This window comes from Battus philenor, unplaced genomic scaffold (assembly GCF_028537555.1).
Source record: "Battus philenor isolate CCGP_79_NKW_IND1 unplaced genomic scaffold, ilBatPhil1.0.hap1 SCAF_17, whole genome shotgun sequence".
Taxonomy (NCBI): domain Eukaryota; kingdom Metazoa; phylum Arthropoda; class Insecta; order Lepidoptera; family Papilionidae; genus Battus; species Battus philenor.
In genome coordinates, this window is record NW_027181679.1 from 1,432,350 (window position 1) to 1,720,707 (window position 288,358).

General features: G+C 34.9%; 13 protein-coding genes across 18 annotated transcripts; 5 read left to right on the forward strand and 8 right to left on the reverse strand.

Annotated features, from left to right (window-relative positions):
- Positions 1-473: 473 nt before the first annotated feature.
- Positions 474-12,274, reverse strand: LOC137919812 (atlastin-like). Its single transcript, XM_068763009.1, has 11 exons — positions 12,196-12,274; positions 9,083-9,294; positions 8,285-8,434; positions 7,258-7,413; positions 6,726-6,875; positions 5,697-5,835; positions 5,175-5,359; positions 3,677-3,898; positions 2,940-3,154; positions 1,465-1,531; positions 474-657 (listed from the first exon to the last, which is right to left on the reverse strand). Exons 1-11 carry the CDS (start codon positions 12,200-12,202, stop codon positions 589-591), a joined length of 1,572 nt encoding a protein of 523 aa, XP_068619110.1. The 5' UTR covers positions 12,203-12,274; the 3' UTR covers positions 474-588.
- Positions 12,275-21,718: 9,444 nt separating this feature from the next.
- On the reverse strand, positions 21,719-24,552 carry LOC137919867 (uncharacterized). The gene is made up of 2 exons (XM_068763081.1): positions 23,898-24,552; positions 21,719-22,390 (listed from the first exon to the last, which is right to left on the reverse strand). Exons 1-2 carry the CDS (start codon positions 24,468-24,470, stop codon positions 22,094-22,096), a joined length of 870 nt encoding a protein of 289 aa, XP_068619182.1. The 5' UTR covers positions 24,471-24,552; the 3' UTR covers positions 21,719-22,093.
- A 596-nt stretch (positions 24,553-25,148) lies between these two features.
- LOC137919858 (uncharacterized) lies at positions 25,149-31,715 on the forward strand. The gene is made up of 7 exons (XM_068763069.1): positions 25,149-25,328; positions 25,609-25,707; positions 27,346-27,514; positions 27,937-28,669; positions 29,195-29,729; positions 30,616-30,724; positions 31,420-31,715. Exons 2-7 carry the CDS (start codon positions 25,614-25,616, stop codon positions 31,643-31,645), a joined length of 1,866 nt encoding a protein of 621 aa, XP_068619170.1. The 5' UTR covers positions 25,149-25,328; positions 25,609-25,613; the 3' UTR covers positions 31,646-31,715.
- Positions 31,716-33,122: 1,407 nt separating this feature from the next.
- On the forward strand, positions 33,123-45,057 carry LOC137919893 (putative phospholipase B-like 2). The gene is made up of 13 exons (XM_068763114.1): positions 33,123-33,465; positions 34,022-34,150; positions 34,659-34,770; positions 35,114-35,208; positions 35,660-35,818; positions 36,754-36,874; positions 38,345-38,446; positions 39,189-39,295; positions 40,423-40,539; positions 41,795-41,954; positions 42,929-43,076; positions 44,389-44,533; positions 44,869-45,057. The coding sequence occupies exons 1-13, from the start codon at positions 33,281-33,283 to the stop codon at positions 44,963-44,965; spliced, it is 1,677 nt and encodes a 558-aa protein (XP_068619215.1). The 5' UTR covers positions 33,123-33,280; the 3' UTR covers positions 44,966-45,057.
- Positions 45,058-47,649: 2,592 nt separating this feature from the next.
- Positions 47,650-50,030, reverse strand: AP-2sigma (adaptor protein complex 2, sigma subunit). The gene is made up of 4 exons (XM_068763070.1): positions 49,961-50,030; positions 49,738-49,887; positions 48,889-49,062; positions 47,650-48,394 (listed from the first exon to the last, which is right to left on the reverse strand). The coding sequence occupies exons 1-4, from the start codon at positions 49,961-49,963 to the stop codon at positions 48,293-48,295; spliced, it is 429 nt and encodes a 142-aa protein (XP_068619171.1). The 5' UTR covers positions 49,964-50,030; the 3' UTR covers positions 47,650-48,292.
- Positions 50,031-50,413: 383 nt separating this feature from the next.
- Positions 50,414-52,514, forward strand: LOC137919771 (hippocampus abundant transcript 1 protein). The gene has a single exon (XM_068762955.1). It carries the CDS (start codon positions 50,526-50,528, stop codon positions 51,975-51,977), a length of 1,452 nt encoding a protein of 483 aa, XP_068619056.1. The 5' UTR covers positions 50,414-50,525; the 3' UTR covers positions 51,978-52,514.
- A 34,705-nt stretch (positions 52,515-87,219) lies between these two features.
- Positions 87,220-94,534, reverse strand: Mink (Mitotic spindle and nuclear protein). Its single transcript, XM_068762956.1, has 5 exons — positions 94,412-94,534; positions 92,601-94,322; positions 90,932-91,078; positions 89,860-90,090; positions 87,220-88,055 (listed from the first exon to the last, which is right to left on the reverse strand). Exons 1-5 carry the CDS (start codon positions 94,431-94,433, stop codon positions 87,655-87,657), a joined length of 2,523 nt encoding a protein of 840 aa, XP_068619057.1. The 5' UTR covers positions 94,434-94,534; the 3' UTR covers positions 87,220-87,654.
- A 386-nt stretch (positions 94,535-94,920) lies between these two features.
- Positions 94,921-97,365, forward strand: LOC137919704 (putative inactive tyrosine-protein kinase Wsck). The gene has a single exon (XM_068762856.1). The coding sequence runs from the start codon at positions 95,140-95,142 to the stop codon at positions 97,321-97,323; it is 2,184 nt and encodes a 727-aa protein (XP_068618957.1). The 5' UTR covers positions 94,921-95,139; the 3' UTR covers positions 97,324-97,365.
- A 4,037-nt stretch (positions 97,366-101,402) lies between these two features.
- ps (RNA-binding protein Nova-1-like protein passilla) lies at positions 101,403-201,249 on the reverse strand. Of its 3 annotated transcripts, none has more exons than XM_068763188.1 (10): positions 200,895-201,249; positions 200,398-200,460; positions 154,111-154,257; positions 122,317-122,471; positions 114,939-115,092; positions 113,702-113,862; positions 112,216-112,386; positions 111,332-111,530; positions 106,193-106,444; positions 101,403-105,843 (listed from the first exon to the last, which is right to left on the reverse strand). In XM_068763188.1, the coding sequence occupies exons 1-10, from the start codon at positions 201,010-201,012 to the stop codon at positions 105,623-105,625; spliced, it is 1,641 nt and encodes a 546-aa protein (XP_068619289.1). In that variant the 5' UTR covers positions 201,013-201,249; the 3' UTR covers positions 101,403-105,622. The 3 variants fall into 3 exon arrangements, with proteins under 3 accessions (XP_068619289.1, XP_068619288.1, XP_068619290.1); XM_068763187.1 differs by having other exon boundaries at positions 113,693-113,862; XM_068763189.1 differs by lacking the exon at positions 200,398-200,460 and having other exon boundaries at positions 113,693-113,862.
- Positions 201,250-204,327: 3,078 nt separating this feature from the next.
- Positions 204,328-210,679, reverse strand: Yif1 (Yip1d-interacting factor 1). Its single transcript, XM_068762810.1, has 7 exons — positions 210,540-210,679; positions 210,152-210,349; positions 209,238-209,323; positions 207,907-208,074; positions 207,385-207,508; positions 206,272-206,534; positions 204,328-205,413 (listed from the first exon to the last, which is right to left on the reverse strand). The coding sequence occupies exons 1-7, from the start codon at positions 210,562-210,564 to the stop codon at positions 205,162-205,164; spliced, it is 1,116 nt and encodes a 371-aa protein (XP_068618911.1). The 5' UTR covers positions 210,565-210,679; the 3' UTR covers positions 204,328-205,161.
- An 870-nt stretch (positions 210,680-211,549) lies between these two features.
- Positions 211,550-219,004, forward strand: LOC137919964 (transmembrane protein 179). The gene is made up of 5 exons (XM_068763194.1): positions 211,550-211,718; positions 211,992-212,135; positions 214,757-214,918; positions 216,063-216,147; positions 216,783-219,004. Exons 1-5 carry the CDS (start codon positions 211,609-211,611, stop codon positions 216,966-216,968), a joined length of 687 nt encoding a protein of 228 aa, XP_068619295.1. The 5' UTR covers positions 211,550-211,608; the 3' UTR covers positions 216,969-219,004.
- A 6-nt stretch (positions 219,005-219,010) lies between these two features.
- LOC137919963 (zinc finger protein 570-like) lies at positions 219,011-227,600 on the reverse strand. Of its 4 annotated transcripts, none has more exons than XM_068763190.1 (5): positions 227,436-227,600; positions 227,204-227,331; positions 226,099-226,233; positions 224,251-224,315; positions 219,011-220,237 (listed from the first exon to the last, which is right to left on the reverse strand). In XM_068763190.1, the coding sequence occupies exons 1-5, from the start codon at positions 227,542-227,544 to the stop codon at positions 219,079-219,081; spliced, it is 1,596 nt and encodes a 531-aa protein (XP_068619291.1). In that variant the 5' UTR covers positions 227,545-227,600; the 3' UTR covers positions 219,011-219,078. The 4 variants fall into 4 exon arrangements, with proteins under 4 accessions (XP_068619291.1, XP_068619294.1, XP_068619293.1 ...); XM_068763193.1 differs by having other exon boundaries at positions 220,183-221,179; XM_068763192.1 differs by lacking the exon at positions 219,011-220,237 and adding an exon at positions 222,013-223,108.
- Positions 227,601-243,737: 16,137 nt separating this feature from the next.
- Positions 243,738-266,338, reverse strand: PKD (serine/threonine-protein kinase D3). Its single transcript, XM_068763242.1, has 15 exons — positions 266,193-266,338; positions 263,282-263,426; positions 262,378-262,518; positions 260,924-261,120; positions 255,240-255,477; positions 253,886-253,995; positions 252,356-252,432; positions 250,002-250,131; positions 248,970-249,102; positions 247,670-247,870; positions 246,652-246,824; positions 245,448-245,678; positions 245,010-245,193; positions 244,079-244,261; positions 243,738-243,964 (listed from the first exon to the last, which is right to left on the reverse strand). Exons 1-15 carry the CDS (start codon positions 266,313-266,315, stop codon positions 243,786-243,788), a joined length of 2,445 nt encoding a protein of 814 aa, XP_068619343.1. The 5' UTR covers positions 266,316-266,338; the 3' UTR covers positions 243,738-243,785.
- Between the last annotated feature and the right edge of the window lie 22,020 nt (positions 266,339-288,358).

Sequence of the window (288,358 nt, forward strand, 5' to 3'; positions counted from 1 at the left end):
ATACGCTCTTAAATCTGTTTGCTAAACAACGAAAGGCAGCCCAAGCTGGAGGCGGTGCACGGGGAACATTGAACATCGATTTAAGCAATCTGAGAGTTTAATAACCTTTCAATCCGATATTATATATCAGGGCAGGCACTAGCTTTGATGATACGAGCCAATTTTCGAAATTTAAAATTTTTGGCGAGCCGCAAATAACACCGTTCCAAAAATATTTTTTTTTTACAAAACTATAAAATAAATGCATTTAAAATTAAGTAATACAGTAATGAAAAAAATACATAAAACATACGAAACAATAACAGTTTATTTAAATATAATTTTAAAAAAAATTAAATTGTAATCTGTTACATTTATCGCGAGTTACAAATAATCCTTCAAAGAGCCGCAGGTTGGCCACCTCTGTTATATATGATGCAAAGACCCAAGACGAGGTTCCTAAAGGGAGCCCTCGAACTAAGTTATGGAGGAGTAAAAATTTGGCGAAAGTTAAAAGAGGTAATTATTTGTCATTCACCTTACATGTTAGAAAAATATTAATAAAAATATATTTTATTGTACAAAAATATTCGGCACTACGGTGGCGTGTTAGTCTTCCTTGGTCTCCGTTGCCACAGCGGCAGGAAGTTTACCAGACGGCGACAAGTTCTGGAGCACCTGAAAATGAATAAAGAATTTTTTCTATTTTAATTGAACACTATAGTTATATTCCTATGTACAAAGTGACCAAGCCCAGCGAGTTGGTAGATTGAAATGGCAGCGTGCAAGTCACAAAACGCACAGCATATATGCTCGCTGAAAACTTTGCAGTAATGTTCCTCGTATCCTGCATAATTGTTTATAGGTGTAAAAACTTTAAAGGGATGTATATATAATTTGTCTGCAAAAAGCCCTCACACCTATTTCCATTCACCCTGTATATAGTGATCAAAATAAAATAAGTTATATTGATTTTTTTTTAAATGCGACATACCAATAATTACTGGCAACACAGTCTTCAGGGATGGATAGTAAACAATAGTTAATTTTAAAATGTAGTAATTCTAATTTTAATTACTTTTTTCTTACTATATTGTAAATGTGTTATTATTTCTGAAACCTTTGATTTTTTCAGCTAAACTTAGTTTGCTAATAAGGCTCCGAGTGAAAGAGCACGTTGCTATGCTGTAAGTCATCACTGGTGATTACATTTGAAGAGAAGATGTTTCTTAGTTTCCAAATATTCTGGAAATTCTGGAATGTTCTGGAATTGTCGAAATCCAAACCAGCTAGCAAGCCAAATGGCCTCCTAATCAAATTTGGAGATCCCAGTTTGACCAGAGCTGTTAATGTCACAATTAATAATTCCATATTTCTCCTTGCATGTTTGTAATTACGGATTAATTTTATTTTTTTATTTATTATAGGTCTATATGCTCAACAGGATACTTAAAAATTTAAAAATAAAACTTTAGGAATACTAACGCCATTCCGCAAATTCATCGCAACATCGTCCAACACCTGTCCCATTTCTCTCATTTGTCCTGTAAACCTGCGAAACCGGAACACAGATAATAAATATACCTCTATATTAAACCAAATATATGTAATTTTTTTTTTAAAATAGTAGAGAAATGGTAGAGGAAAACATTTTAATATGCCTAAAATATCACTGTATATATATGTCGGTTTACCACATAGTTTATATTTTAACTTTGTAGGTAATGTATAATAATAATATACTCGTATATTAGGGGGACCGGAGAGTAATGTCGCTTTCTTAAGTTAAATTCACACGACTACATTTTTAACAAGTTTTTATTTACACAATATATTCACCATCGATATCAACATGCCAATTTGTATACTAGATACAAATTGTCAATGCCGGAGCGGTAAAAATCAATCGGTTTTTCTGTAAAATATGTCGACAGAAATGAAATAACTTTCCGGTTCCTCGTATGTTATTATGATATATTTATTTTTAATAATCTGTAATATGTATATACATTCATTTTTTATCCATTTAAGTTGTGTCAGTCATCAATGACTGTTTCATTAATCATTTCATCAATCACAACTTTTCGTTTAGATCTCGAAAGTCAACAGTGACTGCCAGTTGATATCTAAATTTTATCCATTTGAATCCACCTAATTTTTAATTAATGCAGGATTTTATTTGATCATCAATGTACGGGAAAATGTTTAATATACCATTGCATACAGTAAATCCTATATGGCCAGTTTTTCACTTCGCACTACTGTACCACTATATCAATACGCGTGGCCTGACGGAGAAATCGTTATAAAACTGCGTGGCACTAGACGTGTTTTGATATGTCAACACCATTTTGACCGTCATGTTCGTCATTACAACATTCAAAAATAACAAGGCGCCATTTACAAAATCTTTTAGCCGTATCTGTCAAAATAGATCGCGCAATGCGAACATAACATTTCCATCATCATATGATGATCATTCTCTTCGATACCACACACTACAATAAGAAGCATCCGAATTTTTAATTAATAAGAAAATTTGATTAAAGGAATGAGCTCAAATGTGCCTTAAAAACTATTTTCTATGACTTTTTTATGCTCGTATTTTTACTGAATAATTGAGTCCATCCAATGGTTGTCTGAAATAAATTATTGTTTGCGACAAAACAGCTATATATATTGCGTTTCTTCTTACTAATGAAAGAAAATATTTTAATTATCGAAACTGGCAAGTTGCCTATAGCGGAGTGGCTCCATTACGTCATTGTCTGCAACTCACCGAAGAGGGGAATCCCACAAAAATATAACTGTACATACATCGATTGAAAGAGGGCGCTCTAGAATACTTCTAGACTTGTGATTGGCTGACGATTTCTATTGGTTGAACATTGTTTTCATAGTTTTAAATCTGCATTAATTTCTCTATGTATATCTCTTTATGTATGACTGTCTTAAGGTACCTGCTATACACCCAAACGCAGAGTGCACCGAGGGCCGCGATCGCAATCGCTTGCCCCACCAGCTCGAGTATCTTCAGTCCTATCGCACCGCCAATCATGTTAACCACACAGCCCACCAGCAGTAGAAATCCGAACACCACGCCCGCGCCCATCATGCCCAGAAGGTTCTTGCTCTCGTTCTGTGCCCGCACCCTCTCGAACTGCTCCTCCAGTTCCTATACCAATAACGAATCTTTAAGACCAGCACAAAACTGAAGCTTCACAGTAAAGATATTTAATGTTACGCAGGTAATAACTATTCTCTATCATCACTTCTGCCATAAGATTTCCGCCGTTGGACATAGGCCGTATATATTTCCAATAACACCGATTGAAAGCAGCTTACATCTAGCGTTTTTCGTCTCGTCGAAGACTATAAGGTTGCCACAGGCTCGAAATATCATAACTCTTGGTAAATTAAATGATCCCAAATGAAAGCCGATTGATTTTATTATGGGCTCTTAGATCAAGACGTGAAATGGCAGCCAGGGTCTAAATGTTTTGGAATCTTTAGACCAGCAAAATAAGCGTCTACGCAGAATGTAGATGTACGACCTTCTTTAATCGAAAGACTCTAGATGAAAGCCTCTTTAAAGCGGTCCTATTGGAAATCGTTTGGGACGCATATGTCCAGCCGTGGACATCCTATGGCTGAAATTATTTATTAATATTAAAGTTAGATGAATAATTAATTATACCTGTAGGAGTTGTTCCTTATAAATCTCAGATTTAGTGTCTCCGCCCATCTTCTTCTTGGTCTGGAAGCTGTGCAGGGCCTTGTCCCTAGCGCGCCGATGCTCCTCAGCGAGGCGGTCGGGCGCGAGGTACGGCCGGATACCGCCTGCTACCTCTTCCATGAGGGTATCGTATACCTCGCGGGCTTCAGACACCGCTGCCAGGTTGTTGGCTTGCGCCGTCGCCTGCCGACAGTTTAATGGTCACTTTACTTTACCAGTGCGTTGAGATGTTCTGAAGATATAGTATAATGTGCAAGTCATCACAAAGTCAAGACGCACAAGAGATATTTGACAATCCCCCGTCATGCAGCTCATATGTCCAACCGACAAAAATGATTAACACGCGAACGGACTGGTTTAGTTTTTATTTTTTTATTTTAATATCTTCCGTTATTGGAAACCTCTCGTTCCCCTATCCTATATATTTTGGGGCCAGGAATATATAGTACAATATTTATTTTCATTTTACATATTTATTTTCACGCGCTCTCTCTCTCTCTTACTTCCAATTTTCACAGCATTCATTTATATCACATTTACGTATGATCTCTCATCATTTGCTACATTTCTATGAGATTTTTATTATTTACATTTCTAATTGCCCAAGTAAGTTAGATATAAAAGGTGATTGGTTACAGGTGTAAAAACTTTAAAAAGATGCACCCTATAAAAACCAAGAGCTTAAGAAATTATAGATGATGTATACATAACGCAAGATAATAATAGTGTCTACAAAATTCGGATTAATATATATTAATAGTATTTTTTGTTTACTATCTCTCTCTGCAGCCTATGTATAGAAATAAGTTAAAAAAGATGTATTCCGATAGAGAAAATAAATTAAAAAAACATATTTCAGAAAGATCACTTTATACAGAGTGATGATTAAAGAGGTGTAAAAAATTCGAACATTCACCCCCTTTTACACCTCTTTTACACCTATAAACAATCATGTATAAACGATGAAATGGAGAAGGCGCGATTTGCAAGACGCACAAGAGGTCTTTAACACGTTCACTGCGGGCCCCATTTTTGAAGAACTTTCAGCTGGTGCGGCTGAGGTCGAATCAGCCTCAAACTGAACTTCCTAGTAGTGCGGTTGAGGCCTTTTCTGCCTCATGTTTCAATAATTTTTTTACAATATTGAGTCAATGCTTCGCAGACATAAAGAAAGCTATATTTGTCTTTGTCATAACTCATACGGTTGAGTGTAAACAGCCGCCGCACTAGAGAGAAAACACGAGTTTTACGCGCCGCACCAGTGCAAAGTCTACCATGAGGCTGAATCGACCTCAAGCCGCAGTGAACGTGTTAAGAACAGACGGCTTGACATTTGACTACATATTCAGTTTAGCCGACAATGATGATTCGCTGCATTTTTATTGCGAAAGAATCAGTTCAGTCAGATAAATAGAATATATTGTGGTCTCCAATTAGACGATGTGTACCAAGAACTCACCTCCAAAATGGTCTGAGGAACAGGCAGTTCTGACCCGTTGAAGATTTCTATGTACGCCTTGATGTAGTGCAGCAGTTCCTTGGCCTTCAGCACCTGGCCCGACATCATCTTGGGCTGCAGATTTTGCGGCGCCAGCAACATCGGCACCAGCGCTTTCAACTGGGTTTTAAATTCGGCGTCTATGTCTGATGGTTAAATATTGATGGATTTTTCAAAGAAATATTTACAAGGAAAATGTTATTACTAAAAAGGGAGAATTCTTAAAACAAAAAAATATTGTATCTAAAACATAGAAATTTCTATCATCAAAAAAGGTCCATGTCAAAAAGGTAATTATTTTTAAAGGATCTGGGGTAATTTCTACCAAACACATGTTGTCTGAAAAAAATGGACTTATTTTTAGTAATATCTTTCTTCATAATTTTAACATCATCATTTTTAAACTGAAGCCAGGTTGGCGGTAGAGTGAATATCTCTAAGCAACATCATCTACCGTTCCATTTGGCAGAAACAGATCATCACCTGAAAGCCTGCCGTTGAATTCAGGGCTAGTGGCCACTTTCATGCCCGGGTGCGGCAGCAGGAAACAGGATAGCTTTGTGAAGAACGACCTGATCTCCCGCCGCAGGGTCTTCAACTCCTCGTGCTGGTTCTCGTTTACCTGTAAGAAAGAAGGGACAGAATTACTTACTTATGTATATGTATCTTATATGGTTTATTTTATATCATTATCATTATTATATCCGTCGACAGATCACCCACTGCAAGATATAGACCTCCTCCAAAGTTCACTACGAGGACAGGTCTACCGCTACTCTTCTTGACAATGTCATAGGTCAAGCTACCGGAGCGCCTACCTACGTTGCATCTACCGACTCATTATATATTTTTATGCAAATAAATCTATATCCCCCTTGGTAACGCCATAGCTTGAGAACAATTTGACATATTTAATTTATGTTTTTATAAGTTTGTATATGTTACACAAGTTTATATAAGTTTATATCATATTTCATAGAAAATTCTTAGAAAAATATTTAATTATGACTATTGAATCGCGTGATTTGTGCATTTGATTGTACGCCATGAACTTCGCCCGTTTGACAGTTCAAGCGCTGCAAATTCACTGCATTCAACAGCTGAATGCGTTGGCATTTATTAACAACGAATTTAAATTACATATTCAATATTTATCATTGATCATTGTGAAATATATATTATATTAATATATTTTTTCTATATGAATGCGACAGGGAAATAACTTCTAGCAGTGCAGTCTATCGGGAGAGCTAGTTTATAATAAAATAATACAGATATTATATTAAGAATTGGACTAATATATAGCTACTTCCGCTATGCTTTATATTAGTCCCTTTCTTACACTGAATATTATTGTTTTCATGCTACCCTCTCACCCTTCTTAATAGGTTTCCATTAATTTCTCTTTTTTGACCTTCACATCATCTTGCATTCCTTTTCTTACGTTTCCTCTCGTGCATCACCTCTTTAGACTCCAGTAAGAATATTTCGTATGACGTTACGATTTGTTACCTCAAGTCTCTTCTCCAGAAGTCTCTGTCCACCTTCAGCACCGAATGGATACTCGTAAGGCACGCTCCAATCTCTCACCAACAACTGCAGATGCTGGAATGGTGCGCCTTCTGCCTTCTCAAGCGCCACACGCCCGTAGTCTGTGAATAACTTTAACAAAGGAATCCAATAAAACCGAAAGATCGACAGTTTTAGGCATATAAAAGTCACTAAAGAATTTAAAAATCGTGACGTCACGATTGTCGTTGAATCTTTCAGAAAAAATATAGAGGGTGTTTAAATTTTAGTTTGTATTTTCCAGGAGAAGAGTAACAGTGTGATGACTCGCCAAGGCGTAAGTCTCCCCCAAAGATCGTCACGATGATCGGGCAACACCCTGGATGTTGTCACTTCGAGCTCCCTTTACTATGTCGTCGATTCGCTTAGTGGGCGGCCCACGCTGCGTCTACCGGCTAGTTTAATTACAATGTCTCCAGCTGTGGACTTTATATTGATTACAGGTGCAAGAATTATTCTAAGAGTTCATCTTCACCTGTAAATGCTGCAGGTCATCTTCTTCTATGTTCTGAGAAAGATTGTAAATGAGAACGGAGGAGATCATGGTGGAGAGGGCGAAGACAGTAGCGTTATCGCGGACCGTCGACTGGCTGTCGAAGGTGCCTTGCGTGTCCATCAGAAATATCGCCACCTGAAACATGGAAGATGAGGATATGTATGTCAGAGAAATAGACTCCAGTGTTTTTTAAAGCAGATATCTGACATCACTCAGATAAAAAAAAAATTATTTATTTATTTTATGGAATCAGGCGTTACCTTGCGGAAGTCCATCCTAAGTAAGAAAAGGACCAATATTTAGCCACTTCCGCACATGCAGTGGTAGTCGTTTCATCCCTCCACGGGGCATCTTCAGGAGTTATGTTACATCGATTGGTGCCAAACAAAGAGTCGTGAATCTGAGTGCATTTATCAACGGGCTGGCGGGCGGTGCACTTTGTTGCACGACTACCACTGCATGTGCGGAAGTGGCTAAATATTGGTCCTTTTCTTACTTGTTAATTATTTGTTAGTTGGATTAGTTTATTTTAAATATCGTTATATCGTTTTGTCTTGCGGTATTTGATTATTATATTTATATTATTATATATGATTATTTTTTATTTTTAAAAATAGTGAGAAACGTACATAAATAAAAGAAATCAAGATAAGCTTGTTACGCCTAAATTGAGTCTTCAAAACGTTAATAAATCCTACATATATTTAATGGATTCAGGCGTTATTTTGCGGAAGTCCATCCTAAGTAAGAACTACAACTGACTAGCAGCAACTACATCTTCAGAAATAATACATTTAGTGCGAGTTAATCCGAGTTACGTCTGCTATAGATCACGATCATTTCTACACAGGCTTGTCGTACGTGATCCACTTTTTGTGATCATTTATTAATCTCGTCAACTGTTCGGTTTTATTTCGTCACAAAAAAGAATCATTGACACATATGGTATTAAAATATCTAGCTTTGTTAAGCTGGATTACGAAATACAAATACGAAAATGTTTGACCTTCTCCCCGCTGTCGAGGGTAGCTTTGAAAGGCTGAGACCAGAGCAGCAGGCCCGTGGTATGGCGCTCGGAACCTCCACGCCAGCTGAACCCTTGCAGCGACTGATCCTCCGCCCCCAGCCAGTCATCTTCATCTGAGTTCAACACGTACTGAAAAAAAAAACATTGATTTATCATCATCAATTCATCCTACGACCATCTACTTCTGGACAGAGACATCACCCACAGATTCCCAATACCGGCCACCTGTACATTAATTTTTTTTAATGCCACAGGTCTATAACTTCTGGCAGTACAAATTCTGCAGGGACAGATAGCAAACGATAATTAATTTTAATATGTCGTTATGCGAATTTAGAACACGCCTTTTTTACCATATTATTGTTAGGTTAATTCTTATTTCTGAAATCATTGATTTTGACACAGATAACAAGTGAGCTATACATTCACCCTTTTAAAGATTTTACGTTATTTCAGCTAATAGACGCCCACTACAAGGCACATATCTTCTTCAAAGATATCCACGGGGCATGGCAGACAGGTTGCTGATTGCAGATTGGTATTGGTACACAGAGGACGCTGCTGACCATCCTCTGGAAACTTATTTGCAGTGGCAATTCTATATAACCAACGCACAGCGTGAATTATATATAAGATTATATTTCGGGAATCGAATCCATGACCTACGATCACAAGCGTCAGTCCTTACTGTTGAGCTGCCATTGCCCAAAGCTTATATATAATAACCTATAACGGATCACTCTGTATAAAGTTTGCAATATAATTATGATAGTTTACCTTATGATGCAAGTATCGTAGAAAGAAATCCAGAAGGAATGATTTCCCTTTACGGAAGGCACCAGCAACCGCTACAAGTATCACCGACCGATTCCTCACATCTGGACTATCCAGGAGTTCTGTGAGACTCTTCTCGTCCAACTCGAATGTGTGGTCGGGCTTAGGGCTGACGATTTGTAGACCCCTACCTTCTAAAGAGTTTTGCAGTCGTTCTGAAATCATTAGATCTTTTAAATATACGCATCAACAGGCTTTGTAAGTGCCAGCTGTGGCGTTAAGGTTCTGTGATGACCAAGGTACGGTAAGCGAAGTGTAAAACGTCATCTTTATTGGTTAATAGATGATCTGGTAAGGGTCAGCAAAGTGTAAGGCGTCATCTTGGTTGGTTAATAGATGATCTTGTAAAGGTCAGCGAAGTGTAAGACGTAATCTTTATTGGTTAATAGATGATCTGGTTAAGGTCGTTGGAAATAGCTGGAGCAGGCCGCTTACAACAAGTCTTTATGGAAATCTACGGAAAGGATATCAAGCAGTTGATGCCCTTCAGCTTTAATGGTGATGATGATGATGTAGCTCCATGCGAAGATAAATAAGACATCCGCAGAGTTAGCAAAAGTTTTATGACGTGATAAAAATGGTTGAAAAGGTATCGAGAATTTCACATACATTTCACTTTTAATAATTATTTATTTAAAAATTAGTTAGTATGATATTTGGCCATATGAATGATTTTGCCTAATACAGATTTAATATATGTAGTTGAGATGAGTGTTCGTTCTTTTAATATGCAATGAAAATATGATCATATTCAAAGTCCTCTTAGTATAGGTGATAGAAAATTTATTTTTGTGACAGTTTATTATTAAAAGACATTAATTCAATTAATAATATAGTCTTCGTGGTATTTTTAGGAATAATCCTAGACGCGAAACTTCAGTTGGGTACCCATCTGTCTTCTCTTGCCACTTGAGCTATACTGCCTTCGCTGTTCGAAAAGTGAGACAGCATACAGACGCTGACACAGCCAGACTTGTTTATTTTAGCTACTTACATAGCGTATTGTCCTATGGCATATTACTCTGGGGCAAAGTGGCAGACATTGAGTCAATATTTATAATCAAAAAAAGAATTGTACGATCCATTTATTGTATTGGAGCAGTGATTCCCAAAGAGGTCTATATCGACTCCTAGGGGTCTATGACAACCTGCAAGGGGTCTACGTAGCGAAAAAAAATTTGGGGGTCCATGAAATGAAAATGGGGGTCCACGATAGTGGATCTCAACACATACACTGATAGTACCTATTTACTTACATCATACTATCTTATAATATCAAAACATTTACATTATTTATGAAAGTACCTATGAAGTAAAAAATGTATCATATATGTTTATAAAATTGTGTAAGTTGTAGGATGTTGGTATTATAGATTGGTTTAGTTGGTATAGTAGATACAAAATTTTATTTTGAGTAGTTTTAATTTAAGTTAAATTAATCTATAATAATGTTTTAAATGTCTGTAAAAACATTCAAAATTATTTAAAAAAACAGCGATAGACATGATGTTAATACAAGGAATAAAAATAAGCTACAGTACCCGGCGATAAATATTGCACATCGACCTTTGGAAAGAGATAATCGGCTAATTTCAGCTTCGTAGAGCACTATCTCTGTCTCACAATACATATGTGACGTTTTGTCAGTCGTATTTCGTGCGACAGAGATAACGCTCTACGGAACCGAAATTTGCTGACTGTCCCTTTCCAAAGGTAGATGTGCAATATTTATCGCCGGGTACTGTATATACTCCTAGTTTTCAACACAAGGCACAAGGCTTATGTATGTAAAATAAATTTCCACAATCAATTTTAGACCTTCCACTGGAGAGATTTAAAACCAATATTGAAAAATGTATCCAAGAATACTATACTGATGTTAATGCGTAGAATTAAATGTTGATGCTCACTCAGGAAGCTAATTATTGTTGCGCACTCTTTATAAAACTATATTTGCAAAGAGCAACTGTTGAATTTCTCGCTGGCTCTTAGCAGAACTGACTTCCGAGCTGTCGGTAGCTTCCTGAAGGGACAACAATGCCGACATTCTATGTTGATTGACGATTCGTCAATCCGAATTTTAATCCGAATCATAGCCTATTCGAAAAAAGAATATTTTGATTTTGATTTTGCGTTTTTAGCCTGGTGAAAAATTTAAACTTGTAACAACAGACATTAAAAGATGGGAAAACAATAAAATTCTCACTATAACAACGTTATAGGCATACGGAAGGAAATAATTACACTGTTTATTACATAAAGAGAGGTCGTCCGTGATTACATTGTTCAGCGATGTGGTCAGACGTGTTTGTAAACATGCTACCATTTATTTAAATTTTTCTAGTAAACATTTGTTATAATTTAAAAATTAAATTTATAATTGTATATAAACATAAAAACATTACGAAAAATGATATGTACAAATACAATTGGCCATGAGTTGATTATTAGTAAATACATTTTCAACGTATACAGATAGAATAATCGAGATATTAATTTGTCACAAAATACATATTTTTTCGACTGAAGATATATATAACATTTTTAATTCGAAATAATGATATCTATTTTGGACATAATTTGTTTAAATTAAAAAATTAGGCGACAACGCTTTTCCACGAAATTAAAATAGTTTGAATGTGATTTTTTTTTAATTATTTCTTATAATAATTTATATATTTGTTTCGACTTTACATACAAATGTACAAAAACAATTACTTATTTTCAAATCAGTACTCCTTGAATATGTATAAATCATAATAAATAACCATGGATACTCATTTAAATAATTGATTTAAAATTATTCCGATAAAAGTAAACAAATAGAGTTAGAAATGCTGAACAAAATTTAATTAATGAATGATTGTGAATATAAAAATACGAATGAAAATGTCTGGGAACATAATACTTGTAAATATTTCGCCGACTCACCACACGTTATATACATTTAACCGATGTGAGAAAAACAGTTAACATTGCTTTGAGTTCAAATTTTATATTAGTAGATTAGTAACATTAATGTAGTAATATAATAACTAAATATAGAAATGACTCACTAGACATTTAGACCACTGCACAAATTAAACTAGTAAACATAAAACGAGATCAAGGCAGACACGTTAAACGCGGCCGCGGTGTCCGTCTAGACTGTTGATATTGTAGGAATAATAGTGATGTTCACACTTTAAAATATCGATGTTACAGAATTATAATTCATATTTCAAAACGTCGATATTATAAAGTTTCCGTAGATAATAGACGTGTCTATAATCAAGTTAAATGTGTTTAGCGACGTAAGTCCCACACCCCACAGGGGGGCATTTGTAGAGTGTGTTGCGATGTAATTGTTAAGGGGTCAATTCTAAAGTGGAATCAACACGAGTTTAACCCGTTCGCTTTAATATAGAATAATGTTTATTACATAGGGGGTATAAGAATTTTAGAAAGGCTAATGTTAAAAATTATTGGGTTAAGGATTTTCTTAGCCACTACTTTTTATAATTAAAATTAATGAGTTTATGACATGCAATGTCACAGGTAGATTTATTATTTATTTCGCTTCTATTCCATACTGTTTTGAGCTGTTCTTTTCCAAGACACTCCTCCCACTTGCTTTATATCAACATGTCACCGCTTTTGTGGTCTGCCTATCTTCCTTTTACATACACTAGGGTACCATCTGGTAGCTATTTTGCTCCGTTTATCATTGCCTCGTATCATATGCCTCAACTTTAACTATTATTATTTTATTATAATTTAACAATTACAGCCATAATAACCATTATTACACTTTAAAAAATGTTCCAATATTTTTTCAAAAAATAATTTTATGTAGAAAATTATTATTAAAAGATATAATTTTATACCAACATGTTGTCCACTGACTAAGTTATTTAAACCCTTTTTATATTTTTATTACCTTTTTATTTTTCATAAAAATTATTACATTGAAAGTTTGTGTCGCTATTTAGTCTTGCTTGTTCGTTTGTTCTGTCAGTCTATTGTTACATATTATTTTACTGTTAATAAGTTTTATAAAATCATAATTAAATTACCACGATAATTTTCATTTATTTAATCCAATCCACATGTTCTCCAATATTTTTTGATCTATAAAATAATAAGCATTGCGTACAAACTCATACCACAATGGAATATCGATATTAATAGATGTTTGTGTACATCACTATTGTCAGGCTTGAGTAAAGTCTATGGATGAAATCATCGCTAGTCCCTACGCCACAAGCACAGCGTCGAGACTCAGGTGATGTCACACGCATTCTTAAAATGAAAGCAATCCATTGAATCGTTAATACACGAATTACAATTTTAATAGTTAACTAAAAGCGCAATGAAATACAACCGTATATATATATATATATATATATATATATATATATATATATATATATACGGTATATATATATATGGGACTGATAAGGCACTATTTACTTCCATATGAGATTTATGCCAGCAGGCCTGGGTTTGTGGCCAGTGACGATGACCAGTCTCGCGTTCTCCGTGGGAGGGCTTCTTCACGTCGTCTACGGGTCGTGGTGGCCACTCGAGAATCTTTCGGGCTAACAGCCGTCGATTACAAGAGCGATTTGCCCCGCCTCCTGCCACTTCGTACGACCAATTCTTCCAGTTGCGTCGGTGATACATTATACGTAAGAAAATGACTACTGTGAATTTTATAGATGATGGAAATAATAGAGACAAATTGGGGTAATTGGGTCATATGTAAAACTACAAACTACTAAAAAATAAAAAAAAATTCTCCACTAGCTGCTCCCCCAAAATCAATACACGAAGCTGAGGACGTATCACAAGACTCAAAAATCTGCAATTATTATTCAATACGAATGTAGCTGCCACTTGAACCTTCTTTTGACCTTGAACAACTGCAGAAGTGCAATAAGGGAACCTTCTATGATTATTCACGCAGGTGTATAAATAGCTAAATACTTATGACAAATACAAGCATTCTTCCCGTGACCAGCAGGCCTTCGAGGTAATAACAACAAATTCTGGAGTAGAAGTTGTTTCTGAAGATGTTAATGCTGTTAGCCCTAAAGCTTTTACAGCTTCATCGGTACTGAGTTCACGGAGCGGAAGGGTCCGTGAACTAGATTTAAACTAGAAACTAAAAGCTGGTGAGGCGCCTACCAGTTGCACGGGGACGCTCGCACGTTGTTAAGGCTCTTCGCGGTAGAGCTTTGACGGGTTGTGTTGCTAGAGTGTGCTTGCGGGCTAGGACGGCAGCATGGAAGTATATATTCATCAATCTTAGCCCATATTTATATCGATTAACTATTAAAATAATGTTCGACCATTAAAAATCGACTGCCAATCAAAAGACAACAAGTATTGTAGAGCGCCCTCTTTCGTCTGATTTAAATAAACAATTATATTTCTGTGGAATTCCCCTTTTTGATGTGTCGCTTACGATGACGTAATGTACTTGCTACAGACTAATAATAATATTTACCATAGCAACAAAGTTATTTTCCCTTACTGCTTTGATCGCCTTTCTCGTATGAACACTCCAGGTCTCGTCTGTCACAAACAAAGAAGGTTTCATTGTACTATCAATAGCCCGGTGCACAAACATTTGATTAATACCATATATTCATACGCATTATGGAAGATTTAATAAAAAAATTAATTGGCACCATACCTACTGTCTTAGTTACCACATTCCATTATAATACCACAAAAAATTACAATATGTCGTCGCGAAAATAACAAAATTATAGGTTCCAATTTCTAAAGCAATTTTTTGCTTATTTTTACCCTAAAAACATGATTTATCATTTAAAATAGTATTTTATTATTGTCGCTAATCGTATACCGTCAACTGTGGCATATTTACTTTATATTGGCAACTTGACCACGACGACCGCGGACACAAATATTAGTTTAAAACCATTTTTTGTTACACGAACTGTATTTTGTGCATTTTGGTAGATTAAAGGTTAAATTCTGGTAGCCCAAAAATTGTTTTACTCAGGTAACGTCGCTATTAGTCCAAATATTGTCATATTTCTTCGCATCGGTCAATTTGTGTTTGTGCAGCTCCCGAAAATCAAAAAGATTTTTTTTTGTGTTTAGGAATGCATGCGTTTTCGGGGTCCGCCTAATACTTTTTAAAACGGCTGTCATATATATATGTGTGGCTTTAGGTTGGGGTAAAATAAAATAAAAAAAACATGTTCACATTATGTTAACGTATTTAATTATTCAGAAAAATTACAACTGTACATAACAAACACCATACACCAAAAATAATTAAAAAAATAATAAAACCACCACTTATAGAAAAATTGGTTTATACAAATAATAAAAATTATTATAAAAAGAAGCAAATGATACTTGTTTTATTTAATGGAATCAGGCATTATTTTGCGAAAATCCATCATAAGTAAGAAAAGGACCAATATGTAGCTACTTCTGCACATGCAGTCGTAGTCGTGCAATAAAGTGCGGCAAACAATGCGAACTACACAACTACCACCGCTAAATCACTCAACACGTGTTTCACCCCTCCACGGGGCATCTTCAGAAGTAATGTTACACCGATTAGTGCCAAACACAGAGTGAGCTCAGTCTGTCGCCACTTGTTATTTATATACCACCTCCTCCCCCACTACCGCTCAGTCACGTGACAGATCACGTGGGTTACTTTTATTATACCCTCTCTTACGCGTAAGATATATGCGATTTTACGTAATAGATGAGCGATTTGAGCGAGTCCCCTGGTAAATTTGTAATAATGGAGAGGACGAAACATTGACCTGCTCGTTAAATATAGTTCCAATACCCTGTCTTATTATTTCTAACTTGTTTTAATACTGATACTTGTTTTAACAGCTCACAACAGACCGGACTGTGTGTATTTTGTGCGACAGATAACGCTCTACGAAGCCGAAATTTACTTAATTATTTTATATTAAATTATTAGAAGCTTTATTTATTGTTATTTTACAGCTAACCGTAATATATTCTAAATAAAATAAAATAAAGCAAAGAAAAAGGGCATTTTTTTAATTATCATATTTCATTAAATAAATTTTAAAACTAATAAAAATGATTATAGTTCCATATAAATAATCTGTACTTAATCAACTAAAATTATAAATACATTTCTGTTTCCTTTGATCATTGTATAATAAACAGATCTCTTAAATATTTTATATGCTGTGTAACTTCGTGTCGTTACTACCTCAAGACCTACCGGCCCTAGGAAGAATCCCACAATGCTATGTCGGCTCTTTTGCTATCATGTCTTCACACTACATTAATGCTATTAGCATCTTAGCGGCTTTTATAGATTTGTAGGAGCTACGTAACGTGATGGTCAGAAACGCATCTAAAAGAGGGAATATAGAAAAGCTTAACTCATTATTTTCATCGGTATTATGGCAGCAACATTACGTCATCGTCAGCGGCGCATCGAAAAAGGGAATTTCGCAAGAATAAAATTGTTCATTTACGTCGATATAAATACGGGCGAAGCTCGAATGAATATAAACACTTCTACTTCGGACTTCGTGTCGTTACTACCTCAAGACCTACCGGCCTTAGGAAGAATCCCACAATGCTATGTCGGCTCGCTTGCTATCACGTCTTCACACCACATTAATGCTATTAGCATCTAAGCGACTTCTATAGCTTTGTAGGAGCTACGTAACGTGATGGTCAGAGACGCATCTAAAAGAGGAAATATAGAAAAGCTTAACTCATTATTTACATCGGTATTATGGCAGCAACATTACGTCATCGTCAGCGGCGCATCGAAAAAGGGAATTTCACAAGAATAAAATTGTTCATTTACGTCGATATAAATACGGGAAAAGCTCGAATGAATATAAACACTTCTACTTCGGACTTCGTGGCGTTACTACCCCAAGACCTACCGGCCCTAGGAAGAATCCCACAACGCTATGTCGGCTCGCTTGCTATCACGTCTTCACACCACATTAATGCTATTAGCATCTTAGCGGCTTCTATAGCTTTGTAGGAGCTACGTAACGTGATGGTCAGAGACGCATCTAAAAGAGGAAATATAGAAAAGCTTACATCATTATTTACATCGGTATTATGGCAGCAAATTACGTCATCGTTAGCGGCGCATCAAAAAAGGGAATTTCACAAGAATGAAATTGTTCATTTACGTCGATATAAATACGGGAAAAGCTCGAATGAATATAAACACTTCTACTTCGGACTTCGTGGCGTTACTACCCCAAGACCTACCGGCCCTAGGAAGAATCCCACAACGCTATGTCGGCTCGCTTGCTATCACGTCTTCACACCACATTAATGCAATTAGCATCTTAGCGGCTTCTATAGCTTTGTAGGAGCTACGTAACGTGATGGTCAGAAACGCATCTAAAAGAGGGAATATAGAAAAGCTTAACTCATTATTTTCATCGGTATTATGGCAGTAACATTACGTCATCGTCAGCGGCGCATCGAAAAAGGGAATTTCACAAGAATAAAATTGTTCATTTACGTCAATATAAATATGGGCGAAGCTCGAATGAATATAAACACTTCTACTTCGGACTTCGTGGGGTTACTACCTCAAGACCTACCGGCCCTAGGAAGAATCCCACAACGCTATGTCGGCTCGCTTGCTATCACGTCTTCACACCACATTAATGCTATTAGCATCTAAGCGACTTCTATAGCTTTGTAGGAGCTACTTAACGTGATGGTCAGAGACGCATCTAAAAGAGGAAATATAGAAAAGCTTACATCATTATTTACATCGGTATTATGGCAGCAACATTACGTCATCGTTAGCGGCGCATCAAAAAAGGGAATTTCACAAGAATGAAATTGTTCATTTACGTCGATATAAATACGGGAAAAGCTCGAATGAATATAAACACTTCTACTTCGGACTTCGTGGCGTTACTACCCCAAGACCTACCGGCCCTAGGAAGAATCCCACAACGCTATGTCGGCTCGCTTGCTATCACGTCTTCACACCACATTAATGCAATTAGCATCTTAGCGGCTTCTATAGCTTTGTAGGAGCTACGTAACGTGATGGTCAGAAACGCATCTAAAAGAGGGAATATAGAAAAGCTTAACTCATTATTTTCATCGGTATTATGGCAGTAACATTACGTCATCGTCAGCGGCGCATCGAAAAAGGGAATTTCACAAGAATAAAATTGTTCATTTACGTCAATATAAATATGGGCGAAGCTCGAATGAATATAAACACTTCTACTTCGGACTTCGTGGGGTTACTACCTCAAGACCTACCGGCCCTAGGAAGAATCCCACAACGCTATGTCGGCTCGCTTGCTATCACGTCTTCACACCACATTAATGCTATTAGCATCTAAGCGACTTCTATAGCTTTGTAGGAGCTACTTAACGTGATGGTCAGAGACGCATCTAAAAGAGGAAATATAGAAAAGCTTACATCATTATTTACATCGGTATTATGGCAGCAACATTACGTCATCGTTAGCGGCGCATCAAAAAAGGGAATTTCACAAGAATGAAATTGTTCATTTACGTCGATATAAATACGGGAAAAGCTCGAATGAATATAAACACTTCTACTTCGGACTTCGTGGCGTTACTACCCCAAGACCTACCGGCCCTAGGAAGAATCCCACAACGCTATGTCGGCTCGCTTGCTATCACGTCTTCACACCACATTAATGCAATTAGCATCTTAGCGGCTTCTATAGCTTTGTAGGAGCTACGTAACGTGATGGTCAGAAACGCATCTAAAAGAGGGAATATAGAAAAGCTTAACTCATTATTTTCATCGGTATTATGGCAGTAACATTACGTCATCGTCAGCGGCGCATCGAAAAAGGGAATTTCACAAGAATAAAATTGTTCATTTACGTCAATATAAATATGGGCGAAGCTCGAATGAATATAAACACTTCTACTTCGGACTTCGTGGGGTTACTACCTCAAGACCTACCGGCCCTAGGAAGAATCCCACAACGCTATGTCGGCTCGCTTGCTATCACGTCTTCACACCACATTAATGCTATTAGCATCTAAGCGACTTCTATAGCTTTGTAGGAGCTACTTAACGTGATGGTCAGAGACGCATCTAAAAGAGGAAATATAGAAAAGCTTACATCATTATTTACATCGGTATTATGGCAGCAACATTACGTCATCGTTAGCGGCGCATCAAAAAAGGGAATTTCACAAGAATGAAATTGTTCATTTACGTCGATATAAATACGGGAAAAGCTCGAATGAATATAAACACTTCTACTTCGGACTTCGTGGCGTTACTACCCCAAGACCTACCTGCCCTAGGAAGAATCCCACAACGCTATGTCGGCTCGCTTGCTATCACGTCTTCACACCACATTAATGCAATTAGCATCTTAGCGGCTTCTATAGCTTTGTACGAGCTACGTAACGTGATGGTCAGGGACGCATCGGAAAGGGGAATTCCCCAGAAATATAACTCTTTATATAGATCGGGCGAAAGAGAGCGCTCTATAATGCATTTCGATTTGTGATTGGCTGACGATGTTAATTGGTTAACAAGATCCAGAATTGCCGTAAACACGCGTGAACTTGAAGTTATTTATAAATTTTTGTGTACGGTTCTCGGAAATACTAACCGAGTACTATCTCGAACTTACTAGAACCTTATCCGTAAAATAAATAAGTACTCTGTACTCTTCATGACGACGGGGGGTGCTGTTTTTCGAGTTATAAGATTAAGATCTACGATCACTGATACAAAGTGACTATTGGGCAAGTTATTTAGACAGTGATTTCTTGAGCGATTTGGAAGCGTAGTTTGGACTAGGCGAAAGTATACTTTGTGTTGAAATAGGGTGACCATCTGATTTGTGAATAAAGGACTCCTTGTGAACCAGTGGTGTGTCATTTCGAGTCAGAACCCACAGTAAGGAACAATACCAACAATATTTTCTGCACATGAAAGAATTAGCGTCTAGTGGATCCATAGCAGGTGGTGCTTTAATAGAGTACATAGTAGAAGGCATCCGAGACAGAGTTTAACAAAGCGACGCTGTATGGACACACTGATATAAAAGCTTTCCGGAGGAAATTAGACTTATGCGGGGAAATTAAACGAAAGTCTCAAATGCAAAGCAGCGCTATCTTCAATACCCGCTGCTCCAAAATTTACGAAAAGACTAATGAATGTACCTGTAGAGATTCGCATATTTCAGAACGCACGTTTCGGAATGTTCGTTTAAGAGGCATGTTTCCGAACGCACACACATGAATGTCATAAGAATTGGCGCGTCATGGCGATTCCTATTCGATTCCATCCGATATTCCCAACATAGCAGTGCCTTATTTATCACCAATATTAAAATACGGAAGCAAGACAAAATTAGAAAAGAATTGAAGTAAAGGCGACAAGTGCTTCCGCTGCAACAATTTTGGGCACAAGTCTAACAAATGTCCCAGTAACGCTTTGGTGACTTTGAACCCGTCATGGCTCGGCAGCCTATAATGATGTCAAGATTAACGACGTGAAAGTAAATGTCCTTCTAGATACCGGTAGCGATATGAACTTAAAAGAATCCCTCTTTCACCCTTGTCAAAGAAGACTGATTTAGGTACAACTGTGACAACAAGTTGCGTCTCACAGGAATTGACAAGGGTTCAAATTGATGACTCATTCCTGTAAACAAAATTCTATGTTGTCGATGACGGCTACCTGTTAATGCAACACTAGGTAAAGAGATTCTAAGCGATGGTCAGCTTAGTATTACCGCTGAAGAAATCTCTGCCAAGAAGATTCTACATCTTACAACCTTTACTGATGATGAGACAGATCACGATGTTGATGATATAATACTTATTAACAAGATCAAGACTATGATACAGAATTACAATCCTAAAAACGCTTCTAGAAATTCTAACCTTGAACTTAAACTAGTACTTACTGATGAAGGCCCAATACAAAAGATATTGGCAAAATGTATCCTTGATAAGAGTGATGAATATCTTTTCGATCTTGGGATATATATCACTCTTTTATATCTTCAACTCATTTGTCTCGGTACGGCTTAGAGTGAGAATATGGCAGGTAAGAGCCAGAAATGTCATGCTGTTAAACCCAGAGAGCAAGTTGGGTGTGGACAGACAGTCAAATTTTTTATGCCCAAAAACTTGCGAAGCGGTAGCAATGTGACTCATTTGCAAATCATCACTTTAGTCTTTTTCATGGACCCATACAAGATGTTTAATCCTCGACAAGCTCTCGAACCATCAATCACCTATTTCATCAACCAACTTTTGCAACTCTGCACATATTAGAGGATTTTTGAAGTCAAAGGTTGCCCCGACAACTCATTCTCACTTTTAAATCGCTTATACCACATAACTTACATATACATTATCACCATACACTAATATCAATATTTCAAGAGCTTGACATGGCACTTCTTTGTGACTTAAAACAAAATTTTAAGTTAACTTGTTTTTTAAAATGCAAGATGTGCAACTTATATAGTGAATATTACCTAAGGCTTCGAGCTGTGGAAGCAGATAAATAAATCACTGGTGAAATTTGCTACAGACTATCTTCATGAATTAAACCATCGAAATTCAAATGGGTTTATATACAGTTATTCCTGATTAATCCTATCCTGATAGTTTGAAGATACATTGTATTAGGGGGACCGAAAAGTAACGTCACTTTCTCAAGTTAAATTCACACATCTACATTTTAACAAGTTTTTATTTCTAATCAACAATATATTCACCTTCGTTATCAACAACCATTTGACATCTTGTACACAAGTTTTCAATGTCGGAGAAGTAAAAATCAATCAGTTTTTCTGTAAAATATGTTGATGGAAACTACATTACTTGCAGGAGCTCCTGATGCATATCAAGTAAGAATAATTAGACAATGTGGACTCAAAATGATGGTGTATTATCTATTTGGCGATCTGAGATTCTTCAGCTGAACATTTTTTTTATTACACTTGAATATTTTTCATTTATCTCTCCAACTATAACTTTAAGCTCGCTCGCTTTATTCCTTGCCGCCTTATCATTTGGATCTAAAACTAGAACTCTTTGTATATCTTGCCATGCTTCCTCATATATCTTCAAGCCGTGATATGATACGCAACGTCTGTATAATGCCTTCAAGTTATCTGGATCAAGTTTTATCGCTCTATTGCAAAGCTCCAGTGCAGCATTATATTCGTTGAACTGGAGTTGACAGTGCGCCAGATTGTTGTAGAGTTTTACCTTTGAAAAGAAAATAAGTTATGATGAATATATTTAAATATAGAATTAACTATTCTACTGAACCATACAGATTCAATTTATATTTAACTGCTTCAGGATGTTATTCAAAATATTGTTAAAAAAAACAGTTTGTATAATTACTTTAATTTGTGGTAAATGTCAACATAAAAATCATAAACAAAATAATTTAAAAAAAATAGGAGGACAGCTGGTGAGACTGGTAAACCATTATACCATCCGTACTTTTTGTGGGTACCTATTTGTACAATAATCCTATAAAACCATACAATTATAAATTTGTTTAATTGTACATTGTACAAAAGATATATACAATTTATGATACAGTATGATAAAACCTAAAATAATTTTGCATAAAGGTATATTACATTGATGACACTATTTTCTCATTCATTACATTCTTGTCTGGCCTTGAATTTTCGTTTCATAGAAGTTACATCATTTTATACATAATGAATGTTTGTAATTTTACTACCTTCAATAAGTAGTTCTTCAGACATGCTTACTAATAATGATAAAAACAGTGTTTTTTCTAATCTGATTTGATTATACATAATCCATAAATTAATCAAGGCCACATTTGGAAGAGTATAAAATACTTTCTTCCACAAATTGCAATATTTGGTCATGATTTTAGAGAAACACTTAAAATATGGCATGGTATCAAGTTCAGATATTTTTGAGCTTATGTTGTACCTATGTGTACCAATGATATCAAAAGGGTTAAATACAATAATAGGATAACACATAGAAAACATTCCTTACACTGCAATTATACTACAATACTTTGGGAATGATGTATTTATCTCTTGGATATTTAAATGTATATTAAATATTTAATCTCACATTATAATTAGAGAGTATATTGTGGTGCTGTTTTATTTTGCTTTTTCTGAGATCTATGGCATTTATCATTGTAATAAGTGGTAGATTTAACCTGACTTCAACAAGGAATATGTTCATATGATGGTGTTATAATAAACTATAATTAAATATAGTTAACATGAAAGTGGTAGGCATAGGCTGACATCTGTGAGAACAGAGACAGGAACAGGCATGATTGACAAGATGGAAATGCGTTTTTGGAGAACAGATGGCTTGAAATTTCTCTATGTCCCCCCTTCCACCAGCTCACATATCCAATTGAATAGACCGGTTTAGTTTATTTTTTAATTTAATAGCCACCCTTTTAGGGGGCCTTCATTCTCCTTTAAAATGTTAAATGAAAAACATTAACAGACACAATAAAACCTTCATGGATACACTATTATTAGTAGGGGGACTGGAAAGTAATGTAGCTTGACATGACTACATTTTTAACAAGTATTTAATTCTAATCAACAATATATTCATCTTTGTTGTCAACTACCTTCTGCCATCTAGTATACAATTTTTAAATACGGGAGCAATAAAAATCAATCAGTTTTTCTGTAAAATATGTTGACAGAAACGACATTACTTTCCAGTCCAGAAATTGTAATTAACATACCTTCAAATCAATAATTTCTTTAGCTGATTCATCACTGATTGCTTCAGGATCCAATGGCTCTATTGCTATTAATAACTTTAATGCCTTACTAAACCTTCTAAACGCGTCAACAACTCTTTTCTCCTTTACTAACAGTACTCCACGTTCTTTGTGGTGTGTAGCTGCCTCATATAAGCGGGCCCAACTCCAATCGCAAACCAACTGCTCTTCTGTGAGTTCCTTTAGTTCTATCTGACATAATATTTCTTGCACTACCTCACTAATGCTATTCTTGTAGACTATTCTTCCGACACATGTTTCACCATAACACATTTGTTGCAATATCAATTCGAAGTCTTTATCTATATAAGTGTCTGAATCCCCGATTATAACAATGCCATCGAAGTTTTTACTAAATATACGGCTTTCTAAATCAAGTTCACTATCTCCTGTTGTGTTAGTAAATTTTACATCCGATAAAATGATCGTGCAACGCGATTCTTCATACGGTACAAGAGAGTAATCCCCAGGCACAATAATTTTCTTCGTGATCTCTCTATCAGGTCTACTAGACACTATTGTTTCTTCATGCATTTTACTAACAAATTCACAAATACTGCATGTACCTGTTATTTATTTCTTTTATTGGATTACACTTCAACCACTTATATGTCAAATTGACTTCGATAAGAGTTAAACCATAGATTGTTACATTTATACTGCGAAATTGACATTTATTATGGTTATTATATTTATATTAATGCTAGATTTGCAGATGCGTAAATACGTAATCTCTCTTCTCAAATGTAATTAATTAATATTTAAAGAAGAATCTGAAGAAAATCAATACACTTTTCGAAAAACTGTAGTTTAAACAAGAAACCGTTACTGGTGTATTTTTTTATTTCTTAGTGATGTTCTTTCATCATGCCTGCTTCTCACTTTTTGTTTGCACGTGAATAAATCCATATGTCGTTATTTGTTATTTTATCGGATTATTTGATATTATTATACAATGATATAATTTCCCTATTATTATCCCTCTCAGTTAATTCCAGAAAATTTTATTTTCGAGAGTAAAATAATGATATCAGTTCTAGTGTAAATGTAACTTTCTCTAAATACTAAATTGATTTTAAAAATTAAGAGTATTAATATGAAATTATATGAAAAAATACTGGCATCACGGTATAGAAAATATATTTTTTAATTTGATTAGGCTATCTGTGATTTTTACAATGTCAGGTTCTGCGAATTTTTTGAATTCTCGCCAATATTTATTTTGTTTTATATTGTATAATAATGAAGTGAAATAATATAACAATTTGAGATGAAATGTTTTACTGGAGACTATTTTATCATCTTTAAATACGAATTCAAATATATATCTTAATTTTATATATTTCTTGACTTGTTGAAATTGGATTTGTGATAGAAAACTTTTTAATATAGGTCTGTTTTAAACGATTTTCAATCTCCTTACCGTTATCGGAATGACTTTTCTGGTTATTTTTGTTACATTAAAGAGTAATTACTAATATTTCCTTTCATAACCTAAGTGTATCTGTGATGAAATATTTGATAAGAATAATTTTACAATCACCTTAAAACAATAATGTAAAACAGATATTTTGGTAAAATGTTATAGACGATATGTTTCGTTACGTTAGTTACATTTTTATTTAATTATCATATTACATTTACTCTTTTCATAAATTTTCTTTTTTTTTAGATAACATGGCTCAAATATTAAAGAATGTATGGCGCAATGTGCTAAGTGGCAGTTCTCTTACTAAGACTCCATTTAAATCAACTAGTTTTACTACAAGCTGTGAGTAGAATATATGTCCATTATAGAAGAACATTGGCTTATAATTAAATGCTAAAAATCTAGTCTTAGCTAGCTAGGCTAAACAAGGCGATCATTATAATCGTGCAAAATCTTTGGTGTGAATTTTTTGCTGTTAATGTATGGTACATTCTTTCTGAAATTCAATGGTATTAAAAATAATAACATATTGGTAATATGTTGAATAATAGCAATTTGAAATTCAAATTGCTGCATATCAAAATAGCCAAGTTATTGGCCCATTGTGTTCCAATTATAAAACATAAATTAATGTTACATATACCCGAGTGATTACTTTATTTGGGAACTTTGGAAATATGTGTAAAAGCTTTAAAACTATGCTTACAAATGAGCTGCAGATTTACCAATTTAAAACTTTTAGACCTATAACCAACAATGGGATTTCCCATAAGAACTTAAAAATCATGTTAACTTGATTCATATTTGTACATAGTTGCACACATCAAATTTATTATAATCCTAAAAGCCATTGTTAATCTCTATTGAGTGATATCACAAGCTGGCGCTCTTTTAAGCCGCCCCCCCACTAGTGCATAGACCTCCTGTGCAAGTGAACATTTTTCTAAATCACCTAAGAAGTTGATAATCACTAAGAATTTAACACTATGTTGAGTTGCTTTATGGTAATTTTTAGGTTTGCAGTTCAATCCTCTGTCACTTTCATCTCAGTGAACTTAAATTCCAAAGCTATAAATTGACACAAATTCAATCAGATGCGATAGGTTTGGCATAATGGTCATACAAGTATCATCATAATATTTTTTCTTTTGGTATGGACATGATGAATAACATTCTACAGACTGTAACAAGTAGCCACAAGTCATGCATATGTAGCTCATTGTTGTAACATAGAAGATAACTGTAATGAGAAAGCACCTTTACAATTTCAAATAACTGTTGTAATTGACTTTTTCTTAACTTAGAGCAAATGGTATTGGATCAAGTGGCCTGTATCAAAAATTTTAACCAAATCAACAGTTACAAATCAGTTAATACCGCTAAACCATATCAAAGCACAACACAGCAATAGTGAACTATTGATTTAAAAATATTTAAGTTAAATGATTTTGTATCCGCAAATCTTGAGTTTAGCAAAGAGATATTTTTGAAGTCTTTTTTAAAAAAATGGCAATGGGATACCAGTCTATATTTAATATCAGACACAATATGTGTAACACAAAATGTCTGTCTATTATTTTATCTGAGAATGATAAAGTATTTTACAGATAAGATTATTTAAAAATGTCCTACAAAATTCATATGTTCAGACTTCACTTTCTATAAAGGGTAATTCTTCACAGAAAATAGTTATTGGTGGTTGGCTAAGTTAATTGGTCAACTCTTTATACAAACTTAATGGTAAAAATCAGTTGGTCAGCAAAAAATAAATATCTGCATTCTCTCTCTTTAAAAGAATGAGACAACTAGAATGTTTTGAATCTGGATGCTATACTATTAGCTTAGGCTATACTATGAGGACTTATTTTAGCCAATATAATTAAAAACATAAGTTTTCTGAGTTTGTGTTACAATAAGTTTCTATAATAATTTGGTTACTATTGTGAAATTGGTATATAAATTGAATATTTATTATTATAGTGACTGAAGTTACTAGGGTTAAAAATACCGACCCAATTATGATGAGCATTAAAATGGCGCCTACAGCTGAGAACATTTTAGCTACAGTGCAACAACACCTTCCATTGATGACGCATAAGCACCTGCTACAAGCTCTGCGCAGCCTCTTTGAGCTGCAGAAGTCTGGCAAGTTAGAACTTTTTTTTTATTTTGCAGCTCAACATATATTCACATATGCCAACACCTCATCATTGCAATCTTTACAAAAAAAATTATACTATCCGGCTTTTTGCTGCGAGATCGAATCAAAAATGAGGAAATCCCAAACTAAAGTCAGCGAATTAGTTCTGAAAGTTGCTTGTCTGAAGTGGCAGTTTACAGGGCACATTGCTCGTGCGACCGACGGCTTTTGGGATGGAAAGGTTCTCGAGTGCCAGTAAACGTAAAGTAGGTAGGCTCCCACCAAGTTGACCCAGTGCAGGACCAGCCATCGTGTCGGTCTTATGGAAGGCCTAAGCCTTGCAGTAGGCGTCTATCGGCTGATAAAATTATGAAAAATTATTTTTTATTATAATTGAACTTTCCTGTGTCAATTCAACATTTCTTTTCTAGATTTAATCAAACCGAAGACCTGATCAAAGACCCCGGATTTAGTGTTCTGTGTCAAAATTTCAAAAGGCATGCACGCGCACTTGATGTATATGAAGCAGTTGAAGCGATTAAAGTCTTGTCCTACCTGAGAGTTCCAGTTGACTCGCTGATTGTTCAAACCATGCTTCAATTGATACGGACAAATATAAACTTTTTGAACATAAGACAGATCATGTTCTTGGACTTTCTTCTTGATCAGTTTGATAGTAAGAACCATCTGGTAGATGTCTTAAAGCTAGCACTGCCTTTGGCTTTTCAAATCCATCTACCATTGGAACTGGATAATGATGATCTTCCACTTTTAAAAGACATGTTGATTTACTGTTGCAACCATGACCTTCCAGACCGTTGTATTAACAATGTCGTCACTGGTCTTCTGTTACACGATCAGAGCATTGACGCGCAAACCGCTAAATCGATTGTGTGGTCACTTTGCCAAGTGAATTGCACGGAGCAGATCTTTCCAACGAGAGTTCAACTTTTGCACATTTGTTACGACATCCTCGCGCATCGAATAGCTGAGCTGTCTTATAATGATGTTCTAAAAACAGCGGCCAAGATCAAAGGCAGGGTGTTGGAGAAGCATCCAGAGTACTACCAAGAACAACTGTTAGATGCTATAGCTGATTATGTTATTAAGAATAATATTGAGTTTGAGCAAGGGCTGTTAGTCGCTAGAGTGTTATCTCGAGTGGTGAGTACATTTTTTCCGATCAAATCCTTTATAAGTGTACTTATTATAACTTTATATCTGTAGCATGTTTAATATTTTTTCTAGAAGAGTCCTATCTTTACTGTACAGTTTAAAAGAGTTTGCAGTTGTGCCGCCCCTCATTAGCACAAAGGATGACCTAAAAGGGGGTGTTAGTTGGAATGGATCCCACAATTCCCACTCTACCTACCAGATGGCAGTGTATCTTATAAACATTAAAATATTTCTCTCAGAACTATAAAATGTATAACAATTGCCAGCAATCTATTTGTTCGAGTTTGTTGTGCACTATTCTCAGACCAGAGTGTTTCCTGCACCCTAGTAGCTTTTAGTTGAAGAAAGTGGAGCTTAATTTGATTCAATTATCTATCAAATTGAGCACTTCTAACAGTTTTCTTATAACATAAAGAATTCTTTTCTAATGCAGTTAATTTCCGCACCTTTAAGTGTTTTATTATTTGTTAACCTTTAAATGATTAGATGGTAAATTTAAACCTTTGTTCCCAGGCCCATACACACCTAGGCCTCATGGAGTACCTGTGCAATATGGCTTCTAATGGCACAACAGACCTTGCTGGTGTTCGCACAAATATCCTCTTTAGTTTCATCAACTGTCTATCCAATAATAACTACACACCCGAACCAACTCAATGGGAGAAAATCCGTAAGAGTATATCAGAGAACCCCATCTTGAATGGAACCAATGCAGCATTACCATGGACAAAGTTTTGCCTTGAGCTCGCTTCGCTGGGTCACTATGAAGACAAACTGCTTGTGAGAGTCTTCTCTGAAAATTTCCTGAAGGAATACCTCGCCAGGGACAAGAACACCCTGGATTTATTACAGCTCCTAACGTTGCATGAAGCAGTCAATACATTTCATACGGATGAATTTCAACTGCCTTCACAAATTTTGGACAGGGCTAAGGACATATATCCTATTCACTCTATAACTGATCACGTAAGACAGAACTTGGCCCGAGGGTTAGGCGGTGAAGAGTATGTCGCGAAGAACATCGTTTTGCCCAGTGGTATGGTCGCTGGTAAGCTAATTGTCTTTAGAATACCATAATAATAGCATGCATTTTATTCAAAAAATCAATTCTATAAATGAAGAGTGATGGAACAAAACATGATAATTCCACCTCTAGGAAAAAAAAATAGCTACAACATTCAACAGAATACCATATCAATATGTTACCGTGTGCCGTTAGGTCTGTGTGGTACGAATTAAGCTTATAACCGGTAATAAATAATCTCTGGAGTTAAAAGTTTGATACAAATTGTGATATTTTCAAGTCTAAAAATATTAATAAATAAATCAGAACAAAACTAGACACATTCCATACATTTCTAGTAGTACAGTAGTTTTTCTAAACAATTTGGTAAATTCATGATATTTCCATGTTTTAATATATTAATTAACAAAATCGGAACAAAATGTGATACATTTTATACATTTCTAGTATGACAGTTTCCAAACAGTTTAGAACAAAACATGATATTTTCATCATATCTGATCAGAACATAAGAATAGATACACAATTTGAAAAATATTTTTTTAATCAAACACTCAAGTATTTAATGGAATCAGGCGTTACCTTGCAGAAGTCTATCCTAAGTAAGAAAAGGCTAAATATTGGTCCTTTTCTTACTTACTCAAGATTATTTGAACTTTGTTTTTAATGGCACTAATGAAAAGGTGCCATTTTTGACCTTTTGTGAATTTCATCATGGAATTTTCAAGTTTTGTTCTGTCACTCCTCAAATATGCTTTTCATACAAATTATGGGTAACTAATAATTATGGACAATTGAGACTCCATAACTGATATTTAGGCATAATCCCAGCCGCAATAGTTCTGCATTAAAATACATCAATAGTTTTTCCCCATACTGCAATACTACTAAATGATTATTCCCTTTTCAGATCTATTTTTGGGTGTGAAAAATGGTAACCCGTTGTCGCTACCAAAAACAACGCAAGATGACGTGAAAGTACCAATAGAGGACCTGAACTTACCACAAGGATCATTGCCGTAATTATGTTTCTTTACTCTATGTATTAATTCAAAGTTTTCAATTCATCAATTCTACTAATACTACATTTCTTGCGAATTTTTCTTAGTAATATTTATTTTTAATGAGAGCAATGGAGAGAGCTATGCTCGGAGCTACGCTACAGATCGAAACAGAAATCAGGAGATCTATAGAAGAACCAAGGTCACCGAGGTAGCCTAAAGGATTGTTCTTTGGAAGTGGTAATGGGCGGGGAATATCACTGGCAACCGAAAACTGTTGGGGCTGAGTTTTCAAGTGGCAGCCACGGGCCAGCAGACGCGGCGTGGGTAGTCCCCCCACTAGGTGGACCCGTGAAGGTCAAAGTGGGAGCGTTGCTGTCATTGTAGCGTTTCTTAGGGGAGACTTATGCCTTGCAGTGGGCGTCTATCGGCTGATATGTTGATATATATTATTTTTGCTCAGTACAAATAAATATATTTTTGGAAATGATCTGTTGTCTATGACATTTAAATTGTAGAACCTCACAAATGAGTGGTTCTGAAAATTAAAACCCATGAGACTGTTTTTTGAGTTTCACCACACCCTTTAGTCTATGATTATTTTTCACCCTTTTAACCTTTATATAAACTCGCATGAAAACTTCTAAACTAATGTTACGTCTAATCAGCTTAATATAACTAGCAGTATAATAAAAAAAGATTATTATTTTCAGTGTCTGCATCCTAACTTTCAACCAGGGTTGCTATTCTATGAATAGCAACCGCCTTCGGGGCACTTTCCGTCTAGTACTTGATATTCTGGAGAAACAAGGCTACGTCACCGTTCCTATAAACGTGTCGGAGTGGCTAAAAACCCCGACGCACGAACGCACGCCCTACCTCATGAGAGAGGTTGGCTACAAATGCGGCGAGATGGGAATGAAGCTTTCGGCCACTTGAGGACATTTACTTAGCATTGTTTTCGTCATACATTGTTGACCAAAATTCTTGTTGATAGTAATAATTATTAGTTGACTTAAATTTTTATTAAAATTTATTTATTTGTGTTACTTTTTATTGTACGCCAATGCCTTTGTATCATAGCCTATACTAATTTCTTCAAACTTTACATCTATAGTAATGTAATAGACAGTGACACTATTCATTCCAAAATTAAAAAAGTAGTTTTGAAATTAAAAAATGTCAATTCTAATAACCTTGAGAAAGTGTTAATATAGATTACACAGTGTTACTATTTTTTCAATTAATGAAAAAGTCCTTACGAAGGAGGTTATGTATGTGTTACTATCAGGGAATAATAAATAATCTTTAGTTAAGAATTAAATGAATTGCACAATGTGTAAAAATGGTAATGGTGATGCAATAGGGTAGTGAGCTCTCCTATTCCGAGAACCAAATTATATGTAAAATATATTTGTAAATAATTATACTAAAATGGTAATAAATTTAAAATATATTTAGAGATAATTACCTTAATATTACGTTAATAATAAGCAACTTTTTTATTTTGCGCTATATCAGCAACGTACGGTTCGTGATGACCATCTTGCCCCACAGGCTTCGTCCCTGTTGTACTGATTATACTAATAGTTAAAATTATATATCACTAGACAGTTCTAATAAAAATTTGCATATTCATAATACGTTACTGTTTTTCTCTACTACCGCTACTTTGAACTAATAATATAACTTTATTTATACTATTACTGTACTGACACCGAGTTCATGGAGCGGAAGGGTCCATGAGCTATATCGATCTTATTATTATTCAATGATTCACTATGATTAGTCCAATGATTCACTGATATTAGAAACCAATTGAACTACCCTGTATTGCTATTCTTCATAAGGCGGGGATCCAAAAGCGCCTTGATCTAGGTGGAGCCTATAATAAAAATATGTTTTCAAATGTATATTTATTAATATTATTTAACACTTTTCATTGTACACGTAAAAAAATATATACATAATTGCATAATAGGAAAGAAAAAAAAGTATAATTGTCACAGCTCACGGCTATTTCTTCCGGACAACCTTAGTATAGAAATACGAGGGCAAGTAGCGGATAGTGTATATTATCTATAATACTATAATAGATTTTTAATTTTACGAACATTTAAAATTTTTTACAAGATCAGACAGTTGGTTCTTAGTCTGTGGATTATTTTGAATAGAGCATAAATCTTTAGTTTATTGTATATAGTTAACTAGAGTTTTGTATGAAATTATTATAAATTATAAACATAAATATTATATGAATAGAGAATAATTGTCCTTGGCACCTTGTTTATGTTTACAATACTAGTGGAGGGGAATCGGATTGTTATCAAACATCACTTGTGTCAAAAGTTAATGATCAAAACAAACAAAACAAATAGCCGTCAAAACTAATAAATGATTTTAGATAGTATATTTTATTTTATTCGTTTGTGTTGTTTAAAACTTTTTTGAGAAATTACTTTGATTTATTTATAAACTTATTCTTTGCTTTAATACAATTTTACCCAAAAAAATCTAAATGCATGTCGAGTACGGATTCGAAAAACATTGTGTATACCACTTGGTTTATCAATTATGAAGAACATATTTCAAAGTTACTTTATACTATTTTTAACGATAATAACTATATGTGAAACTAAATATGGCTATGTGGTCTGGAATAACAATAAACCGGTGTTTCTTGAAAGTGCGACCTCGTCGGAAATACCCGCTGTACATTTAGCTCGTGCGACATATACAAATGAAATAAATTCTACTGGGTATGTTATATAAAAGGATAATCTTTTTTTTACTGTAGAAGAATAGAAGATAATTTGTCCGAGTCATATTCAGGCATTTAGTATGCAATAAGTGCGAAACAGTTGAAATAAATTTGATAAATATTAGGGGACCGGAAAGTAATGTCCCTTTCTCAAGTTAAATTCACACGACTACGTTTTTAATAAGTTTATATTTCTAATAATCGGTATATTCACCTTTGTTATCAACAACCTTTTGCCATCTAGTATACAAATTGTCAATGCCGAAGCAGTAAAAATCAATCAGTTTTTCTGTAAATATGTCAACAGAAACAACATTATATTCCAGTCCCCCTAATATACATATTTAAATTCAAAGGTTTTATACTGGATGAATCATCTCAAAACTTGCATATTGGATTATTTTGAGAACCTTTCTGAATACCATTTAGATTCAGTTTAAAAAATCATTACACTAATATCAATTTATTAATGATAATAAAATGTGGAATTAAAACAAAAATTAACCTTTCAATATTTACTCTTAATGTTTAAATATATTGGTTTTTAATTTCAGATGGGCTTTTTTAGAAGTACATACAGCTAAAAATGGCAGTGATGAGAGAAAGGCATATGCGGCAGGTTTTATTGAGGGGTTCCTGACAAGGGACCTCATATGGATGCATTGGCAGAACATGTTGAAAGGGTTCGCTTTATTTGTTTTTATTAACAATGTTAAGAGGCAAAATTATTTTTGGTATTTGTAACATGAAATCTTAACATGGATATACATTTTTATCAGTATCAAGAAATGGTGGCCATTTTTTAATCAATTATGTGTATCTAAGAGTATTGTAAGTTTACAAAAAATTTATTCATTTTCACAGAAACTGAGACAGAAACAATAACGAATTATTTGTTCCTGAGATTAGACTTCACCCAGTTAGCAATACTTTCTATGGGCAATGTATATGCTTTCATAACAAAATTCTAGAAAGCTTCAATTGCTGTACCAAAAAAATTACAAAGAATGTTTTTGTTCAAGGAGTAACTTGCTTTTTGTAATTGTGGTGATATTTGGGGGATAACATACAGTGGGAATCTATAGGCCGACAAGATTATGATGAGTTTACCATTTAATACAATCACAAGGATGTTATCACTTGCTGTGTAAATTAATGTTTTATAACACATTTCTAAAATATTTTTTCCAGGTATTGCTACAATAAAACAGCTTTATGTGGATTGATAGAAGAGTTTCTTGACAAAAATGAAAATTTTATTGCATCCATGATGAGATACCAAATGGATCCATACTGGTATCAAGTATGTATTTAGTATTATTGATTCATTTATATCTGTAACTGTATAAAATATGACGTCTCTCATGTACTCTTGGCGAAAAAATTTTATGCATAATAAAGGACTACTTATAAATTTGAAGTGGCAGATAACATGGTATACAAAGCAGATGGCCACTGGAGCCTTATAGTTCTAGAGTATAGACCATGGACCGACCAAGCCCAACATAGGTCATCCACCAACAAGCAACTTTGTTAAGGACATCGGTAGACTCAATAGACCTATGTTCACCATTGGATGTCATACAGAAATGATTATGATTCATCTATAATTATTATGATTATTAAGTTTTGTTTCTATCTTGCAGATTAAGTTGTATTACATACAACTTGAAGGAATGGCAGTCGGCTACAATGAAGCAACTACTGATCCTTACCAGTGGCTTACTGTCCGGGACATTATGTTAGTATTTATAAAAAGGATAATATATTTTTTGTACAGTCATATAACATGTGATCTAAAAAATTGTGCTACAAAATGCTTTAAATCCTCTATCAGGTCGACTGACAACACAGTCAAGGTCATGAGAAATCGCTGGATGTTGGTAGCACAAAACCAGTCATTGTGGGAAATTTGGAGGGTGGTCTAAGTCTTGCAGTGGGAGTCTATCAGCTGACATGGTGATGATGATACTCTTAATCACCTAAGTCTCGAAAAAAGCATATATAATGATGAATCCAAAAAAGTGTGGTTTCAGATGAACCTTACATGCGGTTCACAGTTTACTCATATGGTGAGAGATGGGCTACCGGCGTGCCACATGGCATATATGGAAACACTTGATTTTTTAAACATCTTGTAAACGTAATAAGATATAGTAAATTTAACTCAACATGTAAATTTTAAATTTTAGTTGGATCAACATGCTTGGAGATTTGGATGAATTGGCGTACGCTTTGTCGCTGCCGAAGACATCTGATGACGACCTGCTGTTCAGCGAGCACTGTACTGGCCTCGTTAAGCTTTTGCCGGACTTCTCCAACTTATACATAGCTCACACAACTTGGAACAGGTTCTTTCTTTGGTTAATTCATTTGATCACTAATGGCCTTTTAGATCTTTCTTATATCCACTGCTAAATATTAATCTGTGAAGCTTGCCAACCGACGGTCGTTGGTGTTGCAAGGTTCTCGAGTGACGCACACGAGGTATAGTGGATCGACGACAGCGCGAGACCGGTGATCGTTACAACCTTTGAGGAAGGTCTGTGACATTCTTAAGGATTATTCTTCATCTTCTGACATTCTTCTCGTGATGAACACAAGTGGTCATTGCAAATGAGCCTAAGTTGATAATATGAATATAACATATTCAACTGATGAATGTGAACACGGCTTTATATTTTAATTCGTCAAGGGGCGTGGCTTAGTCGGGTGACAATGCTTTTTTGTTAAAAAAAAAAACAAATTGTTTTATTCAAATTGATAGACCTAAGGTAGTGATTCTCAATCTTTTTTGTTGCGGCACATATTTAACGATTTCAAAATTTGGCGGCACACAAAGAAAAAGATAAAAATTATTTACTTACTGCAACATACTGCATAAATAGTTTATGACAAAATTTTAAATATACGAAATAAACTGATATATATTCATGATAAAAATATTTGTCTTTTTAAATGATATAATTCAATAATATTAACATTATTATACATTTGGCGGCACACAAAAGTGCCGCGGCACAGAAGTTGAGAATCACTGACCTAAGGACACATTGCTAGTGTAAGTAACGGTCGTTGGTGCCGACCACGAGCCGATGGACCCAGCGTGAGTAAACCCACCACTAGTTGGAACGACAACATAATCAAGGTGAAGTCGCTGTGTGAGTACAGCGAAAGATCGGTCATCGTAGCGATCTTTGGAGACGCATATACCTTGATTTGAACGTCTACCGGTTGACATGATGATATGAAATCAATAATGGTGATTTATATTCACTTGCACTAGTTACCAATCCATGCTCCGAATCCAGAAGATGTACGTGATGCATTACAAGCTGAGTACGAACAACAAGAGGAGAATTCCAGGATACAAGATGTCCTTTACCTCCTACCCTGGCTTCGTCCAGGTGAGATTGACTCATTTTTCAATTTAATGAAACTATTTGGTTGTACGCCTTGCGGCATAAAAATTCTACCGCTCATATCTTTATGGTGTTGTCCAGGTTTTAAAGGTCATTATTACTAATGTATACAGGGTGATTGATGTTTGGTTATAGATGAAGAAGAAGCTTTAAAGTGAAACATGTATACGTCATCATCATGTATATGTTATTTTTAAATCAATGGCTTTCAGAAAAAAAAATAACGTGATGGTAATACAGTAAGAAAAAGAGTTTTTAAAATTCGGATTATTAAATAGTGAAATTAATTATTGTTTCCTACCTGTCCCTGTTTTGTACTGTAGCATTCCTACAGAAAAAATAAATTTTAAAAATGTAACGGTTCTGACTCGAAATGAAACACCACTGGTTCACAAGGAGTCCTTTATTCACAAATTAAATGGTCACTCTACTTCAACACAAAGTATACTTTCGCTTAATCCAAACTACGTTGCCAAATCGCTCAAGAAATCATTGTTAAAATAAATCGCCAAATAGTCACTTTGTATCACTGATCGTAGATCTTAATGTAATAACTCTAAAAACAACACTGAACTGTTGATATGAGGAGTACAACTATTTATACTACGGATAAGATTCTAGTAAGTTCGAGATAGTGCTCAGTTGGAATTTTCGAGAACCGTACACAAAAATTTATAAATAACTTCAAGGTCACGCGTGTTCTTGGCATTTTGAGGTGTGTGTAACTCGTGCTTTGTGACAGTATTTCGGAGTAATCACACTTTATACAGGTTAATTATAGATAATAATAAAATCTGTAAAGGTTTTCGTTGACATGGCTTTTTCACTTTCAAACACCCTGTAAATCATCGTTGGGAATGAAGGTTACGTTTGCCATGAATGTTAAGAATGAAACATACCGTGAAAGACAGAAGATTAAAAAAAGCTTATGAAGTGTGAAAGAAGTCCCTATCCCACATATAAGGAGAACTAGAGCTCCCCAAAAGAGAGCCTACCGCAGGACAAAACGATATAACGATATTTAAAATAAACTAATCCAACTAGCAAATAAATAACAAGTAAGAAAAGGACCGATATTTAGCCACTTCAGCACATGCAGTGGTAGTCGTGCAACAAAGTGCACCGCCCGCCAGCCCGCTGATAAATTCGTATTGTATAAGAGTTATGTTACATCGATTAGTGCCAAACACAGAGGCACCTGAAGATGCCCCGTGGAGGGGTGAAACACGAGTTCAGTGATTTGGCGGTGGCTGTTGTTTGCCGCATACGCATTTATCAGCTGGCTGGCGGGCGGTGCACTTTGTTGCACGACTACTACTGCATGTGCGGAAGTGGCTAAATATTGGTTCTATTCTTACTTAGGATGGACTTCCGCAAGGTAACGCTTGATTCCATTAAATAGTGGATTTTAAATCAGATATGGTTAAATATTATATACATGACACATTATGGTAGTCCACAGATGACTTCTACATCATATCGACGGGCCTGGTCACGGCAGAGACTACCATCAGTAACAGCAACAGAACACTCTTCGAACTCATCAATCCAATGACGGTACGTATTGAAGAAGATGATGGAAAGAGAAGGTGGTTCAAGCTTCTGTTATATATATGTATATATATACATAACAGAGTATATATACGTATAGGTATGTATATATATATTACCTGGTACTCTATTTCTAAACCTTAAGTTTTCTGCTGTAGCAGCCTGTCCACAGCCAATATAGAGCTTCATAGGAATTTTTTTATTTGTAACCTAGCTGTGCCCGCGACTTCGTCTCCAAAGAACTTTTTTTTTGGTTTAAGAATATATCTAAAATAAAAGTTAACTTATTACCTTACCCCTTACTACATCAGGTACCTACTAATACTAGTAGTACAGTCAAAATCGGCTAGCCATTTCAGATATTAGCCAAAACAAACAGATAGATGACAGGTTTAAAAAATATATAATTTAGGTACACATAACATAAATATATACAACAGACATTCTACATAAATCAATTTTATTTATTTCTATAGATTACATAATCTATAAGAACATTTGTGTAATTAAAACTTGACATTTAAAGGTTAATAAGGGTGTTCCCCAATAGAGGTCGTGACCTCATCATTGAGTTTTGAGAGGATTTTTTTATTTAATTTTAACCTCCGTCTCTGCTGATCCTGTAGGATCGGGAAGGTCACTTCAATACCAAGTGCGATTTTGATTCCCATAGTATTCTGTCTATTATGCTTAGAATATCTTCTCTAGGGTATTCCCCGCATTGTAAGCATTGAATTTTTCTTGTAAGGTAATGGAATACATCCGAAGCATGGTGGCCAACCGTCTGGCCACTGATGGAAGGCAGTGGACGGAGATATTCAGGCAGCACAACAGCGGTACATACAACAATCAGTGGTGAGTTATCTTCGTCATCATTATGTCATGTGATGGACGCCCACTGCATGGCATGGATCTTACCCAAAGATCGCGACCATGGCTGATATTGCGCTATCGGCATCCCAGTAGAACGCCTACCTACGCTGCGTCTACCAGCTATATTTACGTATTTAAGAAAATTACAACTATACATATTAAACACCATTATACCTATTTTAAAATTAAAATGAGACGTAATAAAACCTAACCTCTTTGACAGCACAGATAGAGATATGGAAGTAACTGAGAATTTGAATTATTATTATTTTTATTACAATGTCTCATAATGTGAACGTGCTTTTTTATTTTATTTTACCCCAACCTAAAGGCACCACTTATAAAAAATGGTGTTATTTATGCAAAGAATAAAAATAATTATGTAAAGAAGCAAATGATACTTGTTGTAACAGCTCCTAATAGATACCGGACTGTTTGTATTTCGTGTGATAGAAATAACGCTAAGTAAGAAAAGGACTAATATATAGCCACTTCCGCTATGTAGCAGTAGTCGTGCAATAAAGTGCACTGCCCACCAAATACCGAGTCAACTAGTTAGTTAATTAATGGCACTAATCGGTGTAACATTACTCCTGAGCCCCGTGGAGGGGTGAAACACGTGTTAAGTGATTTAACGGTGGTAGTTGTGTAATTTGCATTGTTTGCCGCATGCTCATTTATCAGTGGGCTGGTAGGCGGTGCACTTTATTGCACGACTACTGCTACATAGCGGAAGTAGCTATATATTAGTCCTTTTCTTACTTAGGATGGACTTCCGCAAAGTAACGCCTGAATCTTTTAGATATTAGAGATAACGCTCTCCGAAGCCAAAATTAGCCGACTGTTTCTTTCCAAAGGTTGATGTGCAACATTAATCGCCGGGTAATATAATAATAATTCTTTCACAAATAATCACTACAATTGCAACGTTCTCCTAAACGCGCAAGAAAACAATCCCCTGCCGCCTGTCATCAATTTGTTAAAGTGTTGCCATATATTTACCCGAAAAATTATTCAATATAGTGTTCAACAGTATTATGAAACTTATTTTTAAATAACCAAAGATTTTTATGCGTCCACAGATGACATAAATAATGCTTTTTTTAAAGGTACATAGTGGACTATAATAAGTTCAAGCCGAGCCAGGGCAAGTCGCGTGGTTCGGTGCAGAAGGGCCTGCTCTGGATCATCGAGCAACTGCCCGGCTACACTGAGTCTGCCGATCTGTGAGTATAATACACTGACACACACATACTGTTACGCACTGTGGGTTCTGACTCTAAATCAAACACAACTGGTTCACAAGGAGTCCTTTATTCACAAATCAAATAGTCACCCTACTTTAACACAAAATATACTTTCGCTTCGTCCAAACTACGCTTCCCAATTGTTCGAGAAATCGCTGTCCAAATAACTTGTAAAATAGTCACTTTGTATCACTGATCGTAGATCTTAATGTTATAACTCGAAAAACAACATTGAACTGTCGACATGGGGACACACTTATTTATACTACGGATAAGGTCCGAGTAAGTTCGAGATTGTACTCGGTAAAAATTTCCGAGAACCGTACACAAAAAAATTATAAACTAACAATATAACTAGCACAAGAATGAATTAAATGTACAGTCCATTTTACTAGAACTATCAAGCTTTATTGATGATTTGATGAGAAGTAGCAGGGTGATGGGTCAATAAAAGCGCAATGACGCAATACTTTTTCCCAATCATCCTGTATAATGTGGTAGCTAACAGTTTGTAATCGACGCAGTCAATGAGAGCGCACGGCAGCATTTTATCTCACTCGCACGTATAGCGCACCTACTCGCACACAACCAGACGTATGCCAGCGAGATCAACAAAGATATGTGTATATGTGGGTTGATCTTACAAAGTTACCACTCTGAAATGTGTTATATTACTTTTTTATAGAATGCGACAGGTCAGTGATTTATGGCAGTACAAAGTCTGCAGGGACAGATAATAAATAATAATTAATTTTAATATTTAGTCATTCGAATTTTGAAAGAATTTTTTCTTAGTATTTTATCATTACGTTATGAAACCATTGATTTTAATTTCGTGGCAAATTAGCCATGCATTCAAGCCTTCAAAGCTTTTAAACCTATAACCAAGGAACTTGTTTATGGTCCATTCACCCCCCCCCCCTCCCCTCCTCACGTACCATCTCTGCTTCTCCACTCAACGCGGTCAATGGACTCCTCAAAGTCGGTCACCGCCGAGGTGATGGATAGAATGCTTACAAGTACTGGCATGGTTTTTGATTACGGCTTAGAAATATCTAAAATCGATTTTACACGATTTAGAAATACCTAAAATCGATTTTTACATTGTATTTCCAAATCAATTTACACTACGATTTAAAAATATCTAAAATCGATTTTACAGTGTATTTTCAAGCACAAAATGAATGAACGCATATTTTCGTTTTTAAGTACTTTCAATATACATCGTTAACAGAACAGACCAGCTCGTGAGTACGACGTATTTCCCGTCGTACAACATCGCTTACTTCCCTTCGATCTTCAATCTGAGTGGAGGCAATCAAAGGGTGGAGACCTTCGGCGACTGGTTCGGCTATGATACTAACCCACGTGCGAAAATGCTCAAAGAAAAGCAGGTAAGAACACAAATTTACTAGAAATAGCACCCCGCTAATAGCGTGTACATAATATGCTATTAGCATCCTACCATGAGGTCTGTTCCTTCTTAATGGCGAGGAAGACAGAGTGATCCAGTTGGTGTTTATTTACATGTATATAAAGTCTATTATTGTATAGACGTAGCTCGAAGAATTGATTGTCTGAAGTGGAACGGCGAGGAACATCGCTGGTGCAACCAAAGGCCGTTAGGGTCGAAAGTTTCTCAAGTGGCAAACACGAGCCAGTAAACGCAATGGGTAGGTCCCCCTCTAAGTGGACCGACGACATAGGGTTGCGGGAATGAATGAATGAATGAATAAATCATTGTAGCATTCTTAGGGTGAAGCATATGCCTTACAGTGGGCTTTTATCTGCAGATATGATGATGATAATAGATAGATTAAATAAGTCTGGCCTAAGTTTTCATTGCTTTGCCATCTCAAACGCAGTGGAGCTATAAATTGCGACGATCATAAGCGTGTCACGACGAAAATACCCTGTTTGTTATTTAAATTTACACAAAATTACAGCACTTGATGTGTATATACAATGACAGGTGAAGAAGAAAGTTACCAGATTAATAAACCTAAAAATAACTAATAACAATGTTGCAATGACTAAACTTAAACTAGCAACATTACATATCCAATTATAATTAAACTCTGAATTAATTTTATGGCATTAATCACGATTTCTCTGTAACAATAAGATTTAGATACTTGAAGTTTTAGTAGATATTTTACTAGCTGGACCAATGATGTAATGAAGGCTATCTTTGAGGAACGCCTATGCCTTTCGTATGGCTTCAATAGGCTCGGTATAAGAAGAGATGTTATTAAATTCCATATGCAAGGGTGTTGCATCTAAAAAAAGTTACCCTATGTACCCTGGGCGCCACAAGTACAGAATTCGGTGGCGCGAAGTTTTGTGACAATGCGGTGTATATAAATAGGCAGGTATACGCAACCTGCGCGACGTGTACAACACGATGCGCTACAACGACTACAAGCATGACCCGCTAGCGCGCTGCGAGCAGTGCACGCCGCCGTACAGCGCCTGCAATGCCATCGCCGCGCGCAACGACCTCAACCCTGCAAACGGTACACTAAATATAATTCTTTATTTGATATTTTTATATATGTGTATATATATATATAAGTGCGTGTGTGTAGCGACAACAACCATATTTACTGCGCGTTTTTATTTTCGCATTGATTACTGCGCGCTCTAAAACTAGGAACGTTCTTATTTATATATAATGTTATACGTTTCTCTGTCGTAAACATCTTCCGTCGCTCTCACACAAACGACACGTGTAATTGGTTGTAAAGTAGAGATTAAGTAAGTAAAGGACCAATATTTAGCCACTTCCGCACATGCAGTCGTAGTCGTGCAATGAAATACACCGCCCGCCAGTCCACTGATAAATGCGTATGCGGCAAAAAATGCGAATCACACAACCGCCACCGCCAAACCACTCAACACGTGTTTCACCCCTCCACGGGGCATCCTCAGGAGCTATGTTACACCGATTAGTACTAAACACGAGACGAGAGTCAATCGGTCAGAGGCATGTGCGGAAGTGGCTAAATATTGGTCCTTTTCTTACTTAGGATGGACTTCCGCAAGGTAACGCCTGATTCCATTAAATATAAAAGTAGAGATTGTTATTGGTTGTATAAATAAAGTTGAATCTAGGATTGGTTAACGTAGTTTTAATGTTTGATACAGATACCGGGTAGATAAAATTCAGTCTGTTCTCTGCACTCTAGTTTTATTTTTACATAACGACACGACATATTTATTAATTTGATTGCGTTATTATTAATAAATAGAATTTTGTGTATGATTTACTCTAGTTCAGAGGTTCTTAGGCATTTTTTTTCTCATAGAAAACTCTTTAAATAGCTGGTCCCAGTAGACCCTACTGCTACATTCCTGCTATATTACCATAATTCTATATACACAACAAGCCACATTTCGTCCTTTTGCACGTCTGAATATGCTTTACGAATGGCGCCGCGCTATGTAAATATGAACACATTTTCTGAATATAACAAAAAAAATATTTGTGGACCTCTGCTAACATATTGTGAACTCATATTTTTAAATTACGCCAACGTAGACCTACGTCGTCTCTCGTGAACTCCTCAGGGTCTTTTTGAACCACTTTAATTTGTGACCTAATATCTCTAGGGGAGATCGCAAAAATGTAACTTGGTATGACAATGCTGAAGGCATATGGAGAAGTGAAATTTCTAATGACGAATTTTACGAACTGACACTTGGTTACTGTTAAATGATAAAGAAAAGCCTAATGTATTTTTTTTTTGGTATTCCTATTACTTTTGATCATACCACTAGATTAATGTTAATTAATTAACATGGCTTTTAATTTACTTTTACTATTAGGTACGTACCCGTTCCGTGCACTGGGTCATCGCAGCCATGGCGGTACGGACGCAAAGGTCACAAGCTGGGACCTATGGAGGGACTACGAGTTCGTAGCGGTGTCTGGACCTACCTACAACATTTCAAGGGGCATACCGCCATTCACGTAAATATCAAAGAATTTAAGTTATTTTGACAGTATTAAGTTAACGAGGTACATTTTGACACACATAACAGATTACAGAAAAGTAATGTCATAATGTGAATGTGTCTTAATGTTTACAAATGGCGCCAAATGTCAAAGCGCAGTGACATATGGCGCCATTTGTAAAAATTAAGTCACGTTCAGATTATGACATTACTTTTGTACCAACTGTTACTTGGTGAAGAAAATAGTGAATCATTGTCTTCACTCAACCAAGCTCGGCTGACCAACTAGGTAAACTGATGCCATCAGTTCTCTATAGCTCTTCACGAAGTAAATAGAAATTACTCTTATAGGTGGAGTGGCTTCGACATGGGTGCTTACCTGACTCACGTAGGCCATCCAGACCTCTGGATGTTCACGCCTATAGTCCACCATTGGGAGTGGCAGTAGCTGCAAATAGCATTCTAATTATAAGCTAAGCGGTTGATATCCTTTAACGTAGAAAACATATTATACAGTATGATCTTGAACATAATAGTTTAAGAATGTTATCCTCCATAGTTACTACTCCATACCATATCTCTATAGTTAGAATATAGAAATATATCCTTAATAACTCCGTAAGAACTCTATAAATAAAATAGGTGAACTAATATATTGATCTTTTTACGTTTTTTTGTTGAATTTGCGTATAATTTGTATTTATGAAACAACCATAATTCTTCATTTATTAGAATTTAAAATTACATGTATGTGAGAAATCCAATGTATCTACAGGTTGATTAATTATGGGTGTAAAAACTTTAAAGGAGATATTCAAGTCATTTGTTATCAATTAATGTGATGTAATGGTTCCATACCATATCCAAAAATAGTTTCAGAAATAATAAATAACCAAATGATAAAATATTGTAATAGCTCTTTCAAAACTATGACTACTATATATTAAAAATAATTATTATTTATTATCTGTCCCTGCATACTGTACTGCCTGAAGTTACTGACATGTCGCATTCAATAGAAAAATAAATTAATGTAACATTTTTCAGATATAGTATAATTGGAAATAGGTGTTTTGTTGATATATAACCTATACCTGGTCAGACTAGATTGTGGACATCGACTTCTATATATTTATGTAATTGTTTTTACATTATGTCATTTGCCATCTAGTTGGCTTCGAGCTACCAAAGCACCTGAAAGATTTTTGAGGGTTGTTGGTTGAGGGGTATGTATGAATATATATGTGCATATATGTATATATATATATATATATACATATATCGCATGTATCTTATATAAATGTGTGTACGATATGTATAAACATTGGTACAATAATGCACCAAGATCAAGTTATTTAAATGAAAAAAGTTGGAGAAATTATTTAATATGTAACAAATCTATACATATCTATTACTAAATATAAATGTTGCTCATTTAGAACAAAAAGTAATTTAAACTAGTCAGATTTCCAATAATTAAAATAAATCAAGTTTAATACATGGGTTTATATACAATTTTTATGTTTCAATAAATAAATCAGTTTTCTAAATAAATATTTATTATTTTAACTTTAGATCCATCATTGTTATATATTTTCATTAAGAAAATTGCAGTAAACATCTTTTTAGGACGAAAATATATGACCAATGTGTATTACCAGTGATGATGCTGGAAGCACATAAACATAGTTCCTCATTCAGAGCCTCATTGGTAAGCTCATAGTCGATCAACTATCTATTGAGTGTATAATGGAATGAAGGAATCTGAAGACAAATTAAAGTAGCATAATCCAGGGTATTGTCAATTTCAAAAAGCTGTGGGCAGGCATATATCAGAACGGAAGTCGCTGGGACTGTAAGTTTGGACTGGATTGGAGAACCCAGACCGTCACACAGTACAGACGTCTATCCATAATGTGAACCCTCACCCTGTTAAAATTTGTCAACCAGTTCTAAGGGAAATCTTAAAGGCTTATGTGTATCAGTTGACGTATAACTGTCATGGGAGACGAATGGGTGTAATCTCAGTTGACATGCGAGGGGAAGAAAGGAGACTTCGAAAATAGTTCTTTTTTTAAATCAGATACAGACGCCACAAAATACCAATAATTAAAGTTAACTTTACATCCGTTAAGAAGCACCTAAAAATAAAAAAAATTGTATATACAAATAAACTTCCCACCTTTTCATTTAGCATCTATTTTACAAACCTTTTGCCCGGCAATAAATAATGTCTTTTTTGTTGTCAGGTAATATTTGTAATTTATTTGCATTTAACATATAATACACATATTTTCTTTAAAAGAAAACCATTGCTCTTTTTAAATAATAAAAAAAAAACAGACAATAATAATGCAGTGGTATTAACGAAGTTTAGACCCAAACTTGGTGCCCAAACCACATTAAGATGCTTATTTTTCAATGATGCATAAGTAAATTTAATTATCCTTCAATTAAATACAATAAATCATAACTTTTGCTTCTAACATTAAAAATAATAAAAATTGCTTGTTATTTATATAATTACCACGTCTATATTTTCAATCATGATTTAAATGTAAGACATTTCAATAAATACCCTTTCTAACAGGAATATGCAAAAAATCAAAAGAACGCGTCCGTGTCTTGCAAACGTCAGATGTAGACTGACATCCTCCATGCAAACACATACTTTTTTCTGTATTACTACCCTACACATGAGATAATTTGTGAATTTTCTTTGATAAATACAATATAATGCCTACCAGCAAGGGAGGAATAGTTACTAGGGATCCCCCAAAGATCTACATGATGATCGGTCTTACATTGACCATATTTCGGCAGCTTTCCGCGACTTAACTATGTAGCCGCTGCAATAAATAGGCCTACCGAATCTCTCGTGGCGACCACTCGAGAACCTTTCAGGCCCAACGGCCATTGCATGCATGAGTGACATGCCCCATCCACTGCTACTCCAGATGAGCAATTCTTGGAGCTACTTCAGTGACCTCGGTTCTTTTGTGGATCTCCTCATTTCTTTATTAGGAGAGTCCATATGTTGAGAAGGTTAATGTATTTATCTAACAATGGCTGCATCATCATTGAACAACAGGTAACATCACAGGTAGGTATTCTATCATAAATAAAAAGAAACACAAATTGTGAGCATTTTCAATAAACAAGTTACATTACATATTCTGTTTTAATTCTTCATTTACAATTATTTGATTTATAATTTAATTCTTATTCACAAATATACTCTTACAACATCACAAGCTACAATGAATATAATATTAAATAAAACTCTATGGAATCATACAGATTACATTCTATAGTTAAAAAATGTAACTTTTTAACTCTACACCATGAAAGATTTCCACATATGAATCTTTTCACCCATGCAACAAGCAAAACATATGTCACAAGCATATTGAATCTCAGTAATTTCACTAGTAAACATATTGCAATAACAAAAAATGGAATCACAATACCCAGCAATAAATATTGCACATCGACCTTTGAAAAGACACAACTGGCTAATTTAGGCTTCATAGAGCGTCATCTCTGTCGCACGAAATACAACGACTGACAAAACGTCACATAGGTAATGAGAGACAGAAATAGTGCTCTCATTAGCCGATTGTCTCTGTCCAAAGGTCATTGTGCAATATTTATCGCCGGGTAATGTAAAACAGTTTTCTGATTATACAATAAATTCCTTATAAATAATATTCAACTTAAATGATTGTCATATGGAGACATATTCAACGATTCCAAAATAGAAACAAAGACTTATTTACTCTAACGAGTTTAACATGAGCAGTTGCTTTAAGACTTTCGTCTGGGATGTTTCTCTGATCTCCCCCGCCAGGAACATTTCATCAACAACTGTGTAAACCTGTTAATAATAATTGTTACATTAATAGTCTTATTTGATAGAATAACACCAGTGAAAATGGGTATGATATCTATAATATAACAACCCTCTAGATGCTGTAGTTACTATACTTGTGTTATAGAAACAAAATGGTTAAGAATAGATAATAAAAATAATTAATAACAAAACAAAATGCATCTAGATATAGGCAGTAAAAGTTATAAAAATATGAAACTCATTTCAGAGGCTTCAAAGATATGTAATAGTATGTATTTTATTTTTCAGTTTTTTGAAACATTTTAGCGTTGTAGATAAAATTATTGTTTAATACCCTTTGAGTCAGCTGAAATATGTAACAGCTTGAACAGTTTCCGAAGGTAGTTTCTAGTTTAACTAAATTAGAGGATTAGACTAAGCGGCAAAAGGCTACAAAAGGCCGAAATCCATCCCAGTTGGGAACTTATGCATTAATGCATCTTAAATTTAAATGTCTTGGTTATGTAATATTATCTTACCTTATAAAAGTTGAAAACCAGATCTAATTCACATACATTGTGGAAGTACTCATTCAGCACCTCAACAAAGTTGTGTATGGCCTCCAGGTAACACAGATTATTGTCATTTACATCCACACAGATACAGAAGTATAGACCTGCATATCTTCTGTACACTATTTTGAAGTTTCTGAACTGAAAATTTGGGCAAATTTATTTATAATTAAGCAAATAGTTTAAAGAACATTAATTACATGTGGTCATGTGAGATATAGCTTTCATACAAGGCACATTGGAGGGTATAGAGTTAAACTCATGTTATACAAAAAATGCAGTATCAACTATCAGTATTTTTTTTGGTATGAGTAACAAAGGTTGATGTCCTGCAGTGAACACCTTATGGCTGAAATGATGATAAAGAAGCAGTGGTAGGTAGGTACAAAATACATTATGCAATGTATCATACATTTTATGTATCAAAAAAGTTGTGAAAAAATAGAACTAAAAATGTCATGAATGCCATGTTAATGATTACTCAAAACCTTATAGTTATTGTAACAGAATGTAACAACTATTATCCTATACTTCATCAAGTTATGTTACGGAGAAAAACTAATAATTTAATTTAATTTTTCTCATATGTCATCTCTTTAAAAATACAATTTTAAAATGTAAATTTAGGTGGACATCTTTTAAAATAGTCGCATAGGAATGTATCTTAAGATTTCTTGCAATTCTCCTCCTTATAATCGTCTATCCCTTTTAATTGTTTACAAAAGTACAGTTGAAAGAGCACTATATTAACTTTTCGGTGAACATAGTATACTACTTCAAATAAGAAATTTGAAAGTAAAATATGGAATATTATACCTCAACGAAATTTGTGTGTTTCGCGTCGCGGACAGTTACAACGGCGTGAACTTCCTCTATTAACTTTTGTTTCTCATCGTCATCGAAGTTCATATACCATTTTGCGAGACGTGTCTTACCCGCACGGTTTTGTATTAAAATGAAACGAATCTGTAAAGTATAGGCAAAATAACATACATTCTGAAAACAATATAAAAAATTCAATATGAGCTGAAATAAATACCATTATTAATATGAGTTGAAAATCAGCTACAGATTTTGAGAATACGCCTCCTTTCAATTGGATATTTGAAGTTGACGTTTCAGAACTAAATAAAAGTAATTTTTATCATACTTGTCTATTATTTTATATTGATTAAAATTGTTAATGAATATTTTTTCATATAAATTAAGATTTTTTATATACTTCATATCGAGAATCTATATATGTCTCAAAACTACATTTTTTTAAACTTAAATCAGTTAATTCCGATTTTTTGGAAAAAAGTGAATTTTATCATATTCTTTGAAATTACCACAATATATAATAATAAATTAAGAATATTACTTATATTTAACTTATGTATTAAAAATAATAAATATTTTTTATGTTCAGACTGAGTTGTTTATGACACTGATATTTACAACATAGCAACACAAATATTGAGTTGTTTTTCAATTTTCAGTGACTATTTGACGTTGAAAGTAATAACGCGTTTTTCTAAAGGTTTCATCAATGTAGTGCTTAGGTTTTCAATATGTCTTTAATATAAGTAGTTTAGTAGGAAAACAAATTGATTAAATCTTAAATGACGCCCACGAAAACTACAAAAACTGAAGTAGAAATGGTGATACGAAATAGAAAAACTGTTATGAAAGACGGAATAATGACAATGTCGGGCATCGGTGATCCTTCGGTCTTCCACGCTTTGGTGGTTATTTTTCTAGAGTTCTTCGCGTGGGGTTTGTTGACGATGCCGATCATATCAGTGCTGAACGCTACCTTCCCGGACCACACGTTTCTGATGAACGGTCTCATAATGGGCATCAAGGGCATTTTGTCATTTCTGTCGGCGCCTTTGATCGGCGCCCTCTCGGACGTGTGGGGTCGCAAGTTCTTCCTGCTGGTTACGGTGTTCTTCACGTGCGCGCCGATTCCGCTTATGACAATAAATACTTGGTGGTTCTTCGCGATGATAAGCATCAGCGGAGTATTCGCAGTGACTTTCTCGATTGTGTTCGCGTACGTGGCGGACGTGACTACGGAAGCGGAGCGCTCGCGAGCCTACGGACTGGTTTCCGCGACGTTCGCTGCCAGCATGGTCATCTCGCCAGCTCTCGGCGCGTACCTGATGGATCTATATGGAGAAGCGCTGGTGGTCGCCGCTGCGACGGCCGTTGCAGTGCTGGACGTTTTCTTTATTATGGTTGCGGTTCCTGAAAGCCTGCCGGAGAAGGTCAGGCCGAGTGGCTGGGGGCCTGCTATCAGCTGGGAGCAGGCTGACCCATTCGCCGCTCTGAGGAAAGTCGGTGCAGAACGTACTGTGCTCATGTTGTGCGTGGCGGTGTTCCTCTCATATTTGCCAGAAGCCGGACAGTACTCATGCATATTTGTGTATTTAAAACTTGTGATGGGCTTTGGTGTGGTGCAAGTGGCTATATTTATAGCAATTGTTGGAGTGCTCAGCATAGCTGTGCAGGTAGTGCTTGGATTCCTTATGAGGTCACTTGGAGCTAAGCACACTATTATGGTGGGACTGTTATTTGAAATGCTGCAGCTAATGTGGTATGGCTTTGGAAGCCGCACATGGATGATGTGGGCTGCTGGAGTACTGGCTGCTCTTGGTTCACTGACCTATCCAGCAATAAGTGCATATGTGTCAGTGAATAGCCGGGCGGATCGCCAGGGTGTGGTGCAAGGAATGGTTACTGGGGTACGTGGACTGTGCAACGGTCTCGGCCCAGCCATGTTTGGTGTAATATTCTACCTATTCCATGTAGATCTCAATGAAGAGCATGCTGTGGCAGGCCTGGATGGAAAGCCTGATGAAAAATATGTGAGGATGGTGCCGGGGCCACCATTTGTGCTGGGGGCGCTGCTAGTTATTTGTGCGCTGCTTGTAGCTGCCTTTCTGCCTGAAGATGGAACTGTCGGCGGAGGAAGACGAGCCCCGGCTGACCTGCGGTTCGAGGTGGAGCGAGGGCGGCGCGTTGCAGGGCCCTTGTCGCCGTTGATGGCTCCAGAATCTGCTGCCCTCTAGCTAGCGGTTAAGGCCGGCCGAGCGGCCAGCGTGTGACTCCGAGGGCTGTCCGCGCCCATGGGCGCCGGGGCGGTTGCATTTAGGATGGTACCAAAGCAATGTCAGTGAGCAAAGTGAGTTCCATATTCTAAGGTCCTTGCACGAACTACGTTAACAACATTCCTGTGTATCACATGTTTAATTCCGCTTCAATTGAAACTTGTTCATTATTATCTTGTATCTGTTTTTATTGATTTTGGCTGCCGAGGGCATGTACATAATTGTAATAAATCATTGAATCATAGTACAAGTCCTCTCTTTACTATTTGAGCTGAACATCACACAATACTTTAAAAAACTTCCATCATAATTTTTTTAAATGGGTCATCATATAGTTGTTTATATTTAGGATAATAGGCATTTACATACATTAGAAAAGGGGGTTCCCATGAAAACACCCTTGGCAAAAATAGAAGTTGGGAGTACCACATAAATAACCTACAAAATATTTCAATTTCCAGTCATTAATATTGATAAGGGCTGTCTATTAAAGTATCATTAAGACAAAACATCATTGAACATGATTTGAATAATTTCCACTAAATATTCAACCAACCATGTTCATAAACAGTTTTAACAATAGTATCTATACAATAGATTACATTGTTAAACAATTTAACTTACCTATTCTACAAGCATAATTTGTTTAAAATTGGCAATTTCAACAATTTACCTATGATATACATTTCCATCTTATCTATACATGATAATTCATATGTATACTATGTTTACAGTTAGTAAAGAGTCATGTAGTAAATTGAATCATGATTTGCATAACATATAGTTTAAAACATACTGATTATGATGAAAATTAAAAAGAAAAATTATTATATATATATATTTATTTGGTAAGCACACATACAGTTTGACTTTCTATATTCACTATTGAACTTTAAAAAGGTCACATTTAAGTATGACTGTTTGAAGTTGTTTTGAAGATAATATTATAAATACATTTATAATGCTATTCTCTGCCCTTATAACTTAAGGAGTATTTATTGACAACATTAATCTTAAAGTTTAGTAAGATTGAAGCTTCATCACCATTGTAATTTCAAGTCCTATACCTCGCCTGTTTGGCATAGGCCTGCCCCATAATTGTCAACGGAAATTATCAAAGACCAAAATCATTTCAAAGATCAAATTCCCCAGCAACTTCCAGAAGAATCAGTTAAAAAGTGGCCTGCATGTATGTCTGCTAACAACTTTAATAAGGTTGTCTGTCCACTTCGAAGCTTATAATTACAAAAATATTGGGTCACTAGTAGTCTTTTTTAGATCCAGTAGTGTACTTCTAAATCAAGTTGATTTAAAAACCTAATCTGTCCATTTTTGAACACAAGCAATGTAGGTACCATAACAATAGATTTTAGTAGCCTGTTCCAATTAGTAACAACACAGTTATTATTTAGTGTTATCAGCAGATAAAATCAACCGTGTCTGTTGTGGTGGACACATTGTATATGTGGATATCTTTGAAAGCATTTTTATTTCTGCTCATTACATCTATATTATCTACAATAAACATATGTAGTGTGATGTATCTGATAAAAATAATCTTAGTAATAAACCAGGAATTTTCTTTCCTTGCTTAGTTTAAAAATCTAAACAAATCAAGCTAATTGGGATTCATTGCGCTAAAAAGTTAGATTTATCTTTAGCGTTTGGTTTAGTGTTTAATTAAATAAATAAAAAAACTAATTTTATATAAATAAAAAAGGATTAATGCGTAAATATGTGTAAATAAAAATAAAAAAAAAATTTTTGCTTGTGCGACCTTTGTTTGACCTTGTCTAAAAATAACCTAAAAATCATATTATTCAATAATTACAACTAAATATATTTTTTTTGAGAAATGCTTTCATACGAGATCAACCTCCATTTTTAATCAGATTTTCAGATGATTGATTTCATTGCAATTTGTTATAATTTATTTATTGTTAATATTATAAATTTCTCTAAGCTGCAAAAAAAACAAACATTCAAACATGTATGTATACATTTTAAATAGATGGCAACACATCTAGGAGACTCAATTTATACCATTAGTCTGTGCTCATATTGCCTCATTGACCCAATTCATTGCTATTTGTATATATTTAAACTGTTCCATAGTGTTGCCGGCGCGAATAATTCGTATCCATGCCGTTACGATCAAAACAACTTACTTTAATTTAAAAACCAATTTAAGGCGCAAATTTGATATACAAGATGTTGAGCTATAGGTATAAAAGCTTTAAAGGGTGAATGTATTGCTCATTTGTCAAAAATCTGTAAAGATTTTACACTTATTTTCAATCACTTCATTTAAAGTGTTTACTCTGAAATATGTTACATTTTTTTTCTTTTTAATGCAACAGTACAAACTCGCTAAGTAAATAATAATTAATTTAATTGTGTATTATTAATTTTTTTATACGCCTTTAAAAAGCTTTTACACCTATAACCAATCACCATTTATATTATTTTATATTCCTTGCATACTGGAGTGTAATTCTACAGTCTTAAAGTTTTTGTCTCAAAAGCCAGCAGTTAAAGCTAAATATTGACATATAAAGGCTTTGTAAACACCTCACAAAGCACTGACAGTTCAGCTGTCATGATAGTTGTCAAACGGCGCAAGTCCAATAACGGAGAAACGATGTCGAGGTCCATAGCAACGCTGTATCAATACACGAACCCTCTTGCAATATCGTTCCCTGCTATATTACCACGTGACGCGGAAAAACCGCTCTAATATTGAATAGGACATTTGCACAGTATTGCATTCGACTGATGTGTGTGGCACTCTTTCGCACTAGTGCGAGTGAAAAGGACAAAATTATTTTAAAAAACTTCAATAAAGAAATAAAGATATATACATAGTGTACACGCAAGAATTTTGTTATATGTAATTCAAAACGAAAACCTTATCAAAGTCGTCACAAGAGATAGAGATAGATGCAGTAGGTGTCAATAAAATAACTAGGGATGGGTTTACACGCAATGACTTTTAATGTAATTCAAAACACAGCGTAAGACGTCCACGTACAACATGGACAGATCTCATTAAGGTGGTCAGAGAAAGGGACAGATGATTCTAGTAGGCGTCAATAAAAAGACAAAGAAGAGTGTACACGCAAAATTTTTTTTAATATATATCAAAACGCAACATAAGACATCCACCTACAATGTGAACAGATGCCCTTATTAAGGTCGATTCTGGATGCGGACCACTTTCGATCAGTCCTTTTAGAAGCTCCTGGAGTAGGCCTATGCCCAGCAGTGGTCTTGTGGGTAAAAAAAATGATGAATCAAAAATTACATATTCTTTAAAAAAATGTTATTTTTTAATTTACATTTAGCATTTATTTATAGTTCTTGGACCACATATCTTTGGTACATTTTTTAAATGGACATCATTTCAAAAATACGCCATATGATAGACAGGAACGTTCAACGTAAATATTGATTGTGTCCGCATAGTGAAAACATCTGCATTATATCAGCCATAATTTTTAATTTTAATGGAGATTTTCCGTTATTTTTTTATACTCGTGTAAACGCATCTTTAGCTCAATTACTAATGTATATACGCTTGTGGCAACAGCGAAACAATTTGTAGAATGCAAACTATTCGAAAGGTACAACTGTCGGCCATGTTTGGAATCCGATATACTTGGACATATGTGCATTTCTAACATCATTCTATTAAATCGTTTTTTCGAATGAGACATCAGAGTTATTGACGTAAACAGAGCTACTGTTTATATATTTAACAGCTTTAAAGGGCGGTATATAATACATCTATTTTGAATCACCCTGTATAAATTAGTAGTACTTAAAAATGTTAGTCTTTTTTCTATGGGAATGCGACAAGCCAATAACTTCTGGCAGTACAACTTCAAGGGTAAAAATAATAAACAATAATTAGTTTTAAAATTAAGAAAGAAAATCCGAATCTCGAAAAATATTCAACGAACTATTGGTAAATTTAAATTCAACAGAGTGCCATCCGTGTTCGACATAAATTTAAGCGCGAAAATAGGTTGGTGTTTTCAACACAAAATATAAATTTATTTTTCTCATAATTTATGAATGTGTAGAATATAAACCGGTTTTATTGCTGACCATGGCTTTGATATGACTTTACCGCGTATTTATGACATTTGAATATTTTTTTTTACATCGCACATGAGTATAGCGTTTTCAGCCAGTTTGTTTGTAGAAATTATACAGCAAAAAATCTTTTAAGCGATCACTGAATTATGAATTTATTCCTTATTTTTAAAACGAAAATTACTCATCGAGGAGCAAATTTAAATGATTAAAAATATATATTTTTTCAAAACAGATTATAAAATAGTAATTCACGATTATATTCTCACTAATAATAAAAAAAATACCCGTGTTAAATTTTAATTTACACATGTTGTAATTAAAATTGATTTCAGCGCGCGGATGAATCGATTTTTTAGTCTGAAAACGGTATTTTTAACAGAGTGACTAAGCACAAAAGCATGAATCGTAAAACTTTACAACCTTTAACAAGCGTGTCGATTGATTTAATTGCGTGTAATACACTGTATTTCATGTAATTTACCCCCGGATAAGTGTCAATTTCTTTTTTTTTAAAGTATATAAACAGAAAATTATACCCAAAAGATAAAAATTTCTACTATAATTTATATTAGTACCATTTTATTTTTGGTCTAAAGACAAGAAGTTTTTGTTTTCGTCTACTGCTAAACTAGAGTTCGAAAGATCTTAACAACGTCTCTCCATCATGTGGGTGAACGTCTTACGCTGCGCTTGCTGGTCCGCGATCACCACTCCAGAAATTCAAGGCCCCAGCGACTATCTGTTTAGTAGATTACAGTAACTGCGCAGATTATAAATGCTTATTCAGTGACGACCCAAGTCGGGAGAAGTTACGCTTGGTCAGACTGTGGTCTGCCATAAGAAACTAGATTACCTTCCATATAGACATATATATTAAACAAAACCGAAAGATCCCACTAGTTTATTTACTAAATAGAAGGAGACAATTGGAAAAGAAATTTAGCAATTACAATTTTAGTTTGAATTAATATGCGAAACGAAAATAAAGTTTCATTTGATATTTCAATTATCCAGATACACGAATACAAAGAGAATTTGTCCGCGGCGACTAAAAAAAAAGTTGGCAGCTGTTTAAAAGCGAAAATGGTATTTGCCGGTGGAAACCGCCAGGCTACTCCAGGGCCCTCGCCTTGACCTCATTGCATTCGATAACAATAATTTTTCTCGTTCACTTTGTGTTTCCATCCAAAGAAAGCCATTAAAAGAAACAACCAATAAGACCTCTGCATTTATAGAAGCGAAAATGGCCGCAGTTTTAATTAAGTCTCATTGTACGAACAAACCAAAGCACTCGGCTATCTTAGTATTTGAATGGAAATGCTTTTCTACTTGCTTCTCTTGCGTCATAACTGGCGTCGTAATCAAATATATGTAGAAATTCAATTGTTATAGGAATTAAGAAAGAACAATAATTATTTTATTATCTTGTATACGTATTCTAATAAATAATTGCCATTTAAAAATAAGATGTTCACAAATAAACGGTGATGTCTAATTTCTTTTATAACTGGTAACACTGTGGTCTCAAAACTGTCAAATGGATTATCGGACAATTTACTGGTATCTAAATATCTTTTTGTTTAAAAATAAACTCGATGTAATTGTAGAACAAAAGCATTCCGTTCGTGTGAAAGATTATAATTCACATGCAACTGAGACAAATAAAGAGATAAGTGCGTGATAATTCCGATGCAGAAGAAATAGAGTGCAGTGGGTGAATCAGATTTCTATATTTAAATACATTTTAAAGGTCAATCAGATTTCTAAATTTAAACTAATAGGGGGACCGGAAAGTAATATCGTTTCTGTCGACATACAGAAAAACCGATTGATTTTTACCGCTCCGGTATTGAAAAAAAAGTGAATATATTGTTGAATAGAAATAAAAACTCGTTAAAAATGTAGTCGTGTGAATTTAACTCCCCCTGATATGGCTTAAAACTTTTTTATTTCGTTTTTTTACTGACAAATACTATTTGACATTTATAGCTTTCTCTTTCATCGGATTCGGATCAATTAGAAATTTAGATAAATAACAGAGAGCTAAATTGACAATTTTAATTTAATAATTTTCGAGATTTAATATTAAAATACAAATATAATGGACTTAATCAACAAACTTTTTTTATATAGTAACACTGTCATTAAAGTATTACGTCGCCATTTGCGATAAGACCGCCATTTTTATTACACATAAAAGAAAAAAATAATTTTTGTTATTGTTTTTATGTATTAACCATGGCAACACTTACTCAACAACGTACTGCTGTGCAACTGAACCTCTACTATACCGTTGATTTTGAATATGGCACCTAATTACTGCATGCATCCACAATAAAAAGGTGACATTTGAAAATAAAACATATTAAAAATATATATGTACAGAACCCGACGAAAAATATTGCACATCGACCTTTCGAAACTGACAATCGGTTAATTTCGGCTTCGTAGAGCACTATCTTTGTCCCACACTATCTATGTGACGTTTTGTCAGTCGTATTTCGTGCGACAGAGATAACGCTCTATGAAGCCGATTGTCTCTTTCTAAAGGTCGATGTGCAATATTTATCGCCGATTACTGTAAATGGTAAAATACAATTTTTAAAGTTGCAAATTCAAACTTGTTGAACAATACAGTCTATTGCATCTGATTTCTTATATTCTATGTATGATGTACAATAAAGAGTTAATAAATAAATCGATCTGGCATAATATAATACCTTCATTAAAAGGAATAATAAAAAGCACAGTGCAATATAGATTTCACGCTTCGATTGCATTAGCTAATGCCACGTGAGTTCTAATAGAAACCAATCTTTTGTTTTATTACAGAGTTGACCTCGGACGGTACTATATAATTGAAGCTGACGATTGCCAGCCAACTCGTTAGACTATCTCCCTCCTTTACAGTGACAATTTATTGAAAACCCAATGTTGCCAGAGTGTTGGCTTTATTGATCCTATGAGTTGACACTTCGTAGAAAATGTCTTAAAAATAACTTATGTAAGACAAGTCTATAGCATATGACACCCGTTTACCCTCGTGTTTCCAAGCAATTATCATCATTATTTCAGTCGTAGGATACCCACAGCGGGACATACATCTCCCCCTTAAATTTACAATAATGATTGCTTCTCTCTTCGACTTAAACGAAGGTTCCGTTCACTGTCTCCAATCTAGAACCTTAGGGCTTCAGCAGCCATGTGTTCTGTGCACTATTTGATCTGACACTTGCCTTTTAACCTGCCAGTCTGATGGGTGTCTGTCTGTTAGTTATTATTTTCCAATTCATCACTTGGTATTATCACCATTTAGTTTGACTTCTTTCTTTTCTTTGTAACCAGCAGTTGGGTTTGTTGGAGAATCCTATTGTTCATACATGTCCAGGTGATATTAAAGCAAGAAAAAAAATGATCACCAACTACCGTATTCTTTTGATTGAATGAATCATTCTTAAATTTTCTGTATCTAATGTCTTTATTTACCACAGTTCTATTAAGCCAGCAAAGTAGAATAAAAAGATTATTTCTTTGGAAAAAAAATTATTTACATTATTGATTTTAAAGGAAATTATTAGCTATTAAAACGAAATAAAAAATGTGAGACATATAAACATGTACAATTTTTTTAATTATCATCATTATCCAACAAGACTTTTTGATAGCGGTCTGCACCTAACGTATTTTGATGACCCTAACAAAGTCATTTCCATTGTATTAAATTGGACAACAATTTAATTACTTTGTGTTAAAATATGGAAGAATCCCATGAAAAATACGCATATAGGGTCCCAATCAGTGATGAACTAATTCATCTACCAGCGGTATTCAGATCAATTACACTTTAACATGTATTTGGGTATTTTTTGTATCACGTCTGAAACGGAACATATGTTGCCTTACTAACAATTGCCAAACATTACGTCATTGTGACGCGTCATCAATTTGAAGTGTGTTAAAGAATTCGCCACTGCGTTAACACAATTGAAACGTTCAGAAACATTCGACAGATATAATATTTCTTACATTATTAAAATTTAAATTGATTAACGAACTTACCCCGATATACATCGAACTGTCAAATTTCAAATTTAGAACTTTTTGGGTGACGTATCTTATTTTAAAATTGCAAAGATTTTTTTAATTACAGAGTTATCATTACGTTATTTATTTCTGAAAACATTTATTTAGATCTTACAGTAATTGACAGATTATATAATGCTATGCATTCACATTCTTTAAAGCTTACCTGTCTCTGTCGCACGAAATACGACTGACAAAACTTCACATATGTAGTGTGGGACAGAGATAGAGCTGTACGAAGCCGAAATTAGCCGATTGTCTCTTTCCAAAGGTCGATCTGCAATATTTATCGCAGAGTATTGTATATAGTTTAAACAAATTCCAAGTCATTTTTTTCCGGTAGATTAGTAGCGATAAGACATCAGCTAATGTAAATATTTATGTAGCATACCTCAATTGCTCGGTACAATAAATGAAGGTGGTACTTTTCCAAATGGCTTCATGTTATCAAATACCATAGCGTAAAGAAAAAAAAACGAACAAGAATAATTCCCTTTATCGGAGTAAATTATCTCGCAGAAAAGGAAGCAAATACTTTATGCTAATAACTTTAACAGGACAATTTAACGGTAGACGTCTAGAGCTGGGATTTATTCAGTTTTGCCTACTTGATTTTGTAATTTTTGATATACCCACATCTTTAATCTTACAAGAGTTCTATTTTTAAAAAAAATATGATATCTTTTTTATTTGGTCTAAACTAAATCATGACATTACATGATATCTATAAGGGATGTTAAAGAAGAATTGAAAGTATACAGAAATAGATACAGCATTCACTAATCCTTCTTTTCAGTGAAAATACGCCTGTTGTGAAATATAGGATTTTGCAAAATATCACCAAGATGATCGGTCTCGCATGTATTATCAAGTATATTATAAATAATATAATTATTGCACGCAATAAAATATATTTCACTCATTAAAAAAAAACTACACATAAATTGAAGACTGAAATCAGAGACATTCTGATGTTCCGAATGGAATGTCCGTGTATCGTGTCACGGCGAACGAGTCACAACATATGTTATTCCATAGGCCCGTGGTGTTGAGTGCGCATGGTCACAAATAAAAAACACACATACATAAACACATACACAAATACAATAACCAAACCAAAAAAAAAATAGACTTGAAAAACAGACCGTTACCCATCCACTATGTCCCAAGTTCATTAGCGATGGGCGTTGTGTTAGCACGCATGTATTGACTTTGTTGCCAATTGTTTTCTCTGTATTTTTAACAATATTTATTTGAGCCTCAGTATAAAGAGTTATTCATTACTATCTATAATGTGTTTATCTAACAGAGCAATGACGAGACAAGGGTGCGTTTACATGCAACGCTTTTTGACGTTCTCTCACTCTTCTGTTCATTTCTCTTTTATCCCTCAGTTTATTGTGTTTTTGGGTTGATTTCCATTATTCCAATTTGAACTGTATTGTATATTAACCTAGGAAATTAAAATAAATATGATTAAATAGGCAAAAGATAAGGTATAAAGGTTATTAACGAAAAATATAGCGGATGGAGTATTTTTAATAAATAAACTTAACATTTAAAATAGAATATACATATGCAGTAATGAACTGAAGGATACCTTTTGTCATTGTAGCATACAAAAAGCAATGACAAGTGTTAAAATTTTATTGCATTTTTCCTGTTTAATCTGTGAGTTAAAATTCGGCGAGTTTCAGGTACGAAGTTGACATGCCCATCGAAAAGCCATAGCAATAAAGATAAACGCGAAGACAGTTAAAAAATTGAAACAAAAAAAAAAGTAATCATGTAAACTCAACTTTATGTTTCTGTACAATTGTTAATGCTCACTTCAATCATCTGTCTCGTTCATTTGCTTAGAAGAATGTGAAAAAGAACGCTTTAGTTTGGAGCGTATAAGGGAGAATTGCGTAGTTATTTAGTATGGTACCCATTTTAACTCCGAAAAACTTTATTAGCCAGACTAACGAAGATCATTTTTTTTTTGGTAATTTCATTGAGAGTTTAAAATTTCAATTTTTTTATTGATATTTTTTAAATATGATATGGATGAAGTCTATTTGCCGATTTTTACCTATGAAAAAAAAATGTTTACTCGATTCAAACACCGGCGTTTTAAAAAAATCAATCTTGTCCGCCAACCTTGTCCAATTGACATTAAACTATGACCTAGAAAACATTTCGCAAATTCGATCGTTGATTCTCTACTAATCTCATCGCAATGGCCTCTTACAATCCTCATTTATATGTTTGCTCCGATTAAAACATAAATGGAGGAAAACCTCGTTAGAAATTACGTCTTAGAAATCAGTGAACCGGATACAAAACTTTTTGTTACTGTTAGAATATTTATTCATTTTTTTAAAAAGACACACGATTCTCTTTTCAAAACTGGTAACTTTCGAAAGATGTCATTTTTCAAAAAAAGAATATTGATGAATTATAATGACTCATGATGTTCAAGATTCGGTAAAATTACGGTTAGGTCAACTTGTTACAAAATTCAGGACCTTATGATTAGCCTATCACAACTTTTGGGATCCGGTCTGAAGCAGAGACACGAGTCAAAATTATTCAAGTATTACCCACAACACACTTTAACTGGTTTCTGAATTTAAATCAAAGTTAGTCGTCTTCAAGGTCAGAACGAAGTCAAGGTTAATTATAAAGTTTTTTATACGAATTTTTATGTAATCGCTTAATTTAAACTTTTTATATTGTTTTTCGGATAACTTGTTCCTTTTATACACGTGAGCAAAACATTATTATCCTATACTCTAGTATCCGAAAAAAGCTAACGCTGACCATAACAAAAAAAAATGGCGGGAAAATATCTGACGTAATGTCATTAAATATTTAGTAATTTTTTGAAACGCTAATTTAATAAATTCTTTCCCGTAAGTCTGTACAGTTAAATGAATTTTAAATTTAAATTTTGTGGGGCGTATATGACCCCCGCTGCACTTTCCGTTCAGGCCATTTGCAGTTCTCCTTGAAAAACAAAGGATTCTTAAACAAATGAATTGTAGGCTCGAATATAGATAACTTCACATCACGTACTCGCGTACGTAATGCATATTATAATTGATTACTTTTCCCCCGCTAATTATAGCTTTGCAGTGTTGAAAAAGTGTAAAGCACACGTCTTGAAGGAATTTTTTTTAAATTTTTAAAGTGTGGGTCGTATACGCCCCATGCGCTCTGAATGAAAAATTTTCGAAAATTTCCGTGACACGGAACGTGTTAAGTAATATATTTATTTATGTTGAAAGCTTAATTTCGAAATATATGTTACATTTGACAATTCACACAAGTCGCGCCATGTTTCAATTTTGAGAACGTTACGTGATTTTTAGCTGAAAAAAAGGAAATTCATATATTGCATAGACAATAAGATCATAAATGCAAAGTCGAAATAGCTTTCGAATAGTTTGCCATTAAACCTAATAATATTGAATGTTCTTTGAGCATAAATTTAGAGGTATAATAAACTGACCTTGTATCATTCTAAGGACAAACCGTATACTAAAGAAAATCCTTCAACAATGCAGACCGTTGTCTTTGGCAAACGTAGTGCTATTTCAATAATTTATACGCTGGCATGTTATTCAACTAACCATTTAGTGATTGTGTATTTTAATATCTTCGATTGCAGGAGTATATAGTCTAATATCTTTGCGAAATAACTTTTGGAAAGTTTGAAAGAACAGCTAAGTTTCAATTCGTTGAAAATCAATGTTATTACTAAGTGAAATCGGATTTATCGGATATAATACTGCAGGGCGTAGGGTAGTTGAGTTATTTATAACCTATATACAATAATACATATATATAGTACTAGGTGACAAATATTGCACATCGACCTTTGGAAAGAGACAATCGGTTAAATTCGGCCTCGTAGAGCGTTATCTCTGTCGCACGAAATACGACTGACAAAACGTCACATAGGTAGTGTGGGACAGAGACATGAGATGATTCATTTTTTGAACTAAATTTTACTTGCACGTATTTACTACTCAGAAATTAACTCAAATGCAAAGATGACAGCAGCATTACTGGAGGCATCCGAATTTAAATCGATTTTAAATCGAAATTCGAACGCATAATTTTTTTTCTTAACAAAATCTATGGTGGCCAGTAATACGAAGGTTAAATGAACGATATACCTATTATTTATATGAAAAAAACTTGCGCGGCAGCTTGACAAAAAGAAAAATATCTAACACCGCGAGGCATCACAATGATAAATTACAATAGGTATGCTCTAACGAATAAGATGCTCACGAGAGATCGTGTCTTTGTTGTAAGAGGACTTCATTACAAAAGAAAACATTTCGAAATTCAAAATGGACGATAAATTTTAACGCAGTGGGACCATCATTATCAAACTGTAAAAGTCCCACTGCTGGATATATAGGCCCATAGATTTCTAATATCGATTAACGACCTTAAAAAACGTTTGTCGAACTTAAATAACCACTTCAACCCATTTGCAATTGACTTACACCAATACCTCACTCTGCGTCGTGGTTACGTTTCAAAAAATACGACGCAAATTGAAACGCCGCAAAGTAAATTACGATTTTCTATAGCAAACCATGTAAAGATCGAAGATAGGTTCCAGGGTTACGAAAATACAACTTAATAAAAAAAATTGAACAAAGTAAACATTTAAAAAATAAAAATAATATTGTTCTGCTAATAAATAAATTGGAAAAATATTTACTTTTTTTGTAACCAGAAACATCACTTAAAAATTTATATAAATTTATCATTCTCTTTTAAAAAAAAGCACAACACACTACAAATTTTAAATTTCACTTAGAAACTGAACTCTAAAATTACCAAAACAAAGTGAAAATAAAACTATTAAAATCGAGTTGTTTTAGTTAGAAAGGGAATCCCTAAGTTTTGATGGCATGGCGCAATTAGAAACAAAAGTATTGCGATCTTTTGGAAAAAAAAAGGAAATTTAAAAAAAAAATAAAGACTCGAACACAAAACAACTCAACCTCGAAAATATAAAATAACGACGCATAGTGAAAATTAGTATAATTAATATAATTAAGCAGCGAGGCAACTTTGAAAAAAACGCAAAACGAAACGACGCAAAGCGAGGTATTAGTGTATTATGAACTTAACATGATAGTATTTTTTATAAATAAATCGTATTTTACTTGACACGTTCAACTTGATCTCTCAAGCATGATACTTGATTATAGTTTTGCTTTTATATATCATCATCTTATTTATGACTTTAAAAAGGACGAACCTATGATCCGTTTACACGTGGCTAAATTTTTGGAAGATACAAAAGTACATTTTTAAAAAATAAAACATGCAATCGAATTTATTACACTTTCTATTTGAATTTTTATATCGCCATCACGGTGGGTAAATTCATTTATAAAACGTGAGTTGTAAATGCGATGTTGATAAGCTTTATCAGGTCGTGTATCGCTGACTAATCAATGGCGCAACACGTGAGTGGCGACGACTGGGCATACATGTGACAGACGGTAGGAGGCAATCAAATATATTGCCCCGTGTGCACGTCGCTTGACAACGGTATATATATTTTATTTATTCATTTACTTAACCCTTTCGTTACTCGCGTCGGTGTTAGCCGGCATCCACTGGACACGCCGCGTGTACCAGCGTCGCATTCAGGTGGCATCTATTTGCCGTTCTTTATATTGCATTGTTATTGAATTGATACCTCTAAGGGTACAATCATGTTATTGAATGCGCCTTTACTCAAAAACAATTCTTACAAAGTATAGCAAGTATTCGGTAACTAAAATTTAAAATAGAAAAAGTTTTACCGCAATAATAATCTACAAAGGTTGACCGAAAGACGTTTTACTTTCAATTTATAAATCAGTAGGAATAAATCTAAGTAGAAGGTGCGTTGTTTGCAGTTCAAATGGCAAAAGACGGGAATCTAAATATGAACGTAAAATTGTAATGTGGGCTTATGTGTAGATCCCTGTTTCAATAATTCTCATAACTAAATAAATTACTAAGAATTGTCCTAATTTCCATTTTTAATTAAAATACCAGAAAAATCTTTAAATGTGTAACACAACATTCAAATGAGAAAATTCGAACATCAGCCTACCGCCATGCAATGTGCACACTTCGCGGCACATGTCCGGTTCAGTAGCGTCACTTCAGCGGAACGTACTGCGGTAAGGAAAGGGTTTAAGATCTATACCGAGAGATACACGACGTACAATGAAAACAAAATTCATTTTTACAATTCACACCGCGATGTTTAACTATATGACCCAAACGCACATCGGCAAAAAAATATTTGTTACAAAGTTTTATAACTTAAATTTTGATTCGTAAATTTCTAAATTTCATGAAATAAAAACTAAAGAGGGGCTTTCCCGTAACCCTTCGAACTTCACAAAGGTCTTAGGCTTAAAGACACCGGCGCCCTGCCACCTTGAACATTTAAAATCGAAGTTCGATCCAAAAAAATAAAATCAATAGTGGTATAGTTATGTTTTTCCCTTTTGAACACTTACAAGTGTGTCTATATTTTTATATTAAAAGATAGAAAATAGGTTGTTCTTTTACCTGTTGCCTTATCTTACGAAACTATTAAATGCCGATATCTCCATAAAACACGCATTAAACCTACGATAAGTTGAAGCTACATGTAAATTACTTGCATTTTTAAACCTTCCAGTACATTGACCTCCACATGTTCTGCGCTCCTCCGAACAGGTTTGAGATTAAAAAAAAAAACTTTAATGCCCTAACCTCGTATAAGTCATTTACTGAAATACCAAAGTGAAAAAGATAAAGCAAAATTAAATGACAGATGAATGAACCTTTTACTTGGATGAGAAAATAGATTTGCAATTTTTATTAACGTATAAAAAGTCTCGAAGACGTTTTTATGATCAGAGAGTAAAAATTTTAAATAGAAATATTTGAAATTGGAACAGATGTCTGATGACTCAGCAAACGACATTATAAATTTTTAAACAAATCAATCTTAGGTTTTTCATATAGCTCTGATCTCAATTAGGTCCATCTACACACAAAATTGTGTATATATCGTCTTTTTAAATAAAGATAATATATGAACGAAAAACATAGAACGCATCTTAAACGGCTATATCTTGAACGTATCAAAAACTGTAAAGGTCACAGATTACATCATTTATAAGAGAAAAATGTCATAAGCATTTTTTGACATAAACTAAAAGATTTCCGATAAGACGGCTTGGAACAGGACTGTATCTTAACTTTCAACGACGTTAACAAATTTGTCAGATGAACAGAAGGTGGCCTTACTGTTGTTCGACGAGTCATGGTCTCTTCAGGCTCTTGTTCTATAGATCGAATTAGGAGTAAGGAAATCCGTAGACAACAAAGTAATCGATGACGGTGGAGCCATAAGTGGAGACTACGGAGTGGCAAGCGCAGCGCATGACGTCCACGCAAGGTAGACAGACCAACATCAAGGCTCCAAAACCGCTTCACCCGGATAGCAACGGGAGCGAATTGGTTCCAACGCAACGTAGACCTCCATAGCGAGTTCAAACTCCCCACGGTCCAAAAGTTCTTTCTGGCTTGCTCAAAAACTTACTTTGAGTCGGCTTCCGTACATTCCAATCCCTTAATAGCTAGCGCTTCATGCTACTCCCCTCGCACCTCAGTAAAGACCAAGAGACGCCATAAAGACATTCTCCTCACACTCATCAGAGGGTTTCCACAGAACACTCGCCACACCGCAAGCGCAAACCACTCAGCATCATCAGCAACCACTGCACCTACAACACTTCACACAGGTCATTGCGTTCTACACAACAGAACAAAACATCACCTATCACGCCGCAAAACCTGTTTTTAATGAGCGACCGCCCGCTCCCTAACCGCGAACAATGTGGGCGAACCGTGGTTGAATCCGGATCCCTCTTTAGCTCGCCTGGTCCACACCGCTGTTCCAACCCGCAAGCGCACTCTAGCTATACACCCCATCAAAGCTCTACCGCAAAGAGCCTTAACAACGTGCAACGTCCCCGTGCACCTGGTAAACGCCCCACCAGCTTTTAGTTTTTAAATCTAGTTCATGGACCCTTCCGCTCCATGAACTCACGAAGCCATAAAAGCCTTAGGACTAACATAATCAGAGAATAATCAAGGAGGTGGACACATGGACCTTAAGGACGTCGGAATATCTGGACGCAACCGCTTGACGGTCTTATACTAGAACTGTAGGAGTGGCTTATATATCCAGCACTGGACTTTATACGGTGTACGTTATATATATGAAACCTTTTTTAATTTGGTATTTTTTGGAAATAAAAATTCAAGTTTTATAAAATTTGACAATTTTGTAATTTACGCGAAAAACATAAAATAATTGCTAAATTGTTTTTTTTCGGTGTTATTTACACCGCCCTCTGCTGGTTATTCGCTGTCACGGAATATTTACTCAACTGCGGTCAAACTAGCTGAAGATACCGTACGCGTCCACGCCAAAGTACACATAATTACAGTACCCACGTGCAATGACGTCATTCTGATATTATTTTTTATTTCGACACTGTTGACTTTCTACTAGGATTTCCAATAAATACATTCTGAAATACGCAACTACGTTTTATAAACACGTTCAATTGCGGGACTAACAATGTTCACACACACAATTATATACACATCAATCATTATTATCATTTTTAAAAGACGTAAAAAAGAAAAAAAATGACGTCTCTTATTTAAAAAACAGTACAGATTATGTAATAAAACAATAACATAAATCAAACTTTATTTTTTAATTTATATACCATTTTATGAATTGTATAATGGCGGACTTATTGCATATTTATGTTATTCAAAAAGATCCATTTAATTATTATTTGTTGTAAACTAAGAATATGACCCTATAATGAATAACATTTTTCTGCGTTTTTTTTTCTTAGATATATTATTCTGACGTCATTAAAAAAAAAGTTTTGATACAGAATGAGAATAACGTAAGCTATAAAACATCGGACGTTTATTTAAAAAATCGGTTACCAGGACATCGATGTTTAAAAACATCATAAAAAGTTAAAAAATAAAAAAAAAAATATCTAGTATGCCATTTTCTAGAATTTTTTAAAAATAAATACTCCCACAAAAGTGTACCGAAATACATATCGCCGTATAAGCTCAAACAGATACAAACAAAATGGCGTATGTTGCTATTGTCATCGCTTGGTTAGTCATAGCTGCTACGTTCCTCCATTGGTGCTTACATATATACGAACGAATGAAATATGTTCAATGAATAGAAAAGTTTTAATATAGCGGCATACCTTTTCACAACAGCCGCCTACTCAAAAATCTTTATTCCCATTCGATAATAGACCGAGAAATTTATGGATCAATATATATGGCAGAATTATTTTGGTATCGACTAAAACGATTTCGGCAAATGCTTATATTACTTTGACTTTAAGTTTAACAGTCATCGCTTATTCGTCTGTTTGTTAGGCTAGAAAATATAGAGACGGCTTCAGTTACTTACCAAAATAAACTGTTTTCTAACTCTCTACCCATGATTAAGCTTATAGTTACTTATCTCACTCGCCCGTATACATTTCTATTAATTCGATATATAATTTCTTTCCGTAACAAGCCAGCGCTTCATCTCTAAGTATAACATAAACGTTTTGTATCAACGAATTTACACAATAACGAAATTATTTAATAAAAATCATTATAGTAATCAAATATATGAAAAAAATTGGATATTTCAGAGTGAAACCCTCTTCGATGAGTAAAACATATGGGATGCTATAAGCCGTTCAAACCGCGCTAAGAAACATTACTTTCCTCCCCTCTTTATTTAAAGCTTTGTTTAAAGTATTGATTAGCAATATACTTTTAAAATGTCAAGTTATTTAAATACCTTCCGGCTGAAATTAAAAAAACCGACTAGATCTAAAAATTCTAGATGACACACAAAACCGAAGCGACATATAGATATTGTCTTATAAATAATGTTTCACTTCCGACACAATTTCTTAATATATGTGCATATAAACTGATGACTTTTAATAAGGCTTTATAATTACATTAGAAACGAACCTAAACTAGCTATGTTTACCGTAATAAGACACTAATCTCGGATTCGCTGAAACCTGGTGTGAGAAGGTCAGGTGACATACCATTTTCGAATTATCATCCACACAGAGTCATTTATCATGAAAAATATGCCAGAATATCTCAATTTGATACAAGCTAGAATCAGACTGTACCCCTTTATCATGCTACGAGGTTTTCAAACACACCCTGATCTTAGAAGATCCCACAACAAATTCAGACTGTTGAACATATATTGATATTGCAGCCTTCCGTTTTGTCTATTTAGTTAAAAAAATTTTTCATGGATACACTGTATTTGTTACCCTAAACGTTCTATGAGAATGCCATTTTGGGTCATTAAAAAATCTTATTTGTTGGGTTGAGTCACAGATAATGTTTTATTATTGCCTAAAAAAATAAATCAAAATAACTCCTTTATAAATTTAAAGCTTAAAATTATTCCAGTCTTATTAAATAATAACTTTTTTATCTACCACTGTGTACCGAATTTCGACCTTCAAACAATTGCACATTCGTTTCAACATCGAGTTCCATCCATTTTATTATTAAAATTTTTAGCTTGTGGTTTCCGGATCTGCCAGCCCTGAGTCCATGAATATGTAAAAGCCGGAATGCACCGAACATCATCCGAATATAAAACTCACGTTTAGCGAATATTTACTGAGATTTTGTCTGTCATAATTTGCGGCTACTTTGGTATATTCTTTTTTTTTTGATAGTTGACAGTATTTATTTTACAGATAATACAAACCTTATATTATCTGCATTCTGTAAACTTAAATAATTAAAACGTAAAGAAATTTTATAGGAATATTATGAAACAACTTTATAACAATGTATGTTAAAAATATAACACATAAATAATATATTTTTATTAATACGTATAAATTTAATAACATTGTTTAGTAGATGTTCATAAGTAGAAATAAACGTGAAAGAAGTTATTGTTCGAGGCCATGAATCGCATGACCTTGGCCAATGTATAGAAAATGCTTCATTTTTTGCGCTTTTACCGCCGGATTTCAGAAAAATTAAAAGAAAGATTTAAATCTATTGTAGTACATTACGGAGCTGTCTTCATTTTCCTAATAATTCCGTCCATTATATATCGCTTCATACGTCGCATATTCAATTCAAAATATTTGCTGTATTTTGCTATAAATTAAAAAGGAAGAAAGGAAAAATTGTCGTTGCCAAACCAATATATATTAAAAAAAAATGTTTTTGTATATTTAATTAAATTAAAACATCATCCTGCAAAATTAAAAAAATTATGCGTGTGACATACTTTTATAAACAGTTTATCGCGATCGATATCTGCAATAATAAGATATATAGGAAAACGTTAATTTTTATATCACGACACACAAAAACATACGAAAAATGATAAAAAGTACACTAAAGACAAGAAGTCAAACTAAAACAGAATATAAGTAAATAAGATTAATAAAAATATTTCTGCAGATAACATAGCATATATTGGTTTGGCAATTACGAAATTGATAAATCGCATTTTGGATCTGATATACATATTAAATATGTCGTCTTTAATATTTACTACAACACAATTGATATTGCATTAAATTATTTTACTTGCTCGCGTTTCTTAATTTAGTAATTTTCACAAAATGGCGGGCACATGTACTAACTTTTTTTAAGTGTCTACTGGGCAAAGGTCCGTTCTGCAAGCTGCCACAGCCGTTACTCTTTCGCATCGATAAATCGAAGATAAAAAAATTAATGAAGAATACAAGTTTTTCGTGGTAGATTCATTTTACAATCGCTTATCGTACATTAATAAATAACCAGTATGATAACAAAATTCCAATTTTATCGATTACATAACAAGGCTTCCGGTGAAATTTAATAAAACCGAATACTTACGGCAATTAACAAGTCCAAGAACAAATTATTTTGAGATCAGTTCAAGGTCGGACGAAAAACGATTATTTTTGTCATGACATTAAAGTGTTATTTTACCGTACGAATAAAGCTGAATTGTTGTTGGTGAGTGTTTTATTTTAGTGATTATTTTAAATAATATCTGTTTTAACGGGCGTCGTGTTGATTTATACAATTGAAATTACGTAACATCTTCCATTGTACATTAATTTACTGTTTTCGTCTGTGTACTTTGTTTATATTCAAAAATACATTCTCATCCATTCTGTTTTATTTTGTTATTATGTCGCAATGGCTGTAAAAGCTATTTCTAGTTGAACGTTGTATTAATTCAATCACGATGTTAGCCGATACATGCTTACTGCAGGCCATAGGCCCTGTCCGAAGATCACCACTATTGCAGGTCTTGCTCTGCCTGCATCAGGCCACCCCCCCTTAACTATATCATCGGTCCATCTAGTGGGGGGACTTACGCCGCGTGTACAGGGTCTGGACAACCTTTCGGCACCAACGGCCGTCAATATATCAAAGAAATCGAAGCGAATACAATAATAAAAGAATAGGTTGCAACTGTTCGGAGAGGCGCATAGCGCGTGATATAATTAAATATTTTTATTTAGACCGCGTTATAACTAGATGACGTCAACGGCACAGGAAATATTAGCGTGTAAATACGTGCTCAAATCATTCGCTCCGACTTTATAAGGCAGTGTATGAAAGTAATTATTTAATTTGACTTCACTAAACACAGATATTTTTTTGCTATAAAAAAGCATTAGATTACGCTAATAATGGTTTTTCTTATCGTACAAAAAAATAAATATTTAAATAACACGATGTCGGAACGAGGAAAATATAGTTGTTTGTACTAGTGTTACTCACAAACATTTTCCATGTTTGTTATATTACGTATCTAAAAAAACACTTCTGCAAATTAAACAAATGGTTTTTGATGTTTTAACAGATTTTTACAATATTTAAATATTCCATCACCTTATGCATCTTAATAACGAAACAAGGACAAATTAGTTGAAATATAATGACCTTTTAGTTACCTTGAACATTCTAGAATTCTTTTTGAACGATATTTCTACACTAATGTTGTGTATTTAGTGTTACCATTATGCATTATTTCTTTGTTAAAATGTTATATAGAAGAACTCGACAATGACGTACTTTTACCCTTTTAGTAAGATACAAAGAGTCGAAATAAAACTGTCTAATATGTAGAGAATTATTCATTTTAGCTTAAAAGTAACCCTAGAATTTGTGACTTTATTCATTAATAAAGAAAAAATTACCATTGCAACAGGCATGATGATATCAATGAGGTGCAGTGTTAGATTGACAAGAGGCTATATTTCATAAAGTAGAAAATTTTTAATAGTCTTCATTGTATTGTACATAAACAACTAAACTTTTTAAATATATTTGGATGACGTTGATAGTATTGGTAGAAAATTATAAAATTGTCACTAATCTAAGATATATTATCTGTTATTGTGTGATGTCAGCTCTGTGTACTTCTTTCAACGTTTATGTAAATTTAATTATAATAATGAAGATGTATTTTGTGTAATGTAATTAAAGGTAAAGCTTCATGCAGTGTTAGAAATGGCGTAAATACCGAATAATTAGATGGTAGATTAATCAGTAAAAAAAAATCGATAATCCGCATCGCTGACGCATCGGTTACCGCACTAGATTGATTATTATGGTTGCCCATCACTACAAATTCACAGAGGTCTGATTGAAAGAAACTAAAATCGATTCACATGGTTCCATCAATTTGTAAAATAATATTAATAGGTTGAAATAAATCTTGTGGAATTCTTGTATTAAACATTTTTTATTCTGTTCACAGAATTTACCATTTAAAATATTGTCATTTAATTTTTTTATTGTGTGTAAAATTATTAATTCTTTGTAAATAATAAATATAAGGTGTTTCTGATCTTGTTTGACTTTAGTTGGTAAGTGTTGAAACTTCACATTTTATTTGTGTTGTCTGTAATTAATTCGGATTGGGGCGACTTTAAATATAATTTGAAATGTGACCATTTACCCATTTGAAAGGTTCAAGGCTTTGCCCGGAGCAAACAATTTAAACGTGTAAAATAGTGATAGGATCGCGTAAGATTATTTTGTGAATTTAAATGTAAGTATTAAGGTATTTTTGTTATTAAAAATTTTAATACAGCGTATCTATGTATTACTGACTGTATTTTTTGTATTATTAATTCTTTACGCGGTATAACATAGCTTCATGTACATCTGAATTAAATTCAATATAGAAGTAGCTTGCAATGCTATATATATTTTTCTGTGTAAAAAGGCCAAAAACGAACTAGAAAATCTAATTGTATGTAGTGATGATAGAATATTCTAAAGATATAGTAAATTTCGATAAATAGCAGATTGTGAGGTCAATTAAAAATTGCTACAACCATAAATCATAGGAAATGTCTTGTTAAAAATAAATTACATAAACTCACATTTCCAATTAATGGTAAAAAGTGAAACATTGATTAGAAATAAATGTATTGTAAATATGAATAGTAGCTCCAGTTCATTTGACGCACGGATACGTGTTGTGCATATAGTACAAAATTAGATTTCCATTCATGTTATGTTATTTATATTGCAAGTTGTATTGAAAGAAATATGCCAGCAATTTTAAATTACCGCGCATTTACGTCAGTCGTTTTAGTAAATTTATGTTTGTTTAAATTGATTTTATTAAATGATAAAATAGATAAGACACCGAAAATTATGCTAAACGTATATATTAATATGGATGCATCCCTGAGAAATATAATTCTAAAATTTAAAACTGAATTCTAGAACTCACTTCAAGACGACAGTTGACAGCTATTCTACTTCTTATTTATAAATTAATTAGTTTCAAAATAATTTTACACAAAATAATTGTTTTCTATCGAACACGAGGATTTTGAATTAAATAAGACATTTTGATTTTAGTTTCAACTTTTCGTAATAAAATTTCCGCAATGTCATTACTGTTCTAAATATAATTGATTTGTTTTCTTTTTAATTAATTAAAAAAAATATTTCCATGCTCTAACTACAGAGCATGTATCAAAATCCTTTCCACCTATTCCGATGGTTGTTTAAAAAAAATGTGTAATAATCGATTAAAATTCAAAATTCAAAATTTTAAAATTCAAAAATTTTTTAAATTTTGCGATGGTATTAACTTTTTTTTACTTTGTATTTGGAATTGTGGTATTAATTTTTATTATTTTTTTTAATTTCGAATTATTCTTTTTATTGAAAGTATTATTATAATATTTAAAAGCACGTATTGCTATATGAACATCATGTTGTAAAACGATTTACTGAACGTAAATGTTCTATGTGACGTAATTTTTCTAGAATTTTCTTACGAGATGTATGTCGATTAATATTAAATAGTTCTTACTAAAATAATATTGTGTCGTTTATTTATGAAAAATATTTTAATAAATCTTACCTTCTCCTATGCTACATGTACTGAAGTAATTATCTTTTATTAATATGGCAATTTAGCATTTCAATAATGAGTGAGATATTTATTTCCGTATTTTATTATAATATATATAATACAAATTACTGTGAAATCTATATATTTAATTAGAAAATAATCGGTACAATTTCAATTCTTTATTAGCGTTACATTTGTGATATTGTTTTTGAGCACAATATGTTTAAATGTGCACTATATAACAATGTGGTATATACTTAAATTTACTTAAATATATGTTGCGTAAAAACATATGTTTTAGTTTAACTTGGACACTGCTTTTGATTAGTAAAAATATACTTACAGGAAATTACGTTAAATACGAAATTAAATTTATATGTATTAATTAATGTTTGCCAATTAGAACCCGACAAAAGTCAGGGTATAAAATCAATTTTGTATTTCAAAATATGAAAAAAAAATTCAAATTTAAAATATCTTAATTCAAGTACATATTTACATGCGCTTTTGAAGAGTCGATTATTTTAAAAATATAAGAAATAAGCTACCACCAGCTCGGAACACTGAGCCAGCAAAAAAATCAACAGTTGCTCTTTTTAAATGAAATTTGACAATTTTTGATTTATTATAATATGAACCATGTAAATGAGTGAAAGCTCTAAACATTTCTATCAAATATATATTTTTTAATTTTTTGTTCTGATATTTACATCTGCAAGTTTCATAATTTTTTATTCTATGGATTATTATTGTATTGATTTGATAAACCACATTGTTAAATAGTTTAAACATTACCACTGTATTTAATTTAAGTGAATTAATAAAGTGTTTTTTTTTTTGGTAATGTTGGACACTACAGTGAGGTATTGTGAATTGTGTTGTATTGTTATTTAAAGTGAAAATACAGAAATGTGACGGACATGCTTTTTATGTTAAAATGAGGACGGGACATTAATAAATATGATTGTAGCCAAATTTGATGTTTATTTATTCGTATATACATTTACTGTCCTTAACCTACAATATGCCAAAAGGTTTGTCAGGCGCACACCCTACAATGGGAACGAGTGACGCGTTGGAGTTTGGACACACTGTATTTTTCGTTCGGGAAGAAATCAATGGAATTTTTTAACGCAATTTGGTTGTCTTTAATCTGCAGTATATCAAAATTAAAATTCAAAGTTTTTTAAACTGTATTTTAAGAGATATTCGATTAAATATAGCTTGTGTCGTTATCGGACATATCTATCTGTCCTAAGGCAGAAGGGCCTGGGCAGATCTAGGCCAAGGCAAACGAAAGGTTAAGTACTAGGTAGTCATCGATGTAGCTTAGCTAGATTAGTCTTCTGAAGTGGCTGTGGGCGCGGTATATTGCTCGTGCAGCCGTGGGCCTTTGACCACTAGTCTAAATTCACCAACGACATAGTTAAAGACGCAGGAGGTCGCTTATAAGATATAAATCCCAAATGGTTGTCAGATTGAAGCCATACTAGAAAAATTTTCTAAAAAAAAACAGTTTCAAATTTGCCTTTTTTTGATTAGATAGTGTACAAGAGGCCCATATACGGGGCGATTTGACCGGTAAGACAGTAAGTACTCCAGTAGCTCGACTCGCCTTGCCCGACTTCCAATAAAAAGAATAATTCGAAATTTAAAAAAAGTAATAAAAATTAATACCACAATTCCGAATACAAAAAAAGTTAATACCATCGCAAAATTTTAAAAAAAGAATTTGAATCGATTACTACACAATTTTTTTTAAACAACCATCGGAATAGGTGTAAAGGATTTTGATACATGCTCTGTAGTAAGAGCATGAAAAATTTTTTTTTGATTAATTAAAAAAAATCCCAATTATATTTAGAACAATATTTAAAACAAATACGAGCTTCTAGCATAAAAAGTAGGCTACTGTTCTTTTGTACTAACAAGCCACGTACGAATTACAGATATGCTGCAGTTACAAAGTTATACGCACGTTTGCTCGCCCCGTGTAAATGGGCCTTTAGAGACAGTTGTAAACTGTTTATTTTTTGCCATCTACTACGTCACAGAGTTTCATGCTGATGATGCTTAGAAAAGATGTTTTTACAGTAACTAAGTTTGACTCGAAATGTTCAATTATTTTACTGCATTGAAATATAAGGTCCATGGAGTAAAGCAAGGATTAGTGAGGAGACAATTCATCTTTGGTTGTCACTTGAATTAAATTTATATTTCAGCAGTGGCGTACCTAGAACTTTTGCCGCCCGGGGCGATCTTCAGTTTGCCGCCCTTTCTATTATATGTCAATCAAATAGAGGTTTTTGATTAAAAAAAAATTGATATATCACTTCAAAGTAATCATATAAACTTTTCAAAAGAAATGACATTTATAAACTGACATCAAAAAATTTTAGTTAGGAAAAATTGCCGAACAAAGTCATAAAGATCCTTTTACGAATTCAACGAATTTTAATGAATACAATACAATAAAATTATTGTCTTGTTTTTGAATTAGAATCCAAAATTTACACTAAAATGCTTTTATATACACCGAGGAATAATATTCGAAATCATAAAGTCAATCATAATTTATATAAATCAAATATTAAACTTATAATAATCATTTATTATTCAAGAAAGAAAATAAATTTGAAATGAAAAAGTTGCTTTTTACAACTATAAGTAAATATAAAAAATGCCGCCCCAAGGTAAGTGCCGCCCGGTGCGGACCGCACCCACCGCCCCCCCCCCCCTAGGTACGCCACTGTATTTCAGGGTACTATAGAGGTAAGGCTATGCTATCAGATCTTTAAACCTTAAATGCATGACTTTGAATTATATTTTAAATATAATAAATTCTGCAGATAAGTGTAGTGTACACTACAATTTAGGGAAAAGTAGAAAAAAAAAACATATATAACATTATTAATTTATTAATTAAAACACGTTATCCTTATTACTTCATGTATTTACTGTACACTATTGTATTCAAAATGATATATTACAGTTTTTCATCACCATGCATTTAAGGGTTAAAGCTAACATATGCACCGTATGCTACCGAAACCGCTATACCGCGCCTTAAGCATGCACGCGGCGTAACGAGGGGATTATTGGCCGCTTCGTCCATTCAATCCGTAGTCAAGTCAGCCCCACCTAGCTTCACTTTAATAAGACGCTATACACCACCGCAGGTAGAAACTGCGGAACTACAGAACGCATCTATTGTTTTTTGGGCTGAAAGTTTTTCGAATAGCTGCGACGTGGTGTATGTGGGCCCACTACTGGATGAACTGTCCATATAGTTAAGGTCACGGATAGTATCATCGAGTCGATGTTTGGAGGAGGCATATACCCCGCTGTTGGTAGATATGATCATTATAATTCGTAAAATTGTTTATTGCACATTTTTATGCATTAACCTGTCAACTGCCTATGGATATATCTGTCCGAATTCCCTGAGTACGGGGCACATCTGCCCGAAATAAAATATGCTACATTATATCGAATCATCTTAAAAATACAGTTTAAAATCGCTTCCTCTGGATGTACTACAGACCACAGAATTATAAACAATAATATTTCATTTATAATTTTAAAAAATTCGTTACCTACACTGACAGGCGCCATGTTGCAAATGAAGGGTTAATCTTTCGATTGTTTTTTTTTTGTGATAGTTTTTTTCATTTCCCAACCCTGGCAAAACCAGTCAAAACTTACCTGGAAACACTTCAATGGGAAGTTCTACCCCACCCGCCGTATTCACCGGACATAGCCCCCTCCGATTACCACTTGTTTCGGTCGATGGCGCACGGTTTAAACGGGCAGCGCTTCCATTTTTTTGAAGAAGCCGAAAAATGGCTTGATTCATGGATTGCCTCGAAAGATGAGTCATTTTTCCGACGGGGGATTCAATTGCTACCAGAGAGATGGGAGAAAGTGGTCTCTAATGATGGACAATACTTTGAGTAATGTCTTTGTAAGCATTGTATTTTAAAAAAATTTTTTTGAAAAGAAAAAACAACGAGAACTTATTCAAGGTCCTAATATATAGTTATATACCCCGTCTGTTCGCTTGGACGGTAACGAAGTTGGATTGTGGTTGTGTTTCCTTTCGTCGCCTAGCTTCTATTGTCTACTTCGCGGCATAATCAACCAACCGTTCGACAAGTATTGTGTTACGTAATCAAATATTGCTTTAAGATTATTTGCAAAGTTTACAACCTTTTACGCAATATATTGTCGTTGTGGCAACACATAGTTATTTTAATGTAGTCAATAAAGTTATGCTTTCCTAGTGGAATGACAGGTCCAAAGTTATGCATGATCATGGTTCAAGGTAACTTGGATTAGGTATCGTCGCCAGGGGCGGCTTAACTGCCGTCTCAGGAGGCGCCGGGGGCTCCCTGAGACAGCTAAGAGTATCGTCTTGGAATCTATTGCGGTTCGCCGCTTAGTTTCGCAATAGAGATGTGCTACAAGGATAAAAACAATGTGTGTTATTCCGCCGTCATAAGAAGAAGGCCGTAACTAATACCGTACTGTAAGCTAAATCTAAAAAAAATACTTATAAAATAGCTTGTTGGAATATAAAAAAAATTCTTGTTACGACGGTAAAGTTAATAGTTATAGCCGAGGGGGGGGGGGGGTCAGGCTTAGGAGGCGCCAGTGTTTCATTGCTCACGGGCGCTACATGAGCTAGAGCTCCTGGTGAAACATAAAAAAAGAACTCTATAAGTTGGTGTCCAATAAAATGAATCTGCTTTCTACATTGTAAAACTAAAATGTTGGCTTACCTCCACCTGTCAACGTACACAGATAATATTTTAAGGAGCTCAGCGGCTTTTACTTATAAATCCTTGCACATTCATTTAGTGTCGGGCCATACAAATCTCCGCCGTCCGCAACGATTTTTGTAATCAACAAATCAAGTCTAACTTTTTCTTTCCAAAACTATTAATTCGTAGTTGAAACTCGACAGCAATGCAAATTTTCATAGTTAAATCTTCACATTTTTAGGTATTTTTTGGTAATATGATAGAGATTAAAGGAATCATAAAACCAACTAAATTTTAAGTGTTCTATGAGAAAAACAAACAAATACATTCTTTGGGATACATTTTGAAAGCTACTTGTGTTTATACTAAATCAGCATTGCATTAAAAATTGAAAAAGTGATTGTATCGAATATTCACATTTTAAATTATGTTAGTAAAAATGACGTGTGCGTACAAAAGATGGCGCTGTTATAAAATGCAAGTTTGGACCTATATTTTTACAAGAATAACTGCTGCATATAGGCCTCACCCATAGATTTCCAATAACATAGTTTGGGAGCGGTTTACATTCAGCGTTGCAAGACGACCTTCACAAGGTCATCTGTCCGGACATCTTGGGCTGCGCTTGCCGGTTCGTGGCCTCTATTCACTGCTATTTCAAATAGACAATTTCTCTGCTAAGACGATCATTCTTTTATTAACTATTATTTTAAAATTTATTGTTAATGGGTAAAATAAATTCTTTATATACTTAATCTGGCCATAAATACTGCTATAATTAAAATTAAATAAAACAATAGTTTTGAATTTCGAATCTGTCATTTTTAGATTACTGTCGATTATGTTTTATAATTTTCGCGCCAAAATATAGTATAATATTTTGTGATATTAAAATGGAATTGTGCATTACATAAAATACATTTGTTATTAATATAATTTTTCTAAAACTCCGTACATTTTCACGTCTTCTAGTGATGATTTTACTATTCTACGTCATCGATCGTGTGTTCTGCGGTGAGGTGCTCACGGGACAAGAGGCACGCATCATGGATCCTAATCCTCAACCTGGCAAGAAAGAGGTAATTCTTGTACTAAACTTTAACTTAACTAGAACTGTTTTGTTGTAAACTTTAAGTGAACTAAACTTTTTATGTCTCTGAGATGACTATGTCGTTGAGATTTACTACACGATTTTGCATTTCAAAGTAGCATTATTTGAAACAATTTAAACATTATTAAATGTTACGTAATGAAAATTTATATAACTATCTTTATGAAATTTAATTCACTCGAAATGAAGTCATTCGTTGTATAAAAAAAATCTTACAAATATTTGAATAAATACAAAAGTAAATGCATCAATTTTCATTCACAGAAATTTTAAATTTTTACATAAAATTTAATAATTAAAATTTTTGTTATTACACCTAAAATTTTGTTATAAATAAGCGACTAAAATGTTGAAGGAAATACGTATTTTTATAATAGCATTATTGAGCTTCACATTGTTGTATTGTTCATTTTGCTTTGAAACCCTTTGCCTTTGCTGCTATTGATTTCAAAGGTTTTATATAAACGTATTAAACTAACACACTGTACGTGCAAATAAAAATGTTGTTTTTAAACAATATTTATTAGTGTAATGTAAAATAGGTTTACAACTAGCCAAAAGACAAGCTCGGGGGTAGATTTCGACAGTATATTTTATAAGTAATTACATACTTATTTTTAAATATTAATGGAACTAATATTAAAAAATGTTTGATGAACCATTAGTGATGTATTGAGGCCAGTGTTTCTCAACATGAAGCCCGTATCGCATAAAGGGGTAATTTGAAAGTGTTGACTCGTGTGTTGGCTCGACACGAGTATAACCCGTTCTCTTTTATATATAAAATATATGTTATATAGGGGAGCGTAAGTATTTTAGAAAAAGGCTACGGTGGGGCATGACACATACGAGTATATAGCCATAGTCAGATAAAGCTCTAAATGTATTGTGAAAAAAGAAAGAAGAAAAAACTGTAAATAAAACTGTAACTGAAAAAATTATTGTCTGAAAATGACACATCTCTGTGTCCGTCAAGATAGATATGAAAGTATATAACAAAAAAAAAACCTAGCGACCCTAGGAAGAACTCCACATATATTACATCATGCTAGGTCCCGGTGTAAACTGAACTTGATTTTAAATATCTTATCACAAGAGTAACAGTAGAATTTTACTGCAGAGTGGTACGTGTAGAAAAATTAGGATTTCTCTTTACATAATTGCCGTTATATGTAGTTGTTTAAAAACTAAAAGAATTAACATGAGTTATGTTAATATATTGATTACCAGGCGTTCAGCGCTTTGTTATCGATTTTAACATTACTGTCACGCTTTAGAGTCGCGCTCCGAAAGAAAGCACGTCCATGAACCTCGCTGCCAACACGCCACGGTCACGTACAGTTCGGACGCTTAAACATATTTTTTAATTTACAGCATAGACACGCTAAAGAGGTTCCATATAAAAATATAGAATTAAAACATTAAATATTGCTTTCATTTATTTTCATAACAGCTGATAAGCGCCCACTGCAAGACAGACCACCTCAAAGATGATGAAAGTATGAAGCGACATTCCGTAACCCTGACTATATCATCGTTCCATCTAGTGGTGAACCCATTTACGACGCACCTATGGGTTAGGATACAGTGCATAGAGTTATAACATTGTAATTGTTTTTTTAAGATATCACACCTTGGGAATGACGAAAAGGGCCAATATTTAGCCACTTCCGCACATGCAGTGGTAGTGGTGCAACAAAGTGCACCGCCCGCCAGTCCACTGATAAATGCGTATGCGGCAAACAATACGAATTACACAACTTCCACCGTTAATTCACTCAACACGTGTTTCACCCCTCCACGGGGCATCTTCAGGAGTTATGTTACACCGATTAGTACCAAACACAGAGGAGAAACACTAATCGGTGTGGGCTGGCGGGCGGTGCACTTTGTTGCACGACTACCACTGCATGTGCGGAAGTGGCTAAATATTGATCCTTTTCTTACTTAGAATGGACTTCCGCAAGGTAACGCCTGATTCTATTTATTAGATATGTAACTTTATATTACGTAAAATATACAGTTTTGTTGAGTTTCTTTCGCCTGTTCTTTTCACGTCAGACGCATTACATCCGAATAGCTGGTAGAAACAAATTAATGTCAGTAACATATATAGTCCGTTTTACATAGAATTAAAATTTATCCTATTTGAAATGAAAAACTGTTGTGTCAATTATGTTTTTATATATCTATGATCTGTCTATATATACACGTAAAATATCCGTTAAATATAGATAGATTATTTTCAAATCCAAATGATTGTTGGGAATAACATTATCAATAGGAGATTGTCCACTTCCAAAACAAACACTGTATTGGAAATTTCTTCTATCCATTAAATTTATTTAGATCAACAAGTGTTTAAATTAATATGTTTAAGCTGCGACTATACCTTTTAAACGGGTAAATCCCCTGTTTTTGGGAGGCATGTCTCTGTAATATTAATTTTCTGATAGTAATACAAGATGGCAAGAACTGGATGACTACTCGTACACCAGACAGATCTGAAACATTTCAGAGATGAATTTTCTCCTGTAATTTGAATTTTCTGACGTGTAATATACTATGTGATGATAGCGCGCAAAATTCACCGTATAATCCTTAGTTACATTTCAGCTCTTTATTACGGAAATTTAATGATAAACCAGTCGTAATGATCTTTAAAAAGTACACGTAACTGATATTTGATAAAGACGACGTAATGAGGCGCGTAAAAAAGAAGCAGCCGTGTGAAAATGACCTTCGTCCGAGGTAATTTACGTAATTTTTTGCAAACGTCTTGTTTTTTGTTGTTTTTGCCTTTTTATGTTAATTAAAATGTTAAGAAGATTGGGTTACCAGTTGTTAAATTTCCGAAATAAAGAGCAAATTATAAGAATCGAAATTAGAAATTTGTGTATAGTTTAATAATCTGTGTACTTCCTCTTTGACATACACTGGCTACTTGCATTTGTGGTTTCTTTTTTAAGCCACTCAGATAGCGACAACGACCCACTCTCCTCCGCTTGTGCTATCGATCATCGGGGCTGACGGTGAAACACAACCGCCCGCAAACGCTCAGAGCGCCACGCCATGTTTATTCATCTCGGCTGGATAGATCTCATGTAATGAGGTCTCGCAGAGAACTTACTATAGAAATGATCCTCATCGGATGAAGGTTCAATTAGTACTGACTTAAGTTCAGGGAGAATCGCTGCTCACCAGCTCTGCGTTGGACTTCGATAGAGTCCCAAAATCACCTCTAGGTGAATTGCTCTTCAAAGTAAAAGAACATACAAATTGGCTGTGAGGGTATCGAATCTTAATTTAGTAAGAGGTGGTAACCCTGCAATCATAAGTTGCGGATTCGATTTCCAGGAAACAAATTTATATAATTAACACTCTGCGCTAATTATTGCCACTGCTCAGATATAAATTTCCTGTGGATGGGCAGTAGCGACCTCTGGTTGCCTTAATACCGCACTGCGATCGCCAACCCGCTAGCGAAATATGGCAATTATGGTATATCCTCCATAGATATCTTTGGGAGAGGTTTATACCTTGCAGTGAATGATGAAAAACGAAATCGAATTTTGTCTTGAAATTTGAGTATATATTATATGGTGTATATATAAAGCATAGATACTAGAGATATTGTGCATTCGCTTAAGTTTTAATAAAACATTTGAATTTGGAACAGAAAGCTATGCAGTTACCGGGGGTAATAGACAATGCGCGGGCACCGGAAGTGCGGTATTCGGCGGAAGTTGGTTCTCGAGCGGCACAAGGCCGTTCGCCACGAGCCTTGACTTTTTGGCTGTCAAACTTTCTCTTTCAAGTTTAAAGTAAGAATCGTTAAGTCAATGATGATTAAATAAAGGTTAAAGTCATTTTGTCATTAATACTTCGATTTATGTACTTTTGTGTTTGACAAAAGAAATATTATTGAATATTATTCAGTATTTTAAATTTTGCGTACGATTTAAAAAAAATATCCCGAAAGTTTTTATATATTATTTTAATGATACAATTTTATTATTTATATCAATAATGATTGTGAAGTATGCAACATAATTATTGTTAGTTAATCTTGCTATCATTTCTTTCTATATAGCAAGTAAATTTAGCGGATAATAGTTGAATTTTCGACGTCTAGATGGGGTACGGTAGATAGGCTCCTTCTCCGCAGCGACTTTTTGTAACGATTCAGGAGCGACGCTGTCCCACGTCAGCAACGATACAGTAGCGAAGTGGTCGCTAGCTGTGCATTTGGTAGCGATGCAAACGTGTTCAGTACTCTCTGTTTTCTCCGTCGCAATGCAGTAGTCAGTCGTAGTCAATGTAGTCATCGCTACTGTAGCGCGTTGTCAAAGTCACCGCTACAATTAAACTTATTATTAGGGGTACCGGAAAGCAATATCGCTTACTTAAGTTAAATTCACAAGACTACATTTTTAACAAGTTTTTATTTCTAATTAACAATATATTCGCTTTCGTTATCAACAACCTTCTGCCATCTAGTATACAAATTTTCAATACCGGAGCGATAAAAATCAATTGGTTTTTGTGTAAAATATGTCGACAGAAACGACATTACTTTCCGGTCCCGATAATATTTTTGATTTGCATTTGAATATTTAAAAACTCTTGCTCGTATATTCTTCTAGTAGCTGATAGAAGCCCGAAATATCGGTACGATGACTGGTTTTGTTTCCCACATCTAGCGATTTCTGAAGACGAAGGTCTTTGACTAATGTGTGGTGACAGTGATGACATACAAATCTAAAACGATTTCGATGGGCTTCATAAGAAGGCTCAGTCATCCAGAGAGCAATGGAGAGGGTTATGCACGCAGTTTTGCTGCGAGATCGAGCTCGTCTGAAATGGCAGTCCGCGGGGTACGTCTGGGGGGGGGGGGGGGGCGCCACTGGGTGAACCGACGACATAGGCATGGTCGCGGGAAGTCATTAAAAAACTTTGATTTGTTTTAATTTTATACTTCTCAGCAGAAAATCGATTTATAGAACTTATTCTTATAAAGCAATTTTGTTTTTAAAATATGGCAACATTACGGATTCGGAAAACATAACCAAAACATCAAATTGTATGTGACAATCGCCGCCAATTTTTGATCATTTGACAGATGACATCTTTTAATTTGACAGCCTGCGTCCCGCGACAGAGACGGCCAATAAAATAAAAGTAAATATCGTAAACATGTTTTATTAAGTGTTAAAATAGTTTGTAGAATGTTATCTAATGACGATCTACATTGTTAAATAATAAAAGATAAACAGGATGATTACTTATTGGTATCAAAAGTTTAAGTTTGAATCTATAGATTATTTCTCAGTAAAAAGGTTTTATTGCTTTTTGTAACAATTATTTGTTTTAAAAAGTATTTTGTAATATTTTCTACAATAATTGTTTCTTGAATACCATTCAATCCTTTAAAGCGATTACACATATAACCAATCACCCTGTATATATATACAAATATAAAAATAATTTAGTCACACATTTATAAGGATCTTATTAAAAAGCGAAATAAATGCATTTGTTATCAAAGGCAAAATACGATTAATTATATTGAGTTTCCAAACCACTTTAAAATCACTTATCAATTAAAGTTTTTGATTCTTAAAAATTGATTTGAGACGAGAAGCAAATATGTTGTCATAATTTGGTATAATTTTGTACTTAAAAATATTATTGAAAGGTATATATGTCAGCTAATAATATTATTGAACCATTTTATGTTGTTCATATATATGTAAAGCTTATAAAAATTCTTGTAATACTAAATACTATATTAAAAAAATTGTAATAGCAAAATTTTTAACAATCTGTATCTATTCTCAGTTACAGGGAAAAATCAGCTTTTTATTATTAAACAATGTACTAATGACACTACAGATAATGGACGATGACAAATATTTTTCCCACTTAAAATTCTAGCCGTCGCCATTACTGTCACATTTTCAAATATCTGTCATTGAGTAGTTATAAAGAGGTTATTTATTAAATTGCAATTAAAAAATATAATTAAATGTTACCATTAATAAAAACTTATATAAAAAGGTTAATTCTAAAACAGTTCTATGGATGAATATTTCTCATTTGCATTTGGAGATCGAACCGCCTGTTAGTTCTTACTCCTTTGATAATAGTTCTGTTCTCATTTCTCTTTAAATCTCTCTTCCCTGTGAAGGACTTTTCCTTCATGATTATTTGCTTAGCAGCTTCTCGGCGGACAGACGTCGCTCCGGCAAGGGAAGGCAAGGCCGCTGGTCTAGTCAAACCGTTAGGTTTATTTTCTTTTACTTTTTCCGCTGTTCGCTTGACCGGAATGCTAAAGGGATTGACAGAACAGTTCATTTTGAAACCGAATCTTGTGTAACCAGGGTTCAAAGACTCCAGAGTGTGTTCCTTTGGTCTACAAGGTGTGGTTGGTTTTCGCGTTTCCTTTGCTTCTTTCTTAGGCGAGTCAACACCTTTTTCTATAAAAAGATATATAATTTTAACTAAATTATAATCTACTAAACATGCTAATATGATATAGTTCAAATTAAAAGCTACTTAATTATTGTCCCTTTAATATTTAACATTTTTTAAGTTTAAAAGTTCAAATGCTTGGTTTGGTACAATGTTATAATGAATTACTTTACTAAAAAACATCTTGGTTCCTGTTGACGAAGTCACATAGGTTCTACAGTCTGGTTTTTCAACATGACACAGCCCAAGTGGTATTTATAGACTCTGCGAGTTGGAAGGAGTAGGGCGCTGAGGGCATAGATTAAATCAGTTAAGGAAGCGAAGCTCAATGGCTCCATGGTGAGCCTTGGCTTGTGCCACTGCTTACTACCACCAAAAGGGCAAAGCTTTTGGATCGCTTAAGCGAACGCCCTTACACAAGATTAAGAATCAAGGGCCTCCTTGAGGGCGACATCAAATATCACCCTATTATTCTAAGAACTCACCAAAAAGAACAAAAAAAGTTGTAATATACAATAGAAACAAATAAAAAAATGATAAATGGTCGAACAAGATCTCTAGATAGTCCTGATTTAATATAAACGACATGGTTTAGTATAAAAATAAAATTAGAAATAAATATTACAACAAATTATAAAACGTAAATAAAATCGAAAAATTACTTTCATGCAAATATGTACACTTACTAGTGTGTACAATAAAAAGTTTTAAATAAAATAAAAACAATCGGGAGAAAATGAAACAATAAGATTGACTTGGGTCAATCTTGGGCAATCAACATATTAGACATTATTTACACATTCGACAATATATACTGATTCACACATTGTTAGAGGAAAGTTAATTGAAATTAGTTAGTCATCATGAGTAGTTTAAGTCCTAATGAAGGAAGAAGTTAAAAACCATATATAAATATATATATATATATATATATACACACACACACACACAAATACGTGTGTGTGTGTCTCATCGTCAGCGGTGCATCAAAAAGGGGAATTCCACAGAAACATAATTCTTTATTTACATCAGTATTATGACATCAACATTACGTCATCGTCACCGGCGCATCGAAAAGGGGAATTCCATAGACACAAAATTGTTAATTCCCGTCGACATGAATACGGACGACACATTTCTACTTCAGACTTCGTGTTGTTTCTACCTCAAGATCTACCCGGCCCAAGAAGAATCCCACAAGTAACTATATGATTTAGCTATGGTATGCAATAAATTACTGAGCCCTAATAGTTTGTATTGTGGCTATGGGAAGTCCAATGGAAAATAGGGGGCGTTATAAAATACCTTCATTTTCATGAAAAATTCCTGTTGTCTGAACTGTACATATATATTTAATATAAGTTATTTAAAATATTTGATATTGCTACTTATTATAGTGTAGATGTAATATAAGGCAGACCACTCATATTAAAAGTCACAGTCAAACCATGAACAATGCCTATCACAAGATACCGGCTCTCCAAAACCTTGCTCCAACTGTTGCAACCCTATGTCTACTACAGGGGTCTAACCTGGTCATGGTTCTTTTAAGAAACAAGTTTACTTTTGGAATCATGGACTCTGCTGTACAGGACACGGAAGAGGATGTGACTACTGCTCAAGTGTAAGGTGGCAACATCCTACAGAACTACCAACCGTTTTAATATGTCTGGCGACATCAAGGGTCTGTCAGGATTCCTCAAGGAGTTGAGCTAGATTAAAACTAATGTAAAATGAGCGCATTGTCGCTTAGTTGAAGAAATCAGCCGGTTTCCCTGTTCGCTTTTATAAATTTCATATAATATTTACCTTTTGGACTGACCCGCTCTAGCAAATTAGTGGAGCCAGTTGGCGTCAGCAGTTGCCGTGCCCTCTTAGCCTTTCTCTCCTGACACTGGTCCAATGATTCCATTTTTTCAAAGCGTTTTTGGTGCAATGCTGCAAAGTTGGGTAATTTGGTGCGAGTCAATTTTGCCTCGGGTTTCGACTTGACGGGTGTTGCGGTTTTTTTGGATGGTGTTGATGGTTCAGTCAATTTAGCTGGAAGAGAAGCCATCACATTATTTTTATTGAGATGAACTTATTACAATATTTTCTAGTATCTCCACCAAAAGAACTGTATTTAATAATACTAATAACCTCTAATATTAATAGTATCAAGAGTCTTTATTGGACACTGGACAAGACTGAATTATAAAAGGGACTATGGCATAGGGGTATATACTGACTTCTGCAATCTAAATCTAAAGATATACAAAAATATTAAGTTGTTTCAAAAAGAAGACTGCCTAGTATTGGTTCTAAGAGGATATCTATCAGTTCAAAAAAGAAAAAAGGAGATGCAATGATGAAAGGAAGGATCCGATTAGGCTTAGCGAATTGGCAAATTGTAGTGGGCATGCTACATAGGGTACAGAACAGAAGGTCGCTGAGGCTTTATGGTCCTAGAGTTGAGACCATGAACCAGCAAGCACAGCGTAGGACCTCCACCTACAAAGACAACAGACATACTTGTCCAGGTCATTGGAAGACTATAGATGCAAGTCCCTTCCTACTGGTTTTGTTAAAAATCTAGGTAAGAGGCCTATATCTATAAATGGACATATTATATCTGCCCTGTAATGGTCATTACATATAAACTGAGATTTGAGATTATAATGGTCACCTCAATGGAAATTAATGATACAGGCGCCTGTTAATTATAAGGAGTTTTTATCCTTCCACACTGAATTCGAGTTGTGATCACGAGACGGTAGGTACCGACATAGTCACAGTGGCGCTAAGTCGCTTGATGTAGGCAACGCAAGAGGAGAAAAGTTGGAGAAGGCCTATTCCTTACGATTCGCTCCTATCAGCTAACGTGACGATTATCCTCCCATACCTGCAGCACTGAAAGTCCTGGGACGCGATAGCTTGTTGACAGATTGCTGATGGTCACTCGCCAGTCTCATGCGCTTGATCTGAGCATCATCAGCATCATTCTGTGTAAATGAGCGCTTACGAATACCAGGTCTGGTTCTGTCTGATTCTGGAAAGTAAGTTGGTGTGATGTTAGATAACAGATTGTAGCAGAAAATTTCTACTATAATCCTGATTTTAAGAGAAAGAATGACCAAAACAAACAAATCTTTAAGTTCTACAATGATATTGTTGTATCAGACTGTATGATGCTAATATTGTATCTGACTCATGATATTGTTGTATATGACTCATGATAATGTTGTATTAAACCCATAATAAAATTGTATGAGACTCATAATGTTGTATCAAACTCATGACAATGCTGTATCAAACTCATGATAATGTTGTATTAAACTCATAATAAAATTGTATGAGACTCATATTGTTGTATCTGACTCATAATTATGTTGCATAAGACTCATGATAATATTTTATCAGATTCATGATAACATTATATCAGCCTCATGGTATTGTTGTATATTACTCATGATAATTTTGTATCAGTCATGATAATGTTGTATCAGACTCATGACAATTTTATGTCTTCTATAAATAAACTAAGGGAGGTATTAATAGAATCATAATATATAAGGCCGTAACTAACATTAGGTATTTTTAGTCATTTGTTCACATTGTCATAGGATCATTTATAGCTATCACTGGTGTATCATAAGAATGCTGGAAGAGCCCAATTCAAAAAAAAAGAGTTATATTGTTATACCCTGTAAAAGCATCCTTCAGCTTAAAGCACTCTGATCTAAGGAAAGCCCATAAAAAACTCAAGAGGGATTTTATGATCATTTTATACAGTACCAATTTGTATATGTTATATATATACAATAGCAATTTATTCCTAAAGAAGAAAACTGATGCCTTACAGACTGTAGAGATAAATATAAATTTTTTTTACCCAATTTTTGGGACCTCTCGTTCAAAACCTATAATCTGTGGTTGGGGGTCTTTATTTTTAGTAAATTGATTTTTTTACAATTTTTCACATATATTACATTATATGCAGTACACATATATTTATCTTATACACTGTATGCATATTTTAGGATACAAACTAGAGGTTAAATAGTCTGAAATGGGTGAAGTGCATGGTCAGCTGTTAATGCTATAAAATGTGGTATAATTTTTGCAGAAAAATATGGGAGATATTAATATGTTAAGGCTTTAGTACAAGTAAGGTGACAACCTATATCTCTTTTAATATATATTTTCACTATATTTCTATCTTCCTTGGGAGCTTCTGCTTTATATTTAAATAAAAACTTTAACTACTAAATTTTATCTAATATTCATAAATTGTGTACAAGAAATATCTTTAGAATATAAATATTATTGTGTTATATTAGACATATTTTTACATATGTCTTTAATACAATAACTTCTGGCAGTTAGTTTTGGTTCTGGAATTTTGAAAATCCTTTTTATTACTGTATTTTGATTACATTGTTTCTGAAACAATGTATTTTTAGATAGAGAATCATATATTAATTGACAGCAAATGAGCTATATAATCACCCATTTAAAGCTTTTTAACCTATAACTAATCACCCTGTAGAAATAATAATGATTATATTTACCATTCTCATTAAATATGAAGCTCTTATTTGATCCTTTTAGACTTGACTTAATAACCTTATTCTTCACCTGTGATGCCATTGTTATATTGTGTGTGGGACTACAGAACATTACTCTAGTTGCCCTTGGAATTGGTTCCGTTAGAGATGATCTTCGTAATGGTTTTTCTATAGAACGAGTTAAGTTCAAAATTGTTTTATTCTTCTGTAGACTCTCTTTGGTTGTGAACGGTGTGCAACCAGGTGATGGCAGTGACTTTCGTCTATTTGGAGTCCCTTCCATTGACAATTTGCGATTTGAAGTCTCAATATTTGCAGACATATTTGTTTCAGGTTGTTCAGGAGATTCAATTGATGTTGAGCTCTCTTTTGTATAAGTTCCTTCTCGTTTGAGTGGTGTGATTGGTACATCTTTCTTATCTGTTTCTTCTGATTTAATAGGAGAATGTGCTGTTTCATCTATACTACTCTCAATTAAAAGTGGAGTTGCAACTTTATCATTTATGGATTCATCACTACTAATACACACAAGTGAATTATTAGACTTGTCAAATGTAACATTGATAGTATCAGATTTTTCACTCGAATCTCTATCTTTGTCAAACGTTAAATTTAAATTGGTCTTCACATCTTCCTTATTGGGTGAAGGTTTCGGAAATGTTATATTGTTAACTGCAATTTCATCAGATGGGTTCTCTAAGATATTAATGCTAGACTTGGAACTTGAAGCAGAGAGTGAAAGTCTGGCCCCGGATTTTCTTTCACTGCTGCTGATAAACATCTCTACATTACTATTTACCGTAGACTGAATAGAATCATTCAAGTTTAGCTTGTCATAGCTTCCATCAAATTTCTCACATTCCTGGGAAACATGTTTTTCTGGAGATTTACTGGTGCTTTTATTAATTAGTTTTTTATGTTTAGGTTTTTGTTTAGTAATGACTTGATCAGAGGTGTCATCATATGTGTGACAATTATTCTCAGAATCATCTATTGTAACAGATGTTATTCTTTTGGACCTTCTAGGTGTTATCTTATTTATTAAAACCTCTGTAACAAGATTGTTTTTTTCAGATTCTGCTGTTGATATTTCACCAGGGACTCCATTATGTAAGCCAGGATCAGGGCTGCCTGCAGCACTATGATATGAGTCCACTGATATATTCAGTGTTGGACTATGTACAGTTTGATCTGCAACATTATCAACTTTTTTAGTTTTCAATGATTTCAAAATCTTTTTCTTTTTGGATTTTTTCTTTTCCTTCGTCGTAGCTTCTTTTTCATTTTCCTTGTTTTCAATAGTTTCAACTACAAGTTTTTGTTTCTTCTTTTTATTTTTTTTCACTTTATGCTTAACTTCTGACGCTCTCTCAACGGTCACTTCTTCGGTAATATCAGAAACAGTTTCTTCGACGAATTTTTGGGTTCTTCTTTTATTTTTTGTCTTTTTATCTTTATTTTCCGAACTTTTTGGACTTACTATAACGTTATCATGTTCTTTAAGCGTATGTCTACGTAGCACTCTAGTAGATTTATTTATATTTTCGTTAACTAAATTATCCATCTCTTGGTTGACAGGAAAACGTACATAATGAGTTTTGTTACTAAAATCTGCAGAAAGTTCCTCAGTATTTTCCTTCTGTCGTTTGCTTCTGGTTTTCCTCTCGCTTCTCACAAGCATTTCTAAGTCCGACTCTTTGATATTACAGAGTGAATTGTGCATTCCTGTAACGTTTCAAAATATAACAGTTTACATTAATAACAATCGACACATACACTAGAGAAATCAAAATTATTGAATTTAAAATATTAACTTTTTTTGGAGGTTGAAGCCATTATTTTAACATCAACTTTTTACTTTAAACTAATAAAATAAAGCCTTTTTAAATATTAGTTTCTAGTATCTTTCAGTTTCAATTACAACGTTAGGACTCTATTTCAAATATATGTCATAAAGTGAAGTAACGGTTGTAAAGCAAAAACAAACACAATTTTTCGGATAGTTGTTTAGAATTTACCCAATAAAAAGATATAAAAAGCTTTAAGTCGGCTAATTATTAAAATAAATAAGTATAATCTAATGACTTTATAAATAATGCGGAAATTTAATGGTAGTTTTAATATAAATAAAAATTAGTGTTTTTGTATCTATTAATAATATAGTGAAAAATAAGTTATCTAACAAAGGTTTATTATTATTGAAAATAACAATATAGTGACGACCACTTTAGTTTTTATAGTCACTCATGTTTCTATTTAAAATATTAATGACGTCATAGATTCGTACGAGTTGTGATATTGTAGATTGCCAATAAGATTTTAACGGCGAAATGTCAAAATAACGTTTCCAACGCGGTTCCACATTATGCGTATTATTGATTTTTCTGTTTTCCGTGTGTTTATGAGATTTTAGTTACTGTATAAACCATGGTTGTGAAAGAGTCTCTAAACTGTTTAAAAATATTATCTCTTTAATAAAAATGTATCGAGCATAAAGGGCGTTAACGTCATTTCGAAGTGTATGAGTCAATGCAGATAAACAATGGGTAATTTATGGCTGGTAACTATTGCGGTATTCCTTTACTTTAATTTTATTGAAACCGAACGAGGAGATTACATTGGATGTTATAAATTTAGTCTGGACAAAGCTTTGAACACTCACAGTGGGCAGTCCGTCGATGTCTGCTTGTCGGTTTGCGAGGAAGTATATTATAAGTATGCTCTGTTAGGAAACGACTCCACATGTTTCTGTGCTAACGAGCCTGGACAGTTCAAATTACCGGCGGATTCGTGCAATATACCGTGCCCTAAAAATGCAACCCAAATGTGTGGCGGTGATGATTCAGCGAGCGTTTATGATACGGAGGTCTCGACACCAGGGCCTCCTGCTTCGTTTGAGGTTGTTAATGTTACTGAGACGACAGTTCGTGTTAGTTGGACCCCACCGCAGGCCCATTCAAAAATAACTGGGTACATCATCCGTGCGATAATTATAGAAACTTTTGCCAATTTTAACCTTATACCTCTAGAATGGAGAGTCTCAAACAGCACATCTCAATCTGAACTACTAAATCTTCAACCAGGTTCGACTTATAACATTAGCATTGCAGCTACTAATTATGAAGAGGAAGGCCCATATGTTACTATTAAGGTGGAAACTGTAATAGGTGTACCAAATCCTAGTCCACCTGACATAATTATTAAAGAAAGGCGTGGTGATAGAATGGTGGTACAAATACCTGAAGCTGTGAATGTTAATGGTCCAGTATCAATGTACAGGATAGTAGTATCCATTGAACTATATCAACAAGGGTTTATTGTGGAAAATCTTGGAAACCACACATTTGCAAAAGATCAAGGATATCCATATTATATAACAGCTGAACTTGATACAGAGGACATTAAAAATGACTTTATAATTGGTGATGGGAGCACTTACAATGGTTTTTACAATGCTCCATTGCCACTTACAAATGATATTGATGTTTCACTTGGTGTAGTCAGCGAGAAGAATCATGTGAGAAAAATAAGATATGCTGAGAATACTAAGAAAATAATTCTAAACATTAATGAACCAGAAGAAGTATCTCCTCTGGTAGTGGCTCTTGGGGCAGCCATAGCTATTGGAGTTGTTCTTATACTAATTGGTATAGGTGCACTAATAATCCTCCGTAAGAAGATCCAGATTGCAAGAATGCAGAGAGGCTCCCAATCAATGCCGTTAAGTCTTAGTGAACCATGCATAGAAATAGAAAATTCTGGCTTCCTCCAAGATGAAGATGAAAGAGTAGATTACTATGGTAATCTTAAACGTAAACTATGGAATATACCCAGGAACCTTATTGATATCAATATATCTTGTATTGTGGGCATAGGCAGCTATGGAAAATTTACTAAAGCTATGATAATGCAACATGGTGTGCAGACACCAGGGTTAGTGCAGGTTATATCTGATAGAGAACTTGAGAAGTCAGATAAAAGAATAATGCTACAAGAATTAGATCTTTTGATAAAGTCTAGTGAACATCAAAATGTAATCTCTCTTATTGGAATATGTGAGACAAATACAACCTTATTTGTAGTCCTTCAAGATTCAAAGCAAACATTTAAGAAGATGCTTCTCCAAAGTCGCCGTAGAGATCTGCAAAATAATAAATTTTCTCTTATGACTGAACATAAAGTTATTCAGATGTGTGTTGATATAGCAGCAGGGATGGAGTATCTCCATGGCAAGAAAATTTATCACAAAAGGTTGAGTTGCCGGAACATTATTATCAGTAATGGCGGTGTGGCCAAAGTAGCTGGATTTGGGTTGTCACACATCCGCCCACTTCACGAGACACCAGATTACACAAGATGGATGTCTCATGAAATGTTAAGACAAACAAGATTTAATCCAAAAGCTGATGTATGGTCATACGGGTGTTTAATATGGGAAGCTATAACACTAGGCGGCACACTATACCCAAGCACTGCTAATAAAGATGTGGCTGCAAGAGTATTGAGAGGAATGCGTCCATCACAACCATCATATGTGAATGATGATCTATTCCAGTTATGCTTGCAATGTTGGCAAGTGGATCCCGATGAAAGACCTGCATTTACTTCCCTGCTAAATGAGCTGTCACAATTCACCGATGTTCCAGGTACACCCGGTCTCAGCTTTACTCATTACAATGGATTTGATTATGAACCTTATTTACCGCAATATGAAATTATTTCATGAGACAAGTGCCAAATGAATAAATAAATTGGAGTTATATAAACACACTGTGGGCTTATGAATATTCTGATTTCATCACCAGTGAAGTTAAAAGGACAATTATCCTGTTAAAGTTTATATTTTTTTATTATCACCAAATAATGATTTAATCTTCTCCACAGATTTATTATAAATTTAAGGAAATTGTTATATGGCAATAATTTTTGGCAGCTGTTATGTGTACAACTGTCATACATTAAGACAATGGGGAATCCCCTGTTCACACTTGTGTATAATATTACTCATTGTATATGATAGGACATATGTGCATTAGGAACTAGTTAATTAATGTAGATTTAACACTGTGTATCAAACTAATATCCCAAAGATTTTACTGCAATATGCAATAGTTGTGACTTGAAAAGAATGACCAAAATTTGACTCTGGAAACATTAAATAGTATGTGTTTTATTGGCAGCATAATGTATGTAAAACTAACATACTATTTTATATTTCTATATGATTCAATTATATTTGTCGTTATATTTCATATAAAATAAACTTATCTCGAAATTAATAGGCCGAGTTAAAATAAAGGTTTATTTAATATCCGTCTACAAGGGAATCTTACCATTACTTATGATTTCACAATTAATTATTAGTTTTATTCATACATTGTAATGTTTATTTTAGAGGTACATTTATAATTTCACAATACTTTATAAAAAAATTGTCATGTAAGAAGCTTTAAATCATCATGAACTTGGTAGCTAAATTGTAGCTATGTGGCATTTGATTTGGCACGTCGGAAATGAGAACAAGACATTCGGCTGGGTTCGGTTATGTAAAGCGTTATCTTTGTCTATTGCATTTATGTACACCGAGCTTTAACCGAATGTTTTTTTATTTGATTATGTCTTCGTACATTCACCCATGTGGGACAAGGACAGGTTATGTAAGGATTTAACTGATTTAAAGGATGTTCTCTATCATCACAATATGACTGTTGGAGTGCTTTCACATAGTAGTCTCGTCTTGAAATTTGCTCTTCTTCCAAGACTTGCCGAAACAAAACAGATTTCAGCCGATCTTTACAACAAGTCCACTCTGTGCCAAATCAAATGCCGGATACTATATTAATCTTAACAGATCTCATCTCGATTCTAATTATTAAAGATCTGAATAAAAGAACATAGTTAATGATTTTAAGTGAAAGCAATTATTCCTGATGTTTTCTGTACAAAATATATTCTTATTGAGTACTTTATTGAGTAACCAATATAGCACAGATGATTGGTATGTCCAAATCTATTGATTTTAGGGGGACCAGAAAGTAATGTCGCTTTCTTAAGTTAAATTCACACGACGACTTTTTTAACAAGTTTTTATTTCTAATCAACAATATATTCACCTACGTTATTAATAACTTTTTGTCGTCTAGTATACAAATTTTCAATACCGGAGCGGCGGAAATCAATCGGTTTTTCGGTAAAATATGTCGACAGTGACATTACTCTCAGGTCACCCTAATACATCCTATGTTCTTAATTCGAATACACTATAAATATTGTAGATTGTAGAAGCAGCTTGCAATTGCTAAGAATCAAATGTTTCAAGCTGTCCAATGATAGGTTCATATATACGGAAGTGTAACATTACGTAAAATATTTTCTAATTGTAGAATATATATTGCACATCGGCCTTTGGAAAGGGACAATCGGATAATTTCGACTTCGTAGAGCGTTATCTCTGTCGCACGAAATACAACGACTGATGAAACGTCACATAGGTAGTGTGGGACAGAGATAGTGCTTTATGAAGCCGAAATTAGCCAATTGTCTCTCTCCAAAGGCCGATGTGCAATATTTATAGCCGATTACTGTAACTTTACTATATTTAGGTTAAGAATTGTAAAAACGACTGAGTAATCTCATATATGTCAACCATTCCGTACTTATTATTAGGCGTTTATTTAGTGTTTGTTGTTCTGTATATCGTATTTTTATTTGTTATTTAAGAAGTTTTACATTCCGTCCAGTGAGATGTATTTTTGTACGGATCCGGAAGTCACCAGTGTAACACCCATAAGTTCCGATGGACACTTGGTCGACAGACATGAAGGCAAACTAGCATTTATAGGATATTGTCTTCCGCTTGAATGTAATGATACCGGGAAACAAATTGACTTTTATAATGTAACACGTAGCGTAACTCACATAGCTTCTTAAGAAAATCGAACAGATCGACATTTCCAAGGCTAAGGTCTTGTAGCGCGCGTGAATGTTGAACGTTCAATATTAAATCTAGAAAGTCATCACACCTTTATATATATAACATTACATTTCCTAGCATTAAACACAAATTTTTAAGACAATCTTGTATGTATATTTTAATTATTGATTTAAAAAATCAAGGGGATCGGAAAGTTATGTCGCTTTCTTAAGTTAAATTCACACGATTACATTTTTAACAAGTTTTTATTTCTCAACAATATATTCACCTTCGTTATCAAAAACCTTTTGCCATCTAGTATACAAATCAATGCCGGAGCGGTAACATCAATCGGTTTTTCTCGTAAAATATGTCGACAGTAACGACATTACTTTCCGGTCCCCCTAATATAAACACGTCTTAGATCCGATGTCTCTCGTCATATTTTCAATTCATTTAACGTGTCTGTCGATCAAATGTCTACATGTTTTCGGAAATGTTTATACAAGTGTTTAATAATCAATTATGTTATAATTATTTTGATACATTATTTTTTTTGTACACGAATAAATATAAAATAGTAGCCATTGCTATAGATAAATTGGCTGGCCAGATAGCGCACGGAACACGCGGGCTTAATGCCGCTTGCAGTCCTATTGTATTGTCGTAAGCATACGTGCAGCAGCGGACGTCGTACTGCTGAAACAATGAAAGCTAACGCTTCTATATTACCTACATTAATAGTCTTTTTAAAGCAATCACGCTGTCCAACCATCATATGATCACCAAATATAAATATATATTTTGAATTTTGTTTTATTTATCTTCCATATCTCACATCGTGTAAAGGCGGTGACAATTTTGTTACACAGAACATGAAATATAACAAGTAATGTTTTTATGTAAGAATGATGGTGTCTTCGTAATAATTTTCAATCCAATCGACAAAATGGTTACCTACATTATTATTTCAAGGTTTCCAACATTCGAGACGCATATTGTCAATCGCCGCACCCTTACTGCTGATTGTTTAAAAATCTACCATCACGGCTTCTAGGAATCTACCATTACATTTATTAATGTTTTTTTTTCATTCACGGGCTTGAGACGGCATGACGCGGAAGATTAAGCTTAAACCATATTTGTGTAATCTCAGGATTCCCTCGGGGACTTCGACTCCTGACTCCCGAGTCGTCGTCCTTTCATCACATGCAATATATATTACCGGATAGAGAGCCTGCAGAGCTTTTAGGTTGCTAATGCCGGCGCTCCAGAGCGATCTGGCGCTAAGGCCCCGATAGATCTCGACTTGGTTGGTGGCTATTACCTGGACCAATATAATAGCTTCAGAAAATAGTGCTGGAAGAAACCTAGTATGATTAGGGGTGGTCTCTCCACCATGTAGGCCGATACACGCCCACTACAGGGCATAGACATCTCCCAAACACTGCCACGATGACCAATCTTGCATTGGTCTCATCTGGCTATTTCCCGGAACCGTCGTTCATCTAGTGGGCATCTATTAGTTTCTCTCTATTTGTTCCTAAAACGACTTGATTTAGTATCGAATTGATGTAAGGCAATCCGTTTTATTGACGTTTGAATATTCCGCTATATTTTTATGTAGTTGGCGGTACGATTTAGACGGGATATAAAATGAAACAAGCTATTCGTTTTGCATTTATTTATTGTTAATATAATTATAGACAATGTTCAAGGTACCGTTTAAATTGGTTTTCCAGTTTTAATCACTAAGACAGTGTAACTTCTCATTTTACCTCTTAACTTTTACAACATCGCAAAACAACATCGGGAAAAATTCATTGACATATTACTAAACAATTAACGTTGGCTAAAATATATGAATTTATAATTCAAAGAAACAAAAAACATTGCAATCATAAACTTATATATTTAACATATATATATTTATTCTCGTACATTACTTCAGCAGACCCGTCACAGTAAAGAAAGATAACAAAAAGAAATAGTTAACATAATACGAACGCATGATACCGCGCGGTAACGAACGAGTCGGCTGGCAGCGCACAGCGCAGCCTGTCTGTACACACTTACATTACGCAACAAGTTACAATTCAATAGAATTAGTATAACATTTCAATCTCAACATGTGTAAAGGTCGATGAGACAACGACTGAACGGCGGTCGAGACAGCGGCGCGGCGGCGGGGGACGGCGCACGCACCCCCCCGCTGCCGCGCCGCAGCGCGCCGTCCCACCCGCAGCGGACCACCGCCCCGCAGCGCAGCGCAGCGCACGCGGCCACCCCCCGCGGACACAACATTTTTTAAATTTAAATTTAATGATAAACAATTATATTACAAAATACTCCCCTAACGCCTGGGACGCGTTCGTGACGATGTCAATATGCGCGAGTTGATTCCTCAGTCTTTAATAAATTGATGACAATGAGCGAGGAGGACAAAGTAAATGAAATAATGTTATGCAATTATATACAGGGGCGCGCGTCGCCGTGTGCGCGCGCCGCGTGCGCACGCGCAGCGCCGGACCTCGGCCTGCCCTGCGCCCGACTCTTGTATACCCACCTATACTACCTACGGTAATTACGATAAACCACTATCAACAAATTCAACAACATTTAGCTATTAAAAGTAAAAGGAGGATGAGACGCGCGGACGACGCGGTTACGTTGCATTACGAGACGTCAGCTACCTTAGCCTACGACGCTCGGCCCCTCGGCCGGCGGCGGCGGTGGCCCACGCGCCCTGCGCCCATGCCCGCGCCCACTTCGCAACACCTCCCGCCCACACTCCGATACGTTACAATTACTATTCATAACTAGTGTTGTGAAGCAAAGTTTACGGAACTCTAATACAAGCAGCAGCTTTGCGCTCGAATGGGCCGCGGTAACGGCGCGAGGCCAGCGCGAGGCAGGCGGGCGCCGAGCGACGCGGCGCAGTGTTCAGTATCACAGAAACAGCATATCAACCAATCTGTCGTTCTGCATTAGTTCACGTGAAACTTCCGGGACGACAAATTCACTATTTATTATCATTCCACACGTTAAAACCATCTATTTATTTATTTAATTACAGATAATGTATCTTTTATCGCACTAAGAAATTTAATAATTTGTATCGACGATAATTATATACTCTCAAATAGTGTAACAACTTCGGTATAACAACGTTAACATTTATTTCTCCAGTTAATTGTCTATACATAACCCACTGTATCGATTCAAAGATCAAATATAACTAACTAGAATTTCATTGAATAACTATTACGAGACGGAAATGTTCTTTACAGTGTCGCCGTCCGAGCGACGACTCGACGACGCGACGACGCGAGCGACACGACGGCGGGGACGTGGAGGAGCGCGCAACGATCTACCTAGTACCGACTAGTTCATCAAAACCAAACAACTTGCTCAACAGTCGCGAGTTATTGCTACCGGATCACTTCTACGGGGTGAAGCGCGCGGGGAAGCACCGCTCATACCTCCGCGCCGGCTGGAATGTCTCGAGTGGACGGTAACATTGTAAAGAACAGTTCGCACAACAAGAGGCAAGAGAGGTCGACCGGATGGAGACAGCGTCAGAAGTCACATCTACCCGCAGAGCTCGAGAAGGAGCGGCATCTACACGCGACAGTGGAAACACTCAAAACTAAGTGGTAACTTTAGAAAAACAACTGTACTTAACAAACAACATTTAGTAAGAGGAAATGATACATACACCACGAGGTCAACATTTGGAAATATTGTCTTTAAACAGAGCTTAGTTCATGAAGAGACGATTATTCACAGCTGAGACGAGACATGGGTTGCACGAAGTTGGAAGTGGAGGGGGGACAGGAGCTAGAGCTGGGCAGCTAAACACAATTATAGATTTTTCAATAATTGACGTAATGACTTACACGTACCGACTACTAATCGAGATTTTTTTTTCAATAAATTGAGCTTTTAAAATCGACGTTCACAATTTGCGTCGGGAGGGTTCCGCAGAACGCACTGCGGGTTCCGTCCGCGCTTGCGACCCAATACACCTTTCGTTGGAACATTCCCAGTCGAAACTAATCATATACCTTAAACAACACCCTATATAGACTACCGACACAACGGTCTATGATTTCCGCGACTCCGTGCCTGTGACATGCGTCAGCGTTGCCGGCATGCGCGCGAGCGTACTTGCTGACGCGAAGCGAATGCCGCCCGCAAGTCGCGAACGCGCCGAACCCCAGTTTTAATTGACACGATACGATATCCATAACTACCCCCAAGGAAATACACAGACATAGATGAGATAGTCGAAAAAACACCAGAGAGGTGGAATAGATTTAACCTTACTTTACAGTTTAAAGAATTGAATATACTACAACTAGCTACACGGACGCGCCTGCGCCTCGAGTTATCTAAGTAACGGCAAGGGCGCCAACAACGGGCCGCGATGGCCGGCGGATGCCCCTCAATTCCTCTCCTTAAACACTAACAACTACCATTTAAGCCAGTTCAAATATATTTTTATTATGAGTTCAATTTGTACTTCATTCCTTCTTTTACATAAGTATATACCGCTTAGGAATCCACATTGTGTACTTCATTTAGAAACGTTTCAAAGTGATAATGGCGCCCAACGTGGGACCACACGGGACCACGTGGGAATAGAGAACAGTTAACTCTGTACTAACGAGATGGCACTTCTGAGGTAAACTAACACAACTAAAACTATTCGTCCGCGCACCGGCGCGCGGAGTCCCACGCTCGGGCGTGGGCTCCGAGGCCGGCGCGACGCGAAGTACCTTGACAATGTCAAAACAATCACAGCTTACATTATGTTTATCCCTCTACGGAGACGACAACGAGCGTCCTGCATTAAACGATGGCGCATTAAAAAATAAAATTTCAATTTAATTAGTCGATAACTGTAAATAAGAATATTTCATATTGTCATCTTGAATAATATATAGAAATCTGCATTAAAACCTTTAAAATATATAACTCTCTACTATGTGGACACGCATCTTTTAACATTAAAATTGTACTTACAGTTTAAAGACAAATTTAGACCGACACAACAGAACCCCGGCGGCCCCGGCGGAGCTGCGACACAAACTATAAACGTATAAAAAATAAAGATCTATCACCGCGAGAAATCAGGAATGAAATTAAAAAACTCCGCAAACAGTTGCATAACGTAATGTCATAGCGTAAAAATCAAAATAAATCATAATCATATTCATGTCAACAGATATTAAATAAACAAGCAATTTTATCTGTACATCATTTCTCTTCTTATTAAATGTCAAATAATTAAAATTAGCAGCTTTGGTTGGGATAGCATTTGGTTCCTAAATTCCCTCCGCGCTGTTCCGGTACTCCCGCGGTCGGGGTACGGTTAACGAGTGTTTGGTAGCTTTTTATTTATCAAAAAAATAACAACATTTCAATAAATTCATTTTCCATCCGTCGACTTGACAACGCCGAGAACATAAAAAAAATATAATAACTTATCAATGGTAACATTTACAATGAAATCAAACTCGCGTCCGAAATGTACTTGGTGAACAATATACAAAAATAAAAATGTAATGGAATAGGAATTTTCCGTGATAGGAGATATCACAATCGTACCATTTTATTTATTACACATTAACAACGCCGCTAGGCGGCCTCCCGGTTACTTCCTGCCACGACGAGAACATAAAACACAATGCAATAAACCGCCCAACACGAATATAGTACACGCGTAAAATGAATATAGATAAATCTATTTTATTGTAAATATGACTATGCGTCGACGCGGCGCGCGCGGCGGGCGGACATTGCACGAACCCGAAACACTACTGCGGACTCTGCGCCCAAGCGGACAGAGTCCAAAATGGCACGCCGCGCGCGCCGCGTCGACCGGTGCGTAACTACCCTCGAAAAAAAAAAAGTTATGTAACGAGAAAACAAGGTAAAATTACAACTAGGGTCAGGTAACTCGCGCCACTCCTGTTGGATACCTCGTAGCCGCCGCGACGGCGTGTCCGGACCACCGGCGTATGACTAGAGACAACTAGAATCTACAATACAACAACGAACTCCGTCAACGAACCGCTGTGGCCGAGACGAGTGGGCGGCCGTCCCTCTACTGCATGAGGCCCGAGATGGCGTTGTGGCGAGTTCGCTTCAGCTCCTCCTCTTGTATCTTCTGTTCGATGAGGTACTGCGCGTTGCTGATCGCGGTCTGCGTGCCGGTGATGGTGACGATGCGGTTGCGCGTGCCGGGCGCGAACGTGCCCTTCTTGGAGATCTGGATGTTCGCGCCCGACATCTGCTGGATCTCGACCAGGCTCCTGCCGCCGGGCCCTGGAGTTCATAACGCTACGTCAGCTTTTCGAACCTAATCACTATTTCATCCAGCGGGTAAAGGCAAATCATACTATAACCTAATAATAATACAGTTCAAGTTCGTATAGTGACAACAAACAACTTCGTTATAATATTTGATTAGAGCTTAAAACACATTAACTAAGTCACGACAGAATAATAAAATGAAATCTGCAATGAGTGCCACATTTTTCACCGGTGTAATTCACGCGGTATAACAAATTCAACATTGCATTGGATTGTGGCGAATATATGCATCGGTCATACGATGTTACTGTAAAGCTAACTTTAGCGATGGACAGAGCGAGTGAGTGGAGAGGAGTCTTACCTAGTATGGCGCCGACGATGACCTCGGCGATCTCCACGTTCTTGGAGTCCTTGGCGCCCGCGTCGGCCGGTGTGGGGCTCTTGGAGAGCGGGAGCAAGGAGGCGGAGGGGAATCCGGCGACTCCCCCCACCCCGCCCACACCCCCCACACCGCCGACGCCGGCCGACAGCGAGATCGGCGCCACCGCTGGGGGGCGAAGCGCCTCGAATGCAACCTCCGCGAAACGCTCTAAGGAGCCGCCGCGCGCGCCGCCTGCGGACGTCACGCTAGTCACGCCGCGTCACGTCACGTCGCGTCACGCCGCGTCACGTCACGCCGCGTCACGTCACGCGCGCCATGGCCGGGGTGGGGTTTAGTGGTGCGGCGCGAGGTGCTGACACTTACATTAGAACGTTTCGCGCTGTTGCGGACAGAGTCACGTGTTAGCGTGGCCAGACCCGACCCCCCGCACAGCGCCCCGCGAGCCCCGGGCCTTCGCACGCGCCCCCAACGCTCGTCTACCCTCCGTTTCGTTCACAATTCGTGAAAAATTCGCTTTGTTCTCTTGTTGAATACGCATACTATTATATATTTTTCAGTTAAATTTAGAAGAACATAAACATCATGATGACCAACCAATTAACTAAAACAGCGTAAAAAAATTTAGAAACTACCAAGAACTAACACCAAACAAATTCCTGTATAGAATGATCTAGGACAAGTCCAATGAGGAGAAACAAAGAGAACCGTAAGAGCATGAGCAAGTTGTTACATTGCAAAGTGCCGTTGGAGTGGGCGATGGAATTTTGAGTAAAGGTAAGCCGAATGAGTTGCGGTCTGCGGCGGCGCTGTGGAGCGGTCTGGCGGAAACAGACGGTGTGCAGAACGAGCAATTTGCGGGAACTTTATCAAGTTAAATGTTGATAGAACTCAAATACATACAACCATCTACATATTAACTTGGTTTTAACAGCTTTCTATTTATTCGCCCTTTAAATACACATTACATAATATTAATGTGCTATTATAATATGTAGACTGAGGATATAGTCATGGTCGCGAACCACCATTGTGGAGATCTTCGGTAAGGCTTATGTCATATATGGGCTGACATGTTTTTTTTATTTTACTAATTTTGTTCTCTTTTGTTATATTTATTTATTTCATCTTCATTGATTTAACTTATATAAAATGGCTTCGGCATTAAATTAGCTGCTGTTCATCATAATGAACTTACACATAAGAAATGTTTAAATTAAATGAAAGAGACTGGTCATCTGCGACAGTCTCCATCATCGCTTTAATCACACGTAACAGGTGGATCTCTAGGCGTGATCATCTCAATTTGGAAACCGAATCCGTAGATCTGTTTATTTTATTTGATACTATTGCCACATCTGGTAATTCTTAATAATTTTAAATATTAATATGATTTTAATATTAATAGGAATAAAAGTAATGACTTGAGTTCTATCAACATTATTAAATTACAATTTTACAAATTGCTTATCCTTTATATTTTTGCATCGGAGCCGAAATCGTTAGAATGTATACAAGATCAGAACTATAGATATATATCTAACGTTTTTATATATGATCATAAGGAATTTAATTTTCAATGTAAGATATATTTGATACAAAAATCATAAAGCCACATATATTTTAATATATAATTAAATACTGTGACTAGAAATATTTTTTAAAAGAACATGTATCATTTAGGTATATTTGTAATATTTTGACCAGTATCTGATCTTCATACGGGCTGACGTCCGAAACCGATGCAATGTTAGAAGAGTATTGCCGATATGATGATATGAAAAAAAGCTGTTTTATAAATTTCGGTACACCACTAATGCAGTGAAAATTCAAAATGAACCAATTTTAAATAAGCCAATTGTGTTAAATAAAATCAGCAATACAATACAATAAAATACAATACAAATCTCGATATGCATGCTTCAAAACTTTGTAGACGAATAACAATTTGTGGCAAACTATTTGCTAGTGTAATACAATCCTCTTTCTTAAATTAAAACTTATAAGTCATTATTACTACTGGCACATCTATAATAATATTTAACAACAAAAAAAAAATATTGACAGATTCGTGAAAAGAGCGGGAAAAATATGACATTTGTATCGATTTTTAAATTATACGTCTGTGATCGAGGGGATGATGATTCGATGTGTATTTTACATTCTTATTTTAAATACATTTGACACATAAGCTTAACAGATAACATATGTTTAACAATTTCATCATTTCACTCACAACTAGATCATTTTTTTAACAATTGTTGTTCGTCTAAATGTGTTTTTGTACTTTATTAAACAGCATAATTAAATTTGTTACATTACGAACGCGATTTATTTAAACGAATTGAAAATCACAAAACTTTATTATGACATTAATTTTTAATTTGCATAAAGTTTAGGCGTAAATAAAACGCGTTCAGAAAACTATTTTAAAGGAAAAATAAAATTAAAACAAGTAAAGCGGAAACCTTCGTGTCTTTAAAGAATGTTTATAGTTAATCACATTAGCCAATGTTCCAAGATGTGTACAAACAAGAAGCACTACGATGTAATTTTGAATTTTGCGTAAATCGAAGCGTGCATAAAGCACGCGGTGGACTCCGGCCTTTTCACCTCCATTTTAATTGTTTATTTAACAATTACATTTTTTTATTATAATAATTATTATCCATTTCCCTTAGAAACTTTTAATACACTAAATTATTAATATTTTACATGATATTAGAATAAAATTTTATTAGATTTTATATTAAAAAAAATCTTAATATTTATCTTATAACGAAATGTAACCAAAATTAATGCACCTAATTTATGATTTGATAAGTTACCATCGATAAGAGATCGTCGTATAGTGACTGGCAAGAAAATGTTTTATTAAAAAAAAAAAAAAAAACTTTTTCTTTGGCTTTAACAATTATTTTTAATTAACTGCGATAATTTAAACAGCTGCGAGCTATTTGTTTTTTTTTTTTAATTTCCGCTTCGTAAACCTAAAAGAAATTTCAAATTTATATGTAACGTAAACATATACTGATATATAATTTATGTAGTGAATCAGTGTTTTATATATAATAGTAACGTAATTATTATAGATTAAATAAACTAATTTTACGAAACCATTTTTATATATTTGAAACCGATTGGTACATGACCAAGAAAAATCACGTTTATATATGTTATATAATTAAACGAATTATATATAATTTCCAACCGAACTGTAAACGGTTATAAACAATAAATCACACCATATATTAATCGTAAAAAATGGTTGCTAATATATAAATCACTATGTTTATTTATATACCTAGGAAGACTCGCACGGATTTCAATATATGGCATTAATAATAATTTATATATACTACAACTACACCGATTTATTATAACGAAAATAATTACAACGGAGTATGTAGTAACTATACCGAATTGAATAAGGTATCCGGGTTTTTTTTAATGTCATCTTTTAGTATTAATCAAATATAGTGATTAATTTTAAAGGCAGCGTTGAACGTCTATCTACACCGTTATAGCGTGTCGCTTGTCTAGAAAAAGCCGCTGTGTTCAGGGACATTTGACGGCGATTATATTTATGTAAAATATATAAGTTGAGAAAATATGGAGGCGGCTTTAATATTAAATAACAAAAGAAACTGTTATCTCTTTTCGCCTCTACAGGCATTTTTAGCTACCTGTTCAGCACGCCTTTTTGAATATATTTTAAAAAATGTTTTTAATTAGAAAATAAATATCACTGTAATTTAGATTTAATATTTTGGTGGATTACACAGAATAAATTAGAATATTTTAATATGCATTAAAATTAATATAAACGCATCCCGGTGCCAAGGTTCCCTTGTCCTTGTCTGAATTTTAATTCCGTGCGATATAAGGCAATGTATTAATAAGTTTCGATTACGTATTACATAACTGCACATTACATAGAACCGTATAGTATTGTAATAAGGTTTATTTTTCTTTAAAAGGCATACACGACTATAGGTTATTTGAATAACTAATGCATCACAATTAGACGAGTCCGAGCTAAGCGCATGTGAGTATATAACACAGCAGTCAAGGGCAAATTGGTTCGTGCGAATAGAACGTCTATTGCAATGTATTAAAGTCGATATTAGATCGCTCCGAGCGAACCTTGACGTATAGTTAGCTTGTTGCAAGGTCAAGCTTGTGATGGATTTGCGAAGACCTGTTAAATGCAGTGTAGGGTGACTACAATTCATTTTATTCCCGGAACGTCTTCGTTGAGAATTTTTTTTATATATATGACAAATTTAAAATAAAAATTTTAACAAAATTAACATTTCTTTTTATATAATCAAACCATTTGATACCATAAGTAAGATATAATATATTAAATATAAATTCACGTATACGTATTTTTAATTAACAATTTTACCTTACAGAGAGCAATGTTATATCTTTGATAAATATGCTCTTCAGTCTAGAATTTGGAATAAAAGTTTAATATATATATATATATATATATATATTAGTTGAGAAAGATATGAACACATTTCGCGACAGTATGATTCTTTAGCGTAAATTATTATTTATTATGCCTATGTATACCATAATTTTAACATTTCTAGTATAGAAATGATATTGAACAAAAATATGCAAATAGGGCATATTCGACACAGCCTTGATACGAAAGACAGTCATCTTTAGAAAATTCACGACAAAAATTTCTCTTTGAAGTATTCTTCCCTGAAGCCGCTTTATATACATTCCTAACGAATTTTATATCACCATTTTACCGGTGTTCATATAAAGAATCTATTAAAACTATTTAATAATTAATACGTAATAACACAACATTATAGACTATTTATAAAAAAAAGTATAATTAACGATAAAAGAGTAACAATCGAATTACTCGCCCGCGTTCTTCTCTTTAGAATGAACATTTCGAACTTGACAGAAGTATATGTATAGATACATACAACGACACGTTAATGTTGCCATACTTCAATAGCACTTTATATCCACTAAATCCCCACCCTAGCAACAATAAACAACACTAATAGCTAAATCTCCAAATGTCATTAAGCTGTTGTAGCTTATTGATGGTGTTGGCTGTATAGACGTCATCGAGGTACAACTCACCGAGTCCGACTTGACCCAGGGGTCCAAAGACCGCGGGCGAGTCCTGCGCGGGGAGCGGGAAGTAGGCAGCGGAGAGTGGAGCGGGCGGCAGAGCGGTAGGCAGAGCTAGCCCCAGTACACCGTGCTTCACTAGCAGAGATAGCGCTGCGCCGATTTCGGATATCCCTGCCTCGGAATAGCCTGCCTGACGTAGCGCCACCTGTGATAAAATGTGAAGATGAATTATATCTTTTAGGTGTAAAAAAAAGATACAGGACAGAATATTCCACTCTTAAAGAGGTTTGCCACGTATATTTCATTAATATGTGCTGAAACGACGACGAAGGTGACGACCATTGTAATTACTTCATAATTATTATAGCTACGTACGTGCGTGTGTGAACCTTTAGGCTAGGGCTTCAAATATAAGATATTTGAAGCCCTAGCCTAGAGGTTCACACACGCACGTACGTGGCTATAATGTATTTATTTTTCAATAATATAAGGAATAATTTAATCTACTAGACTGTCCATAGAAAAAAGTCATTTTAGGGATAGTCGAGTGGATTATATTCTTTGACATTGATAAATGAGATTTGTCTGTAGAAATTTACATCTTCAGTGCTCAGTCTTCACCTCTTTGAAGTAACTATACCAATGAAAATGGAAAGCAGCGTTCACATTGAGTATTTAAAGCATGCCACTCATACAGTATAACGCGTTTATCCAGTTTATTATGACCTAATTGGTCACGGGGCATGGCTAACTTAATATAGCATAAGTCACAAATATGTTTTAACAAATGAACGACAAAGCCATGTGGGTTCTCTAGATTTGGGTCGTTATATTAGACGTCCAACCTGATGAAGATAGTAGGTTCTACAAGGATCAATGAGAATATATACCTTGATGTGATCGAGCGTGTGCTGCGTAAGCGGCGAGGGTGGAGGAGTTCCAGGCGGCGCGAGTGAGAGGGACAGCGAGAGCGCGCCCAGCCCTGCCGCGCCGTTCACCAGCACCGATCCCACAGATCCCACGGCTCCAACTCCAGCCACCGAACCGCCTAGTGCGTGACTCTGTTATGATACAATAAGTGTTATATTATTTAATAAAAACATTGTAAACATGACTGAGTAGAAACAGGAGCCGGTAGACCTCCCACTAGAAAGACCGAAGACATAATTAAGATCACAGCAAGTCGTTGGATGCGGACAGTGCAAGACCGATCGCTCGTCGTGGTGATGTTCGGATGAAGCCTTGCAGTGATCGTCTACCGGCTGATATGATAATGGTAAAATGAGATGAGTATGACAATGAACTATATCTTCTGTAAACACCACATAGACCCACCATCATCATTCTCCATTACCATCAAATGTGCAGAAATTTATTTTGCAATAAATTCTGATTCTTCAAACCGATAGAACATTGTTAAGCAATTTTGCTGCAATTAGCGGACTTTTTACAGCGATGGCTGAGACACCAATTGCTGATAAGCACAAATTTGCAAAAAAGATTTCAAACTTTATGACCTTGAATAGCTATAGATCAACTTCCAATTCTTGACACTAGTGTTAATTCTTAGTTTGAATTTAGACCACAGAGCTGATAATTACAGTTCGACTTTCAATTTCCTGACCCCATGATTAATTACTGTTCAAATTCCAACTTTGTGTCTCCAGGACTGATAAACACAGTTCGACTTCCAAATTTCTGACTCCAGGGTCAACAATTACAGTTCGAATTCCAATTCCCTGACCCCAGAACTGATAACTGTAGTTCGACTCCTAATTTTCTGACCTCACGGTTAATAATTACTGTTCGACTTCTAATACTAAGACTATAGATCTTATAGTTGTTAAGTTTATATTTCAGAAATTGGACACTAAGTACATTTTTGCCATAGAAAAAAAGTTTAAATAACTTTTTAGATTAGTTTTAAGTAAAACATAGGTAACGATAAAGTATGGATTAGAGATGATATACTTTTGGCTCTGATATGTAATGAAAGTCGAAAATGTCTGAACACCTGAGGCGTGTGCGTGATAGAGACAAGTGGTGTACTTGAATACGCTCACGAGGTTCTTTTACATCCCTTCGAGGCTCTGATGATGTAATAGTTCTGCCGGTCATATATACTTTCACCCTGGTTGATGTCATTTACAAATTTTATAGAAATTTCAACAGTCTTTTTAAATATTTTATGTCCATTGAAAGCGAGATGTATATAAATAAGATATTATATAATTTGAGGTTAGGACAAAGGTTCAGAAGCCAATTGAAACTAGTTATAACATCGAGCAACAAAAGCAGAAGGACAAAGCGTCAAGGTGTTGAGATGTACATCAGCGCCATCTTTTATGAGCGTGTTCAAGCTGTCACCTCGGTCACCTCAGTGGTGGGCACGGCGTAGGGCGAGCCGGTGGGGTTGTAGTTGGCCACCGGGCCCGCCACGTCCGCGTACGACACGTTGGGGCACGAGCCGGACTGCGGGTCGTCGACCACCTTCTGCAGGATCATGAGGCACGCCTTCTTATTATTCTCCTTTTCGCCTGGAATTTAAGAATTGGATTTTTAAAAAAATTATCCTTTATAATACTTTATTAATAGAATTCAAAGTGGGTTTCGTTCAACTACCAAGTAAAAGTCACACAACTGTTTTTACAATCATCTACAGCAGTGTTTCCTAAGCTTTTTTGTGGCATACCCCACCTAAGACTTTTTAAAATTCTTACGCCCCCTATTTAACACAGATAACTACAATATTAAAGCGATAGAGTTAAGCTAGTTTCGAGTACATTTTCGAAAAATATTGAATCAATGAATTTTGGCCTATGTACATGCGAGCTTATCCCCCCTGTCGTTAAATTACGTACCAATTAGTTTGGTATATTATCATTACTATTAAATAATAGTGCAATTATTCCGCGTCGTACCTCTCTTCGATACAACATGAGATGAACGAATTTTTTTCAAATGATAAATGAAATATCGTCTATGATCCTATGGTATGTAGTTCACACAGCCGATTTTAAGTAAATTTTATTTCGGGCAGATGTGACCCGTACGCACCCGAGAAGTTCGGACAGATATATCTATAGACAATTGACGGGTTAAGGGAAACTTAATCAGAACGCTTCCAGATCTCTGATAATTTAACACGTTCCGTGCCACGGCAATATTTGACGATTTTCCATTCAGTCCGTCTGGGGCGTATACGACCCACACTTTAAAAATTTAAACGTTAAGACGTGTGCTTTACATTTTTTCAATTTTTCGAAGCTATAATTAGCGGAAAAAAATTATAAATTTTAATATGCATTACGTACGCGAGTACGTGATATATTCGAGCCTACAATTCATTTGTTTAATTAAGAATCCTTTGTTTTTCAATGAGAACTGCAAATGGCCTAAACGGAAAGTGCAGCGGGGTTGGTATACGCAACACATGGCATGGAATGTGTTTATGACACTACACCTATGTTATTATCTATGTACTTACAAGTAAGTACACGGTGGCAGATTCCGATTGTTCTTCATATTCTAGAGCAAGACTCTTGTCTGTATATTTCAAAGCGGGTGATGCTGTTAACAAATGTGTTGAATGATGGTGTTATGGTCGACCTACCCACAACCGTTATGCACCTCTCCTGCAGCGACAGCTCCTTGGCCTTCTGGGAGATCTGGACGTAGCTCCCGCTTTGCTCCTTGATCTGCTTGATGTAGTTGCCGCCTTTGCCGATGATCATGCCGGCGGTGGAGTTAGGCACGAGAATCTTAACCTGTGGAATACGTAAAATATTAATTTATTTCAAATTCAACACTTGTTTATTCAAGTAGGAGTTTACACGAAACTTTTTAACCCTCAATTATTTTTACTGAGTTCGTAATAACCGGTCAGAGACTCAATACTTGTTATTTTTTAATTAAATTTAACAAAGTAAATTATTTAAAAGTAATTCAATTACCAAACGTAAATGACTAATTACCAATTTACTTTGTATTGTACAACAATTGTAGTTTTATTTACAAAGTCTATGATACAAAAGTCGTTAATTTGTATTATTTGTCAGAGAGAGAAAAATAAAGACGTCAGACGACTCAGCAAATTGAATTTAAATAAAAGCGATTATATGCACAATAACGTGAGATGTGCATTGTCTAGTATCACATCACACATTGGAATACATCATACTATGTTACGAAATCAGATGTACCATCTTTATGTCAGTTAAAAAAAAAATTACATCACACGTTAATATGGTACAGATTTAGAAGCCCTTTGTTAGTCTGGTCCTAAAAAAACTGGAATGTCCCACTTGAGATATTTCAGGCATGTAAAACATGTGCCAGTACTTCAGCTCAACGACCGCCCCATTCAGGCAAATTCTCAAGCCGGGCCACGTACATAGTGTCTATGTAAACGATGTAGTCGTTATGAAATCCTTTTGTGTGAAATTCGTGCCGGCCCTTGTGGGGACGATGCCGTCGTTATTTGGAAGAAAACGTGGTTTATTTTTTTTTACTTCTGCATTAATCCATGATCAGTTTACTGACTATAAGCTGAGTATATCAGAATAATTGCACGTTTGAAATGGCAGTGGGCGAGACACATCTCTCGTGCAAGCGACCGCTGTTAAGGTCGAAATGACATCGAGCTGCGATCACGAGCCAGTAGTAGTAGACCCCTACTAGATGTACAGACGACATAGTCCAGGTCCCGTCAAGCTGCTGATTTCTGGCAACGCAGGGACTGTTGGAAAAATAATAATAAAAAATAATAATAATCACTCTAATTACCTACCAGTATTAAAAAAATAAAGAGAACAAAAAAAAAATCGAATTTTTGTCCAAGAAAAAATAAAGGCAAGAGACTGCGACGTATATGGAAGGATGATGTTAGAAGAAGAGTTTACAGAACTTGGACAGAGTTGCATTATGTGTGACCTGTAGAGGCAGGTCTGGCTATGATGAAAATCAAAACAATATTTAGTATTATATATAGAAGACAAAATAAAGACCGCCATTATCACAACACAGCTGGGAGCTTGGCATCAAGCGTCAAAATGGGCGTCTAGGCCGCGAGCGGTAATTGTCCCGATCGTTGAAGATCGTCAAACAAAAAGCATTTTATTTACAAGTCGTGCAGATGTTCACGACGTGTACTTTGCAGTCAATTGAATGTTTAAACATTACAACATTGCTATTAACTGGTCTATACAGTGTTTGTAATGTCACTAGGGGCTGCATGAAACTGTGTTCCGCAGATGTTTTAAGCAGTGCCCGCGATCGGCGTGCCGACGCACATTGGTGTGCCGTAGGTCGGATAAAGTGAGCCGCGATAAAAATTAATAAATTATATTTTTAAATTTTACATTTATGCATATTTTGTATATGAGACACAGTAGCACGTCACGTTCGCTAGTCTTTCGAATTTAGCTTTCGCTGTGTAGCGAAATTCTACAAAAGATTTTAGTGTGCCGTAGACAAGAAAGGTTGCGTGTGGGAAACTGGTTTAAAGCATTGAGTCTTATTAGTTTGTAGATGGTTTTAATGGGATATGAACACCACATATTTCTATCTCTCTACGTTTTACGTATCGAAAGGAATCTGTTTCTAAACTAAAAAAGACATTTATGAATTAGGCCAATGGCATTATTCTGTATAAGATAACTTCAATTTTGAATGCAGGAAAACCTTTCATACAGAACATTCTGCAAGATGAAGTAGATATAAAAGCCGTATGACTTTCCACGATACAGTCGAAAATACAAGTACGTTGATGGTAGAGATATGAAGACGTAAAAAAACAAGATTCCGAAAAAAACAAGCATTTGTTTATTGTACATCAAAGAAACACACTCTTTCTTAAAGAATAAATAGTTGACTTGTATCAGTGTCTTGATTTAAATAAGTGATGGATATCTTCTAGAGAAGAATAATATGCTGAACATTGATTTGACATTGTTAATTGCTTTAGCATATGCTGTTGGTATATCAATTAAATAAATAAATAGACTCTCTGACTCTGTGTTTGGCACTAATCAGCGTAACATAACTCCTGACGATGCCCCGTGGAGGGGTGAAACACGTGTTGAGTGATTTGGCGGTGGCGGTTGTGTGATTCGCATTGTTTGCCGCATACGCATTTATCAGCGGGCTGACGGGTGGTGCATTTCATTGCACGACTACCACTGCATGTGCGGAAGTGGCTAAATATTGGTCCTTTTCTTACTTAGGATGGACTTCCGCAAGGTAATGCCTGATTCCATTAAATAAATAAACTACAAACCGTTATTTATTCATCGTGCATCGCCGATTATACAGAGAATAGAAGTGGCTTTTCATTAAAACTACTTGCGGTTACCTTCAACAATAATGTACCCTGATCCCGTTTTATAACAACTTGGAAATATATGCTAGTACAATGGAGGACATCAGTTTGTAGTACACGAGACGCGGTGGCCACATTGTTGAGTGAACGATGCTAGAAGCCGATGTTGGCAGCGCGACCTTGCTCGTAACTCACCGGTGTAGCGTGCTACGTAATGCTAGGGTGTCCACGATTTTACTTACGAAATGTAGGACATGGAGGTTTTTAACATATATTGTGTATTCTCTCCATTTTAGGTATAGGGCGACTACGACAGGACATAGGCCTCTACCATAACTTTCCAAAAGGACAGGTTCGAAACGGCCTGGGTCTGGTGGTCGTTCTACGGTGCGTTCCCAGTCCATGATTTTCACTCCATGGTCAAAGCAGCCATCTGCTCTGCGCGTTATATTATCTGCCCAATGCCACTTCAACTAACCAGTCCGCTGGACTATGTTGTTTACTTTCGTTTACCTATAATTTCATTATTTATTCGATCTTACAGAGTAATCCCGATCATAGCTCTCTCACTTTCATTTAGACTAGTTTATTTTTTTAATTTTACTTACTAAAAGAAGACAGCTGTAACATTTGTGGTGTTTGAAATGGAATCCTTTCAATTTAAAATAAGAATCCAAGTTTCAACTTTTTTCATATTCGCCGTCAGATATCACAGGATTATATAAAATGGAGACCGCTCTTTCTAACCGGGGTAGGTAGAGGGAGAGAGATATTTTTAATAAAGGACTGGCAGAGTCAATTTTGATTTTTTACCCGTTCGTTTATTAAATTCGTGACTTGGTGTCATTTTTTTTGTAAGTTTCGGTACAAATGTCAATTGATGGTCACCCCAACATGCACATAAATGCAGTAATTCAAATGAGCACGTCCGCTGGCTCTGATCACGCGATGACCGGTATGACGTCACGGGCTAGGTGGTGCCTTTTCTATTCTTGTAATCACGTCATACAATATTATAATTAGGTCATGTAGGTCGAAAAATTACTTTGTTGTATCATCGTGCTTGACAGCCTCTTGGACAAGGACAAAGCCAGTTTACCCTAATTACTATAGTATCAATGTAATTCACATACGCAAAGTATATAGGATTAAATGACTTTTGCACTACGAGACCCATATTTGAACATAAAAGAGGAAAAATTCCGTTTCGAAATCATTATTTAAGCGGTATGACGTTCACTTTTGGACATAAGCCCTATAGATTTCCAATAAGAGCCGTTTGAAGCGCCCAGTATACCGCGTCTTACGACTATCTTAGTAAAATCCTCTGTTCAACTTTAAGAGATGAGACTTAGTAAATAAAAGATATGATTTTAAAATTTTAAAAAAATTTTTACAGCAAATAGAAAAATGTAAACATAATCGTAAAAATCGAGTCTATATTCTGATAATATAGCGAACTGCTTCAGGAACGGATATGAGGGAAGGAAGATGATGCACGGGAGACGAACTTAATTTGAAGAAAGATAGAGATTGTGAAGGACGGAAGGAAATAGTATTATAAGAGATTATGGACTATGAAAAGAGAAAGTAATATAAAATAATACAATGCAGGAAGAACGAGACGATCCCAAAAAAAGAGAACCATAAAAAAATTGTGGGAGATACGTTCTAGGCATTGCTTTACTATAATACAATTTGATTAATGTTCGACTTGTTTCACTACCGCGATGTTTCATATCCTACCCATAAAAATATTTATATATATTATAAATAATCCCCATAAGATAAGTCTAAAACTTGGATTAATTTTAAATTAAAATGAATGGGACTATTAGTGATCGTACTTCAGCTTGTCGATCCCTAAAATAACATATCAACATGGTATGGTGTAACATTGAAACAAATATTTATTTCTTCGTAAAGGCTTCTCATAAACAAAGACATTACTTAACTTAGAGCTTAAACATAGACATTGATATATCGTACATTTGAATGTGTATTTATACGTGGTATCATTAATCGCATTTATATACTTTCTACGTATACTTCTATTGCTATAGTAAAAACAATATTTTTTTGATTTAACAGCCTGATTTACGAAAGTGATTTTTTTAATATTACTGTGTTTGCTTGAGGGTCTAAATGAAAAATAGTTTCTTTTTTAATTTCTTTGGAAAGAATATTATACAACAGTAAAATACGTACAGCCAATCTATAAAAAAAACTAATAGTAATGTGAACATTCGGTTTAAAAGATTGGTATCAAAATTGAAACTCTGGGCTATTAAGGGTTAAAAAAAAAACACGTCACACATACGATTAACGGTTTGAATGCGAGCGTCGGATTTCGTTCTTTTTTATGACTATTGTGATAATGGTAGTTGTAATAATTCATTTGAGAGTTTGGGGGGCGGGCGGGGAAGCGGGACAGCGGGGCGGCGTGGCGTGCGATGTGGTATCAGCGCGCCCACCGACTGACGACTACTGCAATGCGGTACTACCTGATGCCTTACGACACACACCCGTCTACCCTCTGCGATTATTTCGGATAGTTACGTGATAGGCTTTCTTTTTTTATTACATAACAGTGATCAGCTAGGTACAACATAAGAATTAAGTCAAAGATCCTCAATTAAATATAAACTAGAATTAGATAGAGCTCCCCTACAATGAAATCCTTTACTTTAGCTACAAGGGTTCCAAATGCGACCTGATCCTAAAAGAACTTACATAAGTTACTTTTACTACATCTTTATACAGGAGAGGAATTTATTCTAATTTTTCTTATCATTTAAAAAATCCTTCATAGTATAATAGGATTTATTTGTTTTTGTGTAAACGTGATTTGACATTATTTCAAACTTATAACGACCACTTCTGAACTATCTCTCTCAGGCCTTCTCTAGATTTACTCCTAAGAAGCTTTCGAATATATGCTTTGTCATTATTATAATTTAATAACACATTCGTACATCTTAAAGAGGTGAATGTATATCTTATTTGTCCGTAGAAAGATTTTAAGATTAGTAATTTTTGGTAGTATAGTAGGTAGGATCAGAAAGTAAACAATATAAAAATTATAAAGTGATCACTCTGAAATACTCTGAATACATTAATTTATTTTTTCTAATACAATGCGACTGGCTGTTACCTTCTGGTAGTACAAAATCTGCAGGGACAGATATAAAATAAATAATCTAATATATAAAATTCTCGTGTCACGGTGTTCGAACTTGAACTCCTCTGAAACGGCTTGACTGATTTTTACCAAATTTAATATGCGTATTCAGTAGGTCTGAGAATCGGCTACTATCTATTTTCTATATATGATAAAGGTTGTTTACACTTAAAAAAAAAAAAATTTTAACGAAATTTTTTGTTTTTATTTTTTTATGATACAGCATACAAGAATACATAAAACCATAAATTTTCACCCCTCTACGACCAACCCTTATTTTTTATTTGTAAATTAAAATATCAATTTTTTTTGCAAAACAACGTTTGCGGGATCAGCTAGTTTTAATATATGATTCAAATTTGGAATGATTTTTGTACTATATTATCTTTATAATGCCTGAAACCGTTCTAATTGTTAGCTAATGAAATATAAATTAACTTCTTTAAAGCTTTTACAAATATGATCAATAAACGTTCCTATTATATAAGTTTTCAGAGCAAACAATGTTTGAGCAAATTTGTATCAACGGAGTCGCGGGAATAGGCTAGTGAATGGTATCGGCTATGTTATCACCACACTGCAGTGCCGCGTGCTGGATATCGTCCATCTGTCTGTGCTAGATAAGGGAGCCACGTGCGTTCTACTGCGGCGCAGTTAGAGCATCGATTACGTTTAATATCCAGTTAAACAAAAGTAATTAGTCGGCCATGTTTATATTGTTCTACTGCATCAGACAACACGGACGCAGGCTGTTTACAACAGTTTTTATTGGGAATCTATAGTGAGGAAGCAGTAGATGTTCTACGACTAAAATGATATGATAATGATGATAATACTCTGTCTATTTAATGGAATCAGGCGTTACCTTGCGGAAGTCCAGCCTAAGTAAGAAAAGGACCAATATTTAGCCACTTCCGCACATGCAGTCGTAGTCGTGCAACAAAGTGCACCGCCCGCAGAGACACGACTCTGTGTTTGGCACTAATCGGTGTAACATAACTCCTGAAGATGCACGGTGGAGGGGTGAAACACGTGTTGAGTGGTTTGACGGTGGCAGTTGTGTAGTTCGGATTGTTTGCCGCATGCGCGTTTGTCAGCTAGCTGCGAGCGGTGCACTTTGTTGCACTACTACCACTGCATGTGCGGAAATGGCTAAACATTGGTCCTTTTCTTACTTAATACTCTGTCTCTTTCAAATTGAAAAGTGCAGTTGAAATAGCACTATATTAACTTTGCCAGGCTAATATCTTTGAGGCCCATGCCTTGCAGTAAACGTCTAATGAATCTGCCAAATAGACTTGACGTTGCACCTACTTCAGATTTCTTCAGAATTCCTTAGGTAGTGTCAGGTCAACATCGAGCGAGGACTGCCAAAACTTTATTTCACGTTTTTTGATCATCACCGAACGTAACCTATATCACATCTCATCACCTATATACTTCGAAAAATATGAAGTAACTTTTATCCCCATTTCTTATAACCCCACCCACCTGCTTGTCTCTATCCTGCGGCATCTTGGTGTCGACGCCTTCTGGGAATGGTTTCACGAGCTCCGGCTTTTCTTTGATTTTCTCCATGATGAAGTCCAGCACCATCATGATGCCGTCCACCGAGCCGGTGATCAGGCACGCGCGCTCCGTTGTACCTGAAACAATGGATAATTTACTTTAAAATAATAATAATAATCTTTTTTTCAATGACAAAAGAGAAACTTTCGGTCCCAAAGGCATTCGGTTACATAAGCGATATGGTCCGACAACTGTATCCACAGACGAGTAATTCTTAATTTTATATATAGCTACGTCGGTGACCTCCGGTTCTACTGCGGATCTCTTGCTTGTTCCTCTTCTTCTTTTCAGGTGATGGATGCCAACTTCAAGGCACATGTCTCCTCCAAAGATCTCTACGATCATCCTGCGCTGCCGGCTAAAGCGCCTCCACCTTAAGGGTGTCTACACATGCCGCGTCAACCATACATTTTCTCGTTACGTTCACTTTTGTTCAATGATCGGAGGTTAAGACGTATGGCATCGATACGTAATTACGTTATGAACGTGTCTCGCGTTCGCACGAAGCGTTTCGCATTTAGCTATTAGTGATATATAATAATAGTTTTAATGCGAAGCGAGCGGCGTCGAGTGATGAGTAAATAGGTTATTATGCAAGCGAGTTATTAATGAAAATTTAATATCAGGTGAGATCGCCCGATCGAGTCTCTAGAATAAATATTTGCCGTGGAAATGCGTTCGGAGAAAAGCCGAGCGGAAAGCTCTGTTTGATGACTCGAGTGCAAATAGATTAAGCGGTGAGGCTTATGTTCAGGCATAGTCAACATCAATTGTTTTAGACATACCGGATTACTTTAAAGTTTATTTTTACTCTTATTACATTTTTTTTAATTTTAAGTACCAACTATATTACATCAGTATATTTTATTTGATAGCACTAATATGTTTTCACATAGTTAAAAAATACGTACGTGATGTGTTCAGTTAGAACAACAGCAAATTCAAACCGAAACATTCTTTGTGGAGTATTGGACTCTGTGTTTGGCACTAATCGGTGTAACATAACTCTTGAAGATGCCCCGTGGAGGGGTGAAACACGTGTTGAGTAATTTGGCGGTGACGGTTGTGTGATTCGCATTGTTTGCCGCATACGCATTTATCAGCGGGCTGGCGGGCGGTGCACTTTGTTGCACGACTACCACTGTATGTGCGGAAGTGGCTAAATTTTGGTCCTTTTCTTACTTAGGATGGACTTCCGCAAGGTAACGCCTGATTCCATTAAATATTGAGTATTGCTTTAATATTCAGCCCACACTCACCTCACAGCTGAACATAAATATTCCCCAATATCCTCCTCTACTAACTCATCTATTAACTTTTGATTATCAAACATGACATGTCTCTAAATCATTTGTATAAATCTGATTTTTTAATAAAGTGCCTCAAAACATTTTTGGACCAGCATTAATAAAATGAATTCACGGAAAAAGCGTATTATTCTCAATAAACGAATATTTAAATGACAAAAATCCTGATTTGGATTTCATTCAGGCCTGATAAAGTTATACATTTTATCAGGTATAGCCTATATATGTATAAATTTGTATAATTAAACTTTATTAAAAGATGTGTTATTATGGAGTTTCCTCTTGCTTCTTTTCAACAATTATAATACATCAAGTATATAGTCAAAAATAAAATAGATTAAAGATAAATAAATAATAAGTTGACGATCAATAAGAGTTTTGCTAAAATTTCCTATGTTCTATAAACGTATTGTATCTTTTATATTTTGAAGAAACTAATTTGAAAAATATAATTTAGACAGATGTATCTAGAGAATCAATTTCAAACAAATTTCAAAAAAGAAGTTCTTGTGTATGATATTTTTATCTTAGGATGCGGTTGTTGGTCTGTGATCTTTAGCGAAGAACGTAATATGAAAGTAATAGACCCTAAAAAAGTATCTGTTCTAAGCGCTATATGACCCTACCTTCATTTCCTGCTTCTATCGTATCGACTGGCCTTAACAAGATCTCTTATCTACCCTGTGAGTCTTAATTAATACTACGTTAGCGAAATATATTTTCGCAGTTTATTTCATAACATATAATTTTTAATCGAATCATTAAAGTTGACTTTCACTAACTCTTTAACTTTTCGCGCATGAGTTCGTCTAAAAACATTTCTAAACGAGATCGCGCATTCCGCCGTCATTCGCAAAAGGCGCCTTTCAAAACCGTTTCAAGATTACTTTAACGTGGTTCCTAATGAACGCCCCGGTCGAACTCCGCCCCGGTGGACGGAGGCGGCGCAGTTAAGCGCGCCAGGTGTAATGACTTCGGAAGCGACGCCCGTGTGAACTTACGTGCAAGAGCGGGTTAAGGGTTGCCACTTTTAATTATATCGAGCTTTTGAAATTTATTCAGGTCATTACTTATATTTGGTGCCGTGGAAGTGTATGAGTTTACTTAATTATGATCCGCTTACAGCTATAGAAATTTGGTACAGGTATAGAAAAATAAAATATATGTATACATATATATAATTGAATGTTTGTCTATATGTCCTTTATAGAATAGTAACCTATGCATTTGATCGTGCGAATAGCAAAGTTGTTATTGTGAATGAACCCACGAAGGTTTCTAAGTTAGTACGACCAATTTTAGACAGATGGCGTTACTGTCTTCTTCAAATTTATTTCAGTTGGCGTAGCAACGCATGTAGGGCAACTGCTAGTAAACAATAAAATGCTTAATTTTAGGGCAACTGCTAGTAAACAATAAAATGCTTAATTTTAGGGCAACTGCTAGTAAACAATAAAATGCTTAATTTTAACTTTTGATTTTGAATAATCGCGTATTGCAATTTGATATTCATTAGCCTTAAATTACTACAATAAAAAAAGAAAATGCATTATACCTAACCTTAGCATGAAGCTTTGTAACTTTTTTTTTTTTAGTAACATTACTGAAATTTATTTTTGTAAAAATGTTATTTATGTATGTTTTTATTATATACACCCTAAACTGCTTCATGTCTCTCATCTCCATCTAAAGCATGCCTAGTAGAAATCGCCTTGGGCGATAACACCACCGCCTTTGAAACTGTACTTACATTGCTCCTTCTTTTATTATACATATTATTTTGCTACATTTCATTTATGCTTTTATTTATTTACATAAAGTTTTGGTGTACAATAAATAAAACATACTACACTATATTAGCCACACAGCCTACACAATGCTATACTACTCTGTCCTTCAAGTTAAAATCAGTCTCCAAGGGTTCGAAACGCACCATAATTTTAGAGAAACTTACAAATTCAGGTGTATTTGGTGACGACTTTTAAAACACCCTTGATGCAGTAGTTAGTGTATTTCATTGTCAAGCTTTATTAAAACTTAAAAATTTAATAAAAATGATTTTGTTATCACCCCTGCCGTTATATGCAATTAACTATATATTTCAAATTAGAATGATCTAATGATCTAATAAAAGAACTTTTATTTCGGAGGTCTTTGTGTCCGCTTAAATGATCTATAAGTTCGTCGTTCAGCCTTTTTTTTATCTGACATACTTTCCTATATTATATATAAATATCTATATCTATATATATACATATATATATACGTATATATATAATATAAGAAAGCAAAGGAAGCCTTCGTGTTAATTACCGTAAATGGTTTATGCTAAGCACTTTCCGTGCATTGCCTATTCAAGCCGACGGAATCTATAACAAACAAAGTACATGCAGACCGGAAATTATATATTTTTTAACCAAGACAGTAGTGTCTGATCTCTTTCTGTTTCTAATAAAGGTAAGTCTATTGAATTCCGATCATTGTAACTTCTCACTGCCGAGCGTGTTCATCTAATGAGTATTTAATATCGAAGCAATTAAAGTGATCAAGTTGTTGTGAAAAACAGACTCGCTAGGATTGTGCGCACACATGTTAAACGACGTATGTATATTATTTTATCTTTTTATATTCATAAAGATATACAGCGTAATATATGCGATCTTAATCAAATACAACAAACGTAATTACAAGAGCTAAATGTCATAACATGTATGTACATATATATATATATATATATACATACATGTTATGACTTATATATATATATATATATATATAACCACAGCATGCAGTTATGAACATATAAAATCAATCAACCGATTAATGAAATCTATACGAATAAATAAAATTGGAGTATGTTTGTAACATTGAAATAACCGCATGTAGTAAAAATAACATTTTTCAAAATTTTTGTCCTGTCTATGAGTTTGTTCCAGCTAATCTCTAAAATAGCTAGACCTTTTTTGACGGGACTTACACTGGCTGGTGTAATAAGAAGTAATTTGGACTACTTTCATTTTTGAAAAATTTATTAGGTTTTTTTTTATTTAAAAATACGTAGATTACATACGTTACCTAAAATTTCAGAAAGGCTAAGGTGGGGCATGGCACATAATTGGTTAAAAGATCTTAGTCTAAAACATCATCCTCTTTTAAAAAAAGCATTACTGAGGTTAATTCTACATTATTATACAAATATACGAATTATGGGTTTGGACGATGCCGATAGATGGCGCTAGCTGTTTCCTCTCACTATAAAAGGGGCATCGCGCGGTTGAATCTACATTAACAAAGAAAAACGACAACGTCACTTCAAATATATATATATATATATATATATATATATATATATATATATATATGTGACATTTTCTAATACTTATAACATCAAGATTCGCAGGTATACTGGGTTGAAAGTACTAGAGAGCAGAGGGACTTTTGTGCATATTTTAAAACAAACAAGTTATCTCGGAGGGCTAGATTTAGGTCATTAAATCATTTATATAATAGGATTTGTAAGCCGCTAATTCAGGTCTCTTGAAGAGGACAGACCTATAAAGTAATTTGACGAAGGTTCCTCGAAGAAGGAGACAGGCTTCAGCTATTATTGGACATAGGTTCCGCAGTCAGACATCGTGGATCAGCTGAGGGTACCAGCTCGATCTTTGCTCTATTTTAATTTGTGTCAAAACTAAATAGTACTAAATTGAAGTTGTTACTGTGTATAATAGGACAAAGGAGGCATATCCTTGAAATTGTAACGAGCGTACCAATTAAACCTGTCCAGAACAAAACACTATGTCATTGCGATATTATGCAACTCCGTGCATGCGTCCGACCGGTCATGCGACCGCGCGACCTTGAGGATGAGACGATGGAAGCGAATTTGAAACTACAAACCATCATAATAACGATCATTTTCGTTTGGAGGTCAATAACATCTGGTAAGCGGCCAATGCAACGGTGATTAAGAGCAGTGGGCCAAAAAACCGCACCTAGTTATTGTTTTGGCAAAAAGTTCGATCTGTCCGTCTGTTTGATTCAAACATTTTCAAATAAAGCGTTCGACGCTTGGTTACGCTTCATCGGTTTCACACCTGTGTACGAGAATTTAAAAGAGGATAAAAATAGCGATAAATAGCATGCTGTCCCTTTTTTTGTCGATTACAGACCTGTTTAGCTTCCTAAATTACGCAGTCGCTTATCTATAAAAAAAACAACACGGAATGTATTCGTTTCGACGGCGGGTCTGTATAATTAATCAGTCAATTAAAAATAAAAACTCTACAATTTACTTTTTGCCTAAATTTCAAGATACCTACTGATATTTTGTGGGTTCATTTACGAACATGTCTAAATACAATTTAAATATTGGATATTTAAATATTGGACTATATTTTCATTTTTCGTGTTTGGCGAATCGAATTACAGATATAATAATATTTATGGCTATATTTTAGCGGTGGAATAAAATCTCAACTTTTGCTACAACATAAGCTGACTACTTGTTTGCTGACAAAATTTGTATCTTGTGATTAAATTTGTATTATAGTTTTAAAATTGTATCTACGAAGTGTTGTTTTTGAATTTCCTGTTTCGTTGAAATGAAGGTAAATCCCCGCTATTAGCTTTAAAAGCTTCACTTTACGGATGTACTGTGGCGGAACGTTAGCCGCTAACTAGATTACTTTATATATATAACATAGTTATGTTGAGGGCCTTTCGGAAACTTGTATCTCAAGCCGTTATATAGTATCATGGGAAGGCTGGCCTATTCTTAGATAGTTTGGGGGACGCCCTGGAGTGATTAAGCCGAAGTTATAGCACGTTTAGTCTTTCGACTCCCGGTCGCCCAAAAGGTCCACAGACCTGGTCAGCTTTTATTCTTCTTTTCAGCTGATGGATGCTCACTGGAAGGGATAGGCCTCCCCTAAAGATCGCCACGATGAGTGATCCTGCGTTTCCTGCGTCCTTTACCATGTATGTCGTCGGTCCACAAGTGGGGTGCCTATCCACACCGCGTCTACTGGCTTGTGATCGGCACCCGAGAACCTTCGGCCCCAACGGTCATTGCACGAGCGATGGCCGCTCACTACCACTCCCAACTGGCAATTATTCGAGCTACGTCGGTAATCTAAGTTCTTTTATTGGTGGTATTACAGCACAAGCGCTGAGTTGCATATTGGTTTGGAATTTGCAGCCGTCCAGCTTCTAGCTTATTGGCGGATATATCCTTTATACATGGCGTTTGAAGGTTCCGGAGCAGAGATCACGGATTGGCAAGAGTAGCGTAAGACGACCACCTACAAGGCGGATAGACGAACTTGTAAATGTCACCGGAGTGAGGTAGGATTAAGCCCGCTTCAAATCGGTCTTATTGGAAAGACCTGTTTAAATAGTGGATGTCCAAAGGCTGAAATGGTGATGACTATTCTGTGACTTTATACGTGTTTAGTAGCATATTCATATAGAGTATGGATGCTCAGACTTCGGCCCGCCGGTCGAATACTGGTGGCCCGCCGACAGCAAAAATAATACTTTCGTACACTCAAAAAATATTGAATTTTATTCCAGAATAAAACCAAAAAAATTCACCACATTACCTATACTTCTGGCGGCCGGCCCGCCATCTGTTCATAATTTGCCCGAGTGGCCCCTAGTCTTAATAAGTCTGTGCAACCATGATATAGAGGGAGTATAGAGTGGCAAGTGCGATCCAAGTTTGATGTTTCTATGTTTATATGTACCGTATGTATTATATATATTTAATGTATTACTTTGCTATAAGCTATGTATGATAGTATATATGTATGTTTTGTCTATTTAGAAACGTTAACTACCCGCTATTTATACTTCCACTGTTTCCATGCTATGGTTGTCTGGATAAAATTGCCTCGTGTGATAAGACCCGCCCATTGTACTTTTTTCTTTACTATTATGCAACTATGTATATTTTTCTAGCGTGTATAATAATGAATATTAATAATAATAAAGTTCTGAACTTCATCTCGATCTATTATGAGATTAAAAGAAGTAAATAGGTAATGTTGTTACAAGACTTTATATGTATGTATATGCTGTGGGTCGATGCAGCGAAGCACTTGTCAATGGCACGGCCGGCGTATGTAGCACATGGCGGGCGCAAGGTTGCCGCAACAAAGGGATTATCGTCGTTATCCAATTACACGTGAGCGTCAGACTGCCCCGCGCCACGCCGACGCTTGTGCGTGACACTCTATACGAAATGTCTCCTACTATTTAGCCTATTATAAATTTAAAACGACGTAAATCTAAAATATGGTCTATGCCTGGAACAGAAATGAGGTCTAGCGAGAATTTAGGTCACCGACGTTTCAGTAAGCGGAGCACATCGCACCCGTGTGGTGGACATTATGTGAACCAGCGAAGGTTGGGAATATCGGTCATTGTGGCTATCTCTGTGGAGGCCCAGTAGTGAGTGTATATTGGCTGACATATAGACACGCTGATGATATAGAGAATCGCGACGTTTCATTGCGGTTTAAGTTATTTGTTGCATAATTTTTTAATCTGTGGTTGTAAATTATGATTCGACCGGAAACGCTGTACCGCTACGTATGTCCTTTTTTTCTATATCTTTTTTAGTCATTAATCATTTACAAAATAAAATCACAAACTTCATAAAATGAAAACCTACACTAAAATTATCTTTATTTACTAGTCCTTCATAACATTTTCATAGATTCATTGCTATTCATAAATAAGTTGTAGTTTTGTCTTCTAATAAAAAATGTAAAAATCATATATAGTAAATTTTCACTTTCATTGCAGCGTCATAAACGGGAGAAAGTGTGGACATGTACCCATCTACAAGCGGAAAAATATGCCTATATATATATATATATATATATATATATATATATATATATATATATATGTTTAACTGTAACAAAAGTCGAAGTCAGTTATATTTAATATTATGTATTATACCGTATTATAATAATATATATTATACACACATGCATGTATGTTTTATCTACATGTACACGCCAACATACTGTGTGAATAATGCAACTATGTATATATTTTTGGTGTGTACAATAAAGAATATTAACCAAAGTATAAAATCTCGGTTATAGATTGCTTGAATCTTTTTTTATTACTTTATTAATGTTTAGATATAAGCTGCCATAATTATAACTAGGGCTGTGTACAATAGACAAATTTATTTTATAATTTTTAGTTAGCGCGCCTACTCCTGACCCAGAGGGCGACCGAAAACTAGATGAATGGATGTGGTCCAAGAAGATATGCGATTCTGCAATGTTTCCGAAAACGAAACGATGAATAGAGCGAAATGGAAGCGGAAAACTAAGACGGTAAACCCCAACTGCAGAAGAGACCATTAAATGTTAAGGAGTGAGAGAGAGAGAGAGAGGTTAGCGCGCCTATTTTTTCTGAATAAATAAATAAATAAATGTACTCAATGTGTGCGTACATCTATATACGTGTACAACTGTATGTCGTTACGTAAATCAATTCGGCATTGACTCCTAAACGGCCGACTCGTATCATTTGTGCCGGGCGCTGCATCGCGCACACGTTTAGTTTTATTTTTAATTGCGCGCGACAAATGCGATGCACTCGTAATGCCGGCAGCCAATTGTTTGCCGCGGGAGTTCATTGTTGTTCAAGTTTATATATAAATAATTTCATTTTATCGTATCAACGATTTAGCTCGGAGTCGAAAGATTCTCTAGTGGTAACACCAGCTAGGTGGTTATTTGATATACTTAAGATCGCTGCAAGTATCTGGATGCTAGCAGCGCAAGATATGTCGACGTGGTGATCTCTGTGGAGACCTGTTCCTTTACAATGGACGTAATCTCTCGCACGATATGATGATGATATTGTTTGATTGACGCAGACTTTCTTTCGAGTGATGGTAGTGGAGTTTGAAATTTGTGTCATTGTTAAATTTAATCGTATAAAAAAAATAGTTAAATTTGAATTTCGAATAATAGAATTATGGCGTGTGGAGATGCAGCCAACGATTCGGTTTTAACGCGAGGAGAGGCAATGGAAGTTGGCCATTCAGCCGCGCGTTCCGTTATACTCTTCGTGTCAGCTGAGACAATGTCGCATTGTCATCTGTCGTGCCGCCCCGCCTCGCCGCCTCACCGCCGACCCCCTTGTCCGAGTTGCCTTGAATCTTGATTATATTTACATAGAAATAGACGAGTGTGATCTAGTTCTATTTAATATTCCAATGCGCGATGCATCGCTGCCATGTCGGCATCCATTCCGACATTGCATTACGTTCTTCATTTCCCGGTCATGTATATATTTATTGATATGCAGTATTAGGATCTAGTTCTACCTTACATTTGATCTAATTAAAACAAAGTAGTAGTCAAATCCTAACTTTTAACTAACAAATGTGCTCTAGATTTACGCCTTTAAAGCTTTTTTACACCTATTTGGGAATAAACTCCGTATAAAGTGATCATTATGGAATGTGTAACATTATTTTTTGCTATAGGAATGCGACAGACTAATCTCTTCTGGCAGAACAGTTTGCAGAGACAGACAATAGTTAATTTTAATATGTTGTAATCTGAATTTTAAAAACGTTTTTTCTTACTATATTAACATTACGTTGTCATTTCTGAAACCATCTATGCTTAGAGCGGGTGAAACATAAATTAATTAACGGCAAATGAGATACATATAATAGATTTACCCCTAAAACTTTTACACCTATGACTAATCAACCTATATAAGTATGTAGTGCTTATTGAAATAAGAAAAGGACCAATATTTAGCCACTTCCGCACATGCAGTGGTAGTCGTGCAACAAAGTGCACCGCCCACCAGCCCGCTGATAAATGCGTATGCGGCAAACAATGCGAATCATACAACCGCCACCGCCAAATTACTCAACACGTGTTTCACCCTTCCACGGGGCATCTTCAGGAGTTATGTTACACCGATTAGTGCCGAACACAGAGTTAAACTCTGTGTGTTTGGCATGTACGGAAGTAGCTAAATATTGGTCCTTTTCTTACTTACAATGGACTTTTGCAACGTAACGCCTGATTCTATTAAAAAAATGCTTATTGAAATGTTTGTTTACTACATAATAATATGATGAACTTTGTTGATAGCTAGGCGAAATGTTTTCTCATAACGCCATTATTACCTAGGGTACACTGCATGTGCGGAAGTGGCTAAATATCGGTCCTTTTCTTACTTAGGATGGACTTCCGCAAGGTAACGCCTGATTCCATTAAATACCTAAGGTAACTTCTTTGGGAACCCATGACATAAATCATATAAATAATATATAATAAATAAATATATAAAGTAAGAAAAAATTACGTATGATCTCTAATTAAAAGGAAATTTACAACAATTTGAGTGTGATTAACCCTTAAATGCATGACATTAAAAATATATATCTCGCAGATAAATACACCACAATGCAGGGAAGAATAGAAAAAAAATGTATTTTTTTTAATACTTATTTATTTAAAAACCTTATGTTGCAAACATACAACACTATGCATTTACTTTTTAGAACGAGTTCTCATTTTAGGTTTATGTGGTATGTTATAGTTTTTAATCATTATGCATTAAGGGATTAATGTATTGCAATTATGAGCTTTAATAACCAGCGTGTCACAGTCGACAGCAGCGACCGCACAGACGTGCGAGATTGAATGAACGCCGATGCCCGCATCGAGCTGCACCGGCAGCCGCAGCCACTCTGCAACACCTGCATCATTATCACGAGCACCCTACTCTACGAGTGCCGAGATTTCGGTCGCCTCTACACGTTACCCCACTGTTATACTGCTTTAAAACTCTAATGTATTTTATTGAGTTAATATAATTTTAAAACTAATACAATTAAGATGAAGCTTTTTAGTTATAAACGCTGTACTCATCATTCTGTAATTTTTTTAATTGAATTCTAAATTCAAATTTTTAATTATATCAATTTTTATTGTTATTAAATCACATTCTTATCGCTTTTCAGTAGGTAGATTGATAACATATTTAAGGTCGCAGGAAGTAGCGGGAAGTCGTGGGAAGTAGCGAAAAGTCGCTAGATGCGGACAGCACAGAACCCGTCATCGTGGCGATGTTTAAGGTAGGCCTATGCCTTGCGGTGAAATAGTTCCACCACTAGTTCAGAGCGCTCTAGCCTTTTTTTCTTCGCTATTCTTGCTAGTTTTAATTTTGTTCCAACTCAGTTGTCAACTCACACATTACAGCACATTTTGGGTCTATTGTGAAACCGCCATCGCAATATACACGTTTTCTTTACTCTGCCTTCTTGTGTTTTATTTATTATCTATTACTAATTATTGGTTTTTGTAGATATTAATTTTAGTTTAATAAAAATAGATCTAAAATCAATTTCGCAAGTCTATGGTTGCGATCGTTGTCCTCACATTATTTCAGTCGTAGAATGTACACGACTGAAGATAAACAGTCCTAGAAGATTGCTAAGACCGGTTAGATGAGGCCTGCAATATATTCCTATGTTATTGTATATTACTATAGAAAGATAATTGAGAAACAATATACGTCACATAGTCCCTCTCTAAAGATATAAATGGTGGATATGCTATAATAGCCACAAATCGGGGTAGCGATCGCAGTATGGTATCATAATTAAGAAAAGGACCAATATTAAGCCACTTCCGCACATGCAGTGGTAGTCGTGCAACAAAGTGCACCGGCCGCCAGCCCGCTGATAAATGCGTATGCGGCAAACAATGCGAATTATACAACCGCCACCGCCAAATTACTCAACACGTGTTTCACCCTTCCACGGGGCATCTTCAGGAGTTATGTTACACCAATTAGTGCCAAATACAGAGTCACTAAAATATAATAATAATATTGGTCCTTTTCTTACTTAGGATGGACTTCCGCAAGGTAACGCCTGATTTCATTAAATAAGTATGGTATCATGTTTGTGAGCAGCAATAATCCTATATAATTAATACACATTGTATACTGGGAATCAAATCCAAGGACTACGATCTAAAGTCTCAATCATCTACCGCTGGGCTATCACTTTCTCGCAAGCAACATTATTGTATTCTTATTACCCCTACCATCGGACATACCGTCTCTTCGCTTCGTTATAAAATTATCATTTAAACGAGAAATAAGCGAAGCGACTAACGGAAAAGTCGTTAATTGGATTTAGAGTTTCAAAACTCTCAAATGCCGTTCAAACTTTTGACGAGCCACTCAATTTTACCGGCGATTGCGCAATTCCATCGGTCAATTTTTTTTATAAACCTAACCTAACTAATTTTATGGACGATACTTAAAGGTTATGTTATAACAATTGTATTGTACTTGCATTATACGAATACTAAATATGTGGATGACGTCTTAACCTTTAATAACCTAGTTTCAATTTTGATACCAATCTTTTAAACCGAATGTATTCATCACATTACTATTAGTTTTTTTATAGGTTGGCTGTACGTAATTTACTGTTGTATAATATTCTTTCCAACGAAATAAAAAAAAAATCTATTTTTCCCTTCATCTAGACCCTCAAGCAAACACAGTAATATTAAAAAAAGATCACTTTCGTAAATCACACTACTAAGGGTTAAGAAATATATAAGGAGATTGGTTACAGGTGTAAAAGCTATAAAGAGGCGAAAGTTTAGCTTATTTCTTATCAATTAATGTACGGTATACCCATTGACTTATGCTAGCCCACAGCTATGTAGTGGGTAGGTCAGTGGGTTCGATTCCGTGAAATACTGTCGTATATAATTCATACTTTGCATTAATCATATAGGATTGGCACTGCTAATAAACAAGTTTTTAGAGGATAAACAACGGCCTACGTACCATAATATCTTTATTGATTGATTATGCTATACCTCCAATAAATAAATGTATACCGATCTTTGGGGAAAGCATTGCAGCTTTTCGTGCCATCCTCCCATCATGCCATCATTTTTAAGCCAACATACATGTAACATACATATTTTTTGTAAAACGAAAGATATTGTGAAGGACAAAAGTAAAGAATGAAAGATATTGTGACGCGTGAAAGAGAGTGATAAATAAAGAAAAGACTGAAAAAAAAAATTATTATAAAGTCCCTGATCCCAAAAAATTAGGGGCCAAGAGGCCCCCCATAGCGGGGGCCATAGAAAAAAAACATGCATATTTTTGATATTAAAGCATGAGGATTAGACTTGTGTCGAGTCCATTTTCGAATTGCCCACTTTAACAATCTAATTGCTCCCCTCTCCCTGTAGGGCGTAGGACCCACGTTGGAAAACAATCGTGTACTACTAAAAATAATTATTTTCTGATTGTACTATCATTTCAGCTGTTGAAAATAGTCCTTAATGTAGTATAAAACAGTGTCATTATTTATATTTTAAAGGTCATCATGGCTGTACAACCTTACTAATTACATCTTTGTATATTTATTTTAACATATATATGTTGTGTTATAGATATAAAGGTTGGGGTAAAATGTATAGTTCACCCTATCCAAAAATCAACGTTTTCAGTGAAATTTAATATCGTAACGTGATAATATAGTTAGATTTTTTTTTTAATTTTTGAGTGACTACGTATTAAAGTTAATATATGTTTTTTATCTGACTGCAGATTTTATACAGACACAATTTATTGGCCCTTCGCATTCTAATGGTTTCAGATCAATTTATACGGGGATAATTCGTAATAAGTAATTAATAGCTTTAAAGTTTCTGACAAACGCAATATACCTATATAGTGTTAGTCAGAATCCAATCACCTTGTAATATATTCGTGGTATATTTAAAAAGAAAAACATAAAAATAAACATTTATTTCGACACGATATTTAAAGTCACGTCTAAATGATACTTTAGTAAATGCAACTAGCGCCATCTGTCGTCTGAAGCTTTAAAACCGGATGCAAAACATCGCAAACTCACGACTACCGTCATAAAGGCGTGAAGCGTTTCAGCGACTGACAGAATGCGCCCACGTGTGCAGACACAACAATGTTGCTCTATGAAAAAAGAAAACCCGTTTCTAGTCCGTGTGATGTCAAGACGTGTGTTTTGTTATTTTTGGGTCAAGGACGTCAGCGGCGCGCCTATTACGGCGAAGATATATTTTGAAATTTTAGCCGGCACTAGGGTGTCCAAGTCGTTAATGACATTTTAACATAAATACTGTTATTAATATAAAATTCTAATAAATAAATATATATATATATATATATATATATATATATATATATATATATATATATATATATATATACTAAAAGTGCGAAATGAAATATGTAAATTTATATAGAGAACAAAAAAAGTACTTGCAGTTACTTTATCATCTTTGATGCTGTAGTTATATCATTTAATTTCTTACGAGTGACAATGACGTCACTTCCATCATCACATTCATCACTGTGCTCATCATAATTGTCATAATTGTCGGTTTAACGTTTTTGTAATACGGAATTCCTGCGCAATATTTAAAAGACAAATGTAGTCACCTTGAGACTAAAAATGGTCTGTCGCATTAGACGGGTGATTACTAATGCAATCCGGTTTGAGGGCGTCGTAGCGCACGCCATTCGCTATATTAGCGTTTTTGCTAAAATTAAAATTCTGAGTATGATCTCTAATATAGCTTCATATTATTATAATATAAAAGACATCGAAACATTCATGAGTAGGTAGCGAGACCATAGGATTATTAAGAGAGCACCTAGGTCAGTGATTCCCAAAGTGGTCTATATTGACCCCTAGGGGTCTATGACAACCTGCAAGGGGTCTAAAAAAAATTTAGGGGCTCATGAAATGAATGGGGGTTCACAGACTGGACATCATTAGCCGAGGAGAATTAAGATTAACCCTTACAAAATTAACGCCAAATGTTGATAATTTATTATTAAAGCATCTGGTTCATCTTTCTCACTAAAAATATTGACTTATTGCTTATGTTATTTTATTTATAGTTTATTTTATGTTTATTTAATGTTACGTATATTTTAAATAACAGATACAAAATTTTATTTTGAGTAGTATTAATTTAAATTCAATTAATAAATGTATAAATTAACAAGTGTTTTTACTTTAAGTTTTTAACACTAAACTTCACTACAGTTAGAAATTTAAAGGAAATCAATATCAGGTAAGTAAGGGGTTTACCCAACATTGAAAAACATGGCAACGGGTGTACGACACAAAAAAGTTTGGGGAACTCTGATTTAGGTATTTCTTGATTTATTTGTGTTATTATCACACTACCTATGTGACGTTTTGTCAGACGTGCGACAGAGATAACGCTCTACAAAGCCGTAAGTAGAGGATTGTCTCTTTCCAAAGGTCGATGTGCAATATTTATATACTTCTAGACTTGTGATTGCGATTTTTGGTTGAACATTGTTTCCATAGTTTTAAACCTGTATAAATATGGGCTAAGCTTGATGATAATACACACTTTAACTTAAGGACTTCTTGTTGCTATTAACTCCAAATACTACACGCACAAGCCTATCCACAAGCCTATGGGTAAAATAAAAACAGATATGTACTACTATTAATCAAATTATCATGGCAACCCTAGTCAGAATATTTTCACTAATGAAAGACGATTTTTCATATCACCTGGCATGGAACGACGCTTGTTCGCGTGTGACAGTTGTTGTGAAACCGCTGTAACCGTGTAAAAACAGAAACGCGTACTTTGAATTGATCCAAATGTGTATAGATATAGAGTTTAAAATCCTCTGTTTGTACGTTGTTCGTTGTTATGCTAATAAATGTATTGACGAATACAATTGCGTTCGGTTCAATCTAGCATCACCTTACATTTGCACAGCATGCAAAGTAATCACGACAATAAACGAAGGCTATAACATTTGCATGCGCCACAATAGATTCACGTAAACTGCATAAAACTGATATTTAAAGAAAATTGTTAATAAAGATACGTATAATGCAGTGAGTTGAGGATGGATGTATGGCGAATAGAACGGAAGAGAAAGACTGAAAAAATTGTGCAATGAAACAAGAGAAAGATAATAAAAAAAATGAACGACCCTGTCCTTCCCAAAGAAAGGAGTATAAGAGGCCCCCAATAGCGGAGGTAAATAAAAAAAATATTCACGTATGTAACTTGAAGCCACAATTAACACCTTCTGTTTAAATTTTCATTGTTCAATAAAGAAAGACTTCCTTATAAATCCATATACAGGATGATTACTTATATGTATATTTACATTAAAGTTTTTGTTTTAAAGTTGTGAATATAAAGCTAATTTGCTGACAATCTGACAATCATACCCTATCTAATTGTACTGGTTGATTAGTTATAGAAAGAATTTTGAAGATGTAAAAGTAGATGTCATTTGTCAGGAAAAAGCTTTTACATCCATTTCTCATGAATTGATCGCTCTGAAATATGTTACATTAATTTATGTTCTCTATTTATATGCGACTGGTTAATAACTTGTCGCAGTAAATCTGCAGCTCTCTTTTTTTAACTATATTATCATTGCGATATTTATTATTTCTGAAACCATAAGTTTTTAATAGGGTATGGAATACACCTAATGACAGCAATAGAGCAATACGCCTATGATAATATTTTAATTGTAATGATTTATGATACAAGGTATAATTTGTATAAAATTGTATATATTATCTTTTAGATTAGATCAGTAAAATTTTATAGGTATTGGATTTGCTGAAGCCCTGTAATTTGTATATAATCGGTACAGCTACGCAAATTATGAAAATATAAACTTTATTTAGATACCGCGTAGATGTGAGAAGTGGAGCAACGCTAGCACGGGGCGGGGCGCGTGACCGGGGCACGCCGGGGCACGCCGGGACACGCGGGGACACAGCGAAGTCCACGTGGCCCGGACAGCGCGCCACGCGACCGCCCGTGCCCCACTTAGTTCCCTTTGTTGGCCGATCCACGAGCCGTTGTTACGTCACATGTCTAAATCCCTTTCCATACGAATACCCACACGTTGTAGTATAAAAAGGATTATTATCATTTGGAATTTATATTGGGAGGACAGTGATTAAGTGCTCGCAAATCTTCATTTATATAACGCGACAATTTTAATAAACTTTCTTTTATTTAGAGGCGGAATCTTCTGTATGTTCAAAATATCTTGCCTCTAGTGAAGGAACAGGCCCACCCACTAACAACCCCTCATGGTTGATCCACCAAACCGTCCCTTGCCCTGAACACCTGCAGTCCCTATCACTGTGCCTTTCTGGCTGTGACAGGCTTTTGTCCAGAAATATGCGCTATTCATGCTATCCCTGACACTGGCTCAGGTATTAGGGTCACCCAAAGAGCAATGGAGAGAGATTCCTCACTCTATTGCTCTTTACGTCAGATTTCCAACTACTATGACTTCACGACCGCCTATTTTGTTTTTTTCAATTTTTAACCAATGGATGTCTGGAAATAACAGCTGTTTCCGATATAATTGCTTGTATTCTTTCTTAAGCCTATTTTAATTTTTTTTTTCAGTGTCTTATTGCACTATCAAGAGATGATAAATAAGTGCAATGTCGCTTGGTTGCGGATACTAAACAAGACAATTAGAGGTTTTATAAATCGTGTCTGTCCAAATATTTTGCGACACAGATCTAATCACAGCAAGTCGGTAGCGACACGACCTAACCACTAAACCACAAACAAACTGGTTCATTTACTTGCTGTACGGGTATTTATGATTTTGGTAAATTATACGAGTTTAGAGTTGTTTAACTAACAGTTTTAATGTCCAAGGTTTAATTACTTTTAACTAATACTAGTGTGTCTACGATGACATAAAATATTTGGTATTTATACGTACTTTAGTAGGTTTAAGTTGAAGGATTTTATTACATTTTAGTATTGAGACGTCCACTATTGGACAAAGGCCTTTCTAATAAATTTCAAATAAGACTGGTTGGAAACGGTTGTCTACCTATGACATAAACTACTGCGTGGCGGTCTCTGGTTTTTTCTCCGTGATCTTAAGTATCCAGCGGCGATCTGTTCAACTTCTCAATCAGTTGGGCTACCTTGGTTATTTTTGTTTACTTCTATCTATATAACATGATCTCATTGTTTCCGAGCATAGCTCTCTCTTTATAGCTCGATGAGTAATTTTGATTTTAGCTTTTAAAGCCCAAAATCTGAGTTTAAGAAAGCTCAAACTAATAAAAAAAATAGTGGAACAGTGTATTTCCAAGGCACCGCGGAACATTTTGGACTACAATTAACAAAATTTAAAAAGAAAATTAAAATTAAATTGTTGAAACAAAGCTTATTATTCAACAAATGAATATTTAAACGATTACAATCCTTAGCAGTAATGTCGCTTGATTATTTTGATTTCATTTAGGCTATATCTGATAAAGTGTATAAATATAAACCTGTATTGTTAAACTTTATTAAAAGTTGTGTTGTTGAGAAGTTTCTTCCTGTTTCTCGTTCACAACTATAACACCTTGCGAAGCTGAGTAAATTCAAAAATAAAATAGATTAAAGAAAATAAGTTGACGATCAATTCTGTTAAAAGTTAAAATGTTGAATAAATGAATTTTACGTATGATAAAGAGGTCAGAAAGTCGACGTATAGGTTGAAAAACAACTTGACCCATTTATAAAATTAAACTCTTTCGCTCTGAAAGCTTCCCCACTCTAGTTCATCAAAGGCTATGTTTGATTGCAAAAGAACTGTATTCTAGAAGGTGACGCCAGAGGCACTGCTTAGTGTTTCTAAAAGCGCTTTCACTTTTAATAATATGGGCTTGATGTCGTAAACAGGTTTCGTCTTCTAATTTGAGAATAACAAAATTTTACTTTCTAATGTAACGGAATACGTTAGGAGGTATAATCAAAATTTCATATGTATTTTTTTTTAATTTATTTTGTATACCACCAGCATACCCACTGAAGCTAGCTAAACTAAGCTAAGCTAAACTTTGTTTATCCAATATTTAACTCGTTTTATTTCGATAAGTTATATGGTAGACATTAATTACACGTAGTATTATATTTAATAATATGAACATTCAGCACCTGACGATAGCGATAGGGATTACACATAGTACCCAAACTACGACATACAATAGTTAGAATATATAGTATTTTTCTGCAATTATTTGATAGTTTACGTTCTTTTTTTTTAATTATATTTCGTTATGATACCAAAATAAACTGTGGTGATGTGTGTGCGACCAAAGGGCGTTGGAACAGAAAAGTTCTTAAGTGGTACCACGAGCCGATATAGCTAAGGTCGTGTGGCGATCTTTGGGTAACGCCTATGCCTTGCAGTGGGTGTCAAACTAAAAAGAAGATGAGGAAAAATCTAAATAAAAAACAAAATAATGAAAATGTTTTCAACGCACCATATATAGTCCTGCACGCTCTCTGGCGGACAGAGTATTATATGGAATTTATTAAACCTGAGGATTCATTGAAAAACTTGCAGTGTTTATTCGTGTTATTAAAAGGGGCTTCGGTGGTAAAACAGGGTTACGAACCCTTCCTCTGTCCACTTACGCTGAGAGCGGGTAAAGAGGACGACGGCAGCCGCACTCGAGAAATAACAATTACTTTAAATTATAAGGTACTTGATTTGAATCAATAAGGATTACCTTTAAAGTAATACTAAGAAAAAGTGATTCCAAACGAAATACGTAATACATTATCGATGCAATCACTGTGCAATGACTTTTATTTTCGCCGTGGTGACATCATCCGATGTTGTACGTGCATACAGCCTTGACGCGGCGAGAGCGGAACATCTCGCTCTAACGGGTTGCGTATTCTCTAACTAAAACTGAACGCTAATTAGGGTTTAGCGGGGACACTTAGCGCGAGCGCTGCTAATTATTTCAACACTTTAGCTATACGTTACGTCGTTTGATGAATGACTACACCATACATTTGTAAAAAAAAGTGAAAGTTTACAAAAAGTTTATTTTTCTACAAAATTCTTTGATAGTGTTTTTCGTCTATTTAGCTCGGGTATAGTAAGTCCGAATTTATAGCAAACTACATCATGGTATGGTCAATAGTTAAAATCCACCATAACTATACCATATTAAGTTGAGAACAGGGATCGGGCAAGCCCAGCATAGGGTATCAATTGTCAAAGACAGATGACGCTGAATAGAGGCTGGTTTCCACTAGTCCTATTGGAAATCTTTGGGTGAGGACTTTGCCCAGTAGTGGACGTCCCATAATATCTTCAATTTAATACAGAAATATTCCGACTTTTTAGTGTATTAAAAACAATTTAACTAAAATATCTCTTAGTGGTTATGTCATACATTGCACATATCTAGTAACACAATAACAAGATGTTGAAATGATTGAAAAGGCCTTCACAGCACGATTGGTTTCATATGTGCACTGTAGATGGCGCGAAGGTTAGAATATGGTTAATGTTAGGACAAAAACACATTCGATCCGATGGTAAACTGATATTTTGTAGCAGCGACAATGAAACAATTCGTATTTTATTTAATGACTTTTTAGTTCAAAAACTATGGCAAATGTTATCAAAGTTGGTGCAATACACTGACAATAGTTTTGTATAGATAATCGTTAAATTTTCATAATAAAAAATATCAAAAAAGCTTTTACAATTGTAAGATATTTTTATAAAGATGACATTAACGCGAAACAGGAGTTGATTCAAATCAACTTTGCCGTCAGTGAGTATATTTCTTTCTGTTGGCTTTAAGCATCTTAGAAAAGCCGAGACATTGATATATAGTACATTTAAACATATAATTATACATAGTGTTATTGGACACAAGTTAATTATAGGTTCGGAATGTTGACTCTACAGAGAAGAACCTCGCCTCCTAATCTAATGTCTCTTCTCCAATACTTCACTACCTGCCTTGAATTGTTTCTTGGTTTCTTCGCTTGTTAAGAGGCTTGGCAAGCTTTCTCTCAGGCTACCACCTACATTTATAGCCTTATAAATATATGCAGAAACATGAACATGCGTCGGTACAACCCATTAATATACACTGATATAGGCCTCCCCCAACGATATCTAGGAGAGATATACTATAATCGCCACACGTATTGGCAATCGCAGTGTGGTATTTTGGTACGCAGAAGACGTTGCTGCTCATCCTCTAGAATCTTTGTGAGCAGTAGCAATCCCATTTAATTAATGAACAAAGTGTGAATTATAAATAACATCTAATATATAAAATTCTCGTGTCACGGTGTTCGAACTTGAACTCCTCTGAAACGGCTCGACCGACTTTTACCAAATTTTATATGCGTATTCAATAGGTCTGAGAATCGGCTACTGTCTATTTTCCGTACCCCTAAGTGATAAGGTTGGTCCACCCCTAAATTTTATTTTATTTTTTTTTTAGACAATTTTTTTGGTTTTTATTTTATTATGATACAGCATACAGAAATACATACAACCCTAAATTTTCACCCCTCTACGATCAACCCTTATTTTTTATTTGTTAATTAAAAACTTAATTTTTTTTGCAAAACAACGTTTGCGTTTGTATATATCATAGTATCTCAGGAATTGAACATCAGACCTATGATCGCAAGTATCAGTGTACTACCACTACTGAAAGACTAGAAATATACAGAGGTCACAAATTAGAATACGTATTTATATAACTAAAGTTTATTAAACATTGAATTTAAGTTAAAAACCGTTCTATAAGCATTTAAATTTCACAAAAACGCGGTGCTATACTGATATGAAACCGGATGTACGTTATAAACTGCATCCTCGTTATATCTATGCGAATAAACTCGTTTTTTTAATCATTACATACTATATCGCCGCGAGTTGAATTTCTATTATTTAAATTTCTAATCGACTTGTGAATTATTTTCACCATCTAGTGGTACGCAGAGCATTGTATGTAATACGTGATGCCTAAATAAAAGAATTTGTTGTGATGGAATGTTATTGCTATGTTACTGGCATTTGGAGATTTCACGGGCTAGAAGTGGTAGAATGCTAAGCGTGTTTAGCTAATATCCTAGACCTAATTTAGATACGAGAACCAAGACTTGAGGGCTCCATTCCGCTAATATGGTTTCATCACCGGTTTAGACTGATGAAATTGACCATAATATGATGGCCTTTGTCACTGTCACCCTTTTTTTTTGGACAAATTTAACAAGGTTGATGACATGTATCAGGGGTGGCCAAAATCCTTTATTGTTCAAAATTTTAAAATTTTCGCGAGCCGCAGTTTAAAACACGCAAACTAATATTTCTTTACAAAAATTATATTTTTTGATATATTTCAAAAGTATTATATTGACAAAAGTACAAAATATGTGTTTTGAAGTTAGATGCACTACCAATAATAAGATGGCGGTTAGTAAATTATGATCGGTGTTTAGATTTCGCTATTTTTATGGTGGAATAATAATTATTATTCACATCGGTAATTTGTTTCGATATCCCAGGAGCTGACATAGATTAAATATTGAAATAATTCGACAAATAATCGGAGCCAAAAATTATCGTTCAGACATGTGGCTCGCGGGCCGCAGTTTGGCCACCCCTGGTATACAAGATGATTTAAATAATTTTGTATGAATGAGAATTACGCGAAAAAAGCGTTAGTTCAAATCGACTTCGCCATCGAAGCGTGTCTTCGCTTCTAACACCAGAAGTCATTACTTTTCGATTGTAAAAATACCTCTGCCGGATATCAAAATGAAACTGTAAAACCATTTCATATACTTTTCCTCACCGCGCCTTCCTTAAACCATGTAACCGCGTTCATTTTAAAGGGCTGCGACCTTGACTCGGCATTTCTCGTAATATGTTACGACGGATCCAGTTCCGAGCGCGCTCTACTCATGCATTATGTACGACCAGCTGGACGCGAAAAGGCACGACTCCATGCGTCGCTGTGATTACGTCACGCGCAGGGTCGACATTAAAAAAAAACTTGTTATGAAATACATGAAGTAGTTTTCTCGGGTCAAATGTTATAGCATATAGTATGAAATTAGTAACTTTTTTTGTAGGCAACTGTATACGGTATTACAATGCGATCCCTTGTAGTGGTGACTCTAGTGTGAGGATGTGTAAAGGAGATGATAACAAAGCATTAAGAAATGAATTGCTCTTCTTACTGTATTAAAGATATTGTAAAATTCGCCACAAAAATGACCCGTCCAAGTTTGTTGCAGTCTTCTCATACGTTGTGCGTTGGGGTGGGGTGGGGGGGCTGTTGCTTAACCGAACGGGGGGTTCCGTTGGATTAAGTTGTATGCCAATATAGAGGGAGTCCAATTTGATTCTAGTTTTAGTCAAATTGAGGTCACTTGGCTTTCTTCTCATGACGTATCTCAATGCTATGATACAAACCGCACACCGAGCCCCCGTCGGGCGCCACAAACACATCATACTAATATTCAAGACACCGGCGACCGCGTAAGCTTTCCCGCGTTCAAACGAGAGCTGTCAGGTCCACCGACTAGTTACGCTACGTAACACCAACACCACACTACAAACACAACACTATAACCCTTTTAGTGCAAACGTCTTCGTTGCAAGTAAGAAAAGGACCAATATTTAGCCACTTCCGCACATGCAGTGGTAGTCGTGCAACAAAGTGCACCGCCCGCCAGCCCGCTGATAAATGCGTTTGCGGCAAACAATGCGAATCACACAACCGCCACCGCCAAATTACTCAACACGTGATTAGTGCCAAACACATAGTGAGTTGTTGTTGTGAGAGTTTGGCACTAAACGGTTTAACATAACTTCTGAAGATGCCCCGTGGAGGGGTGAAACACGTGTTGAGTAATTTTTATCAGCACTTATCAGCGGGCTGGCGGGCGTTGCACTCTATTGCACGACTACCACTGCACGTGCGGAAGTGGCTAAATATTGGTCCTTTTCTTACTTAGGATGGATTTCCGCGAGGTAACGCCAGATTCCATTAAATGTCTTCGTTGCAACTGGACTACGATCACCCAGCGTAAAATTTCAGCCCGCGGACCTCCTATTCCCGCGAGCTAAATTCTGATGAAACTGCACAAAGCCTGAATCGTACATGCGGTCGCTATAAATGATTCTATATGTAAAACAATATGTATAAACAAGTATGCTACAGGCCCATTCGAGCATATCTCAAATGAACATCTTGATTAATTTCGACGCGATAATTTAATGATAACTTGACATCATTCGTTTACTTGCGATTAGACGATGAAGCGCTCGGGAAAACCCGCGCTACGTGCCTCTAGATAGGTTTGTTGAATTATTCAAATATTCCACACTACAGTATAAATTACAAGAAAAAATACTGGCAAAAGAGCCAGACCAGGATAAAGAGTTAGAAAGAGACAGATCGACAAATTTCGAAAACAATAAGATAAACAATAGAAATAAATATATACAGAATTTTGGCGACTATCTAGGTCATTTAAAACCTCTTCACATTTTTATTTTTTTTTATTTATACTTTTTATATTGACAGTTTGTGTCGCTATGCAGTCTTGCTTGTTCGTTTGTTACATACTATTGCTACGTATTACTTTACTGGTACCTAGTTTTGTAAAATTATAATAAAATTACTACCATCATTTTAATTTATTTAGTCCTTTGCTACACTCCACACGCTCGTCAACATTAATATAACATTAACCGAAAAGACCTCAGAGTTCACTTGTTACGAATCCATTTTTTAATTTTCCCGCAAACTTTATCAAGTCATTGTCTTGTCTACCGGCTAGTGGTTGCCGCTTGAGAAACTTCGAGAAAGTTCTAGAGATAGGAGATAGAATCTATGCCTTGCAGTGGTTCTCCTTCTGCTCATTTGATGACGATGACTCTATCAGTAACATGAAGTGAAAGAGTTCATTTGCCAAAAATTATGAATTTTATAAATGTAATTCAAAGCCTATATCACTATTTAAATACGAAACATTCACGTGCACCTTGACAGATTCGATTTACATACAGGTTCATTGATCACTTATTCTAAACTTTATTATTTCAGCCTCATCATTCATTTATTCCTATGTGCCCAAGATGGGGCAGAAGGCGTCCACAGTACGTCGCCAACACGAGCGGTCTTGAGCCACGCGTTTTCTCTTGAAGATTCTCGAATTTTAAACTAGTCAGATAGAATTTCATCACAATTATTTACACCTACGAAATATAACCTTGTTTTTTTAAAAAAAAAAACTTTTGTAAGTTTATTAATAATTTTTAAATATAAAATTACCGAAGACGATTCCTGTTTTTGACCGGATAACTGGCAACCCTAGCCAATGACGCCGGCATGTTTCACAACCGGTCGTAGAGTACTGTAATCGATGAGGTGTTATTACCCATTCTTACAGGTTACAACTGTACCTTTTCCAAGTTTACCTTTATTTCGAGAAGTAAATGGACACTTGACTATTTTATCGGTTTGAATGAACAACTTTGAATAAGTATTGAACAGTATACAAATAAAATTCTATATTGTTTCGCTTTGTACATAAAGCTTTTGCTTGATATAAAAATAATTTATGTATATAAATAAAAAAATATTAATAATATGATGAATATTAATGTGCTGGGATGATTAAACGAGTACTTTGAAAACTAACAAAATTCTTTTAAATTTTAGTTCATTACTTGATTAATCATTTTTATATGATTCATAAATTTACGTTACAAATTTCGCAGATTAAAAAAACTTTTTTTTTAAAGCTTTCCGAGTGATCTGGTATATACATTCCATAATATCAATGGTGTTCCCTTAGCATAAACGAGGCCTTCGGTATCGCGAGTGTCTAGAGTGGGTGCCCTAAACAACCACCAGCTTCAGCGACTCAGACGGTTGATGGATCGATGTGATATGTTACCATAGTGATATCACATATAACCCGGGACGCGCTAATCAGAAAAGCGTAGAGCAAGGGACTACGGGTAATCTTTAACTTGGAGATTCCGAAGTCCCCCTCACATAGAGCAGAGGACGACCACCTAGGGGATTTTAGCTACTAGGAATTCTATAAAACCTTGTCCAAACCATGTCCTAAGGGATGGGTCATCTTGAACGACCGGAAGATTTCTCCTCAGGGACAAAAAAAAAATACATTTACTAAAATATTAATCAAATTACGTCTTACATCGAACTCTACATTGCATCTAATAACTATAACCACAAAAATGTAAAAGGTTCGTTTGATTAAAAAAAAGAAACAGCCGCAAATTTCAACAAATATTTCGTTATTGAGGCACCACGTTGCATTCGAATCCATCAATGTTTTCATGCAAATTACATTTGGTCGTTTTTCAAACTAATCGGTGAAATATATTCAAGAGTTTTATCATATTCATTTTTATTCAAAACATCGCACATATCACTTTTTATTAATAAATATTCAGTTTCAGTTATCTTTAAAGCTTCGGTTTTTGCCAATGCAGAGTCATTAATTATTTGAATGGATTTAATTGTCTTAACCAACAAACGCAGCGGTACTATATCCACCTACGAGATTGGCAGATGCAGATGACTTCGTCAAGGTCGTTATAAGACACTGGAGGAAGGGAACTTCCAACAGATCTTATTATAAATCTCTGGAGGAAACCTATATTCAGTAGTAAATATACGACTGAAATGATGCCGATAGTCTTCTTGTCTTGTCTAGTCTCAGCGGGCTGTTTGGCACAACTAAGCGGCGATGCGCTCATTTTGCGTCGTGGTTGGTCTTAATATAAATACATTTAAAAAACTTTTAAGTTAAACGGTTTTTTGAAACTCATATTGTGGTGGTTGTGGAAAAATATTTACCTAGTCCGCCATATTGGAACGGCGTCCATCTTGAATTTTAAAATTTGACATAATCATCGTGTTTTACTAGTGTAGCCCTTTCATTTGATATCCGTATTGAGGGTGTTTAGGAAAAATATGTAATCCGCCATTTTGTATCGGCGGCCATCTTAGATTTATAATGTTATTGATTTTATTATATTGTATTGTCATCTAAATTAAATGTGTGTACCAAATTTCAGATCAATCTGACAACGGGAACGTGCTTAAATTTTAATTTTTAATTTTGACCCAAATAAATAAACAAATAAATTCCGTACGAGTCGAACTAAATAAAACCGTTTAAAAACCAACCCAACTCCTCGAGAAATCCCAGCAGATTCTTGACGTTGCCGACGATTACGATGAGACACTTCGGCGATCCGAGATGGGTAACCCTGTAGGGTGCTACTCCCGTACACCGAAGTTATACGTGAGCAGCAGTCTCGTCCTCCTCCATGCACGCTTTGCTTAAACAACTCCGTAACGCCTAGTGTAAATATATGTAAGTTAATAAGATCATGACTGGTTAAGATTCCTGCCACTAAACGATGTCGGTGTCGCGACAGCCGGCATCTCATGATAGGCATTGCCTCTTTTGCTTGTCAGCGCTCCTCATAGCTCATCCATTGCTCTCTGTGTTGATTCTTAGTATGCTCCGCTACTAGAGATCTGGCATTATCCCACTGGTGGTCCCATGGGATGTGGGGCTTAGGGCCATGCTGAAGCCACTCCGGGCCAGTTCAACTGCAGCCGCTACGATCTTTTATCCGCTGTAGTGTAACAAGGTTGTTACAGCATTGTAACATGAAAAACATGGATCGGCTGAATAACTTCTGTGGGCATTCTTCTATTGACATACAAAAGCAAAATAAGGAACACAGCCATTCGAAAACAAACGTATAACAGATGCATTTACCTATTCCCTCCAAAGAAAGTAGAGCATGGCATGTCACATGGCCAGATTCGCTGATAACAGGTGGACACAAAGTGTTATAAAATGGATGGGACCAGAGCGAGAGGCAGACTTATTGCTAGATGGGCTAAAGAGATCGTGGCTTGGACAGGTCACTGGTGGCTCTAAGTTGCCAGAGATAGAGAAAAATTGAAAGCTTTGGAGGCTTTTACCCTGAGGGGATCCATACAAATTTAGTACAAAATTATCAATACTATTATTTTAAATTACTAATTTTAAGTCAATTATACAGAATGAAATAAAGCTTTATTATTATTATTATTATTATCTATTGAAATGCGACTGGTGATTAGTTCTGACTGTATAAGTCTATAGGAACAGACATTAAACAGTAATTAATGTTAATGTGGTGTAATTCGTATTTTGAAAACACTAATATATATTACGATATTTATTATTACTTAAACAACTGATTTTTCGATATAGTACACCGTACATTAATTGACAACAATTGTGCTATTTATTTATTTATTTTACACTTCTAACACCATAGATAATTACCAAAACAAAAAAACACTTAATATAGAGGTACAAGAGGCGGTCTTATCGCTCGAGGCGGTCTCTACCAGACGACCTTTATCAATATTCATTCACCCAACCAATCGCCCTATATATATAAATATATGTTAAAGATTTACTCCAATTCCTAAAAAAAAGGGGTACTGTGTCTATAAATTCACAATCAAACGCGATTTAAGTAAAATAAAAAGCATTCAGCCAGCTCAACGGATCATTAAAGAAAAAAAAATAACAACCTGCCCTCCCACGTGATACAAGGAAAAATATTTTTATTTACCGCACGCGAGTGAATAGAAACTGAACACTGTAAAGAGTGGTAAAGAAAAACATGAAAAGGCGAACCGGCCGAGAGAAATATGTGAGTACTGAGTTAATACCGCATTGCGGTGGAGCAGCGGCGATGCGTACGGCAGCCGCTGGGGCCTCGTTCGTGGGAATTTTCACGAAAATGCGCGAGTGAAAATTTTTAAAAATTCTCGAAAAAAAAATTTTATATTACTTTTAAACGCCGATCTCTGGAGAATTTTAAAAAACGCGTAGATCAAAAATCACAACATAGAGTTTATCAAGGGGCACCTTTCCATATTAGGCGATGGAGCTTTTCATAAAAGCTGTATCAAATCTATTTTTATGAAATACGCTTTCGTATAAAGTACAATGAAACAATTTCCATGATGCATTATATAACGTCCATTATAAAATATAAGTTTTTAACGGGATGGTTGTCCAAAAAAGGTTGGTAACCTATGGTGTCGAAACCTTATCCATAAGCCTTGAATCTACAACTTGAACAACAAGCCTTCTTTCAGAGAGAACGTAACTTATACGGTCGAAAAAAATTATGAAAACCTAAGATAATGTTAGGTGAAAACTTTGACTATTCATAATAAATGAGCATAATAAAAAAAATTGCACAAAATAAATATAAATTCGGATCTGTGATATTTGAAGAACGAGGCGAAGGAAGTGAGGCAATGAATGAACGGAAATAAGGATGAAAAAGAATGATAGAAAATTGCAGAATGAAAGAAGAGGAAAGATAGATCATATAAATAGCGATAGAAGAGTACGGAAATAAATTGAAAAAGGAAGAAATTGTTAAAGAATATCAAACCCTGTTCTAGAACAAGATAGGGTTGTTAAGAGATCCCCAATAACGGGGTCTTATATAAATAAATAAAAAACTACATTGTCAAGAACCCAGTCTTGATTCCCAGTAGATCGAGGATTGAGTTTATCATCAATGATAAAGCATAAATAAAAGAGAAGCTGCGTGTCAATAACAACCATGACATTGACATTAGCCGTGAGATCGATAACACAAAACATACGAAACAAAGACAATGAGGGGGAAGTGAAACAGTATCGTTTTATAATCGGAAAACAAACGCAGATTTGAAGGCCACAATTTCCATTGTTATGTGGTTGCATCGCAATCGTGCACTTCGCTATGGTACGGCGGGTGCACGCCGTCGAAATATCAAAAATTAGGGTCACCAATATCTTTGCACAATGAGGACACGGTGTCGAACTGTCGAACTTTTAGCAAGTCTTACATTAAATTCATTGCATATACAAGTGTCCCATAAATCAACGTCAATTTACATTCGGGTTATTGTAAAAAAAAAAATTATCATCCAAAGATAATTAATTATATGCGCCCTGTGTTGTTTTTTATATTACTGTGATCTTAACTTTCCTAATTAGTTTCAGGATTTCCCTTTAAAGCTTTTATACCTAATTCTAATTACACTGTATATTAGAAAATGTTATCGTAAAAATTGAGATGTAGTAATAAAGTAAAATTGATATTAATTCGTCACGATAATTCGTGCTTGCTTGCGTGCTTGGTAGATATACTACATTTTCAAAATAATATATAATGTTTTTAGTATACAAACCTTTTAAATAAAGCTTCCGTTAGCAATAACCTCCTTCTATAAACCATTCTTAAGTAACTTTATAAGTGTAACCGGCAAAGTGATGTAACGAATAGCACTGACACAAAAATAAAGAGCGCGGCCACCCCATCGGCGCACGAAAGTGGGGCGGGGTCTGCAAAAAGGCGAGCAGACGGCCGCCCCGCCCGTAAGTAGGTCTGCGAACAAAGCACTTCTTGGGTCGGCTGGCGCGCTAAATCCTGACAGAAGTGGGTCAACGCATGCCTCTCCAGATATACCGGCACGGCCGCAATAATTCATGCCTTCAATTCAACACCGCCAAGTTTTGAACCGCAGTCATTACGCCCGAGAGAATAGCGGCCTTTTTTTTTTAATAATCTCTATGGATTTCGACAAAGGCGACAATTGCGGGCGGGACCTATTTGCGTTACATTTTCAGTATTGTCGCGAACAATTTTCTTCGTACAACAATAGTTGTGTTAAATCGTACCGAAGCGGTACAATTGTCATTATGTTCTTTACCTCCGCTAACAAGACGGGCGCACTCTAACCATAAAATACATTACGACCCGACCTGACGCTATGTTGCAAATTATTTGAATATTTAAACTCGCTCTTTCGTATAAAAAAGGAAACAATTTAATTTTGTATTGTCATAGTAATATATATCACCATTTAAAATACATCACTCTAATAATACGTAACACTATCTTTTATTTCTTATTGCAGCCTCCATCTTTATGAAACCCTACATAACCCCCTTGTCTCGGGTACACAGGGACAATTTTTGCTTAATAAATTTTCCACGTCCTTTTTTTATTTGCACACACATTTTAATCATTTCATCGCGTCTTTCACTTTTCTCTAACCTTTTCATTCATTTGCCTTTCATACATAGCTTCTTTTCCGTCACTATTAATTCTGGATTGCTTCTTTACAATACTTTAATTCCTTATTTTTGTTTTATAATTAATATTTTATATTTATATCACATTTTAATCAATAATCTCTTAGTTAAACTTTACAATTCATCTCCTTTTCCTATAAACTTTCGGCAATAATTCAGAAAGATCACTGTGAAATGTGTATTTTTTTTTGATTGTGACAGGTCAACAAATATATTGATAGTATAAAGTCGTTGCAGCTAAATAGTAATAAATTCAAATAATTTGAAAAACAACTCACCGGGATAGAAGTCGTGTGACTTGGACATCTTGACCCTGGCGCCGGTGTCCTTCTGCAGCTGGGCGATGGTTTCGCCGCCCTTGCCGATGATGGCGCCGGCCACCATGGACGGCACCAGCACCTTGAAGTGGTACGTTGGCTCCACTGCTGCGGGGCAAGCGGTACGTTACTATCCATTGTTAAAAGGGCAGGACCGGTGCTTGGGCTGTTACGTAAACTTTACAGTTACATTACCTATCCAGAATACTGGGGTATATCTTTGAACTTAATTAATTCCATCCATTTAAATATATAATTTATATCTCATAGGCCTTTTATGTACGGCACGAAAATTTAAAAAAAAAATTGGCAAAATTAACAAAAACTTAAGACAAAATGAAAAACAGTGGCAAAAAAACTTTCGAAAATAAGCGTGTCCCAAAAAAAACATGTTTACATAACAGAAGATTGTAAAAGCTCTTTCCCAAGACAATATCAATTAAACACCAACATTTATTTACTCATCACTGTAAGTCATCATTGTTTGGCGAACTAACGCTTGATCAAAATATTGCTAATTAGAAAGTTATGTTCACAGTAACCAGTTCAAGGCGTCTTTCGAATGCAACGATTAATAAGGAACTATTTTATGTTACCGGAGCGAAGATAGGAAGGCAGATAATGATAATTCCATGAACATCAGAGTTTGCAATCAGTTTTTTGGAGCGAAGCAATTAAATTTTAAACTGGACTATATATTTACTAGTAGTCTAGTTTGTGTTCAAGATCATCATCATTATTTCACCATTAGGATGCCCACTGCTGGACATAGGCCACATCTATTTCTTGCCTGCATTCCGCGTCTTTCGACGACCTTGACAAGGTCACCTATCTCACATCGTTGGGCGTCATACTACTGCGCTTGCTGGTCTGTGTTCTCCCCTCCTAATTGCGGTATACTTGCAAATAATATATGTGAATTTACGTATTTAAATACGTACAATAAGCAGTGTTGCCTTGGGAAAGAGCACAAGGTTTTAAAATTAAAAAAAGCCAAGCACTGTCCCTGCCGTTATGTTATCAGATCATTATTATCCAACCTAACACAACATATATATATGTAGTACAGTGAGAAAAACACCAAATGCAATTTGCTTTCGATCACTACTTTGTATGGCCAGCACATGTGTATGACATAGTATGAAGAAGTTGATGGCTGATGTGCCATAGAAGAGGTATAGAAGAGTTTTTAAAAATTTTCCACTAAAGAAAATATTATTCAGTCAACGACAATTGTGTAATGAGAGCATGCATTATTACGTACAGTAATCGTCTAGTGATATATCAATAGTTTTAACATGACTCATGTTTTGACGCGGGTTTATTCAATTTATATGTTGCATATAATTAAATTTTCTGATACTCTGACATTAGGTTGCAAGATAAATATCAGTCACTATGTTATTTGATTTTAATCAAAATATTCCAACAGCCTTGATTGTCTAGTCCATGTTTAAGATATTCCGTGCCGCGGCAATTTTGGAAGATTTTCCATTCAAGCTGCGTGGGGCGTATACGACAACACTTTAAAAATTAAAAAAAGTAGTTTAAGTCATGTGCTTTACACTTTCAATACTGCAAAGCTATAATTAGCGGGGAAAAGTTATAAATTTTAATATGCATTATGTATACGCATACGTGATGTGAAGTTATCTATATTCGACCATACAATTCATTTGTTTAAGAATCCTTTGTTTTTCAATGAGAACTGTAAATGACCTGAACGGAAAGTGCAGCGGGGGTCGTATATGACCCACGTGGCGTGGAATGTGTTAAAGTAGTTATAAACTTGATTTATTAATAACCGTTTTATAATTATACTTGTAAATCGCAATACAAATATAATTAGTTAAAATTTTAATAAATTTATCACGTCAAAAAATTTTTGTTGTAATAACCACCATTAAACTTAATGGTCTCGTTAAACCACACCTTACAGCTATGTGCTAATAACACCGCTATTAGCAGCACAAGGTCGAACTACGACAGCTAATTAATATAATGTATACATCTAAACAATTACACTAACTACATTATAACATTAATATCGATGTACGAAACGTGCGGGCATCCCATCCCTATCCGATGTATTTACGATGCAAATTGAACAACAATTTTGAGCGGTTTATTTCGAGAATGAATTCGTGTCAGTGTTCACGGCGGTCAAACGAGACTACGAACGTTGTTGGCCAATAAATATCGCAAATTCGCTGAATCCGTGTAATCAAAACTTATAAATCAACAATCGATGTTATTAAAATCACCTCTAACGTTATGCTATAGAGTTGAATATGTGATACATCGAATTTTATTGCGTGCATTCATTGCAATCATAAACTACAGGTAGATGCGAAAATGTTGAAGACAGTTGCAGCTTTGATGTGATGAAACTTCCTTGTTACCTTGACCAATATATATTGACTTCTCATCAAAGCAACAGAATCTCACTAAACAGTAAATGAATTTAATTTTTTAGGTATTTAAAATGTTAAAACTCAAACTCAAGCATGACAAAGTCACTTTGGACAAATGAAAAATATTTTGACTAGAACACGTCTAGAACTTTACGACTCTATTCTGACAAACAAGAGATAACCTTTAATAAATATCGTATGAGTAGAAAAAGATTAAATAAATACATAATATCAATATCTACAAAAATCAGAAATTTGTTTTGAGTGTAAAATTTAAAGAAAAATATTCTCAGATCACTACTTGAAACAGAATGTAAATTAATAGCGACTTTTGGCATTGGAAGTAATCAAACTAACACTACATCTCGTAACAATAATCCACAAACCATCAGAAGATGCAATAATACAGCTCAAGAATCCAGAATTAAAAAGAACGAACCTTGAAAAAGAAGTACAATCTAAGTCATCTGTCAACATTGCGCACGACCTACAAACAAACCATGCTCTTAATGCGACCCACAAACTGCGCCAAGTCGGTTACTGTTTCTAAAACTTGTTCAACTCTATCCCCGCAAGTGCTGTTCAAAGCACGCGCTACTGAACAACACGACATGTCCTTTAAAAACAAGACTTGATATCAGACCAAACTTCTCTAAACTAGTTATATATATTCACTAGCTGATCCCGCAAACGTTGTTTTGCAAAAAAAAATTAAGTTTTTAATTAACAAATGTAAGATAAGGGTTGATCGTAGAGGGGTGAAAATTTAGGTTTGTATGTATTTTTGTATGCTGTATCATAATAAAATAAAAACCAAAAAAAATTGTCTAAAAAATTAAAAATAAAATTTAGGGGTGGACCACCCTTATCACTTAGGGGTATAGAAAATAGATAGTAGCCGATTCTCAGACATACTGAATACGCATGTAAAATTTGGTAAAAATCGTTCAAGTCGTTTCGGAGGAATTCAAGTTCGAACACCGTGACACGAGAATTTTATATATTAGATTATATTGCATTCAAATAAATGATATCTGTGATGTGGAATTACTACATATCTAATTTTATACTGTGCGTATATTTTTAGACTTTTTATTTTTCGTTAAATCTAAATTAAAAATATATTTGAATAGTCAATTATTTTAACATAAATGGTAATAAGCTATCACCGATTAGGAATGTAGATTTGCCATGAGCCGGCTTGAAACTCAAACGTTTCACTTTTAAAATGAAATTTAAAAACTTTTGATGTATACATTATAATATCAAAGCATGTACAAAAATTACCTTGAAACTGTTAAATGCTTTGATAAGATTTTTTAAAATATTATATTTAAAATTAAGGAAATGAAGGTCTAAGATAACTAGTGGAACTTTATATGTGTACACTCAGATCCACGAATTTTGAATTTTTGTTAAGTTTTTCAAGACGAAATTCAGGAGTTACGAGTTAATTTCCATTTCTTTTATTTAAATTTACTCTTTTGAAATAACAAGTTAATAAATACGTATTTTGAAACGACCAATATGTTTATAAACATCTCTCAGAGAATCACTAGCTTTGGTAAAGGAATAAATACATTTAAAAAACTTTTAAATTAAACGGTTTTTTGATACCCATATTGTGGTGGTTGTGGAAAAATATGTACATAGTCCGCCATATTGGAATGGCGTCCATATTAAATTTTAAATTTTGACATAATCATCGAGTTTTACTAGTGTAGCCCTTTCATTTGATATATTGAGGGGGTTAAGGAAAAATATGTAATCCGCCATTTTGTATCGGCGGCCATCTTAGATTTATAATGTTATTGATTTTATTATATTGTATTGTCATCTAAATTAAATGTGTGTACCAAATTTCAGATCAATCTGACAACGGGAAGATGCTTAAATTTCAATTTCTAATTTTGACCCAAATAAATTCCGTACGGGTCGAACTAAATAAAACCGTTAAAAATATACAAGTTAGCAGTTTAAGTTGGATAATGCTATAGAACTTAAAAACATAAATCGCTGACAAAGAAAAATGTGAAAACGCTTCAATATCGAAGACCGCCAAGAAAACAGTTTGTGAAAGAGAATAACACAACAGAGTTGGGTCATAGAGACTGTATACAGAGTACGGTGCCGTCACAAAAGAAAGCAGAGTACCCGGCTTATACGCGACGTGCTACAATTGAGTGGCATCCCCACTGGCGTTTGATGGCCGCGTCCCCTTTGACCCCGTTTCAAACGGCACAGGCATGATCGGTTACTACAATATCGACATCGATAATATCGATTATTAAATATCGCTGACAGTAACTACTTATCGATTATGTTGTTTCAGGGCATTGTGTGGAAATAAAATAATTCTTTGCGATTATACATAAGTTCTTATTTTCGTCACTTATTTCGTTGTAAACCTTATACACATCTTAAATAAGCAAATGCATCACAATTTTACTTGTAATGACGCTTAGTGTGCCATTTAAATGTATTAACTTGTGCTGTGAAATTTTAAATAAATAAATATTCCTGCAGTGTTTGTAGTTCATACAGCTCCTTAATTTTCCCTTTCCAGCTTATAAGTGAGCTCGAATTGAGTCTATTTTCTACAAACTGAGCTTTTCAAGGTCTCGTGTCATACAGAAGTAGTTACTGTAATTGCCAAATAGATAAAAAATAAATATATATTATAACATTACATACGCGATGCTTTTAGACCTTGATTGTGCACTGTGTATCATATACGGGATGATTTTTTGATAGATGCGAAAGATTAAAAGTGGTGAATGGATCTCACATTAAATACTATACAATACAATTTAAAATTAATTATTGTTTAATGGAAACTTTGTAATGCCAGATATTATTGGCCTAACGCATTCTATTGGAAAATAAATTAATAATTAAAATTATTTTTAAGATTTACATATATACAGGTTGTAAGGAAATTTGCGTAAAATCTTTTTGCAAATTAGCCATTTATTCGCCACTTTAAAGGTTTACCATCTATAACCAATAAAACCTGTATAATGAATATTTTACTCCGATATAAAACCTCCAATTTCCGTCGAACGTGTCAGAGATAAGAGCGAGTTGTTTGCATGATAATTTACAAGGTGTCGATTATTCACAATCGTGATTGTACATAGCGCTATGATATGAATTAATTACATAGAGATACGAACTCATACACGCGCTCGTTGTGTAAAAATGTGACGGAACGTCAAGAGGTACCGCGACAGCTAGAACACGTTCAGTATCGACGTATATATTCAACAACGTTAATAATAGTAGTCTTCCTTGACCCACCAGCCTTTACGAATATGGAAATTAAAATCTTTTTTTACTTTGCTAATTTATTACAAAAGACATTTATTTTGAATTTATATCAGTGTGTAACATGAGCCACTCTGAAGCCAATGCGGTCCAAAATACAAAAAATAATAATAAAAAAAATTTTTCGATACATTAATTTTTAAAATTCTTGGTTTATTAATTTAATTAGAAACTTGTAAAATCTTTTTTCGAGGTGTAAACTCTGCAAAAAAAAACAATATATGTACAGAAAGTGTAAATAAAAACGTAAGCATTTATTGAAATAATGACAGCATCTTAAAAATTACCTGTGGCAGCTGGAAAAGATAAAAAATTTATGTAAAAAATATTGATAAAAGGAAGACTTGTTCACAATGGCTGCTGAAATTATTATAAAATATATTCAGAAGCTATTAAAAAACGGCTGTCTAACCTAGTGAAAAGTAACTAACGAATTAATCCTATAATAACTAAGATAAGAATATTATTTATTTCATCAAAATTTTCAAAAATTAGAATAATCAAAAATGAACCGCATTGGCTTCTGAGCGACTCTGTGATGTAACTAAAATTATCATTAACGTGTACATAATAAAAAGTATACATAATATGTAAAATTTAGAACTCTTAGACGAAATATTTTTCTTCTTATTCTATTAATCTATTTCTATTTTATTTTTTGCACATATTTTTTATATCCTTTTGCATAAAAAAAATATTTATTTAACCATTTTATTATTACTTTTAATAATATTTTCTTTCGCTCTAGATCATGGATGCACAGACCGCGGCCCGCCGGTCGAATTCTGGTGGCCCGCCGACAGCAAAAATAATACTCTCGTACATTTGAAAAATATTGAATTCTATTCCAGAATAAAACCAAAAAAATTTAATTACCTATACTTCTGGCGGCCGGCCCGCCATCAGTTCATAATTTGCTCGAGTGGCCCCTAGTCTTAATAAGTCTGTGCAACCATGCTTTAGATTTTAGTTTTTATGGTAAAAAATGGGAAGTAAAATTTAACTGTTGGATATACAAATGCGCAGTTTCAATAGACTGACCGGCAAGAGTGTCCATTCGTGATTTCAATAAAATATTTTTGTGAAACAACAATGTCGCACTGCGAACACAGCGGGGCTTGTGTACACGCACGCCAGCGCATTCAATTATCAAAGATTACGTGCGGCGTTCTATCGATTCCTGTTAATCGCGACTTATCACATACACTGTCACTACACGAAATGGTTACTGTTGTGTTGTACGCATTATTTTACACTATAATATTTTTTTCCGCAGCTCATTTTTCGCCTTATTGGCCATTCACAGATTTGTTTAGATGTGGCTTACACTACTGCCCCAGTATCTTTTTTTTACTTTCTAAATGGGTATCATTATTGGAAACCTTTCATTCTTACTATCGTACTTGGAACAGGGACTTTATTTAGCAATAATTTTTTCATAGTTACTATTTTATTTTCGTTCTCCTCTCTCATCTTTCACAATCTCTATCCCTATATGCTCTTTCATTCATCACATTATTTTTTGTTCTCTTCTTTTCATTCATAATCCTTACATACGTAGCCTCTCTCCCTAGGCTACATTCTTTGATATCATTTAGTTTACAATTTCAAAATCTTCTTTTTTATTTTTGTATTCAACATTTAATTCTCTTAATATACTTGACCGTATGTTTTCGTTTATAACCCTCTTCAACTACTTTCCTGCAATAATCTAGGAATATGCGGCAGCTATCTTAATGTCATTAGAAACACGATTGTGGTACTTTCAACCTGTACCTGCAGCCCCACTTCCCATTCATATCTTTATTTTACGAAAAAAGGTCAGATCTGCATAGTTATCATTTGCAGATTCGAATTTGCGGGTTCGAAGGGGCTGGGCGCAGCGAGTGCTTATTCTAAAAGTTCTGTAAAGGTAATGGACCTCAAGGGCTCCCTTAGTGGGCCTTGGCTCGTACCGCTACTGGTAGATCACGAAGCTTTTAGATCGATTAGACAGACAATCCAAGAAGCGACTAAACTCAAGGGTCCCCGCGAGGTGATCTCAGCATAGATGTTTGGCATTTCGACTCCAGGACATTTATAAAGAGCACGCATTATTTAAACATTATTTAAACCAGGTTTATGGTGTCCAAACCCCAAAACTATATATATATATATATATATATAGTTTTGTTAATATATATATATATATATATATATATATTAACCAAATACCATAAACCTTATTCCGAGAACTTTGACTTAAATGGTTGTCGTTTTCTAAGCATAGAATAAAACGTAAGATTTATAGTTGAACTGCGCCTGTCTCACGGTTGAAATGATGACAAAACCACATGTTTTACTTGTGCTTACGCAAGTTCATATTTTGTAGATGATGCAACCTGTGACTCATTTAGTGTTTTATACTACAAGTTATTTCTTAAAACGTAATAAGTCCGACTATGGGATAATCCACAAAATGTATACGGAACGATTGGTATGCTTGTTATAAAAAGTGAATTATAGCTCAATTGTGAACAAAAGTTTTTGACATCGATTTCCTAACAACCTATTTAAAACGATCACTCTAAAATATGTTACACTGATCAATATTTTCTTTGGGAATGCGAAAGGCCAATAACAATAAATAAATTTAATATGTATCCAGTAATCCGTATTTGTAAAACTATTTTTCTTTTATTTTACTACTTCTATAACTATTGATTTTTGGAAAGGATGAACTATAGCCGTAATTTAATAACACTTTCACCTCTTTTAAGCATTTACATCGTTTTCCAATCACCCTATATAAAATGATCACATTGAAATGTGTAATATAAATTTATATAATCTTTGGGAATGCGACAAGCCAATAACAATAATTTTTATTACTCTTTCTTACTATATTATGACTACGTTATTATTTCAGAAATCATTGATTTTTAACAGTATATACCTTACATTATTGGCAGTGATTAGGATTTGATGTTGAAAGTTAAAACTGCCTTACATTGTCCGCATGGTTAAGGGTATATTATACTATTAAAAGTCGTACGACACATGTGCACTACGCAAATAATTTTTTTTTACGTGCAATTGACTAACAAAACACTCGCAGTACTCGTCCGAAAGCTTCCATTAGTTTAACAAAGGACAGAGATGTCAAACGGGACACGGCGCGGCGAGAGAATTTAGCGCCGACAAAGTGTTTGTTCTAAAACTACCAGCAAGCGCCCGAGTGTTTAGATAGGATAATTGTTGTTTGTACGAGTTACCCTAAAGCTTTATAGTGTTTAAAAAGCTTCACTGTTTATCGGCGTTCACCGTGAGATCCAATCAATAAAGCGCCGCTACACTGAGTTTTATTAATTAACACTTTTAGAAATTCGCTCCAGTGTTTCGTAATTCAAGTTTGGAAGCTAATCTGTAAAGAGTTTCATTCGTCTGACGGATTATTAAGCCATTCATACCGGCCATTACAATGTGTTGCTGCTTATGAATTCTAAAAACAATACGACATTTTAATACGGAATGTATACACGATAGTTTTGGTTCAAGAATAATTGACTTCATCCGTCTACTACTGGACATAGGCCTCTCCCATAGAATTTATTAGAACTGGTTGGAAGAGGCCTGCATCAAGCATCTTCCACTTGCCCCGGGGCTTTTACAGCTTCATCAGAACTGAGTTCACGGAACGGAAGGGTCCGTGAACTTAGACACAAAACAAAAGCTGGACAGACGCGTTCCAGTTGCACATTGTCGTTCCCACGTGCTAAACCGCTCTACCGGAGTAGAGCTGTGTAGTGTTGATATTGTGTATATGCGGTTTGGGACGGCAGGTTGGACCACAGGGCGGGCTAAAGAGGGATCCAACCTAGATTCGCCAACGGTGTTTTTTTTTTATGACCCCCGCTATTGGGGGCCTCTCGTACCCCTATTTGTGGTGGGATAGGGACTTTATTAGCATTTAATTTTTTCACATTATCTTTAATTTTCTCTCTCTTCTTTCATTCTTCACATTCTCTTTCGGTCCGTTTTCTATCTTTCATGCTACATTTCTACTTTCTTACCCTTTTGCTCTGTTCATCTATCATTCTTCCCTTTTCTTTTTACATTTTTTATTTTACATTGTTACTTATTCTATAATTATTTTCTATCACAGTTTTGTCTCTATTTACATTTTTAATCTATTTATCTTTTTATACTCTGTTTGCTTTATTTCTTTCTATCGCCCTTTTGGCGATCTCTTTACAAAGGGATATGAATGCCTGTTTGTCATCTCCGCCTATCAGGGAGGGTATTGTCTCCTCCCTGATTTCAACGCCAGACCGGCACTCGAAGCCGTGCCGGAGTCCCCTGAATGCGGGACACCGGGCCACAAGGTGGATCACGGTCTGGTCCACGCCCGGCCCGCCAACGCTGTTCGCGCCTATGTAGCGGGCGGCCTCCCTCTAAAAATGAGCGTTGTTGTGTGGTGCGAAGTGTGGGCGGTGTAGCATCTTCCGGCGACCTTAAAGCCTACACTGCGCTTGTTGATTCTTGGTCTCCGCGCCAAAACTTTAATAACCCAGTGACCATCTGTCCTGCGTGTTATGTAGCCTCCCTACTGTCACTTTAACTTGTCAATCCGCCGGGCTAAGTTACGGCATTTTTACGATACATACACAAGTGATAAGTCGATAAACAAAACATTTTTCAAATTTTATGTTTGTTATAGATAAGGCAAGGCATAGTATTCATTGGCAAATAAATATTCTGGACAATTTTTCGTTCGTTATAAAAGAAACAGTCGATAACTTTTAACAAGGAACATTTCTAAATTCGAGTCGATTTCCTTCCCGTACCGTTGTTGTCATCGCACCGGTAGGCAAAAACAACGCTATGAAGATTTACGACGTACCTACCAATCGATACATCGATGTGGTGTCTCATACTGCTCGACATTATGAATGTCGTGCGCTCGACATTAGTCGTGCGAGACGGACGTAAGAGGAAAATCGTGTTGTTACCGTTTAAGCATTATTTCGCGTCTTATATAAAATTAACTGTTTACAAAAATATTCAATGAATATTCTAGAATAAATTATCCAATGACCTAATTTTGTAAAATTAATCGAATCCTTACATATATATTGTTGCATATTATCGATATCCAGTTCCATTTTCAAACAATTAAAATGCATTTTGTTAACCGCAAGCAATGAAAATGTAAATAAAAGCATTTCTTATATATTTTTCTTCATTCTATGAAAAAATTAATATATTTCGGATGTATACATAAATAAAGTACCTTTTAATAAATTATGGAGGCGACTCCAATGAGTTAAAAATATATATAATACACACAAGAACTATTTCTGAAAACAACACACAAGCAGTGGTGTTTATCTGTCTCATTCTCTTGTCTACTCGCCTCCTGAAATATTTTCGACAAAGAAGTGCTCTCTATAATAGTCTAACCGGCTCAACTTGAGGTTGTTGTTGACTTAATGTTTCCAATTTGCCATAATTTAATTTTACAAAGATGTATTGTTTTAAAATAATAACTTTGTAACGACCTTTTTTCACGAAAACACACTAATTTCATACGTTTGACTGTTCTTCTTGCGGTGCAAATTTATATTATAATTTAACAAATAGCTATTAACACAATAGCATCTATATGCTATCCACTAATATTTTTAAAATCGAATACAACGTTAAAAAAAACATTATTAAGCTAGCTAACACTGAATGTTTTTAAACAAAATCCTGATCAAGTGCAATTTTAGCACCGGCCAGTATTGGACATTAGTATGCAAGCTTCGTATCTTAATAATAAACCATAGTGCACTCCAAACCGGACGCGGTAATATTTACATGCTATTTAGCTGTTTAAATAGCTGCTAAATTTAGCTTTCGACTAAAATAAATAAAAAAATGGTATAAACAATTGCGAATAAATGTTTCGATTGTGACAAGATAATGTGACACCAATGCCATATGCTATATTAACACCTGATACCGGTATTTAGCATTTAGAACAGAAAATAAATCGGCTTTTTTTGCTGGCAATAAAGAGCGGTTTTCCCCCAAATAAATATCGATACAAGGTCTTTAGAGATTCACACCTCATCTAACAGAGTCGATATCACAAGGTAAGATGCAAGACATTAGTTATATATATTGAAGCGCTGACATATATTAATTTTTATTAAATAACTGTCCGACAAAGCTGTTAAAAGCAATCAACGCTTATGGAATATAATACGTAGAATCGAACTCGTAATCTGCGATTATGCATAAGTAGGAAACAAACCACTCAACAGATTCTGACACCATAGTAGCAATATAATATAATAAACTGAATTCATAACGATAGAGGCTAAAAGCTAGAAAATGTTTTATAATGTGTAAAATTAAATTTTTAAAACGCGCCCTTATTACGATATTGAAATGTTTCAAAGCGATTAACTTAAAAGTTATTCTGGAGTTCCAACTTAATCGAAATATCTTACACAATAGCCGGGTTTAAAGTCATTCGGATGCTATTGTTGTCTGAAGCGGGTTAAGTACAGAGTTAATTCAACATTCCCAGCCTTAACGTTCGGAATAGTCCCCCGGTGATAAACTTCATGAACCTACTATTCGCTAATCTAACGAACGCCAATGTTTTTATATTTATATTTAACTTCATATAGTTTGATCGATTGCCTTTTGTAGTGTTTTCAGTCTCTCTTATTCTTCCCCATTATCATCGGCTTGAATCTAACGTCTAAAAATCACGTCCACGTCTACTAATTATAATATATATCTTCATTATTCACATAAAAAGATGTAAATTTTTTCCAAGGAATCGAATCCGCTGGACCCACTACACAGCTGTGGGCTAGCAAAGGTCAGTAGGTATACCGTACATTGACAGGAAATAAGCTAAACTTTCGCCTCTTCTAGCTTTTACACCTGTAACCAATCTCCTTATATATTTCTTAACCCTTACTAGCCTGATTTACGAAAGTGATCTTTTTTTAATATTACTGTTTGCTTGAGGGTCTAGATGAAGGGAAAAATAGATTTTTTTTTTAATTTCGTTGGAAAGAATATTAACAGTAAAATATGTACAGCCAACCTATAAAAAAACTAATAGTAATGTGAACATTCGGTTTAAAAGATTGGTATCAAAATTGAAACTCTAGGCTATTAAGGGTTAAATCATGATAGAATAGCATTAAGTGTCATTCGTAAGTATTCTTCTTGTTTGATTTTCTAGTAGACGCCCAATTCAATGAAAGAAAACCTGCCGCACATCAACAACATCGCCACCTGCACGCTTTTAGCTATGTCGTCGGTCTATCTAGAGGGGAAACCTACTTACACCTACCAATTTGTAGATCAACGTATAAGATTTTATAACAAACTATCACACGACGCGATAAATTTATTGTCATGTATATTCAAGAAATTTAACAAGCACAGGCTCTACCTGAATTGATACCTTGCAGAAAAAATAATTAGTCACAAGGGTGTATACAAGATAATAAAAATCACGTACATTTTTTTGTTTAGTTCCTCACGGATTCCCACTTTAAGATGTCAGGGTGCGTTTCCACTGAGGCTAAACGGAAAAGTCGACATTTCCACTCCGCATCAGTGGAATCGTTGTTTAGTAAATTCAGAGTTCATTTCTCTTATCTCTACAGAGCTCCGCATTAGTGGAAATACACCTTAAAGTAACTGGTAGTAAAGTTTAAAAATTAAGATTGTTAAGGGCGTCGTTAAGTTAGATTTATAGACTTACATTTTTTTAGTTACATGCAAAAAAAATCGGAAATATTACAAGTAAATGTAAAACATAATAATAATAAAAAAACATACGAAATTCTTAAACATTCCTAACTCTGCGTCTTTAAGGACTCCTCCGTTAGTCCTCACAGGCAAGTATGTACGTCTTATGTCACTTGAGTCGTCAAGATTTTTAGACGAGTTACGTCTAAAAATTTCTCTCTTCATTTTACAGACGCAAGTCGTTTTCAACGTCTAACTCATAAAAAATATAAAACACATACATTTGCAAATAAAGAACTCATTTCGTTTTCATTTACACAACAACACTGGCAGGAGTTAATTGTAATTGCCAGCTTACAGTATAAATAAAGAAAAAAAACCAAGACAATAAGAGAATGCCTCTGATACAATGAACCACCTTTGTGACGGACAACAGGAAAAACTTGACAACTCTGCAATTAACTGTTTGAATAACAAACGAGTTTTCATTTAGTGATTCTTACAGAGAAATACGTGTTCACTCTACTCCCGCTCAAAGAATCTAGGCATGCATTTCATTAATATTCCCCTTACTAAGAGGTACAATCAACAAAAACCATTATGGTAAATAAAACCCGACATTATTTACAAAATATTACGACTATTTAAGAATTACAAAAAAAAGAGACGACTATTTGAGAAAATTACGAACACAAGTAAACAGTACAATATGAGTAAGTAATTTATAGAGACTAAACGTATATATTTAGCATTGGGTACAGGTACATCTGGCGCAAAACAAATGACATCTATGTCCTGCGTTAGATTCCGGAGGGGAGACCTGGAGTCAGTAACCACGGCACAGGATGTCTACCCATAAGGTGTACAGATGACATTGTTAAGGCCGTGGTAAGACATTGGAAGCAGGCCACACCCAGTGGGACCGTTTGGGAAACTAGGGGAGTCCATATACTTTTAATGGAATCAGGCGTTACCTCGCGGAAGTCCATCCTAAGTAAGAAAAGGACCAATATTTAGCCACTTCCGCACATGCAGTGGCAGTCGTGCAATGTAACACAGTGACTCTGTGTTTGGCACTAATCGGTGTAACATAACTCCTGAAGATGCCCCGTGGAGGGGTGAAACACGTGTTGAGTAATTTGGTGGTGGCGGTTGTGTGATTAGCATTGTTTGCCGCATACGCATTTATCAGCGGGCTGGCGGGCGGTGCATTTCATTGCACGACTGCCACTGCATTTGCGGAAGTGGCTAAATATTGGTTCCTTTTCTTACTGAGTACATATACATCGGGTTCCTTTTGTGGAATTTTAGCTTTTTTGTTAATAATATTTTATGTAACAACTAAGATAGTTGCTATGTTAGTTTACAAGAGCCTCCTGTTTCACCAAAAAAACTGTGTCTATAGATTGGCGATTTTTTATGTATAGTTGCAATTAAAAAGCCACCCCTTACATCTTACAGACAGACGATAGTTAGTTTATACTGAAAAATATATATATTTTTAAATATGATTCGAAACTAAAAAATTAATTTGGGTACATTTATAGTGAACCACAAATATACTTCAAAGAGCCGCACGTTGGCCACCCCTGCTATGTATATAAAATGAAACGCAAAGTGTTGCTAAGTGCTCGAGGAATTTGGCTAATTATCTTTTTTTATGGATAAAAAATAAAGGAAAATTTATATGAAGACTTGTCCCATAGCTGTCAAATATCCATCATAAAGTATTACAATGTAAAACAACCACATTACTAAAATCTTATAGTGTACGGAAAAGTAAAATATTTTAAAAAGTAATTGTTGTTTATCGTTAAATCAATAAACAAAGCTTTTTTATTGCGGCAAGTCGATAATTCTTAGCTGTACCGAGAATGAATGAATGAACAAAAAACTTCAGACAAAAGACGTATTCATTCATATTGAACGATACATATTATAATTTACATTCCTATCAAATACATTGGGAGCGTTACATCCTCTTAATATATGTTATATCAGCCGCGAAACTCTCCCAAAGAGAATAATATAATTTCGCCGGCGTTTATAAAAATAAACATTTCCCAACGCATAAAATAAGGTTAATTGGTTGCTACGTCAGCGGTGTTTATACGCGGATTCTCGGTTACGTGTAGGGTGGCCAAACGATGGGCGCCGAGGACGGGACAGATCAATAAACGTGGACAAATACACCCCTTATGGACGCAATCAAATACAATTTAAGTGGTTTGGGTATTCGAGTAATGCCCATATTAAATACCCGTTACAACCTTTTACCCGTCACAACGCCCGTGATGTAACATATATAATTGTTATATATAAGCGAAAGGGTTAAACTCGTGTCGAATCCGTTTTTGAATTGCCCTCTCTTACATATAAAATTGTCCTGTGGGGCTTAGGCACCATGTTGGGACACAATTGGGTTACTATATCCAATTTTTGGTTGTCCAGCGATGAACTTAGTTTCCGTGAATTCTAATAATTGACAGCAACATGATAGGCGTAAAAAAAGGTAATGACTGATTAAAGTAGATCTCCTAGGCCTTTCTAAAGCCAAGTCCTCGATTTACCTAGATCTAGTAATTAATCCTTGAATCGGAATGACTCTTAAGTAATCTTTTAGTGTATTGGATATATTCATCTTGATACAGCCCTCGCATGTTCACAGCTGGACACAGGCTTCCCCAACATATTGTTAATAAGTCTGCTTGGAAACTGCCTGAATCTAGCATCTTCTAACGATCCTTTTAAGGTCACCTGTCCACCTTGAGAGAATATAGTCAAGGAATTCAATTTTGGAAAGTTTTACTCATTATTTTTGATTAAAAGGTTATGTTAAGTTAGTCAATATTGGGAGATGTGTCAAGATTAACAGCCTGTATGTAAATCAGTTATTACCTAGAAATTGTAACATTGAAATTAACGATCGTGGGTAGCGTGTTTAATTTCTAGAGAATTTCAGTTGCTCACAAACTGTGAAGGAAAAAACAACAATCTGATTCCCACAAATCAAAATCATGTTCAAAATCAAGATTTTATATATAGTTTAGTCATACGCAGGGTGGAACTTGTCCTCAATCTCATATGTAATGGTCGCCCTAGTTTCCTATTGGAGAAGCGGACAACAGCTGTCAACACAAGGGGAAGCGCTCCTCGACATTGCTACCGCTAACATCGCCCGCAATCTCCGCGCCGTGTCAATTTTTTATTGTATTTTAATGTATTCAGTGACGTTCGTTGGAATGATACAGTTACAAAGACAATATTGTATATTTTAAAGTACCGTTATATAGAAAAGTGTTTACTTATTGATGTTTAGACATTGGTGGCAGAATTACCTTAATTTAATACTTATATATAGATATTCATACATGATTTATTTACGGCTAAAGAAAGCTATTAGATAGCTTATGGACATTTTATTGGTGTAGTAAATATTATTTTGGAGAGTTGAATCTCCTTTCTTACTTTCTTTGGCAAGGTATCACAGGACACTGGATACATTTGGACCACTAAAATGGTTTTAATTTATAGCGACCACACAAACATGTATGTTTGCACTATGTTTGCCATATATGTAGTAAATCCCTTTATATACAAATAATTTTACCAGACTCTCATTGCTGCCGAAATGGCATCTGCGGAATGTACGGGTTTGTGGTGGAAGGGCGCAGAGTGCGCCTAGTCTAACGAAGCCCGTGGGCTCTCGGGGGAGTTTCGGCTCGGGCCGCTAGATCTTGATCGCTAAACTTTCAAAATTAAAACTAAACTAAAACTTTTAAAATATCTTAGCGTCTTTAGAAACATAATTTTTTAAACATTAGTCTTAATAATATACAAATGGTAAGACATATGTCCGGCTTTTCGGAACAAACATCCGAGTAATATGTTGTTTAATGTCATTTGCCATGTTGATTTCGTTGAGAGCAGACCTACAATCTTTCTTGTCGCCTGCACTGTCTAATATGCGAATCTTTCGTTTTCTAAAATCTCTAGCTTCATCACTATCATCATCACTGCTCGTGTTCTCTATATCATCTAACCTACTGTGTATTTTCGTAATTATTTCGTCTCACCTCTCGAGTGCAAAGAATGAGGTTAGGTTAGGTTATACGTAGCCCTACCCTACCATAAACGGGGCCTTCGGAGACGCGGGAGCTTAGGGTAGGGGCCCTAAACTCACACTAGCTTCGGCGACTCTGAGGCGGACGATGGATTGACGTGGCCTCGAACCTTCGTGATAGCACCACGAGGGTTTCGGGGGTAGCGTATACACGCATACCCTGGGAAGTGCTATCGAAAATAGCAAGGCGCGAGGGAATACCGCGTGGCGATCCCTGGCCGGGCGATACCGCGGTCCACCGTATAGCGCAGAGGGCGATCACCGGAGGGAGGTTTTAGTGGGTAGGAATCCCACATATCCCTGTCCTCCTCCTAGAGGCTGGGCATCTTGAACGTCCGGAAGATTCCCCCCCGCCTGACACATAAAAAAGGGCTATACGTAGCCATCAACAACAAGTATTTAAAATAGGATCCTCAGTAGGGTATTTTACGATCAAATTGACATGTGTCAAGATATAACTATCATTGATGGTATTTAAGCTTGTTGTCCAAACAAGATAGGTCTACCAGTACCTCGTATACTAGTTATCTGTGTGCTGGTTACGTGAAATTGTCGCATGTAATGAAACAATTTTCAATTTAAAAAACAGTTCCACGTCGATTAGCGGTTTCTATGCGAGCGCACAAAAATGTGTACGCAAGCAATATAAAGCGGAGCAATGAACAACAGTCGCTTGTAAATTGATTATTCACAGCAGCGGCGAAGCAAGAGTGTGGGCGTATAATTCCTTATTTTGATTAGTTTGAAGTAAATTTTACATAATTTTACGTTCTTTGTTATAAAGTATTCTACTTTATACATATATATTCGTTATTTTCCGTGATATTTAAATAAAGATATCGGGAACTGTGAGTTTCGGAACTTCGAATAAATTTATATTATACGACCCATACGTAGCTTAGCTTAAACCAAAAGAAAGGAAGTCGAAAGCAGAACCAAGATCACGGATGGTCCGATACATCGCTCGTGCAAAAGAGGACCATTGGAGACCGAGAGGTTCTCAGGTGACGACCACTAGGAGGACCGATGACATAGTTAAGATCTAGAAAAGTCGCCGGTGGAGGCCTATACTCTGCAACGGGCATCTATCGGTTTACATGCCTATCACCCCCAAGTTTGAATGCGAAACTCCTTTAGCATTTGAACTTGCGGGCATTATACATGATATATATTTCATTACAACGAAGGGATTTGTTAAATACTAAACAGTGTTTAAGCAGACAGTAATTTTAAGACGTCTAGGATTCAATTTTATTCAATTGATTAGTTAACAATATAAATTTATAAATGAATACTTGGTTAATTAAACCTTTGGCCTATAACCACGAGTCTGATTCGTGCTGAAAAATTTGTGCCATAGACTAAATCCACGAGTTCAGACTCGGGTTTGTTTTTTTTTCAATTTTGGCAGCCATCACAACAAGTTTAGAAGCTGCATCACAGAACAGAGTTCCTTTAATGACTATATTTTTTAAGTACAGTAGTAAAAACAACAATCTCTTATATAATAATAAATTAAAATATGACTATGAATAAGTCAAATATGACATGATTCATTAACTGCAGTGAATATATAGACCTATAGTGAATAGATTCTTCATCTATCAGTTGAAATTCTTGTTTTAGCAGTACGTCTAAATTACGGGATATTCTCTTTGTCCTCCGTGTCCAAACTTAAATACGTCGCAGTGTTTTTTTACATATTTCGTGTAAATTCGAGGTGTGCCCCGTGTGCGAGCGGGCCACGCCGGCGATGACGTGACTGCCGCATTTGGAACGTCCGATAACCCGAGCGGGACGGCGACACCGCCGCTTGACGGACTTCGGCGGACAGTGCGGCTAATCGTATTGACACAGTCGCGGTCGCGAAGGTCGACGATTATGTTGCAAACTATTCAAATTATACAGTAAATGTTTTATCCAGTTTCTAGTAAGTTCTACGGCTTCCTATTATGGAAAGGTGATTACGATGCGAGACATAGCAGTAGATGTTCTCGTCTTAGGACTGGAATATTCGCACCACGTTTCGTCCGCAAAATCTAGATGTTGGCGGCTTTCCAATGTATCAACTTAATTAATATAAATACACATATTCTTGTGAGATCCCTACAGTTAAATCCGAAAACAGCAATGGTTCACTCGGGAGCATTTGTCTACACAGAGTTCCCCAAACTTTTTTGTGTCGTAGACCCCTTGCCATGTTTTTCCGTGTTCGGTAGACCCCCTAGTTACCTGCTATTGATTTTCTATAAATTTCTAACTGTAGTGAAGTTTAGTGTTAAAAACTTAAAGTAAAAACACATGTCAATTTATACATTAATTGAATTTAAATTAAAACTACTCAAAATAAAATTTTGGATCTGTTATGTAAAATATACGTAACATTAAATAAACATTTTTTTTACTTTATAGGTACTTTTATAAATAATGTAAATGTTTTGATATTATAAGATAGTATGATGTAAGTAAACAGGCACTATCAGTGTATATGTTGAGATCCACTATCGTGCACCCCCATTTTCATTTCATGGACCCCCAAATTTTTTTTCGTTGACGTAGACCCTTTGCAGGTTATCATAGACCCCTAGGGGTCGTGTAGACCACTTTGGGAATCACTGGTCTAGACGCTGACAGTATATCTGCCATAAGACTTTCACTACCGAATAAAAGCTTTCCCTATAAGACCGATTGGTAGCGAGCAACATCCAGCATACACCGACGACTTTAAATTTATCTGTCTACCTTATCTACGGTCACCAAATTCTTTTATGTAACTACCAGAGTCGAGTCTCTCTCGAGAGTTCAAAGTTCGTTATTTAAAACGAGGTTTAAGTAAATGCCTTATGGGCTCTGTCCCCTCAAACCGGAATCTGTATATGCAAATAAGGTAGGCAGTGTTACGACAAAAAAAAAAACTCGTAACGACTAAATTTTTTCTTCAAAATCTTAAATCATGGGTATCTTAGACCATGCTGTTTTAAATTTTAAATCTAAAATTTAAAGAATCTTAATAATTTTTTTTGTAACATTCAAAAGTTTCTTATTGATCCAAATATGTGGAACTTTGTTTTTCGATTCATTTACATTGTCGATACTGTCATGCAGGGGTTATCAACCTTTTTAATCAAAGTAGCTAATCTAAATTTTAAAATTGTTTAGCGGGCCGTACATGAAGTATCAATTAAAAATAGCCTACAAAACCTAAAAAAATATTAATTGAACAAAAAGTTTACATTTATAAATTCAAAATAAAAATTGCGCAAACGTGTCGCGTTAGTATTGAATGTTTGAACGAGTAACTGTGTGAGTAACTTGTCACAAACTAATTGTTTTGGTTTATGCGTACTGCTATCTTATTGTAAATTAATTTTATAACAATACATTGACGGGAGAAAGTCCAAAACAAAATGCTTGGCGAATCACAAACGCATTAATAGGGCCGTAAGCGGACCGCGAGCCGAGAGTTGCTTATCCCTGTTATAACGTATGTTGAGTTTCTGACCTGCTCTTCTCAGTACATCAGCTTTCCGAGCCGGTGATAGCTCATTATTAATAATTTTAAAATAATCGACGACTCAAAAGTGCGTATAAATGCCTACATAAATAAAGATATTTTGAACTTTTTTGAATATAAACTTCCACCAAAAATTATTTGTAAGAGCAGGCGTATCGTGGCTCGACGCACTACACATAGGCGTGTTTACGTGAAATGTATAAATAAATCAAACGACGTTATCGCGCGCGGTAAGTCAATGTCGAAATGGTTACGCGACGCACGTGGGATAGATATGACCGAGATTGCACCAATTGCGATGGATCTCGGCCATTTGTCAACGTCTACGGATTCATCATGCTCTTTGTACTTTCAAAAGTAATATTCGTCAACGATACATATATTATATATTACAGAATAATCAACCTATTTATTGGTCTAATATCTTATCATTTATTTATTCCTATGTCCCCAAGATAGGGCATAGAGCGTCCACAGTACATCGCCATCCTGAGTCATTCCAACTGCCTTTACACACCAAGTTTGCAATAGGCGGCCACTTCTTCGAGGATTCTATCCTAGGGCTTGCGTCTGTATGTGATCAGGGTCCCTTTGGAGCGTGTGGCCTATCCAGTTCCACTTGCGGCGTTTGATCTGCTGGTCGATCGGCATCACACCGCAGCGTTTCCAGAGGTCTACGTTGGAGACTTTCTCAAGCCAGTATATACCGAGAATACGTTGAAGACAGTTATAAACGAAGACTCGGAGACGACGCGAGATATCTTTGGTGACTTTCCACGTCTCGCATACATATGTCTATGGTTTATTGTATTAAATCAAAAACTATTACCAACAAAGTTATTTTTTTATATCTTATGTTACAACGTTTTATTTAAAAAAATATACAAGTTGAATGTACAGCATTTGACAGAAAAAGCTTTGTACGGCTATTTCCATTCACACCTATATAAAGTGATCACTCTGAAATATGTTACATAATTTTTTTATCAAAAGGGAAAAATGTAATAACTTTAACAGTATAAAATATGTATTGACAGATTTATTTCAATATATAGTAATTTGAATTTGGAAACACTTTTTCTTCTGATGATTTCTGCACTAAACTCGCAGGCCTGTATTACTTTTATCGGAGTCGTTACAATTACGCTTTGTTTATAATTAAAATAACGAACTTAAGATGAAATAAAGTTCACACAGTAACGTTTTTATTTAATAACTAATAAGCTTTAATTATACTATATAGACAAACATGTAATTCGAGATTAAAGCCGCTTCCATAATTTACTGGCCTAAAACAATTTTAAAGCAAAACTGCATACTATCCGATATCCGGTGAGAATCGTTTCGTCCGTCGGCAGAGAAAGTAATTTATTTAAATTTCGAATAACTCTAACATTGAAGTAATTAAATGCCACGTTTTGAATATACATTAACGACATGGTCACGTATTTGCATAAAAAGAATGGCAGGCTGCGACCTTTGCCACGAAATCTATTCGATTCAGACGAGGTCGCCTGGTAAATGGTTTCTGCTAATCCAATGTCTGTTGTGATTTTTTTAGTTTTCTACATTATGACGTAATCTTTGTCTACTACATTGTTTATTTTCAGGCATATTTCATAGTTTACATAATTTTTACTCCTACATATAAACGAATGAACTGCCTCTAGCAAGTCTATGTAAAATAAAGTATATATTCTATTATTTATGACCTAATTCAGTCAGCGATTGTCGCGAATTCAATGCATCTACTTGATTTGTGTTTTGGATATTTCGAAGGAAAAATTATCGAACAGTAAGGTTGTATAAAAATGTATTATTACATCTAGCAAGCGTTTTATTTTCTACTAGTTTTGCCAGCGACTTCGCCCGCGTGTAATTTAACAAAAAAATATTCAGTTTATTTTTTTGTTCACGGATTTTTCAAATATAAAAGTATCCTAAGTTACCCCTTATTACATCAGCTACATGCCAGTATAAGTCCCGTCAAAATAGGGCCAGCTATTTCATATATGAGCCGGAACAAACAGACCGACAGACAAAAATTTAAAAAAAATGTAGTGTTGGTATATTTACTGTATATCTATATATATATATATATATATATATATATATATATATATATATATATATATAAATAGTTAAAAGCGCTTATTTTAAAAATACATAAAGACACACCAATTTTATTTATTTGTTTAGATAGATCAGCTAATAAAAGTTTTAGGTAACCCATATATCTTATAGATCATTTGCAATGAAGTTTTGAATGTAGTGTAATAAATCACATTATAAATAAATACTCATGATGAATATAATTGGATTTGTACACAACTCCAATCATATTCCCAAAAAATTTAAAACCCTTCCAAAATTATTGCTTAATCCATATCTGTTGAAATGTTTGAATTATCATTTTGACAAACACAAAAAATTAACCAAATTATTCTATAAAACTTGTATATGAATTTAGGCATTATAGGATGGGTTGTGCTCTTTAAAAACTGCTCTAAAATATTTCTATTTACGTACAATTATTTTTTAATACGTGGCAGAATTATTAGAACTGTCTCCCGCCTTATGAAAGTTCCGTCAACCCATCTTATGTTATTTCGTAAAAAAACATCCTTAGCTATCTCTACTCGGTGGAAGGAAAATTTTTATCAAATCTTATGTCTCTACGCCTTACGATTTCAGAGATATGAGTCAGCACAAATATTAAAATCTCAAATACAGGCTGATGTTTTTGAGATTTTATATCAAGCTTGAAAAGAGTCTAAAATATAACTAATTTTCCGTCAATTAATGCGAAATAATAAATAACATAATAAGAAAGAGCGATTTAAAAATGCGCATTACTACATATTACATTTTTTTTCAGCCAATGGAAAAGGCATAGGTCTTCCCCATAGATCGCAGCAATGACCTAAATATTTTAAAATATTTTAAAGCTTATTGCTGATAAATGCTGCACATTCACCTTTAAAAGACTTTTACGATTACAATTAATCTTCCTTTATAAGAGATTAACAGATTTAATATCCGACGAAAAATGATCCGTATTATAGGATTTATATGGAGCTATACAAGTGATTGCACGCGACGACGCCGGCGCGAACGACGGCCCGGCCGGTGATATGGCAGAGCTCCAATGCGGAGTGACTTACGTAAACAGCCGCAGGACTGCGCACTGCACCACATCGCTGCAAATTCGGGTAATAACCCGGCCCCCACTGGCTATATCTAGAGTATCACCCTTGCATTTATAGAACGTTTTCGATATTCAAAAATTAAAAACTCACATCACGTTCTCTCGTCTAATTTATAAACACGTCAATGTCATGGTTTAACATATTCGCTGCGTCAATTTCCTAAAAATTAAAAGATTGCTATTTGGATTTTGGTCGTCGTATAAAACAAAAGCCGTGGTGTCTTTTAGACCTCGTAACGTAATGTACGTGTTTATATTATATACACAGGTCGATTGATTATAGATATAAAAGTTTTAAACAGATGAATGTATATATTAGCACATTTATTCGTAAATGTATACAACTTAAAGAGATCACTATGAAATTGGTTGCCTTAGTTTTTTATTTATTAGAATGCGATAAGACAATAACTTCCGACAGTAGAGTTTGCATGTACAGATAGTAAATAAATAACTTTAATTTGTAGTGATTCTTATTTTGGAAACACTTTTTCTTACTATGATAATATTTATCATTTCTGATAAAAAAAAATTTTGTACGTCAATTTTGCTGAGCAGAAACTCCTGAATGGGTAGCCATTTTGAACACATTTCACAGTATATTATGATTCATATATATCAATGTAGATTGAAAGCAATCGAAGATATATGTAATAAATAGAAATAAATTGTCAAAGAGCTCCAAGAATAAAAATATAACTCGAACCCGGCTAAGTATATACTTATCCAATTACCGTACCCGTGTCTTCCCAAGTAGAATCACTAAGTTGGAACTAGAATTGCTAAACAAACTAAACTTATACGGGTTCTGTTGGCCCCGACCCTCGTAACGAGGGTGTGGCTTTCGTCTCTAATAAAATTTGCATATTACAAAATTTATATGTTATCATATAACAATAAACCAGTTAGTGTTTCAGGCCCTTATTCACCAGAAGCCTGTGTAATGTGAAAATCATTACGCGGATATATATCATATAAAGGAACATGTAACAGAAATTTCCTCAACATTATATGATCATTATGTAGATATATAACACTGAACGGAAAGTAAAGTGAATTTGTATATATGCAAATTATAAATTTATTCTTGCAAATCAATTTCATCACCTTTAAAGTAATCCCTATCCGATAAAACGCACTTTAGAAAACGCTTTTTTTCATTCCTCCAAACAAGTCAAGTCTTTTTCCGGTATAGCTTTCAAGACCTTCGGTTTAATTTTTATGTCTTCAACCGTGTCAAAACTTTTTGAGTTTGCTGAATAGCTAGAAGTAGCACGGAGCCAAATCAACTAATACGGTGGTTGCGGAAAGATATCTGTAGAGATTTTAATCTTATTTTTCCAAAATAATTATCTATTTTGGCACCAATCGAATCTTGACGCGTTTTAAAATGCAAAAACATCCTCCAACTTTTACAAACAGACGTTTGGCAAATGCAAATGTTATAGACAGTTTTACCAGCCTTGTTAAAAGCAATTACCTGCCCTCCTAATTTCAAGTTAGTTTTTGACCGCGGTAGTACACATCCTCTGGTAGGACAGGTAGTATTAAATTATATACAATAAATAACTTTCGTATTAAACATGCGGATTTTACTCGGTACTATTGGAAGTTTCTAGAGAAAGACTATGCCCAGCAGTGAACGTCTTATGAATAATAACCATCGTAACTTCATTCGTAAGCCGTCGAATATTCTCGAACACTGTCGAATATTACTTAAAGAGAAATAATAAATCCTTCCGCGAAAAACTCATCTACGTCGAACCTTATGTCTCTTTACAAATAGTTAAAGACGAGGCTATAAAATATACAAACTGACTTGTTATATGGATGAAAGCTTAAAACTCTGCACATATATCATTTGTCAGCCAAATGCTATAAAGCTATCGTTCTGAAATATTGAACATCAGTCCATCTTGTAGTGTATCTATATGAACGCAGCATAGATGAATAGGAGGAATAGAATTGGATGCTCGATGTCAAGGCGGCGCTCGCCAATGTGGCGACTTGGCGAAGTAGAGACAATTATAAAACTTATAATTAATAACCTAATAAAAGTTGTGTTCCTCCAAGAAATGTTTAATTAATTTTAGACATCTTATCTATTTAATCTGCAGATACAGATAGTAAACAATAAGCAATTTTAATATGTAGTAATCCACTTTATAAACGCTTTTACTGAATTATCATTATATTATTATTTCTAAAAGTTGATCTAAAACATAAACTGTACCATACTATAACCACTTCAAAGCTTTATACACCTATAACGAAACCACCTTGTATATAATAGACAAATATATACATAATTAAAAAAAAAAACAAATATAGAAAATATTTGTCTTAAAGACAAGGTTTAGAAAAACCTTAACAATTGGTATGGATGATTATTGACGTGACCTTTGTAAAACAACTCTTAATTATTAAATCATAGAATATATTTTCAAATGAAGCTCAAAATACGAAAACTGTTCACCCTGAAATAAACGCCGAGGGTATTATTCAGCTGCAAATCATGATCAGGAATCCATTAAGCGCTCACGTATCTAACGTGGTTACTTAAAATCAGGCGTGATATATGGAAAACACCCATTACATCTTACACGTTTGACGGATTACCTTCACGGCGAGACGCGAAAGAAGGTTGGGCAGTATACAGAATGATTGTTTATAGGTGTAAAAGCTTTAAAGAAGTAAACAAATAACTTATTTGACAACAAAAATCTTAAAATATACACACACACACATATATATATATATATATATATATATATATATATATATATAAGTACGTTTGTATATATGTATGTGTGTATAGTAATGATTTGTATGTATGTACACCCTAAACTGCCCTCTATCTTCATGTCTCATCTCCATTCAAAGGTTGTTTAGTAGAGATCGCTTCGAGCGACAACACCGCCTCTTGTACTTCTGTATGAATTGTTATTTTTTTTCTTTTATTTTAGTTATTGTCTGTGGTGTACAAAAAAGTCTAAATAAATAAAAGTGATCACTCTGAAATATGTTGAATTATTTTTTCTATTTGAATACGACAGGCCAATAACAGTTTAATATGCAGTAATTAAAATTTTGACAGCGCATTCTCTTACTATATTATTTCTAAAAACTTTGATATTTGGTTAGGTTGTACCACACATCGATTGTCAGAAAATGGGCAGTACATTCACCCCTATAGCTTTTGCACTTATAACATCAACCTATATGTACAAGTTATATAAATCCGTACATCAAGAGTGTCAAACTAGCGACCCGAAATATATACGACGCTATCTAAAAATAAAATATAAATGAGAATTACAAGCGTAAATCTAATATATAAAATTCTCGTGTCACGGTGTTCGAACTTGAACTCTGAAACGGCTTGACTGATTTTTACCAAATTTAATATGCGTATTCAGTAGGTCTGAGAATCGGCTACTATCTATTTTCTATACCCTTAAGTGATAAAGGTTGTTCACACTTAAAAATTTTTTTATTTTTTAACGATTTTTTTTGTTTTTATTTTTTTATGATACAGCATACAAGAATACATACAACCATAAATTTTCACCCCTCTACGATCAACCCTTATTTTTTATTCGTAAATTAAAATATCAATTTTTTTTTGCAAAACAACGTTTGCGGTATCAGCTAGTAGCATATAAAATAAATTTCTCCGCCAATAAAATTTCTCCCAAAATAATATAGGATAAGAAACGTAAAAATAAAAATATGTTTGTATGACTGTATTTTTAGCGACTCACCTAGAATCATTGTTCATGCGACCCTAATCAGCTATTGAGTTTGACAGCCCTGTCGTACATCACTCGGTATTAAATTCGCAGTGCAGCAAAGTTGCCGCAGTAGACGCGGGGCCGCGCGCCACGAAAAGCAAATCTAGTACGCTACCAATTTAACCCGCGCCAACTTGTTTTGGCTTCAAGGTGCTTTTAGTTTCGCTTTGGCAATTGAGTAGATTCGATGGCGCCGTATTTATTCACACAATTAATAACATGAATGTTTTTGGTCACATTTTTATATTATACAGGGATGATTGGTTATAGAAATATAAGTTTTAATGATTTTAACTAGGTCAGCAGTCGGCTTTACGTCTGTGGAATCCACTCCAGAACCACCCTTATAAGCATACCTTTAATTGTTTTTGACTACTGAAGGCTGTGTTCGTCTAGATATACCAAAACTGATACGCATATTGTCAACAATTGTCTATATTTTTCGATTTTTATTAACATTTCCTTGACCGGAAAGCTGAAAAATTGGCACCCGTCAGTGTCGGGTAATGTTTTTTTTTTTTTAAATAATGGATGAAATTTTAGTGTATGATCCTACAGTCTGTAGTTCACCCAGAGCAAGCGATTTTAAACTGTATTTTTAAGGCAATTCGATATAATGTAGCCTACTTCGTTTTGGGGTTATCTCACCCGTAGTTATCCGGACGTTGCGGACATAAATGTCCAAAAGCAATTGACGGGGTTAAAATGTATTTAAAACCAAAATATTTTTTATGCATATATATATATATATTTATATTTATATAATTGTAAATGTATTATGTAGTAGCCGTTGACATATTTTTATGTGATTCCCTTCTTTCTCAATTTGATTTTACGTTTTTATTCTACTTCTAGTATTTTATGATATTACTAGTTTCACCTACTTTATCAGTTTATCTCTGCTCCGCCTATATGGTTAACTGCGAGAGAATACCTTCGGCATCATTTTCGCCGCTTTACGAAAATGTATAAAAAGTTTTTTAAATAAAATATTTCAGACTAGATGTTTACAATTAGTGATAGTGATAATATACATTTTAAAATTAAAATCCCAGATAGCTGACTTAGAGATGCTTATAAGACTGTAACGCATTCATTCATGTCAGCTGATAGGCGGTAGACCCTCAATAAGGACCCTCCAAAGATCGTTACAAAGACCTGTCTTATGTTGCCAGCATTCAGCGACATGACGTAAAAAAGTGAGTGAAGTAATCTAAGAAAAACTAATATATAATACAAAAAATATCTCTAATTTAAAGAAGTGGTAACAGATTTATATGGTTGATTATAATACGTATCCAAATTGCATTGTTAAATAATTTAAGCATCACGGTAGAACAAAAAATAATTCTAATGAGGTTAATTTTAAATTAGTTACAGAAATAGCATTGTCATGCTATGATATTAACACGTTTTGCCTTTGGTACGCTCGGTTCCTATTACATCGCTTACGCAAGATGCCCGCAAAGCCGAGGTAATAAAAAAACGAAAGTATGGTTGCCGATGCCCCGCGCAGGCACGCCGCGAGCATTCAAATTAACCATTGAAGTGTTTCGGTGCGGAATGTCTAATATAAAGATACTAGCTGATCCCGCAAACGTTGTTTTGCAAAAAAAAATTGATATTTTAATTTACAAATAAAAAATAAAGGTTGATCGTAGAAGGGTGAAAATTTATGGTTGTATGTATTCTTGTATGCTGTATCATAAAAAAATAAAAACAAAAAATTTCGTAAAAAAAAATTTTAAGTGTGAACAACCCTTATCACTTAGGGGTATGGAAAATAGATAGTAGCCGATTCTCAGACCTACTGAATACGCATATAAAATTTGGTAAAAATCGGTCGAGCCGTTTCAGAGGGGTTCAAGTTCGAACACCGTGACACGAGAATTTTATATATTAGATATTAACGTATAGACTAGATAAATATCTAACTAAATACATATGTAAATAACTTTTACTAGTACAATGTTGAAATACACGTAATGATAGTGTAGTTAATTGTGTCTTTGTCTTACGTCAGATCTGTTATGTATTAAGAATATATTAGAATCAATTGTATTGTATTATTTGATGCTGTCAGCACGGAGGCTTTTGCAGCTTCATTAGAACTAAGTTAGAGAACTTAACAAAATAAATCTAACCCGATTTCATAAGTAAAAGTAAGACTTTCGAAGAGTGTAAGTTTACGATGTGAGATGAAAGAGAAGATTCTGCATAGCAGAAGTAGATATATATATATATATATATATATATATATATATATATATATAAATAAATATATATATACATACAGAGCTTGGTTAAGATGAAAGAGTTTTTCTCAGCGATTGAAGGTTGGACACGGGTCCTGCTTCGAATCGCCCTCGCCGTGCGCGAAGGAAGAGGCGGGATCGACTTTGATGATGTGATGAACAGTTCTATTGCCATCTATACACAGGTTGTATGGTTATAAATGAAAGGTTTATAGGGGTGAATGTAAAGCCTATTTGTTAACTAAAAGCTTTTACACCGATTTCCATCACAAAGTTACTGTAGCAAACGTTAAATTTTTTTTTCTCTTTGGTGACTTTTTTTAAACAAACGCGACATGATTTTTAAATTAAACGCGACACGTCAAAAACATATAGCAGTGCAATGTCTGCTGTGACAGGTAGTAAACAATAAATAAATTATATTTAGTAATACGAATTTTGTGAAGGCTTTTTGTCATGTTCGTTGACGTGCTACGCTACCAACTAAAATATTGAAGGAAAGGCATTACACAAATTTTACAATTATTTTGAATCATTTTTTGATTGAAATCAAAAGCAACCTACTTGAAAACCTTCTTGGGCTAATGCACAACAACTTTGATAGAGATCTTCACATGATCATGCGCATAGTTTTAGATTCTATAATGGACATACAGACAAACATTTATATTTTTTATATATCGATTTCTGAAACAATTCATTTTTAGATAGAGCATGCCATGCATTAATGCACAAGCTACATGTTCATCCCTTTAAATCATTAATACTTTAACTAATCCATATAAAGTGAATTGTTTAAATACAGAAGACCTAACAAAACAACCGAGCCAGGAAACAAAATTTTCCCAATTAAATTAAACTTATTCATTAAGAACGTTGGATCTAACAGGCCGTGTACAACATTTGTACAAAAGATTTATTCAAATTTATTATTTTTTTTAAAAGAAAAGACGTACTGAATAAAAAATTATATTTCATGAATGCTCGAAACGGAAAGACCGGATGCTGAATTTCACAGAGAAAATTCTCTCAAAGTCACAAAGGAACCTTTGTATTCGAATTTACAAAGAAATATAAAGTTAACAAAATTTAAATGAAGTAAAAAGGTTTAGTCAGTAGGCAGATGACATCGTGGTCACACTACAAACCAGTAGACTCGGCACAGGTAAATCCCCCTTAGCTGAACCGAGGAGATAGTCATGTTTACGGAAAATCACTGGACACCTATCCCTTGCAGTGGGCATTTGCTGACGTAATTATGTTCTAAAATTAAATTGTCAATTTGACAGTTGAAAAAAAAACCTTTTTCGTATTATGTTACCAGTGTTAGCTTATCACATTCCATGCCATGAGGGGCGTTTCCGTTCAGGCTATTTGCAGTTCTCATTGAAAAACAAAGGATTTGTAGAGTCAAATATAGATAACTTCACATCATATATGCATATGTAATGCATATTTAAATTTATATCTTTTTCGCGCTAATTATAGCTTTGCAGTATTGAAAAAGTGTAAAGCACACGTCTTAAAGGACTTTTTTTTAATTTTTAAAGTGAGAGTCGTATACGCCCCACGCAGCCTAAATAAAAATTTTTCGAAAATTGCCGTGGCACGGAACGTATCAACTTACTGATATATTAATAATGTAGTAATATAATACATATTAAAATTTATCTTTTTCGCGCTAAATAACTTTGCAGTATTGAAAAAATGTAAAGTATATATGTTAAACGACTTAAAATTTAAATTGGGTCGTATACGCCCCACGCGCCCTAAATGGAAGATCTTCAAAAATTGCCGCGGCACAGAACGTGTTATACAAACATTGTGGTCCGAGTGCCGGCTCATTCGATAACCCGTAGCACGATAACGTAATAAAAGACTTTTTTAACATAATTCGGTGTCAAGCGGTCAACGGGTCGAAAACAAGCAAGTAACAAGACGCATTGAACAATAGAAAACGTTACGCTAAAAGCTAATCGTTATTCAACAAACATATCTATTGCGCTCGTGCAATCTGTCGTGACTATTCCTTTGCTAATATATATTACTTAAGTCGTATACCACATGCAAGTTAAAACAGTCCTTAAAAACGACCACGTTTAGTCCAAAATACCATCACATTTTTGATTAGATAAGCCATTTAAAACTAATACAAGAATAAATGGTTTTATCAAATTTCAAATGTAACTACAATGCGCACACATACATCATTTTCCATTAGTACATTTAATTTTATTTATTAATTACAATCATTAATGTTATTTTTCTCCGTGACGCCGTATCCGGTGAGATATTAATAAAAAAAATATACACAAATTTAATTTCAGAAATGGATTGCGACGTAAAACGGGGTGATTGAAAATAGTTGTGAAAGGTACATTGCATATTAATCTACAAAAAAAGCTTAAAACTTTTAAATCTCTTATCAATCACCGTGTATAAAGTGATCACGCTAAATATATTATATTTATTTATTTTTGTATTGGAATGCTACAGACCAATAATTTTTATAAGTCTGGAGATACAGATAATAAACAATAATTAATTATAATATGTAGTAATTAAAAATTTTAACGCTTTTACTATTTATTTCAAATCACCTGTATAATATTTTTTTTCCTCCGTTATTGGGAGCCTCCCGTACCCCCTTTCTAGTTTGGGACAGGGACTTTATTTACACATAATTTTTTCAGAGTTTTATCTTTATTCGACACTCACTTTCATACTTCTCAATTTCTTTTATTCTTTCCTTTTATCCTTCACAATATCTTGCAATATCTGTATAATATTAATATATTATATCTCGTTCGTCTTATTTATATTGACACCAAGGGTGACAGTACCAGGATCAATAAATGAAAGATTAAGAGGTTCACCAAAGGAAAAATGTATTGATGAAATAAAAAGAAAAGCTGGTGAAAACTAAATCACCAAAGCAAAAGATAGATGTGGAGCAAAATGGATCAGGCCTCCCGCAGAAGAGTCCATAATGATTTATAAAAATTAATTTGGATTGTGAATCTTTTTAAATTAGGTAATATTTAAAATTGATATACATTTAAATCATTTATTATGATTGCAATTTAAATTTAATGATTATTAATAATAATATTTTTAATGCATGCAATAATTAATCAGATGTTATACTTGTTTAATATATTATTTATTATGGATATATATAGTCTATAAAAATAGTATATTAAATATTACAGGAGTTCAATTTGAAATTTAAACTTAACTCTTTTAACACGCATGTATGAATTATTATAAATAATGTTAACCTGTATAAAGTATCATAAAGTTCAAAATAATATAAATTACAAATTTCCTTTAGCTATAAAGACTAAAATATTAAAGTTAAGTGCCAAAAAACTTGCAATTACATTACAAGTTACAACACGAAATTACTTTAAAGGTAATTTGTATACAGAAATATGCCACGATATAACACATTCCTTATCGATAGGCACCAGGTGAGACATTGTACAAAACAATACATTATAGCCGCGCAGGTATTTTTTCGAGCGAGTTTCATAACGATTCGAGTTGAACGAGCGTTGATGACGAGGTGGCGTGGGCCGCGAAACCAAGGACGTCGCTTTTAATGGTTTACATTACGAATATGAGGATGTCTACCGGCCCACTTGTAATATAACACGACGGATTAGGTAAACGCGTACAGGCGCGTGACCTTTTCATTTTAGTGCCATTATCAATAACAGCGTGTTGTATATAAAATAAAATTACATATACATTTTATTATTTATTTTATAATTAATTGTACTCAATGCTAGATCAAAGAAAAAAAAAACAAATTGAGCTCTGTAACAACGACATCCTTCAAAATAATGTTACTAGGAATCCAAACGCGTGGTGATCTAAGTGCTCACTCGTTCAGTTTTTTGTTATCACCTTTTATATATATATTTAATCTACTGTATTACGGATATTTATATAAACTTTAACAAGTCAATGCCAAACAATATTATCTTTTGACAATACTCTAGACTGTGTTCGAAAAATAAGCCAAATTCGTTAATAAAATGTAAGCTCATTATTTATTCTTCCAAATCAATTTCATGCAATCGAAGTAATCCTCGTCCCATAAAATGCACTTCAAGATCTTCGATTCGATTATCTCCTCCTTGTGGGTTTGTTGAAGAGTCAGACCACAGAGACAAATCAGGGGAGTACGGTGGTTGCGGATTCTATGCAGTATGACATCGACTAATCAATTTCGTGAAGAGCGCAATCTGCGCTGAACACAACCGCATTTGAGAGCTCGGCTCAGGGTCGACACACCATAGGACACCTTTCGAAACTCACCGACATAAACAAACTGCGAAAAATCATCAAGACATCTTTCCATCTCACACAACTACTAAGCGGGCACGGGTACTGCAAGCGGTACCTGCACCGTTTTAAAATAATCGATAATGAGACTTGCCCATGTGACGACTCCACAGTACAGATTTTTCACCACTTACTCAGACACTGCTCCCGATTCGAATCCAAAAGACGTAACTACGTGACCTTATGTGAAAACCTTAATATACCTTCTTTCAACTTACCGGACCTTCTCAAGAAAAAATCTACAGCAGAATCTTTTGATGAATTGGCCCGGCATTATTCTAAACCTCAAGGCATTTAACAGTCAAAAGCGCTTGCGCACTTGCGACTTGAAATAAAATAATGTACCAACTAAAACTTCCAAATTGTATTGTTGATATGTATAAATTTTAGCTGTACTTACCCATAAGAGAAAATTGTGCAAGAAAAATTGTAAAACTTATAAAACGCTGTCGTGCCTCGCAGCTGGGAGAAGAAAGATCCGTATCAAATAGCGGCAACCTTCTCCCAAATGTCTGCGCTTAGTAAAAGCGAACAAAAAAATATTGCAAAAAAAACACTAGCGTTACAAATTAGAATTAATAAAAATAGACATCGACTAATCGAGACTTGACGTGTTTGATTAAAAAAACATACTTCAAAATGGTTTCGCGAAATGATGTTTTAACTTTTACAAATATACGCTTGGCAAAGTTGTAGACAGTCTTACCAACCTAGGAAAAAATTTACCTGCCTTCCTAATAGTTTTAAATGTTATTTTCACCTTACTTTCACATCACAGAAGTATATACAAGTATAAAAAACAGTAATGTTAGATATGATGAATTGCATGATTTCGTATCATTAATATATTCGGTTAAAGGTTGTATTGATTTTCTCACACCACGATTTCACCTTGGGATATTACGTTTTATGAAACCGATAGTTTCCCTAGCGACTACCAAAACTGGAACACGGTTTTTCTTCATTATCGTATATATATCTGCTTATTGCAGTAATTTCATATGGATTTCTACATGTGTGGACGGCAATGGGTGGACCTACATAAAACGCACAAAAGGGCAGGCATGGTCAGAGCAACACGTCCACAGACAAGATCGACAGACAAACTTGTTAAAATCATCGGAAAATGTTTGAATGCTTTTAACCGATCTTATCGGTAATATACGATCTTCAGAACCTTTTACGGCTAAAATAATGATGATAGTCGTATTAACCCTTGTACATTCCGCCGAAGTGACGCTACTGAACCGGGCATGTGCCGCGAAATGTTTGCTGTATGTTACATATTTAAAGATTTTACTGGTATATTAATTAAAAATAGAAATTAGGATAATTCTTAGTAATTTATTTGGATGTAATAAATCTTAAAACATGGATCTACACATAAGCCCACATTACAATTTTTACGTTCATATTTACATTCCCGTTTTTTGCCTTTTACACTGCAAACAATGCACCTTTTACTTTGATTTATTCCTACTGACTTATAAATTGAAAGTAAAACGTTTTTCCCTGAACCTTAGTAGATTATCATTGCGGTAAAACTTTTTTTTATTTTAAATTTTAGTTCCCAAATACTTGCTATACTTTGGAAGAATTGTTTTTGAGTAAAGGCGCATTCAAAAACATGATTGTGCCCTTAGAGGTATCAATTCAATAACAAGGCAATATAAGGAACGACCTAAATACGGCGCTGGTACACACGGGGCGTCCAGTGGAAGCCAGCTAACACCAGCGCTGGTAACGAAAGGGTTAAAGGTATTTGTGAAATAAGTATGCAGTATAGGTAAGTTCTATTTGAAGCCAATCTATATCATATATCACTGAAACGATCCAATGTTGATAATAATATAACTTAAAATATATACCTATAGGCAACATTGTTAATAACACCATTAATTATAGTGCTTTTGGACGGAATAATAAAAAATCAAACTGAAATAATAACGAATAGAAGAGTGAACAAAGAAATACTCGTGTATTTAAGTAAATACAAGGTAAAAGCTTACATAGGAATATACATTTACAGTTTAATGCTGATTATATAAAATCCAATTTTCATAAAGAGCAAAGAGGATCAAGTACTGAAGGTCCCGTTTCATTGCCGTCTTATTGTCGCCGGGCAATAATCGTTCCAGCCTAAACAATAAACTTGTGACCTCTTTAAGCCCCACCCTAAATACAAAAATATACCATTTCATTATTTAAAAATGGAATACATTAAAGTTAACATAAACTTGAAGTTTTTTAAATAACATCAAAGGAATTTGAAAATTTAGGTGAACGTGTATCGATATGTCGAGAATCGAAGTAACAGAGCACCGGGCGATTTATTTTATCGGAATATAAATCAGAGGCGGTAAGGCTATTTTGAAGATTGAAGTCTTGCTTCCACAGTAATTATTAAAAGGTTTAACGTTGAACATTTATATATGTCGACAAGAATAAAACCTCGAACTAAAAATATTATCTGCTCAAAAGATAATAGATTTTGATTTCACATATTTGAATAAGCTGATACATTTATACAATACTGTGATCAAGATGTAATGTAAATTCTTCAAAATCAATTGCGACCCCTTTTACTACTACTCCGTTGTATAAAACGCCCTTTTACCAACGCTTTTCCAGTTGTAGAAGCATTCGGAATAGTATTTTTGCGGTACAGCCTCCAAAACCTTTTCTGAATCGATTTTTATCTCCTCGATTATGTCAAAACGATGTACCGCATTGGCTTTTTGATTTTGCTATAAATCTAGAAGTCGAATCAAGCCAAATCGGGCAAACACGGTGGTTGTGAACAATATGAATCAAAGTTTTTGAAAAAAAAAGAAAAGTTGCGAAGAGCCATTGCAGTATGACATGATGCGGTAATTGAGACACAAGACATTCTTTAAAATTATTTGGGCTGAGCCAAATGATAGTCCAACATTATCAGGAAGGTATAATTATCAATTGACGATTTTCAAGTTCCAAATCTTTGATTTTTTGGAAATTGAGCCTCGTCGGTAAACGTTGGTGGTGATCGTATACAGCGCGGTTGCCAGTCCGTTTTGAACTCTTACTACTTGTAAATGTTTTTTCACGCCATAGTTTGAACACCAAAAGCTTTCCGCAACATATTCAAAAGTTTCCGCAAGCACGAATATTCGTTCGACAAACAAAATTTTATGCAAATTTTTCGCTACACAAAATCACCCATTGTAAAAATCGAAAAATTCAGTTTTGGTTGTTTGCAAAAACGCCCGTAACTCTGAGATAGTTAAACCTTTTGACAAACAGATGTTTAGCAAATGTTATAAACAGTCCTGCTAACTTAGTAAAAAAAAATACCTGCTTTCCAAATGCCCGGGAGTTTACCTTACTTTTTGATCACAGTAGAAACAACTTCGGAATCCCGCAGGATTTAGAGCCCAGGGTGCGGACGCGTTTAGTCTAAACTACCTTTTTAGTCATTAAACTTGAGCTTTTACACAGTATTACTAGAGAACTCTTAAAAAAGAATTTCTTTACCTCACAATAATTAATTACATAACAATTAGGGAATTTTAAAAGATATATATATAAATATTACTATATATGAAATATAGTATAGTATAAAAAATTGGTCTTATAAATTAGTCAAGGTTGCCATATCAGATATCCAATCAGGCTCGACAACCATATTCCAGCTATTAACACTCCGATACTAAATAAGGCTGCATTTTAAAAAGGTTATTATTTAAATTGCAAGTCACCGTTTGATTTGAACTATATTTTTTACACATATCATTAAGTATTGTAATCTTTTCTTGTTATGACTTTTATAAATACGGAAGCTGTACGGTAATTATATGAGTAACAGAACAAAAAATCGATTATTGCAAGATTGAAGATAATCGATATTATTATGACGTAATAATTGTCCGATTGAACCGATCCACCAACTAAGACTACTTTAGCTATTCCTTTACAACACTTATAAAGAAAATATTCATTATTTCTTTTAGTAATTTTCAAATAGCAAACTTTGTAAACAGCGCAAACTTACACGTAGTTTAATATGATTAAAAACTAATTTACATTTTATTAATTTATTTAAAACAAGTAAGAAAAGGACCAATATTTAGCCACTTCCACACATGCAGTGGTAATCGTGCAATATAGTGCACCGCCCGCCAGCCCGCTGATAAATGCGTATGCGGCAATCTGCATGTGCGGAAGTGGCTAAATATTGGTCCTTTTCTTACTTAGGATGGACTTCCGCGAGGTTACGCCTGATTCCATTAAATAATTATTTAAAACACTTTTTATACATTTTAAGTGTAACTGCCAACTTAATGCCTAAGACATTCTCTACCACTTAACCTATAGGTGGTGCAGAGAAAAATAAAGGTAGGTAAAATAGATTAATATCAAAGACTATAAATATAAATATAATAATAAAATAAAAAAGTTAAATCAAATTGAGATGGAAAATTATCACATTAAAACGCCTAATATATATATATATACATATATATGTATACATATTGAAATATCTTCTTCATATACTATTCCGTGATGATTCCTTCAGCTTGTCAAGCATCAGGAATTTAAGTATGTATCTTTAAATGTCACATATATTTTCCGAGCAACGTTTTTGTTCAATTCCTTCAGAAATTGTCTTATACATATACAACGAAGCTATAGACAACATATCTTGACACGTTTGACGTTATATTCCGGTTCAGCCGATGTTATTTACCAGTCGTTCATGTGAAACCCAGCGACAAGTATCAATTAACAATTGTCATAATAATAATTAAAGGGGAAGCGTTATCTGAGCTATCGTCGTTCGTGGCTTCAGTTACAGGTTTTATGCATTGATAAGGCCTTATCAGACGACGGTGAGTTGCCTTATCAGGAAATTATAAAACTATTTACGATTATCAACACCTTATTCGCGTTATCGCGGTGAAGCAACTGCCGCTATCGTTCCTTGTTTTATTTGTACGGCTATATTTGTATTACATATAATAATTAAAACTCTTGCTCGAGTATTTTACACTTTTGAATCACGAAACAATCTTTTCCATTGATTGTAAGATATATCATTACACAACTTCTATTAACACGTTCTGAGCCACGGCAATTTTTGAAAATTTTTCTTGCAGGCCTCGGTGCGGCGTATACGACTCGGACTTTAAAAATTAAATAAAGTCGTTAAAGACATGTGCTTTACACTTTCAATACTGCAAAGCTATAATCAGCGCGAAAAAGATGAATAATAAATTTCTTAAAATATGATTAAGTTATCTATTTTCGACCGTACAATTTATTTTTAAAAATCCTTTGTTTTTCAATGAGAACTGCAAATGGCCTGAACGGAAAGTGCAGCAGGGGTCGTATACGTCCCACATGACATGGAATGTATGTTAATAAGAAAATTTTCCTATATAAAAACGTAAGTTTTAGACTGGTCACTGCGACTCTACTTTCTAAGTAGGAACGATTTGATTGGTCAAGAGGCGTGGCTTTACCGGATGCGCTCTGCGCGAACGCATTATATTCCAATGGAAATAGGTTCAAGGACTTAGAAATATCCTCAGAAGTAAGGGAAAACAACCACAGAAAATATACTGTTTATGGTAGTTTTTTTTTCTTAAAAGACAAGCCTACAACACTTACATATTACGCTATAACTTAAGTAGACGATATATATATATATATATATATATATATATATATATATATAAGCGCAACAATCACTAACAGGCTAGTTTCACATTCACAGAACGTATACGGTCTTTAGATATTTCCCCAAAGTGAACGCGTTAAATAAGTAAACATGTAAAAATTTTTATTTGAAAAAAAAAAAGATGCCGTGCCGAAAAAACACGTCGACCTAGTTTTAGTCGTATTTCATCAGTAAATCAAAGAGCTTTGAAACAAAGAACTCAAAGCAGAGTCGGAGAGAAACATTGCAGAAAGACAAACACGTCGTTAGCCAGCCTCCCGTAGGTTTTTTGCGGAATTAAAAAATATACGCCGACAACGTGTCACGTCACGTAGTGTACGTGGTGGTAGTTCCTTTTATGCACTCTATACTCTACGGTACCTTGCTATAGAGTCACGGATACGTAACTGCCGTAATATTCTATTTCAGAAACAACAATTAAACAAAGATAGATACACTCCTATGTAAATTGTTGATTAATTCAATAAGGCACACTGAACTTTTAGCTTTAATCGATATAAATAAAAATCTTCAAATATCTTGCTAACATAAAAAAATTCTTGATCAATTTGATAATTTAAAAAAAGCGCTAAAGTAATGCAAATTTCAATTACTTTCTTTCGTCTACGAATATGCTTATTACTTATTCATCACTTAGGGAAATTATGAACATAGCCCTCTATTCACATGTATACTATTTTTAAACTTTTTATTTTTCCAACAAGTCGAATAGCTTGAGTTAAAACTTACCAATGTGGATAAGGACGAGCTTCTATCAAATCCTAGGAATCTTCGATTCAAATTGTTTACATTCTCTATCTACGTTACCAAGTTAATTGGGGTAGCGATTAGAACGAATTTCGTTCTAATTTATTATCGCACATAAATCACACAAAGACGGGGTATCGGACGCTATCTGCGGGCTTAATCGCACCCGAAGCTTGGTATTAAGGAAACGCATTCATCGTAATTAAAGATAGATCACTATCCCCCGGGTGTTTTTAGGTTAGAATTTGATTGCGTAAATGCTTTATCTATGACCAAACAACTTGACGATAGCGCTAATAGAACAAGTTATTTGACCTTTTTCACCTAAAAAAACACGACGTTTGTAAATAGGTAGAAAAATCAAAGGGTATAAAGTGATTACAATAAAATAGATTTCATCAGTATATTTAATATTTTTTGATCAATCACTTTTTTTTTGCAGATAATTGTAAAATTGCTTCAAGATTTTATTATAGAAGCGTAAATGTTGTAACAAAGAGGATTAATCGATTTTATGCAGCGAAATAATATATCTAATAATTTTTTTATTTGTATTTAAAGTACATTATGGATGTTTTTACTTAAAAACAACCGTAATTCATGTAAGGTTCAGATATTAGATAACAATTGCAATTAAAACTCCGATCGGTGTCGTAACTCGCGCTGGCAACGCGTGAAATGGACGAACGATTCATGAATTTCAACACAAAGTGAGATTGTTCATTTTCCTCCGGGCGGAGGGCGGAGGGCGGCGAGGAGGGTTGCGGCACAAAGGCGCCCCAGGGCTTTGATCGCGCTGCTATCCGCACATAATTTTTTATTCTTTTATAATTGGAAAACAGTTTGAAGAAGGCCACAAAGCCGTTGTGAATGTAAATTGTTTGGATGATATATTTAATATGGTTTATAACTCAGTGGCTATGTTCAATAAGGTATAATATGAACAGGAGCGACGAACTAGACCTCATAGTAGGATACCTTTCTCAGTCATTGTGGTTAGAATAAAGTATTCGTATTTAGTGCAGGATATCATCAAAAGGGAAAGTCGCGAGAAGCGCGTAGCGAAAAACTAGTCAAGTTGGCATTCTTTGGCAAAAACACTAATAAGAGATATTTTTCAGAAATATATATGTATATACGAGGGTGAATCAAAAAGTTCTTAGAAGTGCATATATATGAAACCTTTTTGAATCAAGTTCGATATTCAAAGTAAAGAGTGTCTATCACACTATATTTATGCAGACTGTCACTTGTTTTTGTCAGTTCGTTCGCATGTAATAATTTTTTTGTGCAACGAGTTGCTAAAAAGTCAAAATTATGGATAAAAGTGAGTTACGTGCGGTGATAAAATATCTCAGTTTGAAAAAAATGTCTACGAAGGAAATTTTTTTGGACACTCAGCAGACATTAGGGGGTGATGCTGTACCCTATTCTACGGTTGCGTACTGGGTGGCTGAATTTAAAAGAGGTAGATCAAGCTGTAAAGATGACCCGCGTTCTGAGCGGCCTTCAACCTCCGTTACAGAAGAAAATGTCAAAAAGGTTGAGAATCTGGTTTTGGAAGACAGAAGAATGACTATAAAACATATAGCTGAGATCCTAAAGATATCTTTTGGTAGCGTTCAATCCATTTTAATTGATTCACTGGGGTTCAAAAAAGTGTCTGCAAGATGGGTGCCACGAATGTTAACCGACGAAAACAAAAAGCGACGTTTGGAAATTTCCAAGCGTAATCTCGAAATGTTCCAGCGTGATTCGGATAATTTTTGCCGTCGTCTTGTCACCATAGATGATACGTGGGTCCACCATTTTGATCCTGAAACTAAAAGACAAAGCATGTCTTGGAAACGACCATCCTCTCCATCCATTAAGAAATTCCGAGTTGCTCCTACCGCTGGCAAAGTTATGGCCTCTGTGTTCTGGGATAGTGAAGGAATCCTTTTTATTGATTACATGCCAAAAGGCCAGACGATTACTGGACCCTATTATGCAAATTTAATCCCGAAAGTGCGTGAAGCGATTAAAGAAAAACGTCGTGGAAAACTGTCGTTGGGCGTGTTGTTCCTTCAAGATAACGCTCCTGCTCATCGATCGGAAGTTGCGCTCAACGCAATCCGCTGTGCTGGCTTCAATCTCCTTGACCACCCACCATATTCTCCGGACTTAGCCCCAAGTGATTTTCACTTATTTCCAAAATTAAAAGAGGAAATTCGTGGAACAAAATTTCACGATAATGACGCAGTTATAGCTGCCGTAGAGGACTTTTTCGAGAGTCAAGAAAATAATTTTTTTTCACAAGGAATAAGGAAGTTAGAAACGCGTTATTCTAAATGCATTGCATTGGAGGAAGATTATGTAGAAAAATAAAATATTATTATTTAAATCTTTGCATTTTTTAATATTGATTCCAAGAATTTTTTGATTCACCCTCGTATATATATATATATATATATATATATATATATGTGTACTTTTCAAGTAGTATATATAAATATGGTCAAATTATAAGGTAGACGCGACGTGCGTACGTTTTCCTCACTAGGTGGATCCACATAGTTGTGGTTTTGGGAAGTCTAGATTCGTCTGGCGTAATACCAATCTCCATGTCTATCTTTTAGGGGGTTGACCTATTCCTATATCACCGTCCTCACGGAATAAAATGACAATCACCATTATGATTTTTATCTACGAGTTCCAATACACCTTTATCAATTTTTTACATAATTTTCTGAATAAAAATGACGGAGATACGCAAAGTTACCTTTTTTTTTGTCTGAATAAATAAGGTAAAGTACAAACAAGAATAAAAAGATTATACACAAATTGTTCTTTTGAATATAAATATTCAAACGTTGTACAGTATCAAATTAAATTGTAAAAATATACAAAAATTATAATTTTATGTATATTTAGCTTTTCGTCTCTTATAAAAACTTGCATTTTCGGACTAATCATTCTGTGAGGACGGAGATAATTATATTATGAAATTGTGAAATAAAATCCAGTGATAAATATTGTACATGGGCTTTTGGAAAGAGACAATCGGATAATTTCGGAGAGCACTATCTCTGTCCCACACTACCTATGTGTCGTTTTGTTAGTCGTATTTCGTGCAACTGAGATAACGCTCTACCAAGCCGAAATTAGCCGATTGTCTCTTCCCAAAAGTCGATGTGCAATATTTACCGCCGGGTACTGTATACATGTTTATATTGATTGCACCTATTATATACCAAATATAAGATTGCGCTAGATCATTTAAGCAAAAACCGCGCTAACGTCACGTCTCTTGCTTTTAAACAGGATGCGACCAAAATTTTTCCAGCACTTACGTAATTTTGAGTATACGAAAATTCAGCGCTTAAAGCGCCACATAAACATGCTATCCAATTGAGGCTAATAACACATTCCACGCTATGTGGGGCGTATACTACCCCCGTTGCACTTTCCGTTCAGGCCATTTGCAGTTCTCATTGAAAAACAAAGGATTCTCAAACAAATGAATTGTAGAGTCGAATATAGATAACTTCACATCACGTATGCGATGTATATTTCAATTTATAACTTTTTCCCGCTAATTATAGCTTTGCAGTATAGAAAAAGTGTAAAGCATACGTATTAAACGACTTTTTTAATGTTAAAATGGGTCTTATACGACCCACGCGGCCTGAATGGAATATATTCAAAAATTACATTAATTTTGTTCTTACTTTTACTTTTTATAATAAAGGGTTTGAAACACAAAGGACATATTTTTATACACGATAATATTTTAATCCTATACCCATAACATAAATAAAGTCATGTAATATCACACCAGCACTAAATCTGGAAAATTATAAAAAAAAGTACAACAGTATAAAATACCATAGGAGTAATATATCAAAATTTATTCAACATGTTATACTAGATTTTTTTTGTAATTTAAACACTTCCCTTTCTAAATTTTATATGCAATTACAGATAAATAATTATGATGTTGAGCTTGATTCATTATTAATTATTTATAAAAAAGTGAATTTTAATTTAAAAAATACACAAATTTCAATGTATAATTAAATTGATTAAAGAAAAATAATTCTAACATCTAAAATATGTAGATGTGTGTCAGGACCTTGACCAACTTTACACAAAAGTTGATAAGCAACTTGAATAATATAAACCCCAAGCAATAGTTTCTATCTTTATTCTCAAATGTAAATGTAACACTTTACAATAAATCTTTTGAATAAATTTATCCAGAGCGCTTAACCTCATTAACAAAAACTCAGTAAATCTTGAATCAAGACTATGGACATGCTATATTTCAATAAACATCCATCCAATGTAATAAAAACTTGTATACAATAAAAATCAATTACTTGCAATAAACACCAAGCCAGTCCTCGCAATTCAACTAGCTCTGGCAACCTTGGAATTAATCACGAACTAAACAATCCACTACCTACTTTATACCTTGCACTATAAAGTTTCAAATTGAATAAATCACCTACACGTAGACTCAACAATGACCTTGCACGTCATCACCCATCGCACATTGTACAACAAGCTATGTTACAACAAACTATATCTTCCTATTATGATGAATGAAATGGTGCCAGTCTATATACCTAATTACTGTGTACATTAATAAAAAATCATATAGTAGATTGCAAATAATGTTAATCATTTGATTGGTTAGTTTTGATGACGTTCAAATAAATAAAGCAAATAAAAGCGATCAGATGTGAAATAAAAAATTTCGAGAAGAGTAGAGTTGCCAGTAAACCAAATGATGAACGAGATCTGTACATTAAAGTGATGGTCACACCAACGATGCAACGACTAAGCCATGAGTGGGTCGCTGTGAGGCTGACTACCGAGGCTCACGACATCCGAGGCGATGTTTACGGGAGTCGGCGAGGGCCGAGTTACGGGGGCTTTACATCAGCAGCCTCAGCGTCGTGAACATCAGCGGAGGTGGAACTGGACGCTGCGCGCGAGGCATGCGCGCCCCCAGTGACCACAAAGCCGATGAGAGCGAAACGAATTTACAGCTGACGACTCACCGAAATGAGACGTAATATTGCCATGGCCGTTGGCCAGTGGCAAGGCCGTCACCAAGTCTTGAACTAAAAAACAACGTCCACCTTTAAACATTGCATACAATAAAACACAAATATTACTTAATTTAAAAAATCCTTATAATACACGCCGCCACTTAAAACGGTAATAAATAATTTTATCGAAGTGTACCTATCGCTGCCTTTAAGTTACAAACTCGTAGCAATTCGAGTTATTATCTGAATAAAACACATTTGAAGTAAATTCGCAACATTTTATCATTCGATTTCACTTTTAATAAGAATTTAACAACTTATTTCACAAGTAATGGCTTTATTATCACATAAATAGGTCAACGTGATAACAGCGCTACGCTCCGATAAGAATCTTGTTGGAACTTGGCTAGTACCAGGGTCGGCTACACTATGTCAATGTTAATTCTGCTTGCCAAATACGCAATGAAGTAAAATAAATTAATCTATATGAATCATAAACAACTTACCTGAGCTAAAATGTGATCTTTTGATGTCTCCATTCTCAGAATCTCCGTCTAGAGGTCGTTTTCTGGAGTCCGTGATTTCCGGACTGGGGCAAGTATCCATTCCCGTGTCAGCGGCCATGTTGAATTTCAGGGCAAAACTCTAAACTTCTTTAGCATAATTCCCATTACGTAATTGCTTCAGAATGCGTATCCGGATGCGGCACTATGCATTACTCAAACATTATAGGATACACTTAACACTTAAACAACTAAAACGTAGAGGTCTGAAGTTTGAATAATCTAATACTAAAATATAAGAGGAGGAGCGACACTATGTTTGTTACGTCTAAATGTTATGTGAACGTTTGTCGATACCGCTCTGCGGTTGTAGTGTGCGGCGCATGGCCGACCTGAACTTATTCGCAGATGCCCGCTCGCCAGGTTGGCAGCGCTGTGCTTTGACAACTACCAGCTGATTACGCTAGTGATGTTCCCAGATACTCTTTTCAGTTTTACTTTCATTTTCATACTTCTTTGTTAAAAATAAAAGCTATCTGACTTTATTGAAACTATACTCGTTTTTCTTAAACACTACACCGTATGTAAAAGCTCGACCAATATTTTTATAAAACATTATAGTTAGCTTAACCTTTTCGTCCAAGTGTTAAAATGACTTCGGAAACCTTTCATATAATGAAATTTCAAGGATTTCTTTATAAAAAATGAAATAAATCTCTCCCTTCACTCAGAGCTCTTATCGATCTAGTATATTACAAATATTAGTTGACCTCTATATCATTTTGTAAACTCTGCACAAAATTGAATAATATTTACTATTTTTAATATAAATATTACATGTGCATTGCAATAAATAATATATGCAACAAAGTTTGAAATGCTGTGTGCATCCCTATTCATAAAAAATACTGCAAGGTCGTTTGGTCGAGAACCAATGAAGTATTGCAGCTAACTTCTGTTTCATTTTTACGTATTAAAATCACAAAACGACCAAATCAACTTTGAAAATGATATTTACTATAAGTTTGACTTTTTAAAACAAGATTTATCTAAAACATTAAACCCGTAACCATTTTTTTTGTTTTATTGGCGCGTAGGGAATACTTATTCTATTTATTTATGTTCAGAATGCATATAATTCGACTTGTAATTTAAATCTAGGTCAATGAGCAAAATATACCATTTTTCAGACAATATTTCGTAATAACAAGAATTTTTACAACCATAAAAAATACTTTAGGGCAGGATTTTAAAGGAAACAATACTGGTATATAGAAGTATATTTAATATCGCAATGAATTTGTATAAACATTATTAACTATAAAAGATTTGTTAGTACATCTCAGTTGACATGATAGTTGATACGAGCATTTATTTTTATTACAAAGAGAAATAAACGAGAATAGTAAATTCAATTAATATAATAATTTGTTGAATAAAAAAAAATATTTACAATTACAAATGGATTTTTAAAACAGTATTTTTAAATGACCATAAATATTTCGTAATAACTTTAAATTACTATTCAATTTAATTTGGCAAGTCCACTGTATGATAATTACTCACATATAAGTTATAAATATACTGAATGGGTTATTTGAATCCTTTCAAATTCAAAATATCTAAATCCTTACATATAGAAATATGGTAGAATACCAAAAAAGGTGCAAGAAATCTTATTCTATTGTAAACAAAAGCAACTATTTTAAAATCTAACCTATACACTCAAAACAATTAATGTAATTACCAAATGAATTAAAAAGTAATAAGTGGTCGTAAATGCGTTTATTGTAATGAAGGTAATTATTATATTGGTTAAGTATTTAAGACAAATGGAAACTAGAAATCAAGCCCATTTTAAAATTAATTCATATATCATTGTTAAGCTAGTTTATATATACAGTCTATTTTATATTATTATCAAAATAAGGTCTGATATTCCAAAACATTTTTTTTTATTTACTGGACGCAAATATTTGTCACAATTAACTAAACCATCAAACTTTGTTTATTTAATGTTATCTAATTTAGTTCAAAACAATAAAAAAAAAAACATTTAACGTACTCTTTATTAAAATAAATGCAAGCTATTGATTTTAGTAAAATATTAATGATAAAAATATTATGATTTTTAATAACTGTTGAAGAAAGCCAACTTGATGGAACAATTTCATTTAATGTAAGGTTAATTTGCACGTTTAGCTAATAAATTATGGAGATGGCTTCAATGTTTTTCTGTTCAGCAGACACACATCCACTGCAAGGCTTAGATCTCCACCAATGACCGCCATGATGATGGGCCTTATGTTGCCGCATCCAAAGACTTCCCGTGACCATAAGGATATTGTATCTTCACATAGTCTCACATAGTTCACTTTATGAGTTACTGACAATTTTCGTGATGTGTCGTCATACCATTGAAAATCACGAGAAATTCAAGTTTTTCACCTAATAGTAAGTATAAATCATTCAAAAAAGTTATTATCACATGGTATTTTTTTTTCTAGTTGACCCAGTAATGATTTAATAATGAACAACGATAATGATATTTTAATTATCTTGTTATATTACTAATAAAAACAATTAACAAATTTAATGTGACGTGTTTCGTATAAATCTAAAATATTTAAGTCGTTTGTTGAAGGCTTCTATGTGTAAGAGGCTATAAATTCACCATGTCTAGTTTTTTTCATGTAAATGGTTTAATAATCAACCAGATATATTAAATATTAACTGTACTATTTTGAATTGGTATTTTAGGTTGTCTGTTTTACAGGGAGTAGATATTTCGACATCTAAACAAGTGTTGGCTTGTTATAGAAAGCACTTTTGTATCGTAAATTCGAAATCACACATTCGAGGATAAACATACCTACTTGTACTGTAGCAGAACGACATAGTTCCGGTTAATTTCTTTATTACGTACTTTATGGAAGTAGCCTCCATACTTTTTTAACAAGTTTTAAATGTGAATATAATTCGCATACACCTCTGCTTGTTAAAACAATTTAATGTTAATATTTACAACAGTAGGTGATTTAATTCAGATTTAGATAACGATAGAAAACTAATTACAACACCCGGCGATAAATATTGTACATCGACCTTTGGAAAGAGACAATCGGCTAATTTCGGCTTCGTAGAACGTTATCTCTCTCGCACAACTGACAAAATGTCACATAGGTAGTGTGGGACAGAGATAATGCTTTACAAAGCCGAAATTGGCCAATTGTCTCTTTTCAAATGTCGATATGCAATATTTATCGCCGGATACTGTACTTATAAAAATTGTTTATTCAATTTTTAATCACTTTTCAAAGCTTAAGTTCAAAAAGGTGTTAATTTATTTGGGTTAATTTTTTAGCCTTCAAGACTAAACTTAAATAAACAAACATAAAACTAAGGTAAAGATATAAAATAAAAAAAAACTAAGTAATAAATTTCCCATAATCTATTAAGTCGCCAATTCACGTAACCGTCTCAATGAGTTATTTTTAACAGTTTTAAATATAATTATTGTTAAATATTATAGCTTTCTTATTACGTGATGGAAATAAGTGTAGCTATTCACATAACCTTCTAGACATTGCCTCATATTGCCTCATAGGACTGATGGAAAGAGACATGCATGCAGTCTTCCAACGATAACTTGGTGGTCTGTCTTTATTGGTGAATCTGTGGTACAAATTTCAGAATCTCAAAGCCCAAGCGTCCATTTTTCTGAGCGCCATATGGCCTTTTTAATACCACTTCCTACTGGCCAATCCACTGGGTTACCGGTTAAAAATACTAAGGGACAAGATACTTTTTTTAAACAGGGTGATCGGAAAAGGAAGTAAAAACTTTTAAAGGATTTATGAATAGCTCATTTTCTGTTAAATATCGCCATACAGTCACACAGCATATAAGCTATATTACATTCACCCATTTACAGATATTACACCTATTTCCGATAAACCGATATATCGATAGTCTTAAAAATTGATGTGAAAATTTCCCTGAGACACCCCTTAATGTATTAAAAGTTGATGTTGATGATGTTTTTAAAAGATGCGTTCTCCGTAAAATAGCTCCACCTATTCCGACCGCTGGTTATATATTAAAATGCTATAGCTGTTAAATTTATTAGCAAAAAATTATTCTGAGTTTTAATAAAAATTACAAAAATAAAATAAGCTAATTTCTCAACTGAATAATAAAGAGGCTCTTTTACGAATAAATGACTGACTATAATAACCCCCATTACATAATATGGGGTAAGTTGTGCCCGCTATCGTGCGGGAGTGGGGAGAGGTGCCACCAATGGGGTGGGGATAAGATGATAAGTCAACCACCAGGAGAGCAGCGGTTGGGTGATCGCAACGAATAGTAAAAAGTAAACTCTTCGTTTGGCTCCACCGCGGGAAGGCTTCGACCAGTTGTCTGCGTAAGGATTTGGGGAGGCATAGTCAGCTGGGTAACCGTAAGACGGCTGTTCAGGTGCCTGCGATCCTGACAGTAGTTGCAGCCGAAGTGTGTTCACCTGAAACGATAAAATAATATTTGAGGTCAGATGTAGCCAAGATCCATGTTATTCATTTTTTTTTAAATTCCGAGAGTCGAAATTATATATCTATTTTAAATCTGTCTAAAAAGGTATCACCTAAAAATACAGAAAATATATGAATATAGGTACAAAATATATATACTACATATTAAAAATTAAATAAATCTACTCGACTTTTCTCAAGTGAATTAATAATTTTTAATGATTTAATAATTAGTGATAGTACTTCTTAATAATCCATTAAGATGCTGTTTAGTTAATACTAATTTGAATTTGAATAAAAAAACACCAGGAACCCAGGTGTATATATATCAACAGCTATTTAGCTAAAGTTAGCGAGCCATAGCTTGGCTTCCCTTGGTATACATACTCCCATTGACCGTTCAAACGGCATCAATTAATTTTTTGAATTAATCATAATCGAGTTCCAGATTAATAGAGAAAGTTACCAATACCAGGCAAAAAAGTTCTAGAAATTCACTTGTTGAAAGAAAAGGTTTTGACCCCGCAAAGCCTTTTTTCTATATATATATATATATATATATATATATATATACACACACATATATATATATACCAGTGTGTGGTGGCATCTGTTTGTAACATCTACTTTTTTTTCTACTTGTTTATTATGTACATCACACACACAGACGAGACACACCCACAAAGAGAGAGAGAAAGAGAGAGAAAGAAAGGGAGAGAAAAAAAAAGAGTGAGTGCAGTGTGCCTGTTTATTATTAGTGTAGATTGTTTGGGCTGTCTACTTTGATAAGTTAGATTACTATAAATGTGTTGTCTGCAATAAATATACCATTATTATTAAGTTTAACTTACCAAGAAGTAAGACAGCGCAAAACTGCTATACACCAAGCTACAGTAGTAACCAGTCTTGCCCAGCATCAAGCCGCCAAGGATGCTGCCTATCATGATGATATACTTGTAACCGGAGTACGCAAGTAAATCCAAAGTTTTCAGCTTTGTTGTTGTGTTGGTGATATAAAGTGTAACCAGGTATAGGATCATCTCGAAGATTATGTACGCGAGTGCACTTGATGCTTGAATGCCGATTTGTTCAGGTGAGAATCTGTGTTGAAGGCCTGGAAAGTGAGACATTTATAAATTAGTAATTTTTTTATAATATAGGAGCATCACCGGAGGGATGTCGTCGTGTTTTAATCACAACAAACTTTCATTTTTCAATTAGAAAGAGTACTTGTTTTTTAGGCTTGCTCACTAATATAATTGTTTGAATATTAAAATAGGGATTCCCAAACAATTTCCCAAAATAAACTGAAACCTAGGACCTCCTTTGATGAAATACTTTGATATTTCCTTTCTGTAGTACATTTCTTATTGTTACAAAATAAAAAATGACTTAAAGTTTACTTGCTGGTTGTCAAAGTGAAAAATAAAAGCAAGTTTTTCTAAGTCTATGCATGTAACATTTACCTTCAAAAAGGGTGACTCCAACAGTAAATAGAACCATCATACCTCACTAAACTGTCTTTAGACATCTGGGAATGCATTTTGACAGAAAACTTATATGGTAAGATCATATCAAGGCCAAAAGAGATCAGGCCAGTAACAAACCAGCCAGTACATATCTCTCTATGTACTGGCTGGTTGGCAGACAGTCGTCGCTAAAATTATAAAATAAGATACCTATCAATAACTACATACATATGCCGGTTAAGGCATAACGCAAATGGCACTGGGGATCAGTAAGCCACTACAACCGTAAATCCAATTGAAATTCTTCAATGGTTCTAAAACAACACACTGAAAACCATAGTTATTACCTCTAATATTTTTTTGTCCTAACTTGTCTTACATATATGTGCCGTCTCTACTTTTACAAATAATTGATATTAACTTCTTTAAAATTATTTGCACATGTCATATATCAGTATATGATTTAGTGTAGACTAAATAAATAAAAACACTCACCAAGCATAAATCCAGCAAGAAGCACATAGGTGACGTAACCCATTGAGGGTATGTAGAGATCTGGTGCATTGATGTCATACCGTGGCTGCACGGGTGCTTCCTGATCATACTTCACCAGCCAATCCTGATAATAGGGAACATAAATAAAGCTATTCATTGGAACATAGTTATTATAATAAAACTTATATTGGTAATGGTGGAAATACTTAGTAACTATAAACAGGCTTTAATAAAGTGTCATTTTATCAACTTTTATATCATTATAATAAATTAATATATCTAATATTTTTTAAAAATGATATATAAATAAATAATAGATTCAAAAAAATCAAGATAATGTACATAAATAAACTGTTAATCCTTTGCACTTGGAAATATATTCACATTTACTTCTAACAACTCGGGAATGACATATATATTTTATAATGAAAAATGTTAGATAATTTTTTAATTTAAAAAATAAAACAATAAAATATATAATTTTTAAATTAATCTTTAAAGTTATAAAAAAATTACACTTACTTTATGTGTGTATGGGAATATGATGAGTAACAGTTTCCTGATTACATAACGAGTGTCCACAGCAAAATAATATCTGAGTCGAGACACTGGGACATAGCGGCCAAGTTCACGTTGCACCACATCCCGACCCTGGGCTGCCAGCTGGTTACCATACTCTAATGCCATATTCTGAAATTCATAGAATATTATTAGCACTAATCAATTATCACAACAACTGTCTGATGATAACTGTCAAGTCCAAAAGTTTCTCAAGTTGTGGACTATGCCTTGCAATGATGTCTATTGGCTGATATGATGATTATATTTTTCATAGATTTATGAAATTAATGTTGTACATTAAATGCCTATAGTCCAAGGAAGAGCAACATGCGGCATGCTAAGTATTTCTAAAATTTAATTTATTTTATCAATTATCTCCCATCAATATATTGTTATAAAATTAATTATAATAAGATAGTAGTACAAAGTTAACTAAATCAATCAAAAATGAACATCACTCTAGACTGAGTGATGCATGACTAGAAAGCTCCATACCTGTAATTACCATCAATTCCGACTTATATTAATCAGCTTGTATCAACAAAAGAGTACCAAACTTCTCATTAAAAATTTCGTTTTTTTGTTCTTTTCTTTTTACAATTTGCATTATAATTTGTAATTCTAATGTTTATCATGAATAAAGTTTGGTAAATTATTATTACTTTATGTGCGGCCCACCAAGAATGTTTAAATTTAAATTGTCCCTTTAATCAAAAAGGTTGTTAACACCTGCTATAAGCAATATAACCATCTAATATGATAGAATTCTATCATCAATGCATGATCAATGGATGGTTATCATTACAGCATTTTGATATATGAGACATGTCATGTCAAACATTCCCTAGGTGTATCTATCTTCTATGAAGTTATTTACAGTATAGTAACCCTGACCTTTTTTTCTGGGATCCTATTGTAAAAGCAAGAAGACAGAACTGAGTCTTAGGTATAAATATATAGTATTTGCTTCTGTTTATGTGGATGTACTTTTATACATAATGAGAAGCAGCATTCAATAGTTTATTGTTTTTAATAGCAGCATTATGCCACATCAAATCCTTTATTTTGAATAGTAGTAAGACATAGGCTTCCCCCTATATGGAGGTATATACCATAATTGCCATGCTTAATAGGCAGATTCACAATTACTGTGTGGCATTATGGTACATAGAGGAAACTGCTGCCTGTCGTTTGTAAACTGATTCCTCCTTTACCACATACTGACTGGAGGAAATGGGGTAGGCTTATTCTAGACCTTTTGAAAATAATAAATGATAATTTTCACATCTTACCTGTACAACGGGCTGTTGCAAAAAGTTTCCAATTTGGGCCGGAGACGCCATTGGTGTTGGAACAAACCCACTTGAGTAAGCAAAATCTGAAATATACTTAGTATATAAGGTGTGTTATGGATATTCCAAACCAGGGTTACTTAATGATTTTTAGAAGTTTAGGGTTAACTATGTTGTAAATAAATTATGTTATGAGTATACTGTTCAGTATCAACATCATTTTATATTGCCTTATCAATTTTGTTAAAGAGGTCAGAGTCCAAACATTATCATTTAAATAGTCAAATTTCTCACTTCTGGCCCATTGGCCAGCTTACTTTGCTCAGTGAACCAAGAAGCAGGCTATGGTTGAGATCTCTCTATGATTGGATTGAGAATAAGGGAATTACTGACCACACAAATTCATAATATTGGCAAGATGGCATGGTAGTAGGCAAAGCACATAGCCTACAGAGGCCAAGGATCTGGATTGAGAGCTATGTATAGGTGGACTCATAATTTTGGTGTGGTCATTATAAACCACTGCAGTAGTATTATTGGCTATCTAAGAGAGATACCTATGTCTATTAATGCATGTTTTATAGTATTGGACTTCTATCTGATAATTAATAATTTTAAACACATAACAGATAAAAAAAAATTCCCATTGAGTTAAAAGTATGTTTAATTGTAAAATTTCCTCATTGTTCTCCTGCACAAGACATATTTGGGTTTCCGTGAGAACACATCAAGCCTTTTTGAATAAGCAATGACTTTTTTAGGCAAAAGGGTTAACCAAAAAAAGGGTTAAAAAATAAAAAAATTGTTGATTATACTTTTATACCAGCTTATGTAGGAATTTTTTTTAAAATTAAATCCTATTAAATAAATATGCAACTTTAATCCAACATTTTACCACAAACAAAATTACTTACTGCCAGCTGGTTCTGACGACGAAAAATCTTGTCCTTGATCTAACTGTATCCCTTCTTGATATGGAGGAGGAGGTCCAGCTGGTGCATATCCTGGGTTATACATAGGGCTGGGGCTATACTGAGGAACCGGTGACGGTGCTCCCATCGCTGAAACATCACTGACGCGTTTTGCTTTTCTTGGCCCGCCTGAAAGACTAACTAACACAACAAATTCAAATTAGAAAAACTATTTGGTACAATTACTATATTCCTTAATAAAAGATGAAAGCTATTGATAGATAAAAAGTATATATTTTATACAAACAATGAGTTAATATTTTTAATTTTGAATTTGTCACAATCACTTCGACACATGTGATAAAGCAGTGCACTAGCGATTATATCTTACCGTTTCTGGAGGCGTTGAAATTCATTTTTATGTGGATATTAGCTCAACGGATGGGTAATAGCATAATAAGAGTTCAATTAACTTAATTTATTTTATGATCTGATTAAAACACATCATCAACGTCCAATTCTGACATTACACCTTCATTTGACATTTGGATTGGGTTGTGATTTGTAATTTTTAACAAGTGTTACATTATTCATAATTTTTTTGAACAATTTATTGTTACAATATTCATTAACTTTGTTATAATTAAAAAATTATTAAATTCATAGTTATTTATAATATTGTGTTTTTAGGTCGTTTTATATTCCATTATAAATAAATTGGAAACCATCATAAGCTTTTAAGGCATATTATCGTCAACGATAAAAGAGTTAGAGCTGAAATCCATCAAGGCTTTGATAATAGGTGCTGGAGAAGGTAACTACTAATCATCAAGGACTTAAAGCTCCGCCTAATTCAATCGTTCACACCTGGTTTTTTGTAAATGCTTTTGCCACGTTATCTCTATAATATTATTTGTATTTAAAAAATGCTTCGGTGAGAGTAAAATTGCAAGAAATTGTAAAAGAAGATCATGTAATGGCTCTAAAAACCATGATTGCTCCATCAAAAACAGACAACTAAAAATAATATAGTAACCAATCGGGCACTGTTTTAACTCCAGGCCATTAACTTCATTATTTTATAATAAAAGCTCTTGGTTTTTCTTAATGTAACATGAAAACTTGGATATACCAAGAAAAGATAAAAATTTAGATGAAGTAATTTATTTACCAAAAATTGATTATGATCACTTATAAGAACATCAAAAATGTAATCAAAGGATTATATTATTCATGTCATTAAATTCTCTTTTATTATCTTAGATAAGACAAAATGTTCAATATTTAGGTATCATTTCCACGACTTCAATTACACTTTTGAGTATTAAAAAGTTGCTCTAAGGTACAATAGTTTTTTATCTAATGACATTGACATCTCTTTTATTTATATATATACTTGTCATTACTGACTGATACTCTTTCTCTATACTTTAAAATTCTACGTATTTAGCAGTGGAATAATGGCATTAACTAATGTGTTATTACTAAGCCAGATAGCAGGCTACGTTATAGGTCTTATACTGTCTTTATGTATTATTGTTCCTATGAGCATGCATCAGAATGAGTTTGGGTTAGTATCCACAGTTGTAAATATTTCATGAAATCTCTTCACGATACTTTCATAATGTTTTATTTTTGGTATATTTTCGTGCAAGCTTCGCGTAATTTATATTTAACAGTTTATTCCTGAACAGATTTAATTAAGTTTCATTATTTCTTTATGATAAATATATTTAAAAATATATGTTTCAATTAGAAACATATTTTCACGTCAATTTATTGCCTTTATTACAATTTAAATTGTAAGTAAATATTTTTTTAACATTGCTATGTTTGTGAATAGGGGGCATTGTTTGTTATTATCGAAAGGAGCATGGCAGGAAGAGGATGGGCAGTTGCTGGTGTCATGGGCCTCGCAAGCTTATTGCAACTACGTAATTGCTATAGGCGTTCTAATGTTTGTCGTCTGTCTTGTACAAATATACAGGTATGATTTATATTAATATTTCCTTATAAATTTGTTGAAAAAAAATTTCATAGACCAATATACGTTGACATTACAAAAACATGTTAACTAATTTATATGTCAGTAAAGGAGACTGTAGTGGTTTTTTAAAGTGTTAAATCTACTACAGATTTCACTAAAATTATTATGCACTTATGAAGTTGTTATTGGTAGTAGATTACATATAATGTGTTTCATAGATTAGTAGTAAAATGCAGGTCATTGGTTAATGTATCTGGGTACTGGCATACTTTTTGTATGTCTACAGAACTATGACAAATATTATGGGACCGAAAAGTAATGTCACTTTTTTAAGTTAAATTCACAAAAATACATTTTTAACAAGTTTCTATTTTTAATCAACAATATATTCACCTTTGTTATCAATAACCTTTTGCCATCTAGTATACAAATTTTCAATGCCGGAGTGGTTCAATCAATCGGTTTTTTTGTAAAATGTGTTGAGAAACAATATTACTTTCTGGTTCCCCTGATATATTTTTTCAAGTAATATAATATATCAAAAAAAAAAACAAGAATAAAATCAATGTTTTCTGAGTTATTACATTTATTTGAATAACCAGATATGTGAAAAATTCCCACATTAGGCACAGTCCCATGGCATGAAATACCTGCATACAATGTGCCGAGATTCAAATAGTCCAGTGGTTCATACAAAAACTCTCCTTTTGTTTTATTAGTGTAATTGTTTTTCTATGATTGAATAGTACATTTAAATGCCCGTTTGAATAAAGATATTTTGAATTTTATACATGCCTACCTATACTTACATTCATATAAACTTCAAAATTATTTTTTAACAATCTGGTGTTCTTACAATCTATGTCTACCCTACAATAGTCAATTTTCAACAATTATGTAGTTTTATGATGATGTCTGCTATATAATTTGGTTGTAACGATATTCTAAATTTCTATATAGTTTTCGTATGCAGGTCACCTAGTGATCCAAGATCCAAAATTAATTATTTGATGTGCAAGTTTTTACATGTTCTCTGTTAAGACACAGGCCACATCTGAAGCTAAAACTGCAATTCAGATAGTGCAAGTTAGTGAATAAAAATTTTGAAGTCATGATAGATTTATTAGTACATAATTGTACAAATGTAATCAATTTAAGAAAGAAATGTCTATGTTGGATGCATTATAAAAATATTATTAATTAATTTTACGACTTGTGCCACTAATTACCATATTAACTGGTATTGGTTTAATTTCGGTTAATGGAACATCTTACGTAGGTTAATAATGAATTGTGACATAGGCTTCGAGGTTTAAGGGTTGTTTTCGAGGATGCAGGCACACTTTTTTTTAATTATACAATGTTTCATATAACATACACAAATCATATATTAAAATATTGACTTAAAATCAATATACGACAGAGCCATTCATAAGATTTGTGACATCTAACTGTCAATAATGACCAGGGGATTATAACTGTGTAATATGTCTAGATAACTAAATATTTTTTTTCTCTGTGAAAGTATGCTACAAAACTAGTACTGCATGTGCTAAAATATTATTTTTATTATGGCCTCAGTTTTTGGAGGCCTCTTGTGCTTCACCTGTCTTGGGAACACAGGGATATTATAACGATAATAATTTCTTCAAAAAGTTCTGTTATTTACATCCCCATATTTCTTCCATCTTAATGTCAATTATTTTTTCTTTAATTCCTCACCTCACTTTCGTCGTCCTTTTTTCTTCGCACCGCATTTTACAGGTCTTGTCTTATACATTATTCGTTTTAAATTATACATTTCTATTTATTTCTACTTTTTTATATTCTTAATATTCATAGTATTATATGACACTTCTATAAAGATTTACAGTACCCTGCGATAATTACACCTATCCCCCGATTTACACGGTACTTGTTTTACAGGTTTTCGCTTTTACACGGTTTTCGAAATAAGTTTTTTTTTTTGGTTTTTAACGCACTCTACTAAATGTTACTGTGATTGAACACGTGTGCTGTGTACACATTTCCCGAGCTTATATGCTGACTAAGTTTACAAAGATCTTACAAAAAATTCGAAGCAATTGCTAATAGCCGATTTTATTACCATCTTTCATAATGTAAATATTTCTGCTTCAAACATCGAATCGGCACAAATAACTTCGAGTGATGAAAGTCGATTCGAACCTCCGATTCCGAAAAAAAGAATGAGAGTAATTTCTGAAAGTGATGAAGGATAATAAAACACCTTTGGTTTTACTTTTCGTGCTTCTGTTTAATGTATTGTAATTTAATAAAAAAACAGTGTTTCCGTAATATTCCAAATATTTTAACTTTTTCTGCAAGCTTTTCGATTTACACGGTTTTGACTTGAAAATTTTTAATTTTCGATTTACACGTTTTTCTCAGGAACGTATCTACCGTGTAAACTTTTGAGAAGAGAATCTGTTAATTTCGGTTTCATAGGTCTTTCCAAAGGTCGATGTGCAATATTTATTGCCGGGTACTATAATACTTTATCACAGTTTGTTTCTTTGGTTTCTGGTTTTTATTATATATACATATACAACCAAACAGGTTGGATAAACAAATGTTATTTATCTGTATTACAATTTCTACAGGCTCTCCATATTCATGTACAAAGGACAGGACAGTTCTTTCTTATCAGCATTCATTGAGGCAGTAGGATGTGTGTCGCTTTGTGGGCTGGCGGTGTCCGCTGCCTGCTTGGTGACCTTAGGCTTCATGACATGGTGCGAGATTATTGTAGAAAGGTTTCCGAGGTTAGTATATAATAATTGTTACAAAAATATTTTTTTGTTATGATCCTTTAAATACTTATCTGATAGAATCAGGCGTTACCTCGCGGAAGTCCATCCTAACTAAGAAAGGAACTAATACTTCCGCTGTGTAGCAGTAGTCATGCAATAACCATACTGACCGGTGTTTGACACTGGTCGGTATAACATCTCCTGAGGATGCCCCGTGGAGGGGTAAAACACATGTAGAGTAGATTAACGGTGGTAGTTGTACTTCGCATTGTGTACCGCAAGCATTTATCAGCGGGCTGGCGGGTGGCGAAATTCATTGCATATATGTATATCATTGATCATAGATCCTAATCTCATAATTCGAAAAACAGCACTGAACTGTCGACATGGAGAGTACGTTTATTTATACTACGGATAAGGTTCTAGATAGCTCTAGATAGTACTCGGTTAAAATTTCCGAGAACTGTACACAAAAGTTTATAAATAACTTCCAGGACACGCGTGTTCATGATCCTGTTTAGTTATCCCCGGGTTTAGTGTTTATTGTGTAGAGGGTTCTGTAACTCGCGCGTTGTAACAATATTTATAATATAATGTCACAAAAAATTTCAGATCGGCCACTAGAGAAATTTAAAATCAATATTAAGTACATATTATTGAAAAAAGGATATTATTCTATTCAAGAAAACTACACCGATGTTAGTGCGTGGAATTAAATTTTAAATTCACTTCATTTTTATCATAGTGTTATTGAAAAATTATATTTATGTAAAACAACTATCATATAGCACCTGTAGAGCTGACAATGCAGAAATTTTATGTTGATTGACAATTTGAAAATGCTTATAACAGCCGATTCGAATAAAGAATATTTTCATTTTCAAAGCTTTTACACCAGTTTACAATCATCATGTATAAAGTGTTCACTCCGAAATATATCACATTAATTTTTTTTTTGTTCGAATGCCACAGGCTAATTACTTTTTGCAATATGACATCTGCAGAGACAGATAGTAAACAATAATTAATTTTAACAAGTAATTTTGAAAATGCCTTTTCTTACTACCGCTTTAAAGGTTTAACACCTATAATCAATCACCCTGTATAAACGAAAAACAAATACATGTTTATTACTAAGTCTTGTGTAATGTTTTAGCTGTGAAGATGCAGCTGGTCAGGATATTGACAAGCGGGACAAGATATCTACCAATGGTTTTTACATAGAGATGGGAACTGCACAGGTATGTTTATCTAGATAAAATACTCTATTTAGTACAGTGAAAACATAATCACACTAAGTCCAGGGGATTACTAGGTTGAAGTGGCAGTGGGAACAGATAGCCGCTGGGGCTTAAAGTTTTGCGGATCAGAAAGCAAAGCATAGGATGTCTACCTACGAGGTGGACAGACAGCCTTTAGAAAGTTGTCGGATGACCCTGAATGCCCCTTCTAGTTGGTTTCATTGGAAATTTATTAATGATAATGGTAATGAGAAATTTAAAAAAATGGCCACTATTTTTTATTTTTTTCTCACTGTATAGGTAGTTTTTGGGTTTATGTAATGAAATAATTACTATAGTAAATGTTAGAAGATTAAATCCATTTTAAATATTTCTTGGTATTTCGCTATGTGATCAAATCTGAAATGAGTAGATCCGCAGGAGAAACAAAGTCACCGACATAGCTTGTTCCTTGTTTGAAATGGCAGAGGCCAATACAAGTCAGTAGACCCTCCGCTAAGTAGATCAAGTACATAATCAAGACTGCTCAACATAGCGATTTCTGAGTGAGGATGCCTTGCAGTGGGCTCCTATCGGCTGACATGATGATCCATGTTATGACATTGTTATGAATAATTGCAAATATGTTTTCATAGTTTGGTGCATGGGGTGCATTTGCAACATGGGTTGGTCTTGCAGTCTTCTCCACTCTGAAGGTGTGCAGATACCATCAACTCCAAAATATCCAGGTCTCAATGTACAGGGAGCGCCAGCGTTTAGTTAATGAGAGTGGGTCACCCACTGCATTGGATGGAAGGTCCACTCCTCCCTTGAACCATTGAAAGGGAAATTCAGGTGAAGCAAGCATGTTAAAGAATGTGGTAATAAAGTTCCCTCAGCATTGTATTGGTTGCAAGTCAATATCTGCTGAGAAATTGAAGCTTTTATTTAGGAATAGTAATATTCAGAGATCAAATATTCAAATGCATATTTACCTAAAGATTAAGCAATAACCTTACTTAGACTGGAAGATGCTAAATGCAGGTCGCTTCCATCTGGTCCTATTGAAAATCTATAGGGAAGACCTATGTCCAATATAAATCCTATGGCTAAATGACAATGACAGCTAAGAAATTATGGAGATGGTTTAAATAAGTTACTAATAGATAAAATAATAAAAAGCTCTATTTTCAAAGTTTCTGTCTGCGCACAAACAGCTATAGTTGTCTCACCCATTCATTCGATTCAAAAGAACTTTCCACAATAAGCAAACACTTCTACTTTAGGTATCTGCATGTGAATATATGATTTCTTGTATTAATCTGTATTTAAATGTCCTGGAAATTAGGACAGTTTTTATTTATGATGTAAACTCTGTGTGTGAACCAAATATAATAAAATTGTATTGTTAACGAAATTTTATTTAAAATAATGAATTTTATATTCGATTTATTGAAGCTTTTAACGTTTTTGTATTAATGGATAAAGAAGAATCAAGTTGTTTATTAATTATCTTTGTCATCTTATATATGAAACATATTAAAAGTTTTGTTTGCTAAGAAATATATTTAAGTAATATACCAGGGGTGGCAAAACTGTGGCTCTTTGATGCATTTTTTTTTGGCTCCGATGGATTTTCGAATTATTTCAATATTTAATTTTATATAACCTATGTCAGATCCTGTGAAATCAAAACAAATTACTGGTGTGAATAATAATTATTATTATTCCGCCATAAAATTAGCGAAATTCAAATACCTATTATAATTAACTAACCGGCATCTTAGGTATTATTAGGAGTGTTGACATATACGTGTGCCTTTATATCTAACTTGAATTGAAATGTTTTGTACTTTTGTTTAAATAATTTCAATAAATATGATTTATGTAAAAAAAATTCTTTTGTGTGTTTTAAATGCGTTTTCTATTGCGACTCGCAAAAAATTTCATATTTCAAAAAATAGCATGCACTATTACACCTTGGCCACCCCTGTTATAATCTATGTAAGTTTATATAGTCTGTTGTAAAACCATGTCAAACATTAAATATTGTCATTGTCAATCTCAATGATATTAAAAACTTTTTTTTTTCAACTATAATTAATTTTTGTGATATATTTATAAAGAAGTAAAACCTCAAAATATTTGTAGTTTTTTTTTTGTAAATTTTATTTTTAAGCTATATGGTATTGCAAGAGTCAATACAATGATACACTGGTCTCTTTCAATCTATTGTATTTTTTGTGCCAATTGAAGTATCAGCATGTCTGTATAGAATTTAAAATTTTTGTATATGTGACAAGAATCTGAAAGCAAAAATTTAAATAAAAAAGTAACTTTTAGAACGTCATCACAACATTGAGTAAGCATTCAAGGTTTACTCATTAAAAAGATATGAAATAAGATAAGTCGCTATTCTATGAAGGACAGATAATAAATATTTCATGTTCTGAAAAACTATCATTCCCGATTGTAATATTTCATTATTATAAAGTTCATTCTATCATTTATTTATATTGTAATCTTAATTAAATTTGTGATATGTGTACAAATTATATAATGTTTTTGACCAAAATTAATGTTGCCTGTGTTTAGTTATTAAAAAAATGTGTTTTGACTTTTATGTATCAGATAACATATAGCAAAAACATGTGAATGTTAATTCCAAATCATAACATGTTTTTGCTATAATAATTTTGCCTGTTTTAAACGAAAAAAAAAACATCAGATAATCAGCGTCGGTAACTGGATAAAGGCATGGCTTTTGGCCGTGCTAATGCAATTAAGTATATGTGAATAACCAGTTTTTAAGTATTTATTTGAGCACTGTAAAGTGTTATTAATTAGATCATATAAATTAATAAAAATAAAACATATGGCTTAGTACATTGTTTTTTATTTTTAAATAAATACATTATTTTCAGTCTTACGATTTTGTTTGTATATAGAGTATTAGCTATTAGATTCGCCTGAAATGACTAAATGTTTATTTCTCATGTGTACTTTTAGGTATCTTGGTTGGGCGAACTTGAGATCGCATTTGTTGCAGGCGAAGCTCCCAGCAGTGTGAGTCCTTGTGTGTCGAAGCAGGTCGCAGTGGACGCTGAAGCCTCGGCCGCAAGTTCCACACAAGTGAGTCTTCTGAGCTTCGTGGCGCCTTGCGTGACGCTGAAGGTGTGTTCGCCACCTGAACGACCTGTTGCATTGGCTGCAAACCCAACTCTTCACTCCGCTATGACTCTGCTCGTGGATGTACAGGCTGGCCTTCGACCGGAACCTCTTCGGGCACTGTCGACATTGTAAGCGACGCTCCATATCGTGAACAGAGCTGTGCTGAGCCAAGGTATTCTTGTTAACGAACTTTTTGCCGCACACGTCGCACTCGTACGGTTTAGTCTGTTGATGTGAATTCTTTAGGTGATAGAAATAGCTTGAAGATGCGGTGTATACTTTCGAGCAAATTGGACAGGTGCGTGGTTTTTTATTCTTCCCGGTCTTGTGAAGGGTTTCAGACGTTATTGGTGAATTGCTTTCTTTGCATTCGTCTGTATTTTCGTTGTTTTCACTCGGAGTATCGTTTTGTGGAGATAAACACATGTCGTTATCATCATGTCTGCTGTCTTGGGTGTCTTCGATGGCTTCGAAAACTGATTCAGGCAATCGTCCAAAATATTCGACGTCGCTGTGATCAGAAAATTCGTTTTCTTGGATTACCTCATTACCATCATCTTTCGGATTGTCCTTATTTTTTTCTGTTGTTTCTTTTACTTTTAGTGATTTTTGTTTATGAATGCCCATTGGCTTTTCGTTTCTGTCTCTGCTACTCCTGCTTTTTCGATATTTCTTCGACCTTTTCTCGGGTTGTTTGTCATCGTGTGAGACGTACCGAATTGCGTGCATGGACATGTGAAGAATGAAATCTTTTTTGTCCAAATACGTGTCGCATTCATTGCAGTGAAACAGTAGCTCTGAATGCACCGCGACCAAGTGTTGCGCGTATATATCTACGGGCTGTTTTAGACCGCAATATTCGCATGATTTATTGGAATCCTTTGATTTATTCGAGTCGATGAGATGAGGCCCCGACTGGACAAAGTCAACATTCTTGAATCTGCAACAAAGTATTTCGTCAACCAAACGTTCCACTTACGTATGACTGCAACCTTTCTAGCGGGATAGAGGGCGTCAATGTGTTAATATTTTGCCAAAAAGGTGTTTCGCTAGTTTGGCTTTATTTACGTTTTTCTCGAAGGTTAGAATTTAAGGCTTGTTTGGGTATATAGTTAGCAGTCCTAGGTAGCGTGAGGCCAATACAATTCCACTTGAGTCGTTTGATCTTTTATATTCGTGGCACTTCTGAAGTTCAACGTTGGAGATTTGATGATCAAACGTGATGTTATCTTGTTCCTTTTTCACGGAATCTTCGTGAACTTTCAAATGTCCGGTGAGTTGACTTCGTAGTCTAAATGATTTGCCGCACCAACACGAGTGTTCCTTTTCACCGGTGTGGACGGTCAAGTGCGCTTTTAGTTCTCCGCGGCGTTTGAACTTGGCTCCACACTGCATACAATCGAATTTATATTCAACCACATGAATTTTCCGATGCATTCGCAACGCGGCACTAGACTTTGATGCTTTCCCGCAAACGTCACAGACGTAGTTACGGCTCGAGGAGTGTGACTTTACGTGGTCCTGTAAGTGAGCGCTCCTGGTGAAACTTTTGTCGCACACGTGGCAGGAGAAGGGACGTTGATTTCCGTGTAAGGCTCTCGTGTGTCGAACGAGGTTGCCACTTTCGTTGAAGGCCGCGCCGCAAGTGTGGCAACTATATCTCTTCTCACCCAAATGGCCGCGCATGTGTCGCTTGTACGAAGCGAACGATACGTTTCTATTGCATACACCGCATTGCGCGTATTTTTTACCATCTTCATCGATTATTGTCAACGGTTTCTCTGAAAGTTCCGGTAGGTTTTTTTGTACATCACCCTGTGACGTGTCATTCAGGTTGGAATGTTCTGCTTTCGATTCTACCAGTGTTTCGTTTATTGTTACACTGAAAAGTGAATTTTGTTAGTCTGTTAATAATAGGGGCGAAGCTATTGGCAAACTTGAAAAGTTTTGTCTCGGATTATAGTCGTTTGCCCGTTGGTATTAATAGCTTTGACTAACTTAGAAGTGGAAGTTTAGAAGACGCTAAGCATAAATATGATTGCAGTAGTTCGGGCTGTTACATTAGACAGTAAGTTAGTGGGTTAGGTCAGAGGTCAGCAACCTTTGAGTTGGATGTCCAAATTAAAAGATAACAAAATTTTAAACAGACAATTTTTTGGTGTCTGTAATAAATAGTACTTAAAAATTTTTTTTGGTAAAAATAATGTAATACACATATTCATAAGTAGTGTATAGTAGTTATGAGGCAATCGCATATTTAATTAAAAAAATTAAATAACATTTACTTACAACACTAACTTGTACTTAAAAAACAAATAATTTTTATGGTAGTCGGCTTTGTATTGTTAGGAATAATATTAGTTCATTTATTGTTTTAAGTTTCGAACACGACACTAAAAATTCATTTATTAGCACTTAATTTTTTATTATCATATGTGGGATGTGTCTGAATCTTCTGTTACCATTGTTTTTATTTTTAGGCGCTTTTTTATGACAGATGTCAATGGTCATAAAAGAGCGCCCAAAATAAAAAAGGTTGTCAAAAAGATTAAAAAACGAAAATAAATTTTATTTGCAGTCTTAATTAATAAACGAGTGATTAGTCGCCTTCCCATATTATTTAATATTTGCGTATGAAACTAAAGAGCCCCAGCTAAACATCCAAAGAGTCGCAGGTTGCCGAACCCTGTGTTACGTTAATGATTCAATAAAATAAAGTTATCCATTTATTTTTAAACAATAATACAGTTATTTTGGATTTGGTCACTGGTACTGAGGTACTTGATCGTAAAGGATTTCATTGACAGGCTCCTGGGCGGATTCAGTTTGGTGGACGCGTTTGTAGTGATGCTTGAGTGCCCTGCGCTGTCGGAAGGTGGCGCTGCAGAGGTCGCAGGCGTGCGGCTTGGTGTCCGTGTGGGAGAGCGTGTGGCTGTGGAGGTCGTGCTTCTGTCGGAAACTTTTACCGCAGTGTGCACACACATGGGGGCGTTCCCCAGTGTGCTTGAGCCGGTGCCTCATCAGACCTTGTCGCACACGGAACTTGGCACCGCACTCTGCGCACTGGAACGGGAACTGCTCGCTGTGCGTCTTCAGGTGCACGTGCAGTGACCCGCTCTGCGTAAACCGTTTACCACACTGCGTGCACACAAACGGCCTCTCCCCGGTGTGGATGCGAATATGCTGTTTCAAATTCTGCGTATTTGCAAAGTTCTTAGAACAGAAACTGCATGTAGGCCGGCGCAGTCGCTGATGAGTCTCCGTCAAGTGCCGCTGTAGTCCATTCGGCGCTCGAAACTGCTTGCCGCATATCTGGCACACGCATGGTCTCTCCCCTGTGTGGATTCGTTTGTGAAAGATGTACGTGTGCGCTGAGCTTAAATTCTTGTCGCATATTTTGCAAGTGAAGAAGATTTTTCCGTCAATCTTCCTCTGAACCTCGCTGAGCTCCGACCTGGTCTCTTCGTCCATTCTATCCTTCCGCATGTTGCTCTCTGTTAAATCGTCGTATTTATTCACATCATCATTATCATCACATCTCTCGACTCCATCTTCATCATCCACCAGTTCTTCTGAATCACTGGAGTCTGTGAATTCAGGTAACGTTCTCATGTTCCTCTTATGTTCGGCAACAAAATGATTTCTAAAATTAAGAAGAACTTGATAGAAGTTATTGTAGATGTCTGATGACTTTTTGGATGCTATCGTGGCGAGCGGTTGATCGTCGTCGACGGATACGTTATCAAAGTCCGCGGCCACCGCATCGTGTCTCTGATTTTGTCTGACCGAGTTCTGGTTGCTGGCTGTCCATCTGCAACAAAGAACCCGGTTAATTTACTTCTTCCTCTTGTGGGTATTTAAGTGGTAGTCGAGGTGTGTGCTCTTTCTGAACTTCTTCGAGCAAATGCTGCATTCGTACTTCCGGATGTCAAGGTGCATCTCTATGTGACGATCAAGGGTGTTTTTAGCTCGGTACGATTTTTGGCAGTACATGCACGAGTACGGTTTGACTCCAGTATGTATCCTCTTGTGAACGTCGCAAGCGAGACGAGACGGGAAGGCTTCACCGCAGTACGGACAATGGAAGTTTAGGATTCCTTCATGGGCGACTTTCTGATGGTTTCTGAGACTAGCTTGACTCTTGTAGCTTTTGCTGCATCTATCGCATGGGAAGTCCTCTGCATCAGCGTTGTGGCTTCTCATGTGTACAAGCATGTTGTACTTGTTCGAAAAAGTCTTGTTGCATTCCGGGCAAACAGCTGGTATGTACTTCTGACATTTGTCTCGCTCATACTTGTTGTCTTTGTTATGCATGTATTCTCTTTCCACTTCATGTTTACTTGATATGTGCTCCTGTAGTTCAGTTGTATCTTTAGCATTAAATCCACAACTTTGGCATACATTTAATTCAGCAATTGAACTGTTAACATGGTTGTTACCGAGATGTTTGATAAGAGATTTAGTATTGTAATACACACTGTCGCAGCATTTCACTCCGTCCTCAACTCTAACTGGGACATGTTGATTTAAGTGACAAAATAGGCGGGTAGTCGACGAAAATGCACTCTCGCAAAACGGGCACTGAAATCTTTGTAATTTAACCGTCGTTACATCTTTGTTTGATTCTTCATCAGATAATTTATCTTCTGTGGCTAAAACTTCCACAATTGACACATATTCTTTCACAAATTTGTCCATAGATATGTCTTCGCATTCAGAACCGTGGTTTAAAAGTAGATGATCAATAAAGCTCTCCAGCGTAGAAAACTGGACCATATTACTACACTTCTCACAAATGAACTCCAATCCTGAACTCTCCAGATCCGTATCAGACATTTGAAAATGTTTTGTCAATATATCCTGAATTAACTTTGCATTTAACCTGAAATTACACATAATCTTTTTTGTTTGAAGAAGGTAACTAAAAAAAAGGTTTATTAAGATAATACTTACTTTCCTTTTGTTTCTATTTCCAGGTTTTTATCATCATGATTTTCATTGTTTGTGTTTTCGTCTTTCTGTAAATATTAATGTTTTTAATACTTTCATGTTAAAAAAAAATCAAATCATTTTAATTGCTATTATATATAAAGTACACTATTATTTTTCTAAATACTCAGAGAAGCTGTAGCTTAGTAATAAAAGATGGCGGTATATGGCCTTTATAGAAATAGTTTTAATAGATTTTTGGCTAATGAAATTTTGAGCCAGAAAGTTCATTAAACAAAAACATCTGAAATAAAATAATTATAGTGCAAAAGTCTGGAATGAGTTGCTTTATCATGTTGTAGAAATTACCACAAAAAACCCTTATTGTGGGCAGACAGATTTTTTAAAAAGGTAATAAAGCTTGGGTATGCATTTCTTTATTGTTGTATTAAGGAGGTTAAAGTGAGAACTAAAATAGCGTCTGATATGTGTGTTTGGAACATTTGTAGCTTTAAATGATGCCAATATAAGAGTTCAGTTTCATTTTAGCTTTCGGTTTAGGCTCTTCTTGAGTTCTTCTATTGAAATACACAAGTGACCACTGTAAAGGATTCTACATTGAAAAAATATGAATTAATGAGACTGTCATTGCTAATAAACAGAATCATTGTCAGGAAATTATAATATTCTAGTCAGGAATTTGATATATATTACATGTATCTATCTGCATTGGGTCCACTAGTCTTTTCTAATACAACATCTAGGAACAATAACTATACAAAGCCAAGCATTAATTATATTATTATCCCTTAAGAACATTTACCATGATCACAACATTATAAAGCTCTCACCACAAAAATAATTATTACGCTAGATAATCACTATTGATTATGTAGCGTAATTTAACATCTATATACACTAATACCTCGCTTTGCGTCGTTTCGTTTTGCGTTTTTTTCGAAGTTACTAATTTTCACTGTGCGTCGTTAGATTTTCGAGGTTGCGTTGTTTTGGGTTCGAGTCTTTAATTTTTTTTGGAATTTTCTTTTTTTTCCTAAAAGATGGCAACACTTGTTTCTTATTGCGCCATGCCATCAAAATTGGGGGTGCCCTTTCTAACTAAAAATCAACGCAACTTGAATGCAGTTTTATTTTCACTTTGTTTTCTTAATTTTAAGGGTTCAGTTTCAATTATGTTTTAATGTATTGTTTTTGGTTACAAAAAAGGTATATATTATTCCAGTTTATTTATTGGCAGAGTTTTATTATTTTTGTTTTTTAAATGTTCAATTTTCTTTTTAAAAAGTAGTACTTTCGTGACCCTGGAGCCTATCTTAGATCATTACATAGTTTGCTATAGAAAATCTTAATTCAATTTGCATCGTGTTTTTTTTTGGACGTAACCACGACGCAAAGTGAGGTATTGGTGTATTGCGCTATTAAAATAACAAACTAGATTAAACTTGTGCTAACATGTGTCAATTGACACATGTTATAAATTGCCTATATCAGACTTGTGCTTGTTCAGATCACAAATTTGAAGGCCAGCATGAAGTTTTCCCTCATAGCATGCATTTATAGTTATCAAAAAATATCATTATCATTTCTGTCATACAATGTCCACTGTTTGACCTAAGCCTTAATATAGATTACCAATATGACAGATATGAAGTCGCCTGCATTCAATGTCTTCAGTCCACTTTGTATGACATCAAATGCTTTGCTAGCTGGTCTGTATTCTCCACTCTTGAACCCGAGTGACCTGCTTTCTGCTATATGAATAATACTTAAAAAAAATTGTAGACTACATATAAAATCTCCTTCCTAAGTTGTTTACAAGCAGCTTAGAGAGCATATTACATATATACATACAGCGAGTATGACTGCAAGGCGGGTTTTCAGAGCAGCATCTGCTTGCACACAACATTGCACAAGTTCGTGCCATGCCAGCAGAGTGCTGGCACACTGGTAGCACACAACTTGTGGCAATAAATCCTCTTCTGAAACCTGATTAGAATGCATTAAAAAAGTTAAGAAATTTATGAACGGTACATATTCATCATCTTTTAAACCAAAGGATGTCCACTGTTGGTTATGTGTCATCCCTAATAGATTTTCAATAAAAATTATGGAAAGTGGCCTGTATACTGTTATGTGCAAGAAGAGATGTGCATATGATGATTTGATCATATAAATTCTTCTCATTTAACTTGTGTGGCACCCATCTCAAATATTTCCACATAAACCTTAGTTTCCAAATATGTTTGGAAATGGTTTTTTGAGCTGATTCAAGCCTTTCTGCAATCTCCAATGTTGTCAAAAAAGCATTTTGCTCCAACATGATCTTGACAGTATTGTTGTCTATTAAAGATGGTTGGCCAGAGCATGGCTTATCAGAAAGATTGAAATCACCTATAGGAAATTTTTTGAACCATCTTCTGTATGTTCTATCAGAAACTGTACCTTCACCAAACACTTTCAATAAATTTCTATATGCTTCTGTAGCATTTTTTCCTTGTTGGAATTCGTACAAAATACATTGGCGTAAATGAACTTTGTTGGTAGCCATGAGTACACAATCGCATCTCACTTAATACTAACAAGAATGAACTTCGTTTTAGTTCATCTGCGACAGAAATGTGTATACATTGTTACCAATCAAAAGAGAGAGCAAAATATGTGTCAAAGGAATATGCGAAACTTATTTAAATTGATTGTAACTAGAGCAGACAGAACTTTCCGGTAGACCTTATAATAATTATAGATCAGAATTACAAGAATAATCATCGTCATTTAAGTCACAAATAGGTTTCTTACCAAATTTAGGATCTATTAGGTTTCGATGTATTGATCGTACGGTTTTTATATATGTTTTGTACATCTAAATAATTAATAATAACAAATTCATAACAAATAATAAGTATCTTTTAAGTGTTTTTAAATGAAAAGTTGTAGATAAAACGTATTTATTATTTACCTGTATTGGTAAATGCTTGTGTATTTTATCTGCTAAGTTATTCTGCAAGCCTTCCCCCATAAAAATCGGTATAACGAAGTCAGTGATACTCGCACAAGTGCGACAAACATTTGTAAAATCTTCAACGTCTGAAAACAAATTTAACTTACTCTAACAAATAAAACATTCTTATTACCAAATATGTGAGAGATATAATTTAAGTATGTAATACAAGACAATAAATAAAACTTACTCTCTAGGTTAACTTGATTCGACGTAGATTCTATATTTTTTTGACTCTCAGCTGTTGACTGATTATCAGATGGATTGAGTAAAAATATTTGTTCGGTGTCGTTATTCATTTTAAGTTATTAATACAAATAAACGTTTAAAAACTAAGTTAAATAAATCGGTCTTACATTATACAAACATTGTGATTGACTTTAACCACAGATAATACTAACAATTGTCACTAAAGAGTCGGCTTTACTGTTTCTCAACCTTCTCCGCTAGATGCCGCTAATTCCTTCAGACGCTTATATATGTATAGGGTCACCGGGGAAGAGATTTTGCTATCAGTCTAGTCTTTATTTTGAAGTTTGTTGATTTCAGAGGTGAGTTTACGGGCTCGCATCGGGTAAGGTGACCAACGGAATTTTGAATTAAAACTGCCATTGTCTTTCACGTGTTCTGAATTTTGAGAATTGAGAAGGATTTTTTTTTTCAAAAAGGTTTCAAATTCTCAGAGTGATTCGTGTTGAACCTATGAAAAATTGCGTTTTTTCAAGTGAAATAAACTACGGAGCCAATTGCTTTGTATAGAGTGACTATGAAGATCATTGAGTGGCTTGATTATTTTTTTGTCTCAGTCGACTTTGGCATGTGGGTAGCCTTTTGGGAGACGAGCAGCACTCGCAGCGCGCGCACCGCAAGTTGTTTCATATAAAGATATATTTTATGTACACGTTGGTATTTTTATTTATCACCAACGAAAAAATGTAATTTTTTGCTATTTACGTAAAGGTATGAATGAGTATGGTTCTTATAGAGAGAAAAACTGCTATTGATCTAGCAAAAACAAACTAATGTTTTTATAATAAAGCGTTTTAAGCAATAGTCCAAAACTGTCAAAATTGTTGTTAATTAAAATCAGGTAAGCTATGACAGGGTATATAGCAACAAAAATATAGTGAATCATAAATAAAATGACAGCTTTATTACACTCTTTAATGCTTGTACGTAAGTTATCGTTGTTTATTATTATAATTTTCAATTAAAAATAAATATAATTATCATTTTAAAAGACGTTTCATTTATTTATTTTATTACATTTTGACGGGTCAATTCTTCACAGCACAAAGTATATCTAGGCTAGTTTAGCATTAAAAATAATGATTCAGTTAGAAGTAGGTTTCTTGAAGGTTGCAGCTGCTCGGCCCACTGTCGCCACCACGGCCGGTGTCACCATCATCGTTTTAGCCTTGTATGTATGTATGACTTGCTGCAAGCGCACAAGAGATGTATTTATTAATTTTTACAACCTCAACTTCAAACAACGTATTTTTATTTTAACGCTTTAAATTAACATGTTTAAACCTTTTGTACTGATTAAAAAGGAAACAATGAGAAAAAAAAACTAATACTTGAGTCTGTTACGTTAAATAATTTATAAATCTTCGACATTATCACATCTGCCGATAAAAGTCCACTGCCATGCACAGTCCTTCCTAAAGATCTCCAAGATGTCAGGTCTTGTGCTGGCTGCATCCAACGGCTTCCCGCGACTACGTCGTCCTAGTGGGGAGGCTAATCAGAACACGTCTACCGGTTCGTGGCCACCACACGAGAACCATTCGCCTCCAACGTCTACCGAATGGTTCCAATGCGCCCCACCAACTGTTACTTCAGACCAGCAATAGTTCAAGCTACGTCGCTAATTTCGTTTAATTTATTATATATTGTACACAAAATCTAATATATAAAATTCTCGTGTCACGGTGTTCGAACTTGAACTCCTCTGAAACGGCTTGACTGATTTTTACCAAATTTAATATGCGTATTCAGTAGGTCTGAGAATCGGCTACTATCTATTTTCTATACCCCTAAGTGATAAAGGTTGTTCACACTTAAATTTTTTTTTTTAACGAAATTTTTTTGTTTTTATGATACAGCATACAAGAATACATACAACCATAAATTTTCACCCCTCTACGATCAACCCTTATTTTTTATTTGTAAATTAAAATGTCAATTTTTTTTTGCAAAACAACGTTTGCGGGATCAGCTAGTATAATATATATTTAACGTACCAGGACAAGTTTGATGAGAAAAACAGCGAACGTCAGGAACGATATGGACATAAGAGCGCTTTCGGAAGAGGGGAATTCCACGTGCTCCCGAGGCTCCGAACCGGAGGCTCTGCGACTCCGTTGTTGTTCAGTATCATCGTCCGGAAAAGCGGTGTCGATGTGCTCTTCTAGAATTAAAAGAAATACTGTATCACCAATTAATACTTCCTAAGCCCTTGTCCGTTTTGTTGCTTGGAGGTTAACTTTTTTATGAAATTTTTTCCTGATAAATTCCTACCAAAAATTACATTAAGAAACAGACAAACTTAGGAGTAAAGATTTATGATATTTGTGCGGTTGTTCCTAACGGAACGTTATTATTGAATGTTTATCGAAAGAATTTGAATTTGATGTGTTTGAAGTTGTGATACTAGTCGATTTAGGCTTTGTGCAGCTTCATTTGCGTTGAGTCCGCGGATAAAGGTGGTCCGCTTACTCCTTGTGTAGATAAAGCTACATGGTTATTTATAACTCTGCGGAAATAATAAAATAAAGGTTTCCAACAATCTTGTGGTGTATGACTGGCAAGTTGTGGCTACGTTTATCAATCCTACACACACACGTTACACTTTAGTTTTATTCGAAGTCTATCGTTTGTTAACTAGATGATTATTCTCTCTTACAGTAGGTCTTTGGCCAATCTTACTTGGTAAAAAATGGGCGATAACATATGTATGTTCAAGTGAAGCAAATACGGCTTTAGCATTAGTTCTAAACGGCGATGAAGGTCATGGAAAATCCATAACAGGAGACATGGAGAAACAGGTGAAGACCACTTCGGTCTGTCGGTATTGCTCTAGCATCAAATCTCAGTTTTGGGTTATTTCTGGAATTTAAAGTAAATTAGCAGCCAAAAAGCTGGGTATTCTGGGAAAGGTTCGACAGTTTTTACACCAGGACAGATCTGGATTAGGTCTGTAGGTAGCACAGGTCCAGTCATGTGTAGAATTCTGTAGCCATCTATAGAATGGGTCGGTGAAGTACCAAGTCAAAGCTTTAAGTCCATATAGAGATGAAGAGGTTGACTTATAACACTGCTTTGAAAAAGTTGCCAGTTTATTGTTTTTCTACAGACTGCATTTTGGAGAGTGTGCAGCGGAATTATACCAAATAATTATACTAACTGCTTTCTTCTATCGGCCTCCCTTCAGTAGTGGGCGTTTTTTTTAAAGGGAGATACCATAGTTAATTTAAGAACTAAGTAATTTTATAGTCGCGCGGTATTTAAACAGTTTTTAGTAAGTTGACGTAAAATAAAACCATTACTTGTAAAAGTAGGTGAATTAAAACATAAATACTTGCCAATTTGACTTACCTATACTTGCCAATATAGATGTTTTAAGATCTTCCAAGTATCTTACTTTGTCGTTAAAACTTCTTTTTGTATTCTGATTGATGGTTTGGGAAACAACTTTTAAAAATTTTACCAACGCGACCATTGCGTTATTTCTTGTATTAGTTTTAGTTTTATCGCTAATTTTTAATGTTGGTTGATCTTTCTTGCCGCCGTTAAGTTCGTTAGGTTTCGTATCTTTCTTATTAATTGTAGTTGTGATTATTTGATCATTGTCAATTATTTTCTTAAAATCAATATCGCCTTTTATATATTCTTTTTGTAATATTTTAGGTCTATCAGTAATGTTATTATATTTATATTCATTTTCTGTGGTGTAATCTTCACCAGCTGAAATTTTTGATTCAGTTGTTTTGATATCTTTGTTTTTTAAAGCATTTTTATTAATAGATTGACGGGTTGCTGGTGATGTGAGATGGTGGTCTCGAACGAGGTCTTTGTGATCAACTCTTTCGATCATAGCGTTCCCGGATTTCCATTTCGTTATTTCTGGTATACGTTCTGACTTTTCCGTAGTTAAGCTGACATGGTAAATTGGATCTCTTTCTGTTATAACAGGCGGTTTTCTTTTAATGTTCTGTATTCTTTTGATACTATTACTTGGGATCCTTTGAACGTATCCCCTGCTCCATTCATGTTCAGAAATTGAATGATTATTATATATCACTTTGTTAGTAGTTTCTTCGTGTATTTGTGGGAATTTGTGAATGGAATCTTTTCTGTAATGGTTCTGTGATATTTCCACCCATTCAGCTGTAGCCAGGAGAGGCAAAAACAGAAATCGTAACATGATCACTTTACCTTTCAGCTTGCGTACTATCTTTCTACTCTCATGCCTCGCGTGACATAACTAACGTTTTATGTGAAAACTGTTAAATCAGGAGTAATGAATTTTGGTACGATTTCAATTTTCTTTTAATATTTGTATGTTATCTTATTTTGTGGATCGATTACGATGGGATTTTTGATTATTAGAATTTCTATAATTTATGAAAAACTGGTTTTGCATTGTGTTAAGATTTAGGATTCTTCACATAGTTCGGCGTTCATATTTTATAGCCATTTTGCAGCTAGTTCCACCACCATTTTATTTTAACAAAAATTGCTATCTCATCTTCATTTTTTCTCAATATACTCTCGTAGATAGAAGTGATATCTATCATACGTTGTAACTTTCATCGCTTACGATATATCATCATCACCTCTTTAGATTTCCAAAATAACTGGTTGGAATTGGGCTTCTTTCTGTGTCTTCTAACAATATTGTCAGGGTTGTCTGTCCACCGTGTGGCTATCAGTCGAGTTTCTTTCGGTCTTCTATGATTATCTTGATTTCTGATTAAATCTCAATGGCTCGATGGCTTTAAGCTTGTTATAGAGAATCAGGTTAGAGACCAGGTTACACTAACATTGGTCGTAGATCCTTTTAAGGCACTAAGGGACACTGAAGGAGACGATACCAAAGAATTTAAGGTAGATTTATGGTTTGAGATAGATCTACATTGAGAAACTATTGTAGCGATCTCAATTGAATGAGGATTTCGATATAAGGATGCGAGCGATAAGTTGCAGTTAAAATCAACGGTTGGTTAAAAGCTATTTTAACAGGACTACACACTTGATATTCATCATATATGCGTCATTCCTCGATGCGTGCATGTATCTCTGTTATTATAGAAATACTGGAAAAAAATTGTAATTGTGTACTAGACTTTTAAATATGTTGTATATCTCTGGCTTTTCGTGTGCTCGGTAGTTTCCAATTATCTGCTCCGTAGTTATGTCACAGTCGAGGCGTGAAACTTCCGTTATAATAGACTTAAGCGTTTTCATAGATAACTGTCTATTCATATGAGATTTGAATAAGGAACGTCGGTTATACAAATCAATCGTTTAAAAAAAGAACAATTATTCATTATACCATATCATTTATCTGCTGTAGGAGGTCCATTGCTAGATATAGGCCTCCTTTATATATTACCAATAAGGGCGGCTTCAAGCGGTCTGTATTTAGCGATTTCCAACAACCTTAATAAGGTCGTTTTCATTACGTTGCTTTTAGCATTGTATGGATGGATTATTTATTGGATGGAGGAATGAATTATTTATAATTTTCCACCAATAGTTATGGTGATTCGTAGATTTCAAGATATGTTCCTGTTGTAACATTTGAACCTGTTGACGCTCAATTGTTAACCATTAGTTCAAACCGTCGAATTACTTCAAAGAGAATAATTGTTTTGTTGATTGTGGAAATCTTTCATGATATAATATGACAAGCTATATAATGTTGTCAATCTTCTCCAAGTCCTAGTGTCTCTAATCAGTCTAAGTTAAGATTTTACTTCCAAGCGTTCTTTGCAATAAATATTACATTTATTTTTACGCTGTACGGTTTTTATTTATATCTTCTGCTTCTAAAGTAAGGAATAATAATAAAAGAAAACAAAATGCAATTTAATATTCGTATAATGATTTGCGATACATCGATCATGTAAAATTAGTATTTTATCCTAAAACACGTTGATGTGTGACTGAATCATAGAACAATTATCAAACAATTTCTGTAATTAAAAGAAAAAATAACACTTAACAATTCTGAGTCCAAAGTACTTTAATTTTATATAGATATCACAATTAATATATTGGGAAAAAGCCTGAAAATTTTTAATCTATAGTTAACTTTGACATATTTTTTCTGGACCGGACTATCGCTATGCCCAAAAGGCATTTGCAGATGTCGCGGGTTTTAGGCATGGCGTAGAAGGCACCTAGCCTAAAACCTTTTAAGCCTGAAGGCTTTCGGGGAGAGACGCTACATCCTATTCTACTGGATTCACTTGAGTGTTTATCTTAGTTTTGTTTACTTATATCTCACCCACATGTGGGTTTAAATGGTTGTATCGATGTTGAGTGATTGAGCGGTGGTAGTTGTGTAATTCGCATTGTTTGCCGCATGCGCATTTATCAGCGGGCTGGCGGGCGGTGCACTTTATTGCACGACTTCTGCTACATAGCGGAAGTAGCTATATATTGGTCCTTTTCTTACTTAGGATGGACTCTCGCAAAATAACGCCTGATTCCATAAAAAATGTTTTTATGTTTTATTGGATAATTTTTCATTTATAAATAATCGTATAAAATAATTAAAATTTTTCTTTCATAAATTGTAATCAACGAGTCCTTGTTCTATGATTCAGATCAATGGGAAGGGTGTATCGGAACTCTTCTGTGAAATAAAAATATGTTACTATATACTGAACACTTGACTACGTGGTAAGATATATAACAAATATATGATAATTAACCACTACGGTACGAGCGTCGACTATAGGCGACGGCCACAGATGAAAACACTCAGCCGGCTCTTACCTGCCGCGACACACGCTTGTGACAAGTGTTTACATTACAAGCTGATACAGATATACATTACGATCACCTAATGTTATTATAATATATTGTAATTGCAGAGATAGATTACATTTTCTTGCTTGACGAGTATATTCGACGCTCAGCTGTTGACTCTGGGGCGGCGTAACCTATAGTGCAGGGTGTGCAATGCACACGGGTGCTGCCGTAGCGCTTCCCGAGACAGCTAAGAGCATCGTCTTGGACCATCATGGTATAATAATATGACAGAAGCGGCCAGCCAGTGCGGTGGTGGCAGTTATCAAAGGCGAGCGCGGTATGAGCGACTTATTTTGCGAACATTTTGTTTCGCTGTCCATAAAACTTAAAACACAAGACGAAACATGAACTGTCTCGGTTTGACGCTTAGTTTCGCAACAGAGATGTGCTACAGGCATAAAACAATGAGTGTTATTCTGCCGTCATAAGAAAGGCCGTAACTAATACCATACTGTAAGCTATACCTACTTATAAAATAGCTTGCTGTAAGATGAAAAAAATTTCCGTTTACGACGGCAAAGTTAATAGTTAATTACAAAAGTAATAGGGGGGTTGGGGTCAGGCCTAGGGGGCGCCAGGGTTTCATTGCGTACGGGAGCTACAAGAGCTAGAGCCGACCCCAGCGTCGACTATAGTTGACGCAGAGCTATGAGTATGGTGTTGTGGCCAACAAGCGCCATACCGAAGTGCTTAATTTTACAAAATATGTTTTTAATTTTATTTCCTCACATTGATATTAATAATTAAAAACTATATAATATTTTAATAAATACATAAACTTATTTATGTGACGTTTATAATTTATCTATATTTACGTTTTTTTGCTTTCGCTTATCAGTTTCAGTTTATTATCTCTTGTTTTACATTTGTACTTTATTTTTATTATGATTATATATTTTTCTACAATAATTGTATAATTATAGTTTTATTTAGAGGTTAGACACGACACTAGTTTGCGACCGTTCATAAAATACGTTCACTCAAAATTGAGGAGTGAAAGGGAATCTCTTAGTAAAGCGGTGATGCGGGAGACGGGTGATGAGCTCTAATAAAACTTGACAATCACCGCTAATATATTTCAAAGCACATTATCGATATTACATAATATTTAAGAAACCCCCGGACGTTAAAACAATTAAGAGATTTAGATTTATTTCACTTTTATTTTAGATTTAATTTATTATTATTTTGTTTATAATTAATATTTCAATATGTTTGGTCCAGGCTTTTAGACGTTTTATTTCTAGAGGACGAAAGTGAAATTTCAGATGACGTATTCTATGAACAGACGCTTTTAAACTAGCTATGCCCGCGTATTCACATGAGGAATTTAACAAAAAAATTTTTTTGTTAACAATTTTTCTAAAACATAAGTAGTCTAAGTTACTTCTTATTACATCAGCTACCTCCAAGTATAAGTGTCGTCAACATCGGTCCAGCCAATTTAGAGATTAGCCAGAACAAACACATACTGACAAAAAATTTTAAAAAATATATTTTGTTAAATCTACTGTATGTATATCATAAATATACTCCAATTGTATTTCTTTATATAGATAAAATGTATAAATAAATCCAATAAACTGTTTTTTTAAATATTTTCTAGGTGAAGAATTCCGATACACGTCACCCTGTATATAACAACAATTAAGACTTCAATTACAAAATGTATTATGCATAAAATTTATTATCCACCGCTAATATTGTGCGATGGCACTACATCAACATCTATGCTTATTTTAGTTTAAAATCTTATTAACGTGTGGTTAAAACTTCACTGTACTAATTTAAATTGATTACATTATCTATGTCATATTGCGGTTGGTCCGAACATTTATAATCTATATTTTTTTCAGAGGGAAAGAGAAGGATAATACTTTAGAAGAACATTAGATTCAAAGTGCAACAGATAAAATAGATGTTAACAGTTTTACAATCGATTATTATATTCTTATTACTTAATCCTAAGATGACTATTAAATAAATGTAGATTAAAAAGACATTAAAAAAAATGAAATACTTAAATAAATTTACTTAAATGAGTATGCGAAGTGTTAGCGGCTCACAGATAAAAAATTACCTTAATGTCAATTTGAATAAGTGTAGAGATCACAGTAGTTGGAAGCTTGCATTGCAAAATATCATTAATTACGACAAAAAAAAAAAACAAAATCACAGCTTAGTTGTGAGGATGGCGGCGGATTAAGTCATATCACTATTTATATCATCAGCGATTGAAATAAGTGAAGCGATTTTAAGTAATATGAAATCATAACATAGACATATTTCTCTATTCTGTGTAAATATCAGATGTCCATAATTTCAAAATAGGAATATCAGGAAGTCATTATTGCTTATATTGTCAATTGTAGTAACCGTCATACAGACTTTTACTTTCAGGTTTATTTAGACATTGCTTTTTATTTTATGGCCCTTGTTTTTTGGGGACCCTCCGTTCCTATATCATTTTTTGGGTCAGGGACTTTGATTTTACTAAGCTTTTCAGTATAATTTTATTTATTTATTATTTTTTTAATATAACATTGGCAACAGCTTGACCGAGTCAAAGGAGGGCATCGAAGACATTAAGCTAGAAAAGACTAATTTGATAGAAACTACAATCAAATTGAGTCCAAAATAATTTTACGAAATTTCTGAAGCCCTCTGAGGTAAATAAAGCCCACAATAAAGACCGGTTTTTGTGTGTTTTTTTTACAATATATACCCGTATTATTTCTCTAAATTATACTGTAATATATATAAAAATTCTATTACAATGTAAGAGAATTTTTAATGGATAATAAAACTTGGATATATATAGCTATAAGACTAATAAAAACATTGTGCAATTAATTACAAAACAATCCCAAGGTTTTTAAAATGTTTTAAGATCAGAGCGTGTTTAAAACTCCCGTAGCAATAACTTGAAGAATGCTATCATAGGGTACCAATTTGATGCAAGTTTCTATCAAAATGAAAACATCTCAGAGGGTCAGAGTGAATAGGCAATCTACTAGCGTAATGCTTGTCAAATGCGAATAAGACAGCGTTAGAAAAATATGAATAATATTTTTAATATATTAGCGGGAACGGAAAGTAAGTTTCTGCGCATATCGATGTTTGATTGTCATTTGGTAGCACATGTCGTACTTGAAAAAGTTTGTATACTAGATGGCAAAAGATTGTTAACAACGAAGGTAAATATATTGTTGATTAGAAACAAAAACTTGTAAAAATGCAGTCGTGTGAATTTAAATTAACAACGCGACATTACTTTCCGATCCACTAATATAAATGTATTTGAATATTCAAAGAATTTAATTAAAAATATCTATTTAAAATATAATCGCGAGGTATGTCCATATTAATATATACATATGACAATATTAAAATCGCTTCATCTATTTCTAATCACTAATTATCATATTTAATATGAAAGTAATGTAATATATAACAGGCATATACGTTTACAATTTAGGTCCCGCTGTTTTTTGGAATACTTGTCCGTTTGTTTAGGTCATTACAGAGTTGCACAACATTTTTTAAATATGATTAAAAAATATATTTTAAACATTGGCACTATTACGCTGATAACATTTTAGTAAAAAAATATCGATTCAGAACAATTATGTAAAAATAAATTATTATTTATTATCTGTATTATAAATTACGGTGTGTATATCTATAGGCCTTAATGTAGACATTTTGATGATTATATTCTCATTGGTCTGACGAGATGGCAAGAAGTCACAGAATTTAACATTTTTTTTATTGACATATGTCTATGGTCATAGACATTATATAAAAAAAGCTATCGGTAACATACATTTTGTATTGCACCCGGAGCTCTTTTTATATTTGTCGTTTTAAATCAAAGCAAACGCCACGAACGGCTGCAACAATAATAAACTTGTTGTTCAACATCAAATAAACCATATATAGTATGAAGTATTTTTTAAATTTTTTTAATTGACAACATTTAAATGAACATGGTAACATTTATTCCTATTACATTTTGATTTATTTTCACTAGAGGGCGCTGAGTTATGATTGCAAGTAGTATTCTGTGATTTAAATTTTTATTCACATAATATTTAAATTTATAATAAATTATAACAAGTCCCGGCTGTTTCTTCTTGCAATCCTATCAAACTACAAATGATTAAACGAAAAATGAAATATATAATTTAGAGTTTATCGCCTTTAACATATTAATATTATGTGATTACTCCAAACATGCGGTTGTTATAAAAATTATAAATATTTCTGCTATAAGATGTCCACTGTTGGACTTAGGCATGATGGGTACGACCCATACAACGTTTGTCGGCTTTGAAAATCAATTAAAAAAATTTAAAACTTTCTTGGCACAGATAAAAAAATATTGTTTATACATTCACATTTCAAAGGTCCTAAATATGTATGGAGTAATCATATAATATTATATCATATAGTACACGAGTACGTATTTTATATCTTATATTAATAATATATTCGTTAAAATTCTCTCAGTATATCATATATTTACGAAGTTACAATTCACAAAATTTCAACACATACACATATTGTTTGTGCACGCGGTACAGATAAGAACAAACGTTTATATTCAACTTTTACCTAACTACTCTACTTAGGCCGTATTAACAAGATTCTCGACTAAGTAATTTTTTTTTCAAAGATTACATTAAAATTATTATGATAGATCTTTATATAGACACTATAAGATTTGCGAATGGAAGACACGGAAAATATAAAAAAAATTGTTACTTTTAATTTTACTATTATTTTTAATCTGTCAACATTTTAAATAATTGGCATATGTGGGTATTTGTAAAATTCGAGGGTACTCTGAAAAAGATATCACTGCATTGTTCTCACTTTAAAATTTGCATTGGAAGACACTAAAGTAAAAAATATTTTCTTTTGCGCCTTAAGACATTTGTCATTTGAATTAAGGCTTGAATGCCAACGACTTCTAGTTAACTACGTAAACTAATTTCAACTGGCAGTAAAAAATGTAAAAGAGTAATTAATAAAACAATGTTATAATATCCGGCGATAAGTTTGCATCGACCTTTCGAAAGAGACAATCGGCTAATTTCGGCTCCGTAGAGCGTTATCTCTGTCGCACGAAATACAACGACTGACAAAACGTCACATAAGTAGTGTGGGACAGAGATAGTGCTCTACGAAGCCGAAATTAGCCGATTGTCTCTTTCAAAAAGTCAATGTGCAATATTTATCGCCGGGTACTGAATGTTTAACATTTAAAAATGCGTTATAAGTACAGATTAAATATTCGAATGAATATTAGGTATATAGTGTTATAAGTTGAAGCTTGGCTTATGATAAAAAACAATTTACTATAGTGAAACCACTGTGCCACTTCTGGAAGGGGGGGGGGCGGTATAGGAAAGAGCAGTTCACTCTTAATGCTCGATGATATTCGTACTCTTCTATCCTCCGCTTCGTGGAATTTTTCTAAGGTGCGGTATAGCGGAAAACGAAAAAGAGACAACATATATCTGCCCGTATACAGATGATCATCACTTAAGACGTTCACTGCTGGTCATGGACCTCCGTCAAAGATTTCCGATCGCTTGGAATTGGCCCTCAGGGTCGTGTGTTCACCATTTTGGTGGACTCCCTGTCACAATCAGAGATCTCCACTGAAGGCCACAGCGGTCGTCTGCGAACAGACTTACGTGGCATGGTCACCGCCACTTCAACCTGCCACCTCGCTGTCTTTTGTCGGGTAATTTCTTTAGTCTTTTCTGTTCAGACCTTTTAGAAAAACCGCAAGCATAGCCCACTCCATGGCCCGTTGAGTGATTGACCATTTTAATGATCGAGAGACCACGTTTCACTTTCGTCAGTCATTATACAGACACTTTTTAATGATTTACTAAAGCCGTCTCCATATATTTATTGTTAAACATTAAGCATACATCAAATTATTCGATCTCCTGTTATAAGTACAATACGTAATGATTAAAACCTATATAGGTAAGAAATAATTTTTTTTAGTTGGCGGACGTGATGTAAATACATAAAAAATTAATAATAATTAATGTATTAAATATTACGTTATTTTACTTTGTGGTGTTATTACAATATTCTAATATAAAACCTCAATTATGTCAAATAAACATTAGATTATTACATTTAATGTCAGCATATTACAACGTAGGTGTTGGTGTTTAAATGTAAATAAAATTCAAATGTGGAACTTGATATATTAACAGATACTAAACACTATGTCATATATGAGATGCATCTTCAATCTCTTAATTCAGATATATGTATAACAATAGAAAGTAAGATGAAATATATAAAAAAAACTCTAGAGGGGTGAATGCATAGCTCATTTGCTGTCAAAAATATATATTTTTTAAAATAAATGACGTAACGGCAACACAGAAAAACATTTTCAAAATTCGAATTAATACATAATATAATTATTTTTTATTATCTGTCCCTATAGATTTTGTATCAATAGATGTTATTGGCCAGTTGCTCATAAAACTCTAACATAAAAAAAAATAATGTAACATATCTCAGAGTGATCATTTATACGTCATTTGAAATAAATGTTTTAAATTCACCCCTTTAAATAATTTACACCTATCAATCATCTGTATAAATTTATTTTTATTACGATTACCCAAAATAGAAATGGTCTGACTAAACAACATTTATAAAAATATTAAACGAAATTTGTGAAAAAAATTACGCGCAAAAGAACAATTCAAATTTTGTCATGTCATCGTGTAAGTCGGCAAAATTTAAAAACAGTTGCCAACCTAAATTATGTTCTTTATTATAGTGCTACTTAATTTGGTCACATTATATTCTCTGTTGATTTCCTATGAATTTTTAAATCTTTATTTAAGCAAGCATAATGTAAATGCCACTTTTGAATCATCGATTATAATAAGATTATAAATAGTGTTTACTATCTGTTATTATATATTATAAGCCGGCTATAAACTCAAAGTTGCCCTTTTTGAATTAAACATTGTTGACACATTATATTATAAACCATGTAAATGAGTCGACAAATACACGCATTTCTATCGACGTAAAACTTTTGAATGCTATTTAATTTACGATTTTTTTGACCATATACTTTTTAATTAAGATTTAAAAAAAAAAGAAAGTTCCAAAATATACCCCTGAAGGATTTGTTAATTTTTTGAAGACTAAATTCAGGTTGTTAACAATATATCAAGCCTGATATTTGAATTTTTTCACATTTAGTATCTAAACATATGAAGTAATAAAATAATTTTTTTATTTTATTTTTTGACCTAAATAAAATATCGGCACATAAAAGCATGCGTTATATGTAAAGATATGTATTTTATACACTCATAGCAACAAAGCCAGAGAAATTGATTAAAAAAATTATTATAAAAAATAACATTTTGTTGAAAACAATGTGGTATTGTTAAAATCTTAACTTCAACTCGATATGCAATATATTGCTTAAATATGAACATAGCATGTGGATCATTTCATACAAAACATTTTTAGAATCATAGAGTAATTAAACCATAGACATTTAAAAATTATTACATTCAGTTGATAGCAACTGCAAGGAATAGACTTTCCTCAAACATCGCCACGATAACCTATATATATCTTCGGGTGATGTCTACCTCGTGGTGGCCATTCGAAAACCTTTTGTCTCCAAAAGGTCATCGGTTGTAGTGATGTGCCTTTTCAACTGCCACTTGTATGTCAGTGACATAGTTTCTTCTGCGGATCGCTATTTAAATTTCTAATTTAACCTCGCAGTTAAACTTCGAACATAGCAATCTTCATTGCTCTCTGAGTGACTCTGAACTTTCTTATAAAGCCCATAGTAAGCGGCCACGTTTCGGATCCATTCGTCACACATTCATCAATGACCTTCAGACGTTTCTATCAAAAACAATATTCACCGTAAACAATTTATCAACATCTGTATAAAATCAAAAAATATCCTAATAAACTCTCTTAATATTTCATATCGTCAATAAATAAAAACTGTAATAATAAAAAAATGTTAACCTTAATATTAACTGTAAATAAATGTTAGGTACGTAGGAATGCTGCGATTTATTAAAACTTGTATTTAAAATATATTTCACTATATCTATATAAAAACACTACAGTTTAATTTTTTATCCCAATGCTGGGATACTGGTGGTAAGTCTAATCAAAAATCAATCATTCTTTCTATAAACAATTTGAAATAACTTGTTTTCATAAAAAAAAAACTATAAAAAGATGCGTTCATAATATTTCATCTTAAGTACAATAAAAACTTTATATTAACATAGTCTGTAATATTTGTGATGATCAATTAAATATAGATAAAAAATATTTCTTTGTAATTAAAACATTTAAGACAATAATATTTTATACACTGTTGTATATTTAATAATTAAAATATACATACTGAATGTATGTTAAGTAAAAAAAATTATATGTTTTCAAATAAAACCTATACTTACGTAAAAATCAATATTTATAAAAAATATATGTGAGTGGGTAGTTAAAATTATCGCCATCTATATTAGGCCCTAAAAGATAATATTTTCTAATTGTTATAAACAAATTGAATCATTTTATACTTAGCGTATATTAGGCAAAGAATAAAAAAGTTAAAAGTTTATATTTCCCACAAGATGGCAGCCTAAAAAAAAACTAATTCACATCTTATGTATAAAATAAACTAAATAATAATATGCATATCACCACAGACTGTGTTCGAATGGTCTTAAATAGAAGCTTCATAAATGGTGTTACAGTAAAGCGAATAATTAAAATGTTAAAGCGACATCTATTGTTACGAAAAAAAAGTGTTAAAAATAGATACGTGATGTTGACTTTTGCGCACACCGCCACTCCACCTACCGCCTCAATTTTATCTTGACCAAGATGAATTTCAGGTTTCGTTTTATTATTTTAGTTTTTTTCAAGACCTCCGGAGGCTTGCTGCTCCTGAAATACAATAAAAATAAAACATCACCATTCAAATAATATCAATATATAGAGTTTTACTCGTTCAACGAGCCGTGAAAAGGGCTATAAAAAATGTTATATAGCGCGCACAATAGATGGCCGCTGGAGCCTTAAGGTTCTGAAGTTGACATCGCATGGTGGGCAGTAGCAGTCATTGGGAGGACCTGTGGTCCTAAAACGCTAAGGGGGACTTTCAAAAGGGTGACTACACTCATGGACCCCTTTGAAGGGACTTCAACTTAACCTATCACTCGTCCTTAACATCCGGAAGGAAGGGGCCCCCTTTGACGGGACCTCGATTTGGACTGTCACTTGTCTCGAGAGGTCCGAATTTCGAATTGTATGGTTGGTATTACCAAACTAACTTTATTACGACTACAGAAGAACGGCATAAAGATTATATCTAGAACGATCATTTATTCACTCACGTGTCATGTTGTTCCTGTTGTTGTTGTTGGTGGGGGTGGTGGTGGGGGTGGCGTCACTGCCAACGAGCGTCGTCGCTAGGATGCGTGAGGTAGCGTACCCCGACGCGCTGCTCGAGCGCGCGCAGGTCCAGCCAGGCGTCGCGCGTCTGCAGCCACGCGTGGGCCGCGCACTTGTCCACCGACAGCCGCTTGCGCTGCTTCACTTGCAGCAGGTTGTTGATCAGGTCGATCGCTGCCCGACACCACACATTTTTTTACACCATTAATATAAATATAAGCCACGAAGGTTCTGTAGTGATAACCACATTCCATATGAACTTGTTTGGGAGCCATAGTTTTTACTCACCCTCTGCGGATATCTCCCGCCACGGTGTCGGTGGGTACATGAAGGCTGCATTCTGTATCTGCTCGTTAATGTCCTCGTCCTCGTTGAAGGGGAAGGTGCCCGAGAGAGACACGTACACGATCACGCCCACCGACCACATGTCCAGCGACCGATTGTAGCCCTTATTGCGTAGTACCTCCGGAGCTACCAACATTACAAATTGAAAAGAGGGGTTTATGTGAAAACTATTGTTTATACTAAGTAGGTAGGTACAAAAAATAATTATTTAGATTTATCATAACTTATGTAAACACAAGATACGAACCAAGGTCACATAAGTAACTCGAAGAATGGTTCGTGTGAATTGGCAGTGAGTTGTGTGCGTTTCTATTCTAATAGGCAATGGGCACATACATCAGAGATGCAATTTTATTTAAAAATAAGATTTTCAAGTATTTACTATATTAGAATCATAAATTTCCTTCCGTAAGTTTTTTTTTAAATACTTGGCTTACCCTCTATATTTATTTCTACATTACAACTTAAAGATAGCTTATCTGGTGTTACTTTACTTAATTAACAATGCGTTCGTTGGAAGGAAAGAGAAAAATTTAACATTTTTGTGCGACTGTATTGTAGAAGAATCAAAGTCACCGCCATAAATCGAAGAATTGTTAGTGTTGATTAGAAGTGGGTAAGGCCTATCACTCGTGCAGCTGTCGACCATTGGTGCCCAAAGGTTTACAAGTGGTGACCACGACCACAAGGCTTGTGTGGGCCTCCATTATGTTGACTAACAACTTAGTCATGGTCGCGGGAAGATGCTGGCAGAGCGCGAGACTGGTCACCATGGCGATCTTTTATAGAGGACTATTCCCAGAAGTGAACTACGGCTGGGCATAGGCCTACGTCTGAAATGACGATGGGGGCTAGATGACAGGTGAAATATTACCAAGGTATGCAGGCGTGCCAACAACGGAGCGACGGAAGGACTTCTCGCCGATGATACGCGCGAAACCGAAATCGCACAGCTTGACTTGAGGGAACTCATCATCAGAGGACAGCAGCACGTTCTCCGGCTTCAGGTCGCAGTGAACGATGTTCTTCTCGTGTAGGTGCTTCAGCGCGACTAGAATCTGATGGCGGTAATCATTTGTGCGGATTTATATATACAGGATGTTTAGTTATGGGTGTAAAGATACATCTATTTCCAAAGTTATCACTTTTCAATATATAACATTAATTTATATTTTCTTATTGGAAATTATTTTCTATACGATATAAAGCACGTAATGTTTAAAGACGCTTTTTCATACTATACTACCCACAGTTTATTTTTTTATTTCTTAAACCATTAATTTGTATAAATCACAAAATATTTTATACTAACCTGTGCCACTAGGAACTTGGTGATCTTCTCAGTCAGTCTGCCCTTTTCATGCGAGAGTATCATCTCCAGCATATCACCTTTTAGCTTCTCCATCACAACGAATATCCTCTCCGGCGTCTCGAACATTCTCTCCAGGTTCACGACACCAGGGTGGGAAAGGTTCTGCAGGATGGCTACCTCGTTCTTCAGCTGAGCTTCTTGTTTCGTTGGGAATCTTAGTTTGTCTATGACCTATAATGATTAAAATCAACATTTTTGTGTTTGAACTGATATAATCACAGTTGTCAAAATGCTTTCGCTTATCTGTCAATCCATCGGTCTACGCATGCGCAAAAACTAAAGACGCGCGGCGTATGATTTGTAGGCGGTTGTCAAAACCGCGTCTCACGCCGAAAAATATTATGAAATATAATAATGGCGAACGGCATCAAGTGACATATGTGTCGTTGTTTGTGAATTTGTATAAAATCTTTAGTGCTGTGATGGAATATGTAATTAAATACTATCTTATATCAATTTTGAATCAATGTTTAATATGTACAAATGAGTGGTGAAAGTTTTATGTAAAAATTATTTCATTCGTATGACAAATAATTTATTACGGCGTTGGTGTGTCTGAAGTTGTAGGCGGATGACTTTTAAAATAAACTGTCCATCTTTCATCTAAGCGTTTTAATTTTTGTGTTCCAGCTCGTTAGGTGTTGTCTCTAATATTGCGTACCTAACCTGTTAAACTCCACCACACGCTTAAAAATAATATAATACAATATAAAATTTTTAAGCCTGTCCTTACATATGTAATATGCGAAATAATAATAAATTATCATTTGAGCAAATTTCTAGCAATAGTCCTATAAGAGAGTGGAATCGTAATTAATAGAAATAAAGATGAAAACAGTACAGGTCAGGTAAGAAATTAAAGGAATAGGAGGAAAAGTAAAACACTAATGTGATATAAATAAAACATAAAGTTATGTAAATATACAAAAATTGTTTGATTATGATAAAATGTGAAATTGAATAAAGGAAATTATATATTATATTATAATGCCCTGTCCCATAGATACGATAGATCTAGATGTATCCCCTGCTTCCAAACGATACAATTAGGAATTAATGAGGTAGCCTATGTTTAGAGTGATGAATTGCCGAAAGGTATTCATAAGCAGAGATCGGTTGATGATATGTGGTGATGAAATAAGACCTTAATGGCGACAGGTCGCTGCGTGCGTCGGTGCAGACCTCCGTACACGATGCCGAACTGCCCGGAGCCGAGCACCTCATCCGGGTAGATCTGGTACAGCTGCGCCATCTCTGCTGCACGCCCCGTGCGGCCCTCCGTGCCCTCCGCCTCCACATAGCTCTCCCCACCCTCCGCTAAAGATACCATACACAATTTTTTTTATTTTTCAAATAATAAAGTAAGTAATAGTAAATACAGTCAATAACATCAATACGATTGTTGTTTATATGGAATTCAACAATGTTTGACGTACGCATTATAATATTGCCTGTTGGAACCATCAAAGCCTTAAGTTGAAGGTTGCCATTATTAGGTAATTCAAATTGATTTGAATTTCATCAAAAGCTCTTCTGGTATTTTTTTATATCGTCGTGAGAATGCCAGACAAGACTGATTTGATAGAAACTCAACTTGAAGTAAAATTAAACTCAATCGGTTTTTTTGCCACCATAAATGTCTTTTATACATTAGTTAAAACAATATGTTTTAAAGTTTAATTATCTCATAAAAACCTGTTTTATTACAGAAAGATTTATTGCAACTTTAAAAAAAATCATTTACCAAAAGTTTAATAAAAAAATAGATCTTATTTATATCTCATTAAAAATTATCGATGTTTTTATCTAGGAATGAAACCCGAATCCATCGGAATTGGTGATCAAGAAAAAATATTTAATATTATTTTTTCTTTATGATTTATATTCTTTATGAAATAAGATTTAATAAAGAAAAAAGAAGAAATTGTTCCTGTTTAATTGTTGAGCGGTGATAGCCCGGCAGTAGACGAAGGCCGATGGTGCGATTCCCAGAATACAATCTTATATCATCACACTATGTGCATTGATTGCACAGGATTGCCACTGCAACTAAACAAGTTTCCAGAGGATAAACAGCGACGTTCTCTGCATACCACACTGCGATCGCCAGACCACCTGCCGGGCGTGGCAATGGGCGGACGAGGAGTTGTTCTAATGCTTACCATTGTGATGGGTGACGGGCATCAGAGCCTGCCTAACAGCGGTCTCCCACGACCGAGCCAGATAGGCCCCAACGCCGGATGGTGGAGGCGGTACTGCCCCTCCACCTGCGCTACCCGCACCAGCGCCCCCCTGCCATGTTGGGTCCACTCCCACCATGTAGTCCACATTGGCGGTCCGCAGCTCGAAGCAGTGCATCACGTCTAAACACATGAAATATCTGATGAATTTAGGAGTTACTTTGGGGAAGTCCATCGTAAGTAAGAAAAGGACCAATATATAGCTACTTCCGCTATGCAGCAGTAATCGTTCTATAAAGCGCACTGCCCGCCAGCCCGCTGATAAATGCGCATGCGGCAAACAATGCGAAGTACACAACTGCCACCGTCAAATCACTCAACACGTGTTTCACCCCTCCACGGGGCATCTTCGGGAGTTATGATACGCTGATTAACGGACTTGGTGTTTGGCACTAGCTATTGGAAGTATCTATATATTAGTCTTTTTCTTACGTGAAATATGTTATAATCATTACACGAAGCTTTTATAAAGAAGAAAAAAATATATTTAAATTAAATTTAGAAGAAACGCTGCGTTCAATCAATTAGAATTAAATAATATCATTTTATTTATTATTAACCTATGCGACTCGGTGAACGGTAAATCAAGCCGAGTAGCGAGTTTATAAAGAAAAATATAAAAAGTTTCAACAAATTCCCATCTCAGCAACAAGAATTTACACTAAAGATTGATTTCACTTCTCTAACTTCATTCTTACTTCTCAATTTTTAAACAATTATGGTTTTTAATTTGTTTCCTCAATATCGGCCAAAAGTAATTATTCATAAACATGTTTGCTTGACGGCTTTTTTGTTGTTGTGGTGGGCATTGTTATAAAACACACATTTGTTATCGCCTTATTGGTAAAAAATATTCTTTATGATATGCAAATGATGGTAACTTCTGTTGCTTGTATTAATAACGATTATCAGGCGGCACAGATAAAGTTGTGGTTTGAAAAATACACCACTAAGGTAATATTTAATGGAATCAGGCGTTACCTCGCGGAAAACCATCCTAAGTAAGAAAACGACCAATATTTAGCCACTTCCGCACATGCGGTGGTAGTCGTGCAACAAAGTGCACCGCCCGCCAGCCCGCTGATAAATGCGTATGCGGCAAACAATGCGAATCACACAATCGCCACCGCCAAATCTCTGCATGTTAAATATTGGTCCTTTTCTTACTTACTAAGGTAATTTCCGCTGCAGTTTGTAATAATTCAAATAATAATCAGGTCACCTGAGTGCGGTTGGCGTGCGGTGTCCACAGCCAAGATCTCGTTCAGCGGTATTTCCTTGTAATACTTGGTGCCCTGCTCCGATGTGAACAGCGTGATGGACTTGCTGTCTAGCCGCCAGTAGTGGCGTTTGATCTGAAATACGAAGATTCACATTTATTTTTATTTCTCCGTTTGTACTGGCATAGAGAACCAGTATCATTTGATGTTTTTTCTATAAGCGATTTAAAATTCCCCTAATACAGGGTGTCTGCTTATATGTGTAAAAGCTTTATAGGGTATTTAGCGTGAAGGGTGACAAATGAGCTACATGTATATATGTATATATATATATCTCTCATCTGTATATCTGAATTTCTAACACGGCTTTTTTCTTTTCTACAATAATTTATTTATTTAGAATTTCTGAAACCTTCAAAATTCTAATCTTTAAAGGTTTTACACCTATAATCGATCACTCTGTGTACTCAATTAGCATCTATCTATATTCACTGATTTTAATACCAAATAACATGTAACATGTTTATTTTACTTGTAATTTATATTTATTTATTTACCCTATTTACAATTTATTAATTTATTTAATGGCAGCTTTATGCGTTATAGGCAGTCTTTACCAGTCAACCTGCATAGATTAGTAGGCAGGTGTGTAAATATAAAATTTTCATGTATATATATATATATATATATGTATACTCCATCGTGTCGTAAACGTAGAGACCACAGGCATGCAAGCCGAGAGTATGACCTTGTCTCACAAGATGGAGTGATGATCTTGATTTGATGATGCTGGTTCACTTCCTACCGGTCGTATTGGAAATGTACGGTATTGGACTATACCCAGCAGTGGACATCTGTTGTGGACGGCTAAAATGATGATCATTTTTCTGGTATTTCTTATGATTTGACATACTTTACAGGAGATAGTCTCCTGGAATCTGGCCGCTTCGAACCGAGCTTTTCTAAAATATGAGTGGAGGTATATCCTGCAGCCATGATGATATGTGATAATTTTTAAGCAATGATGAACTTACAGTTTTGTCCTTATTGGTGAAGTGTACCATCCAGCCTTCTTTGAGCCATTGCCCCTCGCGTTTCTTGGTGTGTTTAACGGACTGAACGATGCGCATGAGTGGAATGTTAGCGCTGGGCGAGGAAGACGAGCTGAAACAGTGAACACATCAGCTCCTCCTGCTGTATTACATGAGCTGGCTCGTGGGTTCTATGGTGGTAGAACTCTTTTAACTGTACACCAATACATAACTTTACGTCGTGGTTACGTTCCAAAATAACACGACCCAAATAAGAACAACGCGAAGTGATTTAAGATTTTCTTTAGAAAACCTCGTAAAGATTGAAAATAAGTTACAGTGTTACGAAAATAATACTTTTTTGAATAGAAAATATAACAAAGTAAACATTTTATAAACAAAAATAATATACAATTTTATTCCTTAATATTACATGTTACATAATAAGTAAGTATAAAAATATTGTCCTTTTTTGTATTCATATAAATTGATTTTCTTTAAACAAAAGCACAACACAATACTTAATTGAAACTGAACTCTAAAATTAGCAAAACAACGTAAAAATGAAAATGTATTAAAATTATGTTTATTTTAAAAAGGAAATCACCGAGTTTTGATGGCAGTGCGCAATTAGAAACAAAAGTGTTGCCATCTTTCAGAAGAAAAAACAGAAATCTATTAAAAATTGAAGATTGTAGTTCAAAACAACGAAACCTCGAAAATCTGACGACGCACAGTGAAAATTAGTACTAATTAAGCAGCGACGCAATTTCGAAAAAAACGCAAAACGAAACGACGCAAAGCGAGGCATACCGAGTACCTTCTTCTTAATGGCCTCATTTTTGTGATCTCCAGTTCTCCTATCATTTTTAAGAATAGATACCTTCTATTCTATCCATTATATTCGCTCCCACACTTCCTGCTCTCATCCTTCATATTTTATCTCACTCTATAATATTCTTATACACTCTTTCCATACATTGCCTTATATCCTTCGCCATATTTTACACTATAATTTTATTTACATTTCGTTATAATTAATAATAATTATTATTATATATTATTAATTGTCTCAGTAGTTCGAATAAATTATTAACGGTTAATATTTTTTTGCGCTAGTGACTTCCTTTACTACCTGCAGTATTATAGGAAGATGTGACAGCATTTTATGTTCCTCATCAGCGAGGCGATGGTGCCGATTTCGATTTTCATATCTCCAGTACGTAATCAATTCAAACACAGAGTTTTGGCACTAATCGGTGTAACGTAACTCGTGAAGATGCCCCGTGGAGGGGTGAAACACGTGTTGAGTAATTTGGCGGTGGCGGTTTTGTGATTCGCATTGTTTGCCGCATACGCATTTGTCAGCGGGCTGGCGGGCGGTGCACTTTGTTGCACGACTGCCACTGCATGTGCGGAAGTGGCTAAATATTGGTCCTTTTCTTACTTAGGATGGACTTCCGCAAGGTAACGCATGATTCCATTAAACCATGGTATGGTCATGGTAGACCAAATCTTCCAAAATTCCACCACATTTACCTATTATGCTCCGGGAAAGTAGTAAAGAAAGTCATTGGGGCAAACAAAACTTTTAAAATATATATTGTTTGTACCTAGTTGAAGTTTGTGATTAGCTATAGTTGTAGTTTGAACCTTTATAGATATTACGATATTTTTTTAGAAACTAGACTTCATATATAGATCTTTGATCTTTAAAGTTTGACAAGTTTAATTATTGTTATAAGTTTGACGTCAAAGTTAGCCCAGCTTTTAATAACTATCAGTTCAAAATTAAGTTTATGTTACTTCATAAGGCATGCTTATATTATTTTTATATTGAAGCATACGCGACATATGATTTAAACCTGAGAATACTAATCCAATATTAATCAGTTATTAAATATTATGATTTGGAAATAGGTAAAACTAAAAAATTATATACTTTATTTGCAATGCAAATATGGGGCAAATAATAGTTATTTAATTTTCTTGCTTGTTATACAGGTTGATTGGATATATAAAAGCTTAAAAGTTTTCTACTCATAAATCAGCTTTTTCACATATAACCAATCACCCTGTATACCTTGTCAGGTCATTGTTGACTCTTTACTTAAGATAACTTAAGACTATAAACAACTAGCGCCATCTATTAGCGCCGTCGGAAGTAACAGAAGTCCGACATATATAGATAAATGACAGAGGACATTAGTTTAAATCAAAGCCTTATTTTAGAGATAAGCTTGAAATAGAATAATCAATCCAAAGGGGTATTCGGGTTATTGCAGCAAGTTAAAAGTTAAAGAAGAACCACCACCATTAGAACCCATAGCCCCACCACACGCGGCCCCGGCGGTCACCTGCTGGGCCTGCTGGCGGAGCGGTCGGGCAGCACGTCCCTCTGCGGCTCCTCCTCCTCCTCCCCCCTCCTCCGCAGCTGCACCTTGCACAGCGGTCGCAACATACAACATCAGTACATCCAAACACAACTATATATATATATATACTAGCAGTACACATTTTACTAGCAAATGGTTGTTACATATTAAACGACTCTATTTTTTAAAAAAAGAACACGTTTATTTAAAAATAGAATACATAATATAACTTATGAAATATGACCGGCTGCTGATTTAATACTTTCGTTTTTACGATTTGGGTGTAGTTTATGACGTGGGAATTATAAACATATATATTTTAGTACTAGAATGATTAAAATAGGTGGCGCAAAAGTAATGTCATAATGTGAAAATGACTTAATTTTCGCAAATGGTGCCAAATGTGACTGTGCTTTGAGATTTATGATGTAGATATATAGAGAAATAATTGCCACCCAACAATGGGTCGATACACACCTCAATAACGTGAAATTATTGTTTCTGACAAAATTTTAGTGTGTTGTTTAAGCGTAACGTGAATTTCGTCGTCTTTATGCTCCGTTTTCGCGCCTTCAATTTCTCGAAATCAAGCTTTTGATCTAGTGTTAAAATCTCGTTTTTACCGTAATAAACCAAGCATCTTACAAACCTTGAATGCTGATATCGAAGAAGATATTGCCAACATGTAGCCTGATGTTTTGCGAGCAACAATAAAATTATATATCAACGCAAGTGTTGGGAAATAGAGCGATGTTATTTATTTACAATTAAAATCAATAATCTTACACTATCAAATATTTTTTACCACAATACATCTCTTTTTTTAATCTATTACAAAATTGCTGCGCATTTTAATTATGACATTACTTTTGCACCGCCTGTTAATACCAAAGAGTATATTACGTTTGAATACATAACTAATTTCAATCATAGTGCGACTGGAAAACAAAAAAAAAACCTGACAGAAATGTCGACACGTTTACTACGTACGTACAAAAAGGAGTAACATTAGCTAAGCATAGGTGCTGCCACCTATAAACTTATCCCGGAGATTAAACTGTCACACTGTCCTATATTCACACGACTCAACTACATACAAGCTAAATTCGAAACCAGTTAATGCCACCTTGTCCTCGCGGGTAAGGTACAGGAGGCAATTACCAATTATTACAAACAGAAAGGTTAAGTCTTGCTATTTTTACTACAGCAATATTAGAAAAGCCAATAGCAACCTACCAAGGCTAGGTTCGGCCCACTTAGGTGCCTTACAGCAGGTCAAGACCTCACAATCCGGTATTAATACGGTGTAACATGATTCGAAGCTCTTCAGGAAGCCTTCGAGATCAAAATATCAAAAAAAAAATTGGATTTAGCGCCATCTGGCGGTCTGCTTTATCAAACTAAAATCAAATGTCACTTCAGCGCCTGAGTAAGCTGTACTGCGCTTGTCCCTTCAAACACGTGAAATATGTATTGTGCAAGTACACGAGGCTTGCTCGTATATACACGCACCTCGAGATCTGGGTCATCAGTTGGACCGTCTGCTCCTTCGTCGGACTCATCGTCTGGTATCCTCGCGTTCTCTGACAGCTCCGATCCGGTGCTGCTATCCTGGTATTCGCCTGCAAGGATCCGTAATATAAATATATTCAAATTAGACAGTGATACCCAAACTTCAACCAATGTAGTGGATTGGTAGGTGGAAATGGCAACGGGCATGCTGGGCAGGGTGAAAATGGATGTCCATGCTTAAGACTCTGGAGTGAAGACCATGGATCGGTAAACACAACATTGGATGTCCTACAAGGTGGACAGGCGTACTTATTAGGGTTGTCGCAAGTAGCTGGTTGTATTTAATGGAATCAGGCGTTACCTCGCGGAAGTGCATCCTAACTGAGAAAAGGACCAATATTTAGCTACTTCCGCACATGCAGTGGTGCCACACAGTGCACTCTGTGTTTGGCACTAATCGGTGTAACATAACTCCTGAAGATGTCCCGCGGAGGGGTGAAACACGTGTTGAGTAATTTGGCGGTGGCGGTTGTGTGATTCGCATTGTTTGCCGCATACACATTTATCAGCGGGCTGGCGGGCGGTGCACTTTATTGTAGGACTGCCACTGCATGTGCGGAAGTGGCTAAATATTGGTCCTTTTCTTACTTAGCTGGTTGTACACCGCATCCAAATGGTCCTATTGGAAATCTGTTGAGGAAGTCCATGTTCAGCAGCGAACATTCTAAGTAATACACAATCTATGTATCATCACCATATCCCTGTAACCATAAGGCTTTGAGTATTGGAGTTTGATAGGAATATTTCTTTTGCCGAGTAGAGATCAGCTATGAATGTATTTTGCGAAATTCCGTTTGGAGAAGTTCGCGGTGGTAGGTGGTGAACAAAATATATACAGAGGTGATTGGTATTAGGTGTGAAAGCTTGAAACGGGTGAATTAAAATTCAAAAATTCATAGTTTCAGAAGTAATAAATAACGCAATGATAATATAGTAATAAAAATGGTTGCGCTAGGGCGCGCATGTTGCCGCCGCGGACAGGACAGTCCGACGTAGTGGGATTGTCCGCCATACATAATAAGGATGACCACATATTAAAATCAATTATAGAACTGTTATATTCCAACAGATAATATAAATTAATGTAACGTATTTTAGAGCGATAACTTTATATAGGGTGATTGGAAATATATGTAAAAGCTTGAAAACTTTTTGCTGCTATATAAGCTCACCATATATATGATACTTCCTTATTTAAATTGCCTTCAATAATTTATCTCTGCAAATTGTGAACAGGAGGGGGAATGAAAGAATTGTTTAAATAAATAAATAAAATTGAATACACTACACGCACTGTGCGTGTCTCGTATCTCGGCGCCGCAGTCCTTGGGCACGAAGGGGAGGCACTTGCGGTGGGCGTTGTAATGGCAGTCGCCGCACTGCATGCCCTGCTTGAATAGTCCGCGCAACAGCTTCTTGCATAGCCGGCATACCGTCGGCCGGGTGTACGTGTGGACTTGAAAGGTGTGTGGTATACCAAGTGACGTGGGAGGTGGCCAGGCACCTGCCGAACGCTTGCTGGTTCCGCCCACCTGATGACGTAATAAACATATATTCCAAATTCAAAATACCATTATTCAAGTAGGCATTTACATGTACATTTGATTGCTGTAGATTTATCTGATCAGATGAATGTTTATATAAGTCCACTAAAAAGATCTCTGAAGTGGTATCAGAAACTGGTCATTGAATTTTTACTAAATACTGTAGTAATCCTAAATAGTTTTATTTAATTCAAAAATATAACGACGAAGAGGATCAGCATTACAGAACTTCAGAAGATTGGCGATCTACTCAACAAAATGCGAGGAAGCCGACGATCAATATTGTAGCATTGCAATCAGTAAAAAACGACACAAACTGCAGACAAAACATTGCCGAGTTTACGCAACGCGAAAATATTGCAAATCGTGATTTAAACAAAATGCGGCACAGAGTGTCCAAAAAATACCACGAAATTTGACCAAACAGGTACAACCATTTTGATGTTTACTTTGTTTCAATAAAGTCCATTAAAGTTTTCTGTAAAATGTTAAATTTTTAGTAATATCATCATATTTTATATTGTCAGTCACCGGTGACTGGTGCGGTCTAAACTAAAAGTCGGTGTCAGTCACCGGTGACTGGTGCGGTCTAAATGAAAAAGTCGGTGTCAGTCACCGGTGACTGACGTGGTAGTCAACGTGTTAAAACATAAATTGGAAGCTATCACCGGCTCGGAATGCTGATCAGAGAAAAATCGACTATTAACTCAACAATCGACCTTTTTAAATAAAATTTAACAATTCTGAATTTATACATTATAATATAAACCATGTAAATGTGCCAACAAACAAAACACACAATTAGATCAATTAAAAACTATGGCAATGTCATAATATTATTTATTTAACAATGTACTAATTTCAGATATAAAACTATTAGAAATAGGTAAGAAAAGGACCGATATTTAGTCACTTCCGCACATGCAGTGGTAGTCGTGCAACAAAGTGCACCGTCTGCCAGCCCGCTGATAATACGAACAATGCGAATTACACAACTGTCGTTTCACCGATTAGTGCCAAACACAGAGTGCCCCTCTGTGTCACTCTGTCATTCGTAATGTTATGTAATTCGCATTGTTTGCCGCATACGCATTTATCAGCCGGCTGGCGGGCGGTCCACTTTGTTGCACGACTACCACTGCATGTGCGAAAGTGGCTAAATATTGGCCCTTTTCTTACTTAGGATGGACTTCCGCAAGGTAACGCCTAATTCCATAAAAAATGTAAGAAATAAGGCACTAAGATATCTTTTGAAACTTTATTATATAAATAATGATTTAGTAAACATATGTAATCGTATTATATTATATAAATGAATATAAAACACTAATCTGACTGGCTGACGGTATGATTGTATTTGTAAAGCTAGTTGAAGTTAGCCTGTATCTCTTACAGCTTCGTTGGATAATAAATTTAAAGTTACCAGAGCCTGTAACTTATGCTTTAGCATTTAATTGAACCAGGCGTTACTTTGTGGAAGTCCATCCTAAGTAAGAAAAAGACCAATAATTAGCCACTTCCGCACATGCAGTGGTAGTCGTGCAACAAAGTGCACCGCCCGCCAGCCCGCTCATAAATGCGTATGCGGCAAACAATGCGAAGTACACAACTGCCACCGTCAAATCACTCAACACGTGTTTCACCCCTCCACGGGGCATCTTCAGGAGTTATGTTACACCGATTAGTGCCAAACACAGAGTCCGTGTGCGGAAGTGGCTAAATATTGGTCTTTTTCTTACTTATGCTTTAGCATTTTTTCTCATACCTCTGACTGTTTGGCCAGTGGCTAAATACGTATGAAAAGATTGAACCAACGAAAAGTTATTCTTTATGACCCCCACTATTGGGGGCTCGTACTTCTCCTGTGCTGGGTGCACAGGTATAACAGTTACAATAGTAATTTATTGACTTAATTTTGTAAAATTAAAAATAAATGTAAATACTGTTTGACGAATCTACTTGGGTGGTTACGCAACCAGGTAATCAACACACCCACTGCAACGATCATTCCGCCATTATTTGCTGCCAGAAAAGCAGCCTATTTATGTGTCAAATTTAATTTTTATTATTTTTTATGATAAATTATACATCTTATACCTCATCTATTTTTATTAATGTAAACTTATAATAGATCTCGATGTTTGTGTTCAAATGTCTTTCCAATAATTATCGCGTATGTTATCTAAAGTAAGAGTAAATTTCAACAGTGCTTAACCCTTGGAAGCCTTAGCCCTTTCGTTACCAGCGCCGGAGTAAGCCGGCTTCCACTGGACGCCTCGCGTGTACCAGCGCCGCCTTTAGATAGCATCCGTTTGCCGCTCCTTATATTGCATTGTTATTGAATTGATACCTCTAAGGGCACAATCATGTTATTGAATGCGCCTTTACACAAAAACAATTCTTCGAAAGTATAGTGTGTATTTGGAAACTAAAATAAAATATAAAAGTGTATCACCGCAATAATAATCTACTAAAGTTCACCGAAAGATGTTTTACTTTCAATTTATAAATCAGTAGGAATAAATCAAAGTAGAAGGTGCGTTGTTTGCAGTGCAAATGGCAAAAGACGGGAATCTAAATATGAACGTAAAAATTGTAATATGGGCTTACGTGTAGATTCCTTGTTTTAAGATTTATCACAGCTAAATAAATTACTAAAAATTATTCTAAGTTCCATTTTTAATTAATATACCAGTAAAATGTTTAGAATGTAACACTTAAATAAGAAAATTCGAACAACAGCCTACCGCCATGCAATGTGCACACTTCGCGGTGCGCTGCCTGGTTCAGTAGTGTCACTTCGGCGGAACGTACTGCGATAAGGAAAGGGTTAAAATTCCAAATCCTCAATTTTTATTTGTGCTCATTTTTTGCCGCTTAGATTTTTAGTAGCCTGTTGATGTTTACTATACGCGAAGCAATACGTCACCGCCTCGAGTATGAGTAACGATGTCAGCTTCTCTGCAAAGGCGAGTGGACGGAGGTTTACAGAGCGTCGGAACCTACTTTTGACATGCCATAAATATTTCAATTGATTCTTCTTATATGTTCTTGGTACGAAAATTAGTGCCCAATTTTTTTTTAAAAATGAGCACAAAAAGCTAAAGGCCCGCGCGCGTGATGTTGTCGTTTCGAAAATCTGTAGTTTCCATTTTTAATACCAACATACAATAGCTATACGTCTCTCTCTTTTACGTGTAAATAACTACATAAGGCCATCTCTTTCTCTATAACTTTGAACGAGCCGTAACTTTTCACGAAAATCGACTCTAAGTTTAAAGATACAGAGATACAATTAAACAACATGCGCGCTAGCGAGTGATTATATATAATTTTCTTGTCTTTAGCTCGGCTTCTATTCATCTCTGGTCACCAGTCGTTCCCACACGCCCGTCGCGTCTACTCGTGTAATTGATATCCGCTTATTAATTAAAAACTTTCATTCCGTTTCCCGTAGCCGTCGTATAGACCTGGTGAACACACATGCTCCACAAGTCCTATTGGAATCTGTATCCTATGAAATCTATCTTGGAGGTCTATGCCCAGCAGTGGACGTTTTATTGCTGAAATGATGGTCATTACTATAGCCAGTACGAAGAATTTCTTCAATCTTCCTATAACGATAAGTCAGTAAAGAGCAGCGAGGTGCCCCCCCCCGCGAGTATACCTAAGGCGCGGTACAGCAGTTTCGGTAGCATTTTACTACAATTACAATATGTTTACATAAATTTTCTTTCTTTCATCTGACAATGGATGATGGGTATCGGATAATTAAAAATAAAACTCGTTATTATATCGTTAAATTCATTTATTCGTTAAAAATATAATCACAAATATTCCATTAATACCCACCACCCATTGTTAGTTGTAATGACACAACAATTAAAATATATTATTTAACAATTTAATATATGGACGGAATTTTTATAAATGCATATACTATATTTACTAACTAAATATATCAAAATTATTACAAAAAAGTAAATATAATTGGAGATTTACATCAAAATATATTATTGCCGTAAAAACAAAATTGGACAATATAAATTGTTTTAAACAATTCATTTTTATTTATGTCTTTTTATAAGGAATTTTTATGTGTGTTTTACATATACAAACTCATCAATAGAAAAGGAATATGTCATTTATTTATAAAACAAATTTGGGTTCAAATTTATTATTTCACAGAAAGCCATAATTAGAAAAATCCATACATAATTACCTCTATTAATAGTTTGAATATATTACACAAAATAGTAATACAAAAATGTGTTTTTTATTTATTTTTCAATTACTTTTTTTATTACAATTTACAATTATGTACCATGGAATGTTTACGCAAATTGTATTTATAAACATTTATTATCGTAAATGTGGCAACACTATTTAAATATATCTTCATATTTTTGTGTGGCGACACAAAGTATTGTCTTGTCAAAATTTGATTTTGATGCAATAAATGTATATATTATAATTAAATACAGCTCATTCTATTATTGTTAAAGTAATTCATATAAATGTCTGTTTTATATTTTATAAGATTCTTCCGGAACATTCCAAACGTGGCAGAAGTTTGAAGATAAATTTGTGTTCAATAATACCATCTACAAAAATATATCATAAATATTTTTTTTTGTTATAATATTGTAAGACATCTTCGAATCCAATAATAAAAAAAATAAATGTGTCAAAAATATATGATTTTTAAATATTACGTCATTGGCAGCTTACAAAATGATTCTAGATTCGAATTTCAAGAAATACTTAAACATATGAGCACGTTTGTGTTTTGTGACAAGTTAGTCAGTCGAATTTTGACCTTAAAACAATTACCTATTATCGTAAGTTACTTATTTAAGTAATACTTCTTTTAAGTACGTGGTTAATATTGTATAAAAATATAACAATGTTTCTATATTTTAAAATTAACACTACAAGAAAAATTGCTTCTTTAAAAACATGTCTTTTTTGTATGCAGTTTTAAAGTGAATTTTTCAATAGCGTAAATTAAATGATCCGTGATATATACCTTGGTTATAAACACATAGTCAATCTTTTATAATCATATATGTATAGTAATTTCCCTAGAGTTTTATATATAAACTCATATGTAATCTAATTACGTCACAAATACTAAACCCTTCCCTGAAAATAATGGTTGCTCATACAATATATTTGATTTTTTAATAATAATGATTTGAATATATAACGATATCATTTTTATTGTTCAGATATCAATGGTTATATTAAATATTCTTACACGCCTATAATCGGCAAGGAAGAACAACATATTAAGTGACCATCCCTTTCCTCCTTCCCTACTCAGAGGGAACGAATTTTTTTTTCTGTTAATTAAACCTACAAGTAAAGAATACAAAAAAAAAAATTTATGTTAGTGAGTGCGTTATGAAATTTTTATAAATAAAAATCAGTTATTTCCTGTAACAAGGTCAGCAATACGCCTTACCAGTGAATCGTCACGTGATGCGTGGCTGTGGGCGGAGCTCCTGGAGGGGCTCCGTGGTGCTCCGGAAGCACGCCTAGCGGAGGAGCCCGAGGCACTGCTCGCCGGGGCTTCGCAGTTAGATGGGACCTTCACGGCACACCGCTTGTGGTAGTTTAAGCCGCAACCTGAACATGTAATCAAGGAAATAATTTTTTGCACACCATCTTTGCTAGTAATATTTATAAAATGAATATAATAACGTCTGTATGGGGACGAGGAAGTGATTGAAAAAACGTTGATCAAAAACAAAATTACAATACCTGGCGATAAATATTGAATATCGACCTTTGGAAAGAGACTTTCGGCTTTGTAGAGCGTTATCTCTGTCGCACGACTGACAAAACGTCACATAGGTAGTGTGGGACAGAGATAGTGCTCTACTACGAAGCCGAAATTAGCCGATTGTCTCTTTCCTAAGATCAATGTGCAATATTTATCGCCAAGTACTGTAGTTATTTTTGACTTTAGTTTAAAATCGTTTAATATTCGAGTTACGAAATAGTTTAAGTAGTGACTTGGGGAACTTAACACTAATGCAAGTAAACACTTTAACACTAGCTACCTAAATCATCCTGAGGGATGAAGAAATAATTTAACCGAATCTGAGACTCGTCAAATAACATCCAAAGCTGGCGCTCGAGAAGGGGCAGAATTAGTAGTGCGAGAAATTTAAAATTTAGCCTTGTGTCAGAAGAAGTTGTAACAACCCTACAAGGCTAGCAGCGTTGGTATCTAACAGAAGCTAGAGAGAAACAAGAGACTGTAACACTCAAGAACAAAAGAAAAGAGAGGAAAATATATATAGTGATATAAAAACAAACACATAGACGCTAATATCTGTGAGATAAAGAATAAAAAAATATAACACACCAACTGTTTACAATAAAAATAAATAAAAAATTGAAACAGCGACAAAAATAGTTGAACTTAATTTTTATGTACCTTAGTCTGGAATTCATAAATTTTAGAAATTAAGTTATGAAAAATTGGAGATCGCTTTAAAATACATTTTTTCTATGAAACAACAAAGTCTTTTTCAGGTAAATTCATCTAGGATGAGCTAAAATTATCAATTCATGCAGTTCTTTCTCTTCTGTTGTGCGAGTGAAACAGGGCGGACACGATTAACAAGACGCACACGGGGTATATGAGAACAGATGGCCTGGCGTTTGTTCACCTCTCCCATTCTGTCTGCTCAAATATACCAGGCGATAACTAGCAGTTACGCATTGTAATGAAATAAGATTTTCAACTCGCGTCCCTGCTTTAGAAAAAAGAACCTTGTGCCTAACTAATTATGTATAATTTTAAGTAATGCTAGGATATGTGAGAATTCTTTTATGATGTATAAATTGAGGGTATGAATGGTAGACAACGCTTACCTTCGCACTTGAGTCCCTGGCGGACTAATCCGAACAGCATCTCACCGCAGAAGTCGCAGAAGGTCGGCGCCTTGTAGGAGTGCACCGCAAGTGCGTGAGGTCGGGGTATCGGCGTGCCCTCTGTGCCGTCACATAGTAAAGCTGCAACACGTGATGGAATTAATTCCTTTGAGAGTCGACATGTGTGCTCTTAGCCGCTGACGTAGCTCGAAGAATTGCTCGTGTAAAGTGGCAACGCCCATATGGATACCACGAGCTGGTAGATGCAGCGTGGGCAGTCTCCCCACTTGGTAGACCGACGACATTATCAAGGTCGCGTGGAGGCCCTTGCCTTGCAGTGAGCGTCCATTGGCTGATATCGTGATGGTAACATATAATTTCATACTATGCAATTATTTCTCTCCGCAATACATGGCTCTAACAAGACTACAAGATATCTTGTACAATTAATGAGGCTTTAGCAGTTGCAAACGAAATGTTTAGTGATAAAATTTATTTCTTGACCTACATGGAGAATACCTATCAAACCATCTATACTTGGGGGTACTGAGATACCTTCATTACCACTAGATTTATCTGGCGTTTGAAGCCACGTTTGTTGGAAAGAAAGTTTCTTTTTTGTATTTTAACACTAAACATACCACAAGGGGTCAAATGACCCATGGATCCAAAATTATTATTTTTTGCGTTTGTAAACGAAATGGTCAATATACTATTTTGTTTAATTATAATAAATTTAATTTTCATTTCTTTCTTAATAACCATACTTTATACATTCAAGCAGTAAACATAAAGTCGGGTTATTTGACACATTATGGTAGTAATAGGTACCTGGTAATTGTTGGTATGATTAGTGTTAAGTGTACCAATCAGTACACCAAAAGTAAATAGAACTGTATCTCACCGTTGGCAGTGAGGACGATTTCTACGAGGGTCTCATCCGTGATGTCCGACGCCGAGTTGATGAGCTGCAGCACGTTGGGCGAGCAGTAGTCGTGGCGGAACAACAGGATCCTCTCCGGTAGCCGGTTAAGCCCATTGTCTGGGATCTATCGGTAATATATTTTTATAGCATTTGAAAGTTTTTACTTGATCGAAATGTGTGGAATTTGGTTTTTTGGATGTTTGATATATATAGTTAAATTTCATTTAAAATAACAACTGATGAATTTCTAGTAGTTAAAAAATATTTTTCAGTAGACATTTCAAACCGGTACTGGCTTATTTATAGAATACACTGACGTCTTATAACGCTTAATATCAGGGGTATCGGAAAGTAATGTCGCTTTCTTAAGTTAAATTCACACGATTACATTTTAACAAGTTTTTATTTATCAACAATATATTCAACTTCGTTATCAACAATCTTTCACCATCTAGTATACAAATCAATGCCGGATCGGTAACAAATCAATCGGTGTTACTGTGAAATATGTCGACAGAAACGACATTATTCTAGTTCCCCAAATATTTATAGTTTAAAAGTGCCTGTAAATGTCCATTTGAATGTAAAGTAGACCTATTCAGACGAAGATAAAGCACAGCTGTATAGTAAACTGAATGACTATTCCCGACATAACACTTATTTGAATTTACCCGCCTTTGGCCTTTACAGCTGCATCTAATATGAGCTAGCGAAGCTGAAGTCTGCAATACAACAAACATAACCATTAAGGGGTCTGAAAAGTAATATCGTTTCTGTCGACATATTTTACAGAAAAACCGATTGATTTTAACCGCTGCGTCAATGAAAATTTGTATACTAGACGGCAAAAAGTTGTTGATAACGAACGTGAATATATTGTTGATTAGAAATAGAAACTTGTTAAAAATGAAGTCGCGTGAATTTAACTTAAAAAAAGCGACATTACTTTCCGATACCTCTGATAGATACATGGCCGTTAAATGAAGACTAGTACTAAAACAGCGTAATCGTATAGTGTTGTGGCTGTATGCCGATTAGAGTCAGTTAATTGTTAAAGCTATTTACTTGATAGATAAAGGCCAACGAAAATTGTAACTCTTGACTTTGGTGCAGCGCACTCGTGGTAAGGTGGTAGTTGGAGTAGATTCGGTGGTGGTAACAACACTTACCCTGTTCTGAGTGTCGGTGGGAATAGTGTTGTGGGCTGTGGAGCCTCTGTGGGTATAAGAGAGGAGGAGGGGTGAAAGTGGACCCTCAAAAAGGGTTTCGCGGACTTATCAAAAAGGTAGTGGAACAGGCCACATAGCGCGTAGAACAGATCAGGTCATGTCAGGTCTGTGGAGATTTAAGGTTCTGGATAAGAGGCCACAGGATGTGAGAAATTTATGAGGAGGTTCATGTCAAGCGTGTCATGTTATATTACATCATTCACTAATTAGTAAATTCACACGTTCACTAAAATTAAAAATCTATTCTTATCTCTACTTTTAAAATATAATCAGTAATAAATCAATTGTGAAAGGTCCAAGGAATAACATATAACAGCATATAGACGCCCACTGTAGGGCATAAGCCACTCCCAAAGATACGATGCTAGCATACAGTGACTTCCTGCCTTCTTGGCTATGTGATCTTGACCCTTGGTGTCTCTACCAGCTTGTAATACGCTCAAGAACCTTTAGGGTCCATAATTCATTAATCACGAACGCTATGCCTCGACCACTATCTACTTCATATAAGCAAATCTTCTACATCTGTAACCTTGGTTCTTATGCGAATCACATTAGATTGGTTCTCGCAGCGAAGACTACTCAAAATAATATAAACAAAAAATATATCTATGCGTATATATACACGGATATCGGTGTCTTTTTAACATAAATTAACACTATAGACTATAATTTATTCGTTCTGAAATAAAAAAACAGTTAAATTATGCGTGCTTCCTGATTTAAGAACGCAATATACATAACTTGTTTGAATATAAAATATACTATCAAATATTTTAGTTGTCGCTTTACGTTCACTGGCATAAAAGAATTTAATAAAAAAGAAAATAGAATTATCACGCACGCATATGATTTTTATTATTTAGTGTTTATATATGTGCAGTGTACGATTCTTCACACATCATAATATTAGGCATCTCTTGTTAATTTTTTACTATATCTACACCGCTGCGCATTTGAAATGGACTGGGAGGTCAGTGACCTGGTGTAAGATCCCCGGGATAAACCTCGGTCCAAAAAGATTCCTCGACCTTTTTTTTTTGGTTTCGGGGGGTGGGGTGGACGGGGGTGGTAATCTTCCGGACGTTCAAGATGCCCTGCCTCTGGAATTCTGGGAGAACAGGGGTATGTGGGATTCCTACCCACTAAAACCCCCCTGGTGATTGCCCTCTGCGCTATACGGGAGACCGCGGTTTCACCCGGTCAGGGATCGCCACGCGTTTCCTCGAGCTATGACCACATACTACTGTATTATGGGATTGGAATGGGTTCCTTTACATAGCGTACGAAACTTATTTTTCAACTAAAATAAACTTTTTTTGTCGTCCATTACTATACGACTTTCGATATTTACGGTTGCATTACAGTAATGAAGCGGCTGGGTGGCTTCAGCGGTTACATTACTTATTTCATCGAAGCTAGACGAAGCATGAAAAGTGGTCATGCTCGGGATTTCTCTACGAGATTGAACTATCACAATGGATCGTCAAGAGTAGAGTAGGAAGTTTCACCCATACGGATATCTTACACCATTACCAGCTGGTCTTATTGTAAATCCATGGTTAAGACGTATGACCATGAGGTCTCATAAAAAATCTCTTAAAATGTTTCACTTTAAATTACATGCTTCCGTTGCGTTGTTTAGGAGTTGGGGGTAATACCTTCTCGTGAACGAACTTGACGGCGAGCTCCTTGAGATGCGCGAGCGTGAGGAGGTGCGCGGGCGCAGAGGCCACGTCGCGGAGGACCCCCAGCTGGAACATGAACGTCACCTCGTCCTCCATCGCGCCGCGCCACGCCCGATGCCGTGCTGTGGACAGTCAACATTGACTCTTTATATACAGACTCGTTATGTTCACAATGATATAAATAATTAAAAAAAAACCGCTATCTCCAATCCTATTCATATAAGATAGAAAAGCTTGTAACACCATTTACTTTGTTTACAATAGTACGTACATTATTCCTTTTCGGTACATATTCATATATATATATAAAACTACTTTCTTTAACAATTAAATTTTGTATTGTGCCGCTCTTATTTAATGTCGGTAAAGCAGTGGCTGTTTAACCTTGACACTTCCTAGATGGCGTTGTTAGTAATGGTGTTATGATGGCGTCCATTGTGGTGGCCGGTGGGTAAAGCAGTGAATTTTTTTTGGTGCCAAAATGATAAAAAAATATGGTACAGTAAACTTTAAAAAAACTCGACAATTTAAATAATATATATATATATATATATATATATATATATATATATATATATATATATATATATACACATTTCTATAATAAAATCCCTATAGCAATTTTACATTTATACGAAAGACTGAACTATGAGGCATAATATTATTTTTCACGTGATTTGACTATTATTGACGATTTGACTTGTCAAATATAAGGCGAAGAGTTTTTTATCAGATGTTTTCATCAGCCATACGCAGCGGCAAAGAAGCGATAGTCAGTACGTTACTGGGTGTCGAAATGAAATTCGTGTAGTAAACGCTTAGGGCGTTCGCGGAGTTATAGTTGAGTGATCGCGGAGTTATAGTTGTGTGATCGCGTAGTTGCGAAATTGCGAATATTCGTCCACTGACTCTTTTGAGCACAAATTGCAATTCAATTCGAACTTCGCCCTGAAATGTGACAATATGTAAAATATCTGAAAAAAATCTTTGAGACTGAAAATTTTTGAACTTTAAAAACTGGACAGTGTTAGGATGTTCCTAAAAACTAGTCTTTAACTTCAGTTTAATTTTAAATACTTTACGATTTAAGCTAGGAAATACTGTAAGAGACAGTAAACACAAAACGTGAGCAAAAAAATTTCGTAAATATTAAATGTAATACTAAAGACAGAGGCACGGAAGCAAATGTGTGTTGAATATAGATTTTACTTATGAAAAAAATGAACATGACTTAGATGGTGCTGTCGAGGCATCCGCCAGTAGGTTAAGGCTTTTATTAAAGTATAATAATTACAAGGCATACGCGCGGCTGGTATTAGACCACTTCGGTACGGTGCTGGTACCATAAAACCGTACCCACAGCTGGGCGTCGACTTTACTCGTTAACCAAGAAACTTTAACCTATCTCTGCAATTACAGTTTGTTATAATTACATAAGGTGTACGTAATGGGTCGTAATGTGTTTGGTGTGCTATCAAAAAAAACTTTTATTGTATTACTCAAAAACTTGCTACACGAATAAAATAAACCAATTATTTCAAGATAAATCCTCAATTTTTTTATTTATTAAAATAGAAGTTAATATATTGAAACGCCGAAATAAAAACGAAGTAATATACGCTTGTAATGTAAAACAATCTCATAACAAAGGTGTCAAAGAGCAAGACTTGCTCAATGTCGCGGAAGGCACATGCGCATGCGCATATTACCGTCGACTACAGTCGACGCTCGTACCGAGGGGTGTGGACCTTGGTATATTTTACAGATTTTCCTGTAACAGTATCAGATATTTACGAGTTTTGTATAGACAAATTGCACCCGGATCCTGATTATTTATGTCCAACACTGAGATATTATTTAGGCTATCTATAAATCTTGACCTCCTTTTAGGTAAATATGCAATACCGCACAGGTTAACTTATTACGACGAGTTATTAAAATAACTTTCACAAGTCACTGTTATTTATTGCTAACTTTTGATAAACACTCGCGTCGCCCTATTAGATACTTACCTTGATTAATTACAACAGGCGATATGTCTTTAGCACGATGGCGAGAATAAAACATTATTAACTGATTACTTTTATTATTATAATACTGCTGTTGAACACGATGAGTGCCACGTCAATCACCGGTGATTGACATCGACCTTTCCGTTTAGGCCGTGTTGTTACTGCCTGTCTAACATTACTACCTCTTGTGGTTAAAGAGAAAAAGTGGCCAAACAAAATCCAGCACCGCTTCTATTCGATGTGATTGGATGTACCCTTTGCTTTACAAGCACACCATGCCGTCGACTACCACTTTTAAACATAACTTGATTTATCATGTTGTAATATCTTGTTATATATAGGATGTCTTACTGTTGTCGCGTCGTTCGAAGACCGGAGAATTTGCCCGATATGGCACGTAAATTGATATATAAGAACTTCAAAATTTAACAAACTGCATACACGTCTATTCCTGAATCCGTGTTCTCACGTATTTGATTTTTTTTTGTTCAACGAACCCTGTGCTTGGGGGATTCTCGTTCCCCTGCTTTGTATGAGTCAGAGTCGTTACAAATTCTGGTAAAATGAGTTTTTAAATTTTTATTTTATTTTCATTCTATAATCTCACCTTTAAACCTTTAAACGCTTCATATAATCTGTTATTCTCCACTTCCTTCCTTTTACATTTCTAGATCTCAGATAAGTTTAATTTATTTATTTACATTTCCTTCGCTATTTTACTATTTGGCACTATGTTACTACTTTTTGTAAAAACCTTATTCTCAATACTTCATTTTAATTTATTTTCTTGATTTTTGTCTTACCCTTTTTTCTGTTTCTGAGTCTGGTTTCCTTTTGTAGTCTGCATCAATTTTCTGTCATATTCTATAAATAATGGGCGCAGGTTGTCGCCAAAAAGGAGGCGATACTTTCTTCGTCTACTTTTTTCTCTAACTCAACCACGAGACCAAGACGACGTCTTCCAAACAGCTGGCTATGGTGGAACTTTTTTTTAAACTATTAGACCATTGCATAATTATAATGTGATTACTAAACTATATATCCTTTAACCCTTTGGGGCACACTGGCTATTAAAAATGTCCCACCTTTTTGATGCGTAATAACGCATGATGGGACACCTGGAAATATTGGAATAGTTGCGCGCTCATACATTTTTTTCTGAACTTTATTATTTAAAGTAATTGGCAACACCATTAGCAATTGTTAAAAATATACGCGGTTGCGCTGGCAATGTTTATTATCATATGACAGGTTCATCAAGTTTTGAAACAGAAAATTTTTAGTACTTATTAACAGAATTAATTTTTTTTATATCATTGTATATCCTTATTAATAATAACACACCAATTTTGTTAAATTTTGAAGGAAATAAAATTTCTGTGCAACATGGATATTTTTAATATATAAAGTATTATATTTATTCTAAATACAATGTAACGTTTAAAGGGTTATTGACACGCTTATTGCATTACTGGTAATCCTTTCACTGGGCTATTGTGCGGGTCGACGTTCGAATCCGATACAGAAAGAGGACAACCATAATTAATTCTGTACTACATAAGTTTACTGTTCACAGATAATAAAAAAATAAATTAAAAAAAAAAGTTTGTAATTAAAATATATGATACAGTATCTACACGCGCTAGCTGCAGTGGCTAGGACAACCGATCGATTTGATACGATCAAAAAAACAATATACACGTGTAGCGACGCAAGGGATATCAGAGGTCAAACGAGTGTTTTTAGTTCGCGCCTTTATCTCGCATCGCAGCCGTTCGTTCAACGTGATTACAAAAAAATAACACGATTAAGATCGTTACGATATGTTTCCTAGATGTTAACGATTATTATATCTGTAAGAAACGAGACAATAAGCGCATGCAAATATGATTTAACTAAAAATTTGTAAACGTAATTTGAATCCGCATTGGTTTATTAGTGACATCTGTATGTCGTGAGATTATGTATAACATTTAACTCAACTATAACGCTTGTGTTTGGTTGTTAGTAGTTGATGATGTTACCACTGGGCTTTTTACACCTTCATCAGAAGTGAGTTCACGGATCGGAAGGATTCATGAACTAAAAAATAAAACAGAAGCTGGACAGAAGCATTCCAGTTGTACGATGACATTCGGACGTAGTAAATCGCTCTACCCAAGTAGGACTGTTTAGTGTTGTTGTTTATGTGGCTTGGGATGGCAGCGTGGACCCGAGGCGAGCCAAAGATGGATTCGGATCCAACCTCGGTTTGTCCACGCCGTTCGTAGTTAGGGAGCAGGCGGCCGCGCCCTTTTAACGGGTGTTGTAGACCTATAACGGTGTTTTTCAAAAAAACAACGAGAGTTCCAAGCGTGTCCTGATCTAGCTCACGACAAACACAGAAATGTTTTTTGTGGTCACATTTTCAATTCCTTAATACAGTAGTAGGGCAATTTTTTTCCCAATTATCATCTTAAAACCTTATTACCTTTCTTAACAGTACAAAAGTTATTTTATAACTTTTTATAGACTACCTGAACTTTTTACTAGATCATTTTCCATGGATCGATAGAGATTTGTAAAAAATCGTTTTAAGTAAAATCTGATTTATCTATATAACTGAATATTATTTTTCTTTTTTGCCGATCGACGGCCACTGAAAGCCACTGAATAAACCTCCCCTTAAAGATTTTCCTTCATTTCTTTGTAAGACCGGTCGTTTTACGTTTTTCGTATCCAGCGAGTTACTATTCTTTTTCACGATAGACGCCTATGTCTCATACGTCTCCCCCAAAGATATTTAATGGAATCAGGCGTTACCTTGCGGAAGTCAGACACGCAGCACAGAGTTTCTGTGTTTGGCACATCATTACTATATAAAATTTTAATTTATAAAATGAGAAAAATATAATGTAGTGTAATATTCAAAAATAAAAAGCTGTGATACCTTAGGAATGATAGCGAGGGATGAATGGAGATGTCTGAAAAATACGTAAACAATGTTAGAATCTGTGAAGCAAGAAAGATGAAGAAATTGTAAGAATGAAAAGAGGAAATAAAATAAAGGTTTTAATCAGAAAAAAAAATTATAGTTCATGTATAATAATTCGTGAATTTAAATTGGTCATTAACACTAACATTTACAATATTTTAAACAACGTAATTTAATAAAAGTGCAACAAAATTTCAACATTTTACTTAAGCAAATCGCCTGCGCATCGAAGGTGTCTTGTTCAGCTAATTACTTTACCGTATTTACGATTTTCATTAGTAAATATTAATCATTAGTCATATACATTATTTTTATTTAATTTTTGGACTTTATTGGAGATAAAAAGAAACAAAAAAGCAGTAAGAAATTACAAACTTAGAAATATAAAATTAGTTACAATTGCTATCCTAAAGCTATCTCACTAAGAACATTTAATGAATTAAAGTCAAACAATAATAAAACAAAACAAAAACATTACCAAACAGGGATCAAAAATCCAGCGCATTCAGCAGAACAGACAGTAATAATTACGAGTCACAGCAAGGCGTCATATTCCAATGAGGTTTAAGTTGTATTGTGTATATCCAATAATTTCGAATGAAATTGTCTTTTAAAAGATATTATTGTTGTCTTACACACTAGGCACAACTATAGCAGAGAGAATACAGGAGGAGAACAATGACTCTTTGGTGATAAGAGATGATTATCACCAGACCTTTTTGAAGTTTCGCAAAAAAATAATAAATAAACAGATAAATAAATATAATGAAAATAATAAACAAGAGTAATAAAATTATTGTAATATTAGAAATGTAAATAAAATGCCACATAGTAAGAAAAACAGGAATTGTGATAAATAAACAGTGAGACGATGTATTGAAAATGAATGAAAGACATTGTGAAGGAAGAAAGATGAGAATGGAAATTAATTAAAATTATGTCCATAATATTGGTTGAATGAGAGGCCCCAAAATGTAAGCAATAAAAAAAGACATAGGCGCTGGTTAGATCAGTGATTCCCAAAGTGGCCTATATCGACCCCTACGGGTCTATGACAACCTGCAAGGGGCCTACGTCAGCGAAAAAAAAATTGGGGGTTCATGAAATGAAAATGGGGGTCTACGATAGTGGATCTCAACACATACACTTATAGTACCTATTTACTTACATCGTACTATCTTATAATATCAAAACAGTTTGAATAGATGCCAAATGTTGATAATTTATTATTAAAGCATCAGGTTCATCCTTCTCACTAAAAATATTGACTTATTGCTTATGTTATTTTATTTATAGTTTATTTAATGTTACGCATATTTTACATAACAGATACAAAATTTTATTTTGCGTAGTTTTAATTTAAATTCAATTAATAAATATATAAATTAACATGCGTTTTTACTTTATGTTTTTAACACTAAACTTCACTACAGTTGGAAATTTACAGGAAATCAATATCAGGTAAGTAGGGGGTCTACCCAACACGGAAAAACATGGCAAGGGGTCTACGACACAAAAAAGTTTGGGGAACTCTGGGTTAGATCAATTACCTCATACATGTAAACCCGCAGGACATACAGCTGAGATAATAATGAAAACATACTAATATGTTGATGATCTGTGTATGTTCGTTGAGTAATAAGGATGTCATGTTATGGATGGATGGATGTTAAGGATGTCCATTTTAATTTTGCGCATAAAATCAGAACTATTCGTCCTGTATCGTCGGCACGAGCGATCGCCGCTCTCGGTGTCGTCAGCGGCGATATAGAATTTGACATATTTACGCCGCAATTCGCGATAACCCGCGTGCGTGTTGTTGTTTCGAAGAAAGTAGAGATTACTTAGGCGCCGTACGCAAATACAATAACATTGACTTTCATAAATATTTTTAAAACAATTTTTATTGTTGGTGGGTCACCTACAGATCGTCTATTACACTCTTTTAAACCCTACTCTCTTACTCTTTTAAATCTTTTGTTGATATGAGTATCTCTTTATCACTTTCCATCACGAACCCCAATGTAATTTATAGACGTGAAGCACTGCTTCGTACTGCGATCCGCCAACGTGGACTACATCGTGGAGGTGGACCCTGAGTAGCGCGGGTGGAAGAGCAGTACCGCCCCCACCATCTGGCGTGGGAGCCTATCTAGCTCGGTCGTGGGAGACCACAGTTAGGCAGGCCCTGATGCCAGTCACCCATCACAATGGTAAGCATTAGAACAACTCCTCGTCCGTCCATTGCAAGACATGGGTCTCTTTTAAAGATATCTATGGAGGCATACACCATAATCCTCATGCTTGGTAGGGTTGGCTATCGCAATGTGGCTTTATAAAACGCAGAGGATAAAGCTGCTTATGGAAACTTGTTTGTGAGCAGTAGCAATCCTAAATAATTAATGCACAAAGTGTGAATTTTAAACGATTGTCTATAGATATATAGACAAAAAAGACTTGAACCTGTGACCTACGATCGCAAGTTTCAGTTTTCTACCGCTGGACCACAACCGCTCTGTACTGGGTACTTTTGTGTGTGCCCTAAATATGATCCAAAGGATATAATAATAAAAACCATCAGTTATTTAATTATTACGAAAATTAGCATAAGAAGTGTGTTTATCAGTTCAAAGATCAATGTAATACTCTTGGAAATAATAGGTTGTAGAAAAATTTCCTTCTCATTTTGAATAAAAATTCGTGTCTTTTTTTTACATACACATATAAATAGATTTGATTACTGGCTTATGCACACTATCTGCGAAAACATTTTAAGAACTGTTTACAAGACCTATGATTATTTATCCGTTAATTCATTTTTTTTCCTCTGTTTATTCTTTCTGAGGCAAGTGCGATCCAAATCACTTTAATGTTTTTTATTTATTTTTGTATTATATTTATAATATGTATTATACTTTATTTATTGTAAGTATATATGTTATTTACATATGTATACGTTAACTGCCCATTATTTACACTTCTACTTTTTCCATACTATGGTTGTCGGTGAGACATTGCCTCGTGTGATAAGACCGCCCATTGTACTTATTTGTTTATTATTATGAAACTATTTAAACATATCCTAACGTGTACAATAAACAATATTAAATATAAAACATTAAAGCATAATTTTGAGCGGAACATATATATCGTAAACAATAGTAATAAAGTTTATCAGTTGAGGAAAGTATGAAAATAGAAAATGTTTTTAGATACACGTGGAAAGTATTAGTGTATTGTACGAGCAAGTTTTCACTTCTCAGTGGGCATGTTCATTGTATCTCGTGTAACGTATTAAGGCGACAAAGTGCCGGCGTGTGTACCTGCGTAACGCAACACCCGCCGACGGATTATAGGGCGGCGCCGCCCTAGCGCTTGCCGGGTTTCGTCTGGCTCGACGCTTTGTTAAGCACCTACCTAACTTACTGCGGGAATTGATACATAATCGCTTGCTTCACTACCTCCTGTTTTAAATAATTACAAATAATTAAAAATACATATTTAATGGAATTAGGCGTTACCTCGCGGAAGTCCATCCTAAGTAAGAAAAGGACCAATATTTACCCACTTCCGCACATGCAGTGGTAGTCGTGCAAAGAAATGCACCGCCCGCCAGCCCGCTGATAAATCCTTAGTGCCACTCTGTGTTTGGCACTAATCGGTGTAACATAACTCCTGAAGATGCCCCGTGGAGGGGTGAAACACGTATTGAGTAATTTGGTGGTGGCGGTTGTGTGATTCGCATTGTTTGCCGCATACGCATTTATCAGCGGGCTGGCGGGCGGTGCATTTCATTGCACGACTACCACTGCATGTGCGGAAGTGGCTAAATATTGGTCCTTTTCTTTCTTAAAAATACATACGCGATTAGAACATTATAATAAATTACACATAAAAAGAAGGCTTTGATTTGAGGTTTACTGCGAGATCTAATCATAAATGATGCGATTCGCAGGATAACCAAGTTCGAAGTATTGTTCGTCTAAAGTGGCATTCGAAAGGGTATATCGCAACAACTAAAGATTGCCAAATGATGGCCACGTGTTATAAGCCACGGAGTGGTCAAGCCTTCTACTATATGGACCGACCACATAGTCGGACAACAAGGAGGCATAAGCCTTTCAGTCGGCCTGCCAATTATGGCGATTAAAGTGTATGTTTTGGCGATCGCAAGTCGCAAACCTCTAACGTTTTATATATATATATATATATATATATATATATATATATATATATATACTCTTCTTCCTACCCTTTTCCCTTTATTTGGGGTCGGGTCTCCTTATCAATTTGCGCCAGACCACTCTATCCTGGGTTGTCTCTGCAGCAAGTTGAAGGGTTTCCAGTTCCTTTCTGATATTAGACCACCACGTAGCTTTTGGACGCCCTCTCCCTCTTGGGAATTCTGGGAGGGTAAAGGCAGTTTTTATCACGTGGTCATCTGGTTTTCGTTGAATGTGGCCATACCATCGATATCTATTTTCCTGTAATTTGCTGGGGATCGGAGCTACCTTAAATGAACCTCTAATATATTCGTTCCGTATTTTGTCCATTCCAGTGACGCCACCCGACCATCTAAGCATTTTCATCTCATTGACATGAAGTGTTTGCTCGTGTCTCTGACTTACAGTTCAGCATTTCGAGCCGTAGAGCATAGCTGGTCTGACAACTGCTTTGTAGACTTTACCCTTGGTCTTAATGGGCATACGGTTATCACAAAGAACGCCTGACACTTCCCTCCACTTCATCCATGCAGTTTGTACCCTGTTCTTGACATCAGCGCTTATATATATATATAAATATATATATATATATGTACATATATATATATATTATTTCTTACATTAATTAATTAATATTATTAATATACAATATAAAAATGTATAATATTAATTAATGTAAAAAATATGTATTGTAAAAAATAATGTAGTATGAAAAATTATTTTAAATTTGATTTACAATGCATGAAAATTAATTATTGTTTTTATACTTTTTCACACCGCTACTATGCTACCAGAAGTTATTGGTCTGCCGCATTACAATAGTTTAAATAAATTAATGTAACACATTTCAGAGTGATATCACTATATACAGTAATACCCCGCTTTACGCGACCTCGTTATACGCGGTTTCACTATAACGCGAATTGCAAATTTCGCGCTCAAATGCCTCGAATTACGCGAAAGAGTGTATAAAAATATATTGTAGTCATCAACTTCTCTATGGTGTCTTGACCATCTGTCAAACAATTAAAAACAGTGTTGGGTGTTATGAACGTATTTCACAAGAACGTAAACAAAAGATAATAGATGTATTTTTTCGTAAAAAATAAGGGTATGTGTTGCATAAAGTGTTCCTAGAATTAAAGTGATTGATTAAAATGATTTGTATTTTTTTGTAATAATTTTTGACTATGTTTAATCATAAACCTCGTTATACGCGAATTTCAGTTAACGCGATGTTTTTTTGAAACGTATCTCTTGCGTAAAGCGGGGTATTACTGTACAGTCTGATTGGAAATAATTGTAAAAGCCTTATAAAATATATTTTTCCTTCACCCTGTATAGAAATCGCGGTGAAGTAATTTAAGGCCGGAATGAAACACACGATACGTTTATCGTGTATTTCAACTGGAACGTCGTTGTCCTTATTGTCGACGTTGACCCTAATTCCGACGAAAAGTTCCACATCCACGCGCGGGAGGGCACTCCCTTAACCTCCGCCCTCTTGCACCGCTCGCAACACGAGGCGACGTTATCATTTCAATTGTAATATGATAATTCATTAAAATTGTTTATAACATGTTAGTGCTAGAGTAAAATCGAACTTATTTCTTGACCCGTAGAATATTATTTACTTTATTTTTTACAGACTTGCCTGGGTCGAAATTCTATTGACTATTTTAAACGTCACTATTTATATCCAAAAGATTTATTCAGCTACCTATAAAATGCATAATTACGCACTTTTATATAAGTCAATAGCTTTGCCCTGCGACTTCATCATCTTGGAATTTAACAAAAAAATAATTACTTTTTTAATTATGAGAGCCGGACATGAATTTCCCAATTTACATAAATTCTTACGTCACCACATGAAATGTCATCATTCGTTCGATGTTTTCGTTTCTGGTCCCGTAATATTTACGTAATCGATAACGATACTTGCCCACGTAGCCACTCCACAGTACAGACTTTTCACCACTTACTCAGACACTGCTCCCGATTCGAATCCAAAAGACATAACCACGTGACCTTATGTGAAAACCTTGATATACCTCCCCGTTCAACTTACCGGACCTTCTCAAGAAAAAATCTACGGCAGAATCTTTTAATGAGTTGGCCCGGCACATTGTCCAAAACCTCAAGGCATTTCACGGTCTGCAGCGCTTGGGCAGCGACTTGAAATAAAATAATGTACAAATTACTGAATAATTGAGTTAAACTTCCAAATTGTATTGTAAATATGTATAAATTTTAAATGTATGTGCATTTAGAAAAATTGTAAATAATGATAAAACGCTGTCGTGCCTCGCAGCTGGGAGAAGAAAGATCCGTATCAAATAGCGGCAACCCTCTCCCAACTGTCTGCGTTTAGTAAAAGCGACAAACCACTTGCGATACAAATAAGAATTAATAAAGAAAAACATTAATTTTAGGATATGGTGTACCATACATTAATTGACGGCAAATTCCATATATATTTATTTCTTTAAAGCATTTACACCTAAAATAAAAACACTCTGTTCACTGGGAACTCGTAAGAGAGTGCAAGTTTTGCCTTTTATTTATCAGCGCATACATTAAGTTTACAACCAGAGGGTTAAATATTTTCACAAACCTTATTTTAACTAAAAAAAAAACAATGTAATGTAACTATTGTGTATTGCGATCGGTACATGGAGCTTTATTGACAAGTATACACACTTATACGTATTTGTCTTCCGATATGACGTCATCAATAGCGCTATCTATACTGGTTCCCTGCTTGGCACATGCCGGTAGTGACGCAGGGCAGAATATTGTACATTCTCCGAGCAACAATTTTACGATGTTTACATCCGATAATGGATCGCATGATTAGTGCAACAATGTAACTGATATGTGACCCGAAGAGCACATCGTGCGGGGTCGACCTGGTCCGGGGCAGCCTAGGCGTTGTCCCGCCGGGGAGAAGAACAACAGCCACAGCGGAGTTTTAGACAACAGAGTCCTTTTCCATTCTTAGATAGTCCAAGCCTTTTAGGAATTGGTCCTACTAGGATAAGGGTTCAGTTGTCTAGACATCGGCCCAGTAATGGAGGCTCAAATCTCTCATCCAACTAGGAGAGAGTAAGAGAAATGATTTACATTTTTTGTCATATTTAACACTAATTATACCAACACTTACTAGAAACCTATTTCTTTCATGACCCAACTTAATATTTACTGATTGAATGTATAAAATATTGTAATTAGGAATGAAAAAAAAATTAGTATATAGAACATTTTTTTTATTATAAACGCAAAAAATAAGAATTTATGATCCATTATTGCATATTTAATGCAAAAGTTCATAATGGTTCAGTTTAGTGTTACCTAGCCGACGCCGTTCTGCGTAGCAGTCAATGTAAAAATGTTGGGATTTTGAAATTAACACAAATATAGATGACGGCTAAACTAATACTACGAATTTTTTTTAATATATTTTTTTTAAATAGCTGAATATCATATTTTAATACTTATTCTATTTTTGCAGAACCGTTTTATGAAACTAGTTTCTTTAACAATTATATTTGTATTGTGGCGCTCCTATTTAATGTCGGTAAAGCAGTGGCCGTTTAACCTTGACACTTCATAGATGGCGCTGTTAGTAATGGTGTTATGATGGCCTCCATTACGGTGGCCGGTGGGTAAGGCAGTGAATTTTTTTTGATGTCAAAATGTTAAAAAATATGGTACAGTAAACTTTTAAAAAACTCGTCAATTTAAATAATAAATTCCAATGTAACGACATTATCTCTGTTTTCAGAATAATGCATTATTGTTTTTTTTTTGAAGCATTCACCTAAATGATCAAGAGAAATTGTCTTAAATGTATCTAGATTAATTGTCAAATGACGTATTACATGATAAGGTTGACGCGCGCATGATTCTGAACTTAATGACATTCACTCACAGATGTTTGTTTTTCAAAGACGATAGAAGCTTACATAGTAATTATTAGGGCGTGTCATTTTTAACACATTTATGTTATCTATTGTACATGTTTTTAAACACAATAAAAGTATAGCATTGCAATTGGCGGAATTATACAAAAAATACAAAAATATACTCAATTGAACAATACAATTCTAGGCTAAATAATACAAATATTTCATTTTTACAAGTATCAAAATATACACGGTACAATAATTTATTATCTATTATATAATATTGAAATTTATAAGATTTATATATAATATTGAAATTAATAAATAAATCGATATTTATTTATTAATTTCAATCGAGAGAGCAGTACAAAATATTTATACTATATTAATTTACGGTTGAAAATTCAGAAGTAGGAAAAGAAAATCTTTATAATTCGTTTACAAAGTGTATATATAGACTCCATTCGTCGACAGTATACGACATAATCCCTATACGTTGTCAAGTGGGTTGATGGCTGTCACATATGTTTTAAATAGGGGTATACTGAAATAATATTTTCTACACATCTGATATATGTTAATTGTCAGAGTCTAGAGTTAAATATTACAAAACATTCCCCACAGCTTCTCAAAGACTTATTTACTGTCCGCGCATCTCTGTAAAACAAGTTACGCGGGTCGATATGAATGTCCGAAAGGCTTGAAAAAGCTTCTATATATATATATATATAGCTTTTTGAGGCTTGCGCACCCGTGTAGTCAAGTTGGTGACTCCTGCCTGGTGATCTGGTAATTGACGCCGTCAGCAGTCGTATAGAGAACAAGTTGGGTAATGCGTTCTGTGTCATGCGGCACACCGCACAGCTGTACAACAAAAAGCTCGAGTTTGGTAACTTCTGCTCCGTATACCGGGCAGAGCTGCTGGAATTAGCGGGATGGGCAGAATTCGCGGCAATGGAGTTGGCACTTTACAATATTTGTTGTTATTACATAGTCCTATTCAATATAAATAAAATAATTGAAAATTGATTTTTTTGTGGCTCACAATTTTGTCACCCCTGTATTTTATGTTTTATTCGTAATGTCTAAATAATCAAAGCGGAGCTCTATGATCGTCACTCGTCAGTACCGTCGCTGTATTGAAGCTTCGGTGATTGAACACGTGGAAATATCATCTCTGTGTAATGTTTAATTTATATTTAGCGCTTGTCTGAGAGCCAATTAGGCGATACGATAACACTGTTTGATGCACGTCTATTTATATACACTTGCATTATAGCTTTTGTGTTGTTATTAAATTAACTATAGTGCTACCAAAACCTCTGTACCGCGCCTTAGGTATGCGCGCGGCGAGGGGGAGGGAATAACGGCCGCTTCGCTCCTTCAGTTGGCCGTTAACGTTCACGGCTCATGCATTTTTACTTGGCTCCTATTTCTCCGCGCTTTCTTGAGGCAAGGTACAGCAATTTCGGTACTGAAATCATGTGTCTTATGATTACGAAACGTTTGCCTTGGTCTAACCAGATGGAATAAAGACCTCCGCATTCGATAGTAAGATGCATACTAAAACTTATTATTACTATTAGTAAGATAGAACTTATTATTATTAGTAAGATGAAAGAGAGAACTTATTATTATTAGTAAGATGCATACGATAACTTTCCGATAGTTACCATCAATAATTGAAACGCGATTTAAATGCAATAATTTTGTGGTTATGTTAGGTTCTATCATTATATCAACCGTTAAAGGCTTTCCCTATAACTTTCCAATAGGACAGTTGAAGCTGGCATTCAGCGTCTTCAGACGGCCTCAACGAGTCAGCCGTTGAAGGCCTCCCCTATAACTTTCAAATAGGACAGTTGAAGCTGGCATTCAGCGTCTTCAGACGGCCTCAACGAGTCAGCCGTTGAAGGCCTCCCCTATAACTTTCCAATAGGACAGTTGAAGCTGGCATTCAGCGTCTTCAGACGGCCTCAACGAGTCAGCCGTTGAAGGCCTCCCCTATAACTTTCCAATAGGACAGTTGAAGCTGGCATTCAGCGTATTCAGACGGCCTCAACGAGTCAGCCGTTAAAGGCTTCCCCCTATAACTTTCCAATAGGACAGTTGAAGCTGATATCCAGCATTTTCAGACGGCCTCGACGAGTCAGCCGTTAAAGGCCTCCCCTACAACTTTCCAATAGGATAGTTGAAGCTGGCATTCAGCGTCTTCAGACGGCCTCAACGAGTTCTTGGTCCTTGTGGGTCCGAATCGTTCACTCCTGAACCATAAGGCTCTAGCGGTCATCTGTTCTGCGCGCTACTATTATAAAGACGAGTAATAAATTTATTTTGTGTTTGCAACTTTAAAGAGTAAGTAATACGAGTCAATAAGAGGTATATAAATTACTTTGAAATTTCTTGCAGGAGACCAATGTAGTAAAATACACGTAAGTTAGTTTTTAGAGTATTTAACCATAAGTTTAACCCGCAGTCAAAATATAAACATAGAAGTTACTTAAGCTAAATATATTCGAATCGACCTAACCCCGCCGCCTGCGCAGATTACAAAAATGAAAACATTACAGCATCTTATGCACTCTGTATCTTACGCGATTAAGTCAATTAAAACAACAAGGATGCCCTTCGACCTCTAGACGATTTCTTATCTTGCGAATTCGAAATAGCCTTGGTGACCGAGCGAGCCAGTCCGGCGGGCAGACCTGACGGATTTTTTTGCACATTTTTCGAACTGCACGCTCATTTGATGCATTTCAAATCTTAGACTGAATGAAACCTCCGCCAAGGTCACATTGTCTGCCAAAATCCGAAATCTGTTACCATGGTATCGATAAAAAAAAGATATATCCAGTCGCAATCTGTTATTTTGGGGCTCATCTGATGTGTTATTAAAGACATTAAAAGATACAACAGTAAATTCTATTATATCCATAAACGCATTACGAACCTTGATGGACAGAAGCCCATGTTAAGGTCTGTATTTGGTTCAAACCGCTTCTTACTGGTTCTAATCTATAGTGATTACAAAAGCACCTCGAAATAACAATGACATATCATTGTCCAACATCTTAAAACACACCAATAACCAGTGCTTCTGCACTAAACATATCGGGTACAAAAAAATACATATATTATTCGTTAAAAAATACTTTTACTTAATAATTAATTCAAGTTAAAAATGATTAATTTAACAAAGAATAGTTTTAGGTTCTTATTTCCGTTAAGGTATGTTCGAACAATGTCTCAGACTCTAGAGGAATAGGACAAAAGAAACTGAGCGAAACTTTACATTTTTAACATAAATTTACATATTCAAATAACATTTGGAATAAGCTGGAGGCGAAAACATCGAGTCATATGCATTATAGTAACCCTAAGAGAAACGTTAATTTTTTTTAAACCTTGCAACAGAAGCTTTCTGTATTTAGAAAACTTATTTAGGATCTTATGGTAATAGCATTGCTTATAAAAAAAATTCACAACTCGATTAATTCGAATTTTTAATTTTCGTAATTTTAAATATTTATTATTTACGCCATCTCTTCACGCAGTAATTTACACATACAGTCAGAGTTAGTGCAACCAGTTGACACAACTTTAATAGTTTAGTTTACCTTACATAACACCTATAATTTTGACGAAAATTTTATTAAAAAACGTCAAATTGGTTACAAAGTAACAGGTAGTCTGACATTGTTTACAAAGTCACCTTTCGTCCAACCTACTTATAGACAAAATGTGTGACTTTGTGACATTGTAAAGTTTACTAATGATAGAAGTAAAATATTTTTTAAAGCAGATAACACTAGACCTGGTATGAAAGCTAACTGCTAAAAAATCTTCCAATTGTCATCATCCCAAACATTCACTGCTATATAGTTCTCCTATCAGATTATTTATATCATCATGTCTGCCGATAGAAACTCACTGCAAGGAATTTGTCCTGTTTAAAAAATCACCACAATAGATGCTCTTGTGCTGTCGACTTCCTGCGATCTTAATGCTTTCGCTGCGAACAGCGCCTTCTAGCGCTCGGCTAAAGACGCTTTCTCTAAGCGAACAGCGTTCATTTGTTTTACATTATTGTGTCAATAATTGCACGATCGTGGTCATTAATTTGTTTGTTTCTAACGCGATAGCTACTTGTACGGATATTTTATCACATAACCAAATACAATTATTCATCAATTTTGCCTATATCATGGATAAATTGCTGTGAGAGTTGTTCATTTTGAGGCACTCCGCAGCGAAAGGTTTAACTATGTCGTCAAACAATCTAATAGTGTACCGCCTTTATAGGCCATATAAAATAAAAATATCTTTTTATTCTACTACAAAGAAGTACAGTAATACCCCGCTTTACACGACCCCGTTATACGCGGTTTCACTATAACGCGAATTGCAAATTTCGCGCTCAAATGCCTCGAATTACGCGAAAGAGTGCGTATAAATATAACGAATCATCAACTTCTCTATGGTGTCTTGACCATCTGTCAAACAATTAAAAACTGTGTTGGGTGTTATGAACGTATTTTACAAGAACGTAAACAAAACGTTACCCAAAAGACAATAGATGTATTTTTCCGTAAAAAACAAAGAGTATGTATTGCATAAAGTGTTCCTAGAATTAAAGTGATTAATTAAAATGATTTGTATTTTTTGTAATAATTTTTGACTATGCTAATCATAAACCTCGTTATACGCGAATTTCAGTTAACGCGATTTTTTTTGGAACGTATCCTTTGCGTAAAGCGGGGTATTACTGTAGTCGCCTCTTTGGCGTAGGCATCTCCTAAACCCCTTCATCTATCACGCTCCCGTGCATCACGCATCCGTAAAGGTCCTTATCTCTGGCTAAAGGTTTCGTTCCACCTTTTACTCGATCTTCCTTTTCTTCTTTTTGCATCCCTTGTCACCCCTCTGTTAAGCGTTTTGACTATCTGGTGTTGTTCATCTTACAGACATGATCTGCCCATTGCTTGAGTAGTTTCACTCTCTTCTCACATCTATTATAATATTTTTTCTCCTTGTGTCGATATTGTTTACCTTATTAGATAGCTTTAGGCATACTTCCTATCATACTTCTTTCCATCTTACCGTTAACATTACTAAAGTTGTTATGCACTATAATCTCATTTGTTAATCCTACAGATGTGTCCTGCAATATATTGATATAGAGAATATTGTTAGCAAAGCAAGAACTGCTTTAATACGTAATGTGCAGGATTAATAATGATATGAAATTTGCGTGGTTAAGAAATAATTATCACACGATGAAGCTATGTGGAACCATTAAGACGGCAGCTGCTCTAAGAGGACAGGAGGAGCGGTGGGCTGTGGAACAGAGCAAGGAAGAATCACAAAAGGAGAGTGTCACCTCCATCATGTAATAATGAAACAAATATTAATTCTTTCGAATAGTCTTTACGACGCACTTTTGAAAATTCAAAACATTTACATTTAAATATGTATTTATACATTGACTACTGCTAGGTTCGGAATGTATGATTCTATTAAGAACCCGGCAAGTAACTCGACAGTCACTCCTTTATACAGATGTCTATATGGTAACAAACTGCTGTTTATTATTTAATTCACAAAAAAAAGAACATTTGATGTGCATAGGCACAAAGATAGGTTAAAAAGAAGAAATATACGAGATTAATAAATCTAAAAACAACTAAAAATAATGTTGCTGTGACTAAAACTAAAATAGCCGCATTATATGTGGAATAATAATTTAAAAAAGCACATTTTACATTTTTTTCCCTGTTATAAATAAAAAAAACAGCATGACACCAATCCCACTTCAGTTATTTACAATGATAGTTAATATATCTAATTATATATATTGACTATAATTATAATTGCAGTAAATATAACTAATTATAAATAATAAGTATATAGTTATACAGACAATCTAATACTCGTATATAAAATTGTCGTGTCACGGTGTGCGTGATTGAACTTGCGGGCCCAAGTGGTCAATGTCGGCTAGCCAGAGACATATATTTATTCATATTGTTATCAAGCTGGAATCATTTAGTGGTAGGTGTGGTAGTGGTAGGGTTCTATTGTAACGAGCAGGAGCCGGTAGACGCGGTGAGGGTAAGCCCCCACCATATGAACCGATGATATAGCTTGGGTCGCAGGAAGTCCCTGGATACGGGTAGTGAAAGGCTGGTTATTTTCGGAGGAGGTCTATTCCTTGCAGTGGATGTCCATCGGCTGAAAAAAGAAGGTTGCGTAAAGTAGCTAGACGAAGGCAGTACAAGACAAGTCATCGTGGCAATCTCTGGTAGAGGTTTGTGATGAACTTGATCTTGATGTGTTTATATATATATATTCATGTTTTAGTGTGCAATTGTTGTCACAAGTGATAGATATGATTGCATTAAATTTGTTTTTATAAGTTAATAATTGTCAGTATATGTTTGATTGTCACCATTATTGGCGGGTCTACTATAATGTAATGTAAAACCGGAAAAAGTTTTTGCGCCAACATTTGGAATATATTACAACGCTGATAACAAGCGTGCAAGTGATCCAATAAAATTGCAACAACCGCAGTTGTTTCCAAAATATCTATAGAATATTATTGTTTTCATGCGATAAGTAATCAAGTCCGCGCGTCGGATATGCGCTGATTATCACGCACTATGACCTTCGGTATCGTTTATTCTGTATCCATACGGAACGGTTGCCGGCACTGGGTCACTGCAGACGCGACTTTATCAACTGAAGAAATTCGAATCATATATTTTTTTTTAAATTCAGAAATAAGTCTTTCTTTAATGCCAGTGTTTATGTTTGAACGAAAATTTAGTTTCAGATTTGTAACAGTTGTTGAAAATTTTGTTTTCACTGATGGGAGATTCTAATGTCCTCGAGTGGTGACCAGCCAGTAAATGTGGTGTGGGTAGCCCCCCCCCCCCCCCCATAGTTAAGGTCGCCGGAAGTCCCTGTATGCGGGCGGCGCAAGATCAATCATCACGGCGACCTTTAGGGGGAGGTTCATGCCATGAAGTGGGCGTGTATCGACTGAAAAAAGAAGATGAGACATTCAGGGACCCGTTGCACCCACAAACTATTATTAAATTGTATTTAGTTACAGAATCCAGCTCGATAACTTTTATCTTATACATAAAAACTGAACTATATTATCCTTAGACTAGGCGAAAAATATTCACATTCCGTATTGACGTTCCATAAACAAACAAAAGTAACCTAAATATTTAATGAAATCTGGCGTTATTTTGCGGAAGTCCATCCTAAGTAAGAAAAGGACCAATATTTAGCGACTAATCGGTGTAACATAATTCCTGAAGATGCCCTGTGGAGGGGTGAAACACATGTTGAGTGATTTAACGGTGGTAGTTGTGTAATTTACATTGTTTGCCGCAAGTGCATTTATCAGGCTGGCGGGCGGTGCACTTTGTTGCACGACATTCCGCACATGCAGTGGTAACTGCATGTGCGGAAGTGGCTAAATATTGGTCCTTTTCTTATTTAAAAAGTAACCTATTTAGCCCAGTGGATTGACAGGCTGATGTGGCATAGGGCAGGTCTGGTAGCACCCAGAACAGATAGTCGCTGGGGTCGTCTAAGTTCTGGTATCAAGACCACGGACGGTCATGCGCAATGACATCTATCCACACGGTAGACAAGCGACTTTGTTAAGATCGTTGAACAATTAAGTAGGTCACTTCAAACCGGTCTTAAATGGTGATGATGGTATCACTACTTCATTGTCTTTTCAGCCGATGCTCGCCACGATGAACGATCTTATATATCTCTATATTAATATACATATATCACTAATATTGATAAGTAAATTTAAATGTCAAGAGTAAAAAGATGAGGAAAGGAAGGCGATGAAAGTAAGAAGGAATGAAAGAACAAAAATTGCAAGATATTGTAAAGGATAAAAGGAAAGAATAAAAGAAATTGGGAAGTATAAAAGTGAGTGTCGGATAAAGATAAAACTCTGAAAAAATATTGTGTAAATAAAGTTCCTGTCCAAAACTAGATAGGGGGTACGAGAGGCTCCCAATAGCGGGGCCATAAAAAAAAAGTAAATTTAAATATTGGAATTACAATATATTTTTAGTCAATAAGTTTATTTAGAATGTACGATTGTGTTTTCATTTAAGAAAAAGTATTTAGTTAATGCCGTTTTTAATATATAAGAAATTTTGTCATAAGATTTGAAAAATAAAGTCAAGTTGGAAACCAAATTATTTAATTTGGTTAACATGTAACATTTGTCTTGTCATCTATTGTGGTTTTTTCATATGAATAGGTAATTGAATTTACATGCATAGGTATTGTTTGCAGTTATTAATCATTCCTAAGACAGCAACGGATTTAATTTATCCTTATCTTTCAACAACGTTGCATTTTGTATATTCGTGATAACAGAGTGCGACTGTACTTGAACCCGTGTGCAAGAAGTACAGTCGTGTCGAATATTACTATCATTTACTATCGTGTGCATATGATACGGTGGTATGCCTAATTAGTATTAAATAACGATGTATTAAATATCCAGTGATTAGTTACTATAGTGACACAGAAACCGCTGTACCGCGCCTTAGACACGAGGGGAAGGCGGGGGAGTATGGGCCACTCCGTTTGACCGACCCGCCGAGTCTCCCGTGGACCTCTAGGTGTACATCTCGTCCTCTTCGGGGAGTATGAATCTACTTCGTCTCTTATTTTCTGTATTTATGTTAGACTAAGCTTCAAAGGAATGGTAAATAAATGTATGTTTAAGTTTCAGAGTCTATGAACTTCTACGGCGCCGATGAGGCTCGGTCCGGACCGAGGTTAACGTTCAAACGACACGACACGTGTTTCTGATTATCAACTCAACGCTAATGACTATAACGATTCCACTTTCGTGATCTTATCACGGACTCATGTTTAGAAGGTGCAAAGATTAAGTCAAGACTAACAAGGAGATTAAAAATACAAACAGAACATCGGTATCACAGATAATAAATTAATTCTGAAACTG

Coding starts and splice junctions, on each gene's coding strand:
- LOC137919812 (XM_068763009.1), bottom strand. Junction 5,836..6,725: donor TTCTGGAGAAGAGACTTGAG/GTAACAAATCGT, acceptor TCTTTCTTACAG/GTAAACGAGAACCAGCACGA. Junction 3,155..3,676: donor ATAAGGAACAACTCCTACAG/GTATAATTAATT, acceptor TTATTGGTATAG/GAACTGGAGGAGCAGTTCGA.
- LOC137919867 (XM_068763081.1), bottom strand. CDS start 24,470: ATGCATGAAGAAACAATAGTGTCTAGTAGACCTGATAGAGAGATCACG. Junction 22,391..23,897: donor AAGAAATTATTGATTTGAAG/GTATGTTAATTA, acceptor TTCTTTTCAAAG/GTAAAACTCTACAACAATCT.
- LOC137919858 (XM_068763069.1), top strand. CDS start 25,614: ATGGCTCAAATATTAAAGAATGTATGGCGCAATGTGCTAAGTGGCAGT. Junction 28,670..29,194: donor CTAGAGTGTTATCTCGAGTG/GTGAGTACATTT, acceptor CTTTGTTCCCAG/GCCCATACACACCTAGGCCT. Junction 30,725..31,419: donor TTACCACAAGGATCATTGCC/GTAATTATGTTT, acceptor TATTATTTTCAG/TGTCTGCATCCTAACTTTCA.
- LOC137919893 (XM_068763114.1), top strand. CDS start 33,281: ATGAAGAACATATTTCAAAGTTACTTTATACTATTTTTAACGATAATA. Junction 33,466..34,021: donor AATGAAATAAATTCTACTGG/GTATGTTATATA, acceptor TTTTAATTTCAG/ATGGGCTTTTTTAGAAGTAC. Junction 35,819..36,753: donor GCTCACACAACTTGGAACAG/GTTCTTTCTTTG, acceptor CACTTGCACTAG/TTACCAATCCATGCTCCGAA.
- AP-2sigma (XM_068763070.1), bottom strand. Junction 49,063..49,737: donor AACACACAAATTTCGTTGAG/GTATAATATTCC, acceptor CCAAATTTTCAG/TTCAGAAACTTCAAAATAGT. Junction 48,395..48,888: donor TGGTTTTCAACTTTTATAAG/GTAAGATAATAT, acceptor TATTATTAACAG/GTTTACACAGTTGTTGATGA.
- LOC137919771 (XM_068762955.1), top strand. CDS start 50,526: ATGACGCCCACGAAAACTACAAAAACTGAAGTAGAAATGGTGATACGA.
- Mink (XM_068762956.1), bottom strand. CDS start 94,433: ATGGCTTCAACCTCCAAAAAAA. Junction 94,323..94,411: donor GGCTTCAACCTCCAAAAAAA/GTTAATATTTTA, acceptor GAAACGTTACAG/GAATGCACAATTCACTCTGT. Junction 88,056..89,859: donor AGAGCGGGTCAGTCCAAAAG/GTAAATATTATA, acceptor ATCTTTTTATAG/AAAAAGGTGTTGACTCGCCT.
- LOC137919704 (XM_068762856.1), top strand. CDS start 95,140: ATGGGTAATTTATGGCTGGTAACTATTGCGGTATTCCTTTACTTTAAT.
- ps (XM_068763187.1), bottom strand. CDS start 201,012: ATGGCCGCTGACACGGGAATGGATACTTGCCCCAGTCCGGAAATCACG. Junction 200,461..200,894: donor AAGATCACATTTTAGCTCAG/GTAAGTTGTTTA, acceptor GTTGTTTTTTAG/TTCAAGACTTGGTGACGGCC. Junction 105,844..106,192: donor CATCGTCGGCGCCATACTAG/GTAAGACTCCTC, acceptor TATGAACTCCAG/GGCCCGGCGGCAGGAGCCTG.
- Yif1 (XM_068762810.1), bottom strand. CDS start 210,564: ATGAATTTCAACGCCTCCAGAAACG. Junction 210,350..210,539: donor TTTCAACGCCTCCAGAAACG/GTAAGATATAAT, acceptor TTGTTGTGTTAG/TTAGTCTTTCAGGCGGGCCA. Junction 209,324..210,151: donor GTCGTCAGAACCAGCTGGCA/GTAAGTAATTTT, acceptor AGTATATTTCAG/ATTTTGCTTACTCAAGTGGG.
- LOC137919964 (XM_068763194.1), top strand. CDS start 211,609: ATGGCATTAACTAATGTGTTATTACTAAGCCAGATAGCAGGCTACGTT. Junction 211,719..211,991: donor ATGCATCAGAATGAGTTTGG/GTTAGTATCCAC, acceptor GTTTGTGAATAG/GGGGCATTGTTTGTTATTAT. Junction 216,148..216,782: donor TAGAGATGGGAACTGCACAG/GTATGTTTATCT, acceptor ATGTTTTCATAG/TTTGGTGCATGGGGTGCATT.
- LOC137919963 (XM_068763190.1), bottom strand. CDS start 227,544: ATGAATAACGACACCGAACAAATATTTTTACTCAATCCATCTGATAAT. Junction 226,234..227,203: donor ACAAGCATTTACCAATACAG/GTAAATAATAAA, acceptor CATTCTAATCAG/GTTTCAGAAGAGGATTTATT. Junction 220,238..224,250: donor GAAATAGAAACAAAAGGAAA/GTAAGTATTATC, acceptor ACTTTGTTGCAG/ATTCAAGAATGTTGACTTTG.
- PKD (XM_068763242.1), bottom strand. CDS start 266,315: ATGGAGGACGAGGTGACGTTCATGTTCCAGCTGGGGGTCCTCCGCGAC. Junction 263,427..266,192: donor TCAAGTTCGTTCACGAGAAG/GTATTACCCCCA, acceptor TATTACCGATAG/ATCCCAGACAATGGGCTTAA. Junction 252,433..253,885: donor CTGATGACCCAGATCTCGAG/GTGCGTGTATAT, acceptor TGCAAGGTGCAG/CTGCGGAGGAGGGGGGAGGA.